Here is a 268,886-nt window from a genome sequence, read left to right as displayed (position 1 = left end):
CCACTGATCCAGCGTGGGAGCTGCCAAGGGAAAGGGCTCATCCTGACCTGTCTTCTCTAGCCCACGCACACCTGCAAGAGGCTACTGCAGTTGCTAGGCTGATACGATTCTCTCTTTCAGTTTTCCTGACTCAAAAAGCATTGTGTATGTTCTAGACTGAGCTATCGTTTTCAGGAAACAGTGATAATTTAATCGGCCACTAGGTGTTCCCCTTAGTCTGAGAAAAAGGCAAAATTTAAGGTAATGAGATTGTAATTTAAGATATTTCTTTTCTCGTATTTGAGAAATGAAGCTGTTCTCTCTGTCTTACCTGGTATCATTGAGTCTGATCCTATCATACACAGAAATCTGCTCAAGGATTCAAAATTGATCTTTGTGTCTTTACTGCAATTTTTAGCCATAAAAACACTTTAAATGTATCCTCTGCAATTAAAACTCTGGCCTGGCTGAACACTAAGCCAATACACAGTGTTGCTTTCATATGTGCTCCCAGGCTGGTGAGCTCAGGAAGAGCAGCATCTGACACCATTTCTATAAATATGACAGTATTTTGAGAGTTCTACCAGGTACTCGTGTCCTGTAAGTCTTCAAACTTCTTCAAAAGAAGAAGGTCTAAGAACTCATTTAAAAAAAAAAAAAAAATCAACAGTGTATTGCCTCATAAAAAGCAGTGAAGGAAAGCATTTGCTGCATTTGGCTAAAAAAAATACATATATACAGAGTTTCAGGGAAAAAGAAAATGGAAGTTCCAACAGAGAAGTGATGAGAAATATTGTCAAATAGTAACTTAAAAGAGAAAACCAGCAAATACTGTAAACCACAACAAAAAGAGCCTGCTTTATCAAAGGAACTCAGAAGTGTATTTTAAGAAGCTGTTGTGTACAGTGTGTAAATAACTGAAATATTTGGCATATGCATCAAAGATCTGTGAGGTGGGAAGGACGGAGTATAAAGGGGTGTTACAGTGTTAATATCCTAAAACAATATACATGGCAGACTCAAGAAACTATTCCTTTCACACCCACCTAAAACTTAGGTTTCAGAACAGTCTTAAAGGTGAGGGACTCTTCCACGGCCCAGACCCTCTATGTTTTTTAGGACATAAACCCCACTTTGCTGATGGGATTACATTTACAGAGACTGGAAACCCTGATTCGAGAAATTTATTTCCTCCTTTCTCATCTAGTTAACAGATAGACTCTGTGTCTTTAGCCCATTAGCACTAAGTGTGAATGCTAGTCATGTCCTTGGACTGTAATGTCTGGGGGGTAGAGAAGTCTTTCAGGAAGGAGGAGAACAGATTTTTTGTTAGCATTCTCCACTTTGAAGTGGCAAGGAACCCTAGAGAGGTAGAATCATGAAATCATAGAATCATAAAATGCCTCAAGTTGGAAGGGATTTTTAAAGGTCATCCAGTCCAACTTCCCTGCAATGAACATGGACATCTTCAACTAGATCAGGTCACTTACAGCCCTGTCCAACCTGACCTTGAACGTTTCCAGTGATGGGGCGTCCACAACTTCTTTGAAACCCCTCTTCCAGTGTTTCAGCGCCCTCATTATAAAGAATTTCTTGCTTATATCCAGTCTAACTCAACCCTCTTTTACTTTATAACCATTACTGCTCGTCTTATCGCAACAGTCTGACCCCATCTTTCATATAGGCCCTATTTAAGGACTGAAAGGCCACAGTAGGTCCCCCTGGAGCCTTCTCTTCTCCAGGCTAAACAACCCCAGCTCTCTCAGCCTTTCTCATAGGAGAGGTGCTTCAGCCCTCTGATCATCTTTGTGGCCCTTCTCTGGACCTGCTCAACAGGTCCATGTCCTTATGCTGGGGACCCCAAAGCTGGACACAGAACTCCAGGTGAGATCTCACCAGAGCAGAGTACAGGGACAGAATCACCTCCGTCGCCCTGCTGGCCATGCTGCTTCTGATGCAGCCCAGAACACAATTGGCAAGTGCACAGTGCCAGGTCATGTCCAGCCTCTTATCCACCAGCACCCGAAGTACTTCTCAGCAGGGCTGATCTGGATCTGCTCATTCCCCAGCCTGTATTGATAACCGGGGGTTGCCCCAACCCACTGCAGGACCTTTCACTTCACCTTGTTGAACCCCATGAGATTCCCACAAGCCCACATCTCAAGCTTGTCTAGGTCCCTCTGGATGACATTCCATCCCTCAGATGTGTGAACCACACCACTTGGCTTTGTGTCATCTGCAAATTTGCTGAGGGTGCACTCAATCCCTTTGTCTATGTCCTTGATGAAGACATTAAACAGAACTGATTTCAGTACAGACCCCTGAGGGACACCACTTGTCATCAGTGTCTATCTGGACACTGAGTCATTGACCACTGCCCTCTGGATGCAACCATCCAGCCAATTCCTCATCCATCAAACAGTCAACTCATTGTTGAGTTATGAGTAAGGCAAATTTTTCTGTTGTGTTAAGAGGAAGGAGATCTGGCAGAAAATAATCCCCCTGGCTTTCCAGCTAGTCCTCAGAGATCAAAGGGGCTGAGGGAGGCTGGGCTTAAATTCTGAGTAATAGCCAATTTGGCACTAAGCAACAGAGAAATGAAGAGCCAACAGGGCACTGTAAGTCTGGCCACGTCCACTGAGAACTACCATGATTATGGATGCACGAACAGTGCGATACAATATAAGTCTGTTTGTATTCAATGAGTTCTCACAGACTGATTAAAAGTCTGATTGTGTTCAATAATTCTCATTGTCAGAAGCAAACTAGTGTAGTTCATTGAGCTACAGAAATGCAGGTTCTTACTGGATTGCTGGTGATAAACACACTGTCTGCAGAAGCATAGATGAATATGTAAAATATGAATAATACAGCCAGCGACAACTATATTAAATTTCAAAATAACTATATAGTGCTAAAATGTGACTACAAACACAAGACAGCTTTCTGAATTTTCCATGGGAGCACCTGGTATTGCCAAGTGTTCTAGTCTCACCCCATGTGTGTTCCTATGGGGGAGGAGAGACAGCCTATAGACTGTCCCAGGATACAAGAGTGGAATGTCCTCTGACCTCCTCCCCCACTTAAGATATATTTATATTGTTTTCTTTGAGGGAGGGGAAATGGTAGAGTTACAGGAGATGCAATTTCATGTCTAGGTGTAGTTTGAGTGACTTTAGTCTTACACGTAAAGCATGTACAGGTTTTACTTTATTAGCATATGGGGGGGCGTGAAAAGTAATATGCATTTATGAGTTAATGAAGCAAAGTTCATCTTTCAGTCACCGTTTGGGTAATTCCTTTGGTTTAGTTCCTGTTAGCTGTTTTGACTTTGACAGCGCATGACCACAACACCTCCATGCTGCTCCGTCCTTTTTTTCATGTCTCCCTTAGGGCACTATACCAAGCTCCCTCAGTGTTCCTGCTCCTAAGGAGTGCAGACAGCTTGCTCCTGGTGAACTAATACCAACACGTGCACTTCTTCTTGCTGAGTTTTGTTTTTCAGTATTTTTCCACACTTATTAAATACATCTCTCTCCAATTTAGAAAGAAAGATGTTGTGGGGGACCATGTCAAAGGCCTAACAAAAGTCCAGATAAATGACATCCATAACTCTTCCCTTGTCCACTGTTGTAGTCAGTACATTGTAGAAGGCCACTAGGTTGGTCAGACAAAGATAAAGTCAGGTAAAGGCTACAAAACTCCCATCCCACTTAATGTGGACTGGCTTCTGTGACTGAACAGCTCCTTAGGTAGCTGAAAGCTGTATAGCACACAACTCTTAAATTATAGGCAGATGTAACTCTGGTTGTAGCTGAAATAAAAAAGCCACTAACACTTGGCCAGGTGACTGCCTAGGGGCAAATTGTGATGTGATGTGGTGTGATGGAGACGTAAAGAAAAATCCTGTTTTGAAGGACCTGTTAAGAAGGAAACAGCTTGTAGCTTGTAGCAGGATGCTCTGCAGATTGAGGATAAAACAGCTCCAACAATACCCTGTTTGCAAAGCTGTCGGTGGAGAATGGATGTTGGGAGAGCAGGATTGTGTGAGCAATTTCTCCTGCGTTTTTGTGGGCCTTGCCTTGACAAGGCTAGGCACAGATAGTAAAAAAAACCTGCACAATCATCATGGCTTCAGGCTCTGAAGCTGAAACAAAGAAGGATCTGTGCCAAAATTAAGGTGGAGTCTCAAAAGGTAAACATATGTCCTCACCTTGCGTGGACACTTCCAATAATCCAACTAGAAGTGGTCAAAAGGGCATGTTTACATTGTGAACACTTTCATGTAACCAGTAATGTAGAAGAGAAATCACGTGCTGGGGTGTAGAAGGAGTACATAAAGGGCATCTTTTTGTAAATAAAGTGGACATTTTTCGGATCACATTGGTCGTTTGCAGTTTGTTCCAAGCCCCTCCGCCGACAAATGGAGAAGGCAGTGTCATGCTGCCTTTGGTGCTGAGGAACGCTGAAACCAGCCTGACTCATCAATCCCAACCGTCCTGAGGAAGAACAATGCTTCCTCATAGAAACTGGCACCCCTGAAGATGTGGAAGACCTGATAAAGTGCCTGATAAAAGGAACCAACAAGTGATGCTACTAATAACTTAGTTAAAGCTGCTAAGCTAACACAGCTGGCCTGGAGACATCTGGCTGACAGTCAATCATATATAAAATATAAAAGCCTAGTCTCACTTTTGAGTGGTAGAGTCTTTAACATACCTTCTTGGAGTGTGTGTGTAGTTTCCCCCCTTGAGTGGGCACACCCCACAAGGTTACTCCTCCAGGCTGAGGGAACCAGATTTGCCCACAGTCATTGATATGGGTGACTAACATCAATCTCCACGTACTAATTGTTTTTGCTAGCTTTTATATAGTTGCTTCAATATTACTTCAAAAATAGCACACTATACTAGTAGTTATAGCTACCTATACTGTGTAGTAAAAAAATTCTGATTGAAGTCTTTTTATTCTAATCACTATCAAAATAAATTTAAATAAATTTTTTAAATGTAAATATATTTGGTTTGCCATTCTTAATCCTGCAGGACAAAGTTTTATACAGACTGAATTACACCTGTGTAAACCATTGACTAAGTCTTCAGACTTTGTCTGAAGCTCCCATTCCCCCTGCAGCAGAGCTCCAGTGGTCCACTGAGGCCACATCCCCAGGTTTAACACCTGTACTTCTGTGGAACACGCCACACAGCTTGCTGTAAGTGGCTGGCTGGCCCACAAGATTTGTGATGCACTTTCAGCAGCACTCCATGGTGCCCAATGCCTCTGGCCACGATGTTGGGTTTCCATGAAGCACAAGTGACATTCAGTATAGGGTAAAGCCTTCCTGACTTGGATTTCTGCAGAGCACTAAGCTCCTCTCTGTCTTTGAACACCTTTCCTCATTATAAATAATGTGCTTTTAAAGTATGGTGCATCCCCCAGCTCCCACTGAAATACTAAGGGTTTAGCAACCCTTCTTAAGGTACACATCCTGACTTTGGAAAGGGGGAGATCTCAGATTTGTTGTTACAGAAGTCAGTAGTCAAAATCCTTTTACCTGAAATTAGATTTAGTAGAGATTTCTAGCTCTTTTTATCAAAGCTCTTCACTGGGAGCCAGGCACCTTGCATTCTGTTGTGATCCTACCCATTTAACCTGAACTGGTAGGTGGGTGCCAGCAGTATTTCAGCATCACTGGACACCAGGAAGTTCTCCTACAACTTCAGATTCACTGTTTCACCCAGCTACCATGCCTGGTGGGTGCTTGGTGAACCACCTCAGTGAGTGTTAAGGATCACATCCTCTTACTGGTTTGCTCACCTCACGTGCTGCTCACAGCTGTGGTCACTGGGCTTTGCACTTCCATTAAGCCATAAGCATAATTATAAACCCCCACATCACCAGTTAAATGACACATGAAATTTAATAACAGATAAAGAATGGGAGGTTTATTGGACTGTCAAATAAGCACAGCAAACTAGATGTCTCCCATCAAAGAAAACACCGTTAGCTTTCAGCAGAGGAGTTATTTTCTAAGGAAACATATTCCTTTTTCACTTGTGTGATGACCCTCAGCACCTGCTGCTTAAAAGAGCAAGGTAATAGAGTTCAGTGAAAATCTGGAGATAAAAGGGTCTCACCTTCAAACATCAATCTTCTAAGTTTTAGAAAACAGGAAAAATACATAACTCAGTACAGCTTGATATGATCATAGAGAAAGCAGTAATATTACAGTATTATAAAAAATTCATAAGTTCAGATATTTACTATGATTTTGAAGACAATGAATAGTGAATTCTATGAAATCATTGACTTAGTAGTTATCTTTGGGCAAGTGGGAATATTTAGTACAGCAAAGGAAGAAAAATATTAAACAAGGATTAATGGATCCAGATTTTCAGCACCTACCTAGGAAACTCTCTCTGTGATGGAGGGAAAGACTTCTAGGAAGGAAAACAGGCTAAAGGTATAGGGATATTGTACCTATGACATCTACTACATCCATGTACAGGAAGGGTTTTAAACACAAATTTTCTTCTTCTTTGTGTTATCTAATTAAATCCCAGGAAGCAGATGCTTACAATCTTAACCCCACAACATTCATGTCAGAACAAAGATTAAATGCATTCCTTGGCAGTCCTGACGACACTGAACCAACCACTATCATCATCACTTTCAAATATGGCTTTCAATGGGAAAAGTACGAAATTTATGCAACACAAAAATAAGGTCAATCACTATGAAAATTTCTCCCTCCCTCTCTTTGTTGATGATGGACAACTACAGATGACCTTTGACTACTTTGACAACTAGAATTTGCAATAGCAATCTCTATATGCATCACAAATACATTTTGCAACAAACTAGCAATGGTGTAAAAAAATAGAAAAAATTATTAACAGAATTTAATGTAAAACAGTCAAATCAGTTATTCACATACTTATACTACTAAGTACATGTAACATCACTCGGCTCCTTATTTGCTTCAATGGCTGTGGGCAGGTTAATATTAATAGCTGCCCTCAGGTTAGCCCAGAAAAGGGCATGCTTGCTCCTCTCCTTCGGCCACTCCAGGTAGGTGCGTTTTGCCATGAGAGCCTTCAGCTTGTGATACCTGGCAGGGATAACGTATGGAGGGATCGGCTCCAGTAAAATCAGGATTAAGCTGTTGGAATTCTCACTGAATAACTTGTGATGGGCAAAGTACAGCTCATAGTGACACCACTCGCTCTGCACAAAGTTGGGAGACAACACAAAGATCGACTTGTAGCTCTTCTCAATGCAGTTAATGATGTTCTCCACAATGCTCTTGCCGGGGACAAAGTTTCTCTCGTGCTGGCACAGTTGTATGCAGCCCTCCCCCTTCTCCAGGTTTGGGATCAGCTCGTTCTTCACCCACAAAGCATCGTGCTCGCTGTACGAAATGAACGCGTGGAACTGCAGAACCGTCTCCTGCTCTTTGGGGTGGTTGTGCCAAGCTCTCCGCTTCGTCTGCGTCCACCGCCACGTCATCCGCACGTACCAGGGCACATCCAGGTAGATGCACAGGAAGGACACCACAGCCACCAGCACCAGCGTCAGCAGCAGGGCTGTCACCAGCAGCAGCGTTGTATTGCAGGCCAGTTCACTCAGGTGGAAGTCCTTCAGCTCCGTGCCTCGCAAGCCTTCCGGGTACTCGCACACGTACGCTGATGGCCAGCCAAACAGCTTCCCCCCTGACCGCCTCTCCACACGGATAAAGTCTTGTAGTTCACAGGAACACTTGAATGGGTTGTGCCCAGCTTGTAGCTCCTTGACCCTTGGGCAGCTCTGGAAGAAGTCAGTAGATGGGGTGAGGATCGAGTTCATCTCTATGTTCAGGAACTGCAGGGATGGGAAGCCACTGCACCCCGGCAGGTCAGCCAGCCTGTTCGATGCCAGGTTCAGCTCTTCCAAGGATTTTAGATCAGCCAGCCCCTTTGGGACACTGCTGATCTGATTGTTTTGTAGGTCGAGTTTTTTGATGTTGACTGGCAAGCATTCAAAGACAGCATCTGCCAACTGATTGGAGGACAGGTCCAACTCTGTCAGAGACACAGCCCACTGACATTGTGCATCAGCTCCATCGTGGTGCAGCAAGTTGTTGCTCATGTCCAGATATTTCAGTGATTTCATACGGCTGGTCATGAAGCTTACCTTGAGAAGGCTCTCAAATTTATTCCATTGCAAAATAAGTAATTTCAGATCTATCAAAGTGCCACAATTCTGGAACAACTCATCTGTCAGGGCATTGTGAGAAAAATTTAAATACTGAAATGAGCTTGTTCTATTGGGGCAAAGCATGTGTGGCATATATGCATCATATATTGTCAAACTGGCAATATTCATCTCTGAAAACTGTCTGTATAGAACCTCCTGGTTGAAATAATAAATCTTAATACGAACATGCTCCAAAGTTAATGCTTTCATGGAGCCATCCAAAGAGATTAACTGTTCCAGAGAACTTAACAAGGGTAGAAACTCATATTTAGTCAGCTCCCCCAGTGATCCCTGAAAAGTCAAATTTCTCACAGTCAAATGCTCCACAGGTGAATACCAAATAAGCAGAAAAATTTGCAGAATGATAGGCCATTGTACATCCACAGTGTCAAGAATGAGAGCTGTTGTCTTGATTTTCTTCAGAAGCATTAAAGGAGGAGAGGGAAAATATTTATAGCTCAAGGTATATATTAAGTTAACTATTTTTAAATTTTCTGAAGTACTCATTCCATCGTACAAGAGGGAAAAACTGAAGTTTTGGTTTGCTGCAAAATCAATGTGGAGCCTCTTTGTATTCAAGGGTGTCAGACTCTGAGGCTCATACAGAGAAAAGTTTCCCAAGGTCAGGAAGACAGTGTGCAGCTGCAAATGTTTGATATACCTGAAGTCTGACCTTCGTATCATTGTGGCACTTAATCCTAGGTACTCCAAACGAAACATGTTCTCAAATTCCTGGCAGATAGGCAAGGCAGTAAACTTATTGTAAGAAAGATCTAAATGTCTAAGACATGCAAGAGTTAGACAGCAAACTTTCAAAATATTATTATGAGATAAATCTAAGTGTTCTAAATTTTCATTAAAAACAAAGACACTAAAGTCAAGCACCGTAATTAGATTATTAGAAAGATTTAATACTTGAAGGTCAGAAAGATAAATAAATTCTGAGATACTAATTCCAGAGATCCTATTATGTGATAAATCTAATACTTGAGTATGTAGTGGAATGTTTTTTGGAACATTAGTTAGCAATCTGCCTGAATAATTTGCAATAAATTCATTTTCCACAGTTGGTTGGATATTATTCCATAGTGTGAATGTAAAGGCACAAACAAAGACATAGGTATTTGTGAGGGGTCTCATTATGCTATCCAGGTTTATCTTGTGTTTTTACAGAAACATAGAATTATATAGTTGTTTTCTGTTCAATATGTCTCACTGTTGAGTCCAGCCCTATGAAAAGAAAACACGTGGAATTTGATGAAATTGTTGAACGGTTGAATTTGGTTTTTTATTGCTAAAATAAGGTTCAATATAAAATAAAAAAATATTTTTACATACTCTTGTTCTAAGTTCTTATCAATTGTTCTTGTGCCCCCCCATTCTCTAATCCCAGTTATTGTTTTTCTCTGTTAAATATAAATTAATTCCTTTATAATGGGAGGAATATAATCACTGGTATGCTAAAAACACATAGATGTAAAGAAATACAACTTTCTCCACAATCTTGAAAAGTACAAAACTGGCACAAGTAGAAAATGCATTTAGGAATAAAGGAGAACAGAACAAGGCCCTCATCTGCTCTTTCTGTACATCCCAAGGTCACACACATTTGGGGACAGAACTTCAATAGAACCACCCTCACAGGAACCGGTGCAAAAACAACCTCTTCAGTCAGAAAAGCCAAAGGATATTCCTCTTCACACCTCAAAGACCCTGGACATGGCCATACACCCCCTCAGGTCAGCTGATCAGCTTTGTCTGTGCTATAGCACAAAGACATAGGGGTCCATTTTTTCCAATAAGCCAAGAATGCTAAGGAGAAATTATGCTGTCCATTGTATTGGGCTTATGTGGTGAAGTTTTGTTAGTGGGAGTGGTTTCTGTGAGAAGCTGCCAGAAGCTTTCTCTGTATTTGATAGAGCCAGTGCCAGCCAGATCCAAGGCTGAGCCCATCAGCAATGGTAGTAGTGCTTCTGGGATAACATAATTCAGAAGGGGGAAAAAAAACCTGGGCAACAGCAAATGCAGCTCAGAGAGAGGAGTGAGAATACATGAAACAACTCTGCAGACACCAAGGTCAGTGCTGAAGGAGGGGGAGGAGGTGCTTCAAGTGCTGGAGCTGACATTCCCCTGCAGCCTGAGGTGAAGGTCATGGTGAGGCAGGCCTCACCAGCCCATGGAGGTCCACGATGGAGCAGCTGGATGCCTGAAAGAGGCTGTGACCTCATGGGAAGCCTCCATTGGAGCAGGTTCCTGGCAGGACCTGTGGACCCATGGAGAGAGGAGCTCACACTGGAAAAGGTTTACTGGTAGGACTTGTGACCCTATGGGAGACTCACATTGGAGTAGTCTGTTCCCTGGAGGAGTGTACCCCATGGAAGGGACCCACGCTGAAGAGTTCTTGAACAACTGCAGCTTGTGGGAAGGACTCACATTAGAGAACTGTCTCCCATGGGAGGGACCTCACACTAGAAAAAGGGGAAGAGAGTGAGGGGGAAGAAGCAGTAGAAATAACATGTGATGAACTGACCGCAACCCTCATTTGCTGCCCTACTGTGCCTTTGGGAGAGGAGGTAGAGAAATTGGGAGTGAAGCTGAGCCCAGGGAAGAAGGGAGGGGTGGGAGGAAGCTGTTTTGAGATTTGGTTTTATTTCTCATTACCATACTCAGATTTAATTGTAATAAACTGAAATAATTTCTGGAGATAGAGTCTGGTTTGCCTGTAACAGTAATGTGCGAATGATCTCTCACTGTCCTTATCTTGCCCACAAACCTTCATTATATTTTCTTCCTGTCCAGTTGAGGGGAGTGACAGAGTGGCCTGGGGGGACATCTGGAGTCCAACCAGGGTCAACTCACCACACTCATGAGTTTTGTAACACTAGTCTGACCAAAAGCACACTAATGGGAAAACCACACCATGAGTGGACACTACGTATGAAGCAGTGATTCCCAGAAACAGTCTGTTTCACTTTTAAAATTCTGTCCCTGTGTAATCTCTTGTTAAATAAACCCCAAAACCCTATTTTTTCAGTTCAAGGTTATAATGTGTGTTAGTCCCTAATAATTTTATTAACTGATATGGAAACTCGACCCTTCCCCTCCAAGTCTCCTATCAGGTTTAATCAAGTTTTCTTTTAATCAAGTAAAGCAAAAATATATGCAATTAACATCACCAAAAGCAATAAAAGAGTAAATCAGTAAAATATAAATCTCTACCTCAATTAAATCTAATAGAGTGGTCAAATTAGGTCTTCAGAAAGTTGTGCTGGGTTGTCTGAGGGCACAATAGAAATCAAGCTGGGATGTTTGGTCAAAGTATGGTATCACTCACAAGAGGAAACAAGACGAGGAAATCTGACCCAGCATCCTTCAAAGAGCAGTTGACCCTGTTCTTCAGAGTCCAGGCTTGTAAACAATCTAACTCTTGAATCAAATAAACTTTGATCTGGAACTCTATGGAGGAATTTCCCCCTGGCCAAAAGGGATGTCAGGAATAAAGCAAGAAATGTTTTGAAGGGAGAAAAAAACAGAAATATATTCTCTGTCCATGCTCCATTGCCAATGAATTTTTATTTATTGTACATGCTATGCTACACGCTGCAACAAGGGACAAGACACAGTGTATAGCACTGAAGATTGCCACAGTCAGAGAGTAAAGCAAATACATCTAGCAAAGCAATATTAAGGATCAGCAGTTACCCCTCCAATGCTGTTTTAGAATGGTATTAGAGTTGGCTGAGAATTAAAATTGCCACACCAAATTATTTTCTCCCTTTCCCCTTCACTGAAATTCAACATACAGATGAGCATTTTCACTGAAATCTCCACATGCAAGATTATCTTCCAACACTGAAGCAATACTAGCACCTGAGATTTGATGAAGTCCAAGATAAATATAGCAAAGAGAAAAAATTATGAATAGCGGAGCAATTATAACCCACCTTTAGTGCAAGGAATTCATCTCCAAGTTGAAGAACCAGCAAAAGTCCTCTGCATAGTCAGTTAATATCCTCAAAATAGAATTTCAAACACATGTAATCTTCAAGATGGGAAATCTCACGAGATGCTAATTTCTTAATAATTACTACCTCAGGAAGCAGAAAGAACAGGATTTTTTTAATCAGGCTACACAATTCTAAGAATTAATAAAATTTCCATACAATGCAGGTATTAAGAGCACAACGAAAGGGAACTTCTAACAGTTCAGACTAAAAATACATTTACTTCTGTAATATTTACATAACTGTACAGTTTAGGAGAAAATAAACCTATCTGCAGTACAGAATATTCCCCGTGGCAAGATTATTTAAATAATTCTGCATTTCTAATTTCAAGTCTGCTTCTGTTGTTACACAGATGTTCTAGAAACCCATCAACTGCATCTCCTCTTTGCACACACAGAAAAGAGGAAGCAGAAACCTCACTGAACTTCTCTTTGTATCAAGATCTCTTGCAGAGCCCTACGCTGACAAATTTTTTTGCTCCACAAGCAGAGTAATTAATGTAACACATTGTAACACAATAGCAAAAGCTTATATCTCAAAAGTTAGTAACAGGGGCAAACTGACACAGTTAAAAACCTTTACAGGTCAGTTATCTTTACACTAGAAATGCCTCAGATAGGTATCAAGGATATCCCACATTGTAGCTTTGTTCAAAAAAATTACAAAAAATTAACAGAGAATATTCCCTATGATAAGAAAGCTGTAATGAAGCCATTAAGAATACGGCAATATAGGGCAATCAGTGGATGAAGGAATCCAGTAAAGCAGCCATTCACTTCAAGTTTTGAACAGGGGCACAAGCCCAGGGAACAAATCAACAGAGCCAAGAGTGAGTGTATTGCAAAGGCAGATGTAAACAACTGTCCCGGTTTTGGCTGGGATAGAGTGAATTTTCTTCCTAATAGCTGGTACAAGACTATTTTGCGTTCAGTGTGAGAACGATGTTCACAACACACTGACATTTTAGTTGTTGCTGGGTAGTTCTTATTTTTAAGACATAGACTTTCCAGTTTCCCATGCCATGCCAGCAAAGAGGTGCACAAGAAGCCGAGAGGGAGCATGGCCAGGACAGTCGATGTGAACTAATCAAAGGGATATTCCATAACACAGAATATCACACTCAGTACATAACTTGGGAGAGGGTTGGCCAGGAGGGCTGATCATTGCTCAGCGATGGGCTGGGCATTGGTCAGTGGGTGATGAGCAATTGTATTGTATATCACTTGTTTCTCCTGCATTTTATTCCTCTCTCTCTCTCATTGTCATCATCATCATCACCATCATCATCATTATCATTACTATATTTTACTTTGTTTTAATTCTTAAACTGCTCTTATCTCAACCCACAAGTTTTACTTTTTTTCTGATTCTCCTCCCCACTGGGGGTGGGGGACAGCAGGGAAGTGAGCGCGGTACTTAGTTGTGGGCTGGAGTCAAACACAACAATAACCAAAACCAACATTTCACTCCTATAAGCCTCCAAACTAACACAACAGCTAAAGATTCAGCTAAAGAACCTGAAAAGCATGGAACTTTATTCTAGATAGCAGTGCTAGCTACGTTTCAAGCTTGCATTAGATTCCTTTGAAAGTTTTCTTTTGCAGTTACCTTTTCAATTTTGTAAATAATTTAATCCTTTGGTTTGCTGAAAGAAAACTGCTATTTTTCACTTTGAGATTGATGACTAAAACTGAACTGAACTGAAATTATTCTGGTTTTCTCTGTGCAGAGAATTGAGTAATATGTTAGAGAAAAGTCTGGGTCATCTGTGACCTGAGACAAGATCAGGGATCATTAATGTTTCTCAATAAGCAGGAAGAGTCTGCTTGTCAGCTGACACTGCCTTGACTCAAAGTTAAAAGAGAAGCTCCCATTTCTAGCCATTCATCCATGAAAAGAAGTAGACTAAGGCACTTGTTGACAGAACAATGATATTGCAATAAAGCAGAACAGTGGCAGTTTTACTTCCAATATAATCCATAAAAAAAACTTTGCTGCATGGATAAAATCAAATACACCATCAACTGTCATCAGAATTGAAGCTAGTGCACATATAGCTATAAAAAGCACCTTTTAGTTGTAGTGTGTTTAATTTCCTTACCACTCTTCTTTATGAGACTTTAAAATACATTCAAATAAACAGTTTGACATGAAGAAAAAATTGCAATGAGTTAAAATAAAACTGATACTCCTGAATACCTCTGTTAAACCATTAGAAACGTTGCATAATGGTTATTTTTACTAACCAATTCAACAAAGTTTTGTTTGGGGCTGTTTTCAGTTTACTGATTCAGTCATTTTGTATGACAGGCAAAAAATAAAAGCAATGTATTTCTGTTCATGCATCCTGAAAAGTATGAGCTAAATACCATTCTTTCCATAGTCAGTACATGTACATTTATGCAGATACTTTGTTCCATTTCTGAATTTTATACTGCTGGGGTTTTTTGCAGATTGTTCTACCAATGAGCACCTATCTTCATGAAAATATATTTCACACTTCTGCTTGTGTGTTGTCATTACTTACCCAGATAGGAACCACAGCTACATTTGGCCAGGTATCAGAAGCTATTCAGGACCAGTACCGTGCCAAAAGTGTGAAGAACCTATCTAACTAGAACTGCAGAAGTGAGCTTACTTGTGCAAGACATGGAACTAAAACATAGTTAGAGCAGACAGACTCATTGAAGCACTTATGAAAAGTTAATTGCAAAGCTGGTGCTTGGTCACACATCTTATCTTCAATTGCAACTCTCATTGTCACAAATTAACCCTGTATGTCAAGTAGATGAAACAAAGGCTAAATGCCACTACCAGTCAAACTGAGCAGACACTGTATCACATTTATGCTCAAGCCTATCTTGCTTTGGCACAAATAGACACAAGGTTCAAAGCTGTGGAAATGAAACTGGTAACACAGAGCCACCTTGAAGAACACACGACTTTCTCACTTTATTGGTTTATAAATACTGCTTCCTCTTGATGAAACAGTGACTAAAAATGAGCAGTATAGTCAATCTCAGTAAATATTTCCAAAAGAAAAACCAGACAAACCAAAGGCCTGAGTAAAAACATGGGTTTCACAGAGGTTTTGAACCTTCCCCTCAGCAGAATGCCTTATCTCCCACAGAGTCCCATTATTTTCCCTTGAGTACCTTTCCTTGCTCTAACTCTCTGCAGTTGATCTTCTGTGATGATGTTTTGTAACACTTCTAAAGCCATAAAAGAGCCCAGCTGTCAGCAGGGCAATCCACATTGTGTCAGGACTCGGTCTGTTGCAGTTTAATTTCCTTTGTACTATACATTACCTAGATATACACAAAAACATTTACACTTCATTTTGCACATTTTTTTAGGTTTGGGAGAGTGTTTAACCCCCATACTATCAGTTTTGTATGTTGATATTTTAATGTACATAAAAATAGCACTCCTGCTAGTCACTGAGCTGACTAGTCAAATGCCAGGAATCTGCTCTGATATGGTATCTGACATGAGAACATATTTACACACTCCCTTTTCCTGATAAGTGGAGTGCATTAGCAGTTCCAGATTTCAGTGCAGAACCAACTGCAGGAACACATCACCAGGCTGCACAGAAAAGGTTAATTACTTTCCAAAACAGATAAAGTGGTTGACGTGATGTGAGACAACACATGGTCCCAGTACAGGAAAAATGTCTTCGTGGATTAAAACTGGTTTTATTGAAAGGTTCGAGAGTATGACAGAGGCTAAAATAATTGTTTGAAATATTCTGATATATATCATTTGAGAAACTCATCATCTCCTGTGGAATCAGAGAAACTAGATGCAATAATTCATTGCATGTGTAGCTGTTTTATCAATTATTTGGTGCATATCATGGAAAAAAAAAAAGCTAATAGTATGTGGGCTTCTGGTTCCAAAGTACAAGTTTTAATTGATGCCTATGCTTATTTAAAGCCACTCTTTCCACTCAAGGATTTTGGACATATACCAGAAACCTGTAATTATATATTTCTGCTTATCATCACACCAGCTACATCCAGATGTCAGTTTCCCAAGTTCTTTCCAAAGAGGCAAGCAAACCTTGCTAAAACCTTCAAGTCCTTCTGGAGGAAGGACTCCTGGTGCACTTTCTGAATTTCAGGGAGTTTCTTTGTCCTCCAGCCAACAGAAGAAGCCAGATGAATTCTTAAGGTTACAAACAACAGGGGATATTATCTGTATTACACAAGTTTCAAGGGCTACTGACTTAAAAGTCTGAGGCTCTCAAAGAAAATTTTCAAGCGAGGCACCACATAACGATCCAGCTATCCCTGCTTCTGTGAACGGGATAGGCAAACCCCAAAGTCGGATCATCTTCAGTTTTTGAAGGGTTAAATGAGTCATACACTGAAGCATGAGTGGGAGGGGAAGGAGGAAGCAGAGAAAACAACATTTGTTTCTACAGTCCTGAATGAAGTGGCTTCAATTTGGTAATAGGCGTTATACTGATTTTGAGGTTAGGTGGGATGTGAGAGCTAAAGGTGATAAATTTGACCTTTCCTCTACAGGTCATAAACAGTCACTCACAGCTCAAGACTTCAAGTCAAGAAATCTCAGCCTGCTTAGACCTCATGCAAAAAGAAATATCAAAATTAATATTTTTTTTAATAATAATGGAAGAAAAGGATGAGATAAAATGCAAACATTCTATACTTAATGAGGATTTCTTAACACCCCTTCTTCTCTCATATTCTTGTTGAAATACATTTTTGAAGGGAAACTTCCTACTTGCTGGTCATCTAACTGTGGTATTTCAAATGATCTTCCCTTCTTGGGGCAAAGAGGAAGTTTGCTGTCATCATCTTTAGCAGCTGTGAATGTTTTCCTGAGCCCAGCTATGCTTTTTTGAAGCTCAAACAGCACAAGTACGGGCAGAGGGACCTACTGTATTTCTATAAAGGAAAGCAAATATCGTGAATGTAGTTTGTGTTTCTAACTCCATTAATAAAGTCTTACCTGCAGTCCCAAGACCTGGCAAATTTTTTCAGCCTCTGACTGGTTATTGCCTTTCTGATCACAACTCACAGCTGTGCTACAAAAGCTGTTTCAGCTGAAAAGGACGGATTCTTTTAAGAAGCATAAAGTAAGATATAGGGGTGAAAACAAAAAAAGAAGAAAGCTGAGAAAAAAAGGCATGATGTAGAGAAGTCAGGAGTTTCTCAAAACATGAATAATGATGAGGAAGGCAGTTCTGTTAATGCAGATAGCCTCCCAGTCCCTTGGGTCAGGGTATTTCTCAGGATCAAAATAGTACCAAACTATCAGAGGATGAGGATTAGAGCTCTGATTGTCAATTCACTGCTTTTCCCTTGCTGCAGTGCCAAGCTATGAGCTCCAAAAGGTGAAGTAGCTCATCTTTCCTTTTTTTTCAGGATACGTAATTTTCTTTCTTGCAGACTAATTTTAGTAAAAGATGTCCTTTGACCAAGTTGTCTGAGCTTTGTGATTAGAGCAGCTCTGCAAACTCTCCATCAGCTCGAGCATTTTTCCACACAACTATGCCAAGTGCCCCAGACTTTTATTCTGCTGAGGAAAAACTCACTACCATAGAGCAAAATCCACATTCAAACTCATTTGTGATTTGCTATCACAAGAGATTTGCAATAAGGTGAGCTGGAATTTGACTAGTTAGGAGGCAACACAGACAACCAGGTAGAAACAAGGATGTGTAACAAAAAGTTAAATACATTGACAAAAAAGGAAAAAAATATTTATTGCTTCTCAAAGATAAAACAGAAGAAAATCCATTAGAAAGATTCTTAAACTGTTTCCCCACACCTGTTTTCATCACTGGATGGCAGGTTAATGTTAATAGCTGCCCTCAGGTTAGCCCAGAAAAGGGCATGCTTGCTCCTCTCCTTTGGCCACTCCAGGTAGGTGCGTTTTGCCATGAGAGCCTTCAGCTTGTGATACCTGGCAGGGATAACGTATGGAGGGATCGGCTCCAGTAAAATCAGGATTAAGCTGTTGGAATTCTCACTGAATAACTTGTGATGGGCAAAGTACAGCTCATAGTGACACCACTCGCTCTGCACAAAGTTGGGAGACAACACAAAGATCGACTTGTAGCTCTTCTCAATGCAGTTAATGATGTTCTCCACAATGCTCTTGCCGGGGACAAAGTTTCTCTCGTGCTGGCACAGTTGTATGCAGCCCTCCCCCTTCTCCAGGTTTGGAATCAGCTCGTTCTTCACCCACAACGCATCGTGCTCGCTGTAGGAAATGAACGCGTGGAACTGCAGAACCGTCTCCTGCTCTTTGGGGTGGTTGTGCCAAGCTCTCCGCTTCGTCTGCGTCCACCGCCATGTCATCCGCACGTACCAGGGCACATCCAGGTAGATGCACAGGAAGGACACCACAGCCACCAGCATCAGCGTCAGCAGCAGGGCTGTCACCAGCAGCAGCGTTGTATTGCAGGCCAGTTCACTCAGGTGGAAGTCCTTCAGCTCCGTGCCTCGCAAGCCTTCCGGGTACTCGCACACGTACGCTGATGGCCAGCCAAACAGCTTCCCCCCTGACCGCCTCTCCACACGGATAAAGTCTTGCAGTTCACAGGAACACTTGAATGGGTTGTGCCCAGCTTGTAGCTCCTTGACCCTTGGGCAGCTCTGGAAGAAGTCAGTAGATGGGGTGAGGATCGAGTTCATCTCTATGTTCAGGAACTGCAAGGATGGGAAGCCACTGCACCCCGGCAGGTCAGCCAGCCTGTTCGATGCCAGGTTCAGCTCTTCCAAGGATTTTAGATCAGCCAGCCCCTTTGGGACACTGCTGATCTGATTGTTTTGTAGGTCGAGTTTTTTGATGTTGACTGGCAAGCATTCAAAGACGGCATCTGCCAACTGATTGGAGGACAGGTCCAACTCTGTCAGAGATGCAGCCCACTGGCATTGTGCATCAGCTCCATCGTGGTGCAGCAAGTTGTTGCTCATGTCCAGATATTTCAGTGATTCCATATGGCTGGTCATGAAGCTTACCTTCAGAAGGCTCTCAAATTTATTCCATTGCAAGATTAATGTCTCCAGTTGAATTAGGTTGTCACATTTTTGAAAAACAAAGTCTGTTAATTCATTCTTTAAAAAATTTAAGTGTCTAAAGGGACTAACAGATGAAGGACAAAGCATATGAATCATCTCTGATTCAGCTATCGTCATGTCTGCAATATTCATGTCTGCAAATATTCTGTATACGTCATCCTGATCGAAGTACAGATCTGTGATTTTAATTTTCTTCACTGTCAGTGCCTTCATAGAGGTACCTGAATAGTCAAAGTCATAGTTTTTGACATCCGACAGTTGAGTGACCCTGCTAATGTCGAAGTATTCAATGGATGAATGCCATACAGTCTGAAAAATATCCATGAGAGCACTCCAGTCCACTGACACATTTGTCAGTGTCAGATTTTGTAACTCAGAGCCTTGTGTGAAATTAGATAATAAAACTACCAATTTTTTTACATTGTCATTTGTGATTTCTGACAATGACAGGCTTTCTGTAGTATTTTGTATCACAACCCAGTCAAAACTAGATTTGGACTGATGTCTATTTGTATATAGGAGTGGCAGGCTCTTGATTTTTTGGTCAGAACTATCTTCTGGAAAACTGTTTGAAACATGTGTAAGGAGTTCATTTTCCACAGACAGGCTGACATGGTTCCAAAAAGTTAATGCAAACAGACACTTGTAAACAAAAAAGTTTCTAAGAGAGCTCGTATTTTCTGACATACTGCTTTTTGTTTCCTTGGAGATGTTCAAAACTTCTCTATCTGTCCATCTTTGTTCTAATCCTGTTGGAAAACAAACAAACAAAAGCAAAAACCAGATTGTATTATTAAGTAGCTATGCAGAGACCATCAGAGCAATAGATTTTTTTATGGTTCCAATTTCTCATTTTTCCCTTTGACTCAAAAAGCAATGAAGGTGCCTACTATCATTCAGGAGAGACATTATTTATTAACAGAACACCACTGAAATTTTCATTTGGTAAATATGTTGTATTTAATACATAATGAGTCAGTTTCTTAGAAAGCATGTCTGATTTCATAGCTGACTAAAATTTGCTGCTTACTTACAGAATTACTGCTGTGATTCAATGTATTATGAAGGTTTCCCACAACTGTGCAATATACTTTGATTAGAAAGCACATTAAGTGAGATTCTCTCCTGAAATACGTGAACTAGACTCAGAGACATTATTTTAAAATGCACTTGTGACTATAAAACTTGGACTGAAACTTAGGATGGAGGTTCAAGAGTCTGAATCAAAATCTGGATGTCTTTAGGTAGCTGAGATTGGATCCTCAGTGCTTATTTTAACTGGGAAAACTGGAGCAAGGGTAGAATGTTCTCTATGTTATGCCATGAGAAAGTCCAGAGAAAAGTTTGCTTCTTGTCTGAGGTTGAGCATTTCCTGAATTTAGACTCTGAAAGTGGGGTATCCACTCGTCTAGTTTGTCAGGTGTACACAGAGGACACCAAACACACACTGGGAATATCTGCATGCTAAACAAAAATATACCAGTCGTAGAACCTCTGTACACAGAATCCAGCCCTGACCTAAGGTCACTGACCTCAAATGTCCCTGTTGTGAAAGAAGGGCTAATTTAAACACAATTTAGTGGGAAAAAACATCATAACCATGGGTTTACTTTGATTTTCCTAATGGAGGTCACTTTTTCTTTCTGAATGTAGGAGCTTAGGGTAGCCAGCCTCCCTTTAAGTCAGTAGCTGTGAATGCTGCCTTAAATCTCCTTTTAGATATTGCCATAACTCCATCAGACCACCCTTCCGAAAGAGGAACTGATAAGAACTTAGTTAGCACTTTCACACACGTAAATCTTGATTGAAAGTTGTTTTCTGGATTTCTGAAATTCTTTTATTTCCCCTTTTCCCTTTTACCATCCCACTACTTTCTTATCATAATTATTGCCTGAAGCTTTCCACAGTACACAGTAATGACTGCAGTGGCTTTCAACCTTCTCTTGATATTAAAATGGCTAAATTGTGAGTATATATTTTGAGTGGCTCTACATGAGACAGAAATAGCTATCACTTGTTGGACTAAATTTACAACCTCAAGGACTACATCCTCTGTGCCATTAACCATTTCACAAGTTTTCTCAGAATGACATTAATGGGTGTAAAATATACATTCTCCTCGATCTAAAACAACCTATATTATGAAATCTCAACAGTACAACAGCAACAAAAAAAAAAAAGTCCACTGAGTTCTTTTGTAAAGAATGTATTAAACTAGGTTTGGAAATCATCTAAAAATAGTCGAATAATATGGCAAAACTTTTCCAGCCTTTTTCAGATTTTCATTTGGAAAAATTATATTCGTCGTAGCCCTTAATAGGGATGTGGCCATCCTCTATCCTATTCTTCTGATTGTTTGGGCAATTCTACTAATGTATAAACAAATAAAACATGTAGCTTCAAGAGAAATTAAAAAAAAAAAATCTACCTTTAAATCATTATTCCTTCTTGGGATAAATTTTCAGTAATATCCAAGGACTAGATGAGAGAAAGATATGATTCATCCATATTTTTATTTTCTTTCTCATTCCTATATCCTGGCATTCAGTCAAATTATTTACGAGTACCTTCAAACTTCCTTTAGAATATCCTATGAAGCAACAGAATTAAAAACTGTTATAACACATAACCTGTGATCCGGGGGCTAATAATGGAGAAATTATCCTTTAGAGTCATATTCCTTTTAATTCACAAGTGTCCTCAAGTCTTCAAACTTGACAAAAAGTACTTGCTATTAAGAAAAGCAACCCAGGAGGGTATGCAAACAAGATCACAGTAAGAAATTGTCCTGTTGTTTAAAGAGCGAGAGAAGAGATCAAAACTGAGGTTTTAAGAGTTTTTCCAATATAAAATTGGTATAAACTGACTAAACTTTTGTATAAGAAATGTACAGAATATATTGAGCTATGAGGGTTCAATATTAAGATATGCACTTCACAAGTTATCACCATAACACAAAACTCTAGTGTTACAAGTATGCCTTTCACAAGGATGAAATATATTATCAAGTTAGACCCATTCCTGAACTGTACAAAAGCTATTTTCATTAATTCACTGTGACCCCCTTAACTGTGGGTGTAGTGCTAATACAAAGAGATTGCTATTTGGTCAGCTTCTTTGAATAAATGTACTGAACATAAGCAACTTTACCCTCATTTCTTACCCACACACTTGAAAGTACACCATAAACTTGCTAATAACCCTCTATGGAAAACTTGGGTCATTTTCAAATAAGATGCAAAATAGAAAACAGTTCTAGCTAACCACATAAAATCAGTAAAATGAAAATTTGCTCACCAGAAATCCCTGCTCTCCGAAAAAGCAGAAAATGTACTCAGGAAAAGACAAAAAGAAAACTTCCTGTAATTCTATCCTACTGAGTAACAATATTTAGGAACGCCCAAACTTTTTATACAAATGTTTGTGCCATCTACTGACAGCTTGTAAAATGGCATTTGCTTTCCTCCAGACGTATTTTCCACATACAGCACTACTGTAATAACCATATTATTCAATTATTATTGAACTATGTGTTTTCGTGCTTTGCAATAGATTAAACAGGGGAAAATTAATCTTTTTACCAACTTCCTGTCTTTTTATGAAAATATAAATTAATATGAAAATTAATATGAAAATTAATATGAAAATTAATATGAAAATAAGTACTTTGAGCGAGTTTTACACTGAAATTCAAACATCTCCTCTGAACTTAATAATGATCTAAGTTTACATGCATTATTGTGATTTTTTTTCCATTTTGATATACCGATTCAGTTGTCAAGTTATTATCAAGGCTGGTTTATAAAAGTACCATTTGTCTTAGTTTAATTTACATTTAATGGGAATGGAAAAATAATCTCTCTCCTGCTCCAGCAGTGTTGTGATTGGGTTAAACAGAGGACACAGAAACAGTGGGTAGGGTTTGGTTTTCGTTGGGTTTTTTTAATTAAAACAGAGCAGTGACTTCAGTATTGAATGCCCAAACACAGGGTTATTGTCCCAGCAAAGACATAAACCAGCCTTTCTTTATTTCTGCATAATGTTGGTCAGAAATTCTACCATAGCTGAGATCTAAATATAGAACTGCCACAATACAACCTACCTTACTGGGTTAGCATACCACAACTCATTCATGATTTAACACTTCAATGATTCAATGGTCTTGTACAGAATCCACAAAACTGACAGTGCAAGATCCACGTTACAGTCAAAATTACCATCTCTCATGGGTAAAACAATCTCCAGCTATCATGATTCCCCTATGATGCCACCCTTCCATAAGCTCCACTGAAAAGCAGAGGGAAATCCATAAGACCACTCTAGATTTCATTTTCAATAAATACATCTAACACTAATAAATTAAAATTCTCTGACACTTAAATTCTCACTGGAAGACCCTCAAAAGAAACGTATTACTTAGGGATACAAATATTTGTTCTGCTACCACCTACCTTAATGAGAAACTTCAGAGACTTTTTCCTGATAAGCGTGTAAGTCACACATCATGACAGGTATTTGTAATGCACGCTTCTGAAAACTGTGGCTTTATTTTGTGGCCTCCTATAGTATCTCTCCTCAGTGATTCACAACATGTTATTTTGCCTCCTGTGGCAACGGTAATTTTTTTCTTTGGCAGACTACTGACAAAAATGATAAATTGTGGAACTGCTTTTATCATCCTAAAGGACATGCTTCGCCTTAACATAAAGTGGTAAAAAGAGGAAGGGGTATGAGGAACTACAGAGATAAAAAACACAGGTTGTTGGGCAAGAGCCTGCAAACCCTTTGCTCAACCCAGTATTTCTTTGGTGGCTGCAGGTACCCAGTGTCAACACCAACTGACTGGAAATGTGTGCATGTACCACCCAGCTTCTGTCAGAGGCATTTCCTGTAAACACAGTGATAACGAGGGTGCAAAGCAGCATCTGAAAAGCTAAATCTCAGTTGTTTAATTCTGTAACCCCATGCATCGGTAGGTGCTCCTTTTGAGGAAGGATTAAACTTTCTAAAAAGGATACAATAAATTTTGATGCCAGCTCAGTGACTAGACTCATTGAAACTTAAAATGCCCCAGTATGAACATTATCAGTTTGGCCATAACAAATTATCTAGCACACAGTTGAATAACCACAACTGGCTAAGGGGCTGGGCACAAAGGGTTATAGTCAATATGGAGTAACATCAGGCTGGCAACCTGTCTCTAGTGGGGTTCAGCAGGGCTGCATCTTAGGCCCTGTGCTCTTCAACATCTTAATTAATGACCTGGATGCAGGACTCAAAAGAATACTGTTTGCTGATGACACTAAGCTACTTGGGAGGAGTTGTTGACTCCCTCCAGGGCAGATAGGCCCTGCAGAGAGACCTCAACAAATTAGAGAGATGGGCAATCACCAGCCATATGAAGGTGCTGGATTCTGCACTGGGGACAGGGTGATCCTGGTTGTATTTATAGAGTAGGGAACAAGAGGCTGGAGAGCTGTGCTGAAGAAAGGGACCTGGGGGTCCTAGTCAATGGCAAGTTGAATTTGAGTCAGCAGTGCCCTGGCAGCCAGGAGGGCCAACTGCGTCCGGGGGGGGGGGGGGCATCAGGCAAAGCATCACCAGCTGGTCGAGGGAGGGGATTGTTCCGCTCTGCTCTGCAGTGATGAGGCCTCACCTTGAATATTGTGTGCAGTTTTGGGCACCACAGTAAAAGGATATGAAGCTATGAGAGTGTCCAAAGGAGGGCAATGAGGATGGTGAAGGGACTGGATGGGAAGCCATGTGAGGAGCAGATGAGATCACTTAGTTTGTTCAGCCTGGAGGAGACTGAAGGGAAACCTCATTGTGGTCTTCAACATCCTCAGGAGGCAAAGCAGAGGGGCAGGTACTGACCAGCGACAGGACTCGAGGAAACGGCATCAAGCTGAGTCAGGCAAGATTTAGGTTAGATATGAGTAAAAGGTTTTTCACCCAGGGACTGGTTGAGCACTGGGACAGGCTCCCCGGGGAAGTGGTCACAGCATCAAGACCGACAGAGTTCAAGAACAATGCTTGAACAAGTTCAAGCTGAGTTCAAGTTGCACGACGCTCTCAGGCACATGGTGTGATTCTTGGGGGGGTCCTGTGCAGGGTCTGGAGTTGGACTCGATGATCCTGATGGGTTCCTTCTAATTCAGCATATTCTGTGATTCTATAAAATTTACCCCTTTTCCGCCTCAGCGCGGACGCGGGGGATGCCGCCCGCGCCTGAGGGAAGCGCTTCTCCTCCCGCGCCCGGCGCCCGCCTCGCCTCCCCCGCCGGGACACCGCCGGGACACCGCCGGGACACCGCCGGGACACCGCCGGGACACCGCCGCAGCCCGATCCCCGGGGGCAGTGAGGGGCGATAATGGCGACCAGGGCCGCTCTCCGCTGCGGGTCAGCGCAGCCTGGAGCTCGGGGGCGGCTCGGCAGCGGCGCGGAGCGGATCAGCCCCTCTGCTACAGGCGGGCGCCTCAGACAGCCAGAGGCAGCGCGAAGCAGAAGCGCCAGCCCTCCCTCCTCCCTGCGGGCTGCTCGTCCCGGGCTGTCCGGCGCACTTTGCCTCCTCCCCCCGCTGCTGCCGACGTGGCGGGGCGGGGAAGGGAAGAAGAAGGGGGCGCGCCGGCCGGGGCACTGCTGAGCGGTAAGGAACGCGGCGGTTTCTACTTTTTCTGCCGCTTCTGACACTGCGGACTCCTCGCTACACAGCTCTACTCCAGAGGCGATTTCGAAAAGAGGGGGGAGAAAAGGGAAGGGGGAAGCTGTGGCCGCTGCGGTCTTGAGGGAGCGGCGCCCTGGCTGCTCTGCCCTTCCTGGGGCAGGGGGACAGCGGGGCAGCGGGGCAGGGCGAGCTGGCGCCAGGGGTGTCGCCTGCGCTCGCCGTGCCCGCAGCGTCCCGCGGAGGAGAAGCGACAGCGGGCGTCGAGCGAGAGGGGAGCGCCGTGCCGCCGCCAGAAAAGTTGTCCCTCAGGCACGGGGACGGTGGTCCGTGCCCAAAGGCGCCTGGCGGCGGCTGGGATTTGCCTCCGAGGGGGGATGAAACCCCTCGGGCGGAGGGTCGGCAGGTGCCGCCACCGCCGGCCCCCTTAGGGCGGCCCGTTCTGGCTGGTCGGTGCGGGCCGGGCGCTCCTCTGCCGCCCTGTCCGGAGTTGGCCTTGGCATCTCCCTCACGAACTCTCTGTAGATTAATTCCCTTTGGGCAGAGTTGTCCGGGTTGATTTGGATCAGGATAGTCTCACGGATGAGAGGTTGAATGACTCCTTACCCCGGGTGCAGCACGTCTCGTGTGTTCTGACAGATCTGGTAATTTGCTATTACGTGCCTTGCTCCTGTAAGGAAGATTTAGCAGACAACTGCAGAGACCGTGGCCTGAGTGGTCCCCAAAGATGACCCAGTCTTGCAAAAATTCGTGTGTACACATCTGTGCGATTTTTAAAAAAGTGCCCGGGCTCACTCAGAGCTGATCTCCGAGCAAAATGATGAAGTATGTGTGTACAGGTTTTAGAGGTTTTGGTAGAGGATTCTCATCTCTGATGATGGACTTTTTTACCCATCACGCAGGGCGTACTGTTAAAACATTTACAATACTTACCTATACTAAAACATTTTATAGCATTTGCTGTATTTGTCATGGAATACTTGTGGCAAATGCGAAGATTCTGACTTGTAAATGCATGTTTGCTGATGATAATTAAGGTTCATATAAGTTGGTGTAATATAAGCGATACCAAATGCTGTTTATTTATTTTCTTATTCACTGATACCAAATGCTACTCTTGGAACTGTTCAAGCAACCGATCTTCCTTTAAGTGAGATAAACAGGCTGTTAAACCCACATATCTATACAATTCTATAGACTTTAATAAAATATACTCATTTAAATACTTGCTTCTCAGGCAAATTTCTCCTAAATCCCAGTTATATTTTGCTTTTTTGCCTTTTTTTTCCCCGTTCTTCCGTCTCGCAGAACCTCATATCTTCCTGTCAAGTACAAACCTTTGAGCCATATTTAATTAATATGAGAGTCAATGAAAAGGCAACATCTATGGGGAGAACTGTATGAGTTTATTTTATGCCATGCAACTCAGCACAGTCAGGAGCTTGCAAGCTCTGTCAAGGGTTGTCTTCTGAGTAGAGTACCGGGTATATTGTTGTTGCCAAGAAGTAAGTGGTAGTAATCACTGTACAGTAGTCCTTTGGACTCTGCCAATGCCACTCCTTAATTGATTCATAATCAACTGTAGAGCTTGCTCAATGGCCATATCTTTTCTTTGTGGACCCTCAGCCAGATGACTGCACAGTGGTGCAAAATACCTCCAAAGATACATTGGAAGATAAGGAGTAAATAAGAGAAAACTGGTTCATAACTTTCAAAAAAGAAAAAAAAATCAATAACTGTACCTCAAACAAGCTTACCTTGGCTTCAAAATTGAAGTTTAATCACACAGCTGGAATTTCAGGAGCGGGTGAGAAGCGTTGCGCTTCCCAGAGAGCAAACCTTTGAGACAAGTGATGCAGAAACAGTGTAAGCAATGAATGTCTATGAAATGGCTCCAGGGACCGTGGCCTGTCATGTTCACAAATTATGTCCCTTCTCCAACTGATAAATATCCCCACAGTTTTAGTCACACTGTGTTACCCTCCTCACCATCGGTCAGCAGCCTGTAGGAACCTGTGTATGTGGGGATGTTGAAACAGAGAGGAAGAGCTGCTTGGCTGTTGCAGCTCCGATTATCCTATTCTTCAGTGGTCTTTCATGCACACCTAATAGTGAATGTAAAAGTTAACCATGTGGGAGCTCTTACATTTAACTTCTTCAGACAAATGAAAATCCTTTCTCTCACTAAACTGTATTTTGGAAAACAGTAGTGCTGCTCTTCATACTTGAGTGAGATCCTGCAAAGTGAATAGAGCATTTAGAGTATTATCCTGGTACCGGTGCCAGCATGATGCATGTGCCACAGGGCTCCATGCTTTAGGAGGCCTAAACACTGTGTATTTTATAGTGATTCAAATGTTTATGAAACCTAAAAGACTTTGTTTTCTACATTCAGAATTGAAAATGTCTGAAGACATATCTGATGGCATCCCGTCTGAAGAAAAACCTGAAGTAATGGAAATTCCCAGCAATGAGGTATTGCCTCCTGAATCAGTACCACACCTTGTAGAAGCTGAGATCTTGCATGAGTCTTCACAAGACGAACATGGACAGGCCACTCAGAGTGCCAGTAATAGACAGGAAGGAGACATAGTAATTAATGAAAACCCTTTGACTGAAAAACTAGTTGAAGGTCTGCCTTCCAGTGAAGAGGCAACTGAAGACATACCCACTGAGTGCATTGAAACCGTAAACCTTGATACAGAACCTGAATCTGAAGAAACACTGCATGAACAAAGCAGTCCAGTAAGTAATACTTTCTTTTCTGTAAAAGCTCTCCCCTCCTTGGATTGTAAGGACAGAATTTTCTATCATGTACATGCTGTTTTTCACAAAAACCTAGGGAGTTATATGAAGAAAACCTGCTTAGGGATAAAATAAATTAAATTGCACCACCAAGCTTTTGAAAACTAGGAATAGTTTAATTTGTCTTTGCCAGTATGATATTAATTTGGTCTTTCACATCTGACTGCAATAAAACTTGCATTATATAGGGATTATATGTTACTGGAGGCTTCCTTGAGAAAACAGTTTCTTAATATGATTTAAATATGGAATCCTGATAATTGCTTAACACTACACATTACTGTAGAAGGTGTGCAGCCCCTCCTTTGGCTGAGTTTATTGAACTCAGTTGTTATTAGTTCCCTGTGCACATCTACTGAATTGCACGTGTGAGGAGGCTCGGGAAGAGAAGCATCCAACTCTGGCTTCTGGTAGAACCTAGAAAGGAGGCAGGTTCCTGCCTCTCCCTAATAATAGCCTTAGTAAACTTGTATGGCTTTATTAGATTTTATGCCTGAAGAAATATTAGGACATCTGTAAAGACACCTCTGGAGTTTTAGGTGCTTTCGGGAATAGGCAATGTGAACTACGCCTTCCATTCTGCTTTTTTATGCACAGAAGCTTGAACTCCACATAATATCCAATCTATCATCATTTATCAAACACCAGACTCTGTTGCTGACGGGTTCTTTGTGTTTCCTCCTGCCTTTTGAAAGCAGGAATTTTAAACAGTGGAGTAACATTTTTTTCTTACAGGCCACAGACTCCTCATCTAAAGCAAGTAGATGGGGAGCTTGGGGTACCTGGGGAAAGTCTCTCCTGTCATCAGCTTCTGCCACAGTAGGTAAGTATTCAGCCAGTAAAGTGCATGGAAATAATTTGTAGTTTTAATGTGTCATTAGACACATTAGTGTTGCATCTTAAGGTTTCATAGACAGTTTTGTCCTGATATGTTGGGAAGCATGATTTTATTAAATAGGAAGATGGAGCTTCCTAAACTATTGAAGCACATAAATATTTCTTTAGGTCAAATCATGGACAAGGTGCTTGGCTTGATTGTACAGTTAGTGAATAACCTCATTGTGGCTTCTTCACAGAAAGGATCCATTATCTGATACAATTACTATCAGTCAAAGGCTTATGGTTTCTGAAGTCAAAGCACTGCAACCCAGATTTGTGCTCATGCATGTTGGTGGTTTATACACCGTGGCTTCTGCCTTAACAATATGAATTCACTCCTCATAAATCATTCCAGCTTTCATTGCCACCAGGTGAAACTGTTAAGCTGTCACACCAGACTTCAGAGAGTAGAACAACGTATTGAAATATGGACCCTAAACTCCCTCTCGTGTACTCTCATTTCCAATAGTATGTCAGTACAAAATGTCCCTGTGAAGACTTTAGGTAAAACTTAATCGTTGCTCATCGAAAACTCGCAGCCAAAAAGCGAAGGACACAAATACGTAGTAAGCAGTGGGAAACAATTTCTTGCAAAACAGAAATGTTTTGTAACAAAAAAACTGTTAGCTAGTCAGTTCTCATAATGGATCCACAAAATATTTGTAAAAGATGAATCTAGGAATTAAAATTGCTAGTTACTAAAAATAACGGGTTTAACAGAGATACTAGTTTTATGATCCCGTACAAGGCTAAATAATTTTCCTTATCTCCTCTGTTCCATGGACAGTAAATTGTTTCTGTCTCTTTCTCAGAGGAGGGAAGTTTCCTTGTCCTCTCTTTTTTTTCAGTTACATCCACAGTCAGGAGTACATAACTATCTTTTCTTTCACAGTCCAACCAATTAACATTTCTAATTAAATTCAGAGTGGGTTTCTAAGATATGTTTAGATTTGTAGAAATGAAGGTTGTTGCTGAAAGGAGCAGGCCTGCCCTATCCCAGCAATTTATTTCTTCCTTGTCTTATGCTAACAGTAGCCCACATGTAATGATGGGGGAGCTGCTTTATGGGACTCATTTTGGAAAGTGCAACTGAAGTAAGAGCTGGATCTTTGGGCTGGATCAGTTTGTAAATTCTCCCATCTGGCTCACCATTTGATCCCCGAATGCTATTGAATGGGAAATGATGGGAACACACAGAACAGGCCAATGGGAACAAGGGCAGCTTAACTATCTGTGGAACTGCATAAGTGTTCTTAACTTGCATTTAACCTTAAAGTTTAGCGTTTGTCTTTCAGACTTGAAGAAGAGCCTCTGTGCCAAAAATGTTGCCTTTTTTTTTTTTCCTCGGGCTGTTAGGTATGATAAAGGGTACTGCTTTCACAGACTTCCAAAAAGCTTTGCCTCTTGCATTCTCAAACCACCATAAACAACAGCATTCTGAAAAGAATCCGACTTAGTGTAATAACTAACAGTTGATCAGTTAGAATTGTGATGCTGCTGAATTTTGCAGGTAATTTTTAGAGTTGAAGCAGTGGATTTCTTGGAACAGAGCTCTTTCAGGCTATTTAGTTTTTGTCTGCGAAATAACCATATGTACATTCTGCTTAGCTTTTGCAATAGATAGTATTCTGTCAAATGGCCATTAAACAGCTATTTGTGAGCAATAAGATTATTTGTTACCAAACAGTTACTGTTGTTGTAGGCTTGCAGTGGCAATCTCACAGTCTTCTGTTGCTGAGAGGTTTTAGCCTCATGGAGCAATCAGTTTAGTGTCACCAAGTGTATGTCTTTCCAGTGGGGCAGTACAGCTGTAGGTATTTTCTTGCCCGACTGACATGAGCTTGCGTGAAAATGATGAATGCTGTTGTAAAGAGTTTAGGAGACAAACAAGAATGTGTGTTGTAGCCCTTCTTATTGTCTGATAAATAAACAAGACATATCTTTTTGTGGCCGTTTGTTGCTTTCGTCTATAAAACCTGCTTACAGAGTTGTATCTCTGTGGATTTCCATGGACTTTTTAATGATGTGATCTCATTTTTATATAGGCCTTATAACGTCTTGGTTCATATACAGTAAAAAAACATGTTTAATTGATACTGGCTTCTTAACATATCATCTGACTGTATCAGCATCATAACTGTCTTCACAGAGTGTAAGTATGTGAGCAAGTTTGTGTAGGCAGCCTGACTTGATAAGGTTGTGTGATGTCTATTTTGAATAGGCATTTCGTCACCATGGATGTATATTTTTAAAATTATTACAGTCTAAAAATGAGCATAGTTGGAACAAATCAAGTTGCCTTGGAAAAGGAGCATCCACATGCAGAAAAGAAAAAGGAAAATTTAAGTTAAATTTCACATGAAAGTGGTTGTGCTATGTCCCACTGAAGACCCATCTACTATCTAGTTTCTGGCAGTGACCAAGAACAGCTGGGAAAGTACCTAAGACCAGATGTATGTAAAGCAGCAGTTCCCCCTGTTTTCCTATTTCCTGGAATCTACAGCACAGACAGACTTCCTGAGCCTGAGATCGGGGTAGGGTTGAGTTCCCATGTTACTAGCTAATAATTTTGAATCTAACTTTGTGAATTTATTAAATAAAATAGATTTTGAATTAAGCAGAAATCAAATGTACTTTTTTCCATGTTCACTGAACTCAAGGTAACTTGAAAGACCACATAGATAATCTTAGATTTGTTCCAGGAAATCAATGTACCAGGTAATAGTTCATATTCCTGATATAGAGGGCTTATTTCCTAGTTATTTGTTATGGAAATTCATGCTTGATCCTGTGAAGTACTTTTTGTCTCTCACTGTCATAGACAGGATGTGGAACTGTGTAGACCACATATCTGCTTTAGTATGATAATTCCTAGTGAGAGACAAAGAAAAAAAATTGAAGCTATTGGGAATTTCTATAAGCTTTCTTCTTATTGTTAAATATTGATTATTCCGCTTCAAGTTACTCCATTTAATGTCTGAGCGGTTCAACTAATGTTTCATCTCCTATTCTTCATCAGAAAATAGTTTTGCAATGATCCGGTCCATCGTAAAGTTGCTTATTCCTTCAGTGTAGCAAGTGGTATAAGTAAAGCTACTTTCTTGGAGTTAAGACTCAGCAGCAACACCTTTGGTATGTGATTTTTCTGTTTCTCTATCATCATATTTGTACAACACAGCTCCCTGTCTGGTGAAGTATGACAAATGCATACTATTCCTTATATTTTTCTTCAAAATTGTACTTTGTAAAAATACCAGAAACAGTTTGAGGTGGACTAAATAACATTTTAAAGGTCTAACTGAATACATTCTGCTTTTAACAAATAGTATCATAGAAGAGCACAGATTGGAAGGGACCTTGAAAGATCTTCTAGTCCAGGGTTCTGCGGGAAAGGTTTTGTGCATCTAGATGAGATTATTAGCGTACTCTCCAGTCACATCTTGAAAACCTCCAGCAATGGGAACTCTACCACATTCAGTCCCAGTGAGGTGTTCCAGTGAATGATTGTTCTTACTGTAAATAAATTTTCTTACATTGCTACCTATTTAAGACTGAGTTGAAATGGTTGCTCCAAGGATCTCAGTTTCATTATCCTTCAAACCCTGATATAGAACTCACAAACACATTAGCATTTTTACTGCTTGGTTGTAATTTGTTTAGCATAACTCATTTTAGTTCCTAATAATAAGGCAGTTTCCACGTGAGTTGTATCTCATCCCTCTTTAACTAACCCTGCACATACACCCAGGGATTATTTTGGTGATAGCTATTCCAGAGAAAATGTCTGTTGTCTTTGAACTGATTTTGACATTATTTAGATCAAGGTCCCCACAACAAGGCAGTTGTGATACTTGTCTACACAACAGAGTCTGTAATACCTTTGGATTAGTAGCAGTCACTGCCTAAACCATGTTTGAGGTCTGACACTAGATGTCACACTAAGCAAACTATTGAATTGGCTTCATCAATTAAGTGAAGCGATTTCTTTTGTTTTTAAAAGTACAAAAAATTTGAGGCTCCCCTTATGGAACCACAATGGAGTAGAGACACTGAAATAGTTGCTAGAATGATGAAATGGGAGAAGTAGGTTCACTGTGATCTGGAGGCACAACTTGTCACACTATCACCATTTTAGTCTCTTTCTTTTATATTGTATTTTTCAGTAAATCAACCATTACACCATTTTAGTAACAGGGTTGATAAAACTCCCCTCTAACAGTAGGTGACCGTTGGAGCTAAGCCAATTAATGACTAGTAGCCACTGAAATGTGCAGTCCCACACCTGTCTTTTCCTTGCATTGTTTCCTTTTCTCCCTGTGCCAGCACTCATGCTCCTCTGAGCTCCCTGTAATCCAGTTTGGGAAGCTAAACTGATGTAAGAATAACTCTAGAGGAAAGAAAAATCCATTTTCTGCCTCTTCAGTCCCTTGAACCTGAGATCAGTGTGAGGGCAAGCAGAAGGGACAAGTACAGAACATGGGAAGGAGCAGAACATCCCATACCTGCACCAAGAGCCATTATGTTAGCTTAGCTGCAACAGCAAACTTTTTATCTGTACTGGAAGCTTGTGACTTCCATTTTTAAAAGAACTTGTATGCTTGAAAGCTTGCCTGGTTGATTTTTCTTCCAACTAAGCTGTCTGCTAGCTTAATGAAAGTGACTACTTTCTCCTACAAGCCTTTGTCTTTCATATACAGTGTTGTTTTGGATGAGTTACAGCATTCATAAGGTGCTGAAGTTACAGTGCTCAAAAGCTACATTTCCAAGCAAAGTCTGTTCTCTGTCATACTGTATGCATGTGCTTCACTCCATGTAAGTTTAGGGTGTTTTACCTTTAGGGCCATGGCTAAGACTAACATCTGTCAATACCTCTTACACAGTAAAAGTAGTAAAAAAAGTAACCCAGCTGTTTCATTCATGTGGTCTCTGAAATTCATAGTATAAAACTGCATCTCTCTCATGCAGTGTTTGCAATTAATATTCTGCTATCATGATTATTTTGTTCTTGTGTATATTCCTCATCTAGTACCTTAGCTATCAGAATGGCACGTGAAAATATCAGACACCCATAGGTATGTATTTTCCTGGTATGCCAAAAACCATTTTTTGTCGCTCAATATGACAGAGTGAAATGTCACGTGAGATATCACTGTGTTCATGAGCTTGGATATTATTTGGGTATGTGTAATAATCAGCATTGCATAGTTTAAGTTCACGTCTGTCTGGAATGGAATGCAAATGCTTCTGATAATGTGAAACTAAAGTATTCAAACATGGTGAATATCTTTTCCATTCTCTATAGATACTATTTCCCTGTGTGAAATAAAGTACAATGTTAAAACAAAAAAAAAGGCTGGGTGTTATGCTTGTACTTTATGTGATCATAAAAAGGATAGTTAATCTCTTCAGAAGACTTTATTGCATAAATTCAGGTGATTCAGGGAAAACTGCTTTGAGCCTGAAATCACATGGTGGTCACTCACCTGTTTTGTAAATAACACCTTACAGCTGCTGTAGCAGCAACCTTCTTTTTCACAGTTCTTCCTTTTTAAGAATTCAGAATGCAAGTAACAGGTGGGAGGAACTGTGGGCATGCTTTTGGGGTTGGCAGTCCTGTTTGCTGTCTTTATGTCTTTTGATATGGGCTTATAGTTTAGAAGAGATTGAGAACCAATAAATTGTTGTAACAGTCTTTATGCCTATTGCTATTATTAAAACCTTTAACCATTGCAATAAGAAGATCCGAATCAAGTCTCATCTGTTAGCTTAATTGGAGATTTATAGATTAGATAGCATAGGTACTATCAGAATCTAGCCTGTGTTTTTGTTTTAACTACAAGGAAGAGAAATTTCTGCAGGCTTGAAGTGGCTGGAGTGCCAATACAGTAGCCTAAAAGTGAGCACAATGGGGTCTGACTTTGTAGTGCACAAAACCCAACCACAGCTGGCTTTTCTACATCTCTATACTTCGTGTAGTGGAGTGATTATCTTCCAGCCAGCATCTGGTGAAAGATGCTAATTTAAGGCCTCAGTCTTCATCTTTAGCTTGAACGAGATGAAGCTTCACTCATCTTACTAGACTAAATTTTGATGAGCTGTTCATCAGAAGTACCCCCATGGTACAACACAGGTTACAAAGACTGTGTGGTAGCCAGGAACAAATATCTCAAACTCTTCCTCTCTATCTGCACCACTGAAACAGGGATTCCAGTTACCTGGGAGTACTAGATGGATGAGGGACAGAGATTCCTACACAGGGCAGTTTAGATTTCAGACGTGCTGAACTGACCTCCAGAGGTGTCTGTTGGCCTCTTTCAGCTCTGCAGGGAATTCGAAGCTACTAAGCTGGGGGGTGGAAGATAAGAGAGCCTGCAGTGAAGTGGGATATGACTAAAGTGCTTGTGAGTGCTGTAATCTGGCCTTGGGCAGATCAGGCAAACCAAAAGGCAGGTCACATTGTTAGGCACTGCTTGCAAAACCTTCCTCTTCAAATGAAAGATCCCAGCAAGCAACAGGAACAGTAATATTCTGTTGAGATTGCCAGCCAATACAAAGGCAAGGAATCATGGAGGCACGAGAAATAAAAGCAACAACACAAGGGAAAAAGCGTGCTTTCTTCCAAAAGCACTGGGTTAACAAAACCCATTTCATAGCTCTTCTGTTACAGATGTGTAAATGGGGACATCGGAGGTGTTCCTAAGTTTACAGTATCAGCTCAGTTGCGTTACCACACAGACTATAACAAAACCAGTGCATCCTTATCTCTAAAATGTAGGCTTATCTCCCATGACCTCTTTTATTCGTGTGCCTTTTGAAATTACAAATAATAATTTTAATTTCCAAAACAACATGTGCTTCTGCCATGTTTGTGCATGTGTTGCTTCAATTGTGGTCTTCTGATCTCATCTGGTTTTGCTGTTGTAGTCAAATATATGTGCCATACAGCTCACTTCAGGAAAGCCACCTCTTGCTGACCTAGAATATTTTCTTAGCATTCTAGTGCATGTAACCACAGCCCCCAAAATGCTGCCGTTTTTAAGTCTGTAAATATCAATACAGCAAATGTGTGCCCTCTCTTCTTGGAAATATTAGTTTGTCTGCAAAACTATGAGAACCAATTGAAAGCTATTAAACATAAAAATTAAAAATGTTTAGATACAGAAAAAAGAATGAGAAATTAATCTGAAAATCCATAACTTTCACACAGACTTGAAATTTTTGCGTGATGTTCATAGGGGCTTTATATAATTATAGGACCATAGTACTATGCTAGCAAGTCCAGTCAGTTAAGTCAATGGAAAGAACAGAACTCTCTTGCTCATTTAAAAAGCTGTGAGCAGAAGAAATGGAAAGGAATGTGACATGGAGTACCTATTACATTAGTTTAAAAGCACAATTAATAGTCATGTAAGTAAGATCTAGGAATTTGGGGATTAAATTAATTACACCAGAATCTATTCATGCTAATATTTTCATTGTACCCATCAAAATATGCAGGAGATTGGGATTAGACTAAGAAGTATGCTGCTGTCCAGTGTCTGCATTGGAACAGACTTTGCAGAAGGCAAGAAGTTTTCCAGTAATGACTTGAATCGCTGTGGTGCATCACCTGGTATGTCCTGTACAACTGGACATACTACTGCAGCTTGTAAGCCATGAGATGAAATAGACAAAAGTCATTTGTTTTCTGTAGACAGGTAAAAGCATTTACCTGCCTGGGCTCCTTGTTTCAGTGTAAAACATCAGGACCTCATGCAGCTTACAAATTCCTTGTTTCTGCTGGTCTGTTCCTTAGGGGATATCTGTTCTTTGTGTGTTCCTTCAGATACTCCAGTTTTCTTGTATGTGATCTTTCAGCAGTGCTGTTTCGCATATGTTTTCTAGAGTATATTTATTACTGAATTCATAGAGCACCTGATGTGCAAGCCATCTGGAAATCATAAAATCATAAATCTAAGCTTTCCTTTTTCCTACTCCATTTCAAATAGGTTTGCTGCATCTTTATTTTAATCAGATGTTCAAAAGCATATTTATATGACTACACATACACTTATATGTATATGTTTATTTAGAACACTGCAGAGCACTGGCAAGTGATAGGCTATTTTGTTGTAGTTAATATAACTCAGAAAAGGTGCTTGGAACTTCTCTAATAGAATGCACACAGTTGTGGGAAAGTGTGGGCAACATTAATGAATCATTATGTACCAACTTTGTACCTCAGATGTCTAGATATTTGCCTGAGCATCTGTATTAATACCTTTTCTGCAATAATTTATCTATTTACAGTTCAATTTAACCAAAGAAGTATGAAATTGTCATTAACACTTCTCATAAGTAGTTAGGCAAATAGTTAAAGCACTTTAGATTGTCCAGCTGCCAGAAGTGATCAGCTCTACGTGAGATGCAGTAACAATGTACTGTGCAAGAAAAAATCACATCCTGTCACTACAGGTATTTCATTTTGTGTTGGAAAGAAATATTGCTTGTCTGGTTTGTTGTTCACTTATTGCACCTCAGCTGATATGCAGAAACTACCAGCTAAGGAAGATGTACTAGCTGGATTGTTTGTAATGAGAGAAGCATATCATGGACATACTTGTGGACATATCCAGAAGCAAAATAGGCAGACAATTTTTGAGTAATCTTTTCTAAGGACAGCATTTTTCAACTATGCTTAGTGCAGATTAGGAAGATATTGCCTCCCCTTGCTAACTACCAGTCAATCCACCCTATCCTAGAGCAGGATGTTACCAGTCCCTGTGATCTGCTAGTGTGAATAAACTCTGTGTAGAAAAGTAATCCTGTTCTGTCAAAAATATTCAGATAAAAATGTAAAAACATTTATTCTTTATATTAAACTAGACCATTTTAATAGAGGGCTAGGGAGTCACTGTGTATGCATCAGGTAAAGGTATCAAAAATCTACATAGGAGATAAGCTACCACAGGAACAAGAATTCTGTCTGTGTGAACTGACATCAGCAGGCTTTACAGAGTATGTTTAAATAGTAGCTTTGAGGGGAGATACTTTAGAATTTGACTTCAAATGAGCAACTGAGGAGCTAAATCCTGAAATAACTGAGGATTGGAGTCAGTATTCATAGAATACTTACCTGACATAGCCCCTGTGCAGAAGACTGAAGAACAAGTTCCTTACCTCAGCTCTGCAGACACACACAGCTCATTAGTTTTGAGTTAATTGTTCTAGAATTTTGAAAACCAGATGAGGTCAAACCCTATGGCCTCAGGAAGACCATCAATTTCTGTTTACACTGATTGCAATAGAATATTTAGCATTTTGAAAAACGGGGATTCAGACTAACATGTGCCACTGAAACAAATTTGACTTTTCAGAACCAGTGTAATTTGTATTATATTTCAGCTTTATCATTTCTATTCAGTTATTATACTGGATATAGTAGAACAAGTGAATTATTAACCTAGAAAAAATTAGGCAATTGAGGTAAGTTTAATAGTTATTTTGATTGTCAGATTTCATGGAGTGTAAGAATACTGTGCACTGCTATTTATAAGTTTTCAGGTCATATAATTTAAAATCTGCCTCTGCCGCAGGTCATGGAATAACAGCAGTAAAGGAAAAAGCAGGAACTACCCTAAGAATTCATAGTGCAAGTTCAGCATCTTCAGAAGCAACAGAACCTCCTACAGCTGAAACACCAATTACACGTAAGTTCAAGTTCACTGAAATTGAACAAAACTCTTTGACACTGCCAATTAGTTCAATTTACAAAATTTTAAGATTTTCATCACAGAATACATCTTACTGTAATTTATGTCTTGCAGAGTCGAAAGTGTGCTTGTAACCTGCTTTTTTTCCTCTTATTAGAAGCAGAAGATTCTCTGGACCAAAGCTCTTCTGAGAATATTCCTTCTTCTCCTACATCTGGATCTCGTGGGGTGCTGTCAGCTATCACTAATGCTGTACAGAACACGGTGAGTCATTTTAGCTGGCCTCTCTGCTCTAGTTATTTTTCATTATTTTTGGGTTCAACTTCACAGTGGGTCACATTTTTTAAGTTATAGGTTTAGTAAAAACAGTTGTGTTGTAAGTCTGTTTAGAGTCTTTTCCATGACAAAATAGCTGTTAAATTTAACTATCAAATTAAAAAAAAAAGTGAAACATAAATAATTTTTACAGTTAAGTCCTTCCAGAGAAACTGATTTGTTATAATTTTTGAAGGCTGATAAAATAAGAAAATATTCCATTTGCTTATTTTAAGGCTTTTGCTAAACTCTGTATTGTAAGTTCCTGACCTTTACCTTCACCTCTCTGTCTAGTCTGTCATTTCATATAAGCCTTCCCAGAAGGGGATCTGGTTGCAGAGTCAGTGAGGCAAAATAATTCTTTCCTATTACACTGTACTTGTATTTTGTGTGTTACACTTCATCCTTTTCTCTTTTTCTGTGTTTCAGCTTTTGCAAAGTCCTCTATCATACTGTTCCCCATCAATTTTTGTCTTACCTTCTTCCCCAAGATTTTTTACACGCTATTACCATAGCAAATGTTTTCCTCTGAATTTTTCAGTATGGTGTTTTCCCTTGAAATTGTAAGAGACTTCAAACATGGGCTATAAAGGCATAGAAGACTAACTCTCCGAGGAGCATGTTTTACAAACGGACAATTCTTTTTTTAGTGTATATCCAGTTCACTCTGAGTGCCTTGTCATTCTAATGTCAAAGATTTTGGGGCCAGAAGGATATTCCTATAGATTATTCCTGAGACTTGCTACAGAACCTGGAGCTTGTGAGATCTAGACTCAAGTAAGATTACTTGAGCATTGTATAAGATTGCAAATAAGAGAAATGTGCTTGTAGGCAGCCTGGAGAGGCTACTGTACCACAGGGATGAATGTGGTACAAAAAGAATCACTTAAGGTCTCAGTAAGTCTCCTGTAATGCCATTTGAGGCTTTGGAAGAGTTTTAGTTATATCAGGGTACATCAGCTTTTGAGTATCTGACAGACGCATAATCCAGATTGAAATGGAAACCTTTAACCAGTGAAACTTCTTCAATGCACATGAAAAATAGGAAGACACAAGAAAAACACATGTGTTTAAAAATACAGTTCCAGAGTCATCACAAGTGTTAAAATTTTAAAAATCAGTTAAATAAAGCAAGGTTCATGATGGACTTGGTTCCATACTATTCGTATCTAAAATACATTCCCTCAAACTAGATGCCATTGGGTGAAATTTAAGTGATATTCATAAAATTGTAGAATGGTTTGAGTTGGAAGGGACCTTAAAGATCATCTAGTTCCAACCCTCTGCCATAGGCAGAGACATCTTTCACTAGACCAGGTTGCTCAGAGTCTGATCAGCCTGGCCTTGAACACTTCCAGGGGTGAGGCATCCAGAACTTCTCCTATTCCAGTGTCTCACTGCCCTCACAGTGAATAATTTCTTCCTGATATCCAATCTAAATCTACCCTTTTTCAATTTAAAGCCATTCTATCTTGCCATATCACCGCTTGCCCTTGAAAAAAGTCCCTCTCAAGCCTTCCTATAAGTACTGTAAGAATGTTAGAAGGTCTCTTTGGAGCCTTCTGTTTTCCAGGCTGAACAGCCCCAGTTCTCTCAGGCTGTCTTCACAGGAGATGTGTTCCAGCCCTTTTGTGATATTATTCATAATTTTTTGTTTATTGGCAACAGTTGTTACATTTCCTCCAGTGTAAGTCTTCTAAATAACTAGAAATATCTGTATAGTTCCTTTTCTTTTCCTTTTGGAAAATATATTCAGAACAAAGCAAATGTATCAATCATATTGTCAGTTTAAGTATAGAAAATTTAGGGACCTGAACATTCAAAGACAATGTCGACAAAAGCACTGCTCTTAACAGTTCATATTAGCATAAAGTGGGAAGAAAATAACCACATTGCATTATTTTATACAGGGGAAAAGTGTATTATCCGGAGGCTTAGATGCTTTGGAATTTATTGGGAAGACAACCATGAATGTCCTTGCAGAAAGTGATCCTGGATTTAAGAGAACCAAAACACTGATGGCAAGAACAGTGTCGCTATCTCAGGTTGGATTTATTTAAATACTGCTCAGTCAATGCAATTTCAGATTCTTCTTCCAGAAGTTCACATGCCTCAGGGAGAGGCTTTATTTATTGCAATAGATATTGGCTAGGTTTATGGAAATAAATATTATGCTTTGTATTTGCTCCACTTTATTTTTCTTCACAGAACCACAAAAGATAAGGTAAAGTCATCTTTTCTGCATAATCACATGTGCAATAGCTGATTTAAATAAAATAGTATATGTGGTGATAAATCATTACACTCTGGAGACAAAATCAAATTGTTGGTGTTTTGGTAACAGCTGTAGATAGATATCTTCCAGCATAAACATAACTATACTACTTTCCTTGGAAATTAGTAATACTGGAATATGACATACATTTCATTAGGAATTAACACTATGAAAAATTGTATCTTAGTGTCCATCTAAACAGATGGTACCCTTACACAGTTGTGACTCATATATTTTAAAGTTCAGAGAAATTATAAAATCAGAAAAGAAGTATAAGTGCTGTCAGTACAAAATTATTTTACCTCTCAAGACACTGAGAGGAGGGGGGCTGTGGAAATCAATAGACATTGCAAAGAACCTTTAATTTTACTGCATGTTTACTTTCTTGTGGAGAGGAGCAAGGTATTTTTTTTAAGTATGAACAGACTGATATTGTTGTAGTAGGCCAAAAGCAATTAACTCTTGTCAAGGCCCACAAGGTTAAAAACGAGCTTTTGAGAATGTCTTCTTAAACAACATGCATGAATTTGCACATAAAATCTGAGGCAGAATACAACATAAATCAGTCCTCATGGGTTGCACATGTTAAGACAGTGCTTCCTTTGCAGTGATGTGTTCATAAAACTTTGTTAGTTATCTTTTGAAGGTGGAGACTTCAAGGGAAAAATCTACCATCATAAGTCTTTTGTAACAAATGAATCACTGAAGAGAATACTGTAGAAATTTTGAATGATGGAATAGTGTAAGTGATGGGAGTTCACCTGTATTCAGAGGCTTGTACGAGACTTAAGATGCAGTTCAGGTGTATTTACCACCTTTACTGTAGTAAATTCATATGAGAGGCCATTTCCTCCTTGGAATAGAAGGAAGAAGTACAAGGTCATATTGGATACACTATTCTATCCCTCTTATACACTGAGAGAAGTGTGTAAGATCACTCCAAAATATCCTCAAGTATATAGAGTGTAGTTCTGCCCCACCTTTGGTAGAAGTCATAACACATTCGGCCAGTCACTTTTGTCAGTCCTGCTATCACATAAAACTGACTTTAGTATTTGCTAAAAATATTTTAAAGGAAATATTTCTGTAAGTGCATTAGTTATGCGAGTAGGTGAGTAGGTCCTGAAAATAATATGCTTCCAATTTTGTGGTCTGTGGAATGGATTGCATGGCTCTTTAAGGCTGCATATGAAATAGTCCTTTTTATTTTTCTTTCATTATAATTAGTGGTTAAATTTATTGTACGTTATCCATAGCTGACATTGCTTTTGAGAATATAAGCAAGATTATTTGTTTGTTCATTGTTTTTTTTTAAAAGATGGTTAGCAATTACCCCACTTAGAATAATACTTAAATACTTTATTAGAGAAATTTATCAAAAAAGAAGTTAGCTATTTCATCTCTAAAATTTTAGCTCTGCAGGTGTGATATAGTTCCAAATTTTATTCCTACTTCCTAGGCAAGCAGAAGCAGACTAATAAAATCTGTCACACTTACAGCAGTATCAATAAAACAACAGCAATGATGTATATTTTTACAGCTCTTGCGAGAAGCTAAAGAAAAAGAGAAACAGAGGCGGGCCCAGCAAGTTACAGTTGAAAGAACAGCACATTATGGACTACTTTTTGATGAATTCCAAGGTTTGTCTCATCTTGAAGCGCTGGAAATCCTGTCAAATGAAAGTGAAGCTCAGGTACAGTATGCAGACAGCATAAATCAATATGGTTGGTAAAAAAATTCATCTTTACATTGATTTCATTCTGCAAGTGCCTGTGGCATGAACAGTAAGTTTTCCATCATCTTCAGTGAAAGCTGAATTGGTCCCTTGGGCCAGCCCTCAGCTTTAGGAACTCAGTCTCAATACAGCTAAAATTTAACTCCAAGATTAACTAAAAACAAACAACTTCATAACTGAAAGTTATTTTTGTTAGGACCATAGGTAGTGTGTACTTTTCAGCTTGTGACACAATGCAGACATCTTCCAAATTACTTGCAGAATTTTCAAGGAGGTTGAAGTCTTTTGGGTTTGTAACAGGCACAAATACTTAGATTCGGAAATTCCAGACCTACTACATCTGGAGACTGGTGAATTAAAATGAGTTCCAGATTACTTATTCTCTTCATATTGTGTTAGTTTTTAAAGTTACATAAAACTACACCAGGATACTATTACTGGAAGTATACAAATGTCTCTCTGAAGAACATGGTAATGTTACTAAGGCCTGTATGATAAATATATATTCTAATTTCATCTCTCAGTTCATTGACTCTGCTAGTAGATCAGTAGGTCTCCAAGAGTAGACTAACAGAATTTTGTAGATTCCCAGCAGTGGTATTTTCATACTGAAAAAGTTTTCTGAATAAATCTCTTAAAAACAAAGGGGGGGTTGGGGTGGGGTTTTTTGATTTGGTTTGGTTTGGTTCATTTGTTTGTTTTTTGTAATTAGCATTCCTTGGCCTGTGGGGTACTTTTTAATAAAATGTAACCAACTTATTTTTTAAATGTTCTATTTGCTCTCACAAATAAAAGAAGCTTATATTAATAACAGTTAGGTACATACTGTCAACGTTGGTTTTATTTTTTGTAATTATGTCTAAATGACAAATTATAAATTCAAACCCCACATGTAAGGTTCAAGGGACTGCTTTTGGGAAAAAACAAACAAACAACAACAACAAAAACAAAACAACCAAAACCCTCACCCACAAAACAGGAAAGAGATAGACAGAAACAGGTTAATTCCATGCAACAACACTATTTTTATTTTACTGTGAAATACCACAAGGTAAGTAAGACTTGCGCAGGATGTTTCCATGAGGTTTCTGATGCACATCATGTTATGTCCTAGGTAACCTTTTGTACATAGTCCTACTCACTACAACAGGATTGAGTATTGTGGATCAATAAGTTCAATTCCCTGATAAATCACAGAATCACAGAATGGGCTGAGTTGGAAGGGACCCACAAGGATCATCAAGTCCAACTCTTAGTCCTGCGCAGGACCATCCTAAGAGTCACACCATGTGCCTGAGAGTGTTGTCCAAACACTTCTTGAACTCTGTCAGACTTGGGGCTGTGACCACTTCCCTGGGGAGCCTGTTCCAGTGCCCAACCACCCTCTGGGGGAAGAACCTTTTGCTAATATCCAGCCTAAACCTTGCCTGACACAACTTCAGGCCATTCCCTTGGGTCCTGTCACTGGTCACCACAGAGAAGAGATCAGTGCCTGCCCCTCCTCTTCCCTTCACAAGGAAGTTGTGACTGCAATGAGGTCTCCCCTCAATCTCCTCCAGATTGAACAGACCAAGTGACCTCAGCTGCTCCTCATACGGCTTCCCCTCAAGGCCCTTCACCATCTTTGTTGCCCTCCTTTGAACACTGTCTAATAGCTTAATATCTTTTTTATATCATGGTGACCAAAATTGCACACAATATTCAAGGTGAGGCCTCACCAGAGCAGAGCAGAGCGGGACAATGAGCTCGCTCAACTACACATATATGCACACATGCACAAAATATGTAACAATACTGCAAGCTTGAGACCTCTTCTAACAGCCCAAAAGCCAAAGGAGGAGGGCAAGAGGGACTGAAGACATTGCTAATGTCCTATGTGCTTCTAATAGCAGGGATTAAAATATATGTTTAAGTTTTATTTTAAAAGTTTCAATGAAAAAAAGTTCCTGGTTAGCCCTTGAAATGGATAATGCTATAGAAAGGGAGAAAAAAAGCCCTAAGTAAAACCTTACAACCTGAGTTGAGTCTCCTGGCTTTGTCTTGCATTTAACCTCGTGCACATGATCCAGGCATGAGGACATACAAGTAAGAAAGTAACAGCTTTCTCCAGTCTCACAATGAGGCAATCTGTACATCTATCAAGATTTTAAAAAACGCCTTGAAACATAAAAGTAAAATTTTGTATCAAGGGGAGAAAAGGCTCCAAGCTTCTCTTGACTTCCATAGGCAGAGAGGGAACCCATGGGATTAACACCACGTAACTGTAATACAAACAGTGATTCAAAGAATCTGTTTCCATCCCTCTTAGGTGTGCCACTCTATTAGATATGCAGGGACTTGCATAGACATGCAAGAGACATGCAAAGACCTGTCCATACATTCTTCAGGACAGGTAGATTTTCAATAATTTTGGCTACGTTTTGAAGGAGGGGAAACAGGCTTCTTTTTCCAACTCTTCCTGTGAGTGCTCAGACTAACCATTCTGCCTGTGCTCTTTTTGCCTGCTGTCTTCATCCAAGCAATTTCAAAATGACTATTACAGTTTGCAATTAAACCGTAGATTTGAAGCTCAAAACTTATGTTCTGGGAGACTGATGATCTGGCAAGACTGGTGTAATTTTTGTGATACTCAACAAATTCTGTTGATGAGAACTAAAAATATATCTACACTGCAGGGTTAGAGACAAGATTTGAGCATAATGGGAGTTTTGATTTTTTAGCCTATTTCGGTATCAGATTCTAAATTAGCATTTAAGAAATACTCTGTTTTGGTTAGAAATACTGTCCTTTCTTTTACAGATTCAGGCACATTTAGCAACACTTGATGAAGAACAGTTGGAAACTGCAAAAAATGATTTAATTGCTATAAAAGAGATTTTTGTTCCAAAGGAATCAGATGACGAAGTGATTCAGGCACAAAAAGGTAAATTAGAAATACAGAGGCTTAACCATATGAATAATTGTTGCTTCTTTATCTAGTAATTAAAAAAATTACAAACCGAACTATAATTTTGATATCCTAATACTCTTCATAAGGTAGAGATTAAAATTAATACTCTAAAAGTTCTGGAAGTTGATCAATGCCTAATTTTGAATTTATATTGTAATTGAAGTGTGAGAGATAGGAAATAAAATATAAATAAATATCATATTACTTTGCTCTATCGTCAATGAAAGCAAAAAAATAAGAGAAAATAGTAACTTCTTGGATAACTGAATTTTTCTTACAGAATCTGTTTGAAATTGTATTTTCTGAAAGTTTTGGAGTTTTTAAAAATGCTGTTCTGTTCAGCAACTTGCTCCTCACTCTGCATCCTCCCTTGCTAGACTGGTAAAAGATTAGAGTATAATCAAGAGACTTAAGAACCCTGAATTTTTTGAATGGAAGCCACTTTGAAACATAGTGGCAAAACTGCTTTAAAGGTATTGCTTCGCAAGACATGGCATGTGGAGTGTGAGAAAGAAGTTAAAGTAGCACAAGTGTGCCATAACTGTGATATAGAGCACAGAATTGAAGTGAATGGGTCCAGCATGACAGTCCATAGATCAGCTCACAAAAGTTACAATAAAATGGGTGGATGCTTTGGTTAGGGGCAAAATAGGTGTCTTAAACAGGTCAGGAATTTTAGTATTCCCCAGAACAGGTTAGAGCAGAAAGATAGTAAGTCAGCTTAAAGCCGGCATGATTCGTGTCTCCAGACCTGTGAGATCCATACCAAACCTCTTATAGCTAATAGAAACAATCCCCTTGACCTGACTGAAGACTGGTTTATGCCATTGAACACCATATTGTTGTGTTTTAGAAACACAGAAACATAAAAAGATATTTCTTCCACATCCTTTTGGTCTTCTCAGAGGTACATTGCCCATAAAACCTACATTTTGCAAGATGGTGAGATATGATTTCTCTTGCCTTCTTGAAAGTTAGGAAAACTGTTTGAACATCTGCATGTTCTAACGGGAAGGTCATTTCTGCTCAGAGTGCTCCTTATGGCAGTGCTCACTCAGCTTGCCTGATCTCTCTCACGAGGAGCTCATTGTTTCTCATCGTGGGGGACAGAGTGTTTGGCGTAAAGTCTTAGTATGGTAGAGTTTTGTGCTGGTTTTCCCCCCCTTGTTAAACTTTAAAATCCCACATTCCTCCATGGCATTGTGCAAAATAGAAGTCAAGAAAGTGTATTACCTGCTTAGGGGTGAGGATTCATGAGATGTCTTTTGTTCATTAACTTCTGTTGGAAATAGTCCCTTGCTTTGAAACCAGCCCCAGGAGAAGCTCTGTTTCTTGCACCAAGTGATGCTTTCTCTGGAGGTCAGAAGTTCTGTTTTCTGAGTAAAGCACAGCTGCTGATCATGCTCCTTGCATGGCCTTTTGAATGGGCTGGAACCAAGGCAATGAGCACCTTGGAAAAAAAGAGTGAAACCAAGTCAAAGTGTACTGGAGGTTTTCCCCTGCAAAAGCAAACCACTCAGCAGTGAAACACGTCCTCTTTGCTATGTCAGTGGAAATATAACCACACATGTTCTCTCCACCTTACACCTGAATGGGTCTTACTTCAGGCAGCAGTTCAAAATTACTCACATCCTTTGGTGTGATCAGGCTCAAGATTTATTAGTATTTGAACTACAGATAAATTTCTGGTTCCACTGGAGGAACCAAAAGAGTAGAAAGGTTAATCACTTCTCAAAGCAGCTTTCTGTTAGGGCTGAGCCTACAATTCTGTACATACCTTAATAGGTTTTATACTTACAAAATCAAGTAAGCCGTATGCTCTTTTATAGTGTATTTCTTACACAGAATTATATATTTTTACTTAAGCTAGCTAATGTAGCAAGACATAGCAGGGTATGTTAAATTCTATGGAGGAATTTTGATCTTAATTCTGCTTGCTAAACAGATTAAAACTACAACTAAGTTGCCTTCAGTAAGATTTTGATTTGTGCTTCCTAGTGCAATAAAGCATGTGTTTTTTTCCTTTATGTAAGGAAGACAGCCTCCTAAAAAAGGCAGAGATTAACTGATGATGTTTGAAAATCTTATCTAGCCACTGAGCAGTATTTGAAAACAAGCTAATTACCATTTATTGCTAATTTGCTATCATTTTATTGGCATCCGAGTCATGTTGTTTATGTGGTGTTATTTGTCAGTGCTATATATATTCAGAAAAAAAAAAAAAAGATTAGATGGGAGAGAAACCAGTACTTTGCATTCAAGTGTTTGAAAAGGGTGACTGTTTTATGCAAATTCTCAGGATCCCTTCTTATCCTAGACTGTCAGAATCTGAATAAGATTCTGATGTTAGTGCTGCTTTATTTTCTACCATAAAACTTTTAGTCCTACACAAGGAGAAATTACTGCAGTGACCTTTGGAGGGCTGTTTCAGGAAAGGATTTGGGCTAGGCTTTGTTCTTGGTGACTTTGAAATCATAGTATTTTTTTGTGCCTTTGCTCAGATAGGTGCAAAATTGATATGAAAAAAAAAGCCAAAGAACACAAGTAGCAGAAAGCCACATGCATACCCTTCTCTCTAATATTTCCTCTCACTTTGATTATGCAAACCTTTCATGTATTTTTCACTGCAGCTTCTTTTCATTTCAGTTGTTTATGAAATAATAAGAGGAGAATATCTGAAAAAGTAGCTTTACCTACATTTTGAAAGCCATTACACCAAAAATTTCATATGTGAGGTTAAGGGAGACGGTAACCAAAGTGAGTATTCAATTGAATATCCCAACTATCAACATTTCTGGTAATTTTGCATTGATGCAATGAAGCACTTATCAGTTTTCAGCATGCTGCCATTCATAAAACAATTTGGCATTGTTTTATGTGACTACAGTGTATCCAAGAGGTACTGTATTGCAAAGCCTGAAAATCCTATTGCCAAAATTTACTGATAAGGGCAGGAATGAAATTAACTCCATGCATCTCTTTGGCCTGCCAGACAACAAATTTCTTCACGTGTTCCCCTGCTGTTAAGACAAAACCTCAGTCTCTTGGTCGTTGCAGGTGAAGAATTCTTTCTGCTAAGTACTAACTTACTTTATAGCACCAAAGATGAGCACTCTCTTTACAAGCAAGGGTGAGATGTCCTTCCCTCTAGGAGAGTATAATCTGAGTGTCAGATTTTACCACCTTTCCATATGTTGCAAGGTACTGTAAATAGTTCTACCAAAATCCCAAAACTCATTGGAAAGTAATGGCTCTCTGCTTTTAAGCCCGGTACTGAAGATCTGCATAAAATTGGAAAATCTGGCCTACCTAATGAATGAGCAAAAGAAATGGGAATACAGCAAGACATGAAATTCATTTTTGAAGTAGCTGGACTTTTATCAACCTCAGTATGGGGACTCTGACCTTTTAGTGTCATCAGGCTAAAAAACTGGATTTTGGGTAGTCCAGCATGAAATCTTAATGTAGATTCCAAACGCAGTAAGTGCAGATGAACAGAACCAACCAAAATACTAACTTTCAGGAACTTAGAATATGTTAGAATACGTCATCTGCAAGTATCCAAAGGAGTATATGTAATAAAGATGAAGTTCAAATACTATCAATACTTACCTTTGCTCTTAACTTGTTAAATAAATGTGCAGGTTCTTTGAGGCATGTCACTCCAAAGCAAACCAGAAAACATTCTTCATTTAGGCAAATTTCAACCTTAAAATTGAAATGAAACACACCTCTTAGCTGTGGTTTGCAGACAGAGCAATAGAGAGCATGTATGAACAGTCTGAGAGAACAGTATATTTCTTCTGAAACTTACTCATAGCTGGCTGTGCTGCAGTTTTTATTCCTTGGTTTGAAAGAATAGGTTAGTATCTCTTCTTTGGTTATTTTGTGGGTCAGGGATTTTTTGTCATCTAACATGGGATCATGCCATTTCTTGCCCTCTTGCCTGTTTTTGTCTAGCCATGATGACTTGTTTTTATGAAACTTAGTGGAATTTAGAATGTGGTAGAAAGAGCAGTTGAAGTGTCAAGCTGGCGTATCTGGTTGTACAGGTATCCCTGTTGCTTGTTCTCTTCTTTATTTGAGCATATACATCCCACACACACACATCCCTTTCTGGTGTCACTGTCATTGTTTTTGAAGCACTGGAATGCTTGGGGAAACTATTTGACTGGATGAATTTTATCATATAAAGTATTATAGCAGTAACACCGTGACAAAAATTGTCTTGTTTTTTTCTTGCAGGAGATATGGGAGAAGAGTTTGTCAGCATGCTCACGGAACTGCTGTTTGAATTGCACGTTGCCGCTACTCCTGACAAACTTAATAAGGTAAGCACCTGTTAGTGAGCTGCCTTTGGTTTCTTGGATAAAGAAGGAGGGCTTTGTTCTGAAATCTGACACAGAGCAGTACCTAGCTCAGTTCAGGCAGTTCAGAAAGCAAAGTGAAGGAGAGAGAGACTAAAATGCTGAATATAGAAAAGCGTTCATGGAAGAAGTGAGGTGAGTAAGGCAATGGACTTGGACAACTAACTAGCACTTTTTAGTGTTAGAAAGCCTTGAACCAGGGGTGTCTCAGCAGAGCAGCGCTCACGAGCACGGCAGATTTGGTCTTAACGTACTGGGAAGAAAGCTCAAGTTCAAAATCATTTTTCTTGCTCCTCACATTTATTCTTCTGAGGGACTTTTTCAGACCTTCTTAGCTAGAAGCAAAGTCTTAGATTTATCTCATGGTACTTCAGTCATTTAAAAGTTAGATGTCTAGAAGACTAGTCTAGATGACTAGTCACATCTGTACTATCAGGTCCTTTAAAGCTGATTAATCTGCTGATCTTAGGCTCAAATGAATGTTTATGTCTCTAGCTACATAAATAGGCTATGAATAACTAGCTTAGGCTTAGATCTTAACGTATTTTCATTTGACTTCATGTTAAAAAAGTGACATCATAAATTTCCTACTAAGCATAACAGTAGTCTGAAGTTGTATAAAACTTCAAGACTCTTCAGCTTTGATCTACTTTCATGGCTGGGAAGGCAGCTCAAGATATAGTGATTTTCTGTTTATTTTTCCTTTAAGAATTTAGTACATCTTCCTTACATCTCCAATTTTTTTTCCTTTTTTTATATCCACTTCTTATTTTTTCATTTGGGAAAACAACTATTTAAGAAAAATTTCCATGTAAATTTACCTAAATGATACCTAATAAAGCTGAAATATTATTAACTTTGGTATTAATGCCAACTCCATGTATTTGTAAGGAATATCATTCCTTTAGAGGAATTATCCATGCATAATCCGTCTTTATGCAGTCAAAATAGTTCTTCCTACAGTTTCTTAAGTATACACTTAACTAAATACCACACAGAGGCTTAATATATTCAGTCTTTACACTCAATCTTTTACACTTTTTCGAGTGTAAAAAGGAAGTAATTAAAGGTATTGTTAATTGATGTTCAGGAACGTCATCTGATATTCTCTCTTCTAATTGAACTTTTGGGGTTGGGTTCTTTGTTTGACAGGCTAGGAAAAAAGCTCATGAATGGCTGGAAGAAGCCAGTTTTTCCACCCCAGCAGACATAGAAGAGAAGCTAAAAGAAGAACCTGGGGAACCTGGGGAAGAAAAAACTGACGAAGATGATAAAATTGATAGTGATAAAACAAAAGTAAACAAAAACAAAAGTGTGGAGGTAAAATAACTTTGGGAGGAGAAGTTTCATTAAGCAGATGGTTATACTTTGTTTGATAAGATTACTTCTTTATCTTTGTGTGTTGGCTTTACATGTCCTTATTTTTTAAACTCATGGAAGTAGTAAGAAATAATAATATACAGCTATTCATTATAGACCCAATAGGGGACTAACTTATAAATATTCTTACTGTTATTCTGTTTCCATAACTAAATATCAAGGTAGCAGGTCCTCTGACTATCACATTGTTTTTATTGTTTTATATCTGTGTTTTTGTGTGTATGCTTGTGTATACACAACACAGAGTGAGCTGAGGGATTCTGTGATGTAATGTCAATAGCACATTGAAAGTCGTATCACAACATTCCTTAGTATCTCTTTATCCCAGTGACAATACATGGGGAAAATGTTCAAACTTTATTTAAAGTCTTGAACAGTTTAAATCACAAACAGACAAAACAGAAATATTATTTAGGCAACTCACAAATGTTTATTCTCTTTATGAAAGACAGCTCTTAGGGCTGAAAGTATTGTGTTCGTTTAGATAGTCCTGATAAGGTTAATTGTGATTGAATATTTTCTGTCAGGTTATGGCAATAATAAATGTGGTTGGTATCTTTGTCAAGATTTTAATTAATTCTAATAAGAAATTATTTGTAATGTTTCCTTACAAAAAGGTCTTAGAAGGAGACAGAAAATATATGCACTGTACGTATGACAGATTTTTATGTGATTACATATTTCCAACTGGCATCAGCTTGTGGAATTTGTAACTCCATAGTGCTAGGTAGAGATTTTTGTCATTGCTGATAAAAGCCATTTTTCATTTTGCATATTATTCATTTCTTCTCTGGAGATTCAGCTGAGAGACAACTCATTACTTTTGGCTCCATAGGAAAATAGTTATTACTTATTCTAGAGTTTAGGGAACTTTCTGTTTGTTAGGACTAGGTTTAACACCCTGACCTAGTTCCCAGCCAAATAAATGGTAGACTTGTTCTTACTAATTTTTCAGGACAAGTATAACGTCTGTATTTTATGATCTGTGAATATTTCATTTTCTAGTATTCTTTGTGAAGATGACATTATGGCTGATATTGTTTCATTATGTGTGTGGTGATATTTCCAACTGGGGAAGGAAGGGCTCCTATGCTTGAAATTATTTTGTCCATGTATGTCTATAAGTACATTCATCAATGTTGGTATTATTGATTATATTATTCCCATTTTTAATTTAAGGAAATCTACATGCTGTCCATTGAAAGTCTGGCTGAGGTAACTGCTCGTTGTATTGAACAGCTTCATAAAGTAGCAGAATTAATTCTACATGGTCAGGAAGTAGAAAAGACGGCTCAAGATCAAGCAAAAGTACTGACAAAGTGAGTATTATGTACTTCGTATATGAACATTTTGACATTTGCTTAAAACTCATGAAGTTCTGTTCAGATTTTGGCACTTTAAGGCACAGTAAGTTCATGGGTCAACAAACAGCATTGGCTTTAGGGGTCCTGGTGCTATATTTTCTCATGCAATCATGTTATATAGGCTACCTGTCACTTTTTGACATGGCTGACATATGTATGTTTACAAAAACATGACCTATTTACAGGTTAAAAGTTGTTTCTGCTCCAGGAGGCAAATGTATGTGCTAATTTTTGTTGCATTTCCTGTTCCATCTGCAGAAGATACTGTGCCTGTGTATATGGAATTTGCTTTTAGAGTGCATAATGCAGTCTTATTATCTGCCAATAGAGTTTCATTATCTAGTGTTCATTTGCCAAAAATATACAAAAATCAATCTGTAATTGTAAACAATAAGACCACATTTGTCGCCAACTTTGTAGTTAACCATAGTGAAACTTCCATGAATTCAAGCACCCAGTCTGTCTAGTGGGACTCAAAATTCAAATCTCAGGCTCTCTGTGGGTATCAATTCTACTGATTTCAGTGGATTTTGACATTAATATATTTCAAACAGTTGAGTCCTAGGAAAGTAAAGGATTTAACCAAGTACTTATCCTTAGGAATGCTATTAAGAATAGCAAAGTCCATAGGAACACTTTAGTCTGAAAAAAAAACTTGTTCAAGTATTTTTCAGAATTAGAGCTGAGGTATGGTGCACCTTGCAGGATGAGACTCCATGGGATGCACTTGTGAATTCTTAGGAAAACAAGGAATGATCTCAGAATAGAACTAGATCTTTTTGTTGTCTCGTATTTTAACCACAAGTGTACTTCCCCTTTTAGCACAGAGTAGATGTTTTATTGGTTACATAGGAAACTTCTCACTGTTGTCATTCAAGTTTATTTCCAACAGTATTCCTAGGAGTTGTGTTGCTGCAATCATCAGAAAAGCATTAGTTAAACTAGAAGCCTAGAATTTAAAAAGTTGAAACATTGCACTATCAAAAAAGACTAGGATGCGAAACAACAAAACATCATTTTGCTGCTGTAGTCAGCAGTGGATTTTTCAGTGGAGGAATATAAAAACTGTATCATGAACAAAGTTGATCCCTAAATATTTTAAAAATTACTAGAAGCAAAATTGCTTTAAGAACATCTTGGCTCCTAAGATGAAGTTTTGCCTGGGGCACAGTCATAGGGGTTTTATCCATTAACAGGTCAAGGATGTATTTTTATATTTGTCTCTCCTGTTTTTATTTAACCAGTTTAACAAGTGCCATGTGCAATGAAGTTTCATCTTTATCAAAGAAGTTTTCTGATTCTGTAACAGCAGCTGGGGTAAGATCACAGCATTTTCTGTAGCATGTGTGCTCTTTTTAACATAGTTCCCCTCCTGAAACAGAAATTCTTGCCTGAGTCCAGTGGCTTTATATGCAGCATCAGCACAGAGAATGCTTCTTTCCTCAGATCAAGAACATGGAGCATTTTTGCAGCAGAGAAAGTTTATAAGCAATGTGTCCCCTGGCTTCTAAAAATCTTTCTTTCTAGACACCATTCTTCATACTCCTGATCACCACTCAACACTTTATGTCTTCTCACATGGAAGGGCCCCACAGCTTGATGATACTTTTTTCTCCAGCTTGGCTTATTGCTTTTAAAGGCATTTGTGTAAAAGTCATTTACAGATCATACTTGCAGCACCTTAAGATGGTTTCATGAGCTGTCTTCTTAGCATTTCCTAAATCCCCCGGCTTAGTACCACTATATTTTCAAAAGGTTTAAGAGAATACAAAATCTGTTTGGTCATCCATCTCAGAAAAAAAAAAAAAAATCACTCTATCTCAAGATATTCCATTTAGGAACATCCTTTTGTCTGTGAACATCTTTGCTAGAAATAGTACCCTGCCTTTCAAGATGTTTCAAAGATGACTGACATCTGAGTATTATAGCAGGATTCAGAGGTAAAAATTGGGCTGTTGATGAAATTGTCCTGTAAACATCAGAGAAGAATAAATTCTGGTTCTCCTGATTGCTCCTTGAAAACATAAACGTACATCAAAGGAGATTTTCCCCAGTTCTCCCTTGAACTCTTCCAGCACATCTCTGAGCAAGTTTTTTTAGACTTATTTGTGAAGAATATGATTTATTGAGTTGCTTTTATTCTGAATAATTTACATTCCTTCCCATTACTCTAGGACAAGAAATGCTTATTTTGCATTTTGGTATTGTATTTTAGCATATCTTTGTGGAACACTTGCAATAAATACATGCACAAATATATAAAAATAAATTGCACGTGAAATATTAAACTAGCTCAGCTTAGAATGGAAACTAAAGCTTTTGTAAGCATTGCTCTACATTTTGTTCTTATCAATTCTGTACTCGGTTTTTAGGACCAGATTGCTTCTATGGAGATTTGTGTGAACAGATAAGAAATGGAGTTCAAAGACACTTCTTACTGCCAAAATACTATGGGAGAGAGCTATAGTAGGGCAGTCTGGTGATCTTTCTGTGCTATGCCATCTCTGTAAGCTCTTGGAGGAAGATGTGGGGCCTTTTGTTCACCATGATCAGTAGGAAAGCAAGGAGCACCTGTCACACAGGGCTGTAGAGAATCTACATCTTCCTGCATACCCCAGTGGTGCAGCGTCCTCCTTAACCTGCCAACAGTACCCGGGTTCGCAAACACATTCCAGTATCCTGCGAAATCCATTAGCTTGTGGGAAACTGAGAAATGGCTTAGAACAGAAAATGCTGGGTTTTTCAAACAAAATGCCACCCCTATAGTTATATCTGTATAATTCAGACATTAGTTGTAGTGCTGGCTGTACACATAGCCTATAATGCTGGCAATGTTTCTGAGGGAGCAGTAAAGCAGAAGTAAGAATCGCAGAATCATAGAATATGTTGAGTTGGAAGCAACCCATCAGGATCATTGAGTCCACCTCCTGGCCCTGTGCAGGACATTCCAAGAATCACACCATAAACTTTGCTTGCCACTCAGTATTTCTTTCAAACTTAAACTTGATTCATACAACCAATAATATTAAATTGATACTGCTCTCTATCTTTTTCAGTTTATTGACAGTCAACTAAACAGTGCAGTTCATAATGGATTTTCTAGTAATTGACAGTAAAAATGCCCTTCTTTTCTCTAACCATCTTCCCTTTGGTCTGCCGTCTTTCTCCAAACTACAATTAAGGTGTTTCATGTTTTCTATAAATGTGTAATATGAAAGCTATAAGGTTGTAAGTGGAAATCCTTCAGTTAAATTAATCAGTATTGTGTTCAGTGTTGAAAGAAAGCAACTCTTGCAGAAGGTTACTGTCATTCTGAAAAACCATAATGCAAAGAACAGTGAGAATAAAAAAGAGAAGAACTTCTGACATTTTAAAAAGCAAAGGAGCTAATGAATTTTGGTTTTCTAGCCTCTAGTAGTGTCACTTCTCATTGTATCCATCTTTATTCCTATCTGGTGGTTGATAAAAGTGCCATGCATGCTGATATGTTTCACCAGCCACCCTGCACTGTCCAGCACAACATACACTGCCTCCAGTTTGGGGTCTGAGTGTCACTTGGTTTTCCTTCTACAGGGGAGTTAATCCGGGCCTTTCATTTCCTCCTAACCACAGATACTCGTGTAACTTCTAAGAACTTCATTTTCCTTCTGACCTGTATTTTTCCTTCTTGTGTCCTTGAAAATGAGCAAGGGGTTAAAAATTTTGTGGGAGATGAGAAGGATGCTGATACAGAGATGATAGAGATAATGTTATTGTCTCACATCCATAGGAAAGTAGGCAATTTGAAACTCTGTGGTACATGAATTAGTGAAGAAATAAAACCCTGGAGCTGTCTTAGTTCATTGTACTCTGTGATAGAAATATGTAGGGTATACTGAAGTGTGTATGAAATGTAGAAACATTTACCGGGAATACTGAGATAAACAGTATGAATAAGAATCAAGGTGAAGCAAGACCTTTATAAAATTCATAAAACCACTTCTCAAATATGAGTATATTTCTGTTAAATGTGTTTCTTGTCCTGGAATTTCATTCTATTTTCTGGTTTACAGAGCAGTATGAAGGCAGAGGTTCTTAACCCCATCATCAACAATGTGCTATTAGAGGTAAGTTTCACATCTCCTATTACAAAATGCTCTAGTAAAATTATTTGAAATAAGACAGGCACATCTGTGTCTGAAGGAAAAACTATTTAAAAAGTAATGACAATATCATTCTGGCTCTTCAATGCCTGCTCATAAACCTCCCAGTTTTGTGCTCAGCCTCTCCCACAGACACTATAGTGGTAATGTTGCATTTACTGAGGATTCTTAAGAGCTGTATGACTGAGGTGTGGCTGGCCAGCTCTGAAACTCTGCTGCTGTATTGGACAGAGCACAGCAGACAAGTTGCAATATGCTGTTTAGAACCTTTGTTAACCTATTCACAAGTTGCCTGAGATAAATCTATCCTTACTGTTCCGTTACCTACTTCAAATATTGCAAAGTACTTCTGATGCGCAGATGTTTCAGACTATTCTTTACTTTCAAATTTGCATTGTAGGTGTCCTACGGTGCTTCCCATCCACAGGCATTTAGATTTCTTTAAAGATTCACAGTCTAGCAGCAGGCTTGGTCAGCACATGGATAACCATGTGTCAGACCACCAAAATGTTCATGAGTGATTTCTTTTATTAGACACCACTATCTATTTGTCTTCAGAAAAGCACAGTGAGTAAAATGTACCTCAGTTTTACTGAGAAGAGGTCAAGAGGAAGTAATATCCTCATAAAGTCCTAAAATGTATACTATCTGCAGCATGAGTTTTTAACTCTGTTAATTAGATCACACTTCTCTCAAAACATAAATGAACATATAGTAGTGACCACAAATGGTCATTCGGTATCTAATAGCTGCATTCCCTTAAAAATTAGGAGAAGGTTATTTTGCAATAGGCAATTTTGCACTGAATTAACAACACCTTCAAGGAAAATTATAGAAATTTGAATAGAGCTGTAGTAAAGACTACTACATGGTTCCTTTTGTTGTAGGGTAAATTTGCTGTTGCAGCTGACTTACCTTCCTGTGCTCCAGGAACTGCAAAATCTGGGAACGTCTGGAATTGTGGAATAAAATGTTTTGTACTTCTTAAATCCCATATTTGTATACAACTGTGTATTAGTACAGCCCAGGATCATGGAGAATTAAAAGCTATTACACTGTTCAGTATTAGAAATTCCAAAAATAGTACTACATGTTAAAACCATTATAATAATTCGATCTGTTAATTTCAGTGACACTTCTTCCACCTACAGCAATTCAAAATTAGTTGAATTGATGAAAAGACTAGCTGTATTTAAAAAGTCAAATCAACTTCTGAACACTGTGACATTTTGTTCTACTCACATTACCAGCAAAACTGTCCAAGAGTTCAAACTGAGGGGAAATCAGATTTTTGTGGAGTGATTCAGGCTGTCATTGTTAGCTGTAAACTGTTGTAATTTATTGTCTTTCTTATCTACAGATTCTAAAATCTTGTGTGAATACATATGCTAATGTAGCAGGATGCCGATGTTAAGAAAAAAAAAGAAAAGAAGTACAGTGTAATTCCTGAAGTACATGACAGCTGTACTGAACCACGTTTTCTCTCCCCATTAGGGCTGCAACAGTACTACTTACATTCAGGATGCTTTCCAGCTATTGCTTCCAGTTCTGCAAATTTCCCACATCCAGACCAGTTGTTTGAAAGCCCAGAAGTGACAGTTTCCCGAAAGCTGTCACCACTGGGCTTGACAGCAACTCCAGTCCCAATGTCTGTAATGTTTGCTGAGAGAAGAGCTGGTACAAGAGGTGTCTGGCCACTTGGAGTCCTTCGAAGACACTACATGCGGTTTTGCACATACAGTATGGAACAACGTTTTCAAACTCTTTCAGACTTTCAGACTTTAGAAGTAGTTAGTAAAGTGAGTAATTTCTTTTCCAGTACAGTTTATGCTTTGCATTAATTTAAACAGAAGTTTACTGATATTAGCATTGACTTAAATATGGATTCTAAATGTTGACACTTTCAGTTGTAAACAAGGGATGAAGCAAATTAGAATGTAAAGTTTTTTAAAACATTTCAGCTCAAATGACCATTTATATTGTTTGTATCCTATCAGTTAAAAATGTATATTTCAAAAGTTGGTTTCAGTATTTAAACATGAACAAATTATCATAGTGTTGTGCCTGTTAAATATTATTTCCAGTAGCAAATAATAACATCATATTAATATGTACCACTAACATAACACTTTGTATTCAGAGACTTGTAGAGCAATGGGTATTAACTTTACTAAATGAAAATTATGGAGGATATGCATAAAGGATTACGCTGAAAAGAAGTTTTCTGAGCCAGTTAAGAGTACGGGTAAAGCTTTATATTTGCTGAATGATAATTTTATATTCATTTATGTCTATTTCTTCATTGCAATGGCTAAACAACACAGCAGGCCAAAGTAATCTTTTTAATATGCAAGGAATAGAAAATTTCTCATTTGTTTGGCAATTGAAACACCCCGTAAGTAATCTTCTCTCAGATGCATTACCAGGGTTACATGTGTTACTTTGGGGTTTAATTTGGCCTTTAAACATTATGAACCTTTTTCTCAAATGATACCAACAGTTCAGAAAAAGAAAAGAACTTGTAATAAGAAGTTATGAGAGGATTGCTCTGGGTGGGGAGGTCAATATGCCACAGCAAATCACATTTTTCCAAGGCAGTAGCGAGACAGGACATAAATGAGCAACAGGAATGACATTTCATAACAACACCAGCAACCATACTAATTTGTCTGTATCCTTAGCTTAAAATCCTGAGCTGTGGATTTAAGAATTTGTTTAGGCCAGTTTACCTCATAGACAGGAGGAACCTTCTAATATTTTACATTGCCTGTTCTCCTGGATTTTCATTGTTTATTATGTTTCTTTCAGCTATTTGGTTTTTTTTTTTCTTGATACACTCATTAATTGTATTTAAATGCTAATTTTTAATTACACTTAACATCTGAATATATTTAATCATAGAACATAGTTCATACATAAAAAAAAATTAAATAGAGCATGAGGAAGTTTCTATGTTTAATAGAAAAGACAAACCATGTATCTGCTTTGCACATGATATCTTTTTTGAGTCCAAGTAAGAGAGGGCAGAAAGGTCTGTGTTGTACACTAGAGTGGTCCATATTCTGCTGTCACATTCACTGTGACTTCTCCATCTTTTGTTATTTAGAGATTAAATTTTCACTATCCCTGAAATAAGATTTATTACATAAAACCTATTTTCTGCCACCTTGTAATTTAACAGGTGTGAGATATCTTTCTGGGTTAGTAGAATATGTACAGTCTTCAAATCCACTTTCACAGAATGTAAATAAAACCTTACAGCAATGTGAATAAGAAAGCCCCTTGACAGCTGAAAAAGCGAACAAAGGTTGACATTCATTGGTATTTATGCCATATTGAACAGCTAACATTACCTCAACATAGGAGAAAGTGGGACACAGAAAAATGCAACCAGAAAGCAGACTCACTAGCCCAAAGGTAGGATACAGCTCCCACCAGCTGTTAGATCCACTACACTTCTTTCTGGCATTCCTTTATTTCTGAAAGCATAATTTCAAAATTTATTACAAAATGACATTTAGTTGATGCAAAACATTTAATCCCTGTCTTCTACACTTTGAGGGAAATAGGCATACTCTTCTCTAGTAGTTTTGCCTGGCTGCTGGAAGAGACATACACTTGTACTTACTTGACCGGGAGTCATCCTTGTACACACACCTTAACCCAGAATGGCTTCTCGGTGCAGATTCCTGAGGACCATGTACTTGCTCCATGTACTTTATTGTGAGCAGTTTTCAGTTTTAAAGATCTGGAGACTGCTGAAAGCATTCCGTAGCTTGTAAGAAGGCCTGTTTGTTTTTCTGTTTTTCTAGGCTGGCAAGCAGAATATAATACCTCGTTAAAAGCTTGTTTATTTTTCAAACAGACTGTCCAGAAGGGTCTGGTGTTTTTACATATCAGTCATTACATCCTGGATTTATCTTTTCTTTCATTTGTTCATTATTTTTCATCAGAAAGCTTTTCTGCCCATGTTGGAGTAGAGCTCTCCATCAGGTATCTGTGAACATCGTATTACTGCCTAATGAGTCATGGAACAGTTTCATGTTGTTCCTTTGCCAAATTAGTGTTTTCAGGCACAATTTAATTTAGTTACTTTTTGATACAGATCTTTTTTTCTCTGAAATGCAGTGCAGAATATATAGTGTTAAACCTGTCAGAAAAGTGCGTTGACTAACAGTGGTGCCTTTAAGCAGAGGCTAAACAATATAATATCAGAAGCTTCAGAGGATAATGTTTGAAATCACTGAGGAGCATTCTTAAGACAAAGATTGCTTGTCTGAGATATTCCTTACTAGAGGTTTCACTGTCTTGCTTAAATTATGCATGTATGAAGTACCTTACCCTAAAGTAAAAGAAGCTATAAAAAGTAACTTATTTACATCCATACAATGTAGGAAGGGAAATAGGACACAATACGAGCATAGGGATACTCACATCTGGTCATAGATGCAGTCATTTTGTCCTAGGAAAACTGAATGTTTTATCTTTAAATCAGTTTTCGGTAAATAATATTTCAGTAGAAAAGTACTATGTGTATACAGACAGAATATTTTGTTTACACCAATTTGTATTTTCCCACCAATCAAATAAATCATTTGAGATACTGAACTGAGACAGTACATTAAAAAAGGATTGGTTAGAAGAATAATATGATGGGAGGATGTACTCAGTGAAGTCATTTACTTTCTGATTTTGTGATTTCCTTTTGGAATTATGAGTGTGATTTTACTGGGAGTCTGACAAAAACAGATGTTGCCTTAAACTTTTAATGGAGAGTGTTCTTTCTTCCACCAGTACCCTTTTCTAGGTCAGTACACTGAGTGTGCCTTGGCACTTGGCAAACTAATAGGTTTTAAGTACTTGTGAAAATTACCTCTTCTCTTCAGCAGATCTATTTTCTATGGCATTCCATTCCCTTTAGAGCACACCCACCCTGTGATGCAGAGACAAAGAAGGCAAGCTTGTGCACTGACCAAATTAGAAATTTATCAAGATGAAACTTAAAACAATGTCTGCATACCTACAGCCTTGCAGATGATCCACTCTTACAGGTCATCACTGAAGGAAGAGCTGGAAGCAGACTGTTAAAGAAGTCATTTACTGTAAATTAGGGGTATGTGCTTTTCCTTTTTCTTTTAAGCAAACAAACCAAAACAGGCTGTAAGTTGTTTGCTGCATTTTAGAGTATAGTCTATTCATGTGTAAACATCTCTTCCCCATGAGTTCCTCCTACACTCCAGCCTCCATTGCTTGAGACAGCTGAACAAAAGAACTGTCTCTTCCACTTCTTTTCATGCTGCTTAAATCCTCCACTGAAGCCCTTAATATCTTCCTCCAAAATGTGCCTCAACCATATCATACAGTCATTACCAGTTGAGATGCTTTTTTAATGATGTGTGTCACAAGTGATGTCCAGTGTCACCCACCAGTGACAACTGTAATGAGTCTGAAATGCCACAGTTTTCTCTGGTTCATGGATTATCATACAAGCAGTCACCCAGCTCATAGGATTATCTTTGAGACAATCCAGTTCTGTTTCAAATGACAGCCCTGTCTTTTCTGTTAGTCTCAAAAGAATATAAAGAATGGAAAAGGACTTTCCTGAGTTCTTTTTAAAACCATCTCAGAGCAAGGCTTAATGTGACACCATCAGCTGGTCTGACCTACTTTGAAATTCTTACAGTCTGACTGGAAAGCCCTCTGGACTTTAAGCGCTTTATTCTGTCTCAGGTCAACCTTTGTTGCTGAAGCTGCTTTTATTGTGCAACTTATACATTTTCCATGCTCTGAGTCCTACTTTGGCGCATTCATATTGATGATGGTGGGCAGTTCTAGAATTGAAATTTGAAAATTAAAATGTCAAAAATTGAGCTGTGTTAAAAAGATGGGAGAGGGAAATTATTTTCAAAAGAAAAAGCAAAAGAATGTGTTCTCTGGAAATAGGAACAATTTTAAAGGTTAGATTAGAGAAAAGGCTCTCCAAAAGAATTTTTCAGCATTGTTCAGAATAAACAAGAGATGACATCTGATTAAGTACAGTGGAACTGGAATAACGGCACTTCTGAAGTAAAATGAAAATCTGTGTGCACTTAAAGGAAGTCAAAGATGAGATCATAAAAAGAGGAGAAGCTTAAAGGAAAGAAGACAGCTAGTTTGGTCACTCTGGATCTGCACTGTTCATTTTCCCTCTATTGCCTTCATCGCACAAGTCCCTGAGCACACATCTGCTAAGAACTCCTTAGTAGTATTGGATCTCCACAGTAGTCACTTGGATCTCCTCTTCACAGCCTCCCTTTGCAGCCTTTTGAGGAGCTACCCAGAACACTGGTTAATTCAAATATTTTTTAAACATCTTCAGAAGCCTCTCAGCCCATTTACTAGACTTGGGAAAATTCAGTTCTGCTCTCCCTACCCTTGCTTATCTCAGATGCTGTATCAGCACTTATCCAAGGCTGGTATTTAAGGTGGTCCCTGCCTTCCCTCCAGATTCCTTGCCAGTTCAGCCCCATGTCTCTTTAGAACATTCTGTATTCCATCAGCTCCACCTTCCCCACCAGTTTTTTTCACCCCACTCTCCTCCACCTTCATGTCTCCTTCCCTGTGCTGATTTCTGAGGCTCTGCCCTCCTGCCCATCATCCTGTGCTTGAGAGGCTGCACCAGGACATCCTTTCTCTCCTCACATGTTCAGTTAGAGGACATGGGAGGAGAGAAGTCAAGCCAATCTCAAGAGCAAATGGCAAGACACTAAACCAGTTGTTTTTCAGTCCCCTCCTTCTCCAGTGGAAGGAGGTTGGACCAGAGGCTGCCTGAGGTCCCTTTCAACCCAAATTGCCTTAGGATCACATTTTTTCTTACACATTTTTTTTACCATCCTTACCAATGTCTCCCCATTCTTCTACTATTTCCTATAGTTTGGATCATACTTACAAGACAAGGTAAGCTCTACTCAGCAGACATTGAAAGCTTGTAAGAGTCTTTTGGGTTTACTTGTTCATGGTGTTTTTAAAGGTAACTTGGAAGATGGAACCTTCCAGGATAGTAAAACCAAACACTTGGAGAGCTATGGGATAACTGTGGGTAATAAAAGGCAGTTTAGCTGTCCAAGGAAAAGAAAAGAGGGTGATTATAGGCAGCAAGAATAAGAAATAAATTATAGGAGAAAGGAAATTAAATTAAGGTCAAAAGGAGCAGGGTTGTCCCCATCAAGATCTTTGGATTACTGAAGGGCAAAAGTGATAGATAGCTTGAATCACTTGAAGCACTGACCAAAATGACCTTAGCAATTCTGTAGTGACTTGATATAAATATGTCTCTTCATCTGTAAGTTGCTCTCTATAGTAAGAAGAAAAAAAAAAAAAAAACAGAAAAAATTGTGAGAGGTTTATTTTATAGACTGTATTAAAAAAATCAATTTCTGAAAAGCTTTATTACCACAGATAAACAATAAAAAAATACCCCAAATCAAGAAAGTCAGTATTTTTCTCTTTTTTTTTTTTTCTATAAGATGGTAACAAACAATAGGAACAAGTCCTTCAGACTTATGCAGCTAATATAAAAAATTCCATATGCCCTGAAATCATTCAGAAGCTAATGTTCACAACTATTCGTATTCAGTCTGAACTGCTTGGTCCAGACTGGAGAATGCAATTTCAGAAAGCTTCAGGAGGAAAAGCTCTGTAAATGTAAGGGATGGAGGTTATGAAGTATTAACATGATGCTAAATTGCTGCCTATCATGTTTGCAATGGGCAGTTTACAATCTGTTCATCCTGATGGATTTAGCACAAGGGAATCTGAAGTCCTGGCTCTGCAATTTCTGTCTCTGCCTAGTAATTGATGGCTAATCTGTACCCACAAATCATGTGTTAGCGCCAAAGGAGTTTGGGACCCTGCTCATCTCAAACTGCTCCATTACACTCAGAGGAGCAGTAATAAATGGAAAGTAAGGAAAAGTTGAATGCTAATGAACTAAGCTAGTACAAAACATAGAAATACAATTTCTCAAAAAGTACAAACCCATTTAGTGTCTTAATGAGTTATTAAAAAACCAATAATAATGATTTTGTGGTTTGAAGCCAAATTAGTATTTTCCCACATTTTTTTCTTTATCCACTAAGACACTGCACGACTTATGATGATCTTCCTGGTTTACTGCAGGAATTAAATATGTTCATGTGGAAATGAACATGTTTACTGCAGAGTTCTTTCCTTTTATGATACTTTGGCCACCTTTCTCAAAAGCAAGAAGTTGTATCTTTTAAACATTTTAGTCATCTAGAGCATTAAATAGGTTGAAAATTGTGCTCATTTCATGAAAGTGGAGGATAAATCCTAACTTTAAACAGACTTTCTTATCCTTTGGAATATATAAAATGAATTTCTTCTCTGATGGAAGAAAGTAATTATTGCAAGGGTTATCTCACAATCATATAATTAAGTAGGAATCCTGAAAGAACTGAAAGTAGATGTGAAATCTATAATCTCCTACTGAAGTAGTTTCTGCAGCAAAACGTATTTGTCCATCATTCAGATTTTCTTAATACCAAAGAGTTCCAGTGATGGTCAAAATGGAGCTTCTCAACTAAAGTGCTTAATTGGCATTCCTATGAAAAGATGGATAACATAGCTCCTCAAACTGGAAATGGAGATGCTTTCTTCTGTGGTGTACAATGTGTCTTCTTTCATCCAATAGTGATGTTATTTCGCATGGCAATACCTGAAACTAAAGAGAACAGTGTCAGAAAAAAGAGGAGGTTAGTTAGGTCTTTCCTAATTTATCTCAAATGTTGTAATTTTGGCTTTCACAGTAATGAATTCTCCTCTTTATTACAAAAGACAGCAACAGTGAAACTAAGAGGCAGACAAAATAGACAATGCACATCAGATTGTATTGAAAGACCTAAGACTGATACTGGACAGCTGAATGGTGGCTCAGGTACCTGCCCCATGAGAGTATGATACAGCAAGCTGAGTGAGGTGCACTGGGTCTTACCCACTTTCAGGGAAGCTGAGCCAAAAGCTGCCCTGGAGAGCATTTATCATATTCACCTGGCTGAAGTGCCCCTCTGTGCCCAACTGCATTTCCCATTCTGTACTGATACACAGTGGGACAAATTTGAAAATAATGAAGGCAGCTTTTTCCACACTCCCAAATGAAATGCTTCTCAGTAATCATCGATGACACTTTTGAAATTTGGCCTGCATCTCCCAGAGTAACATGTGATGAGTGTAATGGGTTTGTTACTCTCCCTGAGAAGGAAATGGAAATAGGAGAGGTCATTTGATGTGTATTTTACCAATAAGGTATTCCATACCATGTTATGTCAGCTCAGATATAAAATAGACAGGAAGGAAGCAAGTGGCCCCTTCTCTTCCAGGTAGCTGAGCGGAGCGGTCGGGCCGTTCCTTCGGGGGAGAAGAGCATCGGTTGTGGGGAAGTGTCTTTATTTTTAGTTCTTCTCTGTGTGTATAGTGTTTATAGTGTCTTCCCTCTTTGTGTAAACATAAACACCCTTTCTTAGCAGCTTCAGTTCGGTAGGGTTTTTTTTTCCTTCTTCTTCCCTCTTCCCCCCTCCCCTTCCCTCTGGGGGGACTGGGCGCAGGCCCACTAGATACCTGGTGTTCAGCCAAAGTAAACAATGACTATGTATTCAAAGTAAACTATAAATATGAAAATGCTCTGATCTCAGTCAAGTTCAGCTTACTTTTTAAGGAACTATACAATGCTGAGGGAGGAGAAGAGGGAGGCAGTGTGGAAGCAGAGAATTTCTGTACTTCTTGTTTGCACACTGAGTGAAAAAGCAAATTTAACTTGTCACCCATTCTGGTAGTTCCTGTAGCTGCAGGCCCAGTTACAACGTCTGTCTCCATTTTCTTTTACATTATAAGAGCTGGGATAAGAAGTGTACCTTGGCTGTGAAATCATACTGGAGGCAGCAGCTGCTGAAGTGAGCTAGAAAATGACAAGTGTAGGCAGGATACCATGCATCAAAAATTGATGCTGTCTAATGGAACAGTGGGTTTAAACAGCCTACACAGTGCTCCTTATAGTCCAGTTCTGCCAGCAAGCAGGAGTGCTTCCCTTTGGAGCCCTTTGTGTCTGTTTTGGAGAGAAACACATCCTGGCATGCATTTTATGCAGGACCCAATAACTGTGCCAAGTACCCTGGAATGTGCTCAGCAATCTGATTCTGTGAGCTCTTTTGTACTGAGAGGAGTTTTCATTTTAATGTAAGATTAAGACTTGAAGCAGAAACAGAGGAGGAATTACCTTTCATGATACTTAGAAAACAAACGTAATTAAAAAACAAATGTAATTGAGTGCATACACTTCTGAAAACAATTTAAAGCTGCATGAGGGCATTAATCATAGAATCATAGTTATTTACAGAAATTACTGAAAGTATAAAAAAATTATGTCTAACAAAAAGAGCCAACTGGCAAACCTAGTAGGTCAGTATATTAGTAGGAACTTCTGCCTTCAGCAGCTTCACTCCATATTTAATGATAGCTTTAACTCCAGTAGTATCACTTCAGAGCACTGAAGCAATGCTTTTCAGAAACAGTGTCAAAAGGATAATTGGAAGGATCCTAGCAATTTAAAATCACATCTACTATTCTTTACAAACACCTGCATGAAAAACAGCTTAACTGTAATCTTTCTCTCACTCCTAAGCACACTCAGTACTTGTCTTTGCTAGAATATTTTATGAGTTTCACTGTTTTCTCTGCATAATATCTCTCTTCTGTTGTTTCTGTGGGTGTCTTGCTTGAAGACAGATGAGAGAGAGATTCTTTAAAATATGAAAACATTTTTGTAAAGTCACAGTCACATAAGGAAAAGCAGGGGAAGAATATTTTTAGCTGCACTTTCTGTTTGTGCTACTAAGTTCGTCAATGATGGCATTTAAAGACCTCTTCAAGAAGGTAGCAGGGGCCTGAGCCAAAGCCCAGGTAATACCCTAGGTACATCTGCACTGAACTTTTCTGGCATTAGACTAGAATATGCACAATCACATTTCTAATTTGCTAGGGGAGTGTTTCCTTAGAAAACAATGGCAGTGATGATACTGTGAATGTAGCTGGATAGGAATCAACCTCTCATACTCTTAGTTATTTACTGTGGCCATGAGGGTTCATGTCTACATGCTTCTCAGATTGTAAGAGAGTAAAAGGACCCATCAAATTCTTCTATTTTACAATTTCTTTGAAAGAGGTTTTCATCTTTTCAGCCATACACATGCTTCCCCTGTGCGTCGTCCCTACCTGTCATCCACATTGTGGTCCAGTGTTGTAATCCATTTCACCTGAAGATAAGATCCTGCCTTAAATTCTATGTTCACTGGGAGGCTGACTTGTCTTATCTAACTATACAGCAGCACTGTCACTCAGAAAGAAATACAGAGATGTGAAGCACCTTACATGTTCAAGAATCTCAAAGCTCTTCACAAAGAGAGTTGAAAGCATTGATGGCAAAAGGCAGTGTACTAAAAATCATTGGCAATTGCTGATGTGGAACTTTCATTATCTTTTATGCGGTCTTTAACATGAATACCCATTTTATTAAAAGAATTAATGGGATGTAGGACACCAAGATTGTTTTATCTTTCCCTCGGGGCATTGATTGTCAAAGAGATTGCAGTAAATAAAATGTTCGGGATAATAGTGACCGATTTGGGTGAATTTGATCTAGCATCAGGTCAGAGCATAGCACTGGGTACTTCCAAGAAAAAAAAAGAAAAAAAAAAAAAAAAGAAAAAAAGGGGAAGTCCACAACAGTTGGCTTTAAGACACTTAGTTTTTCTTCTTTCTTTCCTCGTAAAATGGCAGCACTTCCTCCAGGAACTGTCAGGTCTGTATCAGTCTCTAATTTCCCCAAACAGAACAGTGTTCTGTCCCTAGTCATTCATGAAATCCATTAATGCTGCTTTTGATTCAGACAATACAGTGCTGCTTCCCCTTAAACAGGCACTCAAATGTAAAAATAATAATTACTGTGAAAATACACAGAGAGTAAGTAACCTATGCTGAAGAGATTCTCCTTTGGCAAAGGCACAAGTGCAGAAGTTGTGCATTTTTTATTAACTGAATTAGCTGTCAGCGTGATAGTAAATAATGAAGCATGTGTGTGCATTTCTGTGCATGCACACAGATATATAGATACACACAGACACATGGGGTATATTTATAAACATGGCCAGATGTGTATGGTCATATGTTTATCAGTGTATTTTATGATCAACAGTATTGTCTTACAGACTTTAAAATACACTTATAGGAAGAAACATGTCTTTTTCTGGCATCAAAAGAAAAACACAGCAGAAAGTTGCAATGTGTAATTGATTATAGGTATCTCTCCCAATCTACTAACAAGAGGAATACTTCCCTGTTGCAAACTTCAGCAATGAGCAAATAATATGCAAATCAGTCTCCCCTGACCATTCCTGTGGCCAAAAATAATGTCATTCAGCCTTTCAGCTTTCAATGTGTTGGGTTAAGGGCCACTGCTGAGGTCATCAGCAGGTTCTCCAGCTCAGTAGCAATAATGATGGTGATCAGAGTGATCCTTGCTTTTTCATTTCCTCCTTCTCATGCTGCTGTTACAACCACCACAGCTGCTGTGTAGGCAGCCTCCTGACAGAGAATCAAATGCTGTGCTGTAGTTAATGCTTTTTCTTAGTGCAGCTTCAGCTGGCTGGAAATGAGGAAAAGTGTAGCTCAAAAGTGGTTTGCCTGTCCCTGTCTTGCCTATTTGATCCAGGGCAGGCATGGAGGTAACTCTTACCAACTAGACAGAAGCCAGATTTGAAGCGGGGAAGGGTGAGATTGGCACTATCCCAGGAGCTCACTCAGATTTCTAGCTCTGGCTAGAACCCTTCCTTATTTGAGGAGGTTCTTGTATCAGTGGTCTGAAATGCATGTGCTTCAGGGGAGCAGCAGTCAGTGTGATACAAAGATGATCCTTTTTGATCAAGAAGCTCCTGATACATACTTCTTATCTCCATCCCACCTCCTTCTCTGGAAGAAAAACAGGTTTTATCAAGTCGATGTAGTCTAAAACTGTCTTTGTCAATTCTGGAACTTAATCATTTTGGCATTTTTCAGTCTCAGGGCTCAGCTGTTCATGTGCAGCACTTGTAGCACAGCCAGCTCCTCCTTGTTGAGCAAACTAGTCTTTAGCAGCGTTGTAGAGACTTCATAGAGACAAACCCAGCACTCATGAGAAAAGCAGATGACAATCTCCTTCCCCAGCCTTGGTAACCAAAAGCACTTCTTGCTAGCAAGCTTTTCAGTAGCTGCAGCAGCATTGGTAGCCACTGAGCCACCCACAGACACGAGTAGTAATGAGCTGAATCTGACCTTATCAAAGGAAGGGAGAAGTGGTTTTTTGGAGGAAGTGAAGCAAAGCTAAAGCAGAAAGCACTTTTGATTATTTTCACAGAGTGTTTAGCTCTGAGACAGTATGCCTTTGAGAAATGTATTCAAAACCTAACATCATGAAAGGCAAGATCTAGATCTAAGTTCCTGCCTCTGCAGCCACATCCTTTAATAATATTTTCACACAATGCCATGTAACACTACAATTTCATGTACTCAGCATTATTCCCACAGATCACATCCAGCTTTCACCTCACTGCCAGCTGTCCCTCTGACAGGAAGACTGAGTTATGACCTGGAAAGTAAGGCTGCTTCTGTACAGTGCAGCACTGAATAAGGCTTTTGGGGTTTCTCAAAACACCTAATCTTCTTTCAGTCACTCACCCAGAGATTAAGGAAAGGGATTGATTAATCCCAAAGTGTCCCAGATCTCATATATTGTCTCATAAAGCAATCAAATATCTGAAAAGTTGTTCCATCTCTTCTTTCTACTCTTTAATACTTAACACTTAAGATAATGAAAGCAAAAGGTCATCCCAACATTTACTCCCATGTCTAGCAACACAAAAATTAAATTTGCATGGGAATGGGCCATGACTTCTTTCCCAGCTTCTAAAAGATGAGTTTTGGTGAACGCGACGTCCTGGGTGGACAAAGCACACTAGTGATCAGCCATAATGCTGTATAAATGAAGGCACTGAATGCAGGTGAGCACCCCCCTAGTCACGCATCCTATTACAACCTAGGAAATGTCTTATTTTTAACCCGAGAGTAAATCTTCTCACAAAAAAACAATTAAGGTGGGCAAGTACATAGCAGACAGGGATATGGGAAGATAAAGAGAGACAGTTGACAAATATCAGTAAAAAAAAAAGGTCTAGAACTGAAATGGCTGGGAGGAGTCTCTGAGAAAAGGAAGAAGCTGCCCTACAGGAAGGCTGATGGGGCCTGCAAAACGCCTGCTCGCTGGGAAGCTGAGTCCAAATGGCAAACAGCTGAACTCAGACGATCTGAGAGCTGCTCTCAGTTATGTTCACAGACTTCCCAAGTCATGTTATCTCATTGTGCCTCCTGATATTCTCGTTTTAGAACAGTAATAATAACAACTTCTCATCTCTGTAAGTCCTCATAAGATCTATGGATGGCAACCACTTAAAAAGTGGTCAGTACTTTTAATTACTGTAGTACACCATCCTATGACTCAGCCAGACTCACTCAAACACCAAAAAATTATTTAGCTCAGTTTTTAATTTATTATGGAGGTACCTCATCTTCTGTCAGCAACGCTGTTGAAAAATTTATTCTTTAGCTCTGCTCTCAACGTACAATTTCATCTTCATGGTTCCACATGAAGCAAAAAAGTCAAACTGCTCTTCAGTACATCAGTTATTTTTAACACAATAAAAAGATAGCATGACGTAATATTGAGTTTTCAATATAAAACTCCATCCAATTTAAATAAAGGTAAAGAAGGAGCCTCCTTAAGCTTTGAACCTAAAAAATTACCACACACAGTAATATCATCTGTTCAAGCAGCATAACCTTGTCTATATTACTTATTCAAGTAGCATCTGTTCTGTTTCTAGACATTACAAGTATTTTCAGGAAGAGATACCTCTTAGTGCACATTTCTTTCCAGACTTATTTCCTTACATCTGGACTTCCTGAAACAATTACTGGAGCACAAGGCCTGGAGAAAGTTAGAAGTGGGAGACTAGTTTTAGTTCCAAGTGGAAACCATCTTCTTGTCATTCCTTCTGACTGGTGTGAGAACATCAGAGTGATCTATTTCTTTAGTTTGGGAATTTCATCAGCAAGCTATGTATTTAAAATATGGGATTTTCTTCAGAGATCATTTGCAAATTGCTTTTTTCCCTCTGCCCTTGTCAGAAACAAATGTCAGTACATTGCTGAAGTGTAGGACACAATACTTTACACCAGAAAAAAAGTGTCAGAATTTGCACCAGGACCTGCAGGGACACACAGGGTTTAATGGGCTAACACATTTGATTATAGATCACTTTTGGTAGCAGAAGGAAAATTGATTCTCTTTTCCTGCCACCTACATCTTACAAAACACATTATCCAGTTTTTCATCTCATATACTTGGCTAGACACAGTAGTAATTTATTTTGAGCAGATATTGCCTACTATTACTTCCAAAAATACAAGGCAAAACAGAGTAATCAGAGTTGTAAGATGTTTACTTACCTTCTAAATCTAGAGTTGATCCGCATGACAATGCTCTTGTTCAGGAATTACAGGCAGTATCTTTGTGGTCTGTGCAGTAAGTGGAATCTGTTGTTTGCTAGTTTTCACTATTGAAAGTTAAAATAATTTTTATCCATATTATAAAACAGCAAGTACATCTGCAGAGTGTTGAACTTGAATATGCAAGTTTGAAAATAATTGAGACATATCTGATCATAAGACAGAGATGTACAAAGAGGTTTTCAGTAAGATTTCAGTGCCCAGAGACACAGATACATGTCAGAAACTCCTGAAAGTACTAACCATGTTTTGTATTTAACTTCTTCTTAATACCAGTAGGACTACAGCATGCTGATCCTAAGTCTTCCTGGGAAGCAGCTTGAAGGTAGGCAAATAAATTGCTCCTGAAATTTACTGAATAGTGAAAATCCAAAAGCACGCAGATTTGGAGTTCACAGAATCACAGAATGTGCTGAGTTGGAAGGGACCCACAAGGATCGTCAAGTCCAACTCTTAGCCCTGCACAGGACCATCCCCAAGAGTCACACCATGTGCCTGAGAGTATCATCCAAATGCTTCAGGAACTCTGTCAGGCTTGGTGCTGTGACCACTTCCCTGGGGAGCCTGTTCCAGTGCCCAACCATCCTCTGGGGGAAGAACCTTTTTCTAATATCCAACCTAAACCTTCCCATGTTGTTAACAAAGATGACAGCATGAACCTCAGAAACAGGAAAGATGTGGTGATGCCTTTAGCACACTGATAACACTGATCCTGATATCTTGCTGTGATACAGATAAGGAAATGCAGAAATAGCATTGTCAGGCAAATAACGCAGAGTTGTTGATCCAGTGCATTTGTCAAAGAACTACTGTAGAACAAAAACAATATTTTACCTCTAGGTCCATCCTGTCCCTGACCATCCATTACTTCTGTAAGCTTACAAATGGATTTCTACTGAGTTGATAACAGGAGGATAAACTGTGCTACTTATATTTAGCTACTTCCCTTCTCCACTGACTGTATCATTTGGGCTTCTCTCTTTACAAATGCAATCAAAAAGTAGAGTTTGGATCTTTGCAATTAAGCAACTGAATATGAAAAGCAAAGTCAAAATAAAACTGGGGTAGTTTTAAAAAAATAACAATGTGTCTTGTTTCACCTCCAGGATGAACCTGGAGAGAATGTGAAGGTGGGCTAATATTCCCCTCAGTGCCTGTGTGTAACAGTGTTCTGCATGCATGCAAATCAAGCAGAAAAAAGGCCTCTTGTGCATCAGTGCTCTATGGAAAGCATTCAGGGGCTTTAAAAAGCTCCCGAAAGTTACCTGCATCCTATAGATTTTATCCTCCTTTTTATCTGAAGAATAAAAAAGCCCCAAAGTGATAATAAGGCTTTGCACTTTTCTCTGGAAATGTTGCATCTCAGAAACATCTAAGTCTCTGCTAAATATTGAATACTATGACAAGCTTTGCTTTTCCCAGCATTATTCATTTCACTTGCAGAGGAAAAAACAACTTTTCAGTTATGTCAGGAACCGAGAGGAATCAGAATGAAGTCGTTGATACTTCCATTGGTCAGGATTAAACAAATTTCTCCTTTCTTGGCTTTGCATATATGTGCTGCTGTAAAAGATGTATCTTGCCTGTTCTCTTCATTAAAAAGAAAATGTGTTGCAGAATACAAGGAGGAGTGAATCTGAACTCACTGGGATTCCAGCCCTGACACTACTGAGTCAGCATTTACTTCTATTTCCAACCTGTCAACTAACCAGAAGCTGTAGCAACACATCAGAGAGACGGCAGAATTTCCCCTATTTCCTCTAATCATGTAGGAGAGGAACTATTATTGCAATAGTGTAGCACAGAAAACAATACAGGAATTCAAATGACCAAGAGGAAATTTGTCTTGTTGTTTCTTATGTGCAAATTACAGCTGTCAAGCCCACTTATATCAAATGCTATGAATGTCAAAAAGTCTGAACAGTCAGGAAACAATTGCAGGCCAGAAACCCTGAGGTTTTATTCTCTGAGTCCCAGTTGTCATTGTGATACTGCGATGTCCTTCTTTCAGGATGATTTATAAAATTACCATCTATGAAAACTAACTCTGTATTACTGTGAGCCAATAGTGTGAGACAAGGAATCCTGTATTTGTATCCTAAAATGTAATAAACCAAACTGTGGCTCCATGAGCCAATGGAGTATCACTGTAAATGAGAATATATCTGTTTGAGAAATGTATAACAAGGCATTATGCTTGAACTAAGGTTGCCCACAGAGACTGTACAGTAATAACAAGATATTAACCATATGACTCCCTCTCTGCATTGTCCAATTCTAGTATAGAATTCCAACACACCTTATGTCACTTTCAAAATAGGAGAAAAATAAACAAGGAATGCCATTCTTACTCTAGGAAAAGAAAGTCTAAATGCAAATTTATAGCGGTAGAATTCTAGTAATATAAACTCCCACTTAAGTATAAATCATTAGTTATATTAATGAAACTTCCAGACCCTGCTGGGCAGATTCAGCTTAGGTATTGAATGCCCTGATTTATACAATCTGATTCCTATGCAACTTGTTGTTTGGGGTTTTTTTTATATAAAGTAGCAAACAGTTCACACACACTGGCCTGCTCCCAACAAGCAATTCTGTACCATGCCCCCAGACTGATTTTTTTTTTAAGATACAGCTATATGAGAACAGCTGCACATAATCAGTTAGTAGTACTAAACACAGTAGAGGTACTAAAGTGGTATAGGGAAAATGAGCTAAGGAAAAGGAATAACAGCAGGGTAAGTATAACTGCCTTCCCTTTATGTGCAACTGAGGCTGACTTAAGCAGTAAGCTGCAATGATAATTCAGCAGTTTCTATCTAAGTTCTTTTAAAACACTCTGGGGGTTACTTTCTAGTCCTTCTGATTGCTATTATTAATTTATTACACTGTTCTAAAATCTCTTCTACTGCCTCTTCAGTTTAAGAAAGTTTCTTAAAGAAATTCTTGCAATAAAAGTCTCTTATGTGGGAATCTCACTAAGATTCTCTGTAGCGAACACAAAGCAAGGAAGTGACATTCCTTCTGTGGGTTATTTTCCGTGTGTTTCCACATGTTACTATCAAGCCCCATTGATACAAAATTATTCTATGTCTGGAAATACAGATTAGCCACTTAAAAAATACTTACTTCTTGCACTAAATAAAAAAGCACCCTCTAGTCTTTCCCTTCTCTTGTGGCTGCATTTAAGGGCAACTCTGTTCTGTCAGTTCATACCATTCAAGGGACTATTACACATAAATACAATGGCAGGACCAGATCCAGAGTCTAGAAAACCTGCTTTATACAGCCCACACTGTAATGTGTTCTTTTTTGCCTTAACAGCACAGACAATGTTTAGACAACATTTATGACCAGAATGCTTTAAAGCACCCTGTCCTCCCTATATGTGCTTATACCCTTGTAGCACCACTAATTTGGAAGTTTTGTAACTTTAATCCTACCCTAGAGAGCATTTTTCCCGTTTCCTCTGGCTGCTGGACTCGATGACAATAATTCCTGTACATAAAGCCACTAACAGTTTCACATAACAGGCATCTGTGCTGTAAATTATCTTTTTGTAGAACCGAAGTGACATCAAGACACTAATTTTCTGAGCTACCTAGGAATTGACTCTGATTCTCAAAATATAGGTTTCGTTCTTTTTCATCCCTTACAGTTTTCTGAACTTTGAATAACCTTTCAGTAGTACCTATACATCTTTTCATCTGTATGATATACAGTCACATCCTCTCAAGTACTCATTACTGTGTTTCCAGGGTGGCTGTACTGTCTTCAGTGGATCTCAATGTGTTGTTTCAAGATTGCAAGCTATGCACTAATGATAGTGAAAATATCATCAAGGGCTGTGAACAAAGGCATCTATAGCTATTTATAATCCATTATCACAGTAGCAAATCTTAAACTTAGCAATTGTGGAAAGAATAAACTCTTCATATGGATTTGACTCCACTTTAAATTACATTGGTATAAACTGTGAAATTGATTGGATTGACTGAAATTATGGTGTGTGAAATCAAGGAATTTTGTATTAAAATAATCTTATTACAGCAATTCATGCAATTAAACATCTTTCTGTGTTACACAGATAGATTGAAGTGGAAGTCACATAGAAGTGAGGATGACAGACCAATAAGGAATTCCTATTATCTTCAGTAAAATCTAGTAAAACTAGATCTGAATTTCCATAAAACTCCACATCAGAAATGTCTTTGGATATACAACACTAAAAATGCCATTGTGAACATGCTGATAAAACAGGTATGGTATTAGTTAAGCTAGTCAAGACAATAGATGTCAGAAAAGTAATTCCTTTCCTGCTGGATGAAAATAATGAGCTCATAAATATATCTCAGAGGTAGCCAGTGCTGTAAGAGCAAGGAGCATAAATTGTACTCACAGGAGAGTTCAGACAGACAAGGAGCTATTCACCCTTTTCTAGGTAAAATTGAAATGCCATGAAATACAGAGTTGTAGAGAGAAATTATTGCATCTCCTTTTACTCCTGAAGAACTCACAAGACAAATAGCAAAGTACTCAAGCCTAGCCAAATTTAAAATCATTTTTTTTATTTGCTGGCTTTGTATTTTTCTTCTTTTGGAGGGAGGTTAGTTTGCCATTTATAGCTATTATTCTATATGTTCATGTTAATATTTTTAAAGATATAGCTCCCTTCATGAAACCAGAAGCCATGAAATTTATTAAAGCATCTTTTAGCCGTGTCAGTAACACTCACAGCTGTAGCTGCTAATTGTAACTTACATGGAGATTTGTTACCAAACCATAACTTCTAGAATCAAAACTTTGAGTTTATCCATGCCATTTAATTTATCTCTGCTAAAACATACTACAGTCTTGGAAGACCACAATTTTTTTCCTATCTGAAACACCAAAATTGTACTTTGTGGGAATTTTATCCTAGAAATAGGCTACAAAGTGCCAGCAGAGCCATTTTTTGAGTCCTGCTACATTCCATGCTTTGGTAGCAGATTTTATCAAGAATCATAAACACATAGAGCATACATACACATGTGTACATCTCTCTATACTTTTCATACACACACAAAGCACTCAGCTGCCAAACTTTAAACCTGGCACATAACATGATTAAAAATTAAAAGGAGTTCAAAACCTCAAAGTCATTAATGCAACACTCTGGGAAGACTGGGAGAAGCATTCCCATATGATATATGTAAGTCTTCTTACAGATTTATTGTCAGAATTATTTCTTTATCATACAAAAATATTTCCATAACATAAGCCAGACAAAATTTGTGTAGGACCAAGGTAACTCTGAAACAAACCCGAAGCATTTCTTCACAGGAAAGACTTAAAAAATCTTTCTTGACCTCCTCAGGCCTCAAGATTTTTTAAGTGGTTTCTTTTATTTTTATGTTACTTACCAGGATAAGGATGAATTTTAGTAGCAGATATGGTTCTTCTTGAATGTCTGTAACTCTTTCTTCTTAGAATAGTAGAAACTGATATTGCTACTCTGTGTTTATAATCTGTTTTAAACAAAATGTGTTAGTCGCAGCACAGATTAGAAGGAAAGCTGGTAAACCTCTTATCCTTAAACTGTTGAACACCTTGGAAGGTATTAAAAAAATCAGGAAGATGTTGAAATAAGAGGATAAGGAAAACACAGGGCCAGATGATTTATATTTTCCCTTTCAAATTATTCCTTGCATTTTTCTATACTGTGTACCTTGAACAAATTTTGGAAGGATATCAAAAAAGCACACGTTCCAGTGCAGGTTTGGACTCACAGTGCTGACAGTGGGATAGCAAGGATGGAGTGCACTGGCATCCTAGAGAGCTGACAAACTATTTGCAAGTGTGGGGTGTTCATATTGGGAAGCCCAGTTTGAGAGCAAGCTCCACACCACTCACAAAGATAGAGCTGGGTTGAACACCTCTGACTGTTCCTCAGCACCCAGTTCATAAACTCCTCAGTCTTTCCATCATTCTGCTGCTCTCTAAACGCTTGGTCTTGGTGTGCTTATTGCAGATAATTGTGCAGCTCTTATGGTCACCCCTGTTCTACAGTGACTGCAGTCCAGAAGCTCAGCCAGCTTCTGGTGACAGGCTCGCTTTAGTTCTAGTAACAGAATTTATTTTTATCTTTTTCCTTTGAGAACACTAAGAAGTTCATTAAATTAGAATTATTAAGGTCATGATTTTCTTATGAATAGCCAGTGGAGATCTAAAATGCTGAAGCCCTAAGCATACACTGTAACAGTTAATGTCAAAGGAAGCTCTGGAAGCGTTTGTGAGACAAGGGAGGAAGGGAAAAGGCAAAACAACTAATTTCTAATCTAGGGCCTTTCTCATGGATCATTTGTAACCTCCAGTAAGTTTATTTGGATATTTTATTTTATTCACTCCTGAAAATAACAATGTTTCAGAGAGTCTAAGTGTCTGCCTATCAGAATATCTTGCAAGGTCTCAAGAGGAAATGAATAATTCCATATATCTTAACAGTTTTTGGTGGTGCTCAGAAATTAAGAGAAAAACTACTAACTGAATTATAACTAATAATTATGGCAACGAATTATGGAAAAATTCATAGCAGCTGTTTCAGGAATACAGTAATGTTCTTCTGTATTCTTTGAGCACTACTGAAAAAAAGCAGTACGTAGACTTGCAATTAAAGGTTCAGTTAAAATTATATATTGTGATATATACACATCAGGAATATAGCCTTTAAATCTGACTTTATGTGCTTTTCTTTTCATCAGTAACATGTCGATGTTGTTTATTATGTTATATATTATAAATTTAACTCATAAAACCACTTTTCAACAATTAACAGAAATATTCTAGAAGCAAATCAGTAATTAGAAGCCTCAAAAGGCATCTTTTCCTCCTTGTTTGTGTCCATGATGATGCTAAAAAACATGCATTTAATAGACAACTGATGTTTAAGAATAAAGGTATTAAAGAATTAATCATCAGTACTTATAGTTGTTCATCAAAAATAAGATGTTATGACTCAAAGCATAGAAAATCCTAGAAGTGACATTTATAAGTAGTTTTCAGATTACAAATATAAGTCTTTTAAATTAGAGCACTTAATAGCCCACTTATAAAGACCTAATTTACACTTTGTGGGGTTTTTTTATACATAAAATAGGTCTCAGAATTTGGTTCTAACGATAAGTAAAAGATTATGTATTTTAACCAAGATAATCTGGTAAGGAGTTTCTTGAATTGGGGTAGGGGGACACAAATTTGACATTTCAATCAACTATTTTGCTTATTCATTAAAAATATAAGCATAAAGTATTTACATTATGAAAAAGAGTCACAGAAACATTTGGGGGGGGAACCCTACTTCATTCTGTTCAGTTATGATTAAAGCTATACTCCTATTGCTCTTTCGTTACAAAACTGCCTGTGGATACGTCAGGATGATGAGGGAAATGGATATGGCTTATCATTTTTTATTACTCCTGTGACCAGAGTCTCCACTCAGCACTTCTGAACTACAAGGGGAATGGACATGAGCCTGATAATAGCAACTAAATGCTGGTTGTCTGGAAGCGTTCTGCCCACTCAGGGCTGATGCAGGCAGAAAGTCTCAGGAAATTGCTGTGAAAGCACCTAAGCACTATTCTCTCAAGTAACAGATTAAGTAATATTCTTTTCATACAGACAAAAGGGAGTGTGCTCCTTGTACCACCTCCCTCTGACTTGGGAAGAAGAACAAGGACCAGCAGCCGACAAGTGGTCCATTTTCTGCATTGCTTTTTTTGCAGAGGACTTGATTGCTCAAAAGTCTCAAGCTCAGGGTACTCCTACACTTTTGTTCTTGCTTTCCTCAATTGCTAGAAAAAACACCATAAATTTGATTTCAGCCTGTATCCCAAGTGAATTACATAGGAAGAACCTGTCTTGACTGGTGAAGGCATAATGCAGAAACAATCATTTCAGTCTCTGAACTTGGGGCAAGTTCTTTCAGAGCAAAGTTCTAATCACTTGGAATAGTCAATAGTACTGGTTCACAAATCACAGCAATGTTTTCTTTGCTGAAATAATAGCAAAGAGAAAAAATCTTATCCGGGATTAATTCAGCTCTGGGGTTAAGAAGAAACAGCTTGGTTGACCTGCAGTGGATTACACCACCAATGAATTTAGACAGCCAGTTTTTAGGACAGACAGCTGAGTGCATATCTCCTCCTATCAGTCCTGTAATTTTTTCTTGACCATGACCTAGATGAATCATCTTCAGTAAGAAAAAAAAAAGGGTATTTCAATCTGCTTATATTGGTCATTGACATTTCTGCTTAAAACCTTCCACAAAGTTCAGCTGTAATTGTTTCATCTACTGAAATCAATGTGAAACCAGAAGTTCATATCACTATGCAGCATAGGCCACCAAGCATCTGTCAAAAAACCCACAGTTTTCACCATCAACAAGGTTGAATTTGCATCCACAATTCAGAGGCAAGAGGTGATACTGTCAGTCATCCAAGTACTTCAGTCTCTCTCTAAGAAGCTTTTACCATCTGACAATTAAAATATCAGTGTCTGAACTACAGTACTAAACAACAGTTTTGTAATTGCAGATTGACTTTTTTTTACTTACAGATGTTTTTATTTTCTTGGATTATTTTGTAGATGACAGTTGAAATAGTAAGCACAAAAACTACTGGAATCATAGTGAGCCAAATGATCTTCGTCATACACATTGGATCTGTCCACAAAACATAGAAGAGATAAAATTAAGCAGCAGAGAAAAGCAGAACATTCTATTTTGGTAGGGTTTTGGATCGTGTCTATCCCCATAGATAAAAACACAAAACAAAACAAAACAAAAGAGATTATGCCTTTTTCTTTCAGCCTTCTTTGGTTTTTGAAATTAAATTTCCTATCTAGAATTTAGCTTAATTTTCACCTGTATTTATCTCCCCACAGCTGAAATAGTTACAGGTAGCTAAGTGAATGAAAACTTTTCAACTCAGCCAGGAAGAAAATGCTTCAAAGATCAACATTTTTATTTAAGGTAGAACAAGGGTAGAACATGTCTCCTCTATCTGGATGGAGCACAGAAGGAATTGGTTCACTGTCCAGTACTGGCATTTTCAACTTCCTGGTCTATCTTCATATATGGGAGAAGATAAGATTCTACCTTATATAGAACATATTCTATAGAAATTTTCCTATAAAAAAGTGAGGAAATGCCACCTACAGGAGCTCTCTGGGGAGTTCTTTTAACTAAAACTGCCTTGGGGGACAATCCCATGGGATTGGGTGCAGGAGGTAGGCTGCTCTTTTGGACAACAGCTGACATAGAAATGCACCCACATTCTGCAGGGAATTAGTTCAGTAACAAGTACAAGCCAGAACTATATAGGACAAAGAAAGGATGTGGGGAACTTTCCTCTCTGATTGTTTGAAAGACCTTTCAAACTATTTTGGCAGCTGCATTTCAATGCATACCTTAGCACTGTCAAATAACTATTTTAAAAAACAAATATGTTACTAAGACTGTAGCCAAACCACTGTTTCCCTTTCCTTGACTTAGAATAGTATAATTAGACCTCCATCTTCCCTGAAGTATCTTCTCCATTGAGAACTCATGTGATAAGTGCCAATAACCCCATGGCTCTCTGAGGCACAGATCATCCCTCCTAATTCAGAACTAAAAATATCTTTTATACAGTAATTTAGGCTCCTTTCAAACAGAGCACCCTACCCCATCTTGTAGTGGCTTGTAATGACTTGTGTATCAGCCCTCCCCAGTAAAAACCCTGAGCTTTGTTTTGAGGTAAAGAGAAAAAAAAAAAGATGTGTTGTTAATATTTATTGCTAATTTGAGATAACTACTACCTCAGTAAATCAGCATTAGCAAAGGGTCCTTAGCTCAAAGTACTAACACAAGTTAGCAGGGCAAGTTACAAATTATGCTCCTTTCCTAGCTAGACCTAATTATTTTTTTAAAAAATCAGCCCTAATCTGCCCTTTCTTCTCTAGGATTTTACCTGGACTTACTTAACATAGGTTAAGCCAATGCCAAAACACGTATTTTTTTCCAACAAAGGTGCAGCATAAAATGCATTTGCCGTACAAAAGCAAATAATGTCATAGTTCAGCAATTTCCAAATGACAAGTGTTGCATATAGACAGAACGGAAGTTGTGACCATAGTCAGGCAATCCGTTAAAAAACTCCTGCAGCACAAAGAGAAATATAAACACTGCAGGCTGTCCTCAGGGAAAACTAAGCCTAGTTCAGCTGAACATTTATCTCTTAAGCATACTGTAGTGAGACTGTACAGTAGGATATTGTAGTACTACACTAAGAAAAGTCAAACCTGTCTCCTGATCCTTCTACCACCGAAGTTAACAGGGATTTTTAAATTTACCTCCAACACAACAGGGTTATGCCATTACCAAGGAATGGAAAAATGTAATTCCAGGTTTTTTCACACGTGTAATTTCTGAGTCTGTTGCTGCTAAGCAAAAGACAATGTACAGACATTTACTTTCCTGTATTGCTTTTAGAAAAAAAAGAAGGCCACAACTAAATCTGCTTTAGATCACTATCAAAACTGTTAGTTGTCTACTAACGATGGTCTTTTACTAAGGGATGATCAAAATAGTATTCTCTTCTTCTGAAATATTTAAATACTTTCAAATGATTGCTGAAAGCAGAGAACTACCTACTAGATATTTTTTGCAAGATTTGTTTCTCTTTTTCAAGATTGTTTCTGGTTTGATTTCCATTGTGATTCTCTGTTGTAACTTACATTCCACATAAGACTTCAGTTGCAGTGAAATATTCATACAGTCATTTTGGTCTTCCATCATTGCCATTAAACAAGAATGATTTAGGTGTTCTTCGGCTGCATTTCCTCCTCCGACTATAGAATTGTTGATGTGTATTATCATCAGGTAATAAGTATTATGCTCTACTTCTTTATTGGAAACTGTAGAGAAATTAAAATATTTATAAAAGTAAGCAACATCTTCTGTTTTCACTTCAAGGTTTTGCTTTTGGAATTAAAAATTAAAACAAAACTGTTGTACAACAAGTGGTAGACCAAGAGACAACTCTCAAGAACAGTAAGTTTTCTGTCTCATTTGCAAAAACATATAGTTGGTTTTTACATTACTGGCTACAAAAAGGACAAATGGACACTGAGCAGATCTGAAGAGCATTAATTACCTACACAAATAGTATTTCCCCTGCAATTTATAGCCCCTTTCTTGCTTTACTATCAGCTTCAGAGGTTTTCAGGTTTTTGTTGGTTCTGTCAGTTGTCAAAGGTAACAGGCAAAAACCAGGCTATGAAAAAAATAAAACCCCAGTAAAAGTCACACGATGATAGAGATTTGAAGTGTACACAGTCTGTCTCCTATCAGTTGCAGAAGGTCCTTGTTTCACTTCAAACTACACAAGCTGTGAGACTTGTGCTATGTTAACAAGAAACAGGTGAGAGATATTGTAAAAAGTGTTGAGTTGTACAGGTATAACTGCAAACAGTTTGTCTACATATAACTTTTTATATTCCATACTTGTTAAGACTGCTATTTTGTAATAAGAAAATTTTGCTGTTGGAAAATAACTACATTTCTTATATTCAGGACTTCGTCAATTGCCCCTGTTGCTGACAATTTTAGAAAAGCAAAATACAGAAGCATCCTCTCCCCTTAAAGTTTCCAGATATTTGCAAGTGTATATGGTACAGAAGGAACGTGCTGCTACTGCTCTGAAAAGATGTGGATGTTGCTGAACTCTTCTCTGTACTGCTGTGCCATTCCTTATTCAGTGCTGCTTTTTATAAAACAAGCATGGCCATTTCTGATACTGCACAGTTGCGGATATCATAGACTACAAAACCAAAAATGGTTATTTCTTATATTGCTGCCATCTGAATAGTTACCAGCTGAATTAGTTCTTCAGATACTTTCTCACGCCTATCTTCACGATACCAGCAATCTACAGATAGAGTTCCACAATGACATTTAAAAGTAAATTCAGCATGAAAAATTATCATAAAGTACAACTCCTTAAAAATAAATTAAATATATCAGAAAATTTAGCAAGATTAAAAGAACAAAATTGGGGTTATAAGAGTGTTCATAAAAGCCAGAGGGCAGAGGTCGAATTTACAACAGAAATATTCCAGGTGGCTGCTGGCTAAGGCACTCTTCTCACAGCACCTGCCTTCCAGACTAATAGAAAGCCCCCTAAAGATAATGAAATAACACCCCCCCTCGCCCTCTTTTATCCAAGATCCTCAAAGGAAAGAAATCAACATTTTGCTACAGACATGTTTCACTGACAGCCAGGAACAAATGCCACTGCGAATCTGGCATAAAACCTGCATTTTCTATCCATGCAAAGACAAGCTAAAAAAAGACATTGTTCATAGATTTGCAAAGACCGTAGAAAACCACTTTCTTTTAACTACCAAATAAAAACATGCCTTTTATTTTGTAATTAACTGCTTCAAAATTAAGTATTTCTCTTCAATCACTTACTTTTTTAGCTACTGACCCTGATCCTTGACTATCAGCGTTCACATCCCTCTTGTATTCACACTCTGTGCGTTTAGTATGGGACTGTTGTTCCCTCCCGGAGGACTGGCAAATACATGGAATATTTTGGAAATCAGAATTATTTATAATGGCCTTCAGCAAAATATTCTGGTTTTCTCTTCTTTGTTGCACTGCTCTTTTGCAAGAATTGTTAAAAGTGCAAAGGGGAAAAGTGGTGTTACTCGATGAGCAGGTATCCATGCATGACACAATTACAGTGTTAGCTGTAAAAGAAAGAGTACTGTATCAGCAAGACAGTCATAGAGGACATATGGACAAATATGTACATTGAAATGCCATGTAATGAATCCTTCAACCATCTTACCATGAAATGCACTTTTTTTTCTTGAGGATTATGGCAGCACATTGAATGCATCATTTTTAAGAGAAAGCACACACAATGTCTTCCTAGAACCTAAATGCTGGATTTTATTTGCTGAATTGTAAGAAATCTCTTGTAATGGTAACTTGAATTTGCAGTGGTATCTAGACACATTTCAAAGCTGCTCCAATTTGATTGTACTTGAAAAGAAGATGAAAGCACACATGTTTGGAAGGGGAACATAGCCCTGGAACTGTGCAGTTGCAAATCTCCAGTACAATTATGTTCTAAAGTAGCTATAATCAGAATGAAAACTTTCTTTCCAAATGACATTGAAACCACACAGTGAAAATACACAGAAATGCTGCTGAACCCTCCACCCACACCCTTCACATTCACTTATGTTCAGTCAACAAACAGAAATCTTAATTATGACTATTAGGTTTGGTATTCATAGTGAAATTTCAGCATGAAAGTACTGTAGCTAGAGTACATTAATGCAGTTCTGGCAAGCAGCAAAAACCACAGAGTTAATTATTAATGAGTGTCATTCTGTCTTCCACATAAAAGTAGAACTTTTTCATGCAAATTTTTACTTGTGTTAACTTTGAACTATTTTTTCAGTATTAAAAAAAAATAAGAATAAAAAACTTCTGTGACCCCGACATGAAACATGTATTAGAAATACAAATAACCACTTCCCAGAGTTGATGTAGCACTAACCTATAGTTTTGTAGCTGTGTTTCCAATTCTAGTAGTACCCTTGTGTCCGTATGAAGAGGAAATTTTGCATCGAACTCCCATTATGAGCAACTGGAGTAATATGTTCATAAGTCTTTATGTATAGAGAGCAAAAGATAGCTTTTAATTGCTCCAGTGCTCAGCTGCAATCTGACAGCTTCAACAGGCCACCTGTGCTTGCAGAGCAGCAGGCTGACCTCAGAAACGGTTCAGTCAGGATTTTCAGATAGGATACAGAAATAAAATCGAAAGTCCAATGCCAAAGCCAATTATCTTCACTTTACTAACACTATTATGAGAGAGCCATAAACTCCTTATAAAACATAATAAATTGAAATGTAAAACACACATCCTATGTAGGAAAGAAAAAGTTAATTTTTATAAAAAAGGAAAAATGTCAGACAAAACTTAAGGCTTGATCTTTACCTGAGGCAAGAAAAAACATATTCCTCGAAATGCTTACAATCTAATCCACACAACCTGGCATGGAGCAGCCTCCTGAGGTCAAATTCTTCCAGCTGAGGGGGATGTTTTTTGTAGAACTTCTCTATGGAGATGAGCCAGGAGGAGAAATTGAATGCTTACTTTGTTCTCACGGTAAGCTGTGTGTGCACCTGGGCAACCAGTCCAAAACCACTGCTACAGCTTCTAAGGAAAACTAATCATAATTCCCTAATATACCCTTTTCACCAAGAAACCTGTATGTGGACTTGAGAATCTGCTGACAGGGCTGTAACAGCAATCTATGTTCAGCACTGTGAAATCCACCTTGAACTTCACACATGGCTAAACAGGCTCCAGGGCTGCCTGTGAGCCATGTTGTAGGTGTGGAAAAGGCCATGTCTCCTGAGTGGAAAAACTTTGAATGCTGTTGTGTTAGGAAGATGCTTACCATCTTCTTGAAAGATCTCTACTGAGAAAGCCAATCAAATTATGATCTAGCATAGGTAAAGTTTGGGGGTTTTTCCCAAGTCACAGGACTGTGGCCTTTCTAAGGAGGGATCTATATTGTTGAGCACTGTTAAGAAACATTACAACAAGACTAGACTTTCCCAGTGGATTATATGGCAGACAGAGAGCCATACCCATAGGAGGCTTGCTCCTTACCTCAGGACTGGGAAGTACTCTCCCAAATGTAAACACAATTAGAAACATGGAAAGGGGTTTGTGAAATCTGAATGCAGGCAGCCTGAAGAGTTAAGAGGATTGCTGAGATAAAACCATGCAAAGTACCTTTAGGAAAGTGCTTTATATTGAAAGACCTGCAATCTGCATGCTTAATGTTAGGAAGTTCTGTGATTATCAAATTCTTTGACTAAGCCTCTATTTACAGGGTGTTTTTCCATAGAAAATCCAATTCCATTAAAATGAAATTATTCACAGGGAAGATTGGAATTTGTAAAAAACCTGCTTCCCCTTAAGAAAATCCCAAATATTTCACTTATGGTTGGTTTGACTCTTTTTCATTTGATCTGATTTTGAATAAATGCAGCAGTGTATACAGTTGCATTTTGATAATTTCCTTATGGAAACTATAGTCATTACATAATATTGTAGAGATACAAGGCCTACAGTACAAGCTGGGGAATACACAATGGATAGATTAAAGAAGATACACTCCATCAAGTAGCTGGACCCAGGGGACAGGTCTGGGATTGAAAGCACCAGACTCCAAAACAACCACCTCCTGCCCTAAAGCAATGTAGTTCAAAGGTTCAATGACTTGCAACCAAACAAGTGGGTTGCTTTACAAATATAAAGGAAACATTTCACTTCTGGCAATGCTGAAATGTATTCTTTTGATAAATTTTTTAAAGCTTGTTTTTTTGCAAATTGATTTCCCCCTAAATTTTTGTCTAATGAGAAATTTCCGTTTTTATTCCCTCTCCAGAATGAAAATAAAGGCTGGAACTTCCCCTGGGATAAAACATCCAGTACTTAGGAAGTCTCTGCCACTAATTTAGGAACCACTCACAGAGGAAGATCCAGTGACTGCATTTCATATCTCAAAGATTTGCAACAACTCTGTCTGCTGAAGCCTTATGGAGTAACCAGCAATTTGAAACATCTACCAAAAATTCTCTACATATTAGGTTTGTCACAAAATCTGAAATAAAACCAGTTTCCAATGAACCGGAGACCCAAAATCCTTAGAATTTGTTAATAAATCATTCAACATATTTACTTTCTCATGTAATTCAAACATTGTTACCCAGTCTGTTATATAGTCACAGAGTTTTTAAAATATCCAAAATACAGCAATAATTTTAATTTCCCAAATATAATTATATGCTGCTCCAAATATAATTCTATTCTGCTCATATACTTCACAATCTTATTTTAGACATGCTGCGATTAAGATTTTATGTAGATATCAGAACTGCAGTGATCACACTATTGCAGCATAAAGCATCTCCAATAAGTGCAAGCTAGGAAAATTATTATGGAAAAAGTTTTGATGTTTGACAGTAAGGTTAATGTTTTCTTCTAGTAATAGTCATGTCATTGTTTATTTGTGTAGTCTGTTCTAGCAAATACTTTGATTGCTTCTGAATGGAGGTAAAACATTAATTATTCCAATATCTTAAAGTGATTTATCAATGTTATGCTATTCAAAACTTCTGACAGCTTACCAAGTTTGTTCATTTATAAATTATAAAAGTCTATACATGATATTCTAATTACTGGCATGTTTATTCTTTGTGGTTACTGAAAATAGAACAAATATAAGTAACCTAATCTGGATATATTTTGATACTAAATATTTTCAGAAAATTATGTTTCATAAATAAATTATTTCATGATGCCCGAGAAAACAAAACATTTGTCAAAGGGATGTTTTTTATTATAACATTTATCTATTCAAATGCTTACTTAGGAAGGGATGTGACGAAACTATTTTAATATTAATTTATTTATGGATTTTTAAGAAAGCACTCAATGCATAACTTACACACGTGTATTTTGCATTCATCCCATGTCCAGTATCAGCCCTTAGGGTGTATTTGACATTTGTGCTAAAAGATTTGCGCTGCTGCTACACCTATTGAGCTCTATTTTTTGTCAGGTTACCACTGCATATCTCTTTCACAGACAGCATCTCATTACCGGATAGTGATTGTACAAAGATTTATAGGCATTTAAGTATAAAAACTTTTTTTAAGTTTTTTTTTAAGACATGGGTACCTGGTATAAAAGGACATAAGCAATTTAACTACCCTCTTCATGATGAAGGTAGCAAAAATACAGTTGCATAGAAATACTTAACAAAAATTTTGGAGAGTCAGTAAGTGAATGACAAACTCCTTTCAAATTGTCACATATAATTAACTGTGTTTATTAAAAATCTCATAAAAAGAGTCTATATCTTTTTCAAAGTCCATATGAGTGCAGCATCCTAACTATCAGTTTTAGGAAAGCACGTGTCAACATTTCAATTGAAATCAGACTTCAGAATAAATAAGAGTCTTCAGAATAAATAAAAGCTGATCACTCACCTTCATGTATTTTGAAAAATTCAGGTAACACAATATAAACACGGTAATTATTCCTAATACTAATTTGAAGATTGCTGGTTTTCTCAAAAGCAAGCACATGTCACTGAAGCGCTACCATCTAGCACAGTGGTGGTAACTTCCTTCCTGTTTTAGCTTTTAACTTAGTGCAGACTTTATGCAAAATAACATCTATTCGTTTCCTTTTCTTATTATGACTTTCCTTTTTACTTCTTGTTACATTAAGCTGCAGAAAGCCATATTTTGCTCTTACATTGGCATAGATGGGGATGATTCAACTGAACATACTGAAGATAAAATGCATGGACTACAATGAAAATAAGAGAAAAATCATGCATGGAAATTATTCTATACAGTTGGGGTACTTTTGTTTTAAGAACCCCCTAATAGCCACTTTCATATACCTTCTAAACAGTAAATTAATTATCTTTGGGGAGGAATTTTGTTCTCATTTGACCAAGAAGATTTTAAAAAAATGAATCAGACCCTCATTATAAAAATGAGTCAGAACCACATGAGTCAGATATGGATATTTCATTGTTTTATTTATATACATGTGCATTGGGGCTAGGGGGAAGATAATGTTATGTAATACAAGATCTTTGAGACTTTAATAGACTATCTATTTGGTCATTACAACCTAAAATTTCTGATCTGGCAATAAGTGATGGGCTAGATACAATGAAATGAGTTGTTCATATTATCATTGCTGCTGTACTCTTAAAAGATAACAGATGTGTTGCCAATCTGTCAAGTGTCTTCAGTGTGTATTTTACTATTCATTACACCACAAGAAGACTGGATAGAGCCATTACTATTTCTATACATTGTAATCACAATTTTTCAACTCAACTTTCGAGTTAAAAAAGTGAAGTATTTCATTTTGACAATCACCATGATATTCCATAAATTCTTCTTGCAGATGAGACTGCAAAGAACATTTCTGAAATGTTCTGAATAAAAGTACTCTGAATAATGCATATGTAAAAAAACCCTCAAATTTAGACTCAAATATTGAGTATATAAAATATAAAGGATTTCATTAATTCAGAAAGCTGTCTTCTGATGTGTATTTTTCCTACAACCCACTAAATATTGAGTACTACCCAAACAAAGCAATGCTGTTGAAATTAAAATAAGAGGTGCTCTAAAAAATTGAAACACTCTTCTTGTCATCTAGTTATCTCAGAAGATGAGTAAGGCGGGTAGAAGTATTCATTCTATGGAAAGAGACTTAACGAAGCTGCGGGGAATAGAAGTTTGTTAATATGATATTTTAAATACATCGCTTTTATGCAATGAAAGCAATGAAACCAAAGCAAAGTGAACTGATTTTTTGACAGTATGGTGGAACAGAAGTAACAGGATACAAAAAATCATAGATACGAATTTAAAAAGTAAAACACTGCAATTTGTGTCATCCATTAGCAAATTAGCTCTACTTTGTTTTTGCCCCTTAAGTATCTTCTGTATCAATTTATATTTTCCTGTTTTCAAGGTTGCGTGGTGTTCACCCATCCTATCTGCCCAGAAGGAGTGTAGAAAATACTGGAAAACAGCAGGAAGACTATGTCAAGTATCTGTCCCTTTCTGATATAGTCAGACTGTCATTGCTGTTGGTAGTGCCCAAGGTCAAAACAGAAATTGCCCTATAGGATCCCACTCAAGTTCAGGCTGATAAAGTATTAACCTGTGGAATATGTTGAGCTTTAGATTCTATAGAAGAAGGCTTCCAAGAACTCTGCAGTACAGATGGGGAATATCTATTTTAGGGCTACTGTGATGGCACATTTTAGTTTCATTTCTGAGTTCAGAGGGCCCAGATGTGATCTGTCTGCATGTTCCCCAGGGACACCTTAAGTTTTAGACACTGCTATCCTCAGGCAGTTCAGCATGTGTGGCCTGGCCACAAACAGACCTGGAAAACAGATTCCTCAGGGCACGCTACTCTCCACCTAGCTAATAATTTTTACACAGCTGGAACAACTGGTACCTTTGAAAACCCTATCCTTTAGTCAAGTTTAGTTCAAATTAGCTCAATCATTTAAAGCCAGCCAGGGTGAGAACTGGCAGACAGGCAAAGCACACAGCCACACAGGCCATATTTCCATGCAGAATTAAACAAAGCAAGAACTAACTGTCTCATTACAGCATCAAACCTGCACCGCCATGCCTGAGCAGTGGCCTCGTGCACCCTTATACGCTGTCACACAGTCTATTAATTTGGGAAATCATTCCATCTCTGGAAGGCAGCAGTCCCTGGTAAGGCATTGTTCGACGAGGGCAGAAGAGGCTGTGTGTGTTCGCCCATGAGGCGGTGACGAGCAGCTGCCTCAGCACCACACAGGCACAGATTCCTGAGGGGAGGCTACAGGCTGCGGTCTGTGTCACCGCAGCTTTATTTCTCTGAAATGGGGGAGTGGGCAGCTAAGGAAAAGTTCGGCTTTGTGCTTTTGGAAGACAGGGACGCAGGGACAGGACGAAGCTTTTATGGGGTTATTCAAGAGAAACCCCACAAAAGGAGACACCGCCTCCCCTGCCGCTCCCCCCGCCCCGCCGGCAGGGGGCGCGCGGCGCCACAGCCCGAGGGGAGAGGCCCCGGCCCCGCCCCGCCACACGCGGCGCGCGCCGCTCCCGCCCCGCGGCAGGGGGCGGGGCCGGGGGGCGGGGCCCAAACCGGGCCCGCCCCCGTCTGTCCCCGCCCCTGCCCGGCCGGAGGCGCCGAGCGCAGGGCGGGGCCGCGGGGACCCGACAGCGCCGGGCGGGAGCGCCCCTGCCCGCCGGGAGCGGGAGCGCTGGCGGCCGCGGCCGGGCAGGAGGCAGGGAGGGGACGGGAGGGGGTGCGGGGGCCTCCCGTGCGGGTTTTTTCCTTTCCCCGCCCCCTCCCAACCGCGCCCCCTTCTCGGACCGTGAGAGGTGAGAAGGGCGGTCGGGGCTCGGCAGCGAGGGGAGGGGGCTCGGGGCTGCCGCGAGGGGGAGGAGAAAGTGAGGAGGAGAAGGAGAAGAAGGGCGGTGGCGCGGGCGAGGGCCAGCGAGGGGCGGGCCCACCGGGGTCCCTCCTGCCGGGTGTCTGCGGAGCGCGGCTGCGGCGCCGCCCGGGGGGACGGGGAGCGGTGCCCGCCCTGAGCCCGCCGGGCGGGACCCGCCGCGCTCAGCGGGGAAGGGGCATCGCCCGAGCGTGGCGGCGGCTGCTGGTGCGGGACGGAGCAGGGGCGGTGCGGGGCACGGCGAGGGGGGCGCGGGGTCTGGCCCCGTGGCCGAGTCACTTCAAAACGTTTAGAGACGGGACCCGCTAAAAGTGCACTGAACACAGCGGGCTCTCGGGGACTTGCCGCTCTATCTCTCAGCCTTCACCATCACAGTATGAAATAGTGGGAAACTATTTTTTTTTTTTTTTTTTTGAGACTGGTCGAACAGATTAGAACAGCGACTGACTGCCAGCTCAGCGGCATGGGGAGCGGCGTTATTACGCCGAAAACAAAAAGAAGTATAAGTGTTGAACATCAAACGGCTGTTTATAGATATTACTGGTTCGTGCTTTTCCTTAAAGCCTCTTTGTGGCTCCGGGCTCTGAGGTCGGACTGGCTGCGCTGTGTGAGCGGTGGTGCAGCCCAGCTGAAGCCCCGCCATCCGTGACTCGCAGTCGGGTTGCTTGGCCAGTAATGTCATAACAGTCGAAAGGGAAGACTTGAGTTTGTTCCTTCCTTTTACCTAAAAGTCAATGATGAAATTATATGAGCTAAACTCCAAATACAGTCTTATTTTCAAGAAAAAAAAATATCATTCAGGTCTTCCACGAGCATGAACAGGAATAAGAATTTGAACTTACGTTGGTGTAGCTTTTTTATCTAGACAAAATCTATGTATTTTAGGGGTGGATCCTTTTTAAAAACAGATCACAGGATGTATTTTCATGGGCAGTTCATTAATTTTACCAGAAACAATCTCTGATCATTTCTCATGAAGGTATTTTTGCCTGAGAATTGCAAGAGGCATTTTAAAAAAAAAAAAAGTACCATATTCTTGAACTTCATGGGTGCATTCCTAATAGGGCAGATTGTGTTCCCATCTTATGTTTTTCCTGTTTTCCACTTGCTGAACAATGCTGAGGAGCATAAAGCAGGATAGAACCAAAATAATAATAATAAATAATAATCCTAATCTGAGTCAAATAGTGTTTTCCTCTGCCATGTGTCAGCTTCATTGAACCATCCCTCATTTATGTCCTCTGGATAGCCAGGTCCACTACCAAAAGCAGCATGTTTATACTTTAGCGGTAGATTTTAACACATTGCGTTTCACAAAAATGCATTGTCTGCTAATTTAAAATAGAAAAGAATTTGAGTGAAGATGAAGAAATTCTCCCATTAGACCATTATAGTCAAAGAGTAATTGCAAGCTGTTGCTAACAATGACAGTTCATATTGGGGAACTTGTTCCAGCTCTGGACTTTTGTATTACCTGTGCTTTTAAAAAGATTCTTTGCTTATGTTGTTGTCTTGTGGTTTTATTGATATAATTCAGCCTTTTGTGACATGATAAAGATTACCTAATCAGATATAACATGGCCCAATAGTGAAAGTTTCTACAGCTCTTAAGAAATTACAGTGTGATTTTACATTTCCCTTACAAAATCCTTACAGTTTGCCTCTTCCCACAGCAATTAAATTGCCTTTTCTTATAGCAGTCTTACCAACTAGAAAAATGCAGTTGTTACAAACCTAACTATCCACTGTTTGCTTTTTTTCCTAAGAAGAAAATCTTTACTTCAAAGTCCCCAGCAAAGCAATGCTGACCATAAATACATGTATTATTTGGCTGTCTGGCCTTAAAACCCAGTCATGTAGGCAAGATGAGGTTATTCTCTCCAGATGCAAGAATGAGGTGGTATTACCGTTCAGAGACCTAGGACAGTCTTGCATCTAGTAAGAAAGATCAGATCATGAGAGGTCAAGTATTAGGTATCACATTATGCATGCAGGTATCATGTAAGGCTACTTTCTTTCACTTCAAAGTGTACATAGTCACTTGGTACCCTTGCACACGGTACCAAGCCAAAAGGAGACACATATTATTTCAGCAGGCTAGATTTTTTTAAGATTTGTAGTGGCCTGTAAATAGGAAAGGGTTGAGAACCACTGTGACAGTAAGTGTGAATTTTTATAGAGCTGCTCCACGTAAGGAAACATGTTAAGTGGTGGTAGTTGGCTTTATTCACCAATACCATCAGTGTCAGTCTTTGAAAACAGTGTTCAGTGCTTCATATGGCAGATCAATACTTCACTGCTTTTCCCTTAATGGAATTACAGCTAATCAAAGATAAGAGTGAAAATGGACTAAGGTTAATTTTTTTTTTTTAAAGAGACACAGCCTTGTAATCCAGTGTTGCTTGAGAGTTCATGTCTCATATTAATTAAAATTAAAAATTTCATATTAATTTCCCTTCTTCCTTTGGGGTCTTTGTTGATGGGTGTGTAACTTGAAGTTGTGGAAGGAACTAAGGTGACAGTTGTGCAGTGGCACGCTTTTATCGTCTTCCTCAGAAAGTTTCGGAATCACAGCGGAAATGGAAGGAAGTTCTATCTGAATAGAGTAGGGAATCTGCTTTTGAGATTTTTTTAATTTTTTTTTTCCCAATGGCTCGTTCTTATTTCTTTGTACTTTTATTTTTCTGCCTCCAGATTTTTTTCTGCTACCTCAGTTTTTTTGGAAAGAGGAGGACAAATGGAACAACAGGATTCTTTGAACAACTAGAGATGATTCCGGTGTTATAGGTAATTATTGTATTTACTCAATTCTAATAGTAAGTTATGCTACAAGGAATGTGATACTAGCCCTCAAGGATACTGGGTCTTCCTTACACCTGAAATTTCATCTTTTTTTTTTTTGTGTTATATTGCACATCTTTTGAGGGCTTGTTTCTAGCAAGCATACACAAGCAGGAATTGACTTTGCCCTTGTAGGCTTCACATGCTAGTGTTTTTTAACCATTTTTACCTAATTTCATTACTTGTGCTCTTTATCAAAGCATGCTTTTTAGAAGACTGTCAGTATTACTGTAAAGTTCAATTTTGATCTTTTCAAAATGCATGAGAAGCCTTTCACTTTGAATCTTTTAATCATTACAGGAAAAACAGGAAAAACGATAAGAGAGTCTGTTAGAGAAAATATGGCTTTATAGAAATTCTTATGAATAAAGGCTCACCAACTGCACAGTCAAATCTCATTACTCCAATAATACTGACTGGCTTTCACTTTATTTCATTTTTTTAGCAGCAAAGTAGTAAGACTGTTCTAAGTGCAAGTAATTTTCAAAGGGAATGGCTTTGACATTTGCACAAAGCGAAGGGATAAAAGAATGCTGAAAACATGAATACATGCAAGAATCTAGCTGTATCTGAATTCTCTGTAAAGTAAAATACTGCTGAAAATTAGCGGCAAGGGTGACAAAAGCAATCCAATTAATTTAGGAATACTAGGTTTTACTGCCTTTTGCAACTGGACGTGCCTATCTCATATTGGCCTTATTAGCCACCAGCGCACTTGTAACAAACGTGGGTAGAGCCCTCCCCAAATCTTCATTTGCAAAGCCTAGCCATGATGATGACTAGGTTTTACTAAAGTGAAAAAAATCTGCTTTCTTGACTGTGAGATCTCTCTGCTTTGGAAATGTTGATAAAGAAACACACTCCTTTATAATCTAGAATTTATTCATGTCGTAATATAGAAGAGAGATGGTCTTTCTTACTGTTCATCATCTGTCACAATCTTTCCCTCCTTGATCAGTCCATATCCTTGTTAGTATCTTTCACTATAGATGACATCAACCCTTTCCTGAGTTTTAAAAATTATGATAACTGCTAAGGTTCACCAGAAATTACTTCGTGAACAGACTTTGTGTTTTCAGTATTTTGCAGTAGTTCAAAATGTGGTAGCTCCACCTGCCAAAATAACTGACCTCCTCGAGATTGTCAGAATTTTTAGACTTGACCTGCACCTTTTTGTACAGTGGTCATGCTAGTTAAAAAGAATTCGAAGCAAATGCCAAAATGTACTCCAAAGAAAAGGAACTGAAAAGGTGGATCACTATGGGATAAATCTTTATTCACATCTTACTGCAAGGTAGAATGAGTAATTATCAAGCAGGGCTGCTGATTAGTAATTGTGTTTTATGGACTATATTGGCATTTTTCCAGAGGACAAATTTCTGTAAAGTTGAGAGAGGTATTGATTTTAATCTGTTCAGAGGAATAGTTTGCCAATTAATTACCTCTTCTGGTAATTCTAAGTGCAGCTAATGTTAAAAATCCTAGTGTCTTCCATAAGAACAGGATATATTTGAAGAAGAATTTTTGATTAGTAGTTTGGATTATTGCAAGGGCACCCATGACATTTTCAGAGTTAATGGAAAACTGTTTATAAAATTGTACAAGATGTTTTTGTAGAATAGTGAAATTGAAAGTAGAGCACTGGCTTCATCTCTTTGAAAATGTGTCTGGAGATAGACCTGCCTCACTGCCTTAGCTGATGCTTTTGTCAAAATAGCAAATATACGTTGTATTGACTCTATTAAAAAGAACTTAATTTAAAACTTAATAAGAATCTAACCAACTTGCTTAAAATTTGCAATACTTTCCAGTTCAAGAAATTGCAATTTAAATCAACATTCTACTTGCATTTTGTGAAATCTTCTATGGCCTTGTATTACACATTCAGTGGGGGACTAACTTTGAGAAATGTTACCCCTTACAGTTTTAAAAAGCCACAGCATGCCCAAATATTTTGCATAATTAGAGCTTTTTAAGCTTTTGAAAAATGCCTTGAAAATGTAAGGTGTTTCTCATGCCGACATGTACTGAATTTTATATGGAGGAGAGGAGGAACAGCAGAATGTGTCTTGCCTAAAAAGAATGAAAGTAACTTAACATAGAATCATAGGATCTGCTGAGTTGGAAGGGACCCACAAGGATCATCGAATCCAACTCCTGACCCTACACAGGACATCCCAAGAACGACACCATGTGCCTGAGAGCATTGTCCAAACGCTTCTTGAACTCTGTCAGGCTTGGTGCTGTGACCACTTCCCTGGAGAGTCTGTTCCAGTGCTCAACCACCCTCAACGGGAGTGCTGTGGACAACTTCATGCTTTCAGACCTGTTTCTGATAGTCTTTCTTTAATTATTCCTGTGGGTTGCAATTGTGGAGACATTTGTTCAGCTAGATAGGCTTTCTGGCTCCAGCAACAAAGCAATTCTCACCTTGGCAAAGCCTTACATAAGTAGTGTTGGAAAGGACAACATTAAATAAAAAGTTAAATGACTCTGAGAAACACTGAATGTTGGGAGGCCAGAAGTGTGATTATTTCTTTGATCACTCATTATTTTGTGTTTATAGTTCTGTGTTTGGTTAAAAAGAAATCCCTCCTGTCCAATCTCAGCTCTAATTGGAATTTAAACCTGTAAGAAGAGAGGCTCTGCAGGAAACACTTTCTTTACAGACTGGTATCTGAGGTACAACTTTCTTCTGAAATGCCAGATTGATAGCAATTACCAGAAAAGAAAAGGAAAATAGATACTCTTTTGAAAAGCTAAACACAAAACATAAAAAATAGCTCAACTTTAGAGTTGCAAGTTTTCAGTTAAATGTTTCTATTTTTAAAGTATTTCTATTGTATCTGTTTCCTACTAGTTTCCCTAAGTTCTCTCTTTTTGTCTTTTGTAATTAGTTTATCTAATAGGCAGTATATTTTAAAAGCTGGAATTAGATGGAGCAGAATGTATTTCCTATTCTTCCTTCCATGTTTCACACAGCTTTGTCAGAGTAAGTGAGAGGTTGTGGTAATAAGATCTGCTTATGGCTTTTGTAATCCTTTTGTGCTCACCATTGCTTTTTGTCACCATATTCTCAACTGCCGGAACTGTTTAGACATAACATTTTTTAATGTTCACTACGGACAGAAAGATCTTACAGCCTGTTGAACTATGAGCAGGTTCACTTCCTAAGCACTCTTTTTTTTTTTCCTGGCACTTTTGAATCCATTTTCTGTATACATTGTTGACAAAGGGAAAGAGTAATGAAGAAACAGAAAGAGAGAAAAGGAAAATCTGTGATCAGGTCTTTATACCATCGTGCTTTCAAAAATTTTGTAAAAAAAAGGGAGAGGACTACATTAGCTAAAATCTCTTTTAGATTATTCTTTAAATGCTCATGTTATTTCTGATGTGCCTGCCATTACTCCCACCTCATCTCCTTTCGCCAGTATGTTACAAAGCTGTAAGAGGAAATACTGATAAGATTTTTATATGGGCTATATAGGGACAGTGGTGATGCTATCATCTGTCTAGTACAGATTTGAGTTGACTTGGGTGGAAGTAGTATTATTCATTACAAAAAAAAGTTCACACCATTCGTGGACTTCCTATAGCCTCAGCCTCAGAGCCAGTAGAACTTGGCAAAATCGGGCTAAAGGATACCCTTAAAATGAATTAAATATTCACAGCACCTGGCTGTGTAATATATTACATATTCATAGTGTAGAGTAAGACGAGACTCAAGTCCAGTGAAGTTTACTAAGCTGAACTGTAAAGAATACAAATAGTAATGTGGCTGAATTAGTAAATTAATTAAAAGTTTACAAATAGTGTATAAGTGGTGAGGAGATGTAGGAGAAGCTTACAGGAAGATGAGGTTTTTACAGTGGTTTTGATGATTGGATTGTTTGCAAGCAAGTTCTTACTTGTCACCAGAGTAGACGTTTTATGTTGACTTTTGCACAAATAAGCTATTAGGCTGATAGCTACTGTCCAGGTAAGTAAAGCATTCTATGTTGGTTATTCTTTATATCCACATGCATTTGTCTGGTAAATAATCTAAAACATATTCTAATATTCTGAAAAGAAGTACTTTTGAATATTAAACTATCACTTTGTCCTTGCCAGAAATGAAATCAAAGTTTAAATCTTGCTCTTTCACATGCAGTAAGAGAAATTGTATTTTTGGATGTAAATGTAATCACAAGCTTTTGCATTCAAACTATAATTAAAGCATTGAGTAAGTAGGGCATTTCATAATGTTATCATAACTTGATAAGGTTGGCAAGATCTTCACCAAGCACCAAGGCATTTTAAACTTGAAAGTATTTTCCAAGGAAATGAAAGTAATTAACTGAAATTAATGTATGAGTTTACAAACATGTATGCAGATCAAGTGATAAGTAATAAAATTTCACTCTTTTGTACCTCATTTCACTTCCTGAAAGGTTTTGTAATTAAGAAATACAAATTTAATTTGCACCTTTGCATAAGAAATTGTCTAACAGTTCAACCAAAGAACAATTGTACTTAAAACAGGTTAAGTGATAGTTACAGTAAATATTCAAACATTATTGTTTGAAAACTTAAAAGCTCAATGAATGAGAAATAATATGTACATGTACTGAAAGCTAAGTAAGGAATTTTTAGAACTTTGAGCTAATGGGGAAGATAGATGGGCAAACGATTGCAGACAGTCTAAATCTGAGGAGATCTACATCGAGTAGTACAACACATTAGTTTTGTATTTCCCTTAAGATTTTAGCTAGAGTTGATATGAGAGAACTGGAAAAACACATAGTAAGGAAATAACAAATGTTTTTTCTTGATTATGCCTCCTCCTTTTGACAGTTTAGCAATCTGGGTTCAAGAGTTTTCCCTTTCTTGAGCATGCTACTTCAGTAGTGGACCTCATGCCCCTGGGAGTGCCAACAGGTGACTGTTCCTTCTGGCACTTCATTTATATTGCTGATGCCTAGTTCTTGCTCTCTGTGCAGAACGGGAAACATTTAAGGATTCCTTTAAAAAGAGAGTAAGGCAGCTAAGATGGGATCATTATGCTGCTTAGGTTAGCTGAACAGTTAACTCTGCAAGTACGTTAGTGATTTAAAGCTTTAATAGGTGGTCTAGACTTCTGCCATCGGCGTCTGTGTGCTCAAGCTCATTTCAGTTTTACACAACCAGGGAAGGATAGGAGCTCAGAGTTGTGTTTGAACAATGAGCTGTTGTGTTGATTTCTGTTCTACTTTGTTTCTAAATCCTGGGTTTAGGCAATATGTAGCCACTCAGGCTAAGGCAGTTTTACACACACAGGAGCAAAAAACAGGCAGCTTGTGCGTCTGTAAGTTCCCCGAGTGAGCTGGGTTTATGTCTTTTGGGTTATCAGTTCCTCCCTAATCACATTTCTGTCTACTTGCCAATATCAGTCAGGCTCTGACAGAATGGAACCCTTACTGTGTTTTAAATCTCTGAAAGGTTTTGAAACTATGGGTAGGTAGGGAAGGCCAAATAAGTAATTCTACTTCACCTGCCAGCTGATGGGCCTGTTCTCAGTCTGAATATGACAAAGAATTTGCTTGTCCTGTCTGTTCTGGTACTTAGTTGGGAGTATGTATGCATGTGGGGTAAGGGAGACTACATGAGATGAAGCAGGCAGAAGAACTGTAGTTATTGTCAGAAGAGCTTGTGAAATAAATAAAAGCGGGGAACCTGAGATTACTTTCACACGAAACCAATGAGACAGAATGAAGAACCTAAGAAACCAGTTTTCTGATTATGTTTAGGACTGCATGGTGACTTGATACATAGCTTAATCTGAGATTTAATAGTATCCAAGTACAGAATTAAAGGATATTTTTCCTTGTGTGCCTTAGATACATACTATTTTAAGCAAAATTGACCGAAGCAGAGAACTAGTTTTGTTTTAGAGTGAAGGGAATAATTATATGTACTGTGATTTGTTCTGCATATTTTTTCCTAATAATACTTCCTTGAGCCAAATCACTAGTAAAATCAATGGAAGCCTTTAATTAACATCTCTAATTTAATCATCTTGCTTTTGTGACTTTGTGAAGCTTATGTAATATGAAAAAATCTATGATCAAGTTACAAGGCTTATAATTAAAGCAAGTAATACAAGGCATTTTGGTTTGTATTTATAAACATATATGTATAATTCAAATTAAACATCTCTGGGACGACGTGATTATGAATATTGCCCTCTGGTATTCATCTCTCATTTCAGTGCTTCATTTCAGATTTATAGTTAGTGCTGTAAATGTTACTTTTTATGGAGAAATACAATTAAAGAGTTGGGTTTCCTACTCTACAAGAGAATACTTTCTAGTAATGCTCTCAGGTTCCCAGCACAGGAAGGACATTGACTTGTTGGACTGAGTCCAGAGGAGACCTCCAAGATGATTAGGGGGAATGGCTTTAAAGTGGAAGAGGGTAGGTTTAGATTAGATATTAGGAAGAAATTCTTTACTGTGAGGATGGTGAGGCACTGGAACAGGTTGCTCAGAGAAGTTGTGGATGCCCCATCCCTAGAAGTGTTCAGTGCCAGGTTGGGTGGGGCTTTAAGCAATCTGGTCTGGTGGAAGGTGTCCCTAACCATGGAGATGAGGTTGGAACTAGGTGATCTGTAAGGTCCCATCTAACCCAAACCTTTCTAATGACTCTACAATTCTGTATCTGTCAGCTACTAGTCTAATTATAAACAGGATTTTTAGTAGTGATTCATGCTGATTAATTTCACAAGTCCTTATTATTATATGTTCTTTTAAAAATCTCTAATATCTATATTTCTTAAGAAATAAAGGTAGTTTCTTTGTGTTGCATGGCCATCACTTCATCTGTGTTCAGTGAAATGTATAGGGAGCAGTCATCATTGGTAAGCTGAATGGGAAGAGTGCTGTTCTGTACCATACTGTTGTATTAAAGCAAATCATACATATTTGGAGTTGGCATAGAAAATCTTCATATCATACTGAAGGGGGGAGAACATCTGTACATGCAGTATCCTTTTGATAATGTTCTAACACAATGTTTTTAAAGTATTTCATTAAGACTCATTACTTTTTTAATATATATAAAAGATGAAAGAAAGATTTCATTTAGTAGTGGGATTTGAATAACCTATTATGGAGCAACATTTCCATTCAGTAGTGTGGAACTGTTGCATTGAATTCCTCACCTCCTATACACCTAGTTACCATGCTTGGCTGTCATTGCTTTACTTGTAACAATCCTAACCACAAACTGGCGGTAGATCAAAATGTTTTCCTTTTTATCTGTGTAACCTTGACCTTGCCAAAATGGTTCATTCTATCCAGACATCACTCTTAAGGCTCTGATGGCATAAAGGCACTGAATCAATGTGAGTGCACAAATAGAATTAGGATGCTCATTTCATAGGTTATGTTGCTTTCATGTTATTTTTATGATAAATGCAGATTGTTTTTAATTAAAAGAATTTTTTACTTTTCACAGCAGTCATTCCTGTAAAGCTGATCTATGGAAGGGACATGAGTAAGTCTTTGGAATAAGTAAATGATGATCGACTAGGTATTTGATTTCTCTTTTACCACCTTAGAAACAGATCATTTCACAGAGTGTTTCAGATTGGAAGGGACCTCTGAAGGACATCTGGTTTACCTTCCCCTGTGTTCAAGTGGGATCACCAAAAGCAAGCTGCCCAGGACCATGTCCATACAGCTTTTGAATATCTCCAAGAGTGTAGACCCCACAGCCTTCCTGGGCAACCTGTACTCTGTCATCCTCACAGTGGAAGAGTGTTTCCTCATGTTTAGGTGTTGTGTTTTAGTTGTTACCTGTTGACTTTTGTCTCTCACTGGAGAACCCTAAAAAGAGCCTTGGCTCTGTCTTCTTTGCACCTTCCTTTCAGATATTTGTACACATTGATGGGACCCCCTGAGTCTTCTCTAGGCTAAACAGTCTCAGCTCGCCCATATTTTCCTCATATGAGAAATGCTCCAGGCCCTTCATCATCTTTGTGGCCCTTTGGACACTCTCTCCAGTATGGTCAAATGTCTCTTGTACTGGGGAGCCCAGAACTGGACACACCACTCCAGAAATGCCTCACCACTGCTGAGTAGAGCATAAAGATCACCTGCCTTGACTTGCTGACAGCACTCCTAATGCACCCCAGGATACCATTAGTCTTCTTTGCTGAAAAGGCACACTGCTGGCTCATGTTCCACTTGGTGGACCACCAAGTCTTCTTCTGCAAAGTTGCTTTCCTACTGAGTGGCCCACAGCATGTACTGGTGCATGGGGTTGTTCCTCATGGATGGTGCAGGACTTTACCTTCCCTTTGTTCAACTTGATGAAGTTCTGAAGGCCAATATTGCTAGTAAAGACAGAGTCAGAGGGCATTCAGTACCTCAGCCTTTCCCATATCCTGTGTCACCAGGGCCCTGGCCCATTCAGCAGCAGGCCCATATTTTCCCTAGACTGTCTTTTGTCATATTTTCCCTCGACTGTCTTTTGTCAGATGTGTACCTATGCAAGTCCTTAGTGTTGCCTATGATGTCCTTCTGAGACTCAACTGCAGGTGGGCATACAGTGGTAGAAATCTTTATATTGAAAGGATTTTTATGAGAAGTTGTTTGACATCTGCTGTGCACAACTGGGTTCTTAAAATGCTGTAAGTGCACATCTTGTGTAGATGCAATATTAATTCTTAAAACTAAATAAAAATTCTGTTTTTCATATTTAAGAGACATATGGTTCTCATAAACATAAATTTTCATACTTATAAACTTTGATATGATTCTTATAAGCATTCTGCCTTTTAGTGTGATGATTGTTGGTGTTATATTTGATCATTTGTGTTGCCTTTCTGTGAAACCTGTTTATTGCCACACTATTTTTGAGTTGCAGTGATCAATTGCACACGAGAAATTCCAGATGAGATCACACTATTTGTTTTAAAAATATGTAAGAAGATATGATATTCTCATATATTATCCCTTATGCAGTTGAAAGTCTCCATTGGGGGGGCAGGCTGTTAACTGAAGCTGCTAATTAAACAGAAATCCTCACTGACGGAGAAATGAGTCTCTTGAGGTGTCTTTTGGTATTAAATTATTCATTTTGAGTGCTCAAGTCTCTGTCTTGAAATACTTTGCTTCAGTAGCTGTGACATTTAAATACAGCGTAAACTTTTTGCCCACAGACCTGTATGTATTTCAGAAGTTTGTGTAGTCTGGCATGGAGCAGTATGTTGCATTACTTAATCACTTGCAAATCTGTTTCTTCACTGTTTTTTTACTGTGACGAAATCTGGTAGGCTTTTATATGAAGCCTAATGTAGAACTGAGAGTACCTGTAATTTTTTACCAAACAGGCATCCACTCTGCTGTTGACAATATTGGTAGTGGTGTCCTTTACCCATTTTTCTGTGAGTCTTTGAGGAAATCTGAATGCCTCATGGTGGAATAACGCTGTTGCCGTCTTGGAAAAATGTAAAAAAATTGTCTTTAGTTTGCCTGCAGATTTGCCTACAAAAGGAAACTATCTCCATGTTATTTTGTTTGGATTTCTCCCAATCTTTCAATCTGTCTTATAAGGTCTTTTGTAGCTTTTTTAGGCAATACCTTCCTTAAACTGGTTCTAAAGAATAGATTTACTTTTGGCAGGACTTCTTTAAATATCTGCAGAAGAGTGGTTTTGTGGTTTTGTGACCACTCTTCCTTAACAGTGACATTTCTAGAGGAGATGATTTGTGCTGGAGTATTGCCATTTCTAAATTGGTGACTTTTACAGAATCACAGAATGGGTCAGGGTAGAAGGAACCACAATGGGTCATCTGGTCCCACCTCCCAAATTCTACCTTGTTATTATTAAAATCAGTCATAGTTTCATTAGAATCTTTGGTACCAATATGCCTGGAGTGTATGAACAGGGAATCTTTTGCTTGTCTTCATCTTGTGTGTTGCTACTTGATCCTTTTGGTACAGAAAACAGACTTTGTGTTTTGAGAGACTGGTCTATCACAGTGTTGTACATTTTGTATTACAAAATTTAGAAACCACAACTGACCTGATGGACTCAGAGTTAAAAATTTTTGAGTGTGATTAAGCTTACTGTGCTGTTTACTTAGGAATAGGTCTGTACTATGGTTTTGCTTGTTGATGATGCAGTCCCTGATAATGCTTGGGTGTTAACTGAATAAGTCAATGTTAATGTTTTAATATTAAAGAAATGTGTCTTGGATCACAGCTTCTCTTGTGTGTGAAACCAGTATGATACTTGATCTAGCATCTGACAGTGTAGTCCTGTATTGCATATGGAAATCTTTCTTTCCCCCTGCCCTTAGCTGAATAAAATAAATAGCAAACCAGGCTGTTGTTCTGTACAGGTCTTTTCATGCTATTGTTAAGCTGACTGCTCCAAAGTCAGTATTTCTAAACATGTGGCTTGCACCGCTCAAGAGAAATGTGTGATGCAAAGTGGCAGAAAGTTGCAATGCAGTGCCAGTAATTTGTCTACAGCTCATTTCTGCCAGTCAGAAAAATTAATTTAAGAACATACAGTCAGTAACTGTAGGATGTTTTCCTGTCTTTCTCCTGGATGAACTGTGCTGTAGCTGCTGCTGTAAGGCACTTTTCACATAACCATGAACCAGAAGTGTTTGCACTTCTAAAAAACCTTTAGGATAGGAAGTGGTTATTCTTTTATAGAGTCACGAAGCATTAATACACCAACCTTCCTGAAGTCTTTGTTGAGATACTTCTGTAATTTTGGGTATGGAACACAGGAATAGGGAAGAAAAAAGAAAATAAATGTTTAACATTTCTTCTAACATAAGCATAGTTAAAAGCAGAATTGCAGTTTGGGGTTCATTAGTGGCAGTTTTCTTTGAGCAATTATTTTAATGCCTCTAATTAGTATTTTAAAATTTGAAAATCACATTTTAAAAAGTGTTAAATTTTGAATGCTTTTTAATGCTGTAAGTACGCATTTGATTAATTGATGACATCTTACAGTCAGCGAACCTTTCTAATGTTTTAAATACACATCTAGGATCACTAAACATTGACAATATTACTTTTTCACATCTTAATGAGTCTAGTTATGTCTAAAATGTATCTTTTTATATTTAATGCTTTTGTTAAACAGTATTTTTTGAAGCGAGAAACAACTCCTGCATTCAAAACAAAGACTTTATGTACTTATTTTGACATTTGCATTCTTAATTGGCACATAAAAGGATCATTAATATCTTCTCAGGACTAGCTGAGCCTTTATACTCCTTTTTAAAATCCATTTGACAGACTAAATACCTTGAAAATATTGTATATGAGCTGCGTTAAGTTGAGTGGTGATAGGTTTTGAAGCCAAAACATAGTAGTGACAGGTAAAATGTCACCATGAAAAGTGGTGTTGAGGTTCAAATCTTAAAAGTACCTCAACAAATATTCCATAAACATATTTGTTTATTTGAAAACTTAATTGATTACATAGTGAAAAAGTCATAATAAATAAAAGTGGTAGGCCTAATTATGTAAATAATAATGTTTCCATATTTCCCACTGAAACACTCTAAATATTAAGTACACTTTCCCTCAAAATATATGGTAGGAGTATCTTAGAAGTAAAATTGTTTAAATTTTAACTAGTTGTGCTCTATTACAATCTTCCTTTAAAACTTGTATGAATAAACATATATAATTTCAAAGGATGTCAGTGCAGTAAAGTTTTTGGTTAGTAAAAAACCTAGATTTTTATATCTCTGTGGAGATAACTGTTCTGAAGATCGTGAAAAGAGCAATTTATAAAGCTGTCAGGCGATGTTCTTGGTGTTACCTATTTGCACAACTGCAGCACGCATTTATATGTTTTCTTTTTGTTCACAACACAGAATCTGGGAAACTGTACCTCATGGCTTACTGCAGAGATTTACTTTGTGAAGCTGCTTATATGAGAGAAGTTATGTACTTAAATGTTCAGGTGCTCCACTTGGAGGAGTATCAATCTGTTCAATTAAAAATCAGAGTTCTTAAAATTGTTTTCACAGTAAACTTACACAACCTCATTAATGCAGACAGAATTATGTTCTCAAAGGTGACAGTATACTTATATTTAAAATGTTGTTTTGATTTACTACAAAATAGAAACTGCAATAGTACTGAAGAACAGAAAAAATAGGTATAGAGACTGTTGTTTTTTCATTAAATGCAAACTTTTGCCTTAGTAAATGAAAAAAATATTAGAGAATCTTTGCCAAGTCTTTGTATGTTGTGTTTGACTAAGATGTTTTTTGGAGGATTCTCAGAAATGTGTTATTGCATTAGAAAGATGTCTGATGGGAGGCCATAAAGGGTGGGCATTTGTATTTGTGAGCACCAATCACTAGATGAGATGTCAAAGATGAGGTTTGGCTGGTCATAGTAAGTGGAAGTCCTAATAGTTCATCATTTGAGATCTCCTCAGAAGTCTGTTAACTCCCAGCAGGGGACCTGATAAAAGCTATTGCATCATTCACAGTAACAAACCTTGTCCAGAACTAGAAGAGGCCCTCAATTATTTCTGAGGAATGCTGTCAATTTAAACTGAAGAATCTAATGGCACTTGTCATCTGTAATACAAACTTATAAGTAATTCCTATGAAACAGAAACAATTTAAATATTTAATGCAATCCATCTTAGAAGTGTAATTTTGAGGGAGTGTATAGAGGGAGAAAATTTGTATAATCTAGAAAAATGAAAGAGAATAGAAAACAGTTTTATGTTTTGGTCCATTAAAACTACAGCATATTTTGTTTTCTAATCTCTGTTTGAGCCCATAGCTTCACAGCCAAAGACAAGCAGTAATTAGGCTGTAGTAAGTCAATGGAAGGTGCTGAAAAAGCACTAGAATCTGCAAATCTGCCACTGTCTTAGTAGACTTGTACTGGGACAGCTTGAATTTTAAATGAGTCTGTTACACAAGAATGAGAATCCAGGTCAGTCCTTATGTATAATTTACCATACCAGCAGAAATAAAAGTATTTAAAGGTTACTTTTTATAGTTAAATGACTAATTAAAATATTACTGCTCTGATGAATGTTAACAAATACACCAATTGCTTGTCCTGCTTCTTCACACTTAGTGAACACCTGACACCAATACAAAACATAGGGAGAGAATAAATAGAAAGATGCTGGTTTGTTTGTACTTAGGCTTTATTGCAGTTTCACCCAACTTGCAATTACACAAATGATGGTGTTTAAACACTCCAGTTAAGCTTTTAACAATTAGCTGTATGTGGACAAGATGAGTAGGGTATGCATGTCATATCATTTTGATTAAACATCCATACAATTTTTATGCTGACATGTTAAATCATTAATCCTCTCTTAAATATTTCCCTGGTTTTCTGTGTTTAAATTAAATCCTCAGCAAGGATGGTAACGGCTTTGTATGTTTACCTACTTAATCATCTTGCCTTCCAAGTATTTTCAACTGTTCTCTGGATATGCTGCAAAGGTCTTGGTATTTGGCTTCCAGTAGGCCGGGATGCTGGCAGTGTACACACTCTGAAATGCAGCATCTCTTTGTGGAAACAGCTGGAATGCAGTTTCTATAGAAATGAGCTTTGCTAGCATTTGTGAGAAGCACTTTCATAAATAACTGTGTTCTGGGCAATGAGGGGTGAGCTTTCCAGGTTGCAACTAGCCCTTTCAGCATTGTTGTTTCCAAGGAAATAACATGATTTACTCATGGCATTGAGTTTGGAACAGTGTTTGGGGTTTGGGTGGTAGCATTTGGCACTGTTTAAGTTTTCATATGGACTCTGCATATAGACTGTTCTAAAGAACACTGCTAGTATCCTAATGACAAGATTCCATATTTTGAAGCTCATAATGTTAATCTGAGAGACGGTGACTTTCACTTTTGATGAAAACTGTAGGTAGAAAAGTACTTCTTGTAAATTTCTTGCATATGTATCCTGGAGAGTTGAACAGACTCAACAGATTGTAAAGTTTGAAAAGGTAAATCTGTTTATCAAGGACTGATAAAATCCAGTGCCTCTTTGTTCTAAAATATTTATTACTATGTGGCTGAAATTAATCTCAGCATTTTATACCTAACTAGCTCCATATATCATAGAGGAAGTAGGCTGGTTTTCATGGAAACAGTAAATTGGTCATTGTGTATTTTGTCCTTTTGGCTTTCTCTTCCTTATCCAAGTAAAAACTTTTGTTGGGTATTTTAATATGTTATATAAATTACCTATCCTAGAGAGTGTTTTGTCTCAAAAGTATCCATCTCTCTTTTTTGCTGTTCCACCGCAGTATCTCTAACTTGATTTGGAACAGCTGATTGTACATGATTAGAAAGAAACCTTTTGAGCAGTCATCTTTTGTTGTCTGTTTTGCAGGGGGGTGTCTGATGTCTTGCATAGTGACTGATTGGTTTTTTCTTGCTTTCTCTTTTAGTGATGTATAAGTGAATGGAAACCATTAGCTCATTTCTGATAGAAATTTTCAGTTACTGCAGACCTAGATTTGAATCAAAGCACATCAAGATGAAAGGCTTTATAACCCCCACTACTAGTCCCTTGAGCCTTCCAAGGCTGTTCTTGTCCTTTTTAAGTTAGTGGATGTCCTATAATGGGAAAAATAATTATTTGCAGCAGTTTCTCCCCAGCAGAATTCTGTAAATTTATTTTTTAGCAATGTAGAAAGAATTTAGTTTGGTTTTTGCAGTTTTTTTCCCCTCTGTAGTAGGAAGAGTTAATAGAAGAAGAAGCAGAGATTCTAAGATGCGGTACTGGGATTATGTTTGCTGTCATTTGTGGTTTGAGAAAAGGGGGTGGTATTCAGCTCTTGAAAGGGCTTTAATGAATACTGTTTCGTGTTTTTGAAAGCTAATGGTCAGAGGAGAGCAACAGAAGAAGCCTCGGAGCTTTTAGGGTAAACTGATTAGCATTTTTCCTGATAGAAGTGATTGTTTCATCTCCTCTCTTCAACTCAGGATTTTTCACTGTCTGTTGCCTTTTGTTTATATTCAAATGACATACTGTTAAAGAAGCCTTTTTTGTGTGATTGCAATGCTTTTTCCCCTCCTTCCGTAGAAAATCTGCTTGCCACAGACAGGCAGAGCATGTGTTTCTCTTGTCTTGGTTGGGTGCACAAATCTTCTTTTATGTGTGCTGCTTCTTACCCTGTTGCCTAGACGATCGCTGGCTTTCACTAAGAATGTCTGGTTCTCGTAAAGAGTTTGACGTGAAACAGATTTTAAAAATCAGATGGAGGTGGTTTGGTCATCAGGCATCAGCCCCTAACACTGCAATTGAAAACCACCAGGGAGACTTCTGGAACAGAGGACAAAATGTAATAACTGGTGACACAAAGTTTTTAGATTCAGGTAACTTACCTTTAACATCAGTTGGCTACAGAAGGTCCAGCCAACAGGATTTCCAGAATTCACCTCTTTGGCCAATGGCATCCACCTCAGAAATCCCTGCATTTGAATTCTCAGCAGAAGACTGTGGAAGTGCACGTTGGTTTGACAGACAAGAAACAGATGATAGAGCAAGTGAAGAAGAAAATGAATCGGACAGCAGTTCGTGCAGGTTAATTGTTACTTTTCTATTGTGAGAAACGTGTTTTCATTTCATGTTTATAGTTAGCATGCATATATAGGCTAGCCTTTATTCTAAACTAAAATGCTTTAGAAACCTGGCAGCAACTGTGCATCAGAAACAGAATAATATTTACAATCAGGTTCTGTGTGTTTATTAGGACCTTTTCAAAAAAGCAGCTTTAGTCAGTGGGGATAAACAAAGCACATACATGGATGGACTCATATTTTAAATAGTATACCAAGTACATGCTGTATGAACATTACATGGTAATGTTAGAGGATGCTTGTTACATTATTTTGAAGTGACACTGGTTGTTTGGTTATGACAGTTAGGAGAAAATTATGAAAAAGTAAACTTCTTCTGATTCTTACCTGATGTTTCCATATGTTTCTATAGAAGAGGGAGAGTTAACTGTAAAAAATGCATTATAAATCAAAGAAAAAACATTACATCTATTGAAAGCCAATGAATTTGTACTTTAAAGTGAAAGCAGTTACCCATCTGGGTGTCTTAAACAGTGCATCTAGCGTAAAAAGAAAAATAGTTTTATTGTGTCTGTAAAGATGTTTTGGTGTTCTTTTCTTACATATCGTCACTAAAGATGAAACAGTGAAATTTTTTCTTAAAGTTGTTTACTGGTTGTCATTAATTAGACAAGTTAATAACCTTTCTTATGAACTATCAGTTTAATTCTATTATTTCATTTACTACATAGGTCAGCCATTCTATGATGTTTACTTTCTTGCTTTTAAAATAGCTTTGCACCGATATGGCATTTCAGAAAGTGGAATTTCAGTGTGGCAATTTAAAAGAGTACAGTGTTAAATAAAGCCTATTAAGGACAGATCAACCTACTTATGGTGGTTTAGTGTTTTGCATTCCTTAGGAGAAGAATTAATTTAGTGGAAGGGCAAAGTAGTCCATAATATAAACACTAACTATTTATGGTCTATATGACCTTTAAAGATTCAAGGAAAGGAAGGAGAGTAAAAATGCTTAGACGTGAACACAGTGTATTTGCTTGTATGACAAAATACTAGAATTAATGGGAAAGGAGATCCTACATACTGATGGATCGTAACAGTCTTGTAGTGCTGCAAGAACTATGTATCTGTAATAACATATCTCTGAAGAGGTCACATTTTAGATTATATTCAGGTGTGAATTTTTAAATAACTGTGTCACTGGATATGATACAGATACATTAGCACCTTCTGTTTCAGCAACATATATTTGTGATGTGAAATTTTTATGTACAGCATTACTCCAATTAGGATATTCTCACCATAGCAAGGCAATCACTGTAGAAAAAAAATGTAATTTTAAGAGTTAAATGTATAGGTAGGTTGAAATTACTACAAATGTGTTCTTAATTGTAGGAGAGTAATGTACATATGACAAAAACAGTTTGTTACTTTGTAGAATTGGAGAAGTGCAGATACTTACTTAGGATGTTGTGAGAAGTCTGTTTTTGTTTGGGGTTTTTTTGCAGACAGAGTTGTATACTACAGGAAATGCACGAAGGATTTGAACTTAGTAAATTGATTACCTTCTAAATTATCTATAGCATCTAGAGTTATTTGTATTTCCATTATTGTCTTGTAATTCTTGCTAATGTTTTACTTTAAAATAAATATTTTAGATCAATTTTGAGTTCAGTGTTGGTATAATTTAATATGTAGCTGATGGTAATATAGGAATTTGCTTTGTATTGTTATCTGTATCTTGTCTCTTGGGGAGACTGTATTTAAACCATGTTTTGTTCACTTCCTTTGTTAAGAATGTATAAGCTCTACATAAGTCTGCTTAACACCTGGAGTTTTTCTGATGTTAACTTAATTAAATGGTCCTTCTTAATAGTCTAAAATACAGCTTCTTATCTGATGACTTGAGGAAAAAAAACCCAAAGCAACACCTTCGTCTACGTAGTTTTCAAAGGGCTTTTTTTCACATAAGAAAACCCTGTTACCTCCTCCATTACAAACAAATTGTGTGTATGAAAAAGTCCTTCTTAAAAACTTTTTGTAGAAGCTACAGTTACCTTACTTCTGTGCTCCTCTATAACTTATTGCCCAGTTACAAGTTCTAAAAGCATGAAGTAACAGAAGCAGCTCTCCTGCTTTGTATGTATCAATCCTTCCTCTTTACCATGTAGTATATCACAGAGAGAAAAGCATTTAGATCAGGGCCTTGTCATTATGATTCATTTAGAGGGGAGCTGCTGTCAAATTAATTTATTATTAGTATAGACCTTGGTGGCATAAAGGATAACCAAATTCCGAGTTTAGTACCAGATCTTTGGCAAAGGCTGCATCTGAGATGCAGACAGATCATCCAGATTCAGGGCTCAGAGCTGGTTGGTTGTAATGCTGTTCACATTGTACTTCTGTGTGTTGTTTGTAACCAGCATAAGCTCAAATGATGGTTTACTGGAACAGTGAGTTTTGAATTCTTTTGCTGGTTTTTGTCTCCTAGATTTCCTCCGTTGCTGCTGTTTGTTAGTTCCCCTACATTCCTGAGGCAATGGTCATCCTTTTGGATTTGTACACTTTTAAGAATTTTCCAACAGCTGTGCAGACTCTTGTATAGAAAATTTGACCCTATTAGCATTAGTTTGTTTTTTTTCTTAACTTTTCTTGTGGATGCTGTAGGAGCAATCCACAGACCTTGAAAACACAGTGAATATCATGCTAAAAATACCTAGAGCATACCTAGTATGCAGAATGTTGTATCTGGTTCATTTCACCCAAGCATGTATTAAAATGTTGGAATTACTTTACTGTTAATTTAAGTATGGGAATGTATTAAATACAAGTAGGATTTCAGAATTCATCAGTTGTATGCTAACCTTGAACAGTTGGTAAGATGTCTGTAATTATTTAAAGACAAGGTATGAATGTGGTAGCTACTCTGCAGTATTGCTCTGTATGATCAGTCTTGGAGTTAGTATGCTGTAACTTCCAGTCTAAGACTGCCTCCCCATCCTGAGTTTTCAGTCTGTAGCAACCTTTGATATGTCTTCTCTTTCACCTCACTCTTATTGACCTTTGAAGCTATAAGTTCTGTAGGAGCCCTAATTGTGCTATGTATTTCTGTATATCTCCTATCACAAAACTGTTAAATAAGAACAGTTAATAGGTTCCCTAATTGTGGCATGATAGTAGTATGATATGTGAAATTAACTGAAAAGCTATCAAAAGAGCATTTTTTTGCTAGATGTATGCATGAATTAGACAAAAGTAAGCAACTTTGTTATTGAAAGACAGTTGTTTTAAAGGGGAGAATCTTTTACCTTCTCATTTCTTTTCTTTCATGCTACCATTAAAATTCTTTCCTTTCCCTCTGTACCTTTTATATCTTCACTTGGGTAATTGCAGAATCACAGAATGGGTAGGGTTGGAAGGGACAACTGTGGGTCGCTTGGTCCAATTTCTCTGCTCAATCAGGGTCATCCTAGACCACATGGCAAAGGATTGCATCCAGATAGTTCTTCAGTATCTCCAGTGAGGGAGACTCCTCATCCTCTCTGGGTAACCCGTTCCAGTGCTCGGTCATGTGCACAGTAAAGAAGTTCCTCCTGATGTTCAGTTTCTGCCTGTTGCCTCTTGTCCTATTGCTTGGCACCACCAAGAAGAGTCTGGCTCCATCCTCTTGACACTCTCCCTTCTGATACTCATAGGCATTGATGAGGTTCCCTCTCAGTCACCTCTTCTCAAGGCCCAGCTCCCTTAATCTTTCCTCATGCTCCAGTCCTTTAATCATCTTTGTAGCCCTCCACTGGACCTGCTCCAGGAGCTCCATGTCCCTCTTGTACTGAGGAGCCCAGAACTAGACATAGCACTCCAGATGCATCTCACTAGGGCTGAGTAAAGGGGCAGGATGACCTGCCTCAACCTGCTGGCAGTGCTCTTCCTAATGCACCCCAGGATACCATTGGCCTTCTTGTCCACAGGGGCACATTCTGGCTCTTGGACAGCTTGTTGTCCACCAGGAACCCCAGGTCCTTCTCTGCAGAGCTGCTTTACAGCAGGTCAGCACCCACCCTCTACTGGTGTATGGGGTTATTATTCCCCAGGTACAGGACCCTGCACTTGCCTATGTTTAGTTTCAGATGGTTCCTCTCTGACCATCTCTGCAGCCTGTAGAGGTCCTTCTGAAGGGCTGCACACCCTCTGGGATATCGACCACTCCTCCCAGTTTTGTGTCATCAGTGAACTTGCTGAGGAGGCATCTGCCCCTTCATCCAAGTAATTGAGGAATAAGTAATACAATACAGTGCCCAATATAGAACCTTAGAGGACACCATTCCTGACAGACCTCCAGCTAGACCCTGTGCCACAGGTTATCGCCCTCTGGGATCTGCCAACCAGATCTGCCATCCAGTTGTCAATCCACCTCACTGTCCACTCATCCAGTCCACACTTCCTGAGTTTGCCTGTGAGAGTGTTGTGAGAGACAGTGTTGAAAGCCTTGCTGAAGCAGAGGTAGACCATATCCACTGTTCTCTCCTCAAACATCCAGGTAGTTGTTTTCATGGTAGAAGGCCACCAGGTTGGTCAAAAAAGATTTATCTTTAGTGAATCGACGCTGACTACTTGTGATCATCTTCTTATCATCCATGTGGATACAGTTATGTCTATGAACATTTGAAAAGAGTTAGTGCAGCACAGTTATATAGCGTGTATGAGGGAGATTGAATCTACCAAGTTTGAGCAGTAGATGTTGTAATAAAATAGATAACAAGAGCCTTCAGCATGGACTTAGAAAGCCACAGGGAAATCCAGCTATTTGTTCAGATGATCATGCAAGGGGCCTCCATGCAAGATGATCATATTTTTGCAGTGACTGTCATGTGCTTTGACTACATTAAAGCTCAGTCAGGTATGTTTTTGTACTACTGCGCTTTGTACTACTGCACCTGCAATGTAGGTGCGTCATGAGGTAGTCTGAGTGTTGTTTTCCAGACAGAATACATGTTGCTTATGGCATGAGTATACAAATTTGTTGCGCTAAATCCAAGGCACCTTTTAGGAATAAAACAGGAAATATCAGAGCTATAATCAGAGGTCTCGCTGCAATGAAACATGCCTGTGTTATTTCTTATCAAAATCAGAAACAAGTAACAATGCAGTAGTATTAGCTTAGCAGGCTGTGTATACATGTCTTTGTTAGGTTACCACAGGTAACGCTGGAGTCTGTGCTCCAGCTTCTCATGTCTTTTGCTGTTCATGCCAGTTAGATTGAGGTTAATGCAGATATATTTGTTTGCTTGAGCATGTGCCTTTTGATTGCAAGATTGTAGTTCTGGCTATAGCTATAATTCTTTAGCATAAAGGAAATCACTGCAGTCTCTCCAGGGTTACTTTTGTTCGCTTTCCATTATCTTTTCTTATCATAAATTATTAGACCGTATGGATTTTAACAGTCTTTGTTCTCCTTTTATTTATGCTCTTCTGAGCCTAAAAAAGTGTCCTGATTTTTACCAGTTTGTTTTTTCCAAGAATCCTTTCAACATCCTTCTTTTCAACAAATTCTATTCTCTGCAGCTGAAGTTCTTGTCCTAGTAACTTTGAAGAGGAAATATTTTACTCCTTATGAACTATAATATAAAATCTTGGAAGCTGGCAGAAAAACTGGCATATTATTATTTCAATAAGTTGTGTTTTGGTCTCTATATGCAATAAAATGTCAGCTAGCATCAAGAAAGCAGTATGAACAACCAAATTGTTGAAAAAATACTTTTAAAACTATTTTGTGAAAACTGCAATGCAGGAAGCCATCTTAATGTAGTGAGAAAGTTACAAAATTAAGATTTGGTTTTAAATGCTGAAGATGTATTATAATATGTATCCTAATTTGTCCAAGGGGAAACATTCTTTATCTTCTCTAATAGACTAAAGATGACTTGAAATTGCAACAGATCTTCTACTTATATTATTACCAAAAAATATCATGAGTTTGTTGTGCAGTATAGGAAACACAGTGGCCTGTCTCAAAGTAGACAAATAGCTTACCTTGTGGCTGGGTAGGACTTTTTTTTTAATTTTTTTTTTATTTTTTATTAGGAATGCCAGCTACTTACGATGTAGCTTTTCTAGTAAGAGAATAAATGCTTTCACTGGTTTTGGACAGCTCTGAAACTAAAAATCCATACATTTCATTTATGACTACAGAGTTCTGCTTTCATCATTGGCTTTTTATTTCCTTAACATTATTCTTGGTTTGCATTACAAGAATTTAAACAGGAGCATGTAATTTATAGTCAGAGGTACTATGCATTATTTTTCGTCCTTTTCTTGACTCCTCTCAACACAAGGCAGTTGCACCCGTTTTCCTATACATACTTAATCATTTTTTCACTCGAAACCTCTTTTGTTACTTTGAACCTAATTTTCAAGCTTTTTCAAGTGTGAATAAAAGTAATATTTTTACATTTTTTCTTCTATGATTTATCACAGTAGTTTTTTAAATATCTATATATGTTGAGAAGTCTATATTGGTTGGTTGATTTTATGTTTATTTACATGTCATATTTATGAAGGTAATATTCTTTATGCATAAATTCAGGTTTTAAATGCTGATGTTAGTTACTTCATTCTCTAAGAAACAAAGTGCTATTCACTGAAATATAGTAGCGAGGAGAAGAATGTGTATTTTTTCCTATCTCCACAGTTTTGCTAATGTTTGCTGCTTCTAACGCTTTCATCTACACCCAGCTTGTGTTAGAGAAACATTTGTAAAACAGAATTTAAGCCAATTCTATGCACAGGTTATTCTTGCTCCAGTTCCCATTTTGCAGCATTTTCAGTGCATCTGTGAAAGCCATTTGGGTTGGTGTATAGTGCTGCCTGCAAACTTCAGTAGCATAGGCAGAGCATTTGCTTTTAGTTTGGTTTCCCAAAGGAAGCAAGTTCATGCGGTTGTGTTCAGCATCACCTCTGCCATTTCCCTGGCAGCTGTAAAGCCCATGGGCCATTTAATGTGAGGGTAGGCAGAAGTCTCAGAGATAACGTCACTCCTTGCAAATGGCAGCTTGTTAATGGAGAGAAACCCAGCTTATTGCCTTCCCTGAGAAAGGGCAGAATTCCTCTGCTACAGCACAGCTTCCCAGTAGTCACATTATTTGCTGTCTCTTGCCTAGTGAGACAAGCCTTAAGGAATTGAGGGGAAAGGAGAACTAGACTTGTGGTGGTGGATGGAGTGGGAAAAGGAGACAGAGCATAGAAATGTTTTGAAAAACAGACTTCCCTTGTTGATTCTGTGAACCAGCCAGTTGAGTACAAATAGTAGGATGAACTAGGGTATTTTCTCCATCAAGATTTTGCAGATAGAAATCCCATTGTAATGCTCCCTGACTCCTTTATCCAGTCAAGGCTCTAGTAACCAGCTGCACTTCAACGTCTCTTCTGTTAAAAGAAATGTGACTTAATAATGCAAAGAAATAAACTGTTACTTGGTGCAAAAGCTTAGAAGAAGCAAGGTAGTACTTATATATAAGGTCAGCATCTGTACCACATACCTTGATCTAAACTTGTCACTCTTACCTTGCAGTAAGAGGTAGAGATGATGTTAAATTAGGTCAACTGATCATGGCAAAAGAACAGTTTTAAATATGAGTGAATTTATGCATAATTTTCAGAGATTTTTTTTCAGACAAATTGTATGCAATTTTTCAGAAAAAAAGTTTAAATTAATTTCAAATTTTTGTTTCTCTATCTCCATTCTAAAATGAATGGTTTGAAATGTGTAATTGATTCTTTTCTTAGTCATAATGAAGTCTCTATTGCTTCATTTTTATTTCAAAGACAAGCATGGAGATTTTAACTTAAAAGATGCCTTCTTAAAATAATTTGAAATGCATGAAATAAAATGGTTGAAAAAAGTTTTACAACCTTTGTTATAGCCAAGGTTAATACTTACTGAAAATCATAGGTTGTTAATGAATATTTGTTACAAAATAACCATTGCAACTCCTCCTTTAAAATTAATATCAATGCTTTAAAATTATTAAAATAACAAGTCCTGTTAATAGAAGAAACACTCTCTTTTTGAGAGAGAGTTTAGTGAAAGTGGGAGGAAAGAAGGCTTGTATATGTTGTGGTTTGGTTTGGTTTTATATTGAAATCTGTGTTTGTGGTTTTGTTTAAGCTAGAACAAAGCTGAAACAACAGTAGAGGGAGAGGTGTGAATTCAGCTCTCCAGTTGTCATCATTGTATTTGCTTTTACTTTTGAAACTTGCTTATTGCCATTTTTTCAGCCCAGTTAATTGTTTCCTTGCTTTGCAGTGAGCCGTTAATATTGGGTTGAGCTCTTTCTTCCAAGCATCCTACTTCAAGAAATAAAATCCTTTAAAAATTCAAGAGTTTATAGCATGGAGTATACAAAATTTTCATTTCAAAAGACATACTTTTGTTATATGTTATATATTATATCTTATATGTTCTTTATTAGGCAGAGAAGTTGAAGAAAGCTAACATCTTTCGTAGATTAATGTTCGTCACCAGGATGGTAAAATATGTAGTTAGCATGGGAAAGATACTGTCCTTAGAGTAACTTATATAGAATCATAGAATCATTAAGGTTGGAAAAGACCTCTAAGATCATAGAGTCCAACCATTAAAGAATACTGGCATGTCCACCATGGAACCATGTCCCAAAACACTACATCTGCACTTTTTTTGAACACTTCCAGGGATGGTGATTTCACCACTTCAGTGAGCAGCCTATTCCAATGCCTGACCACTCTTTCATTGAAGAAGGTTTTCCTAATATCTAATCTAACCTCTCCTGGTGCAACTTGAGGCCATTTGCTCTTGTCCTATTGCTTGAAAAGCAGTAAGGTCTCTCCTGAACCTCCTTTTCTCCAGGCTAATCAACCCCAGCTCCCTCAGCTGCTCCCCAGAGTTTATGCTCCTGACCCTTAACCAACACTGTTGCCCTTCTGTGGACATGTTCCAGCATCTCAATGTCTTTCTTGTAGTGAGGGGCCCAGAACAGGATTCAAGGTGCGGACTCACCAGTGCGGAGTACAGAGGGACAATCACTTCCCCAGTGCTCCTGGCCACACTATTGCTGATACAGGCCAGGATGCTGCTGGCCTTCTTGACCACCTGGGCATACTGCTGGCTCATGTTCGACTGACTGTCGACCAGCACCCCAATCCTGAAATTGTACCATGCTTAATAAAAATTGATCAGTTCTAGATAGGATCTTTTTGACATAAATAGGGGGGAAAAACCAAAGACCAAGAGAAGCGTGATTGATGTTTGAGAATAAAAAGGGAAACCCTACTGAGTAATGTTCTAAGATACTCATAATAATATTTCTACTTAATGTGTTAAAAATACTATCTTAAATCTGAATTTTAATGGAATATGCAGAAAGGGTTCATTAATACACTTAACTCGTGTGCTGACATCTTCCAGTTTTCAATGTAATTTTCTTTGTATGTGTGAGGTGTGCAGAAGTAGCAGTACCTCTAGTCTATAGAAAGGGAAATTCATACTAAAAGATAAATTTGAGTCAAGAGCCAAATCCAAAAGGAGCACACCTGCCTTGATACTCAGAGCTGCAGGACCTTGCAGCCGGATGTTTGCTCTGAGCATGGCATTCATGGGTCAGCATTAGATATCCAGCTTTCCTCCTTCTGGGTGGAAGGGATGTAGGCCAAAAATTTTGGAAGGCATTTCAGCATTACTCCTGGGAGAGAGAAAAGCAAGTCCTTCCCTTCCTCTATTCTTTCCTTGCTTGTGTATTCTCCCAGGCTGTCATGGCTGTGGCAAATGGAACTGGGAAAAAGATGCAGAAAACAGTTTGGGGAAGGAAGCGCATTTGAATTTCTCATAACCAGTCATTCAGATAAAGCTCTTGAAGCTTTATCTTTGCCTTTTTGCAAATATCTGAACTTTAGACTGTCTGTTTCATGTTCTCTTTATGGACCACTGAACCTTAATATTTCTTTCCTTTTCATGTTCCTTCCTTATGGAAAATGGTTTTTAAGTTACTAGCTAGCAGACAGATATAAACTTCTTTAGATGAGGGGGACAACTAAGCGTAGCTCTGTTATGTTGTGAATAAGTGCTTTATTGTGGGTAGCGGAAAATAAACCCCACTGCAATTATTTTTTCTTATTGAACAAGAGTGGTGACTGAGTTCTGTGCAGAATATACATGTGTGCAGTCTTGAGGCTGGCAATAGCTCCAGTGAGGGTGTGATCCGGCAAAGTGCTGGCTTAGAAAGTTTTTTCCTTTGTTGCGTCTTCCATTCTATCTGCACAACATTTCACGAGGTTGTAATGCAAATCAAATCCCTGATAGCATGTAATTTTTTAAAAATCATTATTAATTGGGTTACTTTGAGGAATCTGGGTTAGAATATAGTTCAAACAAACAAACCAAAAAAAACGCAATTGAGAGCGTGCTAAATTGTGATAGGGAGATAAAGAACAAGGATTTCCTAAGCAGCCTGTTCTTTCCACTTCTGGTGTTTTTTTTTTGGTTTTGTTTTGTTTTTTGTTGTGGGTTGGGCTTTTTCTTTGTTGTTGGTTTGGTTTGGGTTTTTTGCAAGGTTGCTGGTTTAAGAGTGGCTTTCCCTGAGTACTTTGTGCTCATTGACTTGAGAATGCCACCCACTCAGCTGGTATAATGTTTTCCATGGTTACATAGTTACATGTTTCACGTATATGAATTCCGTGATTCAGTTTCCATAATGGCCACAAAGAATACTTGTTCCAGCTTGCTACAGGGCCAGTGGTAGAGCAGAACAAGTGACTCATGGGGGATGTGGAAGGGGGAGAAAGTTGACACAAATAAATGGCTAACCACAGCTTCAGCAAGAACATTTAAGATTGAGTCCTCCAAGAGAAGTAGGTAGGCAGGTATCTCATTTCTGATCCGTTGCTAGATTTAGCTTTGAATTAAGTACCAAACTGCTTGACCTTTTTAGCTATTTGGGCACATGCAAAAAACCCCAAAACATACAACAAACCCCAAACAAAAAGCTCCGCTTTACAGAAAATCTTCTGCTGAAAATGTAGAGTTTGGTTTTGAGAAGCTCTGCCTTGAAACTAATGTCCTATGCTTAGGAGTGAGATAAGTCGCTTGATAGATTTAGCCTGAACATGGTAAATCCATGACATCTTTGTAAAAGCAGGGGTCTGGATGTAGGTCTTATGAATTCACATCCTTCCAAATATTAAGGTAGGTCCAGAGTATTTTATAAGCTGCCTGCATTGTGGAAAACTAAGTAGTAGTCAGTTAAAGAACAGTGAGCAAGAAAATGTGTTTTCCACAGGTACATAATTAGGACTCATCTTCTTTATCTCCTAGGCCCATGCATTCCTTTTACGTTTTCTTTGTTCCTCTTTTCTCCCAAGCTGCTGTGTGTATGGACAGGAATAATTTTTTCTCTTCATCCACCCTCACTTTTCCCTTGTGTTGGCTTCTACTGTGCTAGATCTCACATCAGACACAAGGGTTCATGCAATGGGAGTAGTAGTACATCAATGTGTTTCTTTGTGGGTTTTTTCCCCCACATGCCCACGTGCTTTTACCAGCTCCATATGCTGAGTTTTGTTCCAGCCACCTTAGGCTGAATGTGAAGCAAGACTTTAATGTACGTGGCAGGGAAAGGTTTGGTTCCTTATTGCCATCCTTCCATTGTTTTTTCAGTGTGTAGGGTCTTGGTAGATGTTCTTCCTTAACCATCTGACAGCACTATAGGTACAATTTTTGGGCCGATCTCTCTGTGTCTGTTAGTTGAAGAGTACAACAGTAAATGATCATACCTTTTCCACAAGGTCTGGAGGGAGAAAGTATGAATATGAAGAAAAAATAGCAAGGGAATATATATTAAAACAAATCACACACATCAATTTTAAAATCACATGTGATTTTTATTTTATCCTTTGTAGATAAAATTTCACCTTAATATTGTGTGAACTAAGATTTCTGTTATTGTCTTCAGCAGGAACTCCAACAGCAGTCATACCTTATCATCTTGTCAAACTATGGAGCCCTGTACCTCAGATGAATTTTTTCAGGCTCTCAACCACGCTGAACAAACTTTTAAGAAGATGGAGAATTATCTTAGACACAAGCAGCTATGTGATGTGGTGTTAGTTGCTGGTGATCGTAGAATTCCAGCTCACAGGTAAGTTTATTATAATTTGAAGTAACTTCATAATTGTTTACAAATGCACCTTCAAAGTGCGTCCTATGTTTTGTTTTAAAAAAGTCAGAATATTCTAAACAATTTAGAACACTTTAAACATGCATATGGTTTTTTTAACATTTATTTGGAACCTAAAAGTTACTTTGTCTGTTGTATGTGATATAGAATCAAAAATAATTGTAATTTCACGTTCTACTTTTTTCTTCAAGTATGCTTAAGATATTTGCATACAAAATTAAACTCCCAAAAGTCCCAAATACACTGCCAGCATATTGTAAGTTCTAGTAGTTTCTGCACCATAGAATGATGTAAAATTTTTTTCTTAGATTTCGTTTTTATTTTGTACTAATGATTATGTTGTTGGAGTCATAATTAGCAATAAGGACAGTCTTCTGTCCACATAAAGTTTTTTTGCTCCCATAGTAAGAAGAGTCCTTTAATAGGAGACTGCTGAACACTGGCAGTATTAGATGTCTAAATTAGATTGAACATTACCATATCTGTCATCTGTGTAGTTAAGGGATCATGTAGCATGCCACTTAAAAGCTAGAAAAATACCGAAGATTGTGAAACACAGGTATGAGTAACTGAAGCACATTACGGTATTTTGTGCACAGTATTAATAGTTCAAACAGGAACCTAGGTATAATTAAGCTGTGGTTTCCGAAGCTGAGGTCTACAACAGGAGAAGCATCCTAAAGCATTCCTGTTTTCCATTGCTCATTCCTACTCCCACACTGAAACTACAACTTAATACTGTAATAATGATAAAAGGATGGGAAGAGGTTGCTGGTTTGGGGATGGTATTTTTCTTTAAAAGCCAGATTTCTGTTTTATTTGGATATTATCCACATTGTTGTGCTGACACAACTGAGGGAATGATAGCATGGGGATGGGAACTGACTTGAGGAGCAGAGAGGCAATTTTAGCATAACTTGCTATTGCACTCAGAGACTAAATTTTATGCAGTGTTCAAATTAGTTGCAAAGCTGCATTGTCCCTGTGGAGTGAGTGAATCAGATGAAAATAGAATGCACACACCCCTAGTAGGCACATGATCAAGCAATTCAGGGTTGAAGAGCTTTGGAGTGCTGTAAACAGGGAAAAATAGTGATTATAATAAGAAAATCATTTTACTTCCTTGTGTGTCCAAGGCAACGCCTTTGCAGTACACGTTTCGAGTATGGTTTATGTAATCATTTAAAAAGCATAGAAAGGGTGCAGAGGACAACTGTGAATATCTTGTAAAGACTGGAAGATTTTATTTTCAAGGAGATAAACAGAAAGACAACATGCTAAAAAGCCCTTTAATGTGGTTCATACCTGTTTCTCATTTATCTAGAGAACTGATTTCACTTCTCCAGTTTCTGCTACTGTATCTATTTTAGTAGTGCATTAGGTATATGCTACCACCTGTTATTTGCTCTAGTCTTCTCTTCTGAGGAGAAACATCTTTCTATAGTTGGGATATTGTGTTTTAGATATGCATGAAAGTTAGAGCCAAAGAAGCACACTTCATGCTTGTAGCAGGAGGTGGGATGCTTATGGTTGTCTTTTGTTCACTTTATAACTTTGGAGCAACTTAGAAAGAAGCATTGCCTTTTGCATAATAAGTTTTTTGCTGTTTTGTTTTCACAGAGAAACACAGTAATAACTACAGTCTTAATCCCAGTAGATCACAAGTACCTCACTGAAAACTGAACTTTTCCATAGTGGGAAAGATAAAGACAGAAATCTTAAATTTGGTTCAGAATTTTATAGAAATTCAGTAAGATGACTGCCTTTCTGTACTTGTAGTAGTTTATGTTATAAGAAAAAAATTCTGTTGTTTTTTTGCTGCCTGTATCCAAGTTCTGACTTCTTTAGTATAGACTGCAGGCTAGATCAGTCAGTGCATTTCAAGACACTAATGATTATTTTGTCTTGAGACTTAAGAAGCAACAAAAGATGTATTTAATAGATATTAGATTAATGACTTGGCATTCTAAGATATGTAATAAAACAGAAAGTTCACTTACACTGGACAGCTTTTTTTCCCTTTCTTTTTTGTAAGAAAGATAAGAGTTTTTCTTAGTATGTGGTCACATAGAGTTAGTAAGAAAGAACATTTTTAATTAATATTAATCACACATATGTAGAGAGGAGTTTTCAGATTTCCTTGTTTGAACATGATATTTTTAATAATTCCTGGTGGTTTTTTTTTTTTATTATCGGTTTCTACATTTAATGAATGTTCTGAGGTACGTGATGTATGTTTTTAGAGAAAGAAGTGAGTTTGATGTCTGTAATAGTAATAATACATTACTGTGAAATTCTGAGAGGTTTTGATTTGTATCTATTGAAAGAATTCAGGCTATGAGTCTACTACAAAATAACAGCATCACACGTAGTCATGATTTTTCTGAATATGGCATTCTCTACTGTTCCAAGACTGTTTATCTGCTCATTCTGTGCTGAAATTATAGCTAAGCGTCTATTTAAGAGGTCAAGAAGCAAGTAGGAAAGGAGACACTTCTCCACTAGGAAGAAATGCATTATATTCCCACACCTTTACTCTGCAGTTTCCTGAAGAAATTTTGCATACTTTAATTTAATTAATTTAGTTAGGCTTTTCATAGCAGGAATTTATTCTGTGTCCACTGCAAATTCAGATGTCTGTAATTTATTATATTCCTCTTTATTACTTTTAGCTAACTGCTATATCCATAATAAAAGTTTGTTTTGTTTGGTAATAACCTACTGATAAGAACATTCAGCAAGAAAAGGGAGGTGTGTGTAAATTCCTGGCCAGAGGGGCTTTAAGGCCTGCTCCACACCATTTAACCAGCAGTCTGAGCATCTGTGCAGAGCCACTGTCTGTCTGAAAGGTGGAAATACAAAAGACATGGGACTGAAGGAAAGAAGCCAATTGGGAGCTTATTTACTCTAGGGGTTAGGAAGCTTGTTTGAAAGACCATGGACTCTTCAGTATCACCTTACAACTTCAGTGTATAGTCATTGCACAAATTTTCTTTTAAAAAATCATACTTGTCACCTAGCTCTTCTAGAGCTTTTTTAGCACAAAAGTCAAATATGAATGGGGAAAGTCTTCCATGGATTCTTCAGTTACATGAAGGTGTTAGTTGCTTCATGTTGTATAATCTCTTTGTAGAAATGCAGTTTAATTGAAATAAAAATCAGTTAGTAGCTATGAGATTAAAAGATCAATGAGCAAGGGGGTATCAAATCACAGGAGTATAGCAGCAGTTGATTTTTATTGACTAGGGGGAAAACGATAGGACAAGAAAAGGCCGGTTGGCTGAAAGTCTGCCTTTGTTTTCTTTTATGCTGTTTTAGTGTCACCTTGAGGCATTGTCACTGTATCTTTTAATAGCCTTTCTTTCTTTGAAGGAAATTTTTTTTCTAAATTAATTGAATTAAGAGAAAAGTATGGATACCTGTTCTAAGGCTTTTCATTGTGAATATGCTTCTTGGCTGAAATTATTACAGAATTATTGTCAGTATAATTTATGCTTTGGCAAATTACAGTCTACTTAATCTACTCCTGGGCTGCACATCCTGTTTTGGCATATGCAAGTCACTCTCTGGAAAGCACTTAAAGCTCTGAAGCATGAATACCTCCTCATGGATCTGAACATGTTTGCAAAAATAGTAAATGGATTAGGTTTGTATTCATTTCTTTTGGAGGACTCTGAGTCTGGAAATTACAGGGAGAAATTTGCTGATATCAAACAGCTGGTAGAAGGTGTTGGGAGCCTTGTGATTTGGCATTGGTTCAACAGCTGTTCCTAAGATGTGAACAGTCAAGATGTTTTCTAAATAATAGTGCAGCTAACTAAGCCACTTACACTGCTGGGGGAAGAAAAAAGAAAAAAACAAACCCAAAACTGTAGTATGATTAAGTTCTACATTTTGTTTCTCATCGCAGAAAGCATTCTTTTTCAAGCTCTATTGACGTAGAAGTTCCAAGTCAGTACTGCTAGATGTGAATATTTTAATTTGGTTGGTTTGCCTTTTTTATTTTTTTTAATTCTGCATTGGACCTGCAGAAATATTCTAATCACTTTTCCTTCCAATGAGAATCGCTATTTTGTACATAGAAATCTGATCATGTCATCTCATTCTAGCATCAAAAGCAGTTAGAGAAATTCTTCCTTGTTTATATAAATGTACTCTAACTTATTCCTACAGATCTTTGGAAGGCAGTATTTTCATTCAACTGCAGTTGTCATTAAACTTGAGGTTAAAATGCCTGGGCCCTACCTTGACAGAAAGTTCTAATTTTTCTCAGCAAGTCAGCCACAGAATAAATCTCATTTCAAGAACAATATGTTCTTTAAAAGAACAGAACTTTGTTTCTCTTGACAAGACTTCAATCATACAGGGTGTTAAAATAAAATTAATCTTTCCCCCATACATTCCTAACTCAGCTCTGTTGCCTCAGCAGCCAGAGAAAGAGAATAATGTAAGCCTGACCAAATGGTCAATGGTCAGAAAATCCACAAGAAAAAAGTAGTTGAAATTAGTCAACTACTTCGCAGTTGATTAACTAAGAGTCAGTTCTTTGTAGTTTATGACTTTGTGTATGTACCTGCAAATCCTCCCCTAAGCACTGGTGCTCACCTTTTCAATTAATTTTACTCTGTTTTGTGGTTCCTGACCTCTGTCATTTTAACATGCTTATGCTTATATAGTGATTCAGCACAGCATAAACTGACTGAAGTATTAGATTAATTGAATGTATGCATATGAACTGTTTAGTGTATTTGCAGTAGGCTTGGTTCTTGGGCTTGCTGTTCACATAGCTCACTACATATACCGAGTGTATTTATATCAAATTCCCTGTGAGCAAGGCAGCAGTGAACTGCTGCAGCACAAAAATTGATCCAAACCACAAGGCTGTTCCTGGAGGTCTCTTAGGAAAGAGGCCAGCAGTCCTCATGAATAGTTACAGTAGATTTCATATTCCTGCTACACATCATTTCCTTCCTCTCTTACCCTAGTCCTGTAAAGACATACTGAGACATCAGAATTCTTGCATGTTTTGTGGAGTGGCATTGTTATTTGTAGTGAGTGTTTTACTCTCAGTAATCCAAAGAAATGTCTGTTGTGTTTACTTACTTATTCAGTATCTTAAAATACTGAATTGTTAAAAAGGGCTGTGTGCACCAAGAGTAAAAGCATTTTAAAGCACTTTGAAAAGGACTGGTAAGTAATTTTTCACCTTTAAAAAAGTAATTAACATAAGATAAATAGAAGTCAACTCAATTTTTTTTTATTTCTATAATGTATATTTATATTCCATTTTCAGTTTGGAGAGGGTTGTGGGTTGTGTCTGTGTTGGCTATTAAAAATCATTGAGCTTTGAAAGGGTAATTAATTTAGTTCAGTAGCAAATGTAGGTTTAGTATCAGTACTTCATTATTCATAGAGAGGAACTAGAGCATGGAGCACTTTGTCAATTTTTAAATGTTTCTCTCACTACAGTGTTTCTTCAAAGGGCAAAGTAATGAATCATAAAGTAACAAATGTAAGGTTTTTTTCTTTTCCTCTTTGTCTCTCTCCTTTTCTCCTGCATGACATACTCAGATTGGTTCTCTCCTCTGTTTCGGACTATTTTGCGGCGATGTTCACTAATGATGTTAGGGAAGCAAGACAGGAAGAAATCAAGATGGAAGGTGTGGAGCCAAATGCATTGTGGGCTCTGGTTCAATATGCATATACAGGTAATTGAAGTGAAAACGGGAACTTCATCTAATGAACTGGCCTCCTGTGAGCATTATAGGCCATTACTACATTTCAAAAGCTCTTTACAAGTTGTTATTCACGTATTTAGTTCCTTATAAGTAAGTAACAATTATTCAAAGAATTGTAGAATATCCTGAGTTGGAAGGGACCCATAGGAATCATCGAGTCCAGCTCCTGGCCCTGCACAGGACAGCCTCAAAAGTCACACCATGTGTCTGAGAGCATTGGCCAAATGCTTCTTGAACTCTGTCAGACTTGGTGCTGTGACCACTTCCCTGGGGAGCCTGTTCCAGTGCCCAACCACCCTCTGGGGGAAGAACCTTTTTCTAATATCCAACCTAAACCTTCCCTGACACAACTTGAGGCCATTCTCTCGGGTCCTGTGACTGGTCACCACAGAGAAGAGATAAGTGCCTGCCCCTCTGCTTCCCACCATGAGGAAGCTGTAGACCCCAATGAGGTCTAATTGCTCTTAAATGAGACAACCTGGTAGGATATAGTTTCTCTGATAATACTATATTCAGTTAGTTCACAAATTATGTGAATCTTTTAAATGTATCATGACTGACAAAAAAAGGAATCTTATTAGGATTCCCTTTCCTTACATCTTATAGATACCAATTCTGAAAAGCTGGTTATATGTTGCTGAGAGTGATGTTTACTAAGCCTTCTATGATATAATAATTCATATAGCCTGTAAATAATTCTTTTGCCCCTGAGTTTTAGGGAATTTAACAAATTATAAGAGCAAACTAATGTAATCTTCTTTTTAATGTTACTAGGTCGCCTTGAATTAAAAGAAGATAACATTGAGTGCCTGTTGTCTACAGCTTGCCTTCTCCAGCTCTCTCAGGTTGTAGAAGCATGCTGTAAATTCCTAATGAAGCAGCTTCACCCGTCCAATTGCCTTGGAATCCGATCTTTTGCTGATGCACAGGGTTGCACTGACTTGCACAAGGTGGCTCACAATTACACTATGGTATGTTGTTATATTAAGTATCATCAGCTTTATTTAGTAAGGAAAAATACAGAATGTTTTCCTGAAGAAAGTACTAAGTTTTTCCCCTGGAAAGCCTTGATCATTTTCCAAACAAGAATGTACATGTGTTCCCATGATGAAAAAAGACAAAATAACAGTAAAGTTGCTGGTTTAGAGTTGGAAAGAAATAGTCAAGCATTCTTAGGTCCCTGTAGCAGTAATGGGATTGGGTGATATGCATTTAATAAAATAATTCAAAAGCTTGTTATTATTTCTGACAGTCAAAAACTACAGGGTTCGCAGTGGGCAAGCTGCCATCACCTAATCCAAAATAACACATTACAGAATGGAAGTGTAGAGTTCGTTTTTTCGTAATGAACTGGAGTAATCCATTCTAAGTTGGGGTATGAATGTGGGCATTCATCAGTGTAGATTCTGGATTGTCCTTTATGTCTTAGTAGTGGGATGTCAGGGTGACATTAAAGAATTTAATCTTAGCCTAGGCAGTATATGACTAAATACAAATTTGTCAATTATATTTTTATGGAAAGACTGACCTGCCAACTTAATCAAACTCCATCTTCTTAATAGTCATCCTTTTATTTTAATGTAAAATGGTTTTTTTTCATTTTCACAAGCATATTTTAGTAATGTTATCAGAAGAAAGCAGGACAACTATCTCTAAGGCAAGTCAGTTCTTTCCAGTTTTGTGAGGCATTTTACTCTCTTCTTGATGAAATTTTTCCTGTGTAAGCTCCTGGGACCTGAATGAGGGCATGTAGATACTGCATAAGAGATGTGGGAATGAAGATAGTATTTAATTTGCTTGTGTGGTGTGGCATTGCTTTGCCATTAAGATATTGGCTTAGATCCAAGAGTTGTAATTTGTGTCTCGTAATTGGTATGAGAAATCCACGGCTCTTCCTCTTGCCGCCTTAGGTTTTGCTTGTTTAAAAACTTTTTTTTTTAATTATATCTTCTTGGCTTAAATTAGTTTAGTATGTGTAACAATTTAAAAAAGCTTGATTTTTTTTATAGACAATACAATGTTCTTCCTCAGATCTCTCATGCATTTAGTATCATGTACACACTGAAATTTACCAAAGCAAGTCAATAAATAATGTGCAGATTGTAACTTACATGTTCCTATTCATTATTGCACTAACAAAAATAAGGACACTGCAATTAGATAGACAGACAGATGGAACAGTAAAGGTAAAGGTGGCCTATGCCTTTGAGGAATATTAGAATTAATGCTGAGTGAGCAGTGATACAAAAAAAAAATGCCAAAACAGAACCTCCCTCCCCTGACCTATTTTTTTTCAGAATAAGCATATATTTTGGTCTGTGCTATTCTCATGTTTCTTTTAAGTGGACTGCCAAGATCAGAATACTAATAATTGTTAGACTAATGCACCTTTAAAAGTGAATGTTAGGGATTATAGTCTTACTATTCTGACTGGCAATTCATGATTTATGGCAGATAGCAGCTGTGAACTTTCTAAAAGCCATTCTTTTACAGCACCTCTTTCTTTTGTTCAGACCAGAGGAAAATAGTTTCGTGCCTTTTGGCCGTTGTTTACTTCAGTGGCAATATTGTTGCTTTTAAGGCTTTGATGTGGGTGAAATTCAAATTAGGTGAATTTTAAAAAGCCATTTTCAGAACTAATTAGTTGTGCTAGATGGATTTTTCCCAAGGCCTCTTTTAATGTTGTTTAGTTCCAACAGAGACATGAAATTGAATTTTAGTAATAATGAGTAATAGAGAAGCAGCTTCTTTAGTTTGAAATGAATGTTGCTATGGAAACTGCATAGAAATGTATAGTCCAATTGAATCTTCCAATTAAAATAAATCCCCAAGTAATTTCATTTGTTTAAAAGCTGTTTGAAAAAAAGCAAATGTTCAACAGTAGTAAGTGCTAGCTACTTGATGCTCTTTCCATTAAGAAGTATTAGAGCCCAAGGGTTAAACACACCTGTAGTACCTGGAAAAATTCTGTATGTTAAAACAGTGAATTATTTTTATGCTGTGTTGGGCTGCATAGAACAGTGGGAGATTATAGAGAAAATAGTTTATATTTCCAGTTTTTTTAAAGTACTCGTAGTAGAAGGTAGTGAATAGTACAAAATATTTAAATTTTAATTTATACATATTATTTTCTATAAGTTTTCCTTTCCTTTGACAGGAAAAAAAACCTGATTGCCATGTAACTTTTTCTACAATTACAACAACTTCTCAGTTTTAAAGGTTTTTAAGACACATGATAATTTGGTAATCATCTTACCTGCTTCACTAAAATAGTTCTTTGTATGAAGACTAGACATTCAGGTGAAATGAGCATTTGTTTAAACTGAAGGACCAATCAGTGAGTTATCCCACTAGGCCTACTTCTGTTAATAGGCTTGCTGTGTGTGAATAATGTTCATTAGCCATTGGCTAGCATCAGGGATTAAAAAAATTAATAAGAAGGGTTTAAATGCTGCATTTTTCATATTGAAGATGTAGATGTTTGTTACAAAAGGGCTTAAGTGTTGCATTAGTTTATTGCTTTCTGTGTTGACAGTTGATAAGTTGTTTTTTCAGAGAAGAATAATTTTTAAGTTTATCAAAACAGGTCAATTTTTGACATTACAGACTAAAGCTTGAAAAAATCCTCAGGATGCATGAAGTGAAACATGAAATGAACTGAAGTTATCCGTAGTAGATTTAATGCTATATAAACAGCAACTCTGATTTTTATGCATCAGAGTTTTAAAATAGAATTGACAGAATCCTGAGATGTATCTGGGTAAAGGTATCTTTTGAACAAAGGTTATCCTGTTTTGCTGTAGTTTGTATATAGTGTTGGGGTAATGCAATTATAAATTGTATGGATTTTATTAGACTGGCCAGTAGTGCATCTGTTTGCTTTAATTTGTAAAACCTTCTTGCACAAAATGCCTTTTGTGCATTTTTATCACTGTCTTCAGAGTCAAAAGAAACACCTTTTTTGCCATCTTGTTTGTTCAAAACAGTTGATAGTGTACCTTCAATGAAAACAAATAGCTCCTTTTCAAAAAAAAAAAGTAAACAAAAGGGAAGTTAATGCTCTGAGTTGAGGAAAAGCTAGCCTATGTTATTTCCAGAACACGAAATATGTGTGGTGAGTAGTGAGGTGTTCTTAGGTGTTAGTAGCTTCTTCAGTAGCCAGATTTTAACTTTCTGAATTACAATCAAAAAAAAAAGCAGACATTCTAAACTTTATGTGTGATAGTACCTGAGTCAGTCCCTAGCTCTGTAATCATTGTTGCTCAGCTTTCCATGCTTAAAGCAGAGTGAAAAGCCATTTTAATTTTCATCAGAACTCTTCAGAAGTACATGATCAGTGATAGTGTTACCAGATTCAGATAGTTTCAGAGTTTGCGTGATTTCTGAGCACAGCCAATGGATGTTTATAAGAAGAAAAACTTAGAGAGGATAGAGTGGCAGATTGAGTCCAAGCATAGAAACTAGGTATTTTGCAGAAGAATAGGTGTGGGACACTTAGACTTGCTTTCTCCTGTAAGGCAGGGGTGGGGTAACAAAAAAATCATTGCAATATGGAGTTATGACTTGGGAGGAGGAATTGAAGAGGGATAATTTGTACTTTTTTCTCCTGAAACAGCCAGGATAGTTTTTCTTTTGGTAACAGGGAGCATGAAAAGGGGAGGAATTTAAATATTTCTTTTGTCCACAAAGGGCCAGAACCAAAGATTGTGATAGTGCCTAAAACAAGGCACCTGAAATTGTCCAAAATACCCTGTTCAGTAATCATCTGACTTGGAAAATATTCATTCACTTTCTTTTTACTTGTGAAAACCCTGCCTAGCACAATAGATCATTACTGCCTTGGAAAGTCTAAGTAGGTTTCTGCATGCTGCTCAGCCTGTTTTGGAATCCAGAAGCTGCACAATGAGGAGTGAAGCTACAATAGTTGTACTCTAAGTGAACACTGGGCACACTGAAAGCATTAGGTTGGTTTATTGCTTAACACGTCAGTCAAAGTTGACTAAAAGCAAAGTAGATGGTATCTAACATCTGTTTAACTATTAATAGTTTACCAGGAAGTCAGATAGCTCAGTTCCTCAGTTCTTAGTGAATTCATACCTCAGCTGACCAGCAGACTGAAACAGCCAGCAGACAAAATTACATTCACTGTTTGCTCTCATTTAGATCTTGTGAGTCAAGCACCTCTTGCTTTTTGTTTGCCCAGGTTCAGAGTTTAGGCAGAGCCCTGTGGTTAGAGCTGCCTGTTGGGCAGCCTCAGTCCTTCTCAACCTGAAGGTATCTGATGCTCACTAAGGTTTTAATCCTTCTGACACAGTGTAGAGAGAGACTAACCATCTCACTGTATCCCACTCTGGGATTAAGTATCATTTAGAAATAAGCATCATAACACCTTATTTTTTATGTGCTCCAGATATTTTCTTGCTCTGTATCAAGTCCAAGGCAGACCTGTGGTTAAGAATATCAGTATTATTCACACTGCAATTGCTGAAGAGTGAAATTGAGGTGATAATGTGAATAAGCAGTGCACAGCATTGAACACGGGGACTGCATGTCCCTGTCTTAGCTAATACATAAACCTCAGGCTACTACTTTGATAAAATTTCCAAGCACTTTGAGAAGCTAATTTGGGGGTTGGGAAACTGTTTACTTTCAGGACCAGAAAGCAAGGGGTTGAAATTGCAGACCGTTTGTTCTCTGAAATATCCTGTTCTTCCACAGAGGGTTCCCATAAGAAGAAGGAAAGAAAAGACTAATGAGGAGGTTAAGAATGCTAGGAGATACACTGGCTCCTCCTTTTTGTCTTCAGAATCTCTGTCTGTAGAGGAAGAGGAATTGTCAGATTCTGATTATAAAAAAATCCAGACATAGGACAAAGAGTGCCTGTATTCCCAGTGGAATGCTTTGATACTCTACTCAAAAGGAGTCTCTGCTTTAAAAATAGAATGGGAGCAAGAGGAAGTTGAACTTGTTCCCATCAGAAAGCAATGGTCTGCAAGCAACAAGAAGGAAAATCAGGCTTTTTACACACAACAGCTGTTGAAATGATGAAATCCAGTTGGAGAAAAGCTTTCCAGAGATGATCCCTGACTGACTTATGCAAGATCAACTTGTTGCCTTCAGAGACAAAAGAAACTTTCCATGCAAGTGCTTTCCCCTTCCTCTTTCTTTGATCTGGATAGACAATATGGAAAGTTTAAGGTAGTAAGTGTTGGCTTTTCTCTGTCAGAGCTCACTGCCTGTTCATTCAGCAAAACTAAAAGCACAGTCCAGCTTGCTTACTCTCTAGGACAGAGAATCTACAAAAAAGCAGCCAGTGGAAAAAATTAACTCAGTGGAATCTGAATTCCTATGAACTGCATGTTTAAACTCTGGAAATAATTTTGATCATTTCTCAGCTTCAGTTTTACTCCCAGGCATTCAATATCAGAGTGAAATAAATAGCAGTGCATGTGTAGTGCTACTGAATATTGGTAGAGTCCTTTCACTGTTTTTAATTCATGTATTTGATCATTTTAACTTTCATTTTGTAATACAGATTGTTAAATTAATTAAAGAAGAAAAGATGATTCTATCTCCCTTCTTATCTACTTCAGTTTCCACTTGAAAGCACTGCTTTTATGTAGACAATTGGATCTACTGTGGGAAAGCTTTTCAGATATTAAATGTAAATGTTTCCTTTCCAAATTCTATCCAGGAATAGAATTATGTACACAGATAACATTTTCAATTATTTTCCTAATTTCAACTCCAGAAGTACCCCTAGAGCAGAGTCACTTTGATCTTTCCCCTCAGACATCTGGTAGCCATCTTATATACACCTAGCTTTCATGTAAGGTGGACTGTTTACTCCTTGTTAGTTTTTTCCTCTTTGCTCAACTTTTTTTTTTATTAGTCAATATCTTTGGAGTACTGAGGTATAGCTTTGAAATGATTAGACTAAGCAATAAAAAGGAAGAAGTGTTAACTCTTTTGCTTTGTTGTCATGATGTCCATTACATATGCGATGCCAAACTGTACTGTAGTTTTTGTTGCTATTTTGAATGCTAAATTCAGACCTCTTCTGCAGTGCAGATCCTGCTTCTGCTCCGAAATTTCCCCCTTTTTTTAACCTATAAATCCTATTTTTTTCCAATATGTACATGCTTCTAATCTACAGTTTTTTCATTAGTGTGCAATTCTTTCTTTTTAAATCATTAAACAAGAGACTAAATAAGGCTAATTTTTATATAAGGCCCCCAGACTTCCCTGTTGCTGGATCTAATATGCTTTGTTTTCCAGGTATTTTGGAGGTGCATGTGATGGCAGAGCAAAACCAGCATCCTGTTAGTTGCCTCTCTAGCAATCAACAGTGCATTTAATTAATTGATTGTAATACTGTGTTATTGTTGTGAAGTTACTCTTGGTTTTGAGTATGTGTTTAGCTGGGGTTTGAACTACCAAAATATAAGCATATGTTGTGATTTTACTTTTTTGCTTTTACTTTGCTTTGCTGCCTTGTAAAGGTATATGGGGAAAGAGGATAGACATGACTTCACCCTATTCTGTTATGTTCAGGTTTTTCACTGTAAGTTCTTGGTGCTGATTGTGTTTCTACATGCTTCTGCTATTTCTGCCTATGTTGTTGAGAATCCTTACAGAATATGCTGCAAGTCCTCATATTATGAAGTAATGGGATATCAGTGTAGGACATGTTACATATTGTGAATTTCCTATTTTAAAGTAAGGATTTGTTGCTGAAAATGACAGACTGAAAGTTAGAAGATTGAATCCTGTCAAACTAGATATTGTTAATATAGCAAGGCATGTGCAATATTGTGGATTCTTTGTATGTTTTGCTCCCCAGACAAGTCAGATCAGCTGTATAAAACCTACAAAATAGTAAAATAAACTTAAAATAATGCATTTTAAATCACAATAAAATTGTTAGTGTTACTTCCTCTGAAAACTTAATGCCACAGTTTCATTTAGCAGTAATGAAAACAGTTACATGTACCCAGTTGTAGCATGATGTGCTGTGTGCTTGACAAAGCATCTTACATTGTCAACAGGAACCAGCTGCATCTTTTTAACTGTACTTCAGAAAGTACTTCTTCACTTTGCAGTGCCAAGATAGTACTGCTCACAACCCATGGCTCATTTCTGTCCATACCCTTTCCCCTCTGTTGTTTCAGCGCATCTGTCTGTGAGACTGAATGATTGAGTTAGGGAAATGATCAGGGGTGAAAATAATTCAGTACATTTTTTTTTTACTTTTTTTTATTTTGGTCCTCCTCCCAGATCAGTTCTCCAGTGGTACAAGTGAGAACCAGCATGAAGAGAGGGAAAAGAGGGGAAGATATAGTAGGTCTTCAAAGTATGACATCACCTGTATTAAAATTCTTTTCTTTTTCAGGAAAACTTCATGGAAGTAATTAGAAACCAGGAATTTCTATTATTGCCAGCCACTGAAATTGCTAAGCTTTTAGCAAGTGATGACATGAATATTCCTAATGAAGAAACTATACTGAATGCACTACTTACGTGGGTTCGACATGATTTGGAACAGAGAAGGAAGGATCTCAGTAAACTCCTGGCTTACATTAGACTGCCTCTGCTTGCTCCACAAGTAAATTGTTCGGTTCCTCTCTAATTTATACCACAGTTACAGTGGGCATAATGCCTACCTCATAGATAAATTGATAGTGGCAAATCATACAACTGATATTGATTTGGATTCTTAGAGCTGCATGTAAGGACTTAGCATGATAGTTTGTGTCTGTTTGTGAACTGCAGTGTATTCTGATCCTAACCTGAGATCAGTCAGGACACAAGAAGGGGTGGAGCTGCTAACAAAATGTTGCTTCTCTTGTCTATAAAAATGCTTATCACGGTAATGTTAGTCACTAGAAGGTGTGACCTTTTTTAATTTTTTCTTTATGGAACTTGTGCAGTTTCTTTGGCTCACTACATTTCCTTCATACAGTTTTAGCTAGGAAATGCAATTTGAATAAATTGTTAGGAGTGATTTTTCTTCTATTAACTCTTGATGGGCCATTATTTGGTACTTCTTGCTCTTCCCAATCAATACTACTTCTCCTTTTTGGACATTTACACACAATGTTGAGGAAGCCTTGGGCTCAGTTTGTTTGAATAGTGAATTACAGTTTTCCTAATCCTGTAGGAATAACTACTCTTGGTAGTGTCATGTGTATTCATTATCTGATAGCATGCATGCAAACTAGGTTCAATTATTTTTATTTGTTTTTCCTTTCTTCTCTTTCTTTGCTGGACCTTCTTTAGTAATATTTAACACTTACTATACAGTCAAAGGATTTTACTTTATGGTCTTCAGTTTGTTTAGTGAGAATTTGCTGTATTAAATGAAGACAATAGGATTTTTATGGAACCCAAAGAATAAGTAAAGTTCATTAACAAAAATGTAGTTCAATTAATTCATAGTGATAAATCACATGTGCAACATTCTGTGTTTTACCTCTAATCTGATGTCATCTTGCTGGATAGTAAGATTCACTACCAAGCATTTTAGTATTTATTTCTATACTGATTAATAGATATTCAATAGTAGGATTTTCTCAGTTTTGGGCTTGACTTCGTAATTCACTTTTTCTGTAAACATAATACAGTGTAAGCCAGTTGACTGGGAAGAAATAATTCTTTTGTTGAACATTTAATTAATTGATAACTAAGTAACCTCTGCTGTATTCCTTTTACGTAATTGACTGTAATTGAAACATCTTTAGAAACTGAAAGTACAGAATTTATCCCAGAAATATGTACTGAAATCAAATTATGTCCACTTAGTAAGTGATTAGGAAAATAGCAAGATGAAACACAAAAGCAGTATTTCACTTGTTATTTTATGTTCAATTTTTCATCTCATCTCCAAATATATCATATATATTACATTTCTAAAACAAGGTTTTTCTGTTACCTTTTTATTTATTACTTTCTTTAACAAATTAAAGTGTTAAAGCTGTGATTTTAATATGGAAACAGTTAGTGCATTGAATAAATCGATTTGAAGTGCCCAAAACAGTCTTAATGTTTTCAGAATCATTTTTTTCTTCATGATCACATGACATGTGATCTGACAGCAAATATAACAGTGAAAAGCTTTTTAGTTTTATGGTTGATGAGTTAAAGATATTTGAAAGAAATTAAATTAGAAAATTGAGCAACTTGCTGAAATCCATAACGTTGCAGGCAGAGATGAGAAGAATATTGGATTCATACACTTTAAAAAAAAGCTTCAGGAAATACTGTGAAACTGTAGCACTGGAAGCAAAAAATTATAATGAATTGTTTTATTGTTTGGTTTTGTGTATCTCTTTGAAGACAGCATTCTGTCATCTGTCTGGTTAATGCAAGTGCTAAATATTTGTAAGTCTCTTTTTGTTAAAGATGAATGAATATTTGCCAGCTTCATAAGCTGTAAGATGACAAATATAATCTCTGATAAATAATGAAAAAGATGATTTAGGAATTTCTGAATTACAAGATGGCTCAGATTTCTTTTAGACAGAAATTCTTATTACTTAAGTGTCTGCATTACCTTTCTCCTTATCAGGTTTACAGTTACTATGATTTCATGCTAACATGTCATTTATAAATGCTGTTAGAAATGCTTTTACTAGACTGAGCTATGTAGATAATAAAACTTGGAAAAAAATTACTTTCATTTCAGTAAGCCCATTCCAAGTTCTTTGAGTGAAGAATATTTATAGTAGTTTCAGTTTCAAGAGTCTGCAGGTTAGATTGCATTTCTTTTTAAATGAGATAAGGTTGCTTTCAGAGATTGAGACTCTATGCTGTGAGAACTTCTTTATAGGTTGAGGGGGTTAGAAGCTGTAGAAAATGTAGGTTGCATCTTGTTATTGCAAAACTCACATTCCCACATAGTGTTGCTTTAAGTATTAAACACAGCTTGTCTATCATAAAAATATATTAGAGGTCTGAATTGGTCATGTTGTGTACACACATTAGTTTTCATGCATGCAGCTGTGATGTGACAATGTCTGATTTAGGATGATGGTAATGAATTGATTTCTTTTTTAAGTATATTTTTAAACTATGTGCAATGGGAACACTTTTCATCAGCTATTTTTATTAGTGAGAACATTAACCAAGTGGAGAAATGCTACAAAAGTCTCAGTTTTCTAAAAACTCGCTAGTGAAGGGCTTTGAAAGGGGTTTTTTAGTCTCTGTGTGTTAATATTGTTTTCTGTCATATTTTGTGTTGATTTGATGTTCAGGTTTAGTAGTGTGTACTTACCTGTATCTCTTCCCAAACCATGGTTGTCATATTTGCTACTTCGCAGCCCTAAGGCAGCTTTAAGCCAGGGATGTTCACACCATATTGTGCACAACTATTTCACAGCGAGTCCCTTTAGTACTCCTGATGACTAATGTCACAGCAGTTTTGTACCTGTTATTGGTTGGCTGTCAACAGCCTAACAATAGCATCTCATTCTGGTTTGTGGACTTGCATGTCTAATATTCACAAAGTGTTTGGATTTGGGATTTTCAGAGGCATCTGCCTTTTTCTCATTGTTCTGACAACTGGCCAAGTTCCAGTAGGGGACTTCACTTGTTTTTTTCTGTCTTACTGAGGCCACATCATGCAGCTCAGAACAATGCCAGTTGTCCAGACTTCTAATAATTAGAGTCATGACACTTAACCATACTAATAATTTTTTTTCCCTGCAGCCTGACAAACATGGAGTACAAACCACTCCAGAACCTTTGAACTTAAGAACTTTTATTAGTAGTCTTTATTTAGTTGAATTTTATTTAAGTCAATTTATTTAACAGTTGCCAAATTCGCTTGCATCCTTGGTCTAAAATTTTTACCAAAGGCTTGTGTTAATTGATACACCGTGATCTGGGTCACTGTCAGAGTGAGGAATAGAATATATATTTAAATATTCAACCTGTGCTGAAGCAGCTTTTACAGACCCATGGATTGGGTGGATTTGGGAATGTAAGCATGAGGTTGAACTGACTGACATACCGGGAGCCTGATTCCATTTCCTTGAACATTCCTGCATGGCACTGGAACTTGAGGAGATTTTGTTTCCTTCCTTTGGACCATTAAGTTTAAATCACTGCCTAAGATCAAATGGCCTTCATTTTTTTTAATTGTTTTATTTATTTAATGGCTTAGCTTAAAATGTGAATATTTAGTTTATTATAAGTTTATTCTTACCCTGCTCTTTTTTATATGACCGTTTTAAAAATACAGAGACTTTAAATTGGGCAGTGGATGTCTTTGTGTAAAATATTATCTTGATAATCCTGTTTTTATTCTTCTTGTAGTTTATAGCAATACAGCGTGTTTGATTTTCTTTTTTCACAGTTTCTGGCAGATATGGAAAATAACGCACTCTTTAGGGATGACATTGAATGTCAAAAACTCATTATGGAAGCAATGAAGTACCATCTGTTGCCAGAGAGACGACCTATGTTGCAAAGCCCTCGCACCAAACCTAGAAAATCTACAGTGGGCGTGTTGTTTGCAGTTGGAGGAATGGATGCAACAAAAGGTATTGGCTTCTATAACGTTTAGTTGATGAGCTGGTTTTTTAAAAGAAATGTTTGATAGATGTTTTTACTACATCTTAATTTTAAAATTCAAGGATTCTGCAGTACAGAACATAAAACATCTGAAGTGTATACTGTTCATTAGGTTAAAAAGGTCTATATATCTTCAATAATACTGTAAACATTCTGGAATTGAGAGTTCTGATTGATTTGAAATTACCAAAGAAGTAGCTGATTTCTGAGTAGTGAAGTGTTTAATTGAATGAAAACTGATCTTTATTTACTTGAGTGGGCAGTAATTTGGAAAAGGAAGAAAATAACAGAAGGGGCACATAGGTGACCTGCACATGCTTTAAAAAAAAAGAGAAAAAAAATGCTTTTTGACAATTGTTAAATAGTTTTGTCACAACTACTTGGATCATCTTTTTCATAGATGCTTCCATACTGTTTAATGGTAGCTAGAAGAGATCTGGCAAATTAGAAAAGTTATGGCAGAGAAAGTTGTTGTTTTAAAGTTAGGACTTTCAGTACTTCATGCTTACCTTCATACCTTCAATTTTTTGTCCAATATTACAAAAGAGTGGATTTCAATATATAACTGCATTTCACAGGGTTTGTTTAATATTCCTAATATTTCTATTTCCAAAGGCTTAACTCTGCAAAGCAGTTAAAAAATCTGCTTTTTGTCTTGAAAAGCACTGAGAAAGTCCTCCTTTATAATGATGCAGTTAATTGCTAAGGAAGTCAAAAAAGACTATTTGTCTACATAGAGTTAAGAACATGGTGCAGGATATCATAGTGTCTTGTGGGATCAGCATATTGCTGAAATAAAAACTATCCTAATAATTCAGGCCTTTTTTTTTGCATATGTAACTTGTCATTCAGGAGCTACAAGTATTGAAAAGTATGAACTTCGTACCAATACGTGGACTCCAGTTGCAAACATGAATGGACGAAGATTACAGTTTGGAGTTGCAGTCTTAGATGATAAATTGTATGTTGTTGGTGGCAGAGATGGACTGAAAACATTGAATACTGTGGAATGCTATAATCCTAGATCAAAAACTTGGAGTGTAATGCCACCTATGTCCACTCATCGTCATGGTCTTGGTATGTACAGTTCTGTAAAGGCTGAATGCATACTTTTAAAAGGTTATCTGTTTTAGGATTGGTCAAAAAACATTCAGAAATTAAGTTAGGGTGGTGGAAATTTTGCTTTAATGCCAACTGCTTATTCAGTGACTTTTTTCCTTCAGATTATATTCAGCATTGGCTACCAACAGGAAATTTCTTTTTTCTTTTGTTTTTTTTTCAATATTTTGTGGTGCACACTGGACTGTCACTAGGAAATTGTGATCTTTATTCCCCTTATCTAGAAGTGATTGTTTTTCATATCTGTTTTTTAGGAGTAGCTGTATTGGAAGGTCCCATGTATGCTGTAGGAGGACATGATGGCTGGAGCTACCTGAATACAGTAGAAAGATGGGATCCACAGGCTCGTCAGTGGAACTTCGTAGCTAGTATGTCAACTCCAAGGAGCACTGTTGGTGTAGCAATATTAAATGGAAAGTATGTGAATATTTTCAAATTTAAAATCTCATTATTTTAATGTAATTACAGGACCATCCTAAATGACTATTAATAATATCCCTTGATTAATACCTGTTGTTAGCTTTAAGAGCTACGTTTCTTCATTCACAGAAAAGATACTGTGTTGGGTCAAGCAAGCTTCTCCACAGCACCACAGCACCCCGTGGTACCTCTTATGAGTACTGTCTCTTTGGGCTAATAGTTACAATCTCTTTCGTACTGAAAGGAGTAAATAGTTGTTCTCTTTCACTGAGACTCCAGTGATTTCCTCTTACATTGAACATTTGAACTTTGTTTGGCGATTTAAACTGAATTTTGGAATTTAGATTCCAAAACTATTGCAAAGTCATGGAGGAGTACTCATGTTATATTGTATTAACTCAGAACAGTAAGCTCTGGCAAATTAATCTGGAGTGGTATCTGAAATCTAATGAAAATATGCCTAATTCTTAATAGAAAGCATATTTATATAACTAGGTTGTTTTATAAAGCAGCCGTAGGAAATGGCTGGAAGGGACGTCAAGGAGTTCCGTAATCAACTCCGCTACCCCAAAACTGAATCAATTATATCTAAAATGCTCATAGCCAGAGTGATCTTGTTCTTAACCTCCAGCGGGTATAGTTTCTGTAACTTCCGTAAGATATCTGCTTAACCTTTAATACATCTTTGAAATTCTCATGATGTCAAGTTTTAAATGCCTTTTGCTGATTTATATTATTATTGTTCGTACTATCCAAAGTGAACATTGAAGATGCATCTTTTCTTTCCTACTTGCAACAGCCTTTTGTATTTACAGACACATGTTCCCTGAGTATTCTGTCATCAGGACTGAATAACTCCATCTCCTGTCTTTATTTGTAGGCCATGATTCCTAGACTTTTGAATGATTTTTATTATTTTCGTTTGGGCTAAGTGTAATTGCTCTATAGCATCCCAAAATGTAAGTGTACTTTCATCAAGCTATTATGAAAATAAAAATCAGTTGGAGTCACAGACTTGTAGAATAATTTTGATTGGAAGGGACCTCTGGAGTGATCTGATCCAATACCAACTCAAAGTAGGGCCAACCTTAAAGTTGGATCTAGTTTCTAGTTAATTGAGGTAACTCAGGTCATATGCGTTTTGAATATCTCCAAGCATGGAGATTCAACAGCCTTTCCAGGCAACCTGTTCTGATATTTGACCACCCTTGTACTGAACATTTTTCTTCTAATTAATACTCAGTTGAAATTTCCCATGTTCGAACTTGTCTTTTTTTCTTCCTCCTTTCTCTGCATACCTCTGAGAATGATCTGTCTTCTATGCAACGTTATACATACATCTGTGTAACATTCATTAGGTGGTTGAAGACAGCAATAAGATGCCTCCTTAGCTGTCTTGAGAATTCCTAAGACAGTACAAAGGCAGCTCTCTCGGCCTCTCCTCCTGTGTCATGTGTTCTAGCTCTCTCATCATCTTCGTGACCATCAGCTGGACTTGCTCCAGTGTGGCAAGATGTTTCTTGTACCAAGAGCCTGTTGCATTATACTATGAAATTTGGCAGAAGATTGCATTCCAGCTGGTCCTCAGAGATCAGAGGGGCTGGATGCAGCTGGGCTGAATTTCTGTTTATAACCAGTTCAGTGCTGTAAGTCTGGTCGTGTTCAATAACTTTTATGATCACAGATCCACAAATTGAAGCAATTGGGCTTATTGAAGCAACAGAAATACAGATTTGGAATTGCTGTTGATAAATGCACTTACTGCATCAGTGCTAAATATACTAAGGCTAGCCAGTGATTAACTAAGCTAAGTTAGCAATTCAAGCTAAATTAATAAATTCACTTCACCCTTAATTAAGCTCAGTTTCACCTGGGTATGCTCCGATGCAGAAGAAGGCGCAAATCTTACCAAAGATTTGGGGGTAGAGAGAGGAGCAAGCCTGTTGACTTGTCACCAAAATGGGGTCATAGTTTTATCCTCTCAAATGGAGGATTACCCTACTACAGGAATACCATAGTAGACAAAGCTGGTGATTTACTGGGTAGTATTGTCATTGTGGATGAATATTTGCACTGTGTTATCCACAAATTTTCAATTCCTGCTTATAATGCTATCTGATGCATCTCCCTTGAGATACTTGAATATTGTCAGGTAGCAAAAAGCTTTTCACACCTATTTTATTTTATTTTTTTTTATTTTATTTTGGAAACCTAGTCTCCTGGTAAATTAGTACAGCTGAAATGCACCTACAAAGGGTACTGTGAGATCTGGAACAAGTTCCAAGAATGAGTGGAAATGCTCAGGAAGGAGGGATGAACTTTAACAACCAGCAGAGTGCCTTGGACTGCCTTGGAACTGCAGTCCCAAATGTCTAAGTTAGGTTTAAAGCTTCCTATATATTCAGCAGAGGATTCCAGGTGTGGTGAAAAGCACCAGAATTAAAACCACCATTATTGTAGAACATTGAGTAGACTATTAATGGAGGCAACAACACTAGATGCCTACAGCTGAAAATCTTAGAAATGCATGCAGTATTTCAGCTGCAGGAGCAGTAATTTCTGCACTTACTAGTAACATCTGTCTGTAACTTGATATATTTCAGATGATTGGCTCAAAACCTTCATATAGAGAAATTAATATGTCTTTCTCCATGTCCAAAATGGGAAGTCACTGCATAAGTGATCAAAACTCTGTCATGTTTTGGGGGAAGGTAAAGTGGGAGACTTCATTTAAATGTTATATTGCATAAAGGATTGATTCTTAGTCATGAACTTTATGGAACTGCAACAGAGATTTTCAGTATCCTTCAGTACATTCCTTAGGTTAAACAAGTTGTGTTACTAAACATGGGAACTTCCATGGAATTTTTTTTAAGAGTATTAAAATTGTTACTGAGAACTACTAGCTCAATAAATCATATTTACATTATGTTTGTATTTAAATTTGTTGGTCAGTATATTTAAAAAGCCAAGCAACAGTATTAACTGTGGACTTCTTGAATAGTGCTTCATGGTAACTGTTGTAAATTGTTCACATTACCATTATATACAGTATCTAATGTTTATTTGATTATTTAACCATACTATAATGTGCCTTAGGCTCTGAAAGTATTTCATTAATGTTATTTCAGGTGATCTCTCTTACTGGATTTTACTTCCGATGTGTTACTTCCTTTCAGAATGGCTTCTGTGTTCCTACTTTTCCAAATAACAGTGCTGGGCATGTCTGCTTCTATACCTAGATTGGTCATAAACTCTGTGCATAAACTCTTTATCCAGTTTGATTATTGGATTAAAGATTCATCAGTGATGGATTGCTCCTAAACCAACTTTTTTCATTCTAGCCCTTCAAAAAAGTTGAAATCCTTTATTAGTACCAAATGCTAGAAACCTTTTTGTTAGGACTGAGTAAATTGAGCCACCTAGTGGGTGTGAGGGACTTAACATAGTGCTGTCATTCATGAACTAGAGCCCAGGAAAAGACTGGAGAAAAATCTTACCTGAGTTTTTGCAACAGAACAGTTTATTGAAAGTTTAGAGTCTCCTTCTAAACTTCCCTTTTTTAACAAACTTTTTAAATCCTTCATATTTCACTGGAAACTGTCTTGTTCAGACAACATTTATTTACTTTCTTTTTTACTTTCTAGGCTTTATGCAGTTGGTGGTCGAGATGGAAGTTCGTGTCTTAAGTCAGTAGAATGTTTTGATCCTCATACAAACAAATGGACTCTCTGTGCTCAGATGTCAAAAAGAAGAGGTGGTGTGGGTGTAACCACCTGGAACGGGTTCTTGTATGCAATAGGTGGCCATGATGCCCCAGCATCAAACTTAACATCCAGGCTGTCAGACTGCGTGGAAAGGTAATATCCTGATGAAGGTGCATCCTGCTATGTGATTCTAATAGTGTTAATTGATGGAGTGATTTATGGAAAGAGCTGTGAGTAGAAACCCAGTAAAATAGTTGTGTTATCTTTATTAGGAACAGAGGAAACCTACATATAAAAACATGTTGTGTAATCATACTATGATTCAATCTGTTACCAAGACAGATTATTTAAAGCAAATTCTCCCTAATGCAATTCATCTAGATTTTTTTTTAACAATTTTATTGCATAAATTATGATTGATAACTGAGAACAACTTAGAATTGAATGCTTTTAAAAATGGAGCAGAACTTTTTCCACACAAGAAGTCTGTATCTATTCATATAATAACTTTCAAAGGAGTTAACAGACAGGTTTTACTCTTTTTGTATCCCCTGATGAGACTTGGAAACTGATATGTAATTCAGTCATTCCTAAATTGGTATGTCTTTATGTAAAGTGATTAATGAATGACTGTATCGCAAATTGCAGAAGCACATGTGATCTATAAAATAATTTTTAAAAGATGGTAAATACTTCATAATGCGCTGGCATTAAGTCTTCACTGGTATTTTAGGTATTTCTGAAATATGCTTTAATTCTCTCGCTGCCCCCCCCCCCCCCCCCAAATTGTAAAACTTTTCTTCTTTCCTGTTGTCTCCCAACACTCACAGTGAGTCTTCACCACCCATATTCTCCTTTTACTAGATTTATTAATGCCAGGAGTTATGTTTCACTCTCCACCAAAAAAATTCCAAACAAACAAAAACTAAACCAAACCAAAATAAAAAAACGTGCCACAAAAAACACCCCAGGAGAGCTGTAGTTTTCAATCTTTCAGAGTCCTAGGAGACCCAAAAATACATAGTGTGGCCCATACCACTTAACATGTGGAATTTGCACTAAAAAGACCCCAGAAAGGTTTGCATATACGAAGTTACATCTTAGCAAATACCAGATTTTTAGAGCAATACAGATAATTAGAAGCTCAAGAGAAAGTAATAGGTCCTTGTATTTTTCTACATCAATATTCTCTGAAACAAAGTTACAGAACATATGACTTCAGTAAATAGGAATCATCTTGTAATACATTTTGTCCTTGCTCTTTAAGAGGACCATCAACTTCATGGAACTAGTTCCTTTAAAAAATTACCACACTAAGCTTCTGAATATTTGTCTACCACTGTATTTGCAATAAAAGTTGTTTTTCTCAGATAAATAAAATGATTTATAAATTATAAAATAAATTGAAAAGTAATTTCTAGATGTAGTTTACTAATCCCCCTCTTCTATTTGCATATGTGCTTCAGGTAGTGTTTTTATGTTATGATTATGTAATACTTTGATTAGAGAACAGCAGGTAAAATTGTTGGAGCTCATTATATCTATGCTCTTCATGCAATAAAATTAAGACTAGTATACTCCAGACTTGCTTTTAGCAAATGTGATCTAGATGACCTCTAAGCCAAATAAATATTTTCTTTGTATAGTTCTTTGGAGCCCTTCAGAGCTCTCTGATTAGATCACTTCTTCTGTAGGCATCTGTAATCTTAACATTATCTCTTTCAGTCAAGTTAAAATATAATTCCTTGACCTAAGCATATAATGAACTCTCCTATGTAGTTCTCAGTTTGACTTGTAAAGACTGTTGGTACTGTTCTAGAACCACATTTAATGTTTTTCATTAAATCATCTGCCATTTACTGTGCTGATGCATCTGCTTTTAAAAGTGTTGTAAATTACCTTAAGGGTTTTGCATCTCACCCAGAATTTTTTCGAACTGTTTTGGGGTTTTGGGGGTGATATTTTTGAAAATTATAATCTTCCATGGCAAGTAACTCTCTTTAGTACCACACTGAATTTTAACAGCCTGTGCTTTGACATATAGTATTTATCATTTAAAGCCAGCACTTGCTCTACTACAGTGTAACAGCAGAACTATTTGTGCAATGATATGTTTAGACCCAAAAAATGTAGTAAGAGCAGCTGTATGTACATGTCCGTATTTATACATGGAAAGCAACACAAAGTAGATACTGAGACAGTACTGTGTTACCAGATGACTAAAGAAAAAGTCTCAAAGGGAGGGAATTTGAGGGGGAGAAGTCCTTTGAAATTAACACCCAAATCTCTACTCTCCTGTTTTCTACTACCTTGACAGCATCAATTCCAGTACATTTTTCCTGTTGAGCTTTAGCAACAATTTTAGGCCTAACACAAATTGTCTTTTAGGTATGATCCCAAAACAGATATGTGGACTGCTGTGGCCTCTATGAGCATTAGCAGAGATGCAGTGGGAGTATGTCTTCTTGGTGACAAGTTGTATGCTGTCGGAGGATATGATGGTCAAACATACCTTAATACAGTGGAGTCTTATGATCCCCAGACAAATGAATGGACACAGGTATAGTTTCTCATCAGATCATGCACTACTATTAGTCTTGTTATTTCAATTGTGCCTGTTTTTACAAGGAGAATTTAAATTACTCCTTCTCTAAAAAGCACTTTCTTACTAGTCTGTTTTGAGTGTCTCTTTTTTCCCTTTGTGTACCCTCTTGAGATGACTTACCTCGAAAAGACAGTTGTTAACTTTTAATAAACTGCCTTCTTTCTTTGGCAAGAGTATAGCTATTTTCTTTGACAATTTCAACTAGTTTTAATAAAATGTATTGACATGTTCCCAAAACTGTCACAAAGGGTTCTGTTTACATGACTTCCCATTCTGAAGATAAATGATAAATGTAGATTAGTTTTAGCTCTAATGTGTCTTTCAACAAGTTCATTGATTTCTTCAATGTTGTGGTCATCTTTTCATAAATAATACCTTCCTAATGTGAAATCAATGTACAGTGTGTGCAACCTTCAAAAAGCCTTTTCCCATTTTTCTTTTTGCAGCTTTAAAAAAAATAATTCTTCAGTTCACAATCAGAAACCATTACTGTCTGTTCAAAGCTTGGTTACTTTTATATAGCTCCAGGAATGTACCTCTCTGTTGGAAGAGCACACACAAGGACATCCTGAGCTGGCTGTCCTTTGGTATCTAATGCCATTTGAGATACCCTAAGGCATCTACATCCACAGAAGGCTGACAGATACAGCACAGAATCTATGGGAGGCCAAGGCTCTCCTGGAGTCCAGTTGCAGAATGGATGTCCAGGGTCATCTGAAATAGCATCAGACACCACTATTTAGGCAGCTGAATTCTGACCACCTGAATATGCTGTCCCTGTAATAACTGCAGATTCTTAATGCAAAAAGAGAACTACATTGCCGTCTAGCAAAATCTCTGTAACACAGAAAACTCATCTGTCCATTTCCCCCCACTTCATACTGCTGCAAGATCTTAAAACACAAGTCATCAAGGAGGCTCATCAGAGCTTGGGGCCTTTGCTGGTACTGGTGCTGGTGATGATAAAACCCTGTCATTGTTTGTCCCGCTAAAGAAAACAACAAACAATGTACCAGAGGACAGAAACTGTGCTTCTCACCACTGCACCTAAACAAATCTCGCATGGTGTCTAGGTGGTGACCATCTGTATGTACCTGTGTATCCTTAGCCTTGACCCTCTATATCGCACTGAATGCCATGATCCCAATATATAGGACAGTTTCGAACCCTTCCTAGAGGGTTTTGGAAATGTTTGTGTACCTTCCTTCTGTCTTGTTATGTCAGCAGTCTGACACTGCTTTAATCCACACACACTTCAGAAGAGGGTTGCGGAATTTTCTCAGATGAAGTTTGCCAGAGCTACAGACAGCCTAGGATAAGTCTTTTGTTCCTGGGAAAAAAATAAATAGGGGAGTTGGCATAAACAGCCTTTTTTGTCTTCAGGATGATCTCTGTACTGCTTGATGTGCTATTCACACGCACTCCAATACGATGAAGGTTAAAACGGGAAGCCAAAGTGAGTGTTAGAAACTGCTGTCCTCTGTTCAAATCCAGCAGAATCTCAGCAGAAAAGGATCTTGCCAGAAGCAACTTCTGTTTACAATTAAAGAATAAAGTCTGGGAAATTATTCTGATTTCAAGAACTCTTAACAGGATTTTGTCAAATATTCAAGTGAAAGGGAGAGGTTGCCCCTATCATTTTTGGCATTTTCTGTTTGTGACAAGTGCATCGTTTTGCCAACCATTACTCAGTTGTCAGACTGTCTAGCTCAGGTGTCCAGTTTGTATTATGTCAAAGGTTTCGTTTTCCTGTGATACTGAATAATTTAAATTATCAATAAGAATTGCTTGATGTTCTTGGGACTTGGTATTGCTTTCAGAGTGCTTCACTCTATTATATAAGATATCTTTACCTTTTCTGTGAGTTTGTATCCAAGTTTGGACCAATTTGTAAGTCACATTAACAGAGCATGGGTGATATTATCACTCTACTGCAGCTGTACAATTAGGGGAAGAAAATTACTTAAAGCTGACTGCATTTATCTCATGGATGGTTGCTTTGTTTTATTATTTACAGGTTGCACCACTGTGTTTAGGAAGAGCTGGAGCATGTGTTGTGACTGTAAAACTGTAAATTATTATCTCCATGAAGGTGACATTCTCCTGCATAGACTCAGACAATTCCTTTTTCCTCAAGCAAACTACTAAGTGCACCAACACCAGCTGCAGGATACCTACCACAGCACAGTCTGAAGCTGATGGGAACGTGTTGTTCTTATGGACCAATATTAAGCACTTTTAAAAAAATTATCTTTGTTACTCATATGTTACAAGAATTCTATTTGTAAGAAAATCAGCTGCAACCTGCCGGTTGTCAGCAGAGGACTTGTGTTTAGGAAGCGCTAAGAAAATGAGTGAACTCACCATAATAATCAAATGTTACAGATCCAGGACCTTGATTTCCCTAAACAAGCAGAGGAATGATGCTATAAATGGATATACTTTGATATATTTGGGTCTATATCTGGGTGAAAATATAGGATTGGACCTCGTATATTTAATTTGCCTATAATAAACACATTTGGCTATAGGTATCTGAGCAATTGCAACACAGGCTGACAAACCAATGCAAACTATTGTAAATGGCAGGCATAATGCCTGCCTTGGAAATGAAGTTGTGTATTTGGTGAATCTTTTGCACTTTTCATCATCATTCCTAGTTTAGCAAACTTTTTATTTAACCAAAGCCTTATTTTAAATGTTGTCTTATTATGCTAACAGAAACCTGCTATTTAATAATTTTTGACAGATATTTTTGACATCTAGTGTAGTTTTTGGATTTTCAAAGTTTTTATGCAAGATGCAGAACATCATACCTTTTTCTCTACTTTGATTCTTATATTTACTTTGCTATTTGTGTGAGTTATTGGAAGAATTCTAAAGTGTGATTAACAGTTAACCAATTTAAGTTTAATATTTGCACTTTGGAATTTTTGAAGCATTCCATTACATCTAGACTAAATACATTTTTACGTGAGGCTTTGCACTACTTTGAAATGTATAATTTTATAAAATGAAGAAATTGTCTGTCTTTCCTGTAAGGTTATTTAAAAATTTAAAGGGCCTGATCCTGCAAGATGCTTAGCTGCCACCACTTAAGCGTGTTCAGCATCTTACAGAAGCATGTGTGTGCCTCGAAGGACTGTATCAAATTAGTTACTGTATTTAACAATTACCTATTCTTTTCAGATACTTTGCAATTTGCCTTTCTCGAGCCCTATGCTGTTACACCAAATTGCTTTGAATGGTCTAAATGTTCTCGGGAGAAGCCTTTATGTATTTGCTTTTCCGTGCCTTGTCTCTTATGTTTCCCAAACAGCACCGCGTGTGAAAAACGGGAAGATGTGAACTCCTTGAATGGGGTTGTTGGCTGTTGTTGTTTTGGTTTTTTTTAAATTTGAAGTGTCCGATACCCGAAGTCCTTTGTACATTTGTAATTTTAAACGTGTATTTTAACGCTCTCGACGAACTATTTATTGTTTTAAAAGAAATGAGTGAGACATTGCGATGGAAGTTTCGCAGTTGGAATACAGCTGATCTCAAGAGGCTTTGTTGCTGGGTGTGTGTGTTTATTCCCGAGATTAGAGCCCGCTCTGTGTGCCCGCGCTTTGGAAACACCCACTTTCCCCTCAGTACTGCCCACACACGGTCCCGACGGCCGCGGCCTCAGGGGGCCGGGCCGGGCCGGGCTGGGCTCTGCCGCCCCCTCCGCCCGCTCCGCCCTCTCTGTCTCCAGGGCGACCGCGGCGCTGTGGGCGGGCGGCGCATGCGCGGTGCCGGCGCCGGGCCGGGCTCGGGGGCCGCGATGAAGGTGGGTCTGTCCGGCCGCCGTACCGGGGGGCCGGGGAGCCGCGGGGCGGGCGGCGGTCGGGGGGTCCGATCGAGGGGTTGGAGGGGAGGGGGTGGGAGGGGAGGGAGGTGCGGCGAGAAGCGCCTGCCGCCAGCAAATGTGGGGCCTGACGTGCTTGCCTGCACTCCCGTATTTGTTTTCTTTCTCGTGGAACGGCTTAGGTTGGAAGAGAGCTCATCTAGTTCCAACCACCCTGCCATAGGCAGGAACATCTACTGCTAAACCACGTTTCTCCAAGCCCCGTCCAGCCTGATCTTGGACACTTGGGAAAGAGCATCCACAACCTCCCTGGGCAGCCCATTCCAGTGCCTCACCACACTCACAGCAAACAACTTCCTCCTAATGTCTGATCTAAAACTCCTTCAGTTTGAAGCCATTCCCCCTTGTCCTGTCACTGCATGCCCTTGTAAACAGTATCTGTCCATCTTTCTTGTAGGCTCCCCTCAGGTACTGGAAGGCCACAATTAGGTCACCCCGCAGCCTTCTCCGGGCTGAACAGTCCCAATTCTCTCAGCGTTTCCTCACAAGAGAGGGGCTCCATCCTTCCAGTCACCTTGGTGGCCCTCCTCTGGACTCTTACAAATTTTTTTCCAAATCAGACATAACTGTCCGATGTCATTTGTGCTTGTGGCATGTGGTGGTTGTATTCTTGCGCTTCTTGTGAGTAAAATGCAAATTCAGTGTGAAGAATGCCTCCATTTACATTCATCCAAAAGAAGGGAAGAAAACTTTTGCAAAGGCTTGAGCAAACATTGCAAACATTTGGACACCGGGTGGACACCGCATGTTTGTGTTTATCTGATCATGTGGGAGAGGTATAAATCAGGATAACAAGCTGTGAAACAAAGTTGTGGGCTTTATCTTACACCCAGGTTACAGAAAAATCTGTACAGGTGTTGTGAAAGGAAAAGGAAGTTCAGAAACTTTCTCAGTTGAAAGTCAGAATCTTTTTTTACAGTAGGTTGCTTTAAGGTCTTTGCTTTTCAGACCCAACAGTTCAGAGTAACAAAATGGTTATCTGTCTTTAAAAGATTAAATGTTGATCCTTCTGTGTTTTACAAACTAAGGATGCTGTCTGGTCCCAGACTTCTCCATGAAATTTGGAAAACTGCTACCTTTCCGGTCTTTGAAATGGAACGGGAGAGTCTCATGCAATTTTTTAATTCCTGTAACTAAGAGAAAAAATATTAGTTGTGATAGAGTTCTTAATGCAGACACCCATTATCAGAAATTTCAGTTTTTTCCACTCAAACCAAAAGATTTATTATGTGGAATGTTGTTACTTTGGTGCATTAGAATCACGCAGAAGTTGTGTTTGGATTGGTTTGAGGTTTTTTTACCTCCACAGTACTCAGTTTCTAACATGTTAGAAAATTGTACATGTTACATGCTTATGATTTTAAGATGTATAATTTCCCATATATGTTTTTTTTTCCCCCAGCAAGTATTCAGTCTGTATGAAAAAGCTTGGTCTGGTTCCCCTGTGCAGTTTGCTTGGCAGAAAACTTTAGGAAATTTCCTTGCTGTAACAGGGTAAGATTGCAAGTATTTATTGCATTTGTCCATAGGAATTAGCGATCAAGAAGGGATTTATTCTGTATATTAATCTTTTGTAGAGGTGATCGTGCTGTGAAAATTTTTGATCGTCATGGTCAGAAGAGAAATGAAATCAGCCTACCAGGGTAGGTACTAAGATGGGTTTAAATTAGGTTTTTTGTTTTTTTCTTTAAAAATGCTTATCTTCTGGTGAGGTACCAGGACAATGTGAGAACTTTTTAGGAAGAGATATATTTTGGGTGAACATACCTGGAAAAGAAGACAAACTGAGCATGTATGGAATCTGAGGCAGTAAAAGCTGAAGTTGTAGTGAGCTATCAAGAATAGTAAAAAAATATATTCTCCTACCCAAAGGAGTCCTTATTAGTAATAAACTCAATCTGTGTCATTATATTAGGAATGATCATAATGAGGTTGTATACAATATATCCTCATCACGCTGACTGCGACTGCATTCTTGCTATTTTCAATTTTCTAACAGTTTGTTATCGTAGCTTTACTGAGGAAAGATGCCCTTTTGGTTTAGTGTTTCTGTTTATATCACTGCCATAATGTATGCATTGGCATTTTTGCTTTAGATGGAGAGGATACTCCTGAAGTGAGTCTCCTTTTTTTCCTGTTTGTCATACTTTGGTTCATGTCAGCGAGTGGTGTAGGAGTGTAGAAACTGGCTTTTTTTCAAACGAAATTTAGAAAATTGTGTACTTTGGAAGATGCATCTAAGTTCTTAAAAGGCAGTCAGACCATAGAAACAGGCAAGATGTGACCCAGAGGAAACCTCCCTGGGTGAAAACAGTGTGACATTGGGTCATCGTACCATTTTGCTCAATAAAGATACTTGTATTGGGCTCCATTAGTACCTAATGTAGCAATAGTTTTCATTTTGTACTGCTCATTTCTTCTTAGTATTTCGCCTACTTTTATTTCTAACAACCTGATTAATTTTGATTAAGGTAGAGCCCTTAGTGCAGGTGAAACTCCCACTACAGCTTTTAATCTGAAGCCTGTAGTCTAGAGTCTAACTTCAGTTTTCAGAACTCCACTTGCATATCCCTGTGTCATTGGTAGATATGAGCTAGATTCACTTAGCTCCCCGAGAAGTCTAGAAATCCAGTTTTTGCAGTTCACGGTGGTTGACAACGTTGCACCAAACCAAGAGATGCAATTCTCATTGCCTTCACCAGACTCACTTGTAACTCACATCTTGCTGTTTGGGTCAGGAGCCATTCATAATGTGGACTATGTCAGTCTCTTTTGCTTGGTAATATCGATAGCCCAGCCTATTCTGTGCTGTATTTTGCACCATGTATGATAAGTGCTCATTCGCTCCAGAAGACTGCCAAAAGTGAGGAAAGCTGTGTGGAATCAGAGGTGAACTCTGGGAAGAGTTTATGTTGGACTGGGAATCCTCTGCTGTCGTGTGGGTTGGCGAGGGTGGTGTGAAGGTGTGTCTGCCTTACTGATGGACACTGATAGCACCACGTTATCGATGGACAGATGTGAGCCTTTCCTTGAGGGAAACATAACATCAAAACCACTTTTATAATAGTGTTATGTTCTCATGGCGAGGGAAAGAGTAGAAGAAACTTGTATAATAACCGCATCTCCTAAAGGCTTTTTGAAATAATTAACATCTGCTTATAGTAGATTATATAGTGTTGACTTTTTGAGGCCTGCCAGGAAATCTTCTACCTGTGTTAGGTAGTTCTTTTGAATTATTGTTTCCAACCTTTTGTGATTGAAGAATAAATTCTCTTTGCCACTACTGGAATAAATTTCAATTTTTGTGATATGCAGCTTAAACAGAAATAAGTGTGCTTACATGGAGGTTCTCCTGTCAGGCTAAACTTTGCTTCTTTATTTGTTGGTTAACTGTTAACCAATTGCAATTAACTGCTGGACCTCTCCTTACATGAGAATGGAGTTCAGAATGTCAAGTATTCTCTGCTATACTTATTGATGTTACAAGCCTCTCACCATTACATTGATAGAATTTGTTTTGTTTCCTGCTTACCAATTTGCATTTTCCCCTATTTTTTTCTTTTTTGTCTTTGTTCCTGCTCACGATGTTGTGATTGGCTGTTAGGTATTCAGGAGTATATTTAGGGAATAGACTGTACTCTTTCTCTGGAATAAACTGCTGAAGTTTTAAAAAGAAAGATAGGAGAACCTGGAACTGAAGACTTACTAAATTCATTTATAGCAGTATGTGTTTCTGTAGGACACTTTTGAAACTGCTTGCAGCAGGAGTTTTCATTTGAATGGTAGTGAGTGTGAAATTTTTCATAGAGCTACCCTTTTAACCTGAAACTTTCAACTTACTTATCTAGAAAGAGTGGTGTCAGGTGACATAGGTTCTTGGTCTGCAGCATATGTGCTTTAAATACATGTGAACAGCACTGTTTTCAATTCACTAGAGACTTATGGGTAAGTCTGCTCTCCTCTTCATTATAGGAGCTATTTGCAAGTAGAGATTTTTCCTGCTTCTGCATAGATTTCTTGTCCAAGTTCATTAGGCTTGTTGAGAAAAATAATCCCAACTCTGAATAGCCTCTAATGAACTAGAACCTTGCAGGGGATTTTCACTGTCTCTTGAAAATCAAGGTGCCAGTAGTTCAAGTACTAGAAGGTAGCAGTCTCTCTTTTATGACCTTCCTTTCAGCCTCTGTCATTTCAATGAGATTTGAGTAAGGGTGTGGCTGCTATAAAAGTACAGTTTACAGATAAATCTGCAGTCTGTTGTGGGTTTGCATGGAAGAAAAAAGGGAGAACAGGGAGTTCAGCTGCATAGTTCTGGCTGTTTCTGTACTCTTACAAACATATTTTAACATTACTAGTGATTTCTCTTTTCTTCAGTAACTGTGTTGCTATGGACTGGGATAAGGATGGAGATACTTTAGCAATAGTCACAGACAAATCTAGCGCCATATTTCTGTGGGATGCGATCACAAACAAAACAAGCCAAGTAGACAGTGGCATGAGGTAAGAAATTTTTTTTTAACATGTTTTTTTTAGATACTGGGAGCACTGTGACTTGTTGATGTGGAGGATATATGCAAGATCATTTTTTACTGGAGCCCGCATAGTACATATACTGTTAAAATAATATGCTACAGTTTGTTGCTAAAGTATTTTTTATAAGAGTTGCTGGTTTTGAAGTGTTTGTTGTGGGAGGAGATTTTAGTGTTTATAGGGGTTTTGTTTCTTTCTTGAGTGTCAGCAGTGCCAAAGTCTGTAGAGAGCTTTTCTCCAATGTTTCACTTTGTGGTAGCAACTCACTGGCTACACTTTCTCTTTAGTATTTCACATTCCTTAAAGGGAACTTAAAAGTAAGGAAGTGATTTCAGTAGTGCTAGGATTTTTTCCTCTTTGATTTGTAAGGGAACTAAAACATTATTCACAAAGCCATATTCACTGGTTTAGGATGGGAGGAGATATCTAAGGCGACCCTACTCTAAGGTTCAAAGCCTTACCTTTATGAATTTGGCCACAGACTTTAAACTCTTCTGAGGTCTGCATAACAATCAAGCATTGGGTTAATGAATGAACTTGGTTTAACAATTAAACTTTTGGCTTCCTTGAATCTATTCCACCAAATTCTTGCATTCTACGTAAACATTCTGTCTGTAAGAAAGAGAGTGGAAGCAAATCTGTCCTATGTTAAGATGTATATACATGTTATACTGTGTGAATGAATAGACCATATTGTACCTCCTTTTCATGTGTGAACAAATACTTTGGGGGGAAGAGTAACTTGCTAGTATGCAAGCAAAAAAGAACGTAGAAGGTACTTAGCAGAATGGAGTATGCAGTAATTGCAGTTCCTTCATGATGTTTCTCTCTAATATCAGAGGTAAATTTCTTACTGGAGGCAGTCTTGCTAGAAAAGTATATCTCAGTTTGAGTCCTTAATGCTTCTTTTGTCACAGTGTTATTGTTCAAGCAGAATAAGCACTAAGATGTATAAAGGGTGGGATAATCGGGCTTTTCTTGTATCCTTCCCTTTCTGAAATTAGAGAAGCACAAACAAAATCCCTCATATGCAAACCAAATATATATTGGAGATCATTTTACATGTCAATATCTGAAATTTGTTTCAAACTGCTATTGCATGCTTACAGTAAAATTTAAAAAGATGTGAGGGACTGCACTAATTAGAAAATTCTGATTGAATTTTTTTTTTGCTTGAGGCTTTTTTCTTTTTAACATTATGTATAGTAACTGTCTGTGTAACCTTAAATATACATCAAAACAGACCTTGCTGTATCTGAAACTTCAAGTTAAAATGGATCTTTCTAGCTTCCTTATTACAGTGACTAGAACGAGACCTATTCACTTTTGAGTTGAACTACAAAAAAAATACAAAAAGTGACTGGAAAGTTTCACATACCTTCATGAAATCTTTGAGTAAAGCTGTGTATTTGGCCAAATTACCTATCAAAAATCGTTGATGTTTTTAGACACATTTCTGTTTTTACAAGTCATGTTACATCACCTCATGCAACTTTTTAATACTTTTACTATTTTGTTTGTACCTAAATATTTCTGATATTTGTAGAGAACATTTGCTTAATTTAAAAATTCTTCTTGATCTGTGTGATTTCATAGAATTGCAAAACAAATATGCAAAATGTTTTCATATCTAAGCACATGAAAGGAATCTTTATAATAAAAAGTAAAAATTGTCTTTATTTCAGGGATGCAATGTCTTTCTTGTTGTGGTCTCGAGTTGGAACTTTACTTGCTGTTGGAACAACAAAAGGAAACTTACTTATATATAACCATCAGACTTCTCGCAAGATTTCTGTTCTTGGTATGCATTGGTTTGAAACTAATCTTACTCATGTGAAAGTGTAATTTTGCTAATATGCTTAGATTCCTTTTTAGTTCTCTATATGTACATGCTAGTAAAACGTGCGTATACTCAACTTGCACCTTCTGGTTTGTTTTACTTAGCAGAGTATTTTTACAGTGTAGTAAGTAATATATATATATTACTGTCTCACTGGAAACTTGAGTTATCTTTTCTGCAAAGAATTTGTGTGGTTGTTCTTGTTGCTAAGTTACTCTTTCTTACATGCTTGAAGTACCTTTGGGCATAAAGGCTAAGGATATAACAGTCCCCAGAAATTCCGTGCAAAGAAATGGAAGAACAGGGGCTGTGCCATTTCCTATAAGGTCAAAAGACTTCCATCTGGGAGCAGAAGATTTAAAAAAAAGGCTCTTGAATTTGTAGTTGCTCTGACAAGTTGTTTCACATTCTGACAATCTGTGAGTGGCCAAATGGAGTATATTTCCATCACAGATTTTTTTTTGTGGTTGTGTTCATTTTTCAAGGTAAACACACTAAGAAGATTACTTGTGGCTGTTGGAGTACTGAAAACCTCCTGGCTCTAGGTGGTGAAGACAAAATGATTACTATAAGCAATCAGGAAGGGGATACTATAAGACAGGTAGTATTTCTAACCCACATTTGATTTTAAGGCATACTCCTTGTTCCCAAGAAAGCTGGGGCCTATGGGATCTTGTGCCTTTTGAATCCCACTGCTTTCAAGGACAAGGAGCCTTTGGGAAACCTCATGTAGGATGAGGGCATATCTAAGAATCTGAGCCTCTGTGTTATGCAGTGTGATTTATGATATTAGAGTCTTTGCAATTCTGTTGTGGTCCTGCCTAAATACACTTCTCTCATCCTTTGTGTCTGTTGTAAGAGGATCCCATGAGTGCAGCCTTAGTTTGACTTCCCCAGTAACAGCATAGAAGAGCTCTGATGTGACTCTTCATAACATCTTTAGGAAGTACTTTTAGTGTTGATTTTGCTTTAGAGTGGTTTAACAAAGATCTTGGCTCTGATGTGCAAGGATTATTCCTAGGCTGGACCTCTGTTGCTTTGTTGAGAGCTTTGATTCCGATGCTTTCTCCAAGTACGCTCAAATCCTCAAGTTAAGAATTCTGTTTGTTTACATACATCACAGTCCTTCCAAGCAATGACAGTTGCTACCTAATGTGCAAATGATTATAATTCATTATTTTTACTTTAATAAACAGTGTTTTCACTAAAAATTTTCAAAGCACAAATCTTTTGTAGTTTATTTCATATGCTTCCTTCATTGTGTCTGAAGACCACAACTGGAGAAGAATACCCTAATAAATTTATTAGGATGTGCCTGTGCTTTAAATTATCAGACTTAGGGAGTAGAAGCAGTGTTGCTGAGATGGCAGAGATCTGAGCAAGGCTTGTTTATTAGGTTTTGACTACAAAAGCAACTAGACTGCTATCACTTGCTAAACTTAGATCAGGTATGCCCATTTTAAAATACATTGTAAATATTTAACTTGTATGCCTTATTCTTGGTCTTCCTTCTTTGAATTGGCATCAGAGTGACCTTTTTTATACTGCTTCAGTTAGTACTGTCTGTGTAATATCATCATGCAAGTCTTCTTCCTCATTTGGATCTTTCCTTCTCTGTCTGAATTCATGTATCTAACTGTTGCATAACTGTGTTTCCTAGATATTTTTTCAGTATATTCTATGCTAACATGTCATTATGATCCAAACTGATGTCGTGTTTTCTCCAACATTTTTTTTTTTTTTTTGGTACTAAATGCAATGACAACTTTATCTGTCTGTCTTTATCACTATAATGTAAAGGGTAGGAATAATGCAGTTATTTATCATCAGTATTTGCTACATTAACTGTTGATTTCTCAATCTGAAATTCTTTCTTGCAGACCTCGGTGAGCTCAGATCCCAGTGATATGCAGTTCTCAGTTATGAAGACTGATGAAAGAATATCAACCAGGGAAAGCACAGTAAGAAGTCACTGCAAAATACTGTAGTTCAAGTGAGAGTAATTTACCTCCATGTGACCTGCTTCCTTTTCCTTCGAGGAAATGGAGCTGATTTAATGCTGTAGGGAAAATTCTTGAATTGATAAAGACTCAGAATTCAGATCCATAGAATTCTTAAGGATTATTTGAAGTCCTAAATCTCATCTTTTAGTGAAGAAATAGGGCCTTATTTTAAAGTGATGCCATTCTTACCAAGTTAATTTTTCTTTTCATTCATTGGCAGGTAAGTGTAGTGGTTGGCAAGAAGACTCTCTTTCTTTTTAATTTGAATGATCCTGATAACCCGATTGATCTGAAATTTCAGCAGCCTTATGGCAGTATTGTAGCCTACAAATGGTGAGCAGAACTTTCTTAATTAAGCATTGTGGTATTAACAAGCTGCATATTTTCCAAGTACTTCTGATAAATGCTGGAAACTAGATCATCTATCCCTTGCTCACACTGGATTTTTCCTGGATGTTTTGTAGCCTTTTTAGTAATTCTTTTCCAAACACAAAGTAGTCTACATTTTGTAATTGTTCTACCTGATGATTCAATGGCTATAAAAGCAGTATTTTCAGATGGAATCACAGTTGGTGTGCTCAATACACTATTAGAACATTAATATGTTCCTGTCCTGACAGAAGATTAAACTGAAGGGTTTATGTGTTGTTTTCTGTTTGGATGAGTAAATGATGAAAGAACTAGGGATGGAGTTTCGTCCTTCAGCTAGTTTGTTGGTTTGCAAAGTTGTGCAAAGTTCTTATAGACTCCCTGCTGTGCAATACCATTGGTAGTGTTCCTATGAAGAAAACCTAAGCTAAAAGTTTCAACTCTGTACCAAGAACTGGTGTACCAAAACTCTGGTGTTTCTATGTCTTTGAATCATTGCAGCTTGTCTTTTAATACCTGTTCATTAATAACCGTAAGAAAACCTGTAGTGATATCCTTCTTAGTTTGTGGCCACATATGTAACAAGGCATACCTGAACTGTGTACCTTGCAGTGATTTTTCTTGCAATTAAGCTGATGAGATATCATTTTAATTCATCCTTACATGCTGTAACTATTTCTGCCTTAACCTCGTTATTTCTGCTTGACACTATGAAAAGTAAACAGACCATTTACAAATACACACCAGTGCGCTTTTAGCAGATGTGGGTAGAGCCCTTCCCAAATCTTCGTTCGCGAAGCCTAGCCATGATGATGATGAAGGGCAGAGTGACTGGCATTATTGGTTTTACATGGCTTTGATGGGACCAAATTGGCCAGAACCTTGAAAGGAAAGTTGCCATCTACTGGCATACTTATTCCAATGAAGATACGAGAAATCTTTCTCCTGGCATCACTGCCATGTTTGCAGCATGCTGAAAGTGAAGTGCCATTTTAAAATGCAGGAAAGATGACTTATGAGTGAACTCTAGGCACAAACATGGTTCTATCCTTTAAGAACCTTTGGTAATTTTTTCCCTTAACCTGTTTTACACTATATTGTTTTACGTTATATATATAAATTCCCATAAATTGCTTATTTTTCCTATTACAGGGAGGCATTGACAATTACTCCAGCAGTCTGAAAGAAAAATTATTTTGTGTATTGCATTAATAGATCTCTTAATTGTTGTTTTTTGTAACAGGTATGGTGATGGCTACATTATGATTGGTTTCTCACGGGGGTGCTTTGTAGTCATTTCTACACACATCCGTGAGATAGGTCAAGAAATCTTTCAAGCTCACAATCATAAGGATAATCTAAGCAGCATTGCTATATCCCAGTCATTAAACAAAGCTGCATCATGTGGAGACAATTGGTAAGTGGTAGTTTTATACATAAGGAATGAATGCATCTCCCACAGGTGTAGCTCTCAGGCATTAAAGCTGTGCTTCCTAAGGCTCCAAGGCTCCTTAAGAAGTGAGTGGAAAGAAGATGAGATTAATTGCTCTGTGGAGCTGCTGCTCTGCCTAGAGTTAGAAGCTAATATTGACGAAAATCCCTGCAATTGTAATTAACTTTATTGTAATTAATTGTAAACAAAAAAATTAATTAAACTTTAGTATAGATTATTTCTTTCGATTTTTTCTTTTTCTGTTATGTTATTGACTACAAAAAAGTCCCAATTTCTTTACTATGATTTATTGATTGAACATAAACATCTGCTTAATGATAGGAGAACAGTTAATTTAAAACTGTACTGAGTATGCTTGTATCCTGTATCCTGATATCCTCCTCCCTGGTGTTTGGTCTTACCTCCAATCTAGACAAAACTCTAAAAGTGTAAGCAATTAAGGAAAAAATAATTAAAGAGACTGGAGTTCTTCCAAAATGTGTTGTGCATATGATAGAATAGCTTCTTTAGTGCCTCATCTGCTGCTCCCTGATTCTGTGATACCTGAATTCTTCAGCAAAAGAGGAACTAAGTGATGGTAGGAGTCAGACCATTCTCTCTGTCCTCAGCTCTGTGTAGGACTGACTGCTGATTTATGGCACTTGCACATCAAGAGTGGTGTAACTATGAGCAAAGCATGGTGCAACTTCAAGCACTTCACCTATTATACAATAAGGATTATTTAGGGGCCGTTTAACATACATTGAGTGACATGACAGCACAAATAAACTCTCACTCTGTCCCTTTTTATGTGAAGCAGGATTGAAAGCTATTTTTTTGCATCTTGTGTTTCAAGCACTGTTTGTTGATCACTAATGTGTTTTTAAACTAACATGTACTGTAACATGTCAAAAGGGAATAACTGTGTTTCCCAACCCTGAGTTCTTTCAAATTGGATTTGTGTCTTTTCCTCAAATTTTAGTTCTCCGAGCAAATATTTTTGTACAGTGATATAGTGATATGGTATTTAGAGTGATGGATAACTGAGTATGTGTTGCTCTTTAGGAAATGGAAGGCATTTTGTGTTTATGGTGAATGAGATTTAGATGGGTGAGAATGACTGTTTATTTTTGTTTTAGCATTAAAATCCATGATCTGTCAGATCTGAGAGAAATGTATGCCATAATAAACTTGGATGATGAAAACAAAGGTATGTTAACATTCTCCATGAAGAGAGAAATTTTTACAAATTAAGTATACTGGAATTTTCATGGTGTCTCTGTTTTTGTGAGTGAAAGTACTGCTGTTGGAAAAACTGTGTAAATATAGAATTTATCAAAAATTCCTTCTGTCTCAGGTTGTAATTATTAAGTGACCAGTAGCAAAATGGGAGCATATTTTGTCTGTTCAAAGGATAGAGAATTACAGCTCTCAGAACATTTGATCAGTTAGTGTGATGTGGTTTTGAATCTGTAATAGAGGATATTCAGATTATTAAAATAATACACTTAACCGGTTTCCTCTTCTTTCTATGATTTTTGGTGGGGTTTTTTGTGCTTTTCAGCATTTCTTGTAGTGACATATGGTACTTTATCTATTTTCATCCTGATAGATAGGATTTGTGTCTGTGGGTTCCAGAACAGTGTTACAAAACTATTTTCTTCAGTAATGAGTTACCAGCATTGCCTCCTCATGTAGTATTTGTAAATGCTTTATTTATTGTCAGGTTGCTGGTTGCCTCCAGAATTCTATTTCTAAGAACCTTCCCTCCTTTTTCATTTTTTTCCCAGAAATTTAGGATATTGTCAGCATAATGTTTTCCCCTGTCTCCTTGGAGTATTGGTATTAGTCAGTTAAAATATGAATAGGAATTTCCAGGCACTGAGGACCAAACACTGTTTCTGTGTTTAGTACTTACTAAGTTGGCGATAAGGGAAATAAGATTGAATTCTGCTCAGCTGCTTCCAGTATTATGTTTCACTTTGAATGTGCTGAATAAACTGTCAGTGTTGGAAAACAGGGAAAGAGGTGATCAGTTTTGTAACAGATACACAATCTGGTTTAGTGGAAATTGGGTTGTACCTAGATGGTCTTTAAGGTCCCTTCCAACTCAAACCGTTCTGTGATTCTGTGAAGACTTCACTCTCAGCAAAATGCTAATGTAAATTCTGTGTTTGGTTTGACTGATTCCAATTAATCTTGGAATTATATTAATTGGTTATATTTAAATACATTAGTACCTATATTGCTATGTATTAATTCCTACCATTTTCACATTTTAAAGCAAAATAATTATATCTTGGTTTCAGTAGTTAAAGAAAGGATCTTTTTTTTTTTACAAAAACTTGTGAATGTTTTAGGTGTAGATCAGCTGGCTTGGACAGATGATGGACAGTTGTTGGCAGTATCTACACGGAGAGGATCCCTTCATGTTTTCTTGACAAAGCTTCCAATCCTTGGAGATGCTTGCAGTACACGGATTGCATACCTTACTTCTCTTCTAGAAGTTACCGTAGCCAATCATGTGGAGAGAGTATGATAACCTCTTTCTTTTAAACTTCATGTAGATATAAATAAAGTAAGTATTAAAAGTGGATAAAAATTGTATTATTTTGTTTTGTTTTCTTACAGGAGCTACCAGTCACAGTCTCTGTTGAAGTAGAGCCCAGTTTTGTTGCTATTGGTGTTTATCATCTGGCTGTAGGAATGAACAATCGGGCTTGGTTTTATGCACTTGGAGAGAATAGTAAGCATAAATTCAGTTCTCTTAAAATTAGTGCAGTACTCTGTCTCATTTTATGAATTCAGTATTGTGTTTAGCAGTTCTGGACATTCCACGTTGTACACTAAAAACTTGAATTGCCATATGGTCCTGCTAGGATGGGATAATGATCTTCACAGACTGAAGCAGTTATGACAAGGCATTGTAAATAACAGAGTTAAAACTTCATGTTCAAGGTATTGGTCATGAAACGTAGACTGTTTCTTGGTTTTTTGAGATCATCTTGGTAACCAGTGAAGGAGTTTTAGGCTTTTAAAACATTCTATGTCTGTGTCTTTAAATACAAAGTTTGGCAAAGTACCTAGGAACTATATGATCAGAGAGTTTTGTAGATATTCATATTGCTTGTGTGGGATAAGGAAAAACTGGTTATGCTGTATCTGAATTTCAGATAGTGGATTTAAAGCTTTCATGTTTCTCTAAGCATCACCTTTTTTCAATAACAATATATTAATCAAAACTATAAGAATACTAGTCAGAGTTGCATAAGGAAGGAGTTTCTGTTTTACTTTCTAACCAGTTTTCTGACTGCTAAGAAGAAAGTGTATTTACATGTGACTTGTCTCCTCTCTGCTTAGTTGTCAGTTTTTCACATCTGCTTACTCAGCTGCAAATTTAAATGATAAGTGAAGACCTGTACAAAATCAAAATATTTTTACCTTTTCTTTTTTGTTTGAATCCTTTAGATGTAAAAAAGCTTAAAGATGTGGAGTACCTGGGGACTGTAGCGAGTATGCACCTTAATTCTGATTATGCTGCTGCTCTCTTTGAGGGTAAAGTCCAGTTGCATATGGTAAGAGCTCTGGCAATTTGGATTGCTGAACTAATGAGTTGATCTAAGTTGAACAAGTTAATATAATTTTAAAAATGAGATAAAATGGAATGATCTTTAGTTAATGGAGATAAAAATTAAAAATTCTTCAGAATTGTTTTGCTGGCTAACTAAAATATAAAGCTGAGTTTCTGTAGATTTCAGAAATACAACCTAGTCTAGAAAAGGTGACGAAAACGTTTTCTTGTCAGATGTTTAACAGTTTTATTTTAAAGCTCTCTGGGAATCTGCCAGAAGCAGATGCTGGGTTTTTAAGGGATGCAAGTTTTTTTTCATCTCACTTCTTTACAGTTTGATACAGGCAACACTATGATACCTTATTGTTAACAGTGGAGTTTTTCAGTTCATTCTGTTCTTTATATTTAGATAGAAAGTGAAGATTTGGGTGCTCAGGAAGAACGAGAAACACGACTTTTCCCAGCAGATGATGATAAATACCGTATTTTGTGCCATGCTTTAACTAGTGACTTCCTCCTATATGGTACAGATGTGAGTATTACTTCTGTTTTTAAAGATTTTTTTAAATTGAATGTATTTCTATCTGAATTATTTGGATTAATACTCGTGTTTTTAGCAAAAAAAACCCTACATCTGTGAACTTTAGAGTAGATTATTTTCTATGAAAAACTTTCAGCAAATACAGTCAAAATTGGATCCAGCTTCTTAACTGTTGCATTTATATGACATGCTTTGGCAGGAAGGTGAAGTTTTGCTTTTACTAGTGTTTGTTGCAAAACACTGATTTTAATAGCAGAATTTAATTCTGTTGCATTAATGAGAGGGCTGGCAATCAAAAAGTCTTCCAGATATAAGAAAAAAACATAGCACTTGGCTTTCAAATTTGTTGATTTAGGTGACGATGTGATAAATGTGGACAAAAATTACTAAGGTAAACAAGTGTGATAGCATAAATAGAAGTCTTGACTTACTACTGAAGCTTTTGTCCAAAGAGAATTTTTTTAAATGGATTTTTCTGGAGATTTTCCTGTGCATGAGGGGTAGTTCCTTTCCTTTTAATATTTTCTGGCACTGGGAATACAGGGTACATTTGGTATTGTAGTATTGTACTCCTTGTGATATCAACTGATGTACTGACCTTCCAGAGGAAAAGCCAGAACAACTATTTCTGGTTTTATCACTGGTTTAATAACTTGAGTGGTTTTGCAGCAGTTGAGGCCTTTCCCACCTCCTCAGTACGTAAACTGGTACTGGTAAATTTGGGGTACTAAATTTGCAACCGATCGTTTTGATGTGTGCAACTTTTACAGTTGATGTCAAAAGCTACCTTTTCAATCAGTGTGACACTGAAATATAGCTTCGATCAGAAATCAGTTTGATTGCTTTTCTCGCCTGAATTAGGTACATCTGTTCTTAAGAATGTGTGGTTCTTCTTTGGAGGCAAATTTTTCAGCTTTGTTTGAAGGTTAAGCTTCTCTCAGCAATGAGACAGGCATTTCCCATGTTTAGAGAACTGCACATTAAATACAGTTTGTCTCCACAAAGCAGAGTGAGATAAATGTCAAAACAAACAGAGAACCGCTCAAACCTCCCAACTCCTTTCTCCATCCCCCCGAAGCCTCAGGTTTTCCTATCCTGCCCAAAACAGGCTGTGAATGAAGAAGGAAGCAAAAAAATTCACTTGGAAGTACTTTTTTTAAACACTCAGTACTCTAAGATGGGAGAAAGTACAACCAGATTAATTAACTACTTGCCACTTACTGATGTCATTATTAAGATTTTATATTCTTTCTCGTTAGACTGGAGTTATTCGTTATTTCTACATTGAAGACTGGCAATATGTGAATGAATATCGGCATCCTGTCAGTGTGAGAAAGATTTTTCCAGATCCCAATGGAACCAGAATGGCTTTCATAGATGACAAAAGTGATGGCTTTGTCTATTGTCCAGTAAGTTAGTTTGGGATACCCGTACACTTATGTTTACAAGCATGTTCTTTAACTATATAGTGTTTTTAATAGAGAATGGAGAAGATTATGTCACACCAGCACATAGGCAGATAGAAGCAATTGGCAAGGAGACTGGAGGATAACTTAATAAGGAAATAAAATCTGTCATATTAGATCAGGACAATTTCATTATACTGAGTTTCTGATTGGTAGTTTTCAAAAATGTATGTGTTGGTGTATTTAAATACAGATAATTTAGGCCATCAACAAGCATTGCCAGTTTCACTGCCTCTCCCCATACCTTTTTTTAAGAATAGTAAATATCATTTATATAATGTGCATTTTCTCCACTTCTGAATTAAACTTTTTGTTACTCAGAATCACTGCTTATAAGAAACTTTTTCTAAATACAGTTCTCATATTTCTCCACTATTTATATTATTTTTAAAGTTTTTAATCATAACTGGGATGAATATTTAGTTTATCTCCTTAGTCACTTGGTAGTAATTTTACTTTTGCATTATATGTAGGTAAATGATAGAGTATATGAGATTCCAGATTTCTCACCAACTATTAAAGGAATCCTGTGGGAAAACTGGCCAATGGATGCAGGTGTTTTTGTTGCTTTTGATGACGATAAAGTGTACACTTACGTTTTTCATAAGGATGCCATTCAAGGTACTGTAAATTCTTTAAAAAAGTTATTTACTGTTTTAGTTAATAAAGTAAAACATGTTCTGAATCTTCAGTTTTCTTAAATAAAATGCATACAAAAATAAATAGTACTACAGAAGTTTTGAAGTGCAGCTGATGGATAGAAGACAAGTTGCTTTGTAGGTTTCTCTGTAAAGCTCCAACAAGGCATTTTGATCTTAACTCCCTAAGCTTCTTGCTATTGTAATATTTCATCTGAAAGTTACACATTGTGCTTCAGTTGTATTTTGAAATGTTCCCGAGAAAAATCTTAGGATCAGGGTGACAAAACCTGTATTCATTTACAGTGTTAACTAAAATTGATTGTAATCATAGCAGTTTCTGTATTTGTGACAGAGAAACATTTAGAAATTTCCCTACAAACATTTGGAAAAGGACCCTTTTTAGAAGGTTTAGAAGAGTTAAGTCCTGTATTTTACTGAAAAATATCCACTGTAGAGTCACTGGTTACTGCCAGAATTAGAGACCTTGAATTAATGCCCTGCAAATATACGTGGTTTCAGCTGTGACTGCTTGCTACACTTTCTACCATGTAGTGATTTTCACATGATGTCTTCTTTTCTTCCTGATCTTTGAATCTAGGATCAAAGATTATTTTGGCAGGTGGCACAGAAGTCCCCTATTCCCATAAACCTTTGTTGTTGTATAATGGAGAAATAACTTGTCAGACTCAGAGTGGGAAAACAAACAATATCTATCTAAGTACTCACTGTTTCCTTGGCAATTTGAAAGACTTTGGACCTAATAAGCTGAGACAGATGCTTACTCAGACTCTAATGCTGAAAAGGTACATCTACATTTTAATTATATTCTGTAAATTGTTTTCTTCTGTTCTTAAGCTCAATACAGAGTATCCTGGTGATTTAAAAATGTCCTTCTGAATGCTGATAGATTGATCTGTGAGTCCACACAGCTGTCGATGGAGACCAAGCAAAATAAGTGACCCAGTGGTGTTTTATTTGTTTTTCCACTATCAAGTAAAAGCTAAAGCAATTTTTTTCAAGACTGATTCGGGGTTATATGGTGGTGGCTCTTCCAAAACTGGCTGAAGGTGCTTCTTGCATACTCCCACTGTAATGAGGCAATGCAAAAACAGTATAATGGAAAGAATGCCAGAGTAGGGAAAGCAGATGGTTTCCTGAAAAAGTGTGGTAGAAACAGGGGTAGAACTGTAAGGTACACATGTATATTTTTCCTTTACACATGTATATTTTTCCTTTCTTCCTGATACATCTCTCTCTCTCCATGACTTAGAAGTAAATGTTTTTTATTTTTTCTGTAACATAAGAGAAAAAAGTGTTGAGAGGGAGTTTTAGGTATAAGTAATACCTAACATTAAAATAGTTCTAAATGGCTTTTACCTTCTATAGGTTTTCTGAAGCATGGGAGCTGTGCAGACTTCTGAATGACCAATCTTGTTGGAATGAGCTGGCCGAAGCTTGCTTACATCATATGGAGGTGGATTTTGCAATACGTGTTTATCGGACATCTGGTAATGCTGGGATGGTGATGTCACTAGAGCAAATAAAGGTAAAATGTAACGTCTCTTTTAAATAGGAAATACAGTGATTTAATTCTTCTTTAAGAATTGCTGGATCCTTAGTTTTTGGGGAGAAGTTGTTTTTTTTTTCAAATAGAAGGTGAGTTGTTTTCAAGGAATAGAAAGGATAAAGTGTCCAAACTACATGCCTCTTGCTTGGTTTTCTCTTGAAGTGGTTGTAGTCTCTACTGGAATGCACAACATTTCTTTCTGCATTTGTTTGAGAGCAGCAGAATATATTCATGTCTCAGGCATTCAGAGGCTCTAATTTCCTATGGTAATTTTTCAGAAAATGTTGCAGACTGTTGTTATTATTTAAAAAAATCCTAACCAAAACCAGATTACAATTATGCATCTAAAACTGAAATAGTACCTTAAAATTATACTTCTGCAAATTGCTGATTTTAGACAGTGTTACCCTAGTGACTCTGAGCTACAATAAGAAAGTGAGGGCTTTTTCTGGTTTATAGAATCCAATACACGTGGTTGTAAAATGTAAGGATATTGTTTTTACTGTGTTTCTGAGATTATGTTACTTACTTATATAATATTTATTTTCTTTTGGACTAATTCTGCAACTATTATGTCTTTCTACAGGGAATAGAAGACCATAACCTTTTAGCAGGACATCTTGCAATGTTTACTGGTGATTTTAATCTGGCTCAGGATTTATATCTGGCATCCTCCTGTCCTATTGCTGCTCTTGAGGTAATCATTTAAGATATGTATATTTTCTGCTCTTTTCATTTCCAGATTAATGTTGTAATATTTTACCTTTTGATAATTTTGCCCTTTTATGGTTTTGTTCTTGCCATTGTGTGACTAGAATTATAGAATATCCTGAGCTGGAAGGGACCCACAAGGATCATCAAGTTCAACCCTTAGCCCTGCACGGGACCATCCTCATGAGTCACACCATCTGCCTGAGAGTATGATCAAAGTGCCTCTTGACCTCTGTCAGGCTTGGTGCTGTGACCAGTTCCCTGGGGAGCCTGTTCCAGTGCCCATCTGGGTGAAGAACCTTTTTCTAATATCCAACCTAAACTTCCCCTGACACAACTTCAGGCCATTCCCTCAGATCCTGCCACTGGTCACCACACAGAAGAGATCAGTGCCTGCCCCTCCTCTTCCCCTTACAAGGAAGTTGTAACTGCAATGAGGTCTCCCCTCAGCCTCTTCTCCGGGTTGAACAGACCAAGTGACCTCAGCCACTACTCATACAGCTTCCTCTCAAGGCCCTTCACCATCTTTCTTGCCCTCCTTTGGACAGTCTCTAATAGCTGAATACCTTTCTTATATTGTGGTGCCCAAAACTGCACACAATATTCAAGATGAGGCCACCCCAGTGCAGAGCAGAGCAGGACAATCCCCTCCCTGGACTGGCTGGCAGTGCTTTACCTGATGCCCCCTCAGGACATGTTTGGCCCTCCTGGCTGCCAGGACAGTGCTGAATCATATTCAACTTGCCATCAACCATGACCCCCAGGTCCCTTTTCAGGGCGTTGCTCTCCAGCATCTTGTTCCCCAGTTTGTATATATAACCAGGGTTGCCCCATCTCAGGTGCAGAATCCAGCACTTGCCCTTGTTAAACTTCTTACAGTTGGCAATTGCCCAGCCCTCTAACTTGTCAAGATCTCTCTGCAGGGCCTCCCTGCCTTCCAGGGAGTCAACAGTTCCTCCCAGTTTGGTATCATCGGTAAACTCACTTATTGTATCTTCGGGTCCCGCATCCGAGTCATTTATGAAGATGTTGAAGAGCACAGGGCACACGATGGAGCCCCGTGGAACCCCACTAGTGACAGGTCACCAGTCTGATGTTACCCCATTCACTGTTACCCTCTGTGCTCAACCCATGAGCCAGTTGCTCACCCACCACATGATGTGTTTATCCAGCTGTGTGCTGGACAGTTTGTCCAGAAGGATCCTGCGAGAGGCAATATTCAAAGCTTTACTGAAATCCAGAAAGATCGCTTCAACTGGCTTTCCTTAATAAACTAAGTGGGTTACTTTGTCATAAAAGGAAATTAGGTTTGTCAAGCAGGACTTTCCCCTAATGAAGCTGTGCTGTCTTTGACCAGTGACTGTGTTGTCTTTCCAGTGTTTTAAATAACTTCCAGAATAATCTTCTCTATAATTTTACCAGGCACTGAAGTGAGACTGACAGACCTGTAGTTTCCTGTAGGCCCTTGTCCTAACAGACATTCTTTTGGATGAATGTCTCTCAGATTGTCTGAATCTTTCTTGAATATTAACTCAATATTTGTATTTAGAATAATTTAAATTTCATAGTAGAATTCTGAATTTGCTACTTGCATCAGAAAATGTTACTGTTCTTTGTTAATAGATGCGAAAAGACTTGCAGCACTGGGACAGTGCACTTCAGCTGGCTAAGCGTTTGGCCCCAGACCAAATCCCTTTCATATCAAAGGAATATGCAATGCAGCTTGAATTCATGTAAGTTCTGCTGTAAGGTTGCAGTATAAGAATATTAAACCAAGGCTCATGCTCAGTAGAAGAACAGAGAATTCAGATGCTTCAGGTGACTGTATTGCTGAGAGGGGATTCTGTGAGGTCTTGCACCTATAGTATGAGGAGGAGGAGTTTTTCAAGGAATAGTTCATACTAGAGACATATGTTAGCAAATAGTAGTTACTTTTCATTAATTTCAGCATATCTGGGTTCCTCGCAACTGGTAGATCCACTGTATAATATCATCTACTTAATAAATACTTTGTTGCAGACAAGTGCTTGGAAAACAGAGGAAGTCCAAATGATTTAGCACTTCTTACCTTGGACGAAAGCCTTGCCTTTTGCCTGCCTTTCCTTAAATACCCATTTGCCTTCATTTTTGAAATCTTTTATGTAGAGGTGTGTCAAATTTCAAGGTTGCCAGTCCCTGAAAGACAGAAGGTATTAACCATTTGCCATGATTTTAAAGTCTATTTTAGAGTTAATTTTTCCCAAATAAAACTATTCTGTTTAATATCTAAACCAGAAGGAAAAAGTCTTACCTATTAATAGTTTTCAGACAGTTCATTCCCTCTGGCAGTGCCCCTGGCACTGAGAGAGGACACTTGGTCACAGAAAGGAGGGAATGGAGGCAATGCAACCATCTGTAACTTGTGTTCTGAATATATTCCAGGAAAAAAATCACCTTTGTTTTTATGTTGCAAAATTTCTAAATAATTTAATAGGTTAGTTTCATTTTTCTTCCAGAAGAATGTGGAAGAAGAGATGAGACTATTGAGGTGTATTGTGCAGATAGATTCTTTGCCTGTCTTTCAAGAGAGATGTATTGGTCTCAGTACAGTGGAATTGAGAGATGGAATGCTTCTTTGACTAAGAGCTTGATAAAGTCCACAGGAAGTGTCATGTGTAACTGTCCATCTCTCACATACTTCACATCCTTCTGTGGAGTCATTATGTCTAAAGCGAGACAAATATGCCTAATCTGTGTAGAAGGAAGGTAACCATCTCTTCCTGTTAAAAATATTCTTCTGTATAACTTCCAGTTTTCTTTTAGGGGTGATTACGTTAATGCTCTGGCACATTATGAGAAGGGGATCACTGGAAACAATAAGGTAATTCCTTTTCTAGTAATTATAGCATTATACAGTCATAGTATACATTAAGTTGTCATATTTCAGACTCATTTCGATTCAAATTTTTTTTAAATTCAGCTCTAAATCTTTATGCCTATTCCTTTCAGGATAGTAGTCAGTACTTCTCTTATTTTTAATATACAGAACGATGCTTTCTCTGGGTATACAGTGGTTTTGCCATTGTAATTACATGGCATAACTAAACTTAGGTTTTTATAATTTGAACAGTTTCATAATAATGTACAAATGTCAGAGAAAATATTGGTGGGATTTTCCTTATTATATCAAAAGTCCTAATTATTCCTTTTGTCTTTTACGGGATTGTTATCTATATAAAGACAAACAGGTATTGTGTTAGAAAATAAACATATAGATCCTCCCTTATTTTGGCATTATTTCCCTTAATATTTACAAAATGTCTATTGTGAAGCAGCTTAAGTGATAATAGGGGATCATAATAGGGAAATGAAATCTCTGGATTCAAGCCATTTGGCTTTATGAAACATCAGCAGCCTTACGACCTTTTTAAAAAAAAAAAAGGAAATATCCTGCTTGTAGTTTCTCTTTTTTTCTACTGTTGGTTTTGGAGGAAAGAGGAAAGTAGCACTGAGCTGTCTGTAAAACAGAGTCTTCTCATGTATGCTTGGTCTGGACAGATCTCGTAAGCGCAATGTGACAATTAAAGACAAACCTTAAGATGAAAATTAAGCTGAAGTCTTCTAAATAAGTGAGAGCTGCAGCTAGGCAAGAATTTTAAGATAAAATTGATTTTATTAAGTCCGTGTTACATTTTGTTAGTTTGTTTCAATGCTTGGTTACTGTGGTTTTTGTGACCTGATATTTCTAATGTATTATCTATAGTTACTGCTTTTCATTTGATTGCCAGTACCAGGAACATGATGAAGCTTGCCTTGCTGGAGTGGCTCAAATGTCCATTCGAATGGGAGACATCCGTCGAGGGGTAAACCAGGCCATTAAACATCCCAGCAGGTCCTTAAAAAGAGACTGTGGAGCTATCCTGGAGAATATGAAGGTACTCAAAATTTGAGTTACTAAAGTTAAGAGTGAATATGGGAATTCATTAAGCTATTTATTTATAATCTTAATTGAGATTTTTTTTTTTTATGATTTCCAATATTGTAGCAATTTTCAGAAGCTGCTCAGCTGTATGAAAAGGGACAATATTATGACAAGGCAGCATCAGTATACATCCGGTGTAAAAACTGGTAAGTACAGGTTTCAGGGAAACATTATGTTTCAAAGGACTTGCTGTGGTACTTTTTGGAAAGGAGTGTTTCTCTGCGTGGCACAAATGCCTCATTATTTATGTTTCATTGATTTTGTTGTTCCCTCCCCCAAGTTTACAGGTTCTCTCAGAAGCTTATGTTGTTTTAAATATACTGTAAATGGGAGATAATCTTTTTTTCCTTTTTCTGTGTGTTATGCTTAAAGGTACCTGCAGTTCCGAGTCCTTTTTGGGTGCATGCATGTGCACACTGAATTTGGTAATTTTATTTGTGTATGTTACTTCATAAAATTTCTTCAGTTTTATAAAACACATAGCTGAGACTGAGTATTCACACAGTTGGAAATTATTCAAGTGGAGTCGGTATCATGAATAGCCAAAATTGCTGGCATTATGTTCAATACCCTTTAATTTTTTTTAAGGTAATTTGATTATTGTGAAGTCTCCAGTGGAAAAGTACAATTTGCTGAGAGCTTTAAGGGCTTAATTCTTGCCTAATTACATTTTATGGACTCCTGAGATTAAGAACTGATTGGAGCAGAGTTCAGGAAGACCCTTCCTCTTTTGTATGAGTGCTCTAAAGATTATGTTGGAATGTTATGTTCATTTATTTGAAAAATTAAAATTAATTTCAAGTTCTTATATCTCTAAAGTGCAGCTTTTTGAGAATATCAAAGTGCCTTCAAAGCTTTACATGCATTGCATTCAATAGTTTTTTAGCCTTTGTTTCAGTGTTGATGTAAATGTGACAGTTTTACTGGACAAAATTTAAAACCAAATATATTTATTAAATAACTTTCTAGGGCAAAGGTTGGTGAACTTCTTCCTCACGTTTCATCTCCAAAGATTCACCTACAATATGCAAAGGCCAAAGAAGCAGATGGCAGGTATTTTTGAATGCTCTTTTTTTAGTATAAAACATGTTGGTTTATGATTGTTGTTCTTATTATTATTATACATTAGTCTTTTTGTAAAATAAAGTTAAACACAGGCTGAAAATTTTGCATAGAATAGCTTTGTGAAAATGGATTCTAAAATACATAAACTTAAGTTGTTGTAGGAAGATTTGAAACATAAAGACCTTCCAGAGTATCGGAGGTGTATTTCTAATTGATTGTTTTCCTGTCAAAGCATTAATATATTTTTAACAAAAATCATTGAAGGTTTTAAAGTACTGCACCTTATGCAGTATTCCACTTAGCAGAGCGTTCAAGTTCAGTGGGTTTCTAATGACTCCTTACCTGTGGTTTTTAAAGGTCACTCAAAGGGAGAATAATCATGAAGGAAATTTTTTCATTCTAGAACCAAATTACTGTTACATCTTAATGGCTGCACTTGCAAAATGTTGAAAAATGTGAAGTTACTAGCTGAAGTGAAGGCCCCAAATAGGTTATATTTAATCACAAAATGTAGTTTCTACTAGTCCTTACCTGTAAGTAAATGTGCTTCAGAATAATACTTTATAATATGAAACAGCACCAAAACTAAATGTTTGCATTGATAAGACTAGAAAATACTGTTTGTGTCAATTGAGTAGTGGGAGAATGACAAATTTTTTGATCTTTTCTACAGATCAGGAAAGAGGCTTTATTTTTAAAATTGTAGAATTAGTGATCATGTTTGGTTTTTATTGTTCTCTCACTCCCAAGTGATTTCATATGGAACAGATGATGTTTGCTGATGGAACAGATGAACTGCTTTTAATAAAGGGATGCTGGCAGAGTAGGTCAAAAATAGTGTTGTGGTAGACATTTTTCTGTTGCCTCTGCTTTTTGTTCTCCCAAGGGAAAATTAAATAGAGACCAAAAAAGCCATTGTAAATGCAGAACAAAGCTATTACATGCAAACTGAAAGGAAGGTGTCACAGAGTAATCTTGCAGAAATAAAATACTGTATGCTTCTTTCACACTGTATTATAAAGAGTTATTTAAAAGTTAGAAAAACTGATATGGAACCATTATTTTGCAGGTACAAGGAAGCTGTGATAGCTTATGAACAAGCAAAACAGTGGGATAGTGTAATTCGACTATATTTGGATCACCTTAATAATCCTGAAAAGGCTGTTAATATTGTGAGGGAAACACAGTCTCTTGAAGGAGCAAAGATGGTGGCCAGGTAACAATCATATTATGCAGGTTAAAAAAAAAAGGGTGAAAGAGGGCATACCTATGGGAATTTTGTGAGGCTTGCTAAAATGTTAGACTATGGTTATTGGTACTTGGCCAGACTATATATTTCAGTGCATTGATTTGAGTTCTCTAAGATTTGGACAGCTAAACGGGTACTGGGGTTTTTTTCTTAACTTTCTAATAAAAATTATATTAACCTGAAGCAATAAGTTTAAACAGTAATAAAAATTGACGTATGGTATTATTTATACTAAAGTAGTTTTAGTAACCTAGTTAAAACAATTAAGGTCTAAACAATTTAATAAAAATCAAGATACAAAATTAATTAGAAATGTATCATATTTGTATGCCACAAAATATACCATATTCCTAAAACATTTGGTGTGTTCATTATGCTAATTAGTACTAAGGTGTTAATTTGTTATTCTGATTAGATTCTTTCTGCAGCTTGGTGACTATGGTTCTGCCATCCAGTTCCTGGTCATGTCCAAGTGTAATAATGAAGCTTTCACATTAGCTCAACAACACAACAAAATGGAGATTTATGCTGATATCATCAGTGAGTGTTCTGGGTTCATATTTTGCTTGCATTATGTTTTGCTGTTCTTTGAATTGATTTGAACCAATTAGAAATCATAAGTCAAGGGATGTGAAGATTTGTTTCCCAGCCTTTTCCATTTCCAGTCATCATGGCCAGATTTGACAACCGGTGTACTTCAGTCTTAGAAACCAGAATTTCCTTTCAACTTAGGTACCTCCCTTGGTCTTCAGTCTGGGTTGTTTTCAAATCTTTCTTGTGCTACAGCCTTTTTTTGTTTATCCATAGAGGTAAAACATTTGTCTTGACTATTGTGTCCTTTGAGGAATCCCTTTCTTTGACCTTGATACAAAACTGGGCGTTTTAGTGGTGCATTTCTTGATTTTTGTCCCCTTTCCGTTTTCTCATGATTCCAGCTCTTTTCCTACTTGTATATGTCACTTCTCTTTCCTTTTTTTCCTTTTAAGGCCCTTCATGGCCTCCTCTTGTCTCAGTGACAGGCAAAAAGGAGACTTTACTGAGAAGCTGACTTTTATCTCAGACCATCGAGTCAGTCAGTGTCCAGCTTGTCAATTTGCACTAAATTTTATGGGTTTCATTTGTGTCAGGCACCATTCTTTGTGGAAACACTCCCACATATGTATCTACCAAATTATCTCATATTTTCAATTAATCTCTTCCTTTAAGAAATGAATTCTTGTTATGAAGATTATAAAAACTTGGCAGCAGCCAGCTTGGCAGCTGCTTGTCAAGGTGGCCACTATTTTTCTGCTGTTCATATGCTTTTGTCTTTCTCTCACGTCCAAAATAGGATGTCTCAAATTGTAACCTAAATGGGTAGAAAAAGGGTTTAAAACTAACTTTGGGGTAGGGGCTGTCTTTGTTTTACATGTGTACAGTATAATGGAGTCTTGGTTAGAAGATTTAGGTAGTATTATTCCCTGCAACCATATGGTTACATTGGTCCTAAAAGTCTTGCTTTGTGCAATACAAATATTCTTCCCTCTTCTTAAACTGTGAAAGCAATTCAGGTGATAATCTCATAGTCACTTGCTCTGTTTTACTGTTGCCAAGGCATGATGGAAAAATTCATTATTAGATCATAGTTATGTCATTTTATTATAACTTTTTACTAGAGCATGTACTGACAGGACAAGGGGGTATGGTTTTAAGCTGAAAGAGAATAGGTTTAGATTAGATATTAGGAAAAATTTCTTTACTTTGAGGGTGGTGAGGCACTGGAATAGGCTGCCCAGAGAGGCTGTGGATGACCTATCCCTGGAAGTGTTCAAGGCCGGGTTGGATGGGGTTCTGAGCAACCCGGTCTAGTTGACAGTGTCCCTGCCCATTGCAGGGAGTTCAAACTAGATGATCTTTAAGATCCCTTTCAACCCAAATCATTCTATGACTCTATGAAAAACAGAAATCCCATCATGATGTAAAACCTGGGAAAACAATTATTTCACTGCATTATTAGCTCCTGATTTCTGACGTTTAGTCTGATTAAATAGGAAGAAATGTATAGGACATAATTTGAGTCTGTCTGGCTTTGGTTTTCTTTGAATGTCAGTAGGAAAAAAAAAGTAGGAGTTTGTTCCTTCACTAGGGCCTTTATCTTACTTAATAAGAATACCCTGCTATTACTGTGATCTCTCTGTTGCAGGTTCTGAAAGTACTAGCAATGAAGATTATCAGAGCATTGCACTATATTTTGAAGCAGAAAAGAAACATTTTCAGGCGGGAAAATTTTTCTTGCTGTGTGGTCAATATGGACGGGTCAGTACTTAAAGAATAAAATAGTGGAAGTTAAATGTTCATAGAAACTGTTTAAAATACAATACTTCAAAATCAGAAAAGTCATAGTAAATTTTAAATGCCTTAACTGATGACATACTGAAATTTTTTAAAGTGTAAAATCCATAAGCAAACTATTTATATTTACAATTATCTAGATTGTATTCTGTGAATTATACACTGCTATGCACATAACCTTTTCATAGCAGTAGAAGGTCCAGGTAGATCAGTGATATACTATTGTCAGCATATCTCAAAATGATCCACAGCAGTAGAATTTATTTGCATTTTATTGCTTGGACCAGCAGAGACTTGGTTGCCAAGTAATTAATTCATTTAATACTATAGCATTCCTTAACTGAAAGCTTTGTTTTTTAAAAGAAAATATGTTAATTGTAGTATGTTGATTGACATACATCCTTTTGATCATGTACAAATCAATGAACTGATGCTTATTAAACATTTGGCTTTTGCATATTGAATACATACCAAAAAAATATGATTTATTTTTGCAAATTACAGCCACTGTAGGTGACAACTCCTTCAACTGGGGTGTAGGGGGGTCCAGTGCACATTAATCTTTACTTTCTTCTCACCATATTGCTGTGAACATCTTTCACAGTTGGTGAAGCTGTGCACCAGAATTTGGCAAAGACTCAACTGTTTCTTGCAGGAGTATCTGTAAGAGCAGCTGCTACTTCTGTAGTGGAGATAAGCATTTAGTTTGCTACTTGTCTGTCAAAATGAAGAGATAAAAATTAGTGAAAAGCTAATTTCATGTGTCTCAGTTTTAACTTTTCTTCTGTATCATTTTAGGCATTAAGGCACTTTATGAAAAGTCCAAGCACAGAAGATAACTTGGCTATAGAAATGGCAATTGAAACAGTAAGCAACTTTGATAAAACAAAAATTCTTCATCTCTTCAAGAAGTTTACCTTTAGTATTGTGGCATTTGCCTAGCATCAGTGTGTGTATTTGAACAGAATTCAAATAGAAGGAAAACTGTATCAGTAAAGATGATATCTAAACATATCTAAAAATCCCAACATAACACATTATAAAATAAATATGAACTACTCCATGTCAAAACTGATGAACCAAAGAATCATCCGGCTTGAACACACAGAACTAAAAAAATTAATGTTCTAAATCTATCTAGTTTCAGTGTCTTACAGAAAGCCTCTTTATGAGTAAGTTATTTTTCCTTCTTCTGTCATGATTTCTTCTGTCTTTATTTAACAGGTGGGACGGGCAAAAGATGAAGCCCTAACAAATCAGCTGATTGACTATCTTATGGGAGAGAGTGATGGCATGCCCCAGGTATTGTATTTTTATCAGTGCTGTTGTGTCACGTTGCTATGCTACAAGGTATTTTGACCTTACTTTGTCCTAAAATTTTTGGTAGACACAGACTGTGCTTTAGCTTGGTTTCACTAAGGAGCAAGACGTGGATGATCACTTTGCAAGTCATTCACCCAGTAACTTCAGTTTCAGAAATAGAGAAAGGAAGTAACTATCTTAGATAGTTTAGTCATCTGTATGAAAACAGGTAGTGGGACAGAGGCAGTCCAAATTAATGCTCCTGCTGAGGGTAAGAGACAAAACTTAGCTGTTTGTTCATGCTGGTTTGCCAGCTGGCTGTTGCCTTTCACAGATGGACAGACAGCATGCGTATGTCTGGAGACCAGCTACAGCACTGATCTCTTCCTGTGGTATGAGAATTGGTTGAACTGTTGCAGTGGAACAAAATAAGGTACTAAATAGGAGATGAAGGTCAAAAACCTGAAGTTGGCCAGGCTACATTTGTTCTTGTGTTCACACATAAGGCAGAAAAGGGTGTTGGACAGATTTTCAAAATTAGCAGCTTCCTGTTGATTTCCGAAGTGATTAATGACCATGTATTCACAAGCTTAGCCAAAAGCAACTCCAAAATAGTCTTCCTTTTTGGATTTCTTATTATGTAATAGTATTTAGTTTAAAGGTTGAATTGATTATTCATAGAGTCAGTTTCATCTCCAGATACAGGCTGTACTTCTGTAAACTAAAGCACAGAGTTTCTGCTCTAGGCTGAAGAGTAAAATTACATCTTTAATTTATTATAGAAAATTAGAAAAAACAAGAGGCATATTTGAAGATTTTTGGTGACAGACCTTCCTAAATTTTATTAATAGTAGAATAAAGTACTGTACTGATTTTTATGTTTTCACTCATTATTGTTACAGAAAATCTTCTTTGGACACTTAGAACCTTACATTCTTTTTCTTTTATACTATTTATGAGATGAGGTATGAGGTGCTCTGTGCTATGAGACTTTTTAATTTCATGTGATCAATTAATAAAATTTAGGAAGAACCATTACCCTTTCTTCCAGGTTTCCTGCTCCTTTGTTAAAAGCAATTAATTCACTGGGTAATAAAAGACTTTTGACAGACTGGTAGATTGTTTCATCTTTTTCTCTTGTATATACAGATTTGGGAGTTAGAAGATACTTGCTGACAGATTTTTGTGTATTAGCTGCAATGCCATAGCTTTGGTAATAAAAGAAGGGGATAATTCACAAGCTAAGCAGAACATAGATTAGGTCTATGCTGTATCTACAATACAAGAAATAGATTTTGACCTTCTTATGTTAGCATGGTTGGTTTTTTCCAGTACAGATTAAAAATGGCCACTGTAAAAATGTTAGACACCAGAAAATCAGCATTTGAGCTTAAGATAAGCTCTTTTACAATGTGACTGCTGAAGGGTTATCTGGTTTCTCTGAGTTTGAGCTGTAGAAAAAGTCTTCCCAGTCCATTTTTGGCTTTGATGATAATAGAACTTGTAGTACATTCAGTCATATTTGAGCTTGAGTTCATGGAACTAAGTGGCTGAACCACTTGAAGTTTTACTGCCTGTTACAGCAGAGCTGGAATGTGAGCTAAGTGGTGTGGCACCCATGTGTTTCTACTGTGAAAGAGAGATGTCAGGTGAGGATATTGCTGTCTGCAGTCAATTGCTTAGTCAAGAAATTTAGTGTCTCATACAAACTCATGGTAAATATAGTCGTGCAAAATTATGTATATGGAAGAATAAGTTATGCCTTACTGAGGGGAATAAGATTTGGTAACAATGGAGATGCCATGTTCTTGATGCAGTAAGTTATTTGACCCCTAATATTACAGCTCTGGTTTGTGATTCTGTTGGGAAACTGGAAATTCTCCTTTCTCTCTGTATGGTGCCTAGAGATCAAGGGTTTGATATTTTAGACTTTTAGAGACACTGAGCAGTTGATGGCCAAGCAGACTTGGCTTTTATAAAATAAAATAAAACCAAAACAAACCTCTAGCTCTTTATTATTTATCTCTTATTTTTACCTGTAATATGAAATATAAACATTAAAAAAATTATGAGAGAAGCAAAACATAGCAAAGCAGACAGAATTCGACTGCAAGAGCCCAAAGAGAATTAAGCTGTTGGAGACATTGGATGAAAAATCGATGCAGTATCAGTGTAAGCAAGACTAATTTCATATTTATGCTGGAAGTTGGGCGGACAGAAACTGTAGCATTCAGTCTCTTCCCAAAACAGCAGCCTGTTCAGAGAAGTATATGGGATTGGGTAAGGGAAGTGAGCTACAGTATGATCGTCATAGTGAAAAGGTTCTAAAGATTTTAGAAAACACTTAGGAATTTTGTGCAGAATGCCATAAATGCCATATTTAGCATTGTTTTGAACTTCAATGCAGAGCATTCTTTTCCTTGTTTAAAAGCTCTTTCTTGTTCTTCTGAATGCTTTAATCCAATCTACCATAGTCTCTCTCAGTGAGTAACAAAATTTTACTTTATCAAATTGTAAATATTTATTGTAAAAATTACTTTAAAAAACAATTAATCTTTATTATGCTATGGAGACTGGTTTTGAACTTATCAAGCAAGTGGAGTTCTTTTTAGACAATAGCAGCTTCTTTGTGGTTGCATTTTTGTAAAGCTGAAAGAGTGAACTTAAAAGTAGTCATGCAGCAGAAACTTGCTAATCATTTCAAACATTGATCTTCAAACCAGATCATCATTCACAGCAGACTAATTGCTTTAAATCTTCTACAGCCAAAGTTATGTGGCATTTTAATTATATATTGATAATAATCAATATTATTATGCTCACCACTATTTTGATACGTTATTATCTGACTAATTACAAACTATTTCTTAGATACATTACTTTGCTAACCATTGTAATTGTTAACTTTAACATATAAAGATTCGTAATTTGTCATGTGTCTTCTTTCAGAGAGTGTTAACTAGCAAGGTTCTGCTGTTTTCTGTGTGCATATTTTCTGAGTACATGTGTTCTAAAAAGGAAAATTAAATTACAATTGTGACTATCCAATATTAAGATCAGTTAGATTGCAATAATAAATTTTTCTAAAGACCTTAGGAAATGTATTGTCAGTAGAAAATTCTTTCCTGCATTTTTAGCTTTTAAACTTACTGATTTTAGAGGTAAGAATATAAAAGTAAAACATTAGACTAATTTTCCATAAATACCTTTTTTTTTTTCCTACGTGTGGCTGCCATGTAAGTAATTTAAATATATTATTTAAGTAAAATATAATTAGGGACATGGCAAATACCATGTAAGGCCACCTGTCCATGTTGGGACAGAATTCTCTCTTGCTACAACAGGAGAAAAAGCAGAAGCAGCCTGGATGGGAAAGTAGTGTAGCCTTCTGCTATCATCAGTGGAATGGCCATCTATGGTCATTAGGTGGTGTCAGAAGTTGAGAAGAATTACATCATACATAATTTTTGGTTTACCCCACTCAGGGAATAGCAATTTTCCTTTTTAAGGCAGTTTACAGTGCATAAATAATATCTGCTAATGTAAGTAGCTGTGGTTACTTTATTATCCAGATAACTATTTCATTATTGTTTAATTACAGTTCTTAAGATGTTCTACCTCTTGATCATGTGTTACTTAAAATTCTGCTCCATCATTAGTTTAACAGTAATTACTTTTGGTCGCTTAATGTTTTCCCTTATATTGCAGGTTAAAAAGCAGAATTTATCTTCCATTTTTTCTTTCTGTATGCCAGTCTTTCCCTCTTGCTTTTATTTCTGTGATTTTTTTGTCTTTTTTTCTTTGCTTCTCAAGTATCAAGTTAATCTTTGCATTCATCTTCGCTATAAGGAAATGTCTTTATATCTTCATATTTCTGTTTCTTTGAAGTTCTGCTTTTTTTGTTCTGAGACTTACATACAAAACCCACATAGTATTCCAGAGAACAGCACAATGCTGATTAATACAATTCTTTTTATATAAATTTTTATACCATTTTAACATAGAATACACATTGTAAATGTTTGGATTTACTATTAATATGCAGAATTAGTTGGTTTGGATTTTTTTGCTAAACTGTCTGTAAAGCTACCAGTGTCAGTTTTTGTGATTTGTACATTCAAGTTGGAAACATACCACTATATGCAATATTTCAGCTTAATTTAATCCTGATTTACTAGTTAAAAGATTATAATGTACAGACTTTTTTAGTTGATCCAATTTTAGAAATCACTAAAGATATGCTAAAGATATAAAATAGTGACATTAGCCCAGGGTTTTTTTCATTTAGTAATTCCTTTTCAACATATGCAAGGTCATTTTATTTTGTATTTTAGCTGTATTTTTATAAATTACCTCTTTTGAGGATTTTCTAAAAATCCTTATGAAAAACCCAATTCTCCTTTCTCATGTTAATTTTTTTTAACTAGAAATTTGAGTAGACATTACAAAAAGAGAACTCATGTTTGTTTTCTACAATACTACCACCTTTTTAGTTTTGTTTTAAAATTATTTCACTAATTTGCCTGCTGTTGGATTGACAGTTTTTGGGCAAACCCTTTGCTCCGCTTGCCATTCTTGAATCATATAATCCATCAAAATACACGGTATAGCAAATTATAAATTTTATGCATTTCGTTAGCTGATTCTTCCCTGGTTTTCATTTTTTTAACTGTCTTGGATATTTACTATCTGGTCCCAGAGCAATGCACTCTTTAATGGCTAGACTTTGTCATCCTTATCCTCACTAAGCTGTGTCTGCATCTAGATCCATAAGGCAGTTTAAACATTCCTAGCAAGATTTCTATTTCTAAAAGGAGTCCTTTGGTTCTTTTCTGACACCATAACTGCTCGTACATCTGAAGCTGTTAGGTTTCCACCTGTAAAACTCTCCATGTGCCTGGTGGTCTGTGGCTTTCTGCATCCATATGGACAGGGCTTGGCAGTGACCTGCCAGGACTCCCTGAGGGTCCTCAGCGTGGGTGTTTGTGAGTGTAGTGACAGCCAAGCCTTGCAGGTGAATGTGGCAAAGCTGAACCATGTTGATACAAAGAGCTCCTCATGAAACAAGCCAACTTGTCTGCTTTCTTTAGAGAATGGTGGGATGAGCAAGTAAAGAAAGCAGTACAGCAGTATATATTAATTGCTTTTGTATGATTTCATTAAGGATGCCAAGTACCTGTTCCGCTTATACATGGCACTGAAGCAGTACCGAGAAGCTGCCAGAACTGCTATAATAATTGCCAGGGAGGAGCAGTGTTCAGGTAAGTCAGTTTTCCCTGATGTGACAGCATCTCTGATGCTGCCTCCTCAGACACCCTGCCCAGAGTACTGTTATTTATGTAGGATTATAGGTAGAGAAGACATGTATTGGTGCTTTGAATTATATTCAAGTTTAATTTTTAATTGAAAGTAGCCTTTGTGAAAACATCGGGACTTATACCTGTATATTAAATGCTGGGGAAAAAAAAGAAATTTGCGGAAAATATCTGTATTCTTTATTACTTTCAAGTAAAAGTAGTGATTAAGACAGCCTGTGACTTTAATTTTCTGTGTATCCCAGATCATAGAATTGCAATTTCTACATCTGGTTTCTGACTTAGATACTGATCCTTTAGTCTTTGCACATGACTTTTTTCACTAGAAGATGTGCACAGGAGAAGATTTCTGTTGAAGGACCAGACACGTGCTTACATAAGCCTCGTTTTCCCCTGTAATGGGTAGCTGAAGTTAGAAACAGAGAAAAATAATAAGAGACAGGGCTAAAAGCAAAATAGCTATCATCTCCATTATTCACTCTCCTCTGTAGCCCAGCAACAACCCTACCATAACACTGCTTGCTTTTCATTTCAATTATGTAAAAGAAAAAATCTATAAAGGAAAAATAGCAGCCTTGGGAACAGCCCAGGCAAATTAACATTTATGGGCTGCTCCTCAGCATTGGGCTAAGGAGTGGAAAAACCTCTCTGAAATCCTTGGCAAGCAAATCTCCCAATCCATCATAGTAGTGAATAATGCATTTGTGCTAATTACAGAAGCAGGAAATGAAACGGCTCAGGGGTTTAAATATTTACTAGCTTCTCTGAATCTGAAAACTTGTATCTAAAAGGCAATATCCCACAGTGTATTTCTTATTCCCTAATAGTACAGATGTGTTCTGCAACTGTGTAATAAGAAGCACAATATTTGTCTCATTAAAATCGCCAATCTTGCAGAAACTGTTTCTTCTGGTGAGGCACAGTTTTAGATCATCCCCCTCTTCAGCAGATTTCAGTGAGTTTGATTCTGAAGTTTGCACCAAATATAGTTTGTTCTTTCCTTAAAACTCCACGTAACAATAATATTTAAGTCATATTGTTTGGTATTTTCGTCTGGGTATGCCATTTCATGTGCAATTTTCCCTGTTTTTATGGGATTAGCTCAGTTGGTTAGAGCATGGTGCTAATAACACCAAGGTTGTGGGTTTGATCCCCATTTGGGCCATTTACTTAAGAGTTGGACTCGATCCTTGTGGGTCCCTTCCAACTCAGAATCTTCTGTGAAATCTGTGAAATCACATGATTGTAGGACTCGTCATATTATTCTGAGAGCAAGTAACACAGCATGAAAAAATAATGTTGTTTTCCAGCAACTAATTCTGGAGTGCTATTTAGCTGCCTCACACAAATTCCACAATTTGATTCAATTTTGTTCTATTTGATTCAAATTGCTCTATAGAGTAAAAACATTTGGTGATAAAGAAATATAGGGAGACAAGGAAAAAGTTTGCTGAAATAACTGAATCTGAAATTTCCTTTAAATGCTTCCAGCTGCAAAGAGTATGTCTTCCTCAGACTCTAATAATGAAAAAAATCCCCAAATAACTGACCAACCAACCAACCTCCAAAACAACTAAGTAGTCTAACCATACTAAACACTAGTTGTTTTCAGCTATGTCGATCATTTAATGGAATCCTGTGGTTTCTGAACAATCTTTGACAATAACCTTGCAGCAGTATAACCTAGGGAATTCAAACTTGATAATCGTCTCTCAACAGGTTTGGGGTTTGTTTGGTCGCAGAGGCAGGGAGTTGCCAAAGCAAGTGGTCATGTAAAAGTATGTTAAACTAACATTTAAGCAATAGCTTTTGAATATCTGTCATTGAAGAACAAAAAGAAATAACACCTGTAACTGTTCTAAAAATACCTTTTCTCCCCTTTAATGTGGAAACAATGTACTGGAGACAGCATCTTCCACTTTTAAAGTTCATTATATTCAACTGTCATCTACATATGTATTTTGCTACTGTTTAGATTACTTCAAGTGTATTTTTTTTTTTTTTACCTAACTCCCTGGCTGATATTTTTTAGGATACTGTGAAAAGCAGCTGCCTCTGGCTTTCCAAAGAAATTGCCATGCAACGGTTTTACTCTAAGAATCAACATAACTTCCTGTTCAGCTTCCCTTTATGTCAGACGTAAATAAATTGTTATGAAATATTAAATTTACTGTTCATTATTGTTTTTTTCTTAAGGAAACTACCGAAATGCACGTGATGTTCTTTTCAGTATGTATTCAGAGTTAAAAACCCAGAAGATTAAAATTTCTTCTGAGATGGCCACAAACCTTATGATTCTACACAGCTATATTTTAGTAAAGGTAAAGAATTGAGAAATTGAATTTATGCATAAGTTGCACAGTCTATGATTTATTGAACTGTACATGTGGATGCTCTGTATCCATATAGAGCATCCATATTCATCCATATAGAGTATCCATTGTCATATAGATTGTATCACAGAATCAAGTGCATGCTAACTGCAAGCTTCAGGAGGATAATCCGTGGTTGTTTCTGCCTCTTTGATTAGCATTTTTTTTAAACACTGAATAATTCAAAATTACACATGGCTTCCTGTATTTCTTTTGCATTCATAATTTAAAATACTATGCTACTAGTACAACTATTTGCTATTACTGTTGTTGTTATTATCCATAAGTAGATCACTGCTTTTTTGTAAATTAAATTAAGCAGGGGGCTCAAATGATTTCTAGTAGTTAACCCATGGATGCCCATCAAGATATCCATTCAGCCTGCAGCCAGCTTCTGGCCTCCCTCTCTACCAGCAGTGGGGCAAGAGCCTGCAAATAGCAGGCTGAAGGCCAGAAAGACTGTTCTGGGAAAGAGCCACTATGGAGTCTCTAGTGCAGCTCTGCTCAGTTTCATGGAAGAGCTGTGGATGCACAGCTCCCAGCAGGATGAATGCCAAGACCAGGCTGCAGGAATTACTCTCTAATGGCTGCAGTAAATTTGGTATGTTTGTTATGTTCCAGATTCACGTGAAACGTGGTGATCACATGAAGGGAGCACGTATGCTTATACGTGTCGCCAACAACATCAGCAAGTTCCCATCACGTAAGTGCTGACAGCGTAGGGGAGCATGCTGTGCTCCACGGGGCAGTTCATTCATCAGCACTGTGTTACAAGGCTCATTCTCCTCCCGTGATGCTGTTGGCACACAGCAGAGTATAACTACACAGTGTGCTCTGCCACCGCCCACAGGAGAGCTCTTTGATATACAGCCTCCAGGATGGGATCGTCAGCAGCAGGTTAATCTGTCCTCGCCCACTGTAACTGCACTACTGAGCGGCCTGAACCAAACATAAAGTCTCAGGATGGTGTGTAATGAACTGATTGGTTCTGGGACTTCATGAAAAAATTTTAATTGATCTTCTTTTGAGAGTACTTCTTGGGTACATGAAAAATGTAGACTAAAATGTAGGCTTTAAACAGGGCAGACCAGATTTGGGAGAAATGGTTATAATCTGAACATTCCTGCTGCCATGGTGAGCTTCAGGAGTGCAGGGCAGTGAGAGGTGAAACTGTGGTTTTCTTGAATATGGTTACAGGAATGCCCCAAATTCTACAACTGTTACCATGAGGAAGAAGAAAAATACTGTATTTTTTCATCAGTACCTTTTTAGCCATATTAGCTCAAAGGTTTTCAACATTAATATTGGTAAACAAATATTTGACATAATTTTTCCATTCTATTACAGACATTGTGCCAATTTTGACTTCAGCTGTAATTGAGTGTCACAGAGCAGGATTGAAAAACTCAGCCTTCAGTTTTGCTGCCATGTTGATGAGACCCGAGTATAGGAATAAAATAGATCCTAAATACAAAAAAAAAATTGAAACAATGGTCAGGTGAGTGATATTAATCAAATGTACACAACACGATACCAAGGCTTTATTTATAATGCTCTTTTTGCTCATAAAGCCTTTATCCTCACTTCATATTATTTTGCTGTCTCAAATTTGGAAGGCTAAGAATCATTTCCCACCCTTCTCTGAAAATTAAAGAATCTTCTATTCCCTTGGATGTGATAAACCTGAAATGCAGCGTGAATGTAAAATGCTTCCTCACGAGCAGTAACTTCTTCTGTCTTGTCCATAGAGATGCCAGTGCAGCCTTACAGGTTTAGTTGGTCTCTAGTTGAGAAGGTACAGCCAAACGATTAGCTACTACAGGAGCAGCATTATGTGTGTTGTGATTTAGACTACTGACTAAATGGCTAAGATAAAAAAGAATGGGAGGGCAAATAAAGTATATGAATTCTTGACATTTTCTTCCTTATCTGAAGTTTTGATAGATGCTAGCCAATTTTTCTGCCAGAAGAGGAAGCATAGGTAATTGTATAAGAGCAGGACAAGCATATGTAATGCTTTTCTCATTTATTCTTCTAGCCTCTAACCATTCTGAGACTCAGGGACTTGCTGAGCTCGTATGGGTGGTTTAGGTATTTATTCATTAAGTCTCTAAAGCTCTCCATGGACTTATCCAATGTCTCTGCTTGAAGCCAAGTAAATTTGTAGCAACAGGTGACTCGTATGACAAGAAGTTCCATTGTGTCAAGACTGGTCCCTAGCTGGTGTAAAGTGGTGCCTCGTAGTGTGAAGAGACATTAAGGTCACCTAAGAAATCTGAAAATAGTTCTCTCTCCTGCCCCTTCCCCCTTAACACAGGTGCCATGATGTCTGGAGCAGGCCCATCACTTTGACAGATGCTTGGACAAACACAGACAATTACAAGCTGTATAGTCCCACCACAAAGCCAGAGTTTTTTCTGGTTACTCCAGTTCTTTGTGGTCCTGCCACAGAAAAACTCTTGAAATAGAGAAACCATATGTATAGACCTCGATTTTTGAAAGCTTTCGAAGTTTTAGGATGTTACAGCTTTTAAAAGGTGATAATTGTTTCTAATTAAATGGAAAATGACCTATTTCCAACTTTACATAATTGTGATGAAACTTGGGTGATAGTTAAAAGGAATGAGCGGATAGAATATAAAATAGCAGCTGGAAGCTATGCAACTAACTCAAAGGAAAAGCACTTGCTAAATATCAGTGGCATTGTAAAACAGCTTTGTTCAAGTTCAAACAGCTTAAGGGTTTTATTCACACTTGTATCTTTTAGACACCGAGACACAACTGAGACAGAAGAGCCAACAACAGCCTGTCCCTACTGTGCGTTCCAGCTCCCGGAGTGTGAACTCTTGTGTCCCAGCTGTAAAAACAACCTCCCGTACTGCATTGCAACCGTGAGTGTCTGCCATGCTTTCTGCGCTGGGACAACAAAGGCAAAGCCTGTCTTCCCTTCTACAAATAAGTTTATCTGAATATCTTTGGTTTGCTAGGAGATCCAAGCTAGGTGTTTTTATGGTTTGTGCCTTTTTCTAATGTTACTATATAAGTAGAAAATGTTCTTGTTGTCTTTGACACTTTGTCATAGAGTGTCCTCAGTTGCCATCTACAAGTAGCAGGAACTTAAGGGTGACAGTAAAATCAGAAAGTCATTTTGGAACACTTCAGCTTCTTGAGAAGGCAGGTGGAGTACCAGGAATCCCCAGCACACATGCAGTTGGTGCACTTGGGAGAACAGACAGGACTCTACTGCTGGCGCCTTCCCAGTTCACCCCTCTGCTCACAGGCTCTAACAATTGACAGAAGTACCCCTTTCCTTTTCCATGTACAGGAGCTTGTGGAGGGCACAGCTCTCCTCCCCTAAATTCCAGGCTGCCAAGACTTCAAATGAAAAAAAAAAATTAAAAAAACCCAAACCAAACAACACAACAAACCACAAAATAACCCCGAAAAGCCCAATAAAACTTCTGAAGTCTGTTTTGGGAAATGCCCAGAATGTAACAGCCAAAATGTAACAATTTTTAAGGACGTCCAAGGTTAAGTAATGGTTCAGCCAGTGACCTCAGCAGTTCTTAAATTTCTGATAAATAAGAAGTTTGCCTGGGAATGTATCCCTCCCTACCTTTTCAGTACACTCCAAAGTATCCTGAAACAAAGTTACTGTATAGCTACTGGATAACACTTTATTTTTATTTGGTTCAAGTGAATTGTCATATTAGAATGGAACAAAAGAGAACTTATTTGAACAGGAATCAAATGTTGAGTTAACATTCTTTATTAAAACTAAAGAATTAAGTCTTACAAAAAAATTTGTATCAATTCTGTGATGTTTGGCTTTTTTTACTCTTGGTTTAGGAGAATAAGATGACGGGTATACTTTAGCAGTATTATCTTAAGGAAAAAACAAAGGATTTTAAATATTACTTTATGATCTAAACATAATGTGCATGTTAATATATGTCCATCTTGGCTATATTTCATTTGCATCACAGGTATTTGTAACATCATTAAGAATGTGGCATTTTCAAATATCTAATGAGAGTCAGTACCAAGCAGTCTGCTGTTGCAAATCGTATTACAGCACAAATCTCAATGTAGTTCAAGTTGCTGCTGTGTTTTTATAATATTGAAAAGGTAGATACGAATGCTTTCTATCAAAAGCAAATTAGTAAACTGTACCAAATAAGAGAAAAATATTTCTATGTAAAGAGGCAAATACCAGGCAGGCACTCTGCTCACAAACTTGACAGTGTTGAATGGGCTCATGTGCCACGGCTTTGGGGACATTTTTTGGTATGTCATACACAACACCAATAATCCCAGTGGATTTAGGTACAGCTCTGGATAGAGATGTACAGATAGCATTCTAGAATTACCAAACTAAAACAATTTTAAAAGTTGTATTTCAATATAGTGTTAGATTTCTTTTTTTAAGAGGAAGACAAATGATAGTGAAAACACTGCATCTCTTTGAGAGCTCCTTTTCTAGTTACAGAATTTACACAGTAATCAGACTACAGTTAACACTATTACCGTTTGGGGTTTTTAATTCAAGATCTTAGAACTCAGCTGCTGAGATTTTTTCACAATAACAGGTACAAAAGTAGATGCCCACTGTACCAGGGCAGAACTTGACCCTTAATTATTTGTGGTTTTTGTGTGCAGGGTCGGCACATGGTACGTGATGACTGGACAGTTTGCCCACACTGTGACTTTCCTGCCCTCTATTCAGAATTCAAAAAGTAAGTTTGGGGTTTTTTTCTATTGCAGAATTCCAGTGTTTGTTCATATTTTAGCAGCAAATGGTTTCATTTGGTACTACAAACATGTAACAGCTGGGTAAGAGGAATCCCCCTTACTCGGTAGTTGCACCTGCCATACTCACAGAACATTGCTTCAAAGTGGACCTAAAGCTACGATAAAGAATTGGGCCCATGACACAGGGCTCCAACAGGGCTGCATTCAGTAGTGAGGATGGAGGGGGAGCTTGTGTAAGTTCTCAGCTCCTTCCAAGAAGAACGCCTGATACGGAGGCAGGGCAGGAAACAGGCACAGCAGCAGTCACCAAAACAAACAAAATACACACAGAATTGGGTAATAATCATGTGTGACAATGGGATTGGATAGCTCCATTCCAATGTCAGGAACTGTAAAGCTGCTGAAACTTCATGTTTTAGCCCAAGCTCCTTTGTATATGTTTTAATTGCCAAATCTGCTCACTCACTGCAACTAGCCTTCCTGGTGTGGTGTTAAAAACCAAACCAACCTTTGCTCCATGTAGCTAGAAGCAGCTGTTGCTCTGTCCTGCACGTTACATAGCACAGGTCCGAACTCTGCTCTAGGCTTTCTGCCTTGGGCCCAGCTTCCTTTCAAAAATGTTATAATTAGCATTTGACCAGTCACCCCTTCCTTTAAAACAGCATGTTACAGACTGAAAACGTGTGTCCCATGTGTTCTGAAAGGATTAACATTGTTGATCTTAAGAAAATAAATGATTGCACGGCGTACCTCAAACCAGAAGAAGGGGACCAATAAATTCAGGTATGTGCTAGTCTATAGTTTTTACTGAACAGGGCTCATTCTAGAGGACACTGGGAGTTTCTCCCAGCAAGGAATTGTGTTCAAGAATCTTAACTTACAGCCCCAGATAACTGAGGCCCAGCTCTGTTTCCCATATTTGCCCTCAGGCATGTAAACACCAGTAGGCTTTGCTACTGCAACTGACCTGGTTGTTAATTTGGGCTTTAACTCTGTTTACTTCTATGAGCACATTAACATCTGCAAGATGATCTGGTTTGGAACACCAGCTGTGCTTTAGTAGCACAGAGAACAGTTTGAAGATCTCAACATTATCCAGCCTCCTACAGATCCTCCAACAAGGGTTTAAGTGCAGGGGGAGAGAGAGAGAGGTGCTAACTGGAAGGAGCAGATCTAAAATGCAGGTTACATGATCTGATCTTGTATATTTAACAGAATATATCCCAGGATAACAGCAACAAGTATTGGCTTGAAATACTCATATTTCAAAGAATGAGAGCACTACTCTGTCTATACCACACAGATCCAAGACTTTGGTTTTCTTAAAGAAATGGTTAACTGAAAATGAGTTAACGAAGTTCCTTGTTAATTTTGGCATTTGAAGGCAGATTTACTACTGCAACCACTTTACATAAAAACTCAGCAATAGGTCAGAGTAATGCACTTGTGTGAAGTTATATATACCACAATAAACTTCTTTTTGGGAGCTTTTAGTTGGTTTTTCCCCGATCTGAGAAAAGAAGTCTGCCATCACGATGTCTGTATCTCAAGATATGACTAACAACCTCTGTTTATTTTTAGAACTGCTTGTGTTGGCTGGCAAACAGCAAGAAAAGCTCTATCACAAGTTTTTCCCACAATGGTGTAATAACAACCATGCCACTTCTATTTTGTGATATCTGTAAATATTTAGCTTTTTATAAATTTTGTACTTTGTTTTATTGTAGTAATAAAACTGATAATTCCTACCAAGCAGAATTTGCATTTTATCTACACCAAAGACAAGCCACGGGGCAATCTTAGTTTTTCCTTTTTGCTGCTCACATAACAAACTCCCTACTATTCTCTTTTTCAGTATTGCTTATGAATTGTTATGAGTACTTTTTATTAAACATTTCTTACTCTTTAAATATTCCTTTCTGGTTTTGATTAAAGATACAACTCAAGTTTTGGGACTAAATCCCTCACTAATTTCTGTGTCTCTAACTGAACAAAAGGGAAGTTTTAGGAAAAGAGGAACACCACATCCTATACCTGAAGGAAAGACAGAACCTTGGAAAAAGGGAGACAGAACACTCCATGAACTTAACCAAAGCTTTAAAAGAGTCCTGTGAAACATTTTATTGTAATTTTATATACTGCGTAATTTCTATAATGTACAAATGGGCAATTTATGTTTGGAGTTTTTTGCATCATATACTATTTACAAGACTTCACCACGTAATGCCAGGGGATTTATTAAAAAAAAAAAAAAAAAAAGTAGTGAAGTCCTAGGAAGACTCATCATAAATGCCAGGTAACTAAGCATCACGTTTTCAGCACGTTCATGCACCTGGTGTTTGTTGCACAAGGATATTTATAGTTTGTAACAATTACCACATTAAGAGTAAGTACAGCAGGGCATCATGAGAGTACAGGAGCTACAGCACCTCTATAAGAGGAGCATTTTCAATGCCCTGGTTCTACTTTCCCAGCTGCAGCACTGGATCTGTTTCATGTTCCTGCCAGAAATTAGATAAGCAAAGCTGTATCCAAAGTAAGATTTTACTCCAAATGTCTCGTTTTCTCTTTTCTTTTCCCTTCTTTTTTTGTTGTTTCTTCGCTTTTCTCTCTTTTTGGCAGCCTGGAAGACTTCGCCTTTTTTTGCTACAAATAGAATATACAAACAAACAATTTAAAATCCAGCTGCAACCTGAGAATACCATAAGTTTAAAAAAAGGCAATCAGTGCTAAAGAAAGTCTCCTCTTTTGTCCCCTTTCAGGTGTGAGGTTTTTAAATGCCATGGAGAGCACAAACTCTGCCCTAAGGGCTGACCACAGTTTCCCATTTGGCGATAGATACAAAGGGTATTACTAGGATTGTCATCTCTGATAACCACACACAAAGGCCTGGGGCTGCTCCTTGCCAATGGCACCATCCCCAACAACACCTAAAATATTACTGAGTTTTGGAATCGAATGCAGCAATCATGAGTTTACAGTGATGTCTCACTTTGGTCCAACATTCAAGCAGAAGGCAATGGATGGAAATAAGAGACTATTTCACACTACTACCGGTTAAAAATTTAGAAGTTGAGAGATGATATATCTGTTACATTTTTTTTCTTAATTCGTTTAGATGGTGTTACAACTCCCAGAAAGGTAACTAAAAACAAACAAAAAAACCACTGTGGTGGTTTAATACTGAGGAAACTAAATTACCTTAATCATTGCATCACTTTCAACAGTATCTTGCTCATCCTCATCAGTCTGGGTCTCTTCCACATTCAAGTCTTCACTCAGTTCCAATGTCCCTGCAGATCCCGACTGCCTTTTAGATGCCTTGAAAGAGCTAAGTGAATATGGAGTCAGATGTGCCTCTTTGTTGTAGGCACGTGTGAAAGCTGCTTTGACCTGTCAGGTTGGAAGGAAGGAAACTGAGCATCAGCTTAGGAACTGTAGATTGTTAGCTAACCAGCTCTTAGCTAGAGATTCCACATCACCTTTCCCTTGGAAAGACATGGCCAAAGATACATAGAAAAGGACACTGTCTCAAAAGGACACAGAAAGCATCTAAGAGCATATATCAGATAGAGTATGCATCTTCAGATGCTTCTTGCTTAGGCCTACAGTGTAATTGCAGCACTGTTGTTCTGCTGCCACCTAATCCAAGTCACACCAGAGCCACCTTCAGCAGCACTGAACGCCTGCCAGACTACGCAGCATATTCAGACTGGGGGTAAACACCTCAAAGTAGTGTAGGGTTAGTTACTAGTACCTTCTCCTCCTTCCCTGAGCATCTGATCTGGGATGAATGAGATCATGGTTGAGATCTCATGCCTGCCTAGTTTTGTAACAGGGACTTGAGCTTAAGCTCACCTTGTACCAGGTGAAGGTCCCAACCACTGCAGTGGACTAACTGCACACTGGAGGAACAGCACACAAAGCACCCCGGGTCTGGCAGTTCTGTTTAACTGGACTGTGAAAGATGGAACCTGCAAGGCAGCCTCTTAATCCAGTGCCCACAGCGTAACACAGGCAGCTGTGTGTCCCTCCCTCCTTTGTGTGATGGTAAGAAAGATAGGGCTCTGCCTGAAGGCCGTGCAGCTCTTGCAGCTCACAGCCAGGAACTTGCCGGTAGAAAGGTACCGGCTTTCCCTGTCCTTCTGTGTTCCACTTTATACCCCAGACACAACTGACTCCCAGTAATCCTGTACACCAGGAACAAAAGGTGTAAGACTCCTGAATGAAGCACAGCCTGACTATTGTTTAGGACTTACCCCTAAACCTTTAGTAGTATGTTTGACAGCTGGTTTACAAAGACTACTATCAGTCACAGTTAATAACCAGCTGCACCAACTTCAGTCTTCCAGCAGCACATCCATACCACAGCTATTATTCTAGGATTTCTTGTTTAAAGATAAGGAAGAAAAGGAAAAAATTCACTGGTGAATTTTACCTTGGAATCCAGCTTTGAAAAAGAACTGGGTTGGCCTCCCCACGTGCTTATTTCCATGATATTTTCAATATCTTCTTTCATCAAGCAGTAAGAGTCCATAAACGCTATAGCTTGTTGTACACCATCTGCTCCTAAGTCTTTCAAGGGCTTGACAAGTGCATCGCGCAAATACGACAAATACTCCATATTTACTGTCCTCTTGCATGCCTGGGTTCTTTGTCAAATGGAAAGTAAAGTATTGAGTAAGTAAATCTGTACAGCCACCACCACTGACTTCTAAAGACCAAGCAACAAGTAGTTAAGGAGGCCCTCAGCAAATGGACAATCAGCTGCCTTAAGAGCCAACTGCAAGTTGTACTGTGCCATTCCTTTTGCCACACCTGCAGCAGGGGTAACTGATGCAAGGGATTTGAACACAATCAGTCTGTGGAAACGTATCCCTTACTGAGAAACAACTTCAGGGAAGAAAAAAAAAAAATACGAAGTACTGCTGACTATATCAAAAGTGGTTTTAGTTTGACTGCTGTCCAGATTAAGCACTAAGAAAAGTGTCACCAAGAATATACAAGCATATTGAGAGCATATATGAACATGTGACTTGTTTGTACCAAGCACAGCAAGGAATTAATGGTAGGTAATGAACTGCACGAGAACAAACTGTATCACTATAAACAGAATGCCAGCAGAAGAATGTCAGTACTACCTGAGACTCATGTGCATTGCCAGTTCTTGAATGATACGATCATGTTTGCCTGTGGACGAAAATTTCCCCAGCCAGCTGGGAAAGACAGGAAACTGGGACATGTAACCTCTCATCAGCTCCCCTGGGAGAACACTTGCATAAATAGCCTGAAAAAGTAACACACATGCCAAACTCAAATCACACTGAATTAATCTCACTGAAACCATAACACACTACCCTACTGGTCTGCATGGAAAGAGTAGTCAATAAGTTCAACAGTGGAAACAGCTCGTTTTAAGAGAACTATCTCTTGGTTGCTTGTTTCTGTTCAATCCCTCTTGGGTTACAGCTTCATCTCTTGTTCCACCCTGTTTGTTACCATGTTCTAAAACACCTGTGAAATTATCTGGGGTTTGAAAACCATAAAAAAACCCTGTTTGGTTTCTCAGGTTTCTCAGTTTAGAGTGTGGTCAAACAGCTGCCTTCACACAAGGAAGTGCTGTGATGTCCAACAGACGGACAGAGTGAAGGAGACATTTCCAAAGAACACTGCAAATATACATTAACTCAGCTACATCACTAAGCAACTCATCTCTCTGGACCAGCACAAAGCAGGGGTGAACTGGACAATCTCCAGAGGTGCCTTCCAACTTCACCTACAATGCATTATGATGCATTTTCTGATGCCAGCCATAATCCTTTAAGCACAAGTCTTGTCAGTGTTTCAGTGGTCATTAAAAGAAATACAGTGCAAAGCTTCAGTCCTCTGTGCTCTGGGAGAAATCCTGTGCTGGTGAGAGGAAGTACAGGGTAACTGCACATCAGGAGTGATACACACACCATGTGCTTCTATGCTTCCATAACAGAGTCAAGCTTTTCAAAGTTTCAGAAGACTTCATTTCATGTTGCAGCATGGGCTCAACAATATGGACATGAGAAAGTCTTCAAATCACCAGCGGAACAGAGAATACTACATGAAGTATGAACTATACAAGTCATAAAATTATACTGAAATGCCGATTTCCACACATCAGTCTTTAACACTGGATGCCCCTTAAAGCACATAAAATGAGCGTTACGTGCTCACCTGTGTTGGAAGAAGATTCCAGTTCTGCTTGCTACGAATCTGTTTGTCCACTATATCACCATCACATATACTGTCAGCTGCTTTACTCAAAAGCACCAAGTGCTTTTTCAGATTTCCTCTGGAAAAAAATGAAGTTGACTGTATTACAAAGCAAAAATATCCAGGTAGATTTTAGTCTACTTTTACTCCCTGACACAAAAGCCTATGTTAGTTTAGGGTATGGAGTAACTCACCCAGCAGCAGCTGGTTTCACATGTACATAGTTCTCCTGCACAAAAAGAGGTGCTAGGGAATAGTCATGGAAGAAAAGATCTGATTTGTCTATGAGAGACATACGAGAAGCTTCCTCTCCAGTAGCAAAAACCTTCCGGACAACATCAAAAGGGCCCTAAATAAATGATATTTCAATAAGTCAGTGGGTAGCAGGTCAACACAAACAGTAAGACAGCACGATATCCACAAAATTAGTATCCAGGAATATCTCGACTCATCAGTACAAGTTCCACGTTCAGTATTTCCTCCCCAGAACTTCACCAGTTTTAAGAATTGTGTTTCACTTTAAATATTAAGAGAATTATCTCCTAAACAGAGAACTCAGGATGAGAAATATAAGCTTCATAATTGCATCTTACATAATAGAGCAGTACATCAAAATATATACACAGTCTTAGATTTACTACTCTTCAACTCTTTGTGGCAAATGTGATAGCTCCCTGAATCTAGGCTTTAGTTCAGAAGATGCTGATAAAGCCTAGTGATTATATCAGAATATGATAGTAAAAGCCAGTATTTGACAGTATTTGACACCAATTTGATATCCTTATATCAAAGACAGTATTTGACACTTACCAATTTGATATCCTTTTTGGCTCTGCTGGCATCTGTCTTAGCCTCATCATATGTCAATGATTTATCTTTTGCACACCACATATTAAGATTATGTAAAACCTAGAAAACAAAATTTACAATTTGGTAGCATAGTAGGATTTCAATGAAGACTCAAGCAGAAGCAGCCTGATCTTTATACATAAAAATACTGTTCAAATACTACTTCGAAGTCAATGTACACAACGTGCTATCTGAATGGTCACTGATGACGAACTGGCACTGACCTGTCTGATGTCCTGATTTGCTGCCAGGATTATCTCTTGCATTGCAGGTGGGGGAATTTTTAAACCTTCTTTAAATGCAATAGACATCATGGCACCCTGTAATACACAATTGAGAAACTGTCACTACAGAATTCCTAGGAATTCTTTCCCCTGCAGAACACATTGACACATCTACGAAAGAGCGCTATATATTTTTCTACTTTTTAAAGCACATGTAGTTCAAATTCTCTTCCATAAACATAAGCAATGCTTGACACTGATGTAAAAAAGTGCATGATTTTTTAAAAAAAACCAGCTTGGATATATTTTTAAGATAGACATCTAAAATCTGAAAGACTTTGGGATACTTCATTCTTTGAGAAGAAAAACTCAGACAACCCATTTTGAAAAGCAGAGTTACTCACTAAGATTATCAATTAAGTGGTGTATCCAATTCTGCATAAAATTCTCCCACGTGAAGGCAGAAGTTACTGATGGTAATTCAGCGCAGCCCTTACAACCACAGCCTTCTTACCTTAATCTGTTCTAGACGAGGTCTCTGAAAACGAAGATCCAAACAGTAGTGGACCAAGGAACGGATTTTAGGATGGTTGCGATCATTGCACATACAAATGATGGGTATCTTTGTGTGTCGAATCAAACCAATCAACTCCTGCAATTTAAACACGTTACAATTACATCACACAACCTGGATAAGAAGAATGATTAAAATGTCAAACCAAACATCATTAGTCCCTGCCTTAAATCAGATCCTTGACAGATGTAAGTCTATAAAACTCCTCCTACTGTAATCACATTTTTAACACAGTGCAAACCTAGCCCCATCACCTACTTTTTTCACTTCTTGTTCTATTCAGCTGCAATAAATCTGCTGCCTACCCACTTCCACTGTCTACTTCCAGCAATCATGTTTACACCATTCGTCAAGAAGCAATGAGGATCAGTAGCCCAGAGCAGAGCTGTCCACTTGCAGAACTAGATTCATTTCTCCAAAGGCCAGTTTGACCTGGTTTATGCCCAGAGGGAGCACACTGCACCCTGCCACGAACAATGAAGTAGTAAAAAGATCAGCTCTTCCCCATGCAAAAAGCTCAACCATGAGGTTTTGGCATTATTAGGCTCGCCAGAACAAACTTTTACAGCTCTAATGAAGATGAAATTCAGTCGTTTCATATTCCTGCAATGGAAATGTCTGCATCTGAGCTAAAGATCTGTATGCCCTTTACTGTCAAAGTATTGCCTATGACCATAGGAAATCTTCAGAAGCTAAAACCAGAGCTGCTAAGGAGAACAAAGGATTATGCTGCCTATGCCACAAATTAGTTATTCAGTGTTACTGCCCATGGAAAAGAGCAACTGTCTCAGCCAGAGCATAAACTTCACACTACAAGTAGATGTCACCGTAGAGAGACCTTAGGATAAATTTACCTGTTCTAAAGTGCACACACCCAAGTTTGTCACTCCAGGCTTCTTCTACACAAGTATCTTTTTTCCCCTCTATCAATGCGCAATTCCTTTACAAAGATAGACCTCTAAAATATATCAGATTAGAGAGTTTCTGTTTATGGGCCATGGGTTGAGAACAGTAGACTGGCTTGAATACTTTGTGCTATATATGGTGTGCACTCTTAGCAATGGCATTAGCCAGGAACTATAGCAGCTTCACCTGAATCCCTCCTCTGTCTTCATTGCCTGCCATACCATCCACTTCATCCATGATCAATACATGTTTCCCGCTAACTGATGAGGATGTGCCTGAAAATGAATATGGACAAGAAAATGAGATGGAAATAAGAGTTTTGCTCAGAGTTTTACCCAATGCTTTATAGATTAGGTAACCCCATCCTAGGCAACTGAGGTGATGGTGAACCTCATGCTCTGCCACTTGATCACATGAATCTGTGTTCACACACCAGACTATAACATCACGTCATCTTCCTAGAAACGAGTCCCACAGAACACAGGAGCAACTGCAGAGTACTTGAGTAGTTTGTGCAGATTAACAACTAATTCTACTAATAGCAGGATTTAATTCTAAATAGAACAGGAAATAAAACAGCTTACTTAATGAACCCATCCATTAGATCTGGATTCCTCCACGTGACAAGCAAGGTAAATTCCTAACACTGCTGTGTAATAAAAGAAGCTCTGTCCCTCCTGTAACCAGACTCCTAATACATCAAAAATCCTCCTTCAATCAACAGACATACCAGAACAGAAATCCTTGATGCTGGTGTTGTTAAGCGATTCAGCAACTACTTCCTTTAGACTGTTCTTACTGCGAGTGTCACTGGCATTCAGCTCCACGTAGCTGTACCCCAGTTCCTAGTCCAAACACAGAAACCACACAAAAAGTGAGAACACAGAACAGTGAAAAAGCACACACATATCAAAATCAGACACAGTATTTCAGAATTGCAGAAGAAAGCTCTTACAACATTGGTTTCACATACAGTTTGTGGCTTTGATTCCTTTCTCCTTTTCTGTCACACTCCAGAAATATTTATAACTATACACAGAACAGATAAGCCCAAAAGATTTTTTTTTTTGAGCTAAGTGGGAAAGGGTTGAAGTCAGTGGCACAGATTTAGTTCTGGAAGATTAACAGAACTGCCACCAGGGATAGAAACAGAGCTACAAGCCAAGGCTGGCTAAGCTCCATGGTATTTCCAGTTGCATAAGAAAGAGACATATCACATCCCTCTGAAAGCTGCAGGAAAGAGCAGCTTTTAACTAATTTAACTCAATAGGAAACACATGGCTCCCCCAGTAGCACTAACACTTCAGAACAGGACTGCATGTCAGTCCCTGACAGAACTTAACCCAGCTGCTACTATCAGCCAACTCCCTGCCAGGAGCATGCCACACCACAGCAGGGAGCACACACAGCCTTGGTACTGTAGCCTTAACAACTCAGTTTTGTTGGTGATTCCTGTGGAGCACACTGAAATGCTCTGCAGAGACCTGAGGCAGCTCTGAGTAAGCCACAGAAGCACGCTCTGAGAAAGAAATGAGCCTAGGAGAGTACATCCAGCTTTTCTGAAGGTCTAGTTTTGGGTGTGGCAGCAACTTGTTGACACAAAACTCTAAGGAGAAGGGGTAGGTGGGGGGAGGGGAACTGGGAGTTACTGTATACAACTCAAATATTCAAGTAAATAATCACTTCTTCCTAGCACAATGATGTGACAAATGACAATAGTTCTGAATCCTTCCAAGCTGATAATACCATATTCTACAAAAGTTCCTGCAAGTCAAAGAAGAAAACCAATCTATAATTGGTTACAACACTACTATATTAGTAAGTCAGCTTTAATGGTATTTCCGCAAGGTGGAGTTCTTGGCTGATTCTCTACTAAATGTGGTGTGAGCACAGTGCTCCAGTACCTTAGAACAAGCCAATTTCTAAATTCAGATTTAGAAATGGACACACAGCACTGTCAACTCAAGTGGGACTCGATCCTGATGGGTCTCTTCTTACTCAGCATATTCTATGACTCTATGAACTTCTCTCATCCTAAAGTCGTATTTCAATTTAAAGTCTGGGAGAGATCTCTCTAGATAGATAAAAACCACAACCTTAGGCTTTCAAAAAGCTTGCCAGAATCTGATTCCCACTAAATTTAGTGCAAGTATTCCCCAACTTGAAGAACTACTGCTGAATGCTCATAATTTTGGAAAACCATTTCCAATTGTTCAACACACTGTGTGATATGCTTCCCCTCAATGTAACAGAAGAAAACCACAGACACCCATTGCTACATTCTTGGCTCAGGCATCTAAACATCCACATATTTTCACCTGTAACCCTGTTCTAAGCAGGTGGAGTTTGGCTGAGACCAGACCCTGGTTGTTTATGGGAATATCCATCTGCACACTGTATCTGTATCCAGATACAGAATTAATATATAACAAAAAGTGCTGGGAACAACTTAATATGAACTCACCTTACAAACCAAAGCAGCTGTAGTAGTTTTACCAACTCCAGGTGGACCAGAAAGTAATGCTGCTTTAAAACTAGTCCCATCATCTTTGCTTCCAGCTTTATTGGTCTTTGCTATAAAAAAAACATTCCACATTTTACATAGGTATGTAATTACAAAACAAAATGCAAGCTTCTAAAGATATCGAATGTCACTGGAATTTTTCCTCATTTAAGGCCCAATAAGAACATCAAACGATGCATACACATCTGTATTCTAACCACTTGGGGCAAAGCAGCTTAAACCAGCTTAAAGTATATGACTTGCAGTGATTTTAAACTGAAAAATAGCAAAAGAGCTATTAATGTAATACAACCATTTCAGCAATTTCCTCACAAGCATATCATATAAATATACAAAACACCACCAAACCCACACACAACCACAAACAAATTACACCAAACCACAAACACACTACACATAAAACCTCCACTATGGCTGAAGTAAAACTTAAACACTATTTTAAACATAGGGAAAAAAAGCCTGTAGGATGACAAACTGTATCTACTTGACACATGGACTACTTGTCAGAGCCAGGACCTCAACAATTCATCTCATCCCCAGGTGCGACAGCAGCCCTTTAGACATGCTGCTACCCTGTATTTCCATGTGTACAGACAGGTTAGACTGGATAACCTCATTTCACTTCTTGAGAAAGAAATCAATATACTCAACTCAATGCCATTTTTAGATACATCACTGCTGGGTTATTCTGGTTTCTTTTGTAAAAGTGAAACTTAACACTTTAAAAAACAAAACCACCTGTGAGACACAGTTTTCTGTTCTTTTTTGGGGTGGGGCAGTAGGAGGGGGTTAGTAAGTAGACGACTACTTCACTAAAAAAACCTCAGGCTCAACTGCTGCTAAAAATCCATCTGACTGCAGCGTCATTCCCGATTTCCAGAGTCGCTCTGCTCCCGCAAAGGCCCTTATGGGTCCAGGGAACCAAGCAGTGGGATTAGCATGGACAAACACAGAGAAAAGTTAACCGAGCCAGTCACCTTGTCCATCTTCCAAGGTATTCTTGTGCCAGTTTCTGAGCCATCGGAGCAGTTTATTGGCACAGCTTTGCTCACCCTGCTGTCCAATAAGTGCCTTAAGAGATGCAGGCTTGTATTTATCCACCCATAGCAATCTCTCTGTTCCTTCTTCATTAACCTCAGAAACCAAATTCCCCTCAGGTTTTGGGGCTTTCTTCTCCTCTGCAGTCTGACGTGTAAAGTCCATAAGCTTTCGAACAGCAGTGGTTTCTTTCTTGACAGATTTGACGGTATCTTCTTTTTCAGGAGGAGATTTATACTTTTTATTATCAGCTTCCCTTTTGAAGGGGCTAAAATTCCTTTTTCCAGCTTCAGCTTTCGGTGGTGTCCTTTTAGGTCTTGACTCCACTTTCTTTGTCTTTGGACCATAAAGGTAAAATAATTAAAGAGAAATTAAAAAAAAAAAAATACACAAAAAACCAAAGAGTTTGTTTATTTACACATGTACAGGAGTGCTTCGAATGTAACAAAACTTATGTATTGATTAAAAAAACTTCAAAAGCAGATATAGAAATACTCCTCTCTGAAAAATAAAGCACTGTTAAACACAAAGTCACCTGGTTCTGTAGCACAACCCAAAAAAAAGAGGCAGGAAATGTGTTGGTCATTCCAAGAGCAGTCCCCTTACTCATGAAGCCTAATGCATCATTATACAATGCTAAACTGATGACTGTCAGGTTGGAAAAAATGGGCCAGACACTCATGAAGCTCTTGCAAAACAACACCTGCAGAAGTTGTTCAACCCAATCCAATATTCCAAGTTTAAAACTGAGACTGTCTAAGGAGATGCAATTACCCCCTCTGTCAGATACCTAAAATACAGAATAATGTCTGAGTATGAATATGAAAGGTGGGAAAATAACCTATTGCTCACAACTAGAAGTCTTAAACACAAACATAAAATTTTCACTTTCAATACTTTTAGCCTAGAAGATCAAACTGATTATAGTGGCGTTACTGTTACTGGAACAGAAGACCAAAACTCCTTTCAATTAAAAACAAACCAAAGCAAAAAAACCACCAACCCCCTAAGTTTATAATAAACAAACCTCTGTTTCAGCCGCCAGCTCATATTTGGACTTTTTGCCTGGCATAGTTCGAATAAGATCAAACAGGCCATCCTCATCAATAACTTTTGTACCTAAAGCTGATGCCTGAAGCAAAAGAAAGAATTAAATGTAAAGTCAAGTTAGGAGTTGCATTATTCATTTCAAAGGGTTTTCCAGTAAAAACTATGTTTATGAACACAACAACAACAATTTTATATTTACACATATTTGTGTGTGTGTACATATGCATATAAATACAAACAAAACAAAGACATAGGACGTTCAGCAAATTTTTCCTTTTAAAGATCAATTCATCAGTAGTACTGCTTCCTCTTGGCAGGGATACTGAAAATCAGCAGCAAAGACAGGAACAATTCAGTTTCACTCTGACTTTGCTCAGGCCCAGCAGCACACTCACCTTTTCACATTTTGACTGGCCACAGTCTCGCCCCATCACCAGGTAGTTTGTCTTTTTGCTGACATTGCCAGTTACTTTTCCTCCATAACGTTCAATCAAAGACTTGGCCTCATCTCTTTCAATACACTCCAGAACCCCCGTAATTACGAATGTCAGGCCTTCCAAACAGTTTTCAGCTCCCTGAGAAGCAGAGCATTGCAGAAAATGCCATTACCTGATGCAATTCCACCAAATAGCTCTTCACCATTAGCTTTTTTAACCCTCTACCATGTCAAGTTCCCTATGAAACTCTAAAAATAAGACTATCATACCTAGCTAAGTAATAGCTCTAAACGTTCAAAAGCCATTAACAGGAATAGCTACCAACAAAACTTCACACAGTTTATCTGACAGATCATACTTGTAGCACTCTGTACTTCAAGCACAGCATAGCAGTCAAATGAGTGACAGCAATCTTCAACTTTCAGACCAGTAACTATTTTTGATCATCATGACTTCCTACACAGAGTTATGAATATAATTTCTTAGTATATCTCCTTACATTTAGTCACTGGTTTGCATTACAATTTAGCTTTTTACAATCCATGCTTCCTATTGGAAAAAAAATACCAGTTTTTAACAGTTCAGTTGATACTTGTCTACGATGCACTCCACCTCTGCATACAGAATCCTGCTGTAGCCAAACTTACCTGAGGTATCTCTTTGGACCCCAGTGCTTTCGGACCCTCACGATTAAGGAAGCTTCGGTAGGCTTGGTAATTGCTTCGCTTCTTTTCAGAGTCCTCAGGACTTACAGACTGTGCCAGGAGAGAAAAAAAAATTAACACAGATATATAAAACCAGCAAAATAAACTCAAGCATCACAGGTTAAGACATTTTTATGCATCAAAGGAAAAACAAGTTCTAACACTTGTTTTTAGTCTATTTACATGTAATACTGAAGCTTGCTCTGCAAACTCCACCAGGACAACTAAATTAATTTTGATAGCTCCTACCTCACTCTTCTTGGGAGAAATTTTTTCCTTCTTTGGCGTTGTCTTCTCTTCTTTCTCTGAAGCAGTTTTTTGTTTTGATACTAAATTTTGAGCACCTCTTTCCTTTTCAGCAATCTCTTCTTTTTGTTTCAGAGACACGAGCCTAGAGGCAGGTTTCAAAGGCAAGGTCTTATCTGCCGACACTCTTGCTGTTTTACCATCAGGTGATTGCGGGGATAAATTAGAGCCTTTACACTGTTCAGATTTAGTTTGCGGCTTCGCAGTGTAATTCTTTGCTTCACCTGTTGAATCTGTTGCTTTCACTTGAAAGGAGGTAGAGGGAGAAGAGCTCATATATAAAATGTATCTCATTAATATTATAAATTGGTGCAACATTTGTCATATTCTGTGTCCTACCTCTTTCCGACTGCTTATATCCTGCTGGCACGTTAGGACTGCTATTGATGCTCAATACTGTTTGCTCTCCTCCTGTTTCTTTCCGAGCCTAAATAAACACACAATGCCAAAGTCAGAGATGCATGTCCCAAGCTACCATAGGGACACAGCAACACACTTCACTCAGTTGTAACTAGAACTTAAAATACCTTTCCAACAGAGGCATATAGCACACACACATACTGTTCCTGCTGTCTGACTAGGCAGGATACTATTTACTGAGTGAGGAAAATCCAGGAGGCAAGTATAAAAAGTGAGTATGCTATTTTCATGAAAACACTTTCTTGCTGTTTTTATTTCATTTCTACGGAAGTCTTAAAACAAAGGTGTCTAAATAAGAACACTCCCAGCAATGCAATTTCTAAAAGCTAAAGTTTAAAAACAGTTCAACCTTTTTCTTCTGCGGTGTTTCATCCAACATGGCCAAAGTTCTAGCAAATTCTTCGTCTTCATGCAGCTGTCTCTCTAGCTGAAAGACAAAAAAAGAAAAAAGATTTTTAGGCTCATGTCTAATGAGTTCCAATTCTACTATATTTTTAAAAAACACTAAGTGAGCACATAGGTGGAAAAAGGGTGTCCTACCAGAGGCAAATACATTTCTGAAACTGGCACTGAAGAATTACTTGTTTACCACAAAAGAGAGACTAGTGAAGTCTAGTGAGAAAAACTGAGCTTGGATTTGTTGCACTAGAAACATTAACATGCCTGTATAAGCTGTTTTCAAAAAGGTTTTTCATTCTTTCACGTATTTTATTGTGGTGTACCCTTTCCTTTTAATAAACAACCAAAACTTGAAGGTAGTATCTCAGAACAACCAGCCTGCACCAAGAGGTAACCTGCTGCCTCTAAAAAACTTACAAAAGCAGTCCCAAAGGACTGTCCCAAAAGACAAGTAGGAACAATGCCTGTTAAAAATTATGATGTCTTCAGAACAAATATTTTATTCTTGTTTAACGAAACATAAAAAAGAATTCTGGCAGTTTTGGAGAATTTAACTACTACCCTTACCCCTGCTCTTGTTGTCAGTTCTGTTTACTTTAGGGAAGCAAATATACTTTAACTTTTTATTATTTCTATTCACACTGATTTTCTTTGACAGAAAAAACAGTAAGAACAAATAGTGCACATGGAATATGTGAAAGTTATTTATTAACTGTAAAAAATCAAAGCCGGTTTGGTTTCCATTTTTATTTTACCTAACGAAATAAAGATGACATCTACAGTGATAACTGATCACACAGTTACCTTTCCTACCCAGTATGGTGCCATGGGCAAGAAAACCTTTTCTAGTCCTGAATAGCGTAACCACTGTTTTAACAAACAAAAACAAGAACAAGCAAACAAATGAAAAATACTTTCAGAATTGTCCTGAAGTCCAAATGACATGCTCTACGATTCCATTAGATGGCTTTAAAAAACAATATGCCACAGGCATCATTTTTATCAGCAATGAAATGCATCTACCTTCCCTGTGTATGATAAGAAAGGAGAGAGCAGAACCTACTGAACCCAAACCAGGCTGAGGCAGAGATACACCTGATACAAAGTGCATTGATGACACATACAGACATTGTGTGTTACAGATAAAATGAGTTCAAATGAAAGACTACATCTTGTTTTTCCTGGGTCATTCATATTTTCTCAACTATAAGAAAATTTAGAAGACAAGTGAAACAAATTATGGATGGCAATGGCTTTTAATTTTTCACTCCAAAGAATGAAGAAACCAAAACACCATCAAAACACTATCATTGAGGAAGCAAAAAGTAAATTCTGAGTGAAAAGCAAGATTATTATAGGCACATCAACTGCACAGGTAGAGAAAGTCTGGATAGAGAGAAAATAGATTAAGTGACATGTTCTATTTACGTAACTGAAATAGTGCCCATAAAAATAACTATGTGACTATGTTTGCACATACATGCAGAAGTTAAGTACGCAGATAAATTTTATTACATTTATTTACAGCATATCTGGAAAGTCCATCATTATTTTCTTAGGGAGAAACAATTGTAAAGTTAAACAAACGTCTCTTGACATAGAGCGGTAAATTTAACATAGAGAAGTAAATTTATAGAGCTTTTACCTCTGAATCTTCTTCAAGCTGCAGTTGCCTAGCAATGGCCTCATCATCTAGTGTGCTGTCTCTGCTTTGTGAAGGCTATATTTAAGAAAAAAAAAAAACTGTTCAGTTCCCCCACTACTGTGTCAATTATAATAATTTAATGTGTACAGATTTATTCTGTATATTTCTAGAAAAGGACTAGGAATGAAACATGCAACATTTCATTTCTGGCTCTCAAACTCTATTAAACAAGGCTATTTTCAAGAAATTTTATTATTCAAAGCAAAACCATGCTATAATATAAATATCTTCTTTCCTCAAACAACACTGAACGACTCTGAAGCTATCACAGTTGGCCCAATTGAAAGATATCAGTGAATTTTTAATTTCCTCCGTACTTGACTTGGTGCTTTGTTATTCCATGAGTGTATGTGCCATAAAGCTTGGGAAAATAACCTCCTTCCTCTCTCACCTTCCCCTCCACCCTCAAATATAAGCTAAACTCAGAAAAGTACTTAATTTCAAGAAAAGTCACTTGAGAAGAAGCAACAGAGAAAATACTACTTTTGACTTTGTGCTATCTTGTGAAACATGAAAATGCTACTCTAAGGCTGTATTTGAGGCCTTGATATGCACACGCATATCATCAGAACTGAACTTCCACTCCAGTGATCATTAAAAAGTAACTTTAGGACAGGCAGTTAAGTGCTTCCTTGCAGGTGTTAAATAAGCCACTTTCATCTGCCCTCGGACACATGAGCAGCGTAAAGGAACATCATCAGTACTTACCTCTTTCCTTTTACTGGATACCAGTTTCTTTTCTGATCGTTGGACATTACTTGTCCCAAAGTAATCAAGTGCAGAGGTGGGAGTCTGTTTCACTGGAGGGAGTGGTTTGCTTTTAGCTTGTGGTTTTACATCTTCCTTTTTCACGGAATTTGTTCCTGGACAACCGACCACTGATGTCCCATTCTCCTTCGGTTTCAGGGAAATTCTTTTATTGACAAAGTCATCTTCTTCATCTAAACATGAAGAGTATTCTATTACTTCTGGTACATCGTACTTAAGTTCTAATAATGGAACTGTCAAGAGCACTATTTTGGCAGATTACCACAACTCACATTCTAAAAAAAATGCTACAGGTGTTTAGAAGTTATTTGAAGAAAAAAAAAAAAGGCTGAGTTGCATAACACATAGTATTTATGATCTTTAATAGCTAACTGGAGTCTGAATAGATTCAGTACTGAAATAAAGTTTCATGACATTACCTCCCGTTTAGAGAGGTTCACAAAGAATGCCTTCCCTTCTTAAATGGGGAAAACAATTAACAGAAGATCTAGGTCACTGAAGTTTGAACTCTCTCTTTAATTAATGCAATGTCAAATTGAACAGCACAACTCTTCCTTCACATTTTATGTGAAGTACAAAGATACATTTATAGTATTACTTTATAGTATTCATCAACAAAGGAGCTAATATAAGCTTTGTAGATATGTATATTCTTAAGAATCTCTCAATCTTACCTAATAAACCAGGGTAAAATATCAGAAGGTTTTATTTACCAAAAAAAAGTTCCTTGGATAAGCTTAATAGTTATTTTTAAAGTACTGCTCATAGCCTATGAATGTTTTAGCAGAAACACTTCAACGCCATTCTTCATTTTTTCCCTTTTAGTCAGAGATTTAATGAGCTATTCTATAGTCTCCACATCTCTGCACTTTAACACACTCTCTTTCCAGTACAGTCAAAGCCATCTCAAAGAAATGCAGCCATTTCATATAACACAGAAATCAGACAAGAGGTCAGAAAGACAAAATAGATTTTTCAATTTAAAAGGAGGAGCAAGGGTGGCACACACAGTCTCATTAAGAATTAGCCCACAGAGCACTAAACAAAAACCTAAATCTTCCCTTTTAGGACTCTTCTATAATAACCAGGACATGGTTTTCCCAGCAATAAAAAAGAGAAAGAGGGTTTGATGGCCATTCTGCACCCAAACTCTTCACCCAGACAATCAATCAACCAAAAGAGATAACCAAGGACTTCAGAGAGTTTTGTGTCACAAAGCCTTACTGACAGTTATACAAATGAAACCCTGTCACTGAAGCATACAAACCCCTACATATATCCCTGCCACATGACTAGACTAACACTACAGTACAAAAGAGAAACATCACTGGACAAACTTCTTGATTAGTGATAAAAGCATGGTCTTTGTGAATTCTTCTACCAACTCAAAGTGTGCAAGTAAACTGTGAGAAAACCCCCAAAATCAACATCAGATAGCAATAAAGCAGCGCAAAGACATGAGAGGAACAGAAACAGAGGCATTTGCATGCCCCTAACTGAAGTTTAGTTTTACTTTTCTCAAAATAGAGATGTTTTAGACAGTCTCCTCAGCATATCATAAACACAGATTGTTCTAAACACTTGCTTTATTACTGAACTTAAATTGACAGCATTATCACAAAAACACGTTCATTTTTTGTTTCATCTGTTCTCAACAGATGGTAGTAACAAGAGTGTTTTAAGCATCAGCTGGAACTTCCTGCTACTGAATACTGACTAGGCAAATATAACAAGTACAAAGGAGGATCCTAACTATTCCTGGGAAAGTTCAGAAAGAAAAATAAAACAAAGATGCATCTTTAAGGGAGGAAAATGATTCAGCAGTTAAATCAAGAATGCCTGAAGATAAAAATATATCTATGAGAAAGTGGCATCTTAGCCAATTCAATTCACAAAGCAATATATGGAAGAGAAAATTCAAGCCCAAGCCCTCAGCTGACAGCAGTGAGTTTTAGTACAAAACTAAAAGCTTCACTATTCTCAAGAAAATTTATTTTCCCTATGCAGCAGTAAATCTCTTACTGTCATTTTGCTCAACTTAACAAAACTATAACATATCAGGAAGATTTGGACACTAGGCTCCTAATTTATAATAGTCTGAATTCTGAATAGGAAAATGTTTATCTCAAACTTAATTTCAGAAATATTTTTGCTTCTTTCAAATTTTTCAGTTTAACCAAAAAAACCACATTTGTAGTAGTAAAATGTACCTGTCACTAGAAATCAGCAGTTAATGAAATTACATTTATTTGTCCTGAAAAGACAATACAAATCCTATTCTGCACCCTTGCTCCCAGCTTTTCTTAAGCCAAAGACTGTTCTATGCTAGAAGAGAATCTTTCCTCATCATTACTGTTATCAGAAGATCTGTATGCAATATTGATATTTTTTCATTATTCACTTGTAACCACTTAAACAACAACAAAACCCAACAGGATATTGCTTTCTCTCAAGTACAAAGAAGCAGAGTAAATATAATTAGATTTTAATCAAAAAAAGTATATGGACTCAAGCAATTTATGAAGCCAGTATACATACTCTCAATAATTAGGGCTTTGCTTTAATTATGTCTTTCCTAGAAATGGCAGGATTAGGTGCATTCATTGACTGGAAGCAGTGGCTGAATAAGGACAAGAGACTCACAGCATTTATGAACTGTCAACTATAAATATAGAAAAGGGAGAATGAGAACATAGTGGTCATTAGGAAAGAAAACTGCCCTGATTCTAAGTGGTTTTCAAAAGATGCTTTAGGGGACAGATTCTCAGGCTACAGTTTCATCCCAAGTTCACAAAATTTGTAAGTCCATCACAAATTCACCTGATCTCCAGGCACTCCCCCACTTCTTTTATTTCAAGTATTAAAGAACAACCAACTTTCTCAATAAAACCTTAACACTTCCTTGAAACAAACTGCTCACACATGCCTACTGCCACAGAAGTGGACAGCAAAGCTGCACGCTTCCACTTTCCTTACAAGCCTGAAGGCAACCTCATTTACAACTTTGAAAATACCAAGAGAGTCCTGGTATTGCTGCTGAGCTGTTCAGGTCAGTGTTTCTCAACACATGACCTGTAAAAGGAAAAGGAGGCATTCACATTCATAAAAGCAAGCCAATCATTTGTGGGAAAATAAAAGTGGCAATTTAGATTTTAGCTTACAAAAACTGTAGATTAATTGCATGTTTATACCAACTGCGAGGTGAACAGCTGAGACATTCTTACATAGGGGCATGGACTTCACAAAGTAAGAAACAGGAATCAATTTGATCACCAACTAGATGACTTTTCTGTTGTAAAAGCTTTGTGTAGCAGAACAAGACATTCAGAGAACAGTATTTCCTGTTTACATCAATGCATTTTTTTGTGTGCTATACAATGAAAAAGTATCCTGAACACACATTTGGTTTTTTTCAGGATTAGCTCTGAATTACAGACACAAGTCAAGACAATATATTTTAGTTGAGGTTTCTGGAATTTAAGTAGATGTTACAGAGAAAGCTAATCATGTGATTAATGGAACACACAGGCAGTGACACTAGGAGATTGCTCTAAATTATTCTGGACGCTAACACGACAAACAAAGCAAGGACCAATTAGGCCAGACAATGTACAAGGACAAGCTTCCCTAGCAACAAACAACAACTGTTAAATCCTGGGGGTTTTAAGAGCTATTCCATGACGTTAAAGCACATCTGGCTTTCATTTTATATACTGTTCCAGCAGTATCACAATTAGATTAATAAGGCAATGCAGCAGCTCACCTGTTACCTGTTTGTTATTCCTCTTCCCTATCCTCACCCTTTCTCAAAGAGGTTCATCTGATGATTACTGAGCAATCTGTGGTTGCTCTCTAACTGATCTCAATCAAAAGTACTTAGGCTCTTTTAAACTTTGTTTAAATTCAGATCCTTTTAAAAGTCTTGGTTTCAGGAATGACCTCAGTCAATCTAAAAAGGGAGCAATCTATTGCAGGCAGGGACAAGGACAATAAGCAGCACAGGACAGATCCTTGGAGGGCCTTCAGAACAATGTATTTTATTAATCTTCACTCGTTATTTCTGTACTGTTGAGTTCTTCATCACTAGAGAATATAATTCCCGGGTTCCTATTCTGTTTAGGACATAAAATTTAAGGCAGAGACAGCCTCTTACTATGATGTCATAAAACCAACTCCAAATATAGGCAGGGCATCTACAGGTTACAAATAATTTGTACTTATTATGATAAACGTATGTTGAATCAGCATTTGTAGACTACTACATAAGGATTTCTATGTGGAGGTAAAGGACTATCTCCTATCCAAAAGTCATTAAATCTACATTACTTGAATAAAATGGGAATATTCTGGACATTCTTCAGCTTCAGTGGCACCACATCTGCACAAGTATTTAAACAGTTCCTGTCCTAAAGAACTTGCAACCTACAGCAATAGGTATTGCTGTCCAAGCTAAAGCTGAGAGTGGGGAAAATAGTGTTTGTCTGTAGTTGCAGACTTGGGTTTAAATTACTTTACATTGGTCAGTACTCAAGAGTCCCAGCACTGGGAAGGACTGAGTTTTGTACTTATCTTTTGCTAGAAGTCTTTAAGAACATTATCTTTAAGATAACCACCACTTCTCAAAAAAGCCAGCAAGTCTTTTCAAAGTCAATCCCTGTAACTCTTTCCAAAGAACAGATGCTATTTGTGACTAGCAGAAAGCATTTTTTCTCTCTTCCTTCTCCTTTAAAAAAAACAATCGTTGCAACCTACATTTAAAAATTTAGATTGTATCATTATGCCATTTTAGATTTTTCATGCTATTTCTCAAAAAGCTAATTGATTTAGTGCTACAAACATGCACTTTAAACCACACTTGTTAGCACTTGGCCTATATTGACAAGTCAAGGTTCTGTGCTGTTATAAAAATATAAAACTTATCTAAATCATTTCAGTTTTAGTCCCCTGAAATGAATTTACATTTGGATTTTTCAATTATCAAAGGTAACTTCATAAAGTTGCCCCTGCCGTATTTTTCACTTTGAGGGGAAAAGATTTAGGGATAAAACACTGAAATGAAGTAACTGCCACATCTAACTGTAATTATACACTTGAGTGCCAAACTGCATAGACTTTGATACCCTTTGTCAAGTATACACCAAATTAAAGTCTTAGTCAAGTCTGTATACTTAGTTTTGAGAGCGTTAAAATGAGAAGGCTGAATATATTTAAACTGCAGTAAGTGATCTTAATCTGAAAAGCCATCAATTATAGCAACTCCTTCCAAAGGAAATACTTGCACTTGCCATAGAAACGGCTGTGTGTGTTACCTCGGCAAGCAACTAGAAATTATCAGTCCATTAACTTATTCCAGTTTATTATTGAGAGTTCCATTCACTCGAGCTGGTCACTTTTCTGTAATAGCAGCTTTATCAATTCACATAAGCAGATCTGAATCCCCACCATGCAATGATATTTCATGTTCTGATTTAGTTGCCTAAAGTTACCCGCATGACAGGAATATTCAGCAATGCCCAATGAATAATTACAAAACAGGAAAAATAAGTAACTTAAAGCAATCCAGGCAAGTATAAATGTGCTCCTTTTTTTCTAGCTGCAGCTCAGGCAGCTCAACTTACTGAGCCACAAAGGATACAATGCTCCATTCCAAACAAAATCAACCGGTATAGAAAAAAAATCCAAACACAAAAATCTTCTTTTACATTTTAGTCTAATCCAACGGAATAACTATGTCAAGACTAGTTACTCTAGCAGCTCAATAAGAAGATCTGAAATGGAGAAAAAAAAATCTCCAGCAAAGAGAACAGGAACAGGCAGAGGAAAGCAGCAACATCTTGAGCTACAGCTACAGCTTGAAGAGCTGCTACAGAGACTAAACTGAAATGAACTTATTTCATGTCCTGCCATGTTTGAGATACAGGCTGACAAGTCATTCTAAAGTAATCACTCTGTCTTCTGATAAGTGAATCCTATTAACTTTTTTAGTCAAAATTACCACATTTATTTCTCAACATTGCTGTTATCCTAGTTTGTGCAGAGGGAAAAAAAAGACCACTTCTTAAAGAATACGATTACATTTTACTTCAACCACATCTCTGGTTTATATTTATTCACCTATTCAGGTGAATATCATACATTTACTATACTTATATAACACTCCTCTCACCACTTAAGACAACAGCACATTTACCATTATATGACCCTTATGTTGTACTATTCCTAAATTTAACCAAATTAATTTTAATGGGGCTCACTCCTAAAAACCTTTTACATTGTCCTCTGCAACACTACTCCCTGCTTCTTCTGCGGGTTTCTGTCAGAACCTACTCATTCCTAAAGTACATTTCAAGTAAAACTCCCTTAAGGTTCAACTACGTATTTTCAACTGACCTTTCATTAAACACTTTTGAGGAAAGCTGGTATGTAGAGTACTATTTATTCTCTTCATGCATTTCCCATAAGTATGTACAGCAATTTCCATAAGTATGTACAATGCAAGTATTGCTCAGGGAGTGGTAGGGACAATATTTTATTCCCCCATGAAACCTTTCAGTTAAGACATGCTTATTCACTGACAACCTGGTGCTCATTTGAACCAGCATTTGGATGTGGGAACTATTTTTATTTTGCCAGCAGTACTAGCACTTCACTAATAGTTTTTTCTGAGATTTCTGGGGTTGGTTGGTTTGTTTGTTTCCCCATCCCAATATTCTCTACATTAAAGAGTATATATTCAGCAAGCAAATTCACAAGCTGTTCTTTTGTCCTGTCTTCTAAGTTCTCAACCAACAGCTTTCCAGTAACCTACAGACCTCCTCAGCTCCTACGACTTCAGTTTTTCTACCTTTATAAATAACTCAGCCTACCACTAGAACAAGGCTTTTCTTGTTTTAAAAAAGTTTATTTTCCAATATCCAAGCAATCAAGGCCATTGCTACATATACCTAATTACATTACATGATGTATATGAAAGATTACAAGCGAGGTCACAATTCCTGCCAAATAACCACCTGTGATGAAACCAGGTGAGGTTCAACAAATCACAATAGCAGGTCATCTTCTACAAACAAAGCTCAAGGTTCCATACTTCTTTAAACAGTCAAAGTGTTACTTTGACAAGTACAACAAACACTTGGATTTTTCCCAATCCTGTAACACTGTACTATCAACAATAAAAGGCTCTTTTTTTTCCACTTCTTACCTGATAGAATAACTTCATTTTATCTTTGGCCACCATTAAACTAAATACTTACTTAGATTCAATTTGTTTTAATAAAAACAAAAGTAGTTATTATAGAATTACAAAGAGCAACAGTTCTTGCTTTGTTCTTTTGCCTTTTAAAAAAATCAGCTTGTTCACAAGCTAATAAGAAACAAAGCAATGCAATAACCCAATCAGTCCATTCTTATACAAACCAAAAAGTTACTTTGCCAGCACTTTTCAAGAAAGCTGTATCCCCCATAGTTATACAGAAGAAGTGAAAGAAATTCAAGCAATAACAGGAAGAAAGTTTGAAATTAAACTGAAAAGTAGGTTGAAGCAATTAACTACCAAACTTCTACTGACTACTTGATGCCAAAAGGCTCTTTCAAACACATGGCCATGGATAGAGCCCTTGAGAATGAGATTCTGACTTTTGATCCAAGTCCAAGCAGCACATTCTTGATATAAGTTTTCGGCTCCATAACAGCGAAAATAAGAAAAGAACAAATCCTTACAAATTTCATTAGGATCTTTTCTGTCTATATTTCTGTATTACTCTTCTTCAAAAGCATATTTATCTCAAACAATAGCTGTATCAATACCACTTAAACACACTCAGCTTGACAGCTCCATTAAGCTGAAGAAACAATTTATACAGATGAAATATAAACAAAATTCAAACATTAAGTCTCAAGGTTATAAAGGCATTGTTTTAAAATACACTATTAAGTCAACCCTGGGTGTACTTAAGACTCTTTTGATAAGAAGTCACCTTGATCCTGTGGTTTTCAGGGATTTCACTAATAACCTTGCTAGTGTTCCCATGGAAACAGAAAAACTTGATTACACAACTTCGAATTGCATAATAAACCTAAATATGTACTCTTTATTCCTGAAGAATCTGATCATTTACCTCTGGGATCAATGCTTTTAAAGATCCTTTCAATTAGGAAAGAAATCTTGGCCAAACTTTCAAAGGAAACAAAGCTTTGAGTAAAAGGATAAATAAGATAAAAACCACGTCCAGGTTACTTTGGAAAATTGCATTCATCTGAATACATGACACAGTACAGCTAAATGCCAGGTCAAATATCTAGGACAAGCAAAATAAGTACAATGCATCTTAAACACAGTGATTTTGAAGTGAGCCCAAGGAGGAAGAAAGTGTAGAAAAAGCCCAGCAGAGCCACACTTCTAATGCAATACTGCAGCAAACAATCCCTTTTCATTTTAAAAATACATGGTATGATTATAGGGAGGCCATGTTGATGTTCAGCAAAATGCTTACAAAAAAATAACACCATATGCAGGTATAGTGCCTACTCTTCCAAATAAAGTACAAGAAGGGATCACAGAAAGACTACTGGAATTCTATCACTCAAAAAACACATTTTATCAAAACAGATTTGGATACAAGTCTGTTAATTCTATCACAGTTTCTTCAGGGTGTACTGTGGCTAGTAAAGAACTCTACTTCAGGAGACAAATACAGAAACTTGATAGTTATAGCTTCAGCTGAACTCAGACTGGATGAAGGAGGCACATCCAACCACTGCAACAACTGACAAAACGTATGTGTTGATAAGTAAAACACAAAACCCAAGAACTGTTGCAGTCACCAACATATCAGGCAGAGATTAGAGACATGGAAAGTCATATACCAAGTAAAATAAAAATCCATGTCTTCAAACCTATTTATGGTGTGCTAGTGAGCAGTTTTAACTATATTAAAAATTCTTCCTTCTTTCCCTAAATCTGTGGAATTGTCTTAAGCAAGGAAGCAGTATCTCATTACATTATATGCCTACTTAAATCAACCTAAGCCACTATCCAACACCACCTCAAGTTTTCCCCTGTGCCTGACTTTACAGTACTTGAGGCTAAATGTCTGAAGTGCTTTTGGTTGTTTAAGGAGAACATAATTTGTCTTCCTCAGTATTAGGTTTTATGATCAAATTTAAGAGTATATCAGTCAAACAATCCATCCCACCAGTAACATAATCCGCCCCCCTACAGTTGAACACATAATGATACGTTTCTTCCATTACCTGTCTCTGAAATATAAACAACAGGATCCCGCTTCAGAACTTTACCAAGTTTTGAAGTAGCTGCTTTTTTCTCAGGTGTCTTCTTGGATTTTTTCACTGACTGCACCTCCTCTTCTGAATCTGTATTTTGACCACAACATAAATGTAGATTTCCTCCACATACACACACAGGCTTTAAGTAATAAATCACATAACAGTTAACATGTGTTTACATATATTCAACTGAGTGAGAAGGAGATTCCATATTCCTGTCTTATGTCAGAGCATAGCTTCATTTTTCATCCATCATATAAGTGACAATGCAAATTTGGTCAGAACTCTGTCTTGACAAGTGTTTTTTTGTTTACATAACAAGAAATATTTTGTTATTTACTCCAAGAACAGCTATGCCTATATAAAAACCTCTCTGAAAAGGAATGCAACAGTCAAGGGTACCACAGCAGTTCACTTCAAAAAAACCAAAAAACAAACAAAAAAAAAAAAATCAAAAAACCAAACCAAAACAAACAAACAAACAAAAAATCCAAACCCACAAAAAATACTATATTATACTGGTGTGTTCCATGAAACTGTAAATTTGTAACTATGAAATGAATATTTACTAGATTTTTTAGTAGAGAAAGACACACAAGTTTGCTTTTAAAACAATCTTCCATATTATATTCATGCAACCCACAAAAATGTAAAATTATAGAATATGATCAGCCTCCTGTACTCAGTGTAGGATGTTATTTATCCCTAAAAGAAAACCTAAAACTCTCCAGAATGTATATACAATTTCATAGCAAAAGAAAGTTACAAAATTTCGATAAAATTTACTATCTGAATTTCTTTTTTTGTGGTTTTTTTTTGTGTGTGGGTTGGATTTTGGTCTTTTTAACAGGTATTTTTTTAGAAGTTATTTTGCATTGTATATTACATGCATGACATACACTGCACTCATATTTATCAAACATATTTATCCATCAACATTTACTGTGAAAAATGTTTTTAATTGCATCTATTCCATAATAATAAAAAAAACCAACACAAAAACTTTCAGATGCACCATTTACCTGATCAACCTTGAATGCTGATGCAAGGGATACAAAGGAACATTCAGAAACAACTGTGAACACTACCTGAATCATAGATTACTCTCCTCTTCTTTTTCGTACGCTTTTGTTTGGAATCATCTTCACTGGGTGAACTGTTCACCTAAGAGTAACAGTCCATCAGTTCATCAATAAACAGATCCTTCCAGCTTTTACTCAGTTACACAATGAAATTTATGAGTTTCAAACAAATTCTAACAAATTATTTATTTTCCAATATTACATTTACAAACCGTTTTCTGCTAACTCATGGGCGGGAGCAGGAAGGGTGCAGGGCAGAGGAAATGAGGAAGAAACTGCAGCAATAAAGCTAAACATGCTCCAAGCAAACTACAGATGTTTGAAATAAATATTCTATTTAATGCTAATTAAAGTTAATCAAAAACAGATTTTTGAGCACTTCCAATTGTTAATCCAAAAAAAGAAATGGTCCCATGTAAAAAAGAGGTCGGACAGGCCAGTAAGTTACTTTCACTTTTGTTTCCACACTGGATGTGGCTTCATTGTAACCACCAGAATTCAACACAACCTCAGAGAACAATATACCCAATGGAAAAAAAGAAAAAATCATGCACAACATTTGAAGCTACACTGATTTCCAGGTCAGAGCCCTTGTTGTTGCAGGCTCTCTCTCACCCCTTGAGCAGTGCAGCCACCGCCAGGGATTGCACCAGTGCTCACACCAGACAAACGTGCCCCAGGTGGCACCAGAGAGAACTGAATTGTCTCAAGGAACTTTTTATTTTTTTACACGTTGCTAGTTTTAGAAATTTAGAAAAATCACAAGCTGCACAGGTATAAAGTTTCCTCAGTCCAACAAACTACCAACTATGCTTGTTTTGTAATCACGTGCAGCTGTAAATGTTTTTATTTATCTAGAATTGTATTTTTAGAGTAACTCATTTTATCATCTACATTAAGTCCTAATCTGAAATCCGTTAAATCCTTGATAATTGGAGAATTGCACAGTAGAAATAACAGCTTAATGGTCCTTCATTTTCATATTGAAACAACTAAAATATAAAGTCAGAATATTTTTTAAGGAACATCTTACTTCCACACTGTTATGCTTCACATTAAACATTCCATCCTATTAGAAATCCTTCCATTTGCAAGTCATTTTAGAGCTATCTTTAGCCACTGCTTTCTTTTTTATACAGCTTGAATGATGAACACGTGAAGTAGCCTGACACCAGAACCCAATCTGGTTTTAACCTATCATTTTAAAGAATTTGGTCTTTGCAACAGGTTTACAGAAGTGATCCCAATGAAGACAAACAACATTAACGTTTCCCCCACAGGTGTTAGAACATCTGGTTAAAAAAAGTGGTCAGAAGGCACCTCCACCACAGACTTTTACCTCACTTGGAAGCATGGCACCTTTCTGATATGCCTACATCTACTGTGCATAAGCTTCAACTTTAATTAAACTAAAGATTAAGTAAGCAGAGCTACTTAGAGAACTGTGGGCAATAATTAAAATAACTTCAAATACATCAAACTGTTCCTACACAGCACCTAATCATAACAACTTCTACCTGCCTTTGCCCTACAAACCAAATTTTTTAAACTAGCAGTTTTCTTCACCACCTACAAAGTTTTACTGTTAGAAGTTAATATTAAGTGGTAGTTCCCTCCCATGCCTATAAAAACAACTGACATATTATCTGTTATTTTAGTATATGAGAAGAATTATAACTTTAAGAAATGCTAGATACACAAACAATCCTGTATCAGAGAAACCAAACACTTCATAAACAAGAAAAGCAAAACCAACCTTAGTCTCCTTTTCCCTTTTCTTCCCACTTGAGGGTCCTTCACCATTTTTAATTTTTTCACTCTTTGTCACAGTCTCACATTGTTGTCGCTTTCCAGGAGGAACAACACCAAAGAATTTCCGGATATCCTAGCAAAAGGGAAAACAATAAATTTTTAAATACATAGCTCATCACACACTATAAAACAGCAATGCACTGAAATTACTTTCTCAGCAGCTCCATTACAATATATATTGATTTTGAAATTCTGTTTATGATTCAGAAAACAAAGCCCAGCTAGTTAAACGTAGCTGCTCAGACACCCACACCACCTTTCTCGTCTTCGAATCATGAAAAAATGTATTTCTTCCTTAGTCATCTTCATTGCAATACAAACTTCCACTAGCAATGAAATACAATGACTTAAGACAGATGCTTAATTCTTTTTTTTTCCAATTAGTTATCACAAACCTAGACCAAAGTACTTCTACAGTTAAAATGATCAACACAGCTATGAAGTAGTGTCAAATGTAAAAAGACAATTAAGTAGTGGGACATACTGCATTCTCCACCTTCTCATAAATTTAAGACAGTAACTTGCACCTCGCTAAAAAATTAGTCAGCTAAAAAGAGGTAACATTTCAATAGAGAAACAATTTAATATCAAGACTTCCAAAAGGTCTATTTTGTAACCTTATTTTAGTACCTGACCATAACAAGCTTTCTAAGTGTGTAAAATCAACAGCTGAAGCTTCAACTTTAGAAAAACACTATCGTATAGACAAAACCAAATCTGACTTCTGTCAAAAAAAGCCCACTGGTTCAGGTTTATTAAAAAGAAAGTGAGAAAACAGGTACCTGGTTGGTATCACTACCTCCAGCATTAGCAGCCATTTTAGAGAAAGAAAGTGCCTCATATGGCCTAAATAATATAGAGAAGGTAAAGGATGTGGCTCAGGCCTACATTGTACCCAGCTGAGAGCTATTCCCCATCATGGAGTTCATCTGGTAATTTGTTATTATCGCAAGTAACCACAAGTAAAGCAATACATTCTTAAGAAATCTGCATCAAGTCTGATCGATAATAAGGAGTCTTTCAGGCTCCTTTTCTCTTACCAGCCAGCTCCCTGGCAGTTTGGATTTAGGGCTTAAAATCAATGGAACATGTAATTTGAAAGCATGCACAAAATATGGGACATGTATAGATTCGTTTAGCATAAAACAATTTTCTAGAATCAGAAATGTTATTTCCTGTAAAAGTTTAGGCTCTTTGTGTTATAGCTCCATATAATAACATAGATTCAGCAAGCAGACAATAGTAGACTGGAAAGCATTCTTCCTTAAGTGTGACTTCACACATTTCCATTATGGAATTCATGCATAGATTTTCAACACTCTACTATCTTACATGTACTCCTACAATATAAATGCATTACCATATAAACTCTGAAATTCTGCCCATCGATACCTTTAGCTAACAAGTTTGAAGAGAGCATCTGTTTAAAAAGTCTCCAAGTGGATTTGTGGACTTGATCACTCAATTATATTCATTATTACTGACTTCTTTTTAGGCTTAAGATAACAGGCAAGAGAAAAACAAGCCTCATTAGAACTTCTATGTAGTAAAATAATTTAAATACTTACTACAACCCTGCAAAATAAAGTGACTTCAAATTTTTGGGTTTTTTTTAATAGTTGTTACTTTAAAGCTTAAAATATTTGGAGAATTAATTTTAGATCAACAATAACGCTCTACTCATTCTGTTGCTTTAACTAAAAACTGTCAAATAGCAAGTGAGCTGCTCTGCAAACTTACAAACCTCTACCAAGCTCTGTGCTTTCTGGAAATTGTTGTGAGGGAACATGAATACATCCCAAAATCAGTCTTCAAGCTTACACACTTTACAAGTGGTAGCAGGAAATACGTGTTACATTGGATAGCCCAACTTAACACCACCTGTCTGGTTTAATTTACTTTTAAAGTCTATTGGTAGACTTCTACAGAGGCTTTTTAGCAAGATTTATTTATCATTCTTTTTCCTCTATCTTCATCTTGAGTTTTGGATTCCAGTTCTGGAATCAGTTTTTCTTTTAAAATGCACATAACTGTGGTAGAAGATTTGCAGAACCTTTTGGTGTTGCAAGAAGATGCAATAATATTAGAATTTTTTAATAGACTTACACAAGGGTTATGAAATGCAGACTTCATAAACTACACAGCCCCAAGATACAAAAGAAAACTGACACCTATGCACAATCTTCTTCAAACTTCAGAGTTATAAATTCACCAATCTTCTTCAGCTATCCTGCTCTTTATAAGAAAAGGTAACCTTGTTAGCCACTGCTGACATAACAGACAGTGAATACAGAATTGCTTGGGAGAAAAGTATGCCACACTGCAACAATAAAGTTACCCTTCACTGACGCTTTTATCCAAGAATCATGAGATTTTTCATGCTATTTATTAAGAGATGCCAGATAAATTAATTCATTGCATAACTAACTGCAGAAATGAAGCAATGTAAGTATCTATCATATAGACTTAGATCCCAGATAGGATCACTTGCTTCAGTTCTGGGTTTGTTTATATATTTAACATACTCTGACTGACCCTCTCAGTGGTTTATAATGCCATGCATATATATGAGATCACCTAGTAGAAAAACTGTGTGTGTTTAGCTTTTATTATCTATGCTCATTCAAAAAGGCATCTATCAGTGGAACCATCAAGTTTCCTTCCAGGATATTGCCCCAAAAACCACAGCAGTGTGCCTTGCACATCCTGGAAAAACCCACCAGCATGGCTGTTCCAGGTGGTCCCCTTGCCCGTAACACTAAAATCTAAGGGCAAGACTATATTGGTTTGTCTCCCCAGGTGTGCTTCAGCAGCAGCAACAAGACATGTAATTTTGAGCTCTTCCACCCCAGTAGGAGGTGTAACTAAGGCTTTCTGATCACTCTTGCTTAGTTAGGGGCGTAATTGATGCACAGCATCTGAACAGCCTAAAAAGATGGTTCCTGCTCAGCTTTTAGCAATGGTATGACCTCAGTAATGGCTGTGCCATCTAGTCCTTGCCAGTTCTGAATACTGATTCAAATCCTCCATCTTATAAAATAACAGGAGACTATAGAAATTCATCACATCGGGTTGCAAGTTTTCTTTTGAAAGATTTGTATCTGTCTGTTTTACTGAGGAGAGTAACACAAGCAGAAACTGAAACCTATTTGTTAGGTGGTACACAGACTGGTTACTTCAAAGACAGTGTTTTTACAAGGCTAGTGTTCAATAAGGCATAATATTTTCCAAAATAACATCATATAATTCACTCTGCACCTCAAAATACAAGACAGAACACTGAATTTCACCAACCTAGCTCAGTGACTGCAATAGAAAGTATATACACCTCATTCCAGGTATTCGGAGCATCCATGAGGGCCTTCATCAAAAGAATCATATTTATTTACAGCCTGCCTATTTCAGCGCAAGTTTTGCCCCAACATCACCTGTGACATTTGGTGCTTCCAGAAAATTGCAGTAACTGAAATCGAATTTATAATATCACTTCAATGAAACTAGTAATACTTGCTTGGGTAATTATACTTAATTAATATTTACTGATAGTGGCAACTGCAGCACAGGTTCTATATGACATTTTTCAACCAGTGTCACAGGTCTAAGTACACAACAGCTGATGCTCCAGCTCCGGCCCTATGAGTGTCCCTCTCAGCTAGAGAAAACTCAAGCAGCCCCTACTCCCAGCCACTCACTCCATCAGGTGTACCAGTATAGCGCTCTGCTTGGAAACTGGGTCAGGCCACTAATCTGGGTGAAAAAATAAATCCCTTCTAAAACAAATCAGTTCATTGTGTAACTCTACACACAACAGTTCAGCACAGCTGAGAAGATGCTGCAGAACCAATCTGACGGGGGCTACTTGCATTTGGCAATACACGAAAAAAGTTTGCAAGGGTGTGACACTGAATTGCAATACACTTGTGCTGTTGCTGCACCATTACTAACATCACTGCATTTTTGCCTCTGCAGCTGCAGCAGTGATGGTTGTACAGCCTCTTTGCTTCAGAACTGAAAAGGGAACGGGCTGAGGCAACTCATATTGTCCTCAAAATTATTATTGTCTTCTTCCTTTCTAGGAAAGTGCCAGACATTGCAAGATGTGTGAATTCAGAAGACGACACAGAGGGAGAAAGCCTTTGCCCCGCAAAGGTGGGAAAGGAGGAAGCAAGTCTTCTATTAAGATCAGTTTTCTAAAAAGGTGTTAGCAGAGAAACAGGAGAAGCAGATTTGTCCTCCTACATAAATTTAAAGCCATCGGCCAGCCCTAACAAACTATGAAAATATCACACATGACTAGTTTCAGGAGTCTAAGTGCTGGCAGACCTCTGTCATTACTGTAGAAGACTCAGACTGTATCACCCATCATTGCAGAGCATCAGGTTTAAGCTATAAACATGTTTAAACTCTTTGGAGTCCAAAATCAAAGCTGAACGCTAACCGGCTTTGAACGGCATCTGTAGTTAAACCAGTAAAAGGTGTGCAGAGAGGCTCCATTTGAGTAGAAGAAAACTTATCTGAGCCAGAGATGAAGAGGGGATACCACCTTATAGTGGCTGCTTAAGGGAGCAGCACTTTGGAAAGCACAAAAACACGTATAAGTTAATATTTACAAACTCTTTACAGCCTAATGAGGGTTGCATCCTTATTTATAAACAACTGTCTACTTCCAGACTTTTAAGTTCTTTTCTCCCCACTCGAACTGTTTTTCTGCAAATACTGCGCGCCCTCCAGCTCGGCAGAAGAAACGCCCTCGTGTGTGCCCCTGCTGGAATTAAAAGCAGAGTTAACACTCCGGCAGACCGCGTTTGGAGAGGTTAGCTCGTCCGCATTCCTTCCCCAGTCGAGCCCGCGGTCCACGCCTAATTCCCCTAATTCGATGAGCTGGAGAGGCTCAGCCGCTTCCCGCTTCGGGCATTCCCTCGGCCAGGGGCTCCATGGCACCACGCGGGGGGCCGGGGCTCGGTCGCTGCGGGGGGAGCGCGGCGGGGCGATCTCTGCTCCGCGGCGGGGCGATCTCTGCTCCGCGGCGGGGCGATCTCTGCTCCGCGGCCGCTCCGCCGCCCGCGGGGCTCGCTCAGCCCGCGCCGGGCCCCGCCGGCCCCGCCGCCGCCCCCCTGCCCCGCCGCCGCCTCCCGGGCCCTGCGCGACGCCCCCTGCCCACGCAGAGCCCCGCGGCGGGGAGACCCGCGGGCAGCCCCTCACCATGCTGGCGGCGGTGCCCGTGCCTAGCGGGACGCTCCCGGCTCCATGCTCCCGCCTTCGCGCCAACTCCCGCCGCCCGGCGCGCGGCGCTGCCGTCACGGCCGCGACGGGCGGGGCGGGCGCGGGGGCAGCTCCGGGTCGGGGCCGGTCCCTCGCCGTGCCCCCGCCGGAACCCCGTCTCCCCTGCCTCCCCTGCCCGCCTGCCCTCGGCACTTCCCCCCTCTCCGTCTTCTGTGCGGGCCCCAGCGGCTCGTGCCTGCGGCGGGGGTTTAACCGCTCCCGCAGCTTCGGGCCTGGCCCGGCAGGAACGGGAGCTCCCGTCAGAATGCGGCCCGCAGGGAATAGCCTGTCCTTGGTCCCCTCCGGCAGAGCCGGAGAGCTGACAGTCCGAACGGCTGGTTAAAAACATACAAGAAAGCAGAGCCAGGCCTCCATGAGATTCGGCTCTTTTTAGGGGATTGAGGCAAACGAAGCATCCAAAAAGGCGTACAGCCAATAACAGCAGTGCAGGCGCCACCAGCCAGGCCTGGATCGGCGCAGCACAGCAAGGCATGTCCTTGTTATAAACGTGAGATGGTCCCTTCCCCTGGTTGTGCCGGGAGCACACCCAGATGTGTCGGGCTGTGATTCCTCTATGAGACAGCCCTTAGTCTGCATCTGAGGAGGCCAAGAGAAATTGAGGAGTTACACTCTGTCTTTTCCCACTGATTCTTTTATTTTCTAATTCATCTTTAATGAAATCTTGTTCAATTTTCTAATTAATCTTTAATGAAATCTTGTATGTTTTCATCCATTTTGTTTCCTCTACTTGCTGAACAGTGGCAGGGAATAAACTTAGTCAAACCAAAGAAAAGAATTACTTGCCTGATGTTTAGATTCTGCAAACCTGCTGTATTCTTAATTATTGTTAGACTTGGAGAAGAATAGGGAAGGCAAACAGAATTTTGCCAATGATTTAGGAAACCACTCATTAAAAAAAACTAAAACCAAAAAGCAAAGAGTACAAGCTCAATTTGTGCTTGGCTCATACTGCAATTTCTAATGCTATGACTTGTGTACACTCTCTGTTCCCATCTTTCTTTTTCCTTTTTTTTTTCATTCTTCCAAGAACAAGAGACTGTCTACTTGGTAGGATGGTCGAATTCCAACAAAAATAACTACACCGAGATAAAAGTTAATGATACTTATTACTATTCCCATTTAATTATTTAAATTGGACTTTAAGTAATTGTAGGATCCTGTTTGTACAGAAATTGCTACCGTTCTATTATGAATACGCATGGTTAGGTGGACTCATATTTTCAGCATTAGCCTAGCTTGTGAATTTGGATTTCTGCGTAGGAAATATGACAAAATAAGCAACTAAATGCAGATCCATAGCACAGGCTGTGCTTTTCAGCCTGCTTTACAAGTTATTGCATAAGCACTCAACATAATGGTTATGCAAACATAACTGGTATTGCTTTAGAAAAACATCTCCAGTGATAAGTTTGTATTTACGTATTTAATTCTCATTATGTAATTTTTAAAGCTGTGCATATTCCTGATACCAGAACTAAAGAGTAGTTAAAGAGGCTGACATCTGTAAGAGCCAGACAAACTGTTCAAATAATGCTAAAAGAGTTATTGCAGGTGGTTATCTCTATTTGTAGTTGATAAAGCAACCTAGAGTAACAACCAGCAGAGCAGTATCTGCTTGTGGGCTTGTGACATGTCCATGTTTCTTGGAAGGCAAGAGTTTAACCCTTCATGAAGAGATCAGACTGAATACCTGCAATGTCTTTAATTCACTCCCGGGTATGGTGGGGAGACAGGAGACCTCTGTTTCTGTGTGCCTGACTATGAAACCACTGGAAGTGGGAAAAACCTCACTCTGCCACAGGAAACAAAACTGAATGTTCATTGTATTATTATGTGCTTTGCAAGATAAAATCAAGGCAATATCCCTTTTGAGTCTGTTAATTGATCCTGGGTCATGTTTTAAAGCCGTATTATCCAACTGAAAGTACACCTTTTTAAAAAATAGCTGAAGTACACTCAATATCATCACTCTATTTACAATTGTGACGAATAATTTTTTAAAAATTAGACTTGTTTTCTACCTTTCTGAAAATCACAGCCTATTCAGCTGTTTATATTGGATTTTTTTTCCAAAATACTTGAAAAAAGTGAGATATTAGCTCTTGAGCTTGAGTTTTTTCCCCTGTCGAACCAAGCCAGTCCTACTGTTATTGTTAGTGAAGGCTTTGTCTTGCTTATCAAGAGGAGATTACATTTTCTTGTATTGATAAATAAAAATAGCCTGTTCTCTTTTTGTTAATATTTTCATGTATATTTTCTTTTCAAATTTTTGAATATTGCTATGTTTATTTCAGAATTGAAATCAACTTTTATTGCAATTTTTGAAGGGATATTTTATTTACTGCTCTACACAATTTGTATTTTGAATTGTTTGAAACTTACTTGAAATATAAGGCAGAGACTTGTAACTTAACACTGAGATACTTTTCAAGTCCATAAGGCAGCCTTTCTCACGTGTTTTAGGGGATAACTCACTTGAATAATTTGAGAAATCTCTGTAATGGAACAGAGATGTTCTGAGCTTCATAGGTGTCCAAAGGACCTCTGAGGTTAGGAATAGCCCTAAAGAAATACAGTATGGTAATGCTGAGACGATTAGGGAGACACAACAAAAATATTTTTCCTGAAATTTCAGGTTAAATCCTGGGGGTTTTTTTGTGAAATTAACAGACATTAAAATACTCATTTAGTAGATTGTAGTCTCTATTTTGGAGGAATACCATAGGGAATATATTGCTTACTAGAATCTCTAGTAAAGAAAATAAATTTTTCTGACATTGTAGAAAAAGGAATGAGCATTTTGATGCAGATGAAAATTCCAAAAATTCTTTGTAAATCTGTGGTCTAGTTTCTATTTACATTAGGCTTTCTGTAGTATCCATTACAATTGGGCATCTTTAGAAAAGACTTGACCCCATATCAAACAGCTTTTGCTGTATAAGGTAAAGATAAGTGATTTGCTTGATGCTGTTGTGGGCAATTATATAGGTTGTACTTTTTTGAGCTTCTCATACTAGTAGATCTGAGCAGCTGATGTGAATGTAAACATTACACTTTTTCTAAGTGAACTTTGTCTTTAGGTCCCTCTCTTCATTTGCATATGTAGGCAGAATGAATGTGTGTTAACTTGGATACTCCACCTAACATTCAAAACTCTACTCCTTTAAACTAACGTTTGGCATTTTTGCAGATCAAACCCCAGGTTTTCAAGCCAAACACCAAAACAAGTAGAATACATGTTCAATAGTCAAGTGAAAAGTTGTTTTCATCATTTGAATCATGTGCCTTGACAGAAGCAAAGAAGAAAAGGAAAATTGATAGCTAAGAATTTAACTGAATAATCATTAGTCTTCCCAACTGCTGAATCTGTATCAGCAGGTGCCCCGGAGATCTCAGCCTCTCCCAGCCTTGATTCATTCTGAAACCAGATTTGTTAAGTGCATGGCCAGAGGCAGGAAATCCCACTGTGCACTGTCATACTGATGTCCACATACGGCATCAGGGTTGGAGCCTATCATGACTCTGCCACTTGAGCTAGCAGGATAATTAATTCTCTTCCCCTCCTTTTGTACCCTCACTTCCCAACAGCCCCCTACCGCACCTCTCTCTTCTGTGCTGATTGCTTTCCAAATTACCAACAGTGTTTCTTTCCCCCAGGTCCTTGCTTAGCTAATCAAAACCTCCTCCCAGATTCAAGTCACTGTATGACTCTCATCAGTTAAATTGCTTCCTCTCTAACTTCATGAAGTTACATTATAGCTCAAACAGTTAAATGTGAAAAAGCAGTAAGAAACTGGATTCACAGAGGCTTGAAATACTGAATCACTTTCAAACCTTGATTATAGCAAGGTCACGTCAATAATCAGGAAAGAAATACAATTCATAACCTTGTACAGACCAAGCATCTGGGAGCACAAGTCTCTGCTGCATCTTTCATATCTTGGGCAGGTGCAACATATTGTCTGCAATAAGATGCCAGTGGTACTAAATCTGCTGTAGTTAGTGAGGAGAAGCCTATTGTCTTTACCTTGTCAATAGGTTGCCAAGGTGTTACGAAACTGTTGTGGGTATTTGGAACTTGAGCATCTGGTAATCATAGTAACTAGCTGCTTTAGGAGTGTACTGGCATCCATAACAACCTGTATTTGGGTTTTCTTTCATTTATTTCATTTCCAAGCTGCCTGTGTGTGATAGGATCTTGGCTAAGTGTGGATGAATTACTTCAGGTAGTTGATGGAGTGCTGGGTTTGTTATGTGGCAGAGACTTGTGTAAGATGCATGGCTACCCCACCAGCAGGGACCTGCAGTGCAGATGTCAGTGGGAGCTTTCTTCTTCATCTGTAGTGAAAATGTTCCTTGTAAAGGCACTGCAGAGAAGTGCTTACACACATGGAGGTTTTGTTGTTTATCTTAAAACATAAATAAATTGTCTTTCATTTTTACTGATTAATCAGCTTTATGGATAAACTAAAGGTATGTCAGTGCTATTGTGCAGTGCTGCAATCATACTCTCACAGATGGCAGCAGCTCAGCAGTGCATCTGGACTTTCATGTCCTACATGCCAGCAGGGCTAATTCATCCAAGCAGAGTGCTGTACTCAGGTGATAAATTGTTCCCATGTTCAGATTTCAGTATTTCTTGCGTGTGAAGTTACTTCGCACTGCTATATTGTTCCACAAAGCTCTTCAGCAACTGTGGTCTATGTGTGGATACACTTTATATAACTGTGCCTCAAGAAAATAAAATGGCAGGACTCGGCCTTACTGTACTGAGTAAATTGATTATATCTCAACATATATAGTGTTGCTGTAATGTAAAATGTTAAAAGGTTGAATCGTATTGCATAACTGCTCTGTAAAATATTCACTGTACTGATGCCCCAGCTGTGTATACAAAGATTGTTAAATAAATCAATCCTAAAATAGTATCTTTCATGGCTAATTGTCTTTCCTAATTGTGATTATTTGAAGAAATCCAGGGAAATTGTGTAAGAACTGGAGCAGACCCGTGTTGATTTTGTTCTGCTGCTGTATGTACAGCTGTACAAAGCAAACTTTTATATAGGATAGAAAAACAGTTGCATGTGTTTGAAAGAAATATTGACCTGCTTTAAATTTTTATATAGTTGATGGAATGTGCATATATTTCTTGTCAACAACAAAATTTCCACAAGTCCAGGGAGAGTTTTTCAGCAGAAACAGGATGTTTGAGCAGGGCAGGACTGAGGAATGATGCAGTCCCCTTCCAGCCATCCAATTACTCAGATGGGAAAAATAATTTTTTAATTGGAGACTCCATAGTCTGAATTATATTAATGTTTCCTCAAAATACAGCTGCACAAGGAATAAAGGATGTGATATCTTCATAGCACCCCTCTGTCACCTATATTCTCCCAACATGGATGATCAAGCTTTAAATACTGATAAATTAGTTACTAGCATTTCTCCTGTTCAGGCAACCTATTTTCCTGCAGCACAAAGCCAGGTAGGTGTCTCAGTGGTCATACAGAGGCCACCTCCCTACAAATTACACCATTCTCTGACCCGTTCTACATCTCACAGTTCAGGCTAATCATTGACAGGGCTTTTACGATCACAAGCTTTTAGTGAAGCTTTGATAAGACACTCCAGCAGTTTGTGGCAAATGAAGACAGTCTGCGTGGTGGGGACTCCAGCAAATGAATGGATTTTTTTCAGTGTCCGTACAAGGAATCTGACTTTTAACATTGGCTCTATAAACCGGCATAATGTGTGGCCAACGACCGGAGAGAATTGTTGCTTTTTGGATGTTAGTTTTCATAAGGACAGTTACTGGGCTTGCTGAAGAGGGAAGATCTGTGTGGAAAAAGGACCCCCACTTCAGCCCTGTGAGTGAAACACAGATGTTTTTGTATGACACTTTCCCCAAAGAGTTTCTCTGGGGTGTAGGGACAGGGGCTTTCCAGGTGGAAGGCAGCTGGAGGAAGGACGGGAAAGGCTCCTCTATCTGGGACCGCTTCGCCCACTCAGAGTTCAGTGATGCTGACAGCACAGGCACCTCCAGTGACAGTTACATTTTGTTGGACAAAGATTTGTCTGCTCTGGATTTTTTGGGAGTTACTTTTTACCAGTTTTCAATTTCATGGTCAAGGCTTTTTCCCACCGGAGTCGTAGCAGCTCCCAATGAAAAAGGACTCCAGTATTATAACACCCTTATTGACTCTCTACTCTACAGAAATATTGATCCTGTAGTTACACTGTACCACTGGGACCTGCCCTTGATGCTGCAAGAAAAATATGGGGGATGGAGAAATGAATCAATAATTGATATCTTCAATGACTATGCCACCTTTTGCTTCCGGACCTTTGGGGATCGTGTTAAGTATTGGATTACAATCCACAATCCATATTTAGTTGCTTGGCATGGGTATGGCACAGGTATTCATGCTCCAGGAGAGAGAGGGAAAATAACAACTGTCTACTCTGTAGGACACAATTTAATCAAGGTACAGTATAATAAGATTTTGCAAATTGATTTTGCACTGCCATAGGAAACAATGGAAGGAATCAGTCCTGTGATCAATGTTTGCAAAAAAAAGACTGTGAAAGCACCAAGAAATAACCTTTACCTAAGGCAGTCTTTCTGTTAATCCTCATTTTGATCTTACTGTTCTATTCATGAAAGATGACCTAGTAATTATTTATTTTAAAGTGCTTGTTTATTATTTTATTTAAAAATTTTGCATACAAAATCTGGCTATTAAAGAGTAAGATTTTCCTTCTTTATTCTTTCCATTTAGTTAAACACACTGACATTACGATTCATTTGGCTACACTGAATGACTATTCTATTAGTTTAAAAGGAAACTTTTTTGTATTTCCATATTAAATCAATTCTACTAGCCATGGAGTATGTATATATAAGTATGATTGGTTCTAGCTTAGTAAGATCATATTGTAAAATGTTTATTCTCCAACTAGTAAGTTTATTCTCTGTGCCTAGCTGCATTACTCCCAGCTCTACAGTAGCTCTCACTGTGCCAGGATCTCTACATGGAGACTGCTGCCTTTGGGATCTGTGGATGAATGTGTCCCAGAAAAGTCCCATAATTTATTCTCCTTAAAAAAAAATTCTACTGAATGAATGGGGAATAACTATTACTTCTATGTCCAACCAGACACTTTCTTCCCTTCCTCCAAAATGGAGTCCTTTCCTCAGGACGTAGAAAGATGAAGCTACACCAGCACCTGTATTTCTTACAGGAGGAGGGAAACCTCTCTCCATCAAGTATGGCTCTAAGGTGGACACCAGAATCATCTATGCTTGTAAATGTCTTTGCTGGAAGATTTTTCAAGCAGTAGTAGTCATCAGGGCTGATGTAAAATTCAGCACTGATTCACACTTTTTTTGTTATGATTTGTTATTTTCAGGTTAGCTTTCTTACACTTCTTGGCAATCATTAGGAAAAACACAATCTAAAAGCAAGACAGCATAGAAAAAATTTAATAGTAAAGACTCAGTCCTTCAACACCCCCCCCAGAAATGTAGTTGCCTACATCTCAAGAGCCCTTTTGTCCTTCACAAAGATTGAGATTCCATCAATTTTCAAAATAAGGGCTTTAGCTCTACTGACTACATCCTTACCACAGACCAAAAGGGTCTGAAACTGAAATATTGTCTTCAAATAAGCCACACACACCTGCCTTCTTCTGAAGGGATGATGAACATCAGCAGCAGCAGCCTCTATATTCTAGCTCTTCATGGTTTAAAAACCAAACAAACTAAACAAGAACCCCAAATAATTTTATTAGCTTTTTTAAATTCTAGTTTTCCTAAATGTTCCCACTTTCCAGTGTACTAAAATAATTCCATATACCCCTGACATTGTTTTGTGTGCTCATTGCTGTTCAAAATTCCTTGACTAAAAAATCTTAAGAATTAGAAAGTATTGGTCTTTCTTTGGAAAGCTCTTTGCATATGCACATGATAAATTAGAGGATCAGGGTTTGAAAGAGCATGAGAGTATTTCGAGAAGAGAAGAACGATACTGTTGTCTTCATTTTATTAGATTGACTTTTCCAGCCTTTTTGCAGGGTTAATACTAAGTGACTTAGCACTTTCTGTGACTTTCAAGTCTATTGAATAATTTATATATTAATACCAGGAAAATATGCTGAAATTAATGAGTCATATGTATCTAGAGTAAATACACAATATTGATCCTGCTTTAGCCTTGACATTTGTCCTTGATCTACCAAGGAAAGTGAAAGATTAGGGATTAAACTCTAACTGAAAAAAGATTAGTCAAGATTTACTCAAAATACACAATTTGATGTATGATACAGCTTTTAAATTAATGTTTGTTTCATATCTGGTCTTACAAAACAAATTATATCAATCAGCTGGTTCCATCAACAACAGTTTGCACTTAGTGAAGACCTTCTATCTGAAAATGTTAATCTGCTTTACAGATAATTAACAACTAAAAGGAGAATTACAGGCGAGCAAATGCTATTGTCTCTACTATGTCTGTAAAAACCCTTACTAGAGATACTGACAAGTTTCTTTCAGTAAGAGTTAATCCTCAGAACTAAGAGTCATCAATGATACATATGACTTTGTGTATGAGGATCCTGTCTTGACTAATACTAAATGTACTTATTTGTACTTGAGTTCTACTCCTCTAGAATTATACCTGTGGCTGTATTCTCGACTGTAGACAACATTTGTAGTAGTAACTTCACTTTCTTCTAATCAACTCCTGAAGATGTGTACGAATACAATGAGTTGTCCCTGATTGCCTTTTAAATATCAATATTGCATTCTAATTAGTTCGGTTTTGGCAAAGTGATCTTCACCACTTCACCTAGAAAAGTGTGATTGCTACGATTTACCTGGTGCTATTGTCATGGTACTTGGCACTGTGCATAATACAGCTCACTTCAGTGGGGGGTTTCTTGTTAAGCCAATACAACCATATACCTCTCATTAAACAGTGGTGTTAGTGGCCTGTGTCTGGAAAAGAAAATGTACTAACCAGGTAAGAAATCACTAGAGGTAGAGAACAAAGCAAGCCTGGCCCTAGCAGCCACTCCAGGCTGGAGGGACTCTCAGGAGAGCACAGTGAAGGTAACTGAGGAGATGACACTGGCCACTCAAATTTTCTGATGAGACTGGTAAGAAAACCATTTTATAATACTTTAACTATATCTTGCAATTTGCCTCATGTGTCCGTTTTTGTTGGCTTCCCTTTTCAGCTACAGAACCTGCATTTCAAAGGTTAGTGTTACTTTATCAGTATTTTCAAAGACAGACCTTGAACAAATGTTACGAGCATGACCTTAGAAACCATGAACAACTGATACACAAAATTTCACAAACTGTAATGCTTTGGTACTCCCTAGCTTAAACAAATATCTACCTGACATCAGGCCTTTTGGGTTTTTTTAACTGTCAAGGCTGTGTGTTTCTAGATAAATTAACTGAAATTATTGTCGAAGGTAAGCAATGCTGTTTGGCTTGGTAATGATGGTGGTCTAACTCAACGCTGTCAGTATTTCACAATACTTCTCAGTGTTTTTCCTAGGTGCAAACAGTTATTTTCTTTCCAGATTAAGAGTATAAAGCCACACTTCATGCATAAGGCAAACCCTCAGTTACTTGACAGCTCCTCAGCTGGGAGAGGTTAGTTCCCCTCCCATGTCAGATCCTCTGATGTGATTCACACTGTAGTCCAGAGTCACCCTTCTCTGACCCCTGAGCTGTCTCATTTTCCTATAGGACTTTGACAATGCTAGTGGTTCCTCAGTCTCCCATGTATTTCTGGTTTTGTGTAAATTTTGTCTGTCGTATTCCCTTATTTAATTAATTAACAACATGACGTTTGAAGCTAATTCTGATGTATAATGATGTTCGGCTTTCTAAAACATGATGATAATCAGAAAAAATGGTATTAAGATGTGATACAAGATATGTTTTCATTGTCACTCACATGAATAGCAAAACTTCAGTCTGTCCTAGGGCAGTCAATATTTGGCCAATTATGAGTACTAAAACATGCTATATCCACCAGATTATATGCTTCCAAATTTCATTTTAAAACTCAAGTGTTATTGCTCCCTACTTGGTGTGAGTAAGCTTCATTCTATGCTGCTGCATGTACTGTCAGAAAAATTATGGCCATTTCAAAGAAGAAATTAATTACATTCCTGAACTAAATTCTCACTCGGAACTGTGAAAATTGAAATTTGGGTTCAAACTTCACATCTGGGTCCTTTGTCCAAATTTTTACATTTAGGGATTGTGCAAACATCAAAACTTGAACACTTACTCATATGATTAGGCCAAACTAAAATAACTAAATCCCAAGAAGAAGGATGAAGTGGATGTGATTTCATTAGAGTAAGCCCAGGTAACCCCCAGAGCACAGAGCATTAATAGCACAGAGTCAGCACTGACAAATGAAATATCATGAGATGTGTAATTTACGGAACAATTGTAAAGATGGTTTAAAATTTTAACCGTATCAGCAATCACTGCTTGACAAAGAAAGATCTAATGGGACTGTTTAGATCACAGAGTTCAAATCCCACCATTACAGCTGTTTAGTCTCAAAGTGTCCATGTAACAGCTATTCAGACCCCTCCTGGGACCTCTCCTGAAATTTAGACCTATGACAGAAGGCAAAAAGCCACAGCCCTGATCTATCATAGTAACAGCACATGAGTTACTGAGCATTGCCCTCATCCCAAGGTACCTTTCAGGGTAACAGCGATGGCCCATTACAACTGTGCAGGGTAACTTGTGTGCCTTAACTGCGACATTTCCATATAAGCCTGCAGTGAGTCAGATGGAGCTACTTGCCTCTCTAGCTGCCAGCCCATACAGAAACTTACTAGGGTTACAATTTAAAGCTATTTTTCTCTCATCAGGCTCATGCAAAAGTTTGGCATAACTACAAAGAACACTTTCAACCTTATCAGAAGGGGATGATGTCCATAGTATTGGGATCGCACTGGATCGAACCTAACAAATTGGAAGATGAGTTGGACATTTCTAAATGTCAGAAGTCTATGGAGAGAGTGCTTGGATGGTTTGCTAAACCTATCCATGGGGATGGTGATTATCCAGAAGAACTGAAAAATGAATTCTCATTTTTGCCACGCTTTACGGAGGATGAAAAAAACTACATAAAGGGAACAGCTGACTTCTTTGCATTTTCCTTTGGTCCTAATAACTTTAAACCTCCAAACACTCTACAAAAAATGGGCCAAAATTTGTCACTGAATTTGAGGGAAGTACTGAACTGGATTAAACTGGAATACAACAGTCCTCGAATCTTGATTGCAGAGAATGGCTGGTTCACTGACAACCATGTGAAAACAGACGACACCACAGCCATCTACATGATGAAAAACTTCATAAATAAGGTTTTACAAGGTTTGTACACAAGTTAGTTGTTGGATTTTCAGTGAGCACTTTAAAATTATCTGATATTTAGCCCTGTAGTGATTTAATCTTTTTTTAAAAGTGGTAATGGCAACAAAGTTAATAATTAATTATTTATACTGCATGAGTATGAGTCATGGATCAGGATCCACTGGTGCTAGGTGTAGTACAAACACAGAAAAAAACCCATAGTCTCTGTCCCAGAAAGTTAAAGTCCAACATTTGCATTGGATTTTAAAACAAAATAAATAAAAAACTGAGTGAGAAATTAATGAAAACAAATCTATTGGATATCACTTTTCACTGCTGGTAGCTCAACTGTAATACCTTTTTGTGGGTACATACCTTGACAGCAGGAAAATAAGACTGACTAAAGACTGTCATTGACATGCTGGGGTCCTAGTCCAATTCAAAATGCATGAAGGAAATGAGCAGGAGAACGACAATCATTCTTGAGGAATATTGCACACAAAGATGATATGTTTTAATAACACACATTTAATCTTGGATTTGCCCTTCATAAAGCCAGTGTGTGGGGTGCTCTCTGAAGGTAAAAGATTTAATTTTGTATGAAATATAAACACTATGAGTACCTTAAGCCTCTGCAAAACCAATATTTCTTTCCTCAGCCAGTTTATAGGAGTGGTGCTGGGAGCAGGGCAGCTGCTGGTTCTGAGAGCCATCAGCCCAGCAGGCTGCCCCACTGCTGATGCCACACTGCAGTGATGGGATGGCTTAGATCCCTTTACAAAAACCTTCTTTATCCTCAGAAGAGGGAAAACATGAGTTATCATTTACTCAGAGACCAAGCCAGGAAGTACTGCTTCACCAACAACTGTAATTAAGCTCCAGAGGAAGATTATCCATATATATTTAAAGTTGGTTCAAATTGTAAACTTATCCTGCCTTTTTTTGGAGGAAGTTGCATCCAGTATTTGATTTATGGTATTTTAAATAATGCGTGACGCAGTAGGAAAATCTAGATGCAGGCCTGAATTCTACAGCAGACCTGTCTGTGATAACCATCCATGGATTCACAATTCTGAAATACTTGGTCAATGTTCAACCAATAACTACTTGTCAAGAATTGTCATCAACGTTTTGATGTATGTAGATACTTCAACTTCTGCCTCAAAATACAGGATTATCTCTTAATTAATGCATTTTTGGGGAAGCAAAGTAATTCGTCCAATCAGGAATAATGTTTGGAACATATTTTCGTATTTTTACTTACAGAGAAGTCAGGTATAAATTTGCTGTTTGCAGCAAAACCAATTAGATAGATCATGTTAAGCCCAAAACATGATTTATATAGGCCAAACTGTAACGAGGTGGTGGCCGTTAAGACAGCATGTAACAGGCTATAAGGAGCTATACTCACGTGTGTGTGTTTGTTTGGGGAGAATACTGTAAACTTTGCACTGCTTGTAACTCGTGGCACCATGAGTCATGAAAACAGGTGATGTATAACATCACCTTTACAGTGAACTGACCTCAGTTATGATCTAAGGATGCAAGTGAAGCCACAGTGTCTCAGTGGCACACATATGCCCGTCCATACTGAAACTATTACTCCTGCAGGACTCCAAGACTCCACCTACAGTGGACACAAAAATGCCCTGAGATCTCCTTCTGTGAAAGTAATCTCTGGTGACACAGGGAGCTTTGTTGACTCCTGACCTTTTCTACCTCCAGCTCCTTGTTCCTGCCCCCAGTCATCCCCTTGTTATTAGGGATTTTCTCATCCCCACTCCAACATTCAGTGAGGATTCTGCCTTCTGTTTCTGCCATCTCCTTTCACTGTCCCTGCAGACAATGCTACAAACACACTCTCACACTGATCAACAGGATTTCTACCTATCACCTCCCTAACTTTTAAGTCTTCTTACCACAAAATATACATAAAACAGTGCTTTTTTCCCTACCCATTTTAACAAGCACAAATTCTCAACTAGGCATGCACCGTCTCGAGTACTACAGCATCTTTTGCTCTGACAATTAAACTTACCTGCCATCCATTCAGTATACTTCTAGAAATAAAAATATTCTCAGTTGTCAGTTATGCTGTCCCTAGATGTCTGCTTCCATTTGTTCAGCCTTCCTCATTGCAGACATGAAATACTCATCTTCACTTGCCAGGTCCTTCTGATCTATCTCTACATCAATCTCCACCTCTGCATTTTGCAATGGATATTTTCAGACACTTTCATACTTTCTCACATGGTTTCCCTAATATTTAGAAATTGCTTTTCTTGAAAATACATGGCATTGTATTGCTTCATTGCATTCCCTCATCTCCTTTCCAGTATTCTGGCCTTATCTATCAGCTTCTCATATACTTCATATCTGGCAACTAGGAAAATATCCTTCTGGACTGCACCCGTGCTGCTGGGTACCTTGTTACTCTGCTCACGTGGTGGACCACAAGTAAAATACAGCTTGTCCATCTGACTGTGTCAAAATCCTCAGTAACCCCACTTGGTCACTGCTTTGCCCTTGATATTCCAGCCCTTATAAGGTTAATGTGATGAGTTATCCTGTGGTATTTCCTAGCTTAAAGCTGGTGACAGGCAGCTAACATGACTGACCATGGAGTTTGGACTTTTTCTTCCAGGCTGCCTGCGGGCACGTGCTGTAAGTGGGTAAAAAACATTGTGGTTAGTTGGTGTCTGGCAAGAAGCTGCTTTGCAGGTTCTCGTGCCCTTCCTGAAGAATCAGGTTCCATATCTGAGAAAGCAGTAGTCATCTTTCTCATATATTATATGTAAAAGATCATATGTAGACCCCTTTGCAAGGTAGAGGGATATTAAGAAACATGCATGCACTGCACCCATTCTGTGATTAAATCAGTCTCTGAGCTGATCAACCCACCTTCTTCTGAAGTCATTAATTGCCCCATACCAACACATTAAATTTTGCAGTTTACAAGCTGAATAGGCATTCCTAAATGTTAGAGCTTACAGAGATCTTTCAAATAAAGGTAGAGAGTTTTAGCTTCATGACAAATGCACAATCTAGATCAATTGTTGCACCCTTAATTTTTACTCATGATTCTCTAATTTTATTAGAATATCTTACTGGCAAATTGTCAAATGCAACTTAAAGCCTGGCTGGCAGTGGTGTTTGCTCAGAGCAGAAATAAAGCATCCTGCAGTAATTTAATTTCTTAAGGAACTAGTGACACATTTTTTGTAATGAATAAAGACTAAGATATATAATGTCAGAGTTTTGCAATTAATTACAATGGGCCAACAACCCCATGAATGTTGAAAAGACACTCAAGATTTTCAAAGTAAATAGCCTTTTCTCAAAAATATCCCTTATATATGTTAGAGTACTAAATATAAGACTCATGGATATTACTTTCTTTTACATAGCTATTAAATATGACGACGTAGATGTGTTTGGTTACACAGCCTGGTCCCTCCTTGATGGCTTTGAATGGCAACATGCTTACAACATCAGGCGTGGATTATTTTACGTAGACTTCAAAAGTGAAAAAAAAGAAAGGATTCCCAAGTCATCTGCACTTTATTATAAACAAATCATACAAGAAAATGGCTTCTTCCCAAGAGAGTCTACCCCAAGCTTGCAAGCTCAATTCTCCTGTGACTTCTCCTGGGGTATCACCGAGTCTGTTCTCAAGGTAAGCATAAAATATTGAGAAGACTGCTGGAAGCAGAGTGATCAGTAACTTGGTGAACAAATGACTGTGTATGGCACCTTGCATTCAGGAATCTCAATGCACACTGCCAACAGAAGTTAAGCCATAACTACATAGCTTCAATTTCATTACTTTGCAAGTTTTCAGATGAGATGGTCACAGAGTGCTGGTACTGCTGCAGCAGCAGGCCCCGCTGCAGGAGCCCTTCCAGGCCCGGCCCACCCTTGCCTTCCCTCTGCTTGCATCTCCACGTGGCAGATCAGATTAGAAAATTTCAGACCAAGTTGACTCCAACCAATTGTTCCTGGGTTATTTTTCAACCAGGGGCTTCCAAACCCAGTCTGGAGTGTGGCCATAGGGATGCCTATGACAGTGTGATGGATAGGGTTGCATGGGGCAGGGACAAGGTGGTTACACTGGTGGCAGCAGAGCTACCTGCAGGCTTAAGGTAAACAGATTCCTGGATTGACCCTGGCTCTAAGTGCTACTTAGACAAGTTGGTAAGAAGCCCTTTAAAAGGACACGGAGCACAGGTGAGATAACCAACCTAGAGCTCACATTTGAAAAGAGATCATACCACCTTTTGTCCAAACTGCGGGGTTTTTATATACTTTATTTTTTCTTCTATTTCTGCTTTAAACTTGGTAAATAAGCTAACTGTATGGATGGCCAGTGTTGGGATACTCTTTCTGTCATTGCACACAGACAGGGAGTCCCAGGAACAATATCAGCCTCAAAAAATAACAAAACCCCATAATTTAACCTATTCACTGACAACCATAGGAAAAAAAAAAGTAAAGGTGCTATGTATTTTGTTAATATATAGCATGGAAAAGTCCATTTTCTTTAAAAAAATAAATTAATCTAAATATTTTAAACTCCACAATATTGTATTTTGAAACCTACAAAAAGCATTTAAAAAAATTGGAATATGGAAAAAACCCCATGTGCTACTCAGAACCTTGTTAACTAGTAGGAGATAGAAAAGATAAAAAAGCTACAAGATGTGTGAGATTACTATGCCTCAGTTTCACAGGGTTGATCTCGCAGCATTGCCAAAACAATCTGTACGTGCCTCGTATAGCCCCTGGTGCTTGTTCTTACCAGTTGCTTTCCTGGCAGCTGCCTGAGAACTGCTGTTTGCATGACCACAGAGTGAACTCAATCAGGGAGATATATCGGTGTGAAAACATATGGCATGTAGGCTGGTGACAGGGCAAATGCCAGTGTGTAACCAAACAGAAAGGAGAGTGCAACTTTAATGTTTTCTGTAGATAAAGGAACAGAACAAGTAAGATGACCACTAGCACAAAGCCCATATAGGCGAGTTGGTTATCCTCTCCCCCCTGGAGTATCTAAGCTTTCTGACACCCAGCACTAATCCTACAGCTGAACACAGGCAGAAGTGCAGATTATGAGGCAGCATTCATTTAATTAAAAACCATTGTAACATAGTTTTTATTTTCACAGGCAGAATTGGTGGCTTCCTCACCACAGTTCTGCGATTCCAGCCTGTACCTCTGGAATGTCACAGGAGATGGGCTTCTGCACAAAGTTGAAGGGGTAAAGCTAAAAACCCGACCAGCACAGTGCACGGATTTTGTCAGTATTAAAAAGCAACTTGACCTCCTAGAAAAAATGAAAGTCACTCATTACAGATTTGCACTTGACTGGTCACTAATTTTACCCAATGGAGATTTGTCAGTGGTCAACAGGCAAGTTCTTAGATATTACAGGTGTGTGATTAGTGAAGCACTGAAACTCAATGTTCAATCCATGGTCACCTTGTATTATCCCACTCACACCTACCTGGGCCTGCCAGGTCCTTTGCTGCAGGCAGGAGGATGGTTGAACCAATCTACTGCCTATGCTTTTCAAGACTACGCAGCTTTATGTTTTAGGGAACTTGGTGATTTGGTTAAACTTTGGATTACAATAAATGAGCCTAACCAGCTAAGCAATGTGTACAACAGGAGCAGCAATGATACCTATAGGGCAGCACATAACTTACTAATAGCACACGCCATGGCCTGGAGAGTATATGATGAGCAGTACCGGTCCTTCCAGGATGGCAAAGTGTCCCTGTCGCTGCATTCGGACTGGGCTGAGCCTGCCAACCCCTACTTTGAATCTCATTCAAAAGCTGCCGACAGGTTTCTTCAGTTTGAAATAGGCTGGTTTGCCAATCCCATATTTAAGACTGGGGACTATCCAGCTACCATGAGGGAATATATTGGCTTCAAAAACAGAAAAGGCCTCTCATACGCTTTGTTGCCATCTTTCACAAGTGAGGAAAAGCAGTTCGTCAAAGGTGCAGCTGACTTTTATGCACTGAATCATTTTACCACGAGATTTGTGATTCACGAACCTCAGAATGGGAGCCAGTATGAATTTGATCGTGACATTCAATTTCTGCAGGATATCACCTGCCTGAGCTCCCCTTCTCGTCTGGCAGTGGTGCCTTGGGGAATGCGCAGAGTTCTCAGGTGGATTAAAAAAACCTACGGCGACATCGATATTTACATCACAGCAAATGGAATAGATGACCCGTCCTTAGACAACGATGAACTTCGGAATTATTACTTGGGAAAATATGTACAAGAGGTTTTAAAAGGTGAGCACTCAAGTTCCCCAGAGCCAACTCTGTGGCTCAGACCCAGGCAATCCTTAGGCAAACTGTTAAGACTTGCCCTAGATGGAGCAAGCAGTTCTGGTTCAGATGCAGGAACTGGCCATCAGCAATCACCTCCCTGAGGGACCTGATTCTGCAGTCACACTCAGGGCAGATTCAATACAAAGCAAGCCTCTGACATGAAACGTAGCTACAGCTGCTTCCAGTTTAAAGCATGTGAGAAGCCATCTGGGCATGCACATACAGCAGAGTAGTTATTCAGAAGTTATTAGGAGATGGCACTTCAGACCAACAACTTTGAAGAGACAAATTTCTACTCTCCAAAGAAAGGCGGAAGTCTTCTTACTTGCATGCTGAACTAGTCATTGGACAGGAAATTGCAAGCAAGTCCACAGAGACCTGGAGGAACATGCAGAGTCCAACTCTAGTTCCTGTTCCACTACTTGCTTTCTCCTGGGCACCTATAGAAATACAGTTCTTCACTTTAAAGAAAAATTAGTAACAGTTATGGAGGTAGAGGACAAAAACATTCAAGATGATGATCTTCAGCAATAGCTTATTGTATGAGAAATCCTGCAAGCACCTCAGGTCTCACATCCCTCTTCCTCCAACCAATTGTTATAAAAGGAGTGAGCCACAGGCTACCAGAAAGGCCTCAGTACCTGAACCATACAGTCAAAATAAGATGCACAATACATGCTTGCCCTTATATTCCCTTCCCTATTGGCAAACATCAGTGAGATCCCTGATCAGGATGTGGTGTTTAAAAGTTTTTCTAAGGCACCTGTCAGCAAACATAGCTTAGGTATCCTGGTTTCTCCTCTGTAGGAGTTAGCTACATAAAAAAATGAGACAAATCTTACTCATGGCTAAGCATGGCTTCAGATTACTTTTAGACACCAAGAAACAAAGCATTCTCTCCCCAGTGCTTAGCTCTTTCTCAGTTACTAAAGGACTAATGAGCATTTGCTGGTTTATTTCCCATGCTAATTTCATACCGCAAACAAAAGAACAATACAGCATTAAAGGAAATAAGTTATTAAAGCATTGTTTAAAGGGCATTTCATCATAGTATTTCCATTTTACTTCTCAGATAGCATGACACTTCACAGTACTCACAAAAAGATCCCAATTTACATCTGCTTTCTCAATCAGGGTCACATTCCGAACTACGCTTACTGCTTGCACATGAATTGAAGGGATCTTTATTCACCAAGGCCTGCTATTTATAATTTAAGTATTTTCACCCAGCACTTGGGTGCACCAGTATAACATACAGCCACGCATGCTGTGGGGCTGGGCAGCTGAGTTTGGAGCAGGGAAGGAATTTTTGGAAAGCTCTTCTTATGGCACAGATGGGCAGCTGCTCCCCCTGAGTCATCATAGCTGGGTTCAGTAAAGAGCAGCATCTGGCTTTTCCCAGGAAAGCAAACTCCCAGCTCCAACTCTGTCCAAATCCAGCTTTCACACAGTAGGTCCAGAAAATTCCCAAATTTTAAGCATTTTTTAAAATAATGACACACAATTGAGACAGCTGAGTATTATTAGAAGCAGCAAGTAAATATTACATGATGCAATTACATTTTTTAACAATTTGAAATCTGAACTTATTACCAGAAAGTTTGCATGTTTTACTTAACCTATAGTTTTATTAATGTCTGGTTTTGGTTTCTCTTCCTTCTCAGCATACTACATTGACAAAGTCAAGATTAAAGGCTACTATGCATTTAAGATGACTGAAGAAAAATCTAAGCCCAGATTTGGATTCTTCACTTCAGATTCAAAAGGAAAGCCTTCAATAAAATTTTACAATACCCTGATAAGCAACAACGGCTTCCCTGCCAACTCCTCAGTCTGCAGTCCCTCAAACCAAGAAAAGCAGTGTAGCCTGTGCTTGTTTATTTCCCAGAAGAAGCCGTTAATATTCTTTGCCTGCTGCCTTTTCTCTACCCTTATCTTGCTTTTAACCATTATTTTTTTTCACAAAAGAAAAAGAAGAAAACGTTTTAAGGCAAAAAGCACGCGGTGCCTCTGCGTTTCATTTTAAAAGGGGGCACAAGCCCACTTTCAGTGAGATCCATCACTCTTCGAGTTCTACAGCGGATGATACAGCTCAGACAACTGTAGAAAAGCACTGAGTCACTCCAGTCATACACACCAAGCATTTCATTCAAAAACAGGAAGTAATCACATGCATAGGACTAAGAGCTATGACATTTGTTTCTGGTGAAATTACTTTTATCCACCTACTGTACATAGAGGATAAGTTCACCTATTTAAAAAAAAAAATTATGATTCTACTGTGCCTAGGAATAACCTTTTAAACAGCTTGACTTGTAAACGGTGACTAAGCTTTGCGAACTGATATGCACTTTTCTATGAACCAAGGTGTCTTGTGATATTCATGAGTGTTGTTGAGCATGAAATTGCATCTGTTCAGAGTTTACAAATAAAAGTGTTATTAAAACCCACAAACCTTCAGCTAAGTACACCACCAAGAAGGAAACGTCCTGGGCCGGCTCCTAAAACAACAAATTCAACTCCATTATTGACCAGTATAGATCCCCTGACATATTGGGTGACGTAGTTTTAAGCAAATGTAACTGGGTTAAGTCAAAATCATACAGAATCACTATTTTTCACCTCCAAAATCGGCCCGCTATAAAAAGTTCTTAGGAGAGAACATGCAAATAAGTAACTATTAATCCATTCAAGAGACTGACAAATATAATTGTAAATTTCACTTGTCATCATTCAAGTGGGTCTTTGGGCAATATTTGGAACTTAACATGTATGGATGCTTTCCTCACTATTAAGCTTTAGCAACTTGTTGCCAAGCATGTTTCTGCACTATCCCAGGGATTTTTGGAAACATTTTTTAAAAACTGAATAGAACAAGTGACAATGTGGATTTTACCATAGCACAGAAATAGTACAACCTCCCAATTAGATGTTGCTACATGGCAAGATTAGCAACTAAGAAAAAAAGCTGTATCCCCAAATGACAAAAATCACTGCTGGTGAAACTCAGCAATATGCTCTGATGGAACCTGGAGGTCAAGCCCTTTGTTTTCTTAATTTAGCAATACAAATAAAGCATTTTATTTTCAGACTACTGCTTCTATGTATTTAGTTTAAATGGTCTTAAAAATCTAGTTCTACTGATTTCAATTTTGTTTTTAATCTACTTCAGATTCTGTCACCACAAGCCTGAATTAAGAGGTTTTGAAATAATGTGAAAGAACTCTGTTCTCTGTGAGAACAATGCTTTTGCTATTTCTTAATGCTATGATTCAAAAATACCACTTCATGACTTTGCACACTGGGTCCACACTACCAATGTGTTTTCAAACCATCAGACTTCATTCAGACTGAATGTTCTCAGAGGCTGGCAGGGCAGTGTGTACACCACGCTAACATAACCTTTCTGTGACAATCTGCTTGTCCAAAAGACCTTGAGCAAGTTCATGCAATCACCATTTAGTTCTTTAAAAAAAAAAAAAAAAAGACCAAGATATTAAGTATGTTTTATTTTATTAAACCTCTCATGGTGTTCTGGTTTTGTACCAGATTCTTTGAGCTGGTCTTGTTGATCTAATGTTTCATGGTGGTTTGTATCAGGATCCAGACAACTGTAAATAAAACATTAAGAGCTATTAGAAAGATTTAGCAGTGCAAATGTGAAACTAAGTTTATAGCCATTTGATGCTAATTTATCTGATAGTTTTAATGCAAGATAGACATTAATAGCTCAAAGAATTTGCTTTATTTTGTTCAGATGAGATTACTTAAGGATGCCTTCAAACACAACAGCTCATGACTGTTTAATAAGCAGGTAGTAAGTTGTTCCATCTCTCAAGTAACTTTGAGCAGCAGTAAAAATTACTTTTTTCAGTGGCTTCCAAGTGTATAAATTTGTTTCTAAAACTCAGTTCATCGGCATCCTGCCTCAAGCTTAAGTTACAGAAGATACACAACATGGAACTTATTTGCAAATCAGCCTGTCTCATCCTGCACAAGTGCTTTGCACTATGTATGGAACCATATGTAGCTGAAACACTTAAAATTCCGAAATTCCTTTAACACTTAAATCCCTTTAACACTTAAAATTCCTTTAACACTTAAAATTCCTAAATTATCCCAAAATCCTTGTACTCAACTTCAATAACAAAAGTCCACATACAATGTAAATAGCTGAACTTGTAAACAGAGCTGTTTACCAGCATTTACACACAAACAGCATAGAAGAACCTTTATATACAAACTGTATGCTGATCAGTATTTTTAGTCAGGGCAGTGTCCAACCAGGAGGAACATTAGCCTAAGGTCTTCTCTGTAAACAGCTGTAAACTGGTCTGTCAGGCCAGGTCAGCTGGTTTTAAATTCTCAGCCACCACTGCAGCCAGCGCTCACAGTGCAGAGTACAGCACTGCAGAGTTAGATATTCCTCCATGCAGTAGCATAATGCCAAGTTGATGAGAGATGAAAAATGGCTGTCGAAAGACCTAGCAAAATTAAAGTTTTATGACATGCCTTATGCTGCCTTATACAAACATAACTTCACCCCTGTTGGGAATCTGCTTAACCACAGCCGTGTTGAAGCAGATGAACCTTGTGAAGTCCCCATCTCTAAACAGAAGATGTACAATGTGCATTAAAATGACACCAACCTATGAGTTTTACTCATCTGCCTGCTGTACTGTTCCTTTCTCAGAGACGTAGATACCATCCAAGAATTTCCTGATATCCTTGTTCTTGACTGTGGTGGCTTGCTGGATCAAGGCAGCTGCAGACAAAGCAAGACCATTAGTAAAAAGCAAGAGGTCTGAACTAACTTGCAGCCTTTGTTTACACTCCAGTATTTCAACAAACAAAGGGAACTGTCATCTAGAGAGAGAAATTACCAACTTGAAATCCGGTCAGGTCTAATGAAAACAGAATGCATGCCACTGAGCTGGTCTTGGCAACTTGGGGCCCTGACAGTTCATTACTGCACACTTGTACAACAGAAAAGCTGAAAAGTTTGGTATCAAAAAGGCCATAAATACTGACTTTACAGAAAAAGGTTCCTTGGACCTGTAAAAACATCTTTAAGTGTAGAAGCAGCATAAGGAATTATGAAAAGCAGTTATGGTGACTAAAGCAAAAAAAAAATCCTAGGCTGTTGTTTACCTCAGGGTTTGAGGAGAAAGAGTTTGCTAAGCTGACATCTTCAGATAAAAGTGGCCATATAACCTTCCTACACATCTCCTTTCACAAACCTGAATTGGAGACCAACTCAATGTCATTGCCTTCAAGGATCAGCTCATCTTTCTGGGCTTGAGACACTGCACAGGTAACACCTGTGGAAAGGAAAACACATCATCTACACCGTCAAAGATGTTAAGTGTGGTAAAGAAACAGTATTAATATCCCAGTTTACAGATCTAGAAAGCTGCATTCAAGCCAATAATTAGCTTCTATAACTTTGTTAAGAGAATCCCTGAAATCCATTCCAGGGTTGTCCTCCCTCGCAATTTCAAAACTTAAAGATTAGTGCAAGTTATACTCTTGATTGAAAGCAACTAAGTGATATTCCTGCTTACTCATTACTACACAACAACACTGTGTACAAGCCAGAGACTTTGCCAGCACAGCTCTGTCAGCCAGGTGGTGCCACTTCCCACAGGCTTGTGTTCAATAAGACAAAACTGGAGTCACCATAATCAAAAGTCACTGAAAATCACCTGCCCCCTGTCATGTCAAGCACTGTGTTTATTAGCAATGCTGAGAATACTCACAAGGAGTAAACATTATGGCATCTGAGAGTCTTAACGGGAAACTTGCATTTGCAAGGAGATAACAAAAGTTTTTATAATTTGATCTACTTAATCAAAGCCAGTCCTTTACTATCTTTACAGTAAAGGCTGACTTAAAAAAAAACAAATACAGTAATTAAACCCTGCCTTAATATCCCACTGTAAATCAAAATCAAAGCACTGTAACTCTGCACTGTATCTAACAGGGTTTTGGAACAAATCTGATGCATTCCTCTAAAGCCACCCCAAAATGTCATCAGTCACGTTAAATAACCTTATCCATACCCTCACTAGAAATGCAATTAGAAAAAAAAAAGGATATGGAAAGTCTTTTCTACAGTCTGAAGGTAACTCTGTTTATGAAATGTTTTGTCTCCTCCCTTCGGAAGTTTAACAAGCTCCATCAAGTGCCTACTCTTCTGTTAGACATTTTGCTGAAACTACAAGTATGCAAGATGTAAAACCAGCAGGTAAGATGGTAATTTTGAAATTTATCATGCCTGCTCCTAGATAATCAGGAAATTCAAACTACACCACCTCAAAGACCAAAAATATGATATGGAATTAATTTATGTACAATGTTTAAATGCTGCTCCAACAATTATTCAGCATCTCCTGCTCTCTGTGGCAGTGCCCAAAGAAAACAGCTTGAAAAGCCCAGTTAGAATGGCACAGTACATCTCCAGAAATGCTCACCTGGCCTCATCCGCACTCTGCGGATGTACTTCTCTCCCAAGAAGTTTCGGATCTCCACAAGAGAGCCATTATCCTGTATGACCACATTGATTGGGAAGTGAGCATACACCGACCTCATCTTGTAACGAAAGCCCTGGGATACAGGACATAATCAGATATTGAAAGCAGAACACATCCAAAAGGCAGAACATGTGCATCAAGTTTACTGGAGAAATCTACCCAAGATGTATCAAAAATAGTTTCTTAAAGAGGGCAGGACACTGAGCCCAAGAGACATCTGTGCTTTCTTCCACCTGCAAAACTTGCTTGACATCAAGTGCAAGAACACAGTAAAAGGAAGAGAAGCTACATCTTGGATGCTTAGAAACACTTCCCCAAAACTAAAAGGAGGTAATACTGCAGGTAACAAAAATGTCAGCAGTTATCCTGCTTCAGAGTAAAACTTACCAGAGTGACCCCCTTGATCATGTTCTGTACATGGCTGCAGATGGTGCGGACTGTTGCCAGCTCCTTTCTGTTACCCCACCACTTGTCAACTCGCAGCTGGGTTAAAAAAACACATTAACAAAGCTTTCAGCTACACTTCGAAACTAACAACGAAATATTTTTGTGACAAACTAGGAGCAAAACATTCACATAAACTACTTAAAAGCACAGAACTACTCTGTTTCTCTGACAGACTATTAAAAGCCCACCTGGCCTTTAAAGTCCCAACCCCCATATACGTCAGAAACCTTTATCTTGTTCATGTCTTGCTACTAACAAATCCTCAAAAGAGCTAGGATAGATAAATCCAAAATCTTAAGCTGAAGGTTGTATTATCAAATGCTAAACACACTGTTCCAAAGTCAGTCTCCTATGCATCATCAACTTAAATGAAACACTGTGTGTGGGTCCACCGTTTTAATGAAGCACTTGATACTTGTGAACAAGTAGCTGCAATCAGCCACTCTTGGATTTTTTTTATACTTTTCAAGACTATATGAAAATATTATTCATTTATTTAGAGAACACCTGCTCTTCTGATGTTCTTGCTGTTTCTGGAAATCAAACAAACTGATTTAGTTTTACCCAGCTAAAACAAGCCAGTCTGTAAAACAACATCCATCCATCAATCCCTTTCCCTGTACCTGACTTTAACTACAAAGGAATGCAACCAACACATTCAGGCCGATATGACAGAACCGCAACGCTCCCACAGTGCCCGAGTGGGTCCCGTGCTCCATCAGACCAACCTCTTTCAGAAAACACAGAAATGAGCAAAACCAAACAACGTACCTGTAGCTGAACATTTTCGGTCACCCTTCTACACCACCATTAAGCTTTTAAGCCAGCTGTTAAGCTCCCCTCCGTCTCCGGGCCGCGCAGTACTCACCTTTTTGTGCTTCTTCCCCAGGAGGGACAGCTCCACGTTGATGTGGTTAAAATCCCTCCGCAGGGTTCCTCGGGGGCCCTTCACTATGACCGTCCGGCCCTTCAGCGAAACTCCCACTGCGAACAGAAGGTGGACACGCGTTATAGGCCGTGGGGACGGCAGCGCCGGGCGCCCCCCGAACGCAGCGGACACTAACCTTGCTCGGGGATGTCCACGGTCTGGTTGCTGAGGATGGTCTTCATCCTGCGGGAGAGAACGACACAGGCTGGAGGCTCCCGCGGCCCTCTCCCGGCGGAGACCCCGCCCGGCCGGACGCGGCGCCCTCAGCGCCCAGCGGGGCCCGGCCGGGCCGGCGCCGCCCGGGGCTCCTCCCGCGGGATGCGGGACGGGACATGCCGCGCTGGCGGGGCCCAGCGAGGCCCCGGGGGGCTGCCGGCGCGCGGGCGGGGCGGCGCGGAGCCGCGCACCGCGGATGGTCGCGGATGGTCCCGGATGATCCCGGATTATCCCGGGCGGCCTCACCTGGCAGCGCGCGGCGCGGAAAGAGAGTGCGCGTGACGTCATCGCGTTCTTGTAGCCCCTTCCGCGTCCGTGACGTCATCGCGCCGAGGCCGAGCCGTCCGAGAGGCAGGAGCAGCCGAGGCGGTCGAGCGTCGAGCGCATCGCTCGCGCCGGTGCCGCCATGTCGCTGCTGCTACCGCGGGGCCGCTGCGGGGCCACCGCCGCCGCCCGGGGGCTGCTGCTGCCGCGGGCCCGGGCCCGGGTGAGTCCCGCCGCGTGACCCGGGGGCCGGGCGGGCAGGGGGCGATGTAGCGTGGCGCGTCCCGGCGAGAGGAGATCGCACGGGGAGGGGACGGGGCGCGTCCCGGTGCCGGTGCCGAGAGGGTCCGTGGTGGCGGCGGCGCGGGGCGGCCGCGGGCAGAGCCCGGGAAGGGCCATCCCAGCTCCACACGGGCACACGCACTCCCAGGACACCGAGCCCCGGCCCCGCTCCCGCGGGACAGCGCCCAGAAGCACTGGAAGCCATCGCCGCGTCCTGCAGTCCCGAAGTGTCAGAGGAACCCGCACAGCGGTGTTTCACGGAATCACAGAATCAATGAGGTTGGAAAAGATCTCTGAGATCGTCGAGTCCAACCTATGACCGAACATCATCACGTCAGGCCATGTCCAGTCTTGGCTTAAACACCTCGAGGGACGGTTGAATCCACCACCTCCCTAGGCAGCCCATTCCAATGTCTAATCACCCTTTCTGAGAAGAAATTCTTCTTGATGTCCAACCTAAAGCTCCCCTGGCACAGCTTGAGGGCATTTCTCTCGTCCTGTCACTTGTTACTTGGCAGAAGAGAAGGACCCCCACCTGGCTACAGCCTCTTTCAGGCAGTTGTAGAGAGCGATCAGGTCTCCCTTGAGCCTCCTTTTTTCCAGGCTAAACAGCCCGAGCTCCCTCATCCTCTCCTCATGGGACTTCAGCTCCAGACCCTTCACCAGCTCTGTTGTCCTTCTCGGGACACACTCCAGCACCTTCTTTCTTGCAGTGAGGGGCCCAGAGCTCGATGCAGGATTTGAGGTGCAGCCTCACCAGCGCTGAGTACGAGGGGAATTTATGTTATACTGTGTAACTTAGCAGGGTATTATGGTAGATAAGTCTGTTTCATGCGGCTTAAAATAAAAAGAAGTTAACTTAAAGGCCATTAGAAAAATGCTTATGCAAAGTGTACATTAACCAGCAAAAGGGCAAGTTGTTGTTTAGTATATGCTGCTAGTACATTTGCTATTAAATAAATTACAGTTTTGCTGCTTTTAGATATCTGGGAGCCATGTGTGTAACCAGTACGGAACATCGAGTTCTTTGCCAGGGGACAAAAAAGAGTTTCTGCAAAATGGGCCAGACTTGCAGGACTTTGTCTCTGGAGATCTGTCAGACAAGAGCACATGGGCTGACTATAAAGGCAATTTGAAGCGTGAGAAAGGAGAAAGGTAATTGTGATTTTAAACAACTGTAGTTGCTTCTGGGCACTATCTTGCACATTTAGTAATAACTACAAAATGTATACTCTGTATTTTTATTAAAATTTTTATTAAATTCTGCCCTACTGGCTTGCAAATTTAATGATTTTTCAGTAAGAAACAAAAACACGCATAACAAAACAGGGAGACATGGTGTTTTCTCACGTGAGTGCCTGTGCCATGGCCTGTATTGAATTACAAATATCAGTAGGTGAATGTACCCAACTTTACTGTTGAAAAAATATTATCGATAGAGTAAAACAAAAAATTAAGACTAAATTATAAAATGCTTAACCAGTTATAAATTTGATCAGAAGCAATAGCTCTATAACAGCTGCTGCCGTTCATTATTGCAGTCTCCAGTGTGGCACTGTTAAATGCCACTGGAACAGTGAACAGTTTTAAACCTTTCAGTGACAGCAAACTCCTACACCTGAGTGTTGGCATGATGATAAACAGGGAAGAGAGAAGTCTGGTCTGACCATCAATGATGTTAACATTAGTTTCTGGGTTGCATCAGCTTTCAAGGAACCTTTCCTTGTTGGGATCCATAACAAATTAAAATGAATCTATAAAATTAATGACATTTGCTATGTAGGTAGTTTATTAATCTTTATGTTTTCTTGGTGTTACTCAGGCTGCGGCTTCCTCCATGGCTGAAAACAAAGATTCCCATGGGAAAGAACTACAATAAACTAAAGAATACCTTGAGAAGTTTAAATCTTCATACGGTAAATCTGGCACCAACCAAGTTTTCCTGTAGAAATAAGGCATTTTTTAAATTTTTTTTTTTTCTGTGCAGAACAGGTAGAAATCATGTCTTGCATGATCTTCAGGGGTGAAACCAAGCCAAATGCTGATCCTTTTTATCAGAGATGAATTTTACCCCTAAAGAATGAAGATAAATCCAACAGAGTATTGAATGTTTTGCCTGCTATGATTTTAAGTACTAGGGCTTACTATTTGCATTACCAGAGATCAGAAGATGCTATATGCAACTGTTTTTAATGGGAACGCACACAGTTTCAGAGTTACATACATGTTTTCCATGAAAAGAACTGTACAAATGTGTATATTTTGTTAATTGTACCTTCCAGATGGTAAAAAGTGGTGTGAATGCATGGAGAGCTTTTTTCTCTTTTTTTTTTTTTCAGGCTAAGATCATCCTTTAATGAGTCATAGACTTTGTCATAGACATTTTAACACTTTTTAAATTGAAAATGTTAATGACAGTCTGTGCTAATTAATAAGGTAGTTACATGGTTGAGGAGCTTCTTTTTGCTAATGGAGTTGCAGTTGTGAAGAAGCAACTCCAGAAGGTCCAGAGCATGGAACTGTTAACCTTATTTATCACAGAAGGAATTATGTTCTGTTTGTAGGCTACTATTGAAATTGATCAGTAATAAAATAATTATTTTCAATAATAATATGAAAAATGCAGGTTCAGTACAGCCTTTCACCCTCAGGTATGTGAAGAAGCACGTTGTCCCAACATTGGAGAATGCTGGGGAGGTGGTGAATATGCCACAGCCACAGCTACTATTATGGTAAGTCATTAACCATTTCTTAAGTGTTCTGTTAATGTCTGAGCTGTTTGTAGTGCATTGCTGGATCTCTACTGTAGTGGAGTGGTTTTATTACAATAAACTTAGAGTAAAGCACTGTCCCAGTTTTATTTGCTTAGTGTTGGGATTTATCTGATGTAGCTTATGCAGCTGCTTCCCAGCTGAGCAATAGTGACATGCACCATGTAAATGAATGTGTGTCTTGTTCCAGCTGATGGGTGATACATGCACTAGAGGCTGCAGATTTTGCTCAGTAAAGACAGCAAAAAATCCACCTCCTCTGGATCCCCAGGAGCCTTACAACACAGCCAAGGCTATCGCTGAGTGGGGCTTGGATTACGTTGTGCTGACGTCTGTGGACAGAGATGGTGCGTAGGTTGCTCTCCTGGCTTTCCCTCTGAGCTCTCAGATGTGTTACGTGGGGTAAACACAGGCCCCTGTAAACATTTATCAAAACAGCTGTCAAGGAGGACTGTTCTAAAGGAGTCCACAGTGATGAAACTTGGGGAAGTTCCTACATATTCTTAGTATTTCTCCATATCTGGTAAAACACAACAGAAGTTACACTGTTATTAAATCGCAAGACTAATAGAATACTAAATATTTATATTTTTTGTGAAATGCATACATAAACACCATATTCTGTTACTCCATTAGCAAAAAAAACCCCTAAACCACAAGCATTCATATACAATGCCATTACAGAACTTCTTCCAAACACTAAACCTGGAATATATTATATGTAATAAAAGGGGCGGAGTTTAGGTTGGACATTAGGAGGAATTTTTTCACAGAAAGGATGATTAAACATTGGAATGGATTGCCCAGGGAGGTGGTGGAATGACTGTCCCTGGAGGTGTTTAAAGAAAAACTGGATGTGGCATTTAGTGCCATGGTCTAGTTGACATCATGATTGGTCATAGGTTGGACTTAATGATCTCAGAGGTTTTTTTCAACCTAATTGATTCTGTAATTCTGTGAAAACTGGAAGTTGCCTTTTTTAAGGTTGTAGTAGCTCCTTTGAGGTGACACCATATAGGAGGGGAAAACCCCTGTAAAAACTGTTCAGTATGGTGGGAAGTCCAGTAGCTTCAAAGCGGCCTACAGAGCAGAAATATATATATCTCAATTTTTGTACAACTGTTTCTCAGACCAAAATTGTATATAGATAAAGCCATTCTGTGCTCAGGCTGACAGTGGACCTAGAGACAGGTAAAGGTGAATCACAGTCACAGTTAGACTTTGTGCAGAGCAAGGCTTGGTAGGATATCCTTTGTAAACCCTTGGCATAAGCGGTAAGATAAGACTGGGGTTTGACTGGTTTATTATTTCTCATTTAAACTTGAATCTGTTATGGGTGTTGAGTCTTTGCTAATAAGTAAATACATTTCTTGAACTGAAAGGTTAACTGAATAATTGACATGCTTGTAGATATGCCCGACGGTGGAGCGGAACACTTTGCAAAGACAGTCTCGCATCTGAAAGAAAGGTATGTCATTAATGTATTGCTATTATTCTTATAACCTTAGAATGTGGTACTGCATGTAGGTCAAAGCTACCTTTAGCTGGAGTATTCCAGGCGCCATGCAGATACAAAAGTCTGCCTTTAGCCTATCTGTGCCGCTTTCTTTTTCTTTTCATCTGTCTCATAGAATGGCCCCAAACTGTTTTGAATTTGGATGCATTTCTAATTCATCCCAGGCTTATGTAAAGCTAAGCACTGGATTCCTTCTTTGAACGGGCAACTGGTTTACCAGGAAATGAGTACATTCTTTTGAGGTACGGTCATTCCTGAAGCTTTGGGCTCAAACACAGCCGATTTAGGTAACACTGTCGCCACGACCGAAGGAGTCTCGTTTCTCATTCAGCAGTGATCAGATTGCTTTTCATTTCTCCACAGTGGCCATTTCCAAGTCTGTGAATGTACCTTCCGGCTTTCCCTGGCTGTGTCACCTTCACCCTGCATTGGTGCCCTGTACACCATTTGACAGCATACTTGTCTACCTGCAGAATTCATTTGTATAACCCCATTTAAGTGTTTATTCAGTGTATCTTGGGACTCCAAAGGTTCCTTCAGTTTTTCCCACCAGTCTTTCTGAGCTGAAATCAGGTTCTTGGACACCAAGATTAGATTCCAGGGCAATAACTTAGAATCTTCATATACTGGTAGGCAGGATCATAGCTCCTCTGTATTTTGGAGCTATGATCTCAAACTCATGTTAAGTTACATGACTGCAAAAAAGACACATGAAAAATCTTGCATGAACAGTACATGCGATTAAAATTGTTTTAGAGGCTGTTGGAAATGCTCTTATATTTATTATTTATCTTTTGTTGTATTCCAGCTCACATCAGTAAAATCAGGAATTGAACACAATCCTGTTTGATTTATTATATAAGTATTTGCAGAAATCTGTTCTTTTAGAATTGTATCCTGAATTAACTTTGCTTTGCTATCAGAGCATCATTTATTAATTTATGTGTGGTTTTTTGCTCTCTTGAGTTTTTTAGCAACACAAAATCCCAGCGATGTGTTCCTTTTTGTCTGTCCTTTTCAGGAATTCCAAAATCCTAGTGGAATGCCTAACTCCCGATTTCCGAGGGGACCTTAAAGCTGTGGAGAAAGTAGCGTTGTCGGGGCTGGACGTGTATGCTCACAACGTGGAGACGGTCCCAGAACTGCAGAGGTAAGCACTAGCACTGTGTATGGCAAGGGGGTTGTAAAAGAACTGCGTTCTGAGCTGCCCTGAAACCCCCCGTGCTGTGGGAGGCGGCGGGAGCGGGCGGGGCCGGGATGCGGAGCGGCCCCGCTCCCGGCCTGCCCCGCGCGGGGCCCCGCCGTGCCCGCCGCCCGCCGGCAGGGGGCGCCCGCGCCACGGCACTGCGGCGGCGTCACCTCCCCGGGAACGGCCCGGCATCCCATGGCGGGTGTGGGACCTGGGCTGGGCACATCCCGGCATCCCAACCCGGGCACATCCCGGCATCCCATGGCGGGTGTGGGACCTGACCCGGGCACATCCCGGCATCCCATGGCGGGTGTGGGACCTGGGCTGGGCACATCCCGGCATCCCATGGCGGGTGTGGGACCTGACCCGGGCACATCCCGGCATCCCATGGCGGGTGTGGGACCTGACCCGGGCACATCCCGGCATCCCATGGCGGGTGTGGGACCTGACCCGGGCACATCCCGGCATCCCATGGCGGGTGTGGGACCTGACCCGGGCACATCCCGGCATCCCATGGCGGGTGTGGGACCTGGCCCGGGCACATCCCGGCATCCCATGGCGGGTGTGGGACCTGAGCCGGGCACATCCCGGCATCCCATGGCGGGTGTGGGACCTGACCTGGGCACATCCCGGCATCCCATGGCGGGTGTGGGACCTGGGCTGGGCACATCCCGGCATCCCATGGCGGGTGTGGGACCTGAGCCGGGCACATCCCGGCATCCCATGGCGGGTGTGGGACCTGACCTGGGCACATCCCGGCATCCCAACCCGGGCACATCCCGGCATCCCATGGCGGGTGTGGGACCTGGCCCGGGCACATCCCGGCATCCCATGGCGGGTGTGGGACCTGACCCGGGCACATCCCGGCATCCCATGGCGGGTGTGGGACCTGACCTGGGCACATCCCAACATCCCATCCCCCCATCCCAGCTGTGGAATCTGAGCTGGGCACATCCCGGCATCCCATGGCGGGTGTGGGACCTGAACCGGGAACATCCCATCCCTCCATCCCAGCTGTGGAACCTGAACTGGGCACATTCTGTTGCTTCTGATGCTTCGGGGCCTTTCAACCAGTGTCAAACTGCTCAGCTAAAACCTCTATGCTGCCGCTTTGTAGAAATGAGCAGAACGAGCCTTTCCTGGCATCTTTAAAATCTGTGCACCCTTTCATGTTTTCTTCCCCCTTGTGCTGGAAATGTGCAAAGGAAGGTCCGCGATCCCCGAGCCAACTTTGAGCAGTCCGTACGTGTGCTGAAGCACGCCAAGGAGGTCCAGCCTGGCATCATTTCTAAAACCTCCATTATGCTGGGGCTGGGCGAGACAGATGAACAAGTGTATTCCACAATGAAATGTAAGTTGGTGTTGAAATAGATGCCAGAATTCACAGATATGAATTTTATTGTGTTGGAAAACAGTTGTAAGCGTATTTACCTCTACATGCAAATCAGTTTGCCTGGTGCAGGAAATGTTTTCTAAATTCCATTGAAAAAGAAAAGTTTGGTTAAAGAAGACTGAATTTCTGAAATATTTTGCTTTCATATGGCTTCTAGAGTCAATTTGATGGGTAAATCCAGCTCATGTTGACTTCAGTGGAAATTAGAACTATTTTTGTGTAACTGTATTAACGTTCTTATCTTGCAATACTTAAATAATGAGCTTGCAACATTATTGCCTTATTGTGCTTTGCTTTTTAGAAACAGCAGACCTGATTAAATTATTTCAGTTTATTTAGATGCAAAAATGTTACCATCCCTGGAGCTGTAGCATGTTCTTATGTTTCATGTAAATGTATTTTTAAGGGGACAGAAAACCATTCATGGTGGTAACTGAAAGTAATGCACTTGGAAGAAAGAGTTCATAAATGCTATGGCATTTCTCCCATATCCTGAAATAATGTCTACCTGGTACAGAACACATTTAGAATGCAGCTATATAGTCTAGTTTTGTTGCAGTTGGACCAAAAAATTACACTTCCTGGTTTTCCCATTCTTACTGCCATGCATTTCCGAGCCACAGGGATATGAAATTTCAGATTTGGTGCTGTTTGCCTTCAAGCCAAGTTCATGGATGTAAATGGAAGCAAACTGTTACCAGCCACATTCATTTGGTTACTGTAGTTTTGTTCCCCTTCCGTCCTCTGGCTGTGAGTTAAAGAGCATGTAAATGTGCTGGTATTGTACCTGTTTCTTTACAGACCCATATCAATGTAAACAGATTCCAGGTTAACAGTGAGTGCAGTGCTATAATCAAGACATTGTCTTTTCTTCCTACTCAACGTAGGGCAACCAACCCACATAGCCAAAAAATACATGGAGATATTCATGCAAATTCTGATTCCTCAGCCATCCCTTTGTTCAGAACACCCCTCTAGCTGCAGTAAACAGTTCTTCAGGCCAGCTGACTATCAAGTGTCCAGGTTTTTCCCCTGTAAATAGACTACCTGAACTCATTTGCTGTTTATTGATTCTGGTATATCCTACAATTGTAAAGACAAAGTTTATAAGACTCTACAGGCATCAAAAAATACATCCTAAGTGTGTAAAACTGGCCATTTCCCCTGATTTATGGCACTTCAGAACTCTCCACATCTTTTCGTGGTCTAGTCTGTTGAAACAGTGAAGTGCCAAGTGCATGTGAACCCATCCATCTCTTATCAAATGAAGGCTCTGACATAAAGACACAGTGAAAAGCAGCAAGATAAAGACAAGAACATGTCATCTCTGCAGTGAGACACGACTGCAGTGACCAGGGTATTCTCTCTAGCTCAGGCCCTGCAGCAGCGCGGAGCTCAGTGAGGTGTGTGGCTACTGTGCATGGAGGCTGCAAGTTCCCTTTGCTCTGAGCAGAATGTAGCTCCCACAGGGTGCTGGGGAGTGAGCCTTGTTCAGACTTGGAAAGAGGGTGTTTTTTAATGGCTGACAATGCCTTGTGATCCTTCTGCCACTAACAATTTTGTTTTTACAGTGTTACGGGAAGCAGATGTAGATTGCTTGACCCTAGGACAGTACATGCAACCAACAAAACGTCACCTGAAGGTAAAAGTGCCTTTAATTTACAGGCAGAATTATAGTCTATACCTTGCACAGTCATCCTTACCCTAACTGCAGATGTCAGGAAAAATTTCCTTCCTTGTTTGGCCTGATAGTGTTCATCTGTTGAGGACTCTTCACTAAAAATTACCTCAGGCATCTAACTCCTTCCATCTTCTGCAGACTTCCCAGTGCTAGTTTCTGCTGTTAGCCAGGGAGGCAGCTGGAGCTGAGGCATGATTCTGGTAAACAAGGGCTTCAGTGTATTTCTCAAGCATAATGGCTCAAGCCAGTGCCCCTTCACTGTCTCATAGGCTCTCCCTTAATGGTGCCACTTCAGCTGGGGAAATTACCATTTTCTGCTTCTGTGATCTGTCCAGAGTGTCACGCTCTGTTTTGTTCCTGTGTTTCACTAAAATAACTGTTAGTGAAGAGATCTCTAGGACTATCATGATTTTTTACTAACTTGGACAAAAGAAAAGGCTTGCTCCAAAGGACCATTCAAAAACAGAGTGAAGGAAATTCTAAACTTTTCAGTTAAATATGAAAAGCAAATAAAATGCCTTATTTTGGTGGAAAGCAGAGAGAAAATACAGTTGGTGACTTGACTGCTCAAAGCTTTGGAGTGAAAAATTTTGAACTTGCGATATAACTGTGTTTCATTTCACTGTATGCCAGCTATAGCCATTTCCTTTGCATTAACACCTGATTAAAATTAATTCTTTTCACTCAGGTTGAAGAATACATAACTCCTGAAAAGTTTAAGTACTGGGAAAAAGTAGGAAATGATCTTGGATTCCATTACACTGCTAGTGGGCCTTTAGTGCGTTCCTCCTATAAAGCAGGTAAATTGCTGAAAGGCATTAGATTCTTCGGCATGTAACATTTTATTACATAAAATTAAAAGGGTGAAGTAATGTGCAACAAACCTCACCTTAGCTCAAGGACACTCCATATTTGTGCAATTGCTGTGCTGCTTAAGCTAATTTTTTTTGCCAAACGTATTTTGTACTATACTTAATGTGTGAGGCAGGATAAAAGGTACCCGGTTTGCAAGTTTTCCTTTGCATTTTGCCTTTTGGATGCTTCCAGGTTTATTGGGACTCTTTGTTATTTGTGATGCAGTTTTGTTGCTTTAGGCAGAATTTATCTACAGTGCCTTAGAAATAATTGGACACCCTTATGGTAGTGCTTTTTCTGACACAGCACTGGGTATTAAGTAGCAGCTGATATGAATGAAACTGTTGTGTAGGTACAGCATCCTGCTTCTTCCGAAGGAGAAAGCAGAGAAGACTCATCTGGGGCACTGTGCTTCTCAGTCTGGTTTAATGCCAGCTCAAAGGAGACTTACAGCAGGTTTCCCTATAACTTGCTGATACTTTATTAAATAAAATTAGTTTTTAATTCAACCAATTCACTTACCTGTTGGAAAGCACAAAGCAGCAGAGCTATTTCATGAAATTGGACATGAGGAAAATTAGGATTTCAGGGGTGGCAGGGTTATGGGTTATGGTTTGGGGTTTTTTTTTAGATTCTTGCTATATGTATTGGAAGTGCTGTTGCATAGAATGGAATTACTATAAAATACTGGTAAGAACATTCCTGCTGTAGAATAGAACACTCATGTTAAGTAAGAATATGTCTTGTTTTGCCTTATTTTATTGAAATACCAACAAATAATTTAGGTACTTTTTTTCCTTTTACTTAGGTGAATTCTTTTTGAAGAACTTAGTAGAAAAAAGAAAGACAAAAGCCATCTGAAAATGAGAGTGAACCTATTTAAAGCAGCCAGTTTTAAGGATCCTTTTTTCAGCATATAATTACACTCAGTTCCAGAAATGCAGAAGACCAGATGGTGAATATATGAACAAACTCACTATCTTTCCAGAACACTTTTCTCTCAACAAAACATGTTATTTCTCCTGGCAAGGCTACAACTACAGAGTACTTCTAGTGTTCAGCAAAAAGACAGAACATGATAGAAGCAATTTTAAAAGAGTGATGGAACTGAGGCGGAAGAAATAAATGTAAGCTGGAAAAAAAGATTGGGCAGATTTATCTGTCTGATACTGCCATCAGCATTGCTGCAGTTAATACCTGTGAGGATGCTGATAGAAACTTGAAAGGTACTGATACTTTGGTGTATCTTACCATTATGTAACACAAGCTTTCAGGGGCTCTGGGAACTATAGGAGTCCTAAAGAAAGATTTTGTACATGACAATGGACCAGAATAGGGCTGTCTTGAACTACACCAGAGAAGGTGTGGTAATACTACTTCAGGAGGTGGTATTTCTTACCTGTATCTCAAGAAAATGAGCTGTACTATTCTGATAGCTGAAGCTTTTCTGATGCTTGCATGTCTTGAAGTGTGAGCGCCATGGTAAATACAAGATACCAAGCTGAAGAAAACAAGTCCTTTGTGGCAAGACAATTGTAGATATCATATTATTAAAACCATTTGGAAAATCAGAGTTGGTGTAAGAGCATAAGTAGAGCCACCCCTGTTTGGATTACATGACTGTAACAAACTTCAGTGAGTTGCACAGACGCTTGTTCAGTATTGGGTATGCAGAACTGCTGCTATTCTGTACTGTGCTTCTATTCTGTGGCTATTGTCTTGTCATTAAAGGAGAGTTGAAAACCTGGTGTTTGTGTTTGGTGGGTCTGGTTACCTGCCCCTTGAGGCTTGGTCTGGCTGGTAAATCTGAATGCAGAGAAGTGAACCACATCATGGGTGAAATGTGGAATCCACTACATATCATACTGACCTCAAGCAGAAATAAAAACGTGGCTTATGGTATACTTGCAGCAATAAATGCTTCTCTTTACATCAGTAATACTGATCACTGTCTCTCTCTAAGAATTCTCAGTGATGCACATTAGATACCATTTTTTGAACTGGCTTCACCTGTGTCTTCATGAAGTTACCGGGAAAACATTCCAGGAATTTGCTATCTGGTCCCAAACATTCATCATGCAGGTAATTCTATGGCTGGCTCTAGTACTTTTCTAAACTACTGTAGTCTGCATGAAGAAGAGTGGACCCTCCATCCCCCACCAACTCAGC

General features: G+C 38.2%; 10 protein-coding genes across 24 annotated transcripts; 5 read left to right on the top strand and 5 right to left on the bottom strand.

Moving 5' to 3' along the window:
- Positions 1-5,897: 5,897 nt before the first annotated feature.
- On the bottom strand, positions 5,898-17,836 carry LOC135413370 (toll-like receptor 6). The gene is made up of 3 exons (XM_064653022.1): positions 14,749-17,836; positions 12,159-12,301; positions 5,898-9,444 (listed from the first exon to the last, which is right to left on the bottom strand). Exon 3 carries the CDS (start codon positions 9,352-9,354, stop codon positions 6,925-6,927), a length of 2,430 nt encoding a protein of 809 aa, XP_064509092.1. The 5' UTR covers positions 9,355-9,444; positions 12,159-12,301; positions 14,749-17,836; the 3' UTR covers positions 5,898-6,924.
- Positions 17,837-17,933: 97 nt separating this feature from the next.
- Positions 17,934-23,841, bottom strand: LOC135413371 (toll-like receptor 1). 3 transcript variants are annotated; one of them, XM_064653024.1, is made up of 2 exons: positions 23,731-23,841; positions 17,934-20,028 (listed from the first exon to the last, which is right to left on the bottom strand). In XM_064653024.1, the coding sequence occupies exon 2, from the start codon at positions 19,964-19,966 to the stop codon at positions 18,005-18,007; it is 1,962 nt and encodes a 653-aa protein (XP_064509094.1). In that variant the 5' UTR covers positions 19,967-20,028; positions 23,731-23,841; the 3' UTR covers positions 17,934-18,004. The 3 variants fall into 3 exon arrangements, with proteins under 3 accessions (XP_064509094.1, XP_064509095.1, XP_064509093.1); XM_064653025.1 differs by lacking the exon at positions 23,731-23,841 and adding an exon at positions 23,382-23,671; XM_064653023.1 differs by lacking the exon at positions 23,731-23,841 and adding an exon at positions 22,577-22,838.
- Positions 23,842-25,792: 1,951 nt separating this feature from the next.
- On the top strand, positions 25,793-62,452 carry FAM114A1 (family with sequence similarity 114 member A1). Of its 3 annotated transcripts, none has more exons than XM_064653027.1 (14): positions 25,793-25,925; positions 28,336-28,685; positions 29,481-29,568; positions 39,200-39,313; positions 39,474-39,580; positions 41,542-41,676; positions 43,447-43,599; positions 46,441-46,564; positions 50,840-50,922; positions 52,111-52,278; positions 53,518-53,657; positions 54,947-55,019; positions 57,755-57,808; positions 59,339-62,452. In XM_064653027.1, exons 2-14 carry the CDS (start codon positions 28,344-28,346, stop codon positions 59,438-59,440), a joined length of 1,683 nt encoding a protein of 560 aa, XP_064509097.1. In that variant the 5' UTR covers positions 25,793-25,925; positions 28,336-28,343; the 3' UTR covers positions 59,441-62,452. The 3 variants fall into 3 exon arrangements, with proteins under 3 accessions (XP_064509097.1, XP_064509096.1, XP_064509098.1); XM_064653026.1 differs by having other exon boundaries at positions 50,837-50,922; XM_064653028.1 differs by lacking the exon at positions 25,793-25,925 and having other exon boundaries at positions 28,549-28,685; positions 29,481-29,564; positions 50,837-50,922.
- Positions 62,453-66,465: 4,013 nt separating this feature from the next.
- TMEM156 (transmembrane protein 156) lies at positions 66,466-93,163 on the bottom strand. The gene is given in 7 exon segments (XM_064653030.1): positions 66,466-73,539; positions 78,895-78,999; positions 82,083-82,190; positions 84,245-84,495; positions 85,975-86,263; positions 90,600-90,626; positions 90,629-93,163. Coding segments are annotated over 7 exon segments (948 nt in total). The 5' UTR covers positions 90,699-93,163; the 3' UTR covers positions 66,466-73,441.
- A 257-nt stretch (positions 93,164-93,420) lies between these two features.
- On the top strand, positions 93,421-153,926 carry KLHL5 (kelch like family member 5). 5 transcript variants are annotated; one of them, XM_064653019.1, is made up of 12 exons: positions 93,421-93,533; positions 96,299-96,391; positions 123,995-124,177; positions 129,788-129,924; positions 130,729-130,925; positions 138,347-138,559; positions 142,310-142,496; positions 143,380-143,604; positions 143,901-144,063; positions 147,714-147,926; positions 150,162-150,333; positions 152,396-153,926. In XM_064653019.1, exons 3-12 carry the CDS (start codon positions 124,035-124,037, stop codon positions 152,450-152,452), a joined length of 1,707 nt encoding a protein of 568 aa, XP_064509089.1. In that variant the 5' UTR covers positions 93,421-93,533; positions 96,299-96,391; positions 123,995-124,034; the 3' UTR covers positions 152,453-153,926. The 5 variants fall into 5 exon arrangements, with proteins under 5 accessions (XP_064509089.1, XP_064509088.1, XP_064509087.1 ...); XM_064653018.1 differs by having other exon boundaries at positions 123,992-124,177; XM_064653020.1 differs by lacking the exons at positions 93,421-93,533; positions 96,299-96,391 and adding an exon at positions 111,577-112,014 and having other exon boundaries at positions 123,992-124,177.
- Positions 153,927-154,110: 184 nt separating this feature from the next.
- Positions 154,111-197,037, top strand: WDR19 (WD repeat domain 19). Of its 3 annotated transcripts, XM_064653013.1 has the most exons (37): positions 154,111-154,189; positions 155,670-155,761; positions 155,845-155,910; positions 158,642-158,767; positions 160,483-160,598; positions 161,123-161,238; positions 162,518-162,598; positions 162,861-162,973; positions 164,253-164,426; positions 165,581-165,651; positions 166,802-166,974; positions 167,073-167,187; positions 167,910-168,016; positions 168,422-168,544; positions 169,813-169,962; positions 170,493-170,640; positions 171,259-171,463; positions 172,047-172,206; positions 172,814-172,924; positions 174,562-174,671; positions 175,730-175,798; positions 176,681-176,852; positions 176,963-177,045; positions 177,869-177,952; positions 179,034-179,180; positions 179,629-179,753; positions 181,396-181,508; positions 182,343-182,411; positions 182,769-182,846; positions 188,011-188,107; positions 190,358-190,482; positions 191,155-191,236; positions 191,881-192,031; positions 193,301-193,424; positions 195,193-195,269; positions 195,948-196,068; positions 196,867-197,037. In XM_064653013.1, exons 1-36 carry the CDS (start codon positions 154,145-154,147, stop codon positions 196,060-196,062), a joined length of 4,113 nt encoding a protein of 1,370 aa, XP_064509083.1. In that variant the 5' UTR covers positions 154,111-154,144; the 3' UTR covers positions 196,063-196,068; positions 196,867-197,037. The 3 variants fall into 3 exon arrangements, with proteins under 3 accessions (XP_064509083.1, XP_064509082.1, XP_064509084.1); XM_064653012.1 differs by having other exon boundaries at positions 195,948-197,037; XM_064653014.1 differs by having other exon boundaries at positions 154,112-154,189; positions 175,741-175,798; positions 176,706-176,852; positions 195,948-197,037.
- Positions 197,038-197,381: 344 nt separating this feature from the next.
- On the bottom strand, positions 197,382-231,384 carry RFC1 (replication factor C subunit 1). Of its 2 annotated transcripts, XM_064653016.1 has the most exons (26): positions 230,834-231,384; positions 230,559-230,580; positions 225,559-225,687; positions 223,809-223,884; positions 222,688-222,807; positions 213,376-213,608; positions 212,608-212,682; positions 210,913-210,990; positions 210,483-210,570; positions 210,087-210,388; positions 209,781-209,888; positions 209,092-209,271; positions 208,674-208,778; positions 207,586-207,982; positions 206,549-206,658; positions 204,815-204,929; positions 204,271-204,359; positions 203,119-203,256; positions 202,605-202,700; positions 202,342-202,440; positions 201,726-201,880; positions 201,493-201,610; positions 200,427-200,572; positions 199,724-199,937; positions 198,487-198,678; positions 197,382-197,931 (listed from the first exon to the last, which is right to left on the bottom strand). In XM_064653016.1, exons 1-26 carry the CDS (start codon positions 231,367-231,369, stop codon positions 197,830-197,832), a joined length of 4,023 nt encoding a protein of 1,340 aa, XP_064509086.1. In that variant the 5' UTR covers positions 231,370-231,384; the 3' UTR covers positions 197,382-197,829. The 2 variants fall into 2 exon arrangements, with proteins under 2 accessions (XP_064509086.1, XP_064509085.1); XM_064653015.1 differs by lacking the exon at positions 230,559-230,580 and having other exon boundaries at positions 230,817-230,915.
- Positions 231,385-236,488: 5,104 nt separating this feature from the next.
- KLB (klotho beta) lies at positions 236,489-251,731 on the top strand. Of its 2 annotated transcripts, none has more exons than XM_064653005.1 (5): positions 236,489-236,764; positions 241,809-242,316; positions 245,703-245,971; positions 247,460-248,603; positions 250,307-251,731. In XM_064653005.1, the coding sequence occupies exons 1-5, from the start codon at positions 236,645-236,647 to the stop codon at positions 250,666-250,668; spliced, it is 2,403 nt and encodes an 800-aa protein (XP_064509075.1). In that variant the 5' UTR covers positions 236,489-236,644; the 3' UTR covers positions 250,669-251,731. The 2 variants fall into 2 exon arrangements, with proteins under 2 accessions (XP_064509075.1, XP_064509074.1); XM_064653004.1 differs by having other exon boundaries at positions 236,491-237,382.
- Positions 251,732-252,138: 407 nt separating this feature from the next.
- RPL9 (ribosomal protein L9) lies at positions 252,139-257,078 on the bottom strand. 2 transcript variants are annotated; one of them, XM_064653010.1, is made up of 8 exons: positions 257,013-257,078; positions 256,687-256,733; positions 256,491-256,606; positions 255,563-255,658; positions 255,116-255,248; positions 253,883-253,963; positions 253,292-253,407; positions 252,139-252,253 (listed from the first exon to the last, which is right to left on the bottom strand). In XM_064653010.1, the coding sequence occupies exons 2-7, from the start codon at positions 256,730-256,732 to the stop codon at positions 253,301-253,303; spliced, it is 579 nt and encodes a 192-aa protein (XP_064509080.1). In that variant the 5' UTR covers position 256,733; positions 257,013-257,078; the 3' UTR covers positions 252,139-252,253; positions 253,292-253,300. The 2 variants fall into 2 exon arrangements, with proteins under 2 accessions (XP_064509080.1, XP_064509081.1); XM_064653011.1 differs by lacking the exon at positions 257,013-257,078 and having other exon boundaries at positions 256,687-256,735.
- A 20-nt stretch (positions 257,079-257,098) lies between these two features.
- Positions 257,099-268,465, top strand: LIAS (lipoic acid synthetase). Of its 2 annotated transcripts, XM_064653008.1 has the most exons (11): positions 257,100-257,253; positions 258,295-258,467; positions 259,135-259,228; positions 259,964-260,044; positions 260,274-260,430; positions 261,494-261,551; positions 262,621-262,749; positions 263,994-264,139; positions 265,753-265,823; positions 266,551-266,662; positions 267,526-268,465. In XM_064653008.1, the coding sequence occupies exons 1-11, from the start codon at positions 257,173-257,175 to the stop codon at positions 267,576-267,578; spliced, it is 1,155 nt and encodes a 384-aa protein (XP_064509078.1). In that variant the 5' UTR covers positions 257,100-257,172; the 3' UTR covers positions 267,579-268,465. The 2 variants fall into 2 exon arrangements, with proteins under 2 accessions (XP_064509079.1, XP_064509078.1); XM_064653009.1 differs by lacking the exons at positions 265,753-265,823; positions 267,526-268,465 and having other exon boundaries at positions 257,099-257,253; positions 266,551-266,663.
- Positions 268,466-268,886: the final 421 nt, after the last annotated feature.

This window comes from Pseudopipra pipra, chromosome 4, assembly GCF_036250125.1.
Source record: "Pseudopipra pipra isolate bDixPip1 chromosome 4, bDixPip1.hap1, whole genome shotgun sequence".
NCBI lineage: Eukaryota > Metazoa > Chordata > Aves > Passeriformes > Pipridae > Pseudopipra > Pseudopipra pipra.
This window is presented reverse-complemented; position numbering and strand designations above follow the sequence as displayed.

Excerpts from the sequence above, each read along its gene's own strand:
- LOC135413370 (XM_064653022.1), bottom strand. The coding sequence starts at position 9,354 with ATGAGACCCCTCACAAATACCTATGTCTTTGTTTGTGCCTTTACATTC.
- LOC135413371 (XM_064653024.1), bottom strand. The coding sequence starts at position 19,966 with ATGTCAGAAAATACGAGCTCTCTTAGAAACTTTTTTGTTTACAAGTGT.
- FAM114A1 (XM_064653026.1), top strand. The coding sequence starts at position 28,344 with ATGTCTGAAGACATATCTGATGGCATCCCGTCTGAAGAAAAACCTGAA. Across the intron at positions 39,581-41,541 it reads CTAATGCTGTACAGAACACG|GGGAAAAGTGTATTATCCGG; the intron begins GTGAGTCATTTT and ends TATTTTATACAG. Across the intron at positions 50,923-52,110 it reads CTCCTGACAAACTTAATAAG|GCTAGGAAAAAAGCTCATGA; the intron begins GTAAGCACCTGT and ends TTTGTTTGACAG.
- KLHL5 (XM_064653020.1), top strand. The coding sequence starts at position 111,638 with ATGTCTGGTTCTCGTAAAGAGTTTGACGTGAAACAGATTTTAAAAATC. Across the intron at positions 112,015-123,991 it reads TCGGACAGCAGTTCGTGCAG|CAGGAACTCCAACAGCAGTC; the intron begins GTTAATTGTTAC and ends TATTGTCTTCAG. Across the intron at positions 143,605-143,900 it reads CACTCATCGTCATGGTCTTG|GAGTAGCTGTATTGGAAGGT; the intron begins GTATGTACAGTT and ends TCTGTTTTTTAG.
- WDR19 (XM_064653013.1), top strand. The coding sequence starts at position 154,145 with ATGCGCGGTGCCGGCGCCGGGCCGGGCTCGGGGGCCGCGATGAAG. Across the intron at positions 182,412-182,768 it reads TAGAAATGGCAATTGAAACA|GTGGGACGGGCAAAAGATGA; the intron begins GTAAGCAACTTT and ends TTTATTTAACAG. Across the intron at positions 195,270-195,947 it reads CTCTATTCAGAATTCAAAAA|CATGTTACAGACTGAAAACG; the intron begins GTAAGTTTGGGG and ends CCTTTAAAACAG.
- RFC1 (XM_064653016.1), bottom strand. The coding sequence starts at position 231,369 with ATGCCTTGCTGTGCTGCGCCGATCCAGGCCTGGCTGGTGGCGCCTGCA. Across the intron at positions 206,659-207,585 it reads TACCTTGGAAGATGGACAAG|CAAAGACCAATAAAGCTGGA; the intron begins GTGACTGGCTCG and ends TTTTTTTTATAG. Across the intron at positions 204,360-204,814 it reads CATCAAGGATTTCTGTTCTG|GCACATCCTCATCAGTTAGC; the intron begins GTATGTCTGTTG and ends ATTCATTTTCAG.
- KLB (XM_064653004.1), top strand. The coding sequence starts at position 236,645 with ATGTGTGGCCAACGACCGGAGAGAATTGTTGCTTTTTGGATGTTAGTT. Across the intron at positions 242,317-245,702 it reads CATAAATAAGGTTTTACAAG|CTATTAAATATGACGACGTA; the intron begins GTTTGTACACAA and ends TCTTTTACATAG. Across the intron at positions 248,604-250,306 it reads TGTACAAGAGGTTTTAAAAG|CATACTACATTGACAAAGTC; the intron begins GTGAGCACTCAA and ends CTTCCTTCTCAG.
- RPL9 (XM_064653010.1), bottom strand. The coding sequence starts at position 256,732 with ATGAAGACCATCCTCAGCAACCAGACCGTGGACATCCCCGAGCAAG. Across the intron at positions 253,964-255,115 it reads CAGAGTGCGGATGAGGCCAG|GTGTTACCTGTGCAGTGTCT; the intron begins GTGAGCATTTCT and ends TCCTTTCCACAG. Across the intron at positions 253,408-253,882 it reads TGAGTTGGTCTCCAATTCAG|CTGCCTTGATCCAGCAAGCC; the intron begins GTTTGTGAAAGG and ends CTTTGTCTGCAG.
- LIAS (XM_064653008.1), top strand. The coding sequence starts at position 257,173 with ATGTCGCTGCTGCTACCGCGGGGCCGCTGCGGGGCCACCGCCGCCGCC. Across the intron at positions 258,468-259,134 it reads AAGCGTGAGAAAGGAGAAAG|GCTGCGGCTTCCTCCATGGC; the intron begins GTAATTGTGATT and ends GGTGTTACTCAG. Across the intron at positions 260,045-260,273 it reads CAGCCACAGCTACTATTATG|CTGATGGGTGATACATGCAC; the intron begins GTAAGTCATTAA and ends GTCTTGTTCCAG.